At 41.5% G+C, this 288358-nt stretch overlaps 2 protein-coding genes across 2 annotated transcripts; one reads left to right on the top strand and one right to left on the bottom strand.

Annotated features, from left to right (window-relative positions):
- Nucleotides 1–47615: 47615 nt before the first annotated feature.
- Nucleotides 47616–281508, bottom strand: LOC136862832 (sarcospan). The gene is made up of 4 exons (XM_067139100.2): nt 280484–281508; nt 110722–110888; nt 69208–69303; nt 47616–49776 (listed from the first exon to the last, which is right to left on the bottom strand). The coding sequence occupies exons 1-4, from the start codon at nt 280845–280847 to the stop codon at nt 49372–49374; spliced, it is 1032 nt and encodes a 343-aa protein (XP_066995201.1). The 5' UTR covers nt 280848–281508; the 3' UTR covers nt 47616–49371.
- On the top strand, nt 145697–148521 carry LOC136862833 (uncharacterized). Its single transcript, XM_067139101.2, has 2 exons — nt 145697–145844; nt 147842–148521. The coding sequence occupies exons 1-2, from the start codon at nt 145697–145699 to the stop codon at nt 148519–148521; spliced, it is 828 nt and encodes a 275-aa protein (XP_066995202.2).
- Nucleotides 281509–288358: the final 6850 nt, after the last annotated feature.

Genomic DNA, 288358 nt, shown 5'->3' with positions numbered 1-288358 from the left:
ACCTCAGTGGTACCAACTTAACCTAACTAGGGCGAGACTTGAATCGGTAAACAAAGCCACGTGTTTTTTGACAGCCACGTGCTTTTTGACAGACAACAACGTAGCGCAAACCTCAGTGCAGCCATCTCGACGGGCCTAAACCTCAGTGCTACCAACTTAACCTCACTAGCGCGAGATTTGAATTTGTAAACAAATCCACGTGCTTTTTGACAGCCACGTGCTTTTTGACAGACAACAATGTATCGCTAACCTCAGTACTACTATCTTGACGGGCCTAAACCTCAGTGATACCAACTTAACATCACTAGCGCGAGATTTGAATAGGTAAACAAATCCACGTGCTTTTTGACAGCTGTCATCCGCTATCTATAACCACAGAGCACCGTGCTGCCCTCTTCATCGCAGTAGCTGAAAATTCTTCACCTGTCATCCGCAGTGCTGCCATCTTGGCGGGCCTAAACCTTAGTGCTACCAAGTTAACCTCACTAGCGCGAGATTTGAATCGGTAAACAAATCCACGTGCTTTTTTGACAGCTGTCATCCACCATCTTTAATCCATAGAGCACAGTGGTGCCCTCTTTAGCTACTTACCTCTGAAATGTGGTGGCGGATAATTTGAAAAATGCTTTTTGACAGCAGCCATCTTTGAGCACCGTGCTGCCCTCTTTAGCTAGATACCTTTGAAATGTGGTGGCAGGCAATTCCACGTGACAGCAGCTATCTTTAATCAAGAGAGCACCGTGCTGCCCTCTTTGTGGCGGTGGCAAATTCCACGTACTCTTGTTTGGAAACAAACTCACGTGCTTTTCTCTGACAGTTGTCATCCGCCATCTTGCATCACTAACCTCAGTGCTGCACTCTTTAGCTAGATACCTTTGAAATGTGGTGGCGGCAATTTGAAAAATTATATGTGCTCTTGTTTGGAAACAAAGATACGTGCTTTTTGACAGCTGTCATCCGCCATCTTTAATCAGTAGAGCACTGTGCTGCCCTCCTTCGTCAGCTGTCATCCGCCATCTTTAATCCACAGAGCACCGTGCTGCCCTCTTTATGACATGTAGTAGCGGGCAATTTGATAAGTTCTGTTAGCTGTCATCCGCCATCTTTAATCAAGAGAGCACCGTGCTGCCATCTTTAGCTAGATACCTTTGAAATGTGGTGGCGGCATATTGAAAAATTCCACGTGCTCTTGTTTAGTAAACAAACTCACGCGCTTTTTGTCAGCTGTCACCCGCCATCTTACATCGCAAATCTCAGTGTTACACTCTTTAGGTACATACCTTTGAAATATGGTGGCGGATAATTTAAAAAGAAAAATTCTACAGCAGCCATCTCTCGGCGCTAATTCCACAAGATGGTGGCTATACATGACTCCTTAAAGGTGCTTATGCAAGATGGCCGCTATACATAGGTTCTTATGAGACTCCCTTGGGATGCTTGCGCAAGATGGCGGTTATACAAGGCTCCTTATGAGACGCCCTAGGGATGCTTGCGCAAGATGGCGGTTGCTCTTATGAGGTGGCATAAGGGCCCTTGCACAAGATGACTAGAGATGCCCTAAGGATGCTTGCGCAAGATGGCGGACGCAAGATGGCGGCTATACAGGACTCCTTATGAGGCGCCTTATGGGTGCTTGCGCAAGATGGCTGCTGCTCTTATGAAGAAAGCTAGCATAGAGGCTAACGTGTCATGCTAGTTTGATTCATTAAATTTGGGGCTTAAATGCAAAATGTTAAATATCTCGAAAACGGTGCATCGTAGAGCAAAACGGACAAAAAAAATTCTGCCCAATACCTTGGTTCGCAGTACGAGGAACATGATAGCATAAGAAAAACATAGTCTAATGAAGAGATCAACGGTTCGGTTCCTACTTAGGCCCTTTGGCATTCGCTCTGTTTTAGCTTGTATTGAAGCAAGTCTTCATAACATGATCAGGTCTAGCTATGGTAGAGAGTATAACGTGCCGTGCAGGTTCGATTAATTAAATTTGGGGCTTAAATGCAAAATGTTAAATATCTCGAAAACGGTGCATCGTAGAGCAAAACGGATAACATTTTTCTACCTGATACCTAGGTTTGCAGTATCAGGAACATGATAGCATAAGAAAAACATAGTCTAATGATGAGATCGACGGTTCGATCCCTACTTAGGCCCTTTGGCATTGGCAGCTATCTAATTCTACAAGATGGCGGCTATACATAGCTTCTTATGAGGCAGCTTAAGAGCGCTTGCACAAGATGTCTGCTGCTCTTATGAGACGCCCTAGGGGTGCTTGCGCAAGGTAGCAGCGACAAGACGGTGACTATACACAGCTCCTTATGATACGGCCTAGAGGTGCTCACACAAGATGGTGGCTGCTCTGATGAAGAAAGCTAGCTTTGCATCGTGCAGGTATCTTTGCAGCACTAAACCTCATACCTTTGAAATGTGGTGGCGGGTAATTTGAAAAATTCTACGTGCTTTTTCTTAACAGCAGCTATCTTTAAACAATAGCGGCTATATATAAGCTGTTAAGGCCTCCTCTTATGTCAAGGCATAGCTCTATCGAACAAGTTTAAACCTGCATCGGGGTAGCTAGAGTAAGCACGTGCTGCAGTGATGACGTCATTATGCATGTTTAGACTTGCAAATCACTAAAGAAACGTAACAAGACTAGAATCGAACACTGCACTCTATGCCGTTAACTTTATCATGTGATCGGAAAATTGATGGAAGTGTTTAGAACACTAAATAAGTGATCAAGACTAAAATAGAACACTGTACTCGATACAACATGTGTTTAGAACATGTCACGGGATACCTTCGTTCTAACAAGATTAGATTACCGCACATTCCTTGTAGGGCTAATAGGCTAAAGGGCTAATGGGCTAATGGGCAAAAGGGCTAAAGGGCTAATGGGCTAAAGGGCTAGGGTGCCTCTCCTCTCTTTATCCGTTCTTGAGACCGGCTCTACAACTAGAGGCGGAGTTAACACCCTAAGGAAGGGAGAATGTTGGGAAATATTCTATACGAATATAGCTACTCGATCGACTATATACTACAGATGGATGACTTAGGTGAGGGTAAGCGCTTACTTAATAATACCTACACGACGTAATTCATGCTCTATTTCAAAAATATCTTCTTTGTACTGTGTGTAACCAGCATCATGATAGGCTCTTAGCAGTTGTAAACGTTTTACGAGTACGTTGGGGACTTTCGGTAGCTTATATCTACATAGGGTAACAGAGGCTTGTTGTGAACTTGGAGTCTATATGCAGACAGTTGATGTGTAGGGACTTGTTTTGATGTAATACGTGCTTCAGCAGTAGCGTTTCTAGGTACAAACTTAACTTGTTTCGATAACGATGAAGCGTTGAAATTTCCTTCTTCTTTACCTTGCATCTCTTCTTGAGATGTTTGCACTGCGACAGAACGTGTAGTAGGATTAGGAAATGAAGTAAAATCATCAAGCTGTAACGGCAATGAATTTTCTTCTTCTTCTACTTTCCATTTACTACTGTTTTGATCAACATCATTATCCTTATTATCATAATCATGATCTTGCCTCTCTTTATCTTGAAGTTTGTGCTTAGTAACAGAACTTGCAGCAGGCCGAGACAACAAGGGACAATTAAAAATCTCTCGCAGAGGTGTACGTTTTAAACATAAATCAGTGTTCGCTGGAATATGGTTGAGCTTTTTGTATTTTGTTCCCAATGAAGCTACATTACACGCGGCTTCATGACGTTGAGCGTTGTATGCGTTCTTGAACTCTCTTCTACAATGTTTGCATTGAAAAATTGTCCTACATGATATCTCATGACGTCTCCTGTGATAGCTTCGGGAAAATGCTTTTCCACACTCTTCGCAAAAATACCTAGAAATAGGTTTTTCCATGACGGACTTTTATCTTCTGCTAACAAATTCTTCTTTAAATCTACTTGACATTTGTTACTCTCTACTTCGATGATGCGAACAGCTTAGCGATTAACAGTAAACTAACAAAAAAGCGTATATCCAAGGTAGCAACAGTAAGGTTTAAGCCCATCAAGATGGCAAGAGTGAGGTTAGCGACGTTCTGTTGTTGGATTTTAAATTCCGCGCTATAACATGCATAAGGTGGCAGAATTGATGTTTACCGCCGTAAAGATGGCAGTAGTGAGGTTAGCGACGCTCTATTGTCCTTCAATGTGAGGTTAGGGTCCGTCAAGAACACAGCTGTCAAAAAAGCACTATCGGCAGCCCTGAAGATGATTTTCCGTGGTTTCCCATTTTCACACCAGGCAAACGCTGGGGCTGTACCTTAATTAAGGCCACGGTCGCTTCCTTCCCACTCCTAGCCCTTTCCTGTTCCATCGTCGCAATAAGACCTATCTGTGTAGGTGCGACGTAAAGCCCCTAGTAAAAAAAATCTTATAATGTTTTGCGTTATAAGTTTTTCTGTTCTGGACACTGATAGCCAACATGTTCCGTCTTGTTCTACAATCATTTCTAACGTGTGCTAATTGTAACTTGTCTTGATGAAGTACAGTAGCGATAAAAGTTTTATGTTTAATAGTCAACATGTTTCGTCTTGTCAGATAAAGACATACAGGATGTCAATTTCACATGCTCATACGCAACACCTTATTTATCTCACACGAGTAAGTAAGGCTATTAAGATGTTCTATAAACTTGGAACCTTATCTCAGATGCCGAAACACCTGATTCAATGTTTACCACCAGGATGTTTTTATCTACGTACGCTGCCCCTTACGTACATGACTTTTGGGACATCCTTCCTCTACACAATAAGATGTCAATCGATGTAGCTTTATGCAGAACCCGTCAGCGTCATTACAAGCATCGAGGGGGAAATGGTGATGATGATTGGGATGGACCAAATCCGAGGATTGAATACTGTACACAGTGTATAGATGAACTTTTTCCAGTACATGATGATGATGATCCAGAAAAGGAATAAACCGCATGAATAAACACAAGGTAAGAAGTGCATTATCTTTTTTGTAAAGCATAACATACTTGCCGCCGAGTGTTATTTTGTACTCGTTTAAGTACAGTACGTGACATAGAAGATCCGTACCAGCACATACATGCGAATCAAGTGTTGTGCAGTTGTGTGAGATTTATAAGACGTCAATGGCATGACTGAGCTATCCAAGCTGAGAGAAATGAAGGGAAATAGTTCACGATTAAATAAAAATGGGCGCAAGATTTCTGTGCTATTATTGTGACAGTCTACGATGAATTTCTGACAATAGACAGTGCGAGTTGCGTAGTTGCAAACATGCGTGAACATTGCTCCAAGGAAAAAAGTGCTACCATGGAATTGCCGTTAGGTATTTGTAATAGAAGTCTTATTACTGGACAGTAAGTGCCGGTAGGTAAAATGATGACTGTAACAGACCCGTTTAATTAGAGCTTCCGTAATAATAATGTTACGAGTACGGCTACTAATAATAATAACAATAATAATGTCTTTAAGTTCCACTAACTAAGTTTCGGGGTTTTCAGAGATGCTGAGGTACCAGAATTTTGTACCACAGTATATATTTTAATGCAAGTAAATATAAAGACACGAGCCAGGTGTACTTGAGCAACTTCAAATACCACCGAACTGAGCCACTATTGAACCTGCCAAGGTGGGATCAGCCGACCAGCGCTCTATCATCCGAGCTACTCAGCCCGGCATTAGGGCTTAGAGTAAGTTGGTAGTTCGGTTAGGGGCGCGCAGATGTGAGCTTCCTTTCTGGATATAGTGGGTTCGAACTCCACTGTCGGCAGCCCGGAGGTTGATTTTCCGTGGTTTCCCGTTTTCACTCGAGGGAAATGCTGCGCGTGTACCTTTATTAAGGCCTCGAACGCTCCCTTCCCACTTATATCCCTTTTCTGTCCCATCGTCGCCATAAGACCTATCTATGTCGGTGCGATGTAAAACAATTTGTAAGTACATGTATCAGTAATTTCGGAGACATGTCCGCAATTATATAACACTAATAATAATTCTGTCTCCTTGATAGGTCACTGATTTCTTTAGTGTTTTCTGACAGATTACGAGCTACGTAGTTTGAGTATGGCGATTCACTTTCATTTTCATAATAGATAGTAATAACAGACTAACACGGTTATAATTATAATAAGCATTATAAGAATAATGATGATGTTTACGTCCCAGTGGAGACAAGCGGTGTCGGAATTTTGCCCGCGGGTATTCCTTAACGCGCCTCTAAATCTAACGATTAGAAGCGGACGTATTTCAGCACATTCAAATACCACCGGACTGAGCCAGGATCGAGCCAGCTAAGTTCATGAAACCAGTGCTTGAACCACCTGAGCCATTCAGCCTGGCAACGTCTATTTTGATACGTTTAATAGGCACTGCAAAAGCAGCAGTAAGCTAGAATGATTTAATTTACCATTACATACGTTCTTTTCGTTTGGAAACATGAAACGAAGGTGCGTTTAATTTATTTATTTTTATAACATATCCCTTATTGATATGAAGCAAAACGTTCGATGTGCTCTGACAATTGAATTGCGATACTACTCATTTGGCAATCCTATCCCATGCATTCTTTCGTTGACATAAGAAATTTTCTTTACGTACAAGTCAACACGCTTTTGCCCAGCAGACTTACCTGACATCCAATAGATTTCGTGTGTGAGCTATGTTGCGCATTATAACAAAATGAAGAAATGAAGGCCGGTGTGTTTCTGCATACGGCGAGCAGTTCTCCCAAACATCCATGATAATTAAATCACACTGTGGGAGAATACTCAACGTAAGCAGATCGACAAAAGCAATAGACGTGTCACGTACCAGTTCGGTTGTCTGCTGTTCCTAGCGACAAGGATGCGCTTATACTGTTTCCCGGCCCCTACATGAAGCCGGACTAGTGGTATGAGATGCCTGCCTGGCCTTCACCTGAATAACAGCTGTCAGAGAGGCGAATGATCATCCGTACTAGTCGTACGCGTGTTACGTCGTAGTAGTAGTAGTGATAGCAGTATTTGAATAATGCCAGTGTATGAAAACCACAAATACCATTATATGCTGCTAGTGTATCGTGAGACAGAACAGAATACGGGTCGCGCTCCATGAATCTATCGGGAAAGGTTTCCCAACAGACGGGTGCCGAATCGAGCAACGATACTTGCTGTACTGCAGCGTATTCGCGATACAGGTTGTATTACATCACGCTATGAAAGGCGAGGGGCTGAACGGCCACGTGTAATCCTAGACGCGGAAGAAGTCATCCTGACAATAGTATACGATGATCTCGGGCGCCGCACGCGTAGTATAACACGTGCAGTTGGTGTACCAACTTGGACTATACGTAGGACACTGCATGAAGAGCGAATGCCACCTGACCACATTCAACGGGTGCAGTGTCTTTCACCAGCTGAATACCATTATTTTACAAGTTGATGTACGACGCCACAACACAGATAGGTCTTACGGCAACGACGGAACAGGAAAGTGCTAGGATCGGGAAAGAAGCAACCATGGCCTTAAGTAAGATACAGCCCCAGCATTTGCCTGTGTGAAAATGGGAAATCACGGAAGCCATCTGGATGGATGCCGTGGGAGTTCGGTTACTTGGACCAATCATTTTTTATTAGCGTTAAATTTCTTTATCTCCCACTAACTATTTTATCGTTTCCTGAGACACCGATGTGCTGAAATTTAATACCGCAGGATTTTTTTACGTGCTAGTATATCTACGACACGAGGCTGACGTATTTTGAGCACCTTCAAATACCACCGGACTGGGCCAGGTTCGAACCTGCGAAGGTGGAGACAAAAGGCCAGCACCTCAATCGTCTGAGTCACTCAGCCCGGCAGGAAGCACGAAATGTAGGTACGTTTAATTTATTTAGTTGTATAACATGTTCATTATTCGTTTGAAGCAAAACGTTCGATGTGCTTCGATTATTCAGTTCCGTTACTACTGATTTGGACATCCTATCCCATGCATGATTTCGTTGACGTAAAGAACTTTGTCTACATACACGTCAAGACGATTTTGGTTCTTTTTTCTACCTTTGCGCAATTAATAATGGTGATCGTACCGTACTTCACGTGCCGGCGCACTTATCCCAACCTTACGCTGCAATAATTATATCACACGCTCGTACAGATCCCGGACCAACACAGGTTTTCAGGTCATTTCCATACTCACTCGACCACGGGGCTGATGACCAAAGATATCCCAATCCCCTAAAGGACGTAAGAGCAAAAGAACCATTATTAACGCTGACAAATCGATACATTTCCAGGGTCCGATACAGATGACCAGGTTTGTCTGAAGCCGCTAAGACGAAACCAAAATACTAACAACCACAAAACCAGTCTGGCGAGATTGTTACGTAACATGGCATACCATAGTAGCAGCCTTCAGCTGTTATCGTAGTTCAGTTGCTCTTAAACATAAAACCAGATTGGCAAGTATGTTCTGTAACATCTCGTGGCATTGAATAGGTTGCGTTCAGCTGTTACAGTAGTGAATTTGCTCTTAAACATAAACAGAAACCAGTTTTGCACGTATTGCGCGGAACTTGCCTGTTATCGAAGTGAAGCTATTCATTCACATGAACAAGGCACATTCCCTAGCCTTGAGCCATTTTTCATGGCACGTTATTCATTACTCGTGTTCTGGTTCATACTCAAACCTGTATATATGTCTTATGCTTAATTCAGTCACTCTACAAAACTCAATATTTCTGAGTTTTGTCGTTAGATGGCAGGGCTACGCCATCTTTAATTTCCAGGCTTTGCTTCCTGTCGAAATTAGGTAATGATGGTTACTCCTTGCTTTTTCTAATAGGATCGCGAGGAGAAACAACAAGATGGACTCTTTTCTGACTTATCAGAAAGTTTTTAGCAAATTTAAACCGTGATTATCCCTGTCCTCTATCTGACCATTTTATTGTTCTTTTGAATTTCGCAGGTACGTGCATTTTTACTTTACCCTTTGGTGCGTGCTGTTCTGTCCTTGAGCGCACAGTTGTGTGTGTGTAGATGTGTCGGGCGTGTTATCTGACTGTCTGATGTGCGGTTCCATTGTTTCGTATTTATGCGCCTCTCTACATTTATCCTTCGATTTCATGAGTGTTTCTCATTCGTGTCAGAACCTGTAATGTTGGATCTGTACGAAGTGTGACCATGTACACCTAGTGTGTCTTATTTCTTTTTTCCTGCTATTTGCTTTACGTCGCACCGACACAGATATGTCTTACGGCGACGATGGGATAGGAAAGGCCTAGGAATTGGAAGGAAGCGGCCGTGGCCTTAAGTAAGGTACAGCCCCGGCATTTGCCCGGTGTGAAAATGGGAAACCACGGAAAACCATCTTCAGGGCTGCCGACAGTGGGGCTCGAACCCACATTCTCCAGATTACTGGATACTGGCCGCACTTAAGCGACTGCAGCTATCGAGCTCGGTGTGTCTTATTTCTTCTATCGCATGAACCTTATGTTCGATGCTTCTCGTTCCTACTGTATACTGGCGTCCTTTATACCGAGTCAGTCTGATTTGGTGACCCTGCTTAGAGGGAAAGCCGTTGTAAGTGAAAATACTCTTTGACGGACCGATGGCCCCGCGCCACATATTTATTACTATGTTCGGGTGGTTGGTTGTGCGTGCGTGAGGGTTATGCATATGGACTGGACGAAGCAGAAAGCCGCACCATATTATGTATATTTTGCCCTTATTAATTCATAATTAATTCATGTGATGTCTCTGTATGGCTCGTACCTAACCGGGCCTGTATTTCACTTATTTTTTACTTATTTTATTTTTGATTCCTATGACCGTCATTTTATTGCTCATTCCCTGTTTCCTTTTTCTTTTTCTTCTGCGATACTCGACTTATAGTGTGCGCAATGTGTCTTCAACGGGCCTTCATCCGTTTTGACGCATGTTATTTACTTCGTTCTGATGGGTCGTCTAATGAAAGGTATAACTAAGAGAAAAAATATAAGGAAATGAACATCGACCGTGTGGGCGTTTTGGGATATATGTACAAAAAAGGAGAAGGAATAGAGTATTGTGAAATATAATTTTTTTGGTTTGAGCTCTATTACCGTTCTTAATTCGGTGGGAAGCCTGGCTGAGAAAATGTTTAAATATTTACTTGTGAAACAGATTTATATGATAAAAATTTGACGTCCGCCCGTAATGAGTGAACGAACTTCTAACATTTCTTGGTGATAAAAGTGGATAATCTTGCGAAACAACATCCTCATTCTTCAAGATTGGTCCAGCGCTGTCGAATTTGGATGTTCATGGTCACTATGTATGTATTTCCTTTTAACATTCTCCTTTCTATGTCTTTCTTCGCACGATTGATTTATTAATTTCTTCTCAATTTACTCTTCAATAAACTTGACATTTGTGTGCTAATTTGCATTTGGTTCATAGTAGCGTTAGTCCTTTGGTATCATTATTACTATTAAGGGACTGATCTCAAGTTCGAGGCTTATATGATGTGGCCTTTCCCTTCAGGGATCGCCGGACCTCGTTTTATTTAGTGTACTCATTTCTTCGCTTTTCCCGTATTATTTCTCCCTTATCCCCTTTACCGGGATACTGGTGTGGGTATCGCTCAGTCTAAAAATATCGTATCCATTTGCTCTCGAAAATAACTTCAAAGGATTACTAAAAGTTTGATATATAGTGGTTTGTCACATAGTTTTCTATTGCTACAAGAAATATCTGCACGTATACCCCTAACATTCTGTATACATAGATAGGTGGATAGATAGATAAATAGATAGATAGATAGTCTGTTAGGTCAGGTCATCAGCCCAGAGGCTGGTTGGATCCTCAAATAGCACCACCAAAGGTTATGCGGTTATAAGGAAACCCCAAAAACCAATGGCAGCACCAAAATGAGGCCTACTAGGCGAGACGAGGAGTGAGGTAGTTTGCCATTGCTTTCCTCACTGGGTCAGAAAGTGCTATTGCAGCACGACTGACCCTATGAGCAACACCTTTCATAACACTCATGCACTAGTCATGCTCTGAATGTCATTACTCAGCACCACCCATACCCCAGCAGCTTCCATATTGTCACAGCCACGGATGAGACTGGGACTTCGGTGGAAGCTACACTTTACTCTGGCCTGTGCCAAGAGATGGATACAAAAGTACTGTATCCATCAAGAAATGGCAGCAGGCCTAGATAGATAGATAGATAGATAGATGTAAACATCCAAATTCCATTATCTCAAAAACAGCATCTCTCGAGTTGATGGATAAGGTATGTATTTTATATTTGAAATAAAATTATAATATGGAAAAAAAGAAAGGAGATTCAAATTTTATTTCACTGGAACTATTCCTGAAAAGCAAGCATCGTGCGTGTTCTGCAAATTAATAACATCACTCTTGTTCTCAATTCATATAGACAATTCTAGAATATTGTGCGAATTTCGAAACGTTGAAACGAACATATTTATTTTATTTACCCTTAATTCCCGAAATTGTAGCAGACACCAACCTGATTCATGTGTCTCATAGTACGACAATTTTTTCAGAATTGGTTTACTCACGTTCTCAATCAATCAATCAATCAATCAATCAATCAATCAATCAATCAATCAATCAATCAATCAATCAATCAATCAATCAATCAATCAATCAATCAATCAATCAATCAATCAATCGATCGATCCATCGATCGATCGATCAATCAATCAATCAATCAATCAATCAATCAATCAATCGATCGATCAATCAATCAATCAACCAACCAATCAATCAATCAATCAATCATGCAATCAATCATGCAATCAATCAATCAATCATGCAATCAATCACGCAATCAATCAATCAATCTATCTATCTCAATACTAATCTGCATTTAGAGCAGTCGCCCAGATGGCAGATTCCCTATCTATTGTTTTCCTAACCTTTCCTTAACGGATTTCAAAGAAATTGGAAATTTACTGAACATCTCCCTTGGTAAGTTTTTCCAGTCCCTAACTCCCCTTCCTATAAACGAATATTTTCCCCAATTTGTCCACTTGAAATCCAACTTTATCTTCATATTGTGATCTATTATACTTTTAAAGACGCCACTCAAACTTATTTTTTACTAATGTCATTCCACGCAAACTCTCCGCTGACAGCTCGGAACATACCACTTAGTTGAGCAGCTCGTCTTCTTTCTCCCAATTCTTCCAAGCCCAAAATTTGCAACATTTTTGTAACGCTACTCTTTTGTCGGAAATCACCCAGAAAATAACGAGCTGCTTTCCTTTGGATTTTTCTAGTTTTTGAATCAGGTAATTCTGCTGAGGGTCCCATACACTGGAACCATACTCTAGTTGGGGTCTTATCAGAGACATATAATGCCCTCCCCCTTACATCCTTACAATAACCCCTAAACACGACTCATAACCATCTGCAGAGATCTGTACATTTTATTTACAATCCCATTTATGTGATTACCCCAATGAAGATCTTTCCTTATGTTAATATCTAGGTATTTACAATGATCCTCAAAAGGAACTTTCACCCCATCAACGCAGTAATTAAAACTGAGAGGACTCTTCCTATTTGTGAAACTCACAATCTGACTTTCAACCCCGTTTGTAAACAAACCATTGCCTGTTGTCCATCTCACATTATCGAGGTCACGTTGCAGTTGCTCACAATCTTGTAACTTATTTATTACTCTATACAGAATAACATCATCTGCAAAATGCCTTACCTCTGATTCCACTTCTTTACTCACATCATTTATATATCTAAGAAAACATAAAGGTCCAATAATACTGCCCTGAGGAATTCCCCTCTTAATTATTTCAGGGTCAGATAAAGCTTCGCCTACTCTAATTCTCTGAGATCTATCTTCTAGAAATATAGCAACCCATTCAGACTCACTTTTGTCTAGTCCAATTGCACTCATTTTTTCCAGTAGTCTTCCATGACCCACCCTATCAAATACTTTAGACAAGTCAATTGCAATACAGTCCATTTGACCTCATGAATCCAAGATATCTGCTATATCTTGCTGCAATCCTACGAGTTGAGCTTCAGTGGAATAACCTTTCCTAAAATCAAACTGCCTTCTATCGAACCAGTTATTAATTTCACAAACTGTCTAATATAATCAGAAAGAATGCCTTCCCAAAGCTTACAAGCAACGCATGTCAAACTTACTGGCCTGTAATTTTCAGCTTTATGTCTATCACCCATTCCTTTATACACAGGGGCTACTATAGATACTCGCCATTCATTTGGTATAACTCCATCAAGCAAACAATAATCAAATAAGTACTTCAGATATCGTACAAGATCCCAACCCATTGTCTTTAGTGTTTCCCCAGAAATCTTATCAATTCCTGCCGCTTTTCTACTTTTCAAATTTGTATCTTATTGTAAATGTCATTGTTATCATATGTAAATTTTAACCCTTTTTTAGCATTAGTCTCCTCCTCTATCCAGACATTATCCTTGTAACCAACAATCTTTACATGCTGCTGACTGAATTCTTCTGCCTTTTGAAGATCCTCACATACACACTCACCTTGTTCATTAATTATTCCTGGAATGTCCTTCTTGGAACCTGTTTCTGCCTTAAAATACCTAAACATACGTTTCCATTTTTCACTAAAATTTGTATGACTGCCAATTATGCTTGCCATCATGTTATCCTTAGCTGCCTTCTTTGCTAGATTCAATTTTCTAGTAAGTTCCTTCAATTTCGGCTTACTTCCACAGCCATTTCTAACTCAATTCCTTTCTAATGTGCACCTCCTTCTTAGTCTCTTTATTTCTCTGTTATAATAAGGTTGGTCTTTGCAATTTCTTACCACCTTTGAGGGTACAAACCTGTTTTCACATTCCACAACAATTGCTTTAAACCCATCCCAGAGCCTGCTTAGATTTTTATGTACAGTTTCCTACCGATCATAGTTACGTTTTGAAAACTGCCTCATGTCTGCTTTATCAGCCATATGCTACTGCGTAATAGTCCTACTTTTAAGACCTTCCTTTCTAACAAATTTAATTTTAACTACGACGAAAACAGCTTCATGATCATTAATGCCATCTGTTACTTCGGTTTCTCTATAGAGCTCATTTGGTTTTACCAGCACCACATCCAGAATATTTTCCCTCTAGTTGGTTCCATCACTTTGTGAATCAGCTGTCCTTCCCATATTAACTTATTTGCCATTTGTTGGTCATGCTTCCTGTCGCTCGCATTTCCTTCCCAATCGACTTTAGGTAAATTCAGATCCCCCGCTACAATCACATTCCTTTCCATATCGTTTCCCACATAGCTGATTATCTTATCAAATAATTCTGAATCCGTGTCAGCGCTACCCTTTCCCGGTCTGTACATTCCAAAGACATCAAGTTGCCTATTATCTTTAGAAATGAGCCTTACACCTAGAATTTCATGTTTCTCATCTTTAACTTTTTCGTAGCTTACAAATTCTCCTTTCACCAGAGTGAATACTCCCTCTCCCACAATTCCTATCCTATCTCAACGATACACTCCAGTTCCGTGAGAAAATTTCTGCATCCATTACATCACTTCTCAGCCTTGATTCAACTCATATTACAATATCTGGTAAATAGGGTAGAAGGGATAAGAGAGGTTTGTATTGATGGGTATTGGGTGTTCCTAGGAACAAGGGATGGGTAGGTAGTGAGAATAGTGATAGATGTGTGTTATGTGGAGAGAAGTGGGAGGACCTGCATATTTTAATCAATGCCGAGCTTTGGCGGAGATAAAGATCAAACTACTATGTAAGAAGGAGCTGGACATGGTAGGGGAAAGCTGTAAGATGACATCTTGTTTATGTAGAGAGTGGAAGAAAGGAACGAATATAGCGAAATTCTTAAATGTGGCCAGAGCTAGATTTATACAGAAATTGAGGGAGTAACAGGGGTTGTGCAGATAATGTGGTTCTTGCCGAGGGAGAAAGGGGGTAGGCATTCTGCTCAGAGGAATGGATATCCGCCTTGAGCAGATGCGGGAAGGGTATCAGGGCAACCATGATACCAGAACAGGGGGCTGTAGTGTTAGGGGAAAGGGGGAGAACACCTTGCCCTGTGGAAAGGAGACCCGCCTGGGGCAAGTTGTTGGGAAGTAGATAGAGACGTAGTAGGATGGGAGGAGGTGATTGATTAATGACTTGAGGAATATGAGATTGGATGTGTTTATGAGAAGAGTTGGCAACAAGGGAAAGCCTGAGAAAATTAGGTAAGAGTTGAGAAAAGGGGAGGTTGAGTAGGCTTGAGGGTAGTGTAAATTTAAGAAGCTGATATATAGTTTAAGTGGATAGTTGAAATGAAAAAAAATTAAAAAATTGTGAGATGACTGAGTGAACCAATGGACCTGGAATGGAGTACCGTCTGTTTGTGTGTAAATGAGGAGTAAAAAATGGATTGTTTAAGTGTTGCTTAAGTGTATTTGTGTGAGGAGGGAGTTTAAAGAAGGTGTATGTAATAGAATTGAGATAGATTTAGTGGCACTGGAGTTAAGGAGAAAATGTTGGCAGTATGGAAATTATGAAAGTAGGTCATATGAAAAAAAGTTAAATGGTGTAGATGCCTTGATGAGGGGTGTAAAATTGATTGGATTCTTGACGTTTATGTACTAATTTTTATAGGTTGGAAGAAATGGGATAAGTCTAACAGTTTGATGTAAATGTGGTGCTGTAGATTGAGAAGACAGTGAACTAAAGGACTTGGAATGGAAACTGTTTGTTTGTGTGTAACTGAGATGAAAAAAGTTATTTGAAGTGCGATGATAATGGATGTAAAATGGTTGTTAGTTGATGTTTAAGTCTTGAGAAAATTATGTAAGAGTTGAGAAAAGGGGAGGTTGAGTAGGCTTGAGGGTAGTGTAAATTTATGAAGCTGGTATATAGATTTAAGTGGATAGTTGAAATGAAAAAATATGTGAGATGACTGAGTGAACTAATGGACCTGGAATGGAGTACTGTCTGTGTGTAAATGAGGAGTGAAAAAATGGATTGTTTAAGTGTTGTTTAAGTGTATTTGTGTGAGGAGGGAGTATAAAGAAGGTGTATGTAATAGAATTGAGATAGATTAAGTGGGACTGGAGTTAAGGAGAAAATGTTGGCAGTATGGAAATTATGAAAGTAAGTCATATGAAAAAAAGTTAAATGGTGTAGATGCCTTGATGAGGGGTGTAAAATTGATTGGATTCTTGATGTTTATGTACTAAGTTTAATAAGATGGAAGAAATGGGATAAGTCTAACAGTTTGATGTAAATGTGGAGAGGGGAGAAGGTGACATATCGAGGGAAGAGGGAGGGGTTGAGCCTTGACCCAACCCAAAGAAGTTAGGCTTGAGCATGTCTGCACGGGAAGAAAAAGGGGACGGAAGATAGAGAGCTGACAATGAACAGAGTAGGTGTGACGTACATAGCGGAAGTGTGTGGCAGGCCATGTGTTAGGTCTGGTTTCGGCCAGCTGGCTTGTCACACATGGTGGGGTAGGAATACATTGTCAGCAAGTGTAGGTGAGATATGAAATCAGTTCTCACGTGGCGAGGCTGGTTGCTGCGGTAAACGTGTTGGTGGGCATGTATTCCATACCAGGGCTGACGCAGCGACCAATCTACTGAAGTTTTCCTTTTTTAGGTGGTAGGTAGGAGTGGGGGAATAGGGTAGTTTGTAGTGCGGTGCTTCCTGCACGTATGCTGGCTATCCGCGTACGTATGGGAGGACACTGAGTAGATGTAGAAGTAGATAATTTAGTTAAGTAGTTTTAGGAGAGATGTAGTGCCTATTGTTTGTTTGTTCTGTGTTTCGCTCTGTCTCTGTCTTTATTACCTGTAAACCGATGGTGTACACTAGGGTGGGTAATAAAGATATGTATGTATGTATGTATGTATGTATGTATGTATTGAACCCGACGGGGGCATGATCCAAGGATATCTATCTCCGTAATTACGCACGCAATGCTATTAAAGGGAAAGAACGCTGAAAATGATTAATATTCATATCATTAATAGAGGTCATACCGAAACTAATTAATATTCATACCATTGAGATAGATAAATTGTGTATTTTAAAATTACTTTACGAGATTTCTTTGTCTGCGACTTATCGCGCAGTATTATCCTTTGTGTAGCGGGGTCCCCGCAGATGAAGCCAAGCCAACTTAGACCCGGGAGGGGTTATGAATGGGGATTCCCTGTGACATCACTCGAGAGAAGACATCCCTCCTCAAGACTCACAGAATGAGGGGAAACTAACTTTTTCGAAACGAAATTTAGGAGCCATCTTGGAATCGGACTGGCCAACTTAATTACCTACGATCTAGAAAATTAATAAAACTCGAATTAGGGGGTCGTCTCCCGATTTAAAAGGGATAAATGTCATTGGGACATTTATTTAGAGTGTTTAATGTCCTCTTCCGTGATAACTTTCAGAAGAAGAAAGAATACTGTGTGGTTTCTGCGTGGAAAATTACTGGGCCATCTGTTTATTCTCACGACACCTCCTCGAGAACGGGAGTTCACCACGCATGGTGGGGGAAGCAGAAGAGATTTTAATTAATTTAAAGAGATTCACCGAAGGATAATTGAGTGGTTATGTCTCAATCGCACCAACTAGATACTGGTCACCGATTACCCGTACTATTTTACCTCGAGTACGCCGGGAATAGGCGCTACGCAAATTAGTGGAAGGAGTATCGCTCCCTTGTAAAAACTACTGCAGGAAGGGACAAGCGTCAGTCGGGGTTAGCGGCTTATCGACGGCGAAGCCATGCTCGGTTAAGCCCTCGTTAGGTCTTTGTTCAAGTGAAGTTAACTCCTATTTTAAGTGAAATAATACAGTTCGCATATACAGTGTATAGTTTGATCTCTGTGATGGCTGGGTTACCTTTTTAGAAACCTGTGATGTGTAAAGTAATGTTATTATCATTACGGTAGTATAATAATCTGACATAGCAGCAGACTGAATAGGAAAACCGAGAGATAGACGAGATTCGGTATTGAACCGCGGAATACGTAATAGCTTACGGGATCGTGACCGGACGTTCACAGTGAACGCTGTTAACCGAAGTGTGAATTAAACAGTGACGTTGTGTATGTACAGGATTAGCCGCCAGTGGCTCCACCAGCATCGAACAATGGATCTTCAACTCCAAGATGGAATGAAAGATGAACTAATCACCGTGGTGCCCATGGAGGAGGAGTAAGCTCAGGATGGACCTCCCGAGTGGACGAAGGCGTCATCATGTGATAGAGATGAGTACAAAGTTCTAATATCTGGCATGCATAGAAGGGATGGGAATATTTATTGTAAACTGACGCTATAAGAGATTAAAGATGTAGTCTTGTTGAAATAGAGCGCCGGAATGGGCGCGTAGTAATTAATTCTTAGTTTAGGAAACCGACTACAGGTCTGAGTAATTGAGTGTAAATAATTAAGGGAATATAATACTTTAGCTTTGCAAAGGATAGAGATTCATTCAATTATTTCTTTCTTGGGAGATTCTGTTTGTTTATTTGCGTCAGAAGACCAGGAATAATTAGTTTATGGGAGTGCAGTGAGAGTAGTTATTAGAATATTCATTAATTTGATAAGTGTATGGTCAGAAGGAAGATCAAGTGCCTTTTACGTATTTTTCTTGCATATCATGTACCATGTATGTGTTTTTATGTCATGTGTGGTTGCACATAAGATCAGTGGTGGTTCTGTCCATCAGCTTGACGATGTCTAGAATAGCGAGGGTCGGTTCGATCCCAGGTGTTGTATCATATGTGTGTATTTTCATTTTTCGTCATTTCATTGGGAAATCTAGGTCTTTATTAGAATAGGGATTGCTCAGACGTGTTGTCGGACGCATGTTAGTTTTATGTGTTAGCGATAATATAGCCTCAGTGTTATGATAAAATTACCATTCGCTATATGTCACGATACATCGTTTCTCGATAACGTACTCGTTTCTATCACGTATAACGGACAGATGTCCACAAAACGAACTACAACAAGCATTTGTAAATTTTAATGTAATTCATTAGTGTTATTTAATGCGTCATTTCCCATCATCATTAAGGTTCAGTAAACCGGATTGTGAGTTAAATATTTTAATTCGATTGTGTTCTCATTTTAGTTATGTATGCCCCGCTTCTTTCCCCTTGTACGCCTTTAAGTTTACTTTAGTTCAGCGCCTATTTATTTCGTACTTCTCGACCCGTGTGCGACCCTGTAGATTCCATGCCGGTGCCAATTAGTAGGGGGCGGGTGCAGTATGTATGTATGTATGTATGTATGTATGTATGTATGTATGTATGTATGTATGTATGTATGTATGTATGTATGTATGTATGTATGTATGTATGTATGTATGTATGTATGTATGTATGTATGTATGTATGTATGTATGTATGTATATGGTAAATATATATCTATTACTTTATTTACAATACTTCTACAGTAATTTTTATGTCATCCTTACTTGACTTCGAGATCTCTGTACCCTTATCAACACTCCCTAGGCAAACCGTTTTCCCTGAATATACCTCCCTATAATCCTTCCAAATAAATTCCCTATCATATACGTACCAGTGCGGCTTAAGTGAAGGCCATCTGAGCTTAAATCCCTATCTCCTACCCACCCATTAGGATATAGAAATTTCACTCCCAGTTTCCCACATACCCACTCGATAGTCTCATTTAAATCTCCAATCACCCTCCAGTCAGTATCCCTCCTACACAGAAATCCACTGATAAAAATCTCCGCTTCCTTAAACTGCACCCGTGCTGCATTTACCAGATCCCACACACCGCCAAGTATGTTGGTACTTATATCAGCTTGCCTTATGTTGTTGGTACATACGTGAAACACTACCACCTTCTCCTTCCCCTCTTCCCTCTCTTCTACTTTCCTCAAGATCTGCCTCAACCTAATTCCTGGATAACACTCCACCCTGGTTCCCTTTCCTCCACACATTTTCCCCACATGTCCAACGATGGAATCCCCCTCAACCCTACCCACCTCATTTAATCCCCTCCCGGTCAGCCCTATATTTCCTGATAGCTGCAGAAGCTACTTTATCCTCCCTTTCCTCCTTCCCATGACCCCGTTCCACCTGTCTTTTCCTATCTACTCGACATTTCAATTTTCTACCTTTTCCCTTGCTCCTACTTCCACACATCTCAGCAACAGTTCCCTGTTCCTCATCTTCCCTCTGTTGCTCTACCTGGAGTGGCTTATACCGATTTTGCACGGACACCTGCCCCGAATTCTGTTCCTGAATAGAGCCCTTAGTCTGCAATCTCCTTCCCCTTAGATCATTAGACCACCTGTCTTCTACAACTCCCCTCTTGCTTTCCCTCTTGTACACCTACTGTAACCTATACATTGTTTGAGGGAGACCTATCTTCTTTCCTGTCTTCTGTGATAATCCTAATTATCTCCCTCAAACTCTCCAACTCCTCGCTCATAACCCTCAATGCCTCGTCACACCCACAGTCCCTACACTTGCACTCCTTAGCCACTCTTTACGGAAAAACAATCAAAATAAGAGGAAAAATAAAATAACTTATGCGCAAAAACATGAACGGAGGGATATATTGTCTGGGATAGTACTCAAAGGTCACACGACAATAAGGTAATTAAAATACGACTACACTACAATACTACTTAGTCGAACTCTATTTTTATCCTACAACACCCGTTAATTACTGAATACCGAAAGGAATACAGAACAATTACACAAATCTAAACTGCAATTAAGCCTCTCCTAATTACAACAACAGAATTTTAGTAAGAGAATTTCTACAGATACCTCTACTATACCGGTACTACACAAATAGTTTGCAATAATAAAATAAGCACGCTAAATTCTAATAATATATTACTCGTATACTACTGTACAGTACACTACAATAAGTTTAAACTACGTTTAGGCGTATCCTAATTACAATACCGGTACCGTAGCATAAACAGGAATGAAAATCGCAAAGTTTGACATTTGCAAGAACTACTGTACTCATTTACCACTCCCTTAAATCAGTAAATTTCAGTAATATCTACGTTCTTTGTATGAATATAGTTATTCGCAATTTCATCACGAAGAACACGTTGTATGCACAAAACTATGTTGACTTATAATGCTTGGGTATTTAGCGGTTTCCTTTTACATTTATAAAATAGAATAAAATGGAAGAAATATATATTTGCTTAAATCCAAAGGCAGATGCAAATCTTAACTGAATTGCTAGCCTGTCAAAATTGTTAGCCTGTAGATAAATTTCCAAAACGTGACCATGCAATTCATCTAACTCATTTTGATTTTCAATTATCTCTGGATGAGCAGCTTCCTCTTGCTACTCGGTAGGTTTAAATTTGTACGAAATAAATAGAGATTCGTTTACGTCTGTCTAATATTAACGAGTGCGTTCGGACGCTCTAACATAATGGGCTTGCATTCTTCCCGCATCTTGTTCAGTCTGCAGACAAATGTCTTATCTTCCACGCTTGCTCGAAAGAAAGCTAAATTAATACACGTACTCACGAATCAGTCTTTAGTGCTATATTTCTCAGCGTTTGCAAGACAATTCCAACAATTACTTACGACGACTTACCGAAATTGAAGAATTTAGTAGAGGACAGTAGGCTATAATCATTGTCCTTGCACAATCCCAGCTACATGTGTTAAACAATGAACAGTTTCATTTCGAACTCTTCCTGAACTTTAGGTCGCAATGTATTCTCGTGATGACTAACTTTACTTGAATCTTGTGACAGAAAAACGTATTTCGGTTTTGTACTTTTTATCAACAGTGATATAAGCTATAAATGGTAAAAGGTGTTCATTCATAGATATTTCTTTTAACACACATCTCAATACAACATCTGGTACCTCCTTCTGGCTTTCATGGGCTCTAATAGCGTCAGTGATATACAGTACATTCCAGGCTTAACTTCACAGGGTCACTAACATAACAGAACCAAGTTCGAAGCCCAGGTTATAGCTTAAGAGTGCAACCTTAACGTAACATCAGACTTCATCACGAAACCTACCTTAACCTCACCGGCTGAAAGTTCGACACCCGGACTACCCGCACAGGAGTACATGATTAACATTACAGACTTGGATTTGACCTCAGGCTTAACCTCAAACACCCAAGTTTTACGCTTAGGGTAACCACATAAGAGTACAAGCTTAACCTTACAAGCTTGTATTCGACCCCGGGCCTGACATAACGGCTGTACTAGGCAAGATGGCTGTTATACTTGCACTTATTAGACTAACTCTGGAGAGCTATCTGAGAGGCTCGCAACGTGTAACTAGAAGCTATTGGTGTTATCGGACCAATCCTGGGGGGTGACGCAATGCTAATATGCTAGATGGCTGCTATCCGGAGAGCTACCTGAATGGCTAACAACTTGTAACTTATGACCCACTAGTCTTATTGGTATGCTAATGTAAGGGCTACTGGGCAACATGGCTACATTACATTCCTCTTAAGGGAATAAAGAGGAGAGCCACCTGAGGGGCTCACAACTTGTAACTAAGGACCTATTGGCGTTATTGGTCCGGACTAATTCAAGGGAGCTTATGCGAGGGCTATTAGTCTAGATGGCTGCTATATGTTGCTCTTATGGGGCTAAATCTATAGTTCTGCCTTAGTGGCTCACAACTTTGAGTTCTGCCGCCTCCTCTTCATGACCGGCCTAAGAGTCTACATCCTCTCGATTGATGTGCTGACTAAGAGTGCACGCTTAACTTGAAATGACGTTAAAGCCCAACGCTGGCGACAAGTAAAACAACTTGTTACTTAGAACTTATTGGTCGTATGCAGTTCGAGTTCGGCCCCTGACTGAAGTAATTTAGTGGTTAGCGTTTTTGGAGCTTGGGTTCAAGGTTTCGGTTCCTGTATGCTAAGGCTGGGAGGAGCTCTGGTTCGATCATCAACTTGAGTTCAAGTGTTCGATTCTGGTATGGTTCATCTTATTTTGTTACTGGGAGGAAGGTTTTATTCGAACCTCAGTGAGACTAATCCTGGAGAGCTGGCGCAGAGGCTAATGATAATTAATTTCTCTTATTGGGCTAACTTTGGGGAGCATCTTCAGGGTTTCCTTTAACTGTGGGTACATGTCCGCTGCGAGTGCACCGTACTTCATACCGCGGAGTCGGCTGCGCTAGCGTCTGAACTGAACTTTATGCGTGACCCTGTTTTCAATGATTGGAATTCTCAATTGCTGGTTTTAATTTTTCGAGCTTGTAAGTTTGATCTCTAAGTGTGCTGCGAACTGTTGGTCACATATATTTAAACCAACTCCCTCCCTCAGATCATTTTGGTGGCCCCCAGCAATGGCATCCCGCTGCTTAGATGCACATTTGACCACTTATCGGTTCTCCTTGGCCTAAGTTTTCGGTTTTCTACACTGGTCTGATCTCCTGCTGCACTATACCGTTTCCCTTAATCGTCAGGCCCTGCCAATTACAGATTTAGCCACATTAACGTCTGCAGGCTCGGCGTGAATCGTTCTACCATCCTGCAATAGTGTGACAGCACAATCATTTTCAGGCAAAGTTGGCTTCCTCAGTTCGGACAACTGAACGAAATGAAGAATTTCTCACCTTTAGATATGCTCTAGATATTGTCCGACTCGTTGGCTGAATTGTCAGCGTACTGGCCTTCGGTTCAGAGGGCCGCTGGTTCGATTCCCGGCCGGGCCGGGGATTTTAATCGTTTCTGATTAATTCTTCTGGCTCTGGGACTGGGTGTTTGTGCCCGTCCCAACACTCTCCTCTTCATCTTCATACAACATACCTCACTACCAACCACCATAGAAACACGCAATAGTGATTACATCCCTCCATATAGGGTTGGCGTCAGGAAGGACATCCGGCCGTAAAACAGGGTCAAGTCCACATGTGCGACGCAGTTCGCGCCCGCGACCCCATAGGTGTGGGGAAAAAGCGCTAGAAATAAAGAAGAAGATAGGCACTAGGTGTCAGGTAAAACTACGTGACTCATTGATCGTCCGCTTTAGAATTTGATATAATAGTGCACTTCACTATTTCGCAGAGGGAATAACTATAATGGGTGATTTCATAGACCCCGTACCTTTATATAGCATGTTCAATCAAGAATTACCAGCAATTATATCTTAATACGATGAGCGCCACACCGGACACCTGTGAGTATTTTCGCATTTTCTACTAGGACACGGCGTCACGGTGTCCGCTTGCAGAGGGTAAAAGAAGTTTCGGCCCACAGTGAAATATTCAAAAAATTAGGGCCCATTATGATAAACGAAAACTGCTTACACGTTACAGACCCTCTTTTTTGAACAGTTCAGTTTTAGACAACAGTAGGGATGCTCGCAGTATATATTATGCCCACTTATATCTGCACAAGTATTATCGTCTTTGCTTTGGAGTGATTCATCTCCCGTGTTTGATACCTTTGGGCAAACTATGACCTTGAAACTTGTCACTCCTGATAGTGTACGACGTGTTACACCGTTCCACTGTTGCGTCAGAACCGAGGAGGACGCAGATCCGTCCTGCAATGCAATTCGGATGAGGTGTCGATCTTCTCGCGGGGTGGTCTGGGTGGTGCAACCAGACCCATCTCGTCGTGTTCTACGGCCTTCTGTGAACCATTCTGTACACACCCGTTGCACTGCTGACACACATATTAATGAAGTCTTCTCATTTACAGGTAAAAATTTCGATTACAATGCTTCATTATTATGTTTTCTTTTGAGCTTCTTTTATCATATATCAGCGAATGTCTTACACCGCAATATTTCGTATCATGTCTATTTTGTAGACCAAACAAGTGACCACATCGCGACTACAGTCACAAACCATCAAGAATTCGTCCTGAATTAATAGTGTCATTATTATATCAGTCTTCATAACTTACCGTAACTCTCTAATGTGATTTTGACTTGTAATTCATAACAATATTCTTCAGTTAATTTAATATAAGCGGATATTTTGTGTGTGTTTTCGTGATGTTTGTATATGTGTAATATCGTTTGGTAGATATTTCTAGTCCTGCCCCATGGTCTGGTACCTTGACGTGGTGGGGAGGCTTGCTTGCCTCAGTGATCCCAAGAGCGATGCCGGCGGGAGCTTCGGCTCCTGGCAAGGCCACCCTTGCCGGTAAGGTCGAGGGTGAGGGGCCAGACTAAATGATAGACCTTGAGCTGTAGGTCCTGAAGGAAGAAAATCTTTGTCTCAGGGAGTAGGGAATGAGAACACCATCAGTCCTGAAGTCGCAGAATGGCAGGGGCAGAGGCCAAGAGAGGGCAGCCCCCTCACTGCCCTATAGGCACCGTGGGCCCATATCTCACATGCCCGAAGTAACTTCCATGAGATATGTACCGGACTGCCGAACATGATGGCAACGTGGCGAGGAAAAAGGATTATGAGATGAGATGATTCTAGTGTAGATAATTTGCGTTTCCAATATTTTGCGGATTTTTTCATCATGTATTGCCGAGATATGTAGTGATCGTTGTTGTTTGTTGATTGTATTTTTCAATTATTGAGGTTGCATGAGTCTGACACCAGTGTTATATTATTTGTAATGATGTGGGAAATATTTAAATTTCCATTTTATTTTATTCTTTGACAGGAAATTGTACCGGTAATGTGCTAAAGGAAATGAATACCAAATTATTCTGTCGATTTATCTCGTCAACAACAAAAAAAAAATTATTAATGGATAATCAAAAGTTCAAGAACGTTTAAATAAGTAATTGGAAGACTTTTAAAATTTGTGCAAAATTAAAAGTAAATTCACCTGTTAAATTTATTTCATTTTGAAATTTTAAATTCATTCTGGGAGAAGAACAATCATTTCAGAAATAACAGTAACCATTTCATAATTTTTGGTGTAAAGCTTACGACTGTCATTCATTAGCAGTGGTAGGGAATAAATTATAACATCCCATTTATTTTGCTAGATTTTTGGGTGTAAATTTATTCGAGTTATTAAATGTAATTATCAAAATTCATTATCGTAACCAGTCAGGATGGCCGGTTTTAAAATGCATTTGTTTTCCATTTCGACCTAAAACAACGGATCAAGACTTACTGTATTACGTAGACTTCCCGATGCCCTTAATATTTAACCATGATGTTGGACCGGACACCCCTGAGGTATCTCCTCTCTCCGAATGTTGCCGGCAAAAGGGTAGAATATGTAGTCGTTGTATGGATTCATATCAACTGACAAGGGGAGGAAACAGAAAATGAATGCATGAAGAACGGAAGGACCATACATATATACAGACTGTTAGAGAAATACTTGGCAAATGGTGGCGGCTGGCTTTTCACACCAAAACAAGGGGAATATATCCAATAAATATACATCCGAGGAACTATAGCAAAAATGTTTTACAATGAAACATTATCTGTTTGGCATTGGCAGATCATAAGAAGTGCTTAGCACACTCCAACTCAAGGACAATGTTCAAAATATAATCTTTCTCCGCCTACTCATGCATGAAACGTCATATCATGGATTGACGAACTCGTTCAAAAATTCCCATATGGTGTCCAATGGTTTTGCAGGCTTTCGTGATAAGTTGGTTCCGCTTGTCGGCATTTAGAAGTTCCGTTGCATAAACCAAAGATTTTAAAGTACGTGGTCTCACAGATAGAAATAGAAAGGAATTGATGTCAGGTGAACGGATAGGCCATGGGACTAGTCCTCCTCTACCCATCCAATGGTCATCGTAGTGATCAGCTGGTGATGAACACTGTGGCTAAAATATGGTAGAGTATCATCATGTGCACACCACTTGATTTGTCGTACTGCTAGGGGCACGTCTTACAGAAGCTCTGCAAAGTTGTCCTCAATGAAGTCAGGGTAGACATTGCATGTAATGGAACTATTGGATTGCCACCGACAATTCCAGCCCACATATGGACCAGTAATTGATGCTGGTGTCCAGCATGAATTGTGCTATGGGGAATCGCGTCAATCCACAAATGTAGGTTATGACAATTTGTAATGGCATCTCATCCAAATACTGCCACACCGGTAAACAAGACTTAAGACACAAAAAACGGATCGGCTGTTTCCTCCACAAACCATCGGCAGAAGTTCTCCCATAGACGCTAATTAGGTAGCGAAATGCCTTGCAATTTTTAAGATGATACGTACAGAGGAGCTGCAGGAGAAGTGCCCTCCATGCGGTGTTACGTGGTGTACCATATGCTTGGGTCATATTTTTATTCTGATACCATGATCTTCTTCGACACTCTGGAGAATGTTTTCTACCTGGGCAGTGGAACGGGTGACACTCGGTCTTCCTTGACCCACAGTTTTGTGGTGCTAACGATCCTGTCTCAGATTTTCGGTTATAAACGGCAGCAAAGGTTAGACGAATTGGCTTGTCTGCAGTCTGGAAACCCCATTTAATACAGCCGTGTGGCCTCGCGTCCATCACCAACCGCGTGACCATAAGTAAAAAATTATGTACGTTCTCACGAAATTAATATCTTGTTATGGTTGAACGACTGTAGCTGTGGAAGCTGAACAACGCCCTCGAGTGTAAAACTCACCTCCAAGGACAACTGTACCTACACAACGAAAACTTGATGCAACTGAAAATGTGAACAAGGCCCCATAGCAACACAGTGCAACCCAGATACAATTTGTGCATCGCCAGAACGACTTGCATCGACAACAGTAGTCACATCTAATGCAGTCATAATGACAAAGGGAACATCTGTGGGCGAGAACGGAGGTGAGAGTTCATTTTGAATAATAATAATAATAATCATAATAATAATAATAATAATAATAATAATAATAATAATAATAATAATAATAATAATAGTGATAATATTACGGCCTCTCCCAGAGTTTGAATTCCCGCTTTATGGACTGTCAGCAGAGTAATCTCATGGAGATTTCTGGAACTGGACTATGACCACATAATTTACTGGTGCTTCACAAGGTGTCACTACTGATGTTTTATTTCTAAGTTGAGAATTGTGTGTACATTAGCTGGTCCAGCCTGGGCGCTGGTCTTCTTATTTGCCACTATTATATTGATCAACCAATCAGATTTCTACATTATGATATCACTATCAACCAATTAGACAGCTTAATTATGTCATTTTCTATCTCCACACCCACTCTGCCCTTATATATAATTGTTTGTTTGAACCTTACTTGTCAATTCGGATCGGGACTTTGAGAGTGCTCTATTAAGCGAGGTCTGTTCCTGGGGGCCGGCGGACAAGGCTGGGGCTGCCTACAGCGAAGGGATGGCAGTGTAAGGTAAGGTAGAATTATCGCATACCAACGTGAACTTTATCTACGTGTGGCAAAGGGAAGATTCCAGCGTTCCCCTTAGCCTGTAACTGTTAGGTCGCTCCGTGTTTTCCTTAAATTTCAACGTATGCTTTTCGTATTTTGCTACGCTGTAGAATTGGGGCTTTCTAGACAGTATGCGGACACGTGTGAAAGCCTCATGGGCACTATGTAATGTAAGGACGCACGAGTGTGTACTCTCGTTTCCCTCATTCACTTTTTTCTGGTGAGTTAGTTTCGTTCACTCAAATTTCTCCTTAATCTTAGGTTTCGAACTTAAACTTGTCCTATCTTGGTCACATAGTAGTGTGGTTTATACTCTGTCCTCGATCCTTATATCGCTCTAGGTTTCATGACAAGTCATGTCCTCGGAGTGCTTGAGTGGGTTGGTCCTCCCTTTCATTTTGTTCTCGGCCATTCCATTAATTGTTTATTTTTTACTTCTCTGTGCTTTTGTGTTTGGCTTCCCTATCTGAATAAGGGTAGCGAATGTAAAAAATACTAATGAGCTATTAACTATGGTAATTGATGTTCTAATCAACTCTGAAGTAAGGTACCTTATGAAACTGTAGTCCAGGGTTGATACCCTTCCGTAGTGTTTGAACTTAACCTAAGGGTCTGTACTCCCTCTAGACGTGTAAATGTTCCCAAACTGAGGGTTTGATTCCTCTCTTCTGACTTTAATTTTGGAAGATCTAGCTTCTTGGTAATAAGATAAATAGATCAATACTCTTTCGAAGTTGTAATTTCGTGCAAAATATCTTATGTGTAGGTTGAGCTGTTGGTCTGATGAAGACTTGAAATCTTATCTAATATAAGTGGGAGCTTCTCTCCCCAGATGAAAATTTAAGCTCCGGAGCTTGTATTTTGTTTTTCCTAAAGTTTAAATCTCATTAAGACATCGATGCTGAATTTATTGACGTTGTTATGAAAATAAAAGATTTCCAGCAAATGTACTTTTCAAAATGTAATGTTTTGTGTATGCTTTGCCATTCCTTTCCATCTCCTACCACAAGTATCCCCGTAACATGTGGTAGTAAAGCGTGGACCTGGGCAAAGTCCCTTTAGACTATTTTTCGTAAGATTTCTGATCCAAACTCTGAAAATTTTGATTTTCCACTTTTATAAATGTTTTCGAGTTTTTCTTTCCATCATGTCAAACGCTCGGAACTTTGTAGCTCCTGGATACCTCCGTAAATTGGAGCTCATTTACGAACTTTTAATTAGGAAAATGCAAGCTGGTGGCACAGTCAGTACCGATGTGACATACCTCAAAAAAATCTTGGAACTACCCGTTTGCATTCCGAGTTACGTGGTAAAAGGAGTTCGAGAGTCCTTTTCCATAATCGAGCCTAATATTGCAGAGCTGAGTTCAGTGACTAGCTTTTTGAAGTTTGTGAGTCATCAGCTAACCAAATTAAGCGTGTACAGGCACGGTTGTTTCATTTCTGTAACAGAATTGGGGATCTATTTTTTCTCAAATTAATGCCAATGATAAGAGAATTGCTGAATCATTGTGTCAAAGAGCCTCTAGCTTACCAGATAAATCAATGGTTAACTGGGTCTGACAATGGAAGGAATGATAGTGTGACCCGGTTGTGGCAAATGTTGAGGAGGACGATCACAAGTCCTCTGAGAATTTTCTGTCATCCGAAAAACATGCAACTGGTCCAACTGAACAGCATATAGCTGACCCTTCTGTGCCCCACCAACCAGCTCCATTTTGTATCAATTATGCATCAACCGAACCTCCCAAACCATTAATTTCAATACCGGTATTTTCGCAAAGGTTTCAGTAATCTGCCCCATGCGCTTGTTGTTCTGTTAAAAGATATCTTCAGAGTTTCTGTTAATTCTACACACGGTGTAATTCGTTTTTCGCGATTCCTTGTTGAGATTCACAATTATGTCCTGGTTTCTGTCCTATCTCACTCAAATTTTGCCAATTATTTATCCTTACACAGTCGGTGTCCTCTCTGGCAAAATAGTTAAGGCTCCATAGATTCATTTCATGCGCATTTACTTGCCCACTTTATTCAGTCCAGAGCTCTAAAATTATTAGTCCAAAAATATAATTTTAAGAGTCCAACGATTGATCGAAAACCTTGCAGACTTCCTTCAGGACATTAAATTTTATGCCCGGATATTCGCACTTCACTACTCCGAAGGGCAGATCATTCAGACCATTTTCGAAGGGATTTCACCTTCCTATCACTCCTATCCTGCTTTCGCTTCCTGACTCCGGAATTTCACTGAGCCTGAGGCGATGTCAGTTGCTACGCCGACACTCTTCGAATAGTGCGCAATCATCCAACTTCTTCTTCGATATGTCGGCCTCCCTTGCGCAGAACTGCCATCCCTCGTAAGTGTTATGCTAGTGGCTCAGCGGACCAATTGTGGAAAGAGTACACTTTGCTTAGTTCGGAGCTTTCAAAAGGGAGCATTTTCTGCATCAGCAGTATGTTCTGATTGCAGATCTCGTCAACATTTGGATAAGAATTGTAATATTTCTAAACCGGCTTCTTCCTCCTATACTAACTCTAATAGCAGTATCATATGACAAGGGCACCAGACTGAGTCGTATTTTCTTCTTCTTCTTCTTCTTCTTCTTCCGACACAGGCAGGAATAATTGCAATAAAAGTTTGGTGACAATCTGCAATTTAATATTGAGGGTAAGTGTCATTGTGAAAATAAACAGTCCTCTTGTAATGAATTTCTTGGTGCAAAGGAGTGCTTAAAAATCATCTGATACCGGATTTGTTCCATTTCTCAAAGTTGAGGTTAATAACGCCATTATCGTCTTATTATATTCAGGGAGGGACGTATCTCTTATTCCAAGATGAAAACCACCTGAAAATTATTTCAGTATGTTCCTTCCTCATTAAATTGTGTTTCGGTCAACTCTTCATATCTGTAAATTTTGGGCTTTATATCAGTAAATTTAAAATTGCAAATTTCACTCGGAAATTCAGGTTTTATGTGGCCAACAATCTCCTGTTCCCATTTATACTTCGTACAAATTTCATGCCCCATTCTCGTCTTATGCTGGATCATCAAAATCGATCTTGCTGGTTCAAATTTTCCAGTGATGTGACACTTACACATTAAATTATAGTTCTGCGTCATTTTCTGTTGTTTCACACCGTCAGTGTGAAATAAAGTTAGATCTTATTAATCTACTTGTGTACCAGGCTAAGAGTATTTAGGAAATTTGTCAGTTTTCTCTGATGTCTTCTCAGAGAAGCTAGTGGTCACTGACGTGATCGAGTACAAAATCGATGTCACGGATTCGGTCCCCGTGAGATTTCCTCCTTATCCGTTGGCATCTCTCAAGATGAACGCTCTCAGGGAAATCATCACAAAATGGTTCGTGATGGTATCATCCGCCCATCTACGCCTGGTTATTCTTCCCCTATTTTTCTATACTGCATGAAGCACATAGTGATTTTCGTCCGGTTGTGGATGATAGGGCATTGAATAACAGTGACATCATGCAATCGATATACTCCCTAATTTGCATTTTTGCTCCTCCTGATTTCGTAAGACTAGGTGAAAATGGTGTATAGCTTTTAGTGCCGGGAGTGTCCGAGGATATGTTCAGCTCGCCAGGTGCAGGTCTTTTGATATGATACCCGTAGGCGACCTGCACGTCATGATGAGGATGAAATAACGATGATGACTACATATATACCCAGCCTCCCGCCAGCGAAATTAACCAATGATGGTTAAAATTCCCGCCCCTGCCGAGAATCGAACCCGAGACTCCTGTGACCAAAGGCCAGAACACTAACCATTTAGCCATGGATCCGAACATAAGAGTAGGTACCGATACTTCACAATATTAGATCGAAATTAAGCCTACTATCAAATTCCGTTAACCGAGGAGCATAAAGCCCTCACAGCCTTCGCTACGGATATGAATCTCCGCGAATTCAACCGGTTGCCCTTCTCATTTTCCACTAGAGCTGCCGTACTCACTAGCTTTCTAGATGACATTCTGACAGACGTCATGTTCAAGTATGTCTACCACTATTTAAACGACGTCGTTGTATATTCAGAAAAATTCGAAGAACAGCTTGTTCATCTGAAAGAAGTCGTACTGCGCCTCAGCAAGTCCGGCCTGACCGTTAAGTTGTCTACGGATTCTTTTGCAAAACTCAGCACGTACGTCTTAGAACATAGTTTCTCCTAGCGGATTTTCTGTTGAACACTCCAGGTCACAGGCAATTCATGACTTCAAGCCGCCTAAGGACGTTAACAGTGTAGCCAGATTCATCGGAATGATCAATTTCTTTCGGAAGTTCATACTGTGCCCTAAAAGGAATTAGGGATAGAAGTGAGCATGGGAATCTCGGGTCGATATGGGTCAGTATTGTACCGGTTACGACCTGTACATGCCGTGTTTTTTGGCTATTAGTTGTACTTCATCGTCGCGCGGAACGTTCGGGGCGAGCTTGATTTGTTTACGTTCGGAGGAGCGAGCGGGCGAGCCAGAGACGGCTGTGTGTGTGACGTGGCTGCGGGGACAATATGGACGACCCGCCTGACGCCACGTGTAGCCTGCATGGCCTGGTATGTTCTGGATATGAACGTCACACCCCCACGAACATTCGATTGAAAAAAATTTTAAAACTTCTGTAATAATCATAATAATCGCAGCGACTTGAGCGATACGCCATTTGGAAGAGGATAACATAAACGTCTCAAATTGTGAACCTCAAGTAAATCCATCGAGGGATTCGTGAGATAATCAGCCTCAAAGAGATCACGTTATCTGATGACGTAGGAGCCCCAAACTGAATATAAGCTGATCAGACAGTCATAGCGGGTTGTCCAGCCTGACTCTCCACGCTGCAGTGTTCGTCGAAGTGCTGACAGAGGCTATCTTCGAATATTCAAAGTCTTCATGTGGGACTTAAACTCTGCCAGGCGTGTTGAACTTATAATTTGTGCGCGTGTTAAAATACAAAAAGTAACAAAGTCTTTATGATGGACGTTGAGTCTATTAGTCGAAGCTGAACATAGAATGTTTGCGCGTGTCGAAGATCAAATTATTCAAAGCTTTGTAGTAGACTTGGATTATATCCGTCAAGTTGAAATTATCATCTGTGCGCGTGTCTGAACTCTGATTAAGACAAGTCGTGTATTGGACTTAAGTGACAACAGTCCAGTCGAACTTATATTCTGTGCGCATGTAGAAACTTCTCAATATAACTTACTTTCGTTCTTGTGGAACTGAGTTTATTGCCACGTTGTCTATGTGAAACTTAGCCTCTGAACAAACATCATTAATTTCAATGTGGCACTACTGCGATATACTAGGAACTGTGGTGATATTTCTTTTTAAATATCAGTCAGCAGAACTTAATCTCTGAACAAACATATCATTAATTTCAATGTGACACTACTACATTATACTATTAACTGTGACATTTTGTAAAATCTCAGTCAGCATAATTCCATTTATAAACTAGGGTATTTATGAAAGTGTTCGAACTTTCACATGAATGTTAACGCAAGTGATTACCATAATCGTGTGCTACGACACCAAACTCTGAACTCAAACTGTGTTCTTTATCCAATTCAAACAAAATTGTGTATTATTTATTCTGAACAGTGTGTTAATTATTTGTGTGTGACTGACAGCAGTGTCTTTGATAAACTCTCGAACAGTCACCTATTTTATTTAATGTGAAGTGCGCCTAACAACAAACTGTGCTTTTCATTTCAACCTTATTTCTTCGTCAAAGTATTTAGTATTATTTCACGACTGACAGCAGTGTGTTTGATAAACTCTAGAGCAGTATACATTTCTTTCAATGACAAGTGCTACTTTATTTAGTGGAAAATCACCACGAACTGTCCCAAGTGCGTGAACAATTTTCAGTTTCATTATTTCCATTCATTAACTATGCTTTATTTTTTCCAATCTCGATGCTACCCAAATGTTCATCTTTAGTGAACTTCTAAATTCTGTCTACAAGATTAAGAGTGAATTCGACTGCATATCACAACCACATTAAAAGAAACAGTGCTGTTAAACTAAAGTGTCGGGGGACTGTGTAATTCTGGACACTCGTATAAGTTATGTGACTAGTGATTACCCTGCAACATCGTCGGAGATAGTCGCAGAACGTCGTAGAACGTCGGAGATCGTCCAGAACGTCGATAGTTCGAGACTCAAACCCATATCAAACCAACCTGGGTTTTCCGGCCTTATCTCAATGTAATATTGGCAACTTCCAGAACGTGTTCCAGCCCCGTTCAGCCTGGTGAACTGGGAGCACGGGTCATCAAAAAGCGATGTTGAAGACAGCGACTATCAACAGTAAAGTGATGTGCACTTTGAAATGCATTTTCTGAATAAAAAACTATTATTCAATCTATTTAAAAATGTTCTTGTAGATAGGACCCTGCCTCCTGTACCAAGCCCTAGCTAGAAATCATCCGGTATTGCCCTGAGACCTACTTCGTGCTAACTTTAATATTAATTCATAAAGTCGGGCTATTTACTGGTACAGTATGGAACAATGAGTGCTGTGGGATGGCTAGATTCACAAAGAGAAGGATATAGTTAAATGAGAATAAAACAACATCCAAGAATATGTGTATATATTACTAAAGACAAAATTTGGAAAAGTAATATTACATCACAAATCCAGCGTGATACTAAATATAAAAGATATCAGCCTGTCATAATTGTACTGACAAAATTCAGGTAAACTTCCATCTAAAATAAAATAAAATGAAGAGATTTGAAATAGAATGGTATCTCTTTCACATTGTGCTGTTCCCTATTTTTGTTTGTAAGTTACACTACTAATAAAGCAAAATTGTGCTATGACATAATCAGTTAGTAAGAATTTACCTTGACCTTATATTTCAACTGAAGAACAGAACATAAACTTTGTAATCAGCTGTGGCTTTACTTCCTCTCCTATTATAATTCAACTATTAAATTCTTCACTTTACTAACACCCATAGTCACCACACTACCAACCACCACAGAAACACGCAATAGTGATTACATCCCTCCATATAGTGTTGGCGTCAGGAAGGGCATCCGTCCATAAAACAGGGCCAAATCCACACGTGCGACGCAATTCGCACCCGGAGCCCCACAGGTGTTGGAAATGTGGTAGGAAAAGAAGAAGATTAACATACATAGTTATTTGAATGTTCTTTATTGTTTGATTTAAATACCTTCAAACCGTATATTTTAGTACTCCATAGCCATCTAATGAAAAGTAGCTCAAAGATACTTAAATTACACATATCACACTCAGCCAGGTAATCCATAAATATTTAAATGTTAATTAACCAGTCCAAAATAAACTTGCATTAATTTACATGTGCTGTTACCGAAGTACGCCCATTGAGAACTGTTAATAAATGTAAGAGTGGTGTTTTAAAATTTATTTTATTTTGCTTGGTCATCACCCCTTTTTCCTTAAATGCCTCTAAAAACGGAAAGCCAGGAACGAACGGTCCACCTCGATATCTCTCGCTCACTGGCTGGGCTTAGCTCGGCAATAATCGGGGGCAATACAATATTTAGTACACCCTGTGTTTAGAAATTGTATCTTTTATTTAGTTTATTAAGTTACATTTTGTTTACAGTTCTACTCCCTTTTTTGCTATAGGATTCCATGGTAACAATGTGTACAACGATCCAGCATGTGTTGCAGATAAACTATTGTTCAACATTGCAACTCATAAGGTCTGCCACCAGCCGTGTTCAAGAGAGAGAGAGAGAGAGAGAGAGAGAGAGAGAGAGAGAGAGATGGTTGCCTAGACTTCCGAAATTCACATTGACTTTTTCCATCGAATACGCGTAGGGATTCACTGAAATTGCACCTAGTTCGAAGTGCTTACTTGTTACTAGTATTTTTATTGAACTGTGTTATTAATAACGGAAAAATGTAATTGCCTACAAGGAATATCTTTCCAATAATTATCATTTTTGTTATAACAACAGAATTCAAGTAAAAAGATCTAAAATGTACATTTCCTGTGAGATGAGCTATTTACTTACAGGGAATTGATTCTTCTTCTTCGGAAAGTCTAAATTATATTATTTCCCGCTCTAGCATACTGGAGTGACGCTATGCCTTTGAGGAATCACTACCAAACACGCGCTAACTCCTTGTGATGAGTTAGCGTGGGTTTCCACGCTACTTAGAAATCAGTTATTTTTTACATTGGGCACAAGTTAGCGGATCTTATCACATCGAAAGAATAAATTTAACCAATATCATCTCACATTTCACACTAGCAGAACATCGCTTGTAGGCACATTTAATGAATTATTTTATTACCATTCCACCATTGTATTTTTCCGATTTTTCTGCCGGGGTGGTGGCATCTCGATGACTCGTGAGCAGAGGTAGGGAGTAAACTGTAGTTTCTCGCAAAATGCTGGGGTCCCTGTATGTCGTGAGTGGGTCACGCTACCGCGCATCATCCTCACTGTCTGGTCCTCTATCCTAGCTTGAATCCCTGCCGCTAATGCATTGTATGCATGAGGCGTTCATACATAATCGTATCCTCCTGGATCGATACGGTTCAGTACTTTAAGGCAGCTTCAGGTTCAAATAAAGACATTCCAAGGATCATTAATGAACAAGACGGGTTTATATGTGGATTGTCCATGTTCACACCTGGGAAATGCTGGAGTTGTACCATAATTAAGGTCACAGTCGCTTCCTTCCCACTCATAGCCCATTCCTATGCCATCGTCGTCGTAAGACCCGTTTCTGTGTGACGAAAAATGTTGTAAAAAGAAATTAAAAATTGTACATGTGAAGACTTACAGAAAGCAGAAGAATTCAGTCAGGAGTATATATATGTAGTTAGGGGCAAAAGATCTACAACATGGGTCGACGCCCCGAACAAATATCATTTAATATATATACTGTGTACATAGGTAGTTGGGTATGAAAATAATATTCAGGTAGTACTGTTCGGTCTTTGAATGTTAAAAGCTTAGCGTGAAATCGTGAAAAATCGTACATATACCCCGTTATGGCAATCCACATCACATACGAGTGTTAAGCTATTAGCCCTAGTTAAGAATTGCTGGTAGATCTAAAACACTGAACGTAAGTTGAATATTGAAGCTTGAAATTTTCTTCACCAAACGAAAACAACAAATAATTCATGCTGTAAAGGGTTAAGGCAGCTTCAGGTTCAAATAAAGACATTCCAAGGATCATTAATGAACAAGACGGGTTTATATGTGAATTTTCCATGTTCACACCTGGGAAATGCTGGAGTTGTACCATAATTAAGGTCACAGTCGCTTCCTTCCCACTCATAGCCCATTCCTATGCCATCGTCGTCGTAAGACCCGTTTCTGTGCGACGAAAAAAGTTGTAAAAAGAAATTAAAAATTGTACATGTGAAGACTTACAGAAGGCAGAAGAATTCAGGCAGGAGTATATATATATGTAGTTAGGGGCAAAAGATCTACAACATGGGTCGACGCCCCGAACAAATATCATTTAATATATATACTGTGTACATAGGTAGTTGGGTATGAAAATAATATTCAGGTAGAGAAGGCGACCAATACTTGCGAATGGCTGAAATTTACCTACGATAATAAAAACATTCACAGAAAGACACAAATTTTAAAGCTAGAAAAGCAGCTGGATTTGAGAAGATTTCTGGAGATACACTTAAAGCAATGGGTTGATATATAGTTAGTGATGGGCAACGCTCTCGCTCGAGACGCTCGAGACTCTCGAGACTGACGTCGCAGATCTCGAGACTCTCGCGAGAATCCCGAGACCAATCCTCCTGTAGCGCAAGCTGTGCGACGTACCAGTAAGTACGACTGTAAACTTGACAGCATATCATTGGCAGTTATTGCGTGAAATAACGTTCTCTTATGAAAACGTGTGAGCCAATACATTTTGTCAAACGCCTGGAAAAGTACTGCATGTTCAACTATGAACCCCTTAATACCATTAACTAAAGTGGAAACAGAATGTCAGTATCTTAAACTGTTCACGACTTATTTGGGGTGGACATCTTAGGTGAATAACAATGCATACTTTGTGAATAACTGTAGATAGGATGTACACCTACTTGGATACTACTGAAAGTCAACTCAAGACCTTAGCGGTTCCTTTGATGTTAGTCAGACGTCTGGTAGGTGAAAAGGCTTCCGCAGCACCAAATAGTTCCCTAGGTTTGTTACTTGTTCCTGAAGTCAGGAGCTTCCTTCAGTTTGGTTAGATATTCTGGTGAACTGACTTGACGAATTAAAAATTTTTGCCCTGTATAAATATGGAAAATATATCACAGATTGTATGTCATTCGGGCTCGTTACCAACTCTTACATTTCATACATAGATAGCTATGAATAGTTACTGTTCTAAGTGGTGTATGTAGCAAAATAATAATTATTTAACATGAGATTGATATCTTATTGCACTGTGCACTTAGTAAGCTTTGTTCGAGTTCATTTCATTGCTGATAAGTTCGCATACTATTTGCGACGTTGAAGATGGATCCAAGAAAACAGTTGGCAATACTGGCTGCAATGCAACAGTATGATCAGTATTCATAATGGCTGCCAGCTGTCAGCAAGACGTGTGTGATGCAGTGACGCTTGAGTCCCCTGTGAAATACTTTAAGGCAAATAAAAGTGGAGAAAAATTAAGTAGGAAATCTAAACAAATTGTTTTAAATGTATACAGTAGCCTACGAGATGAGTATCCGCTGTGGACTGTGGAAGACATGGTAAAAAAGACCGCGCAGCTGACTGGTGTTTCTGTGTACAGTGTTTACGCCGCTCGCGCGGAATTTAAACTGCACGGAAAATCCAAGTCTCCAGCGAAAGGTCGACCGGCGTCCAAAGGGAAGAAAGTTCGTGTGTCACGATATTCTGATTTTGTTTTAAGTGGCGTTCGGAGAAAGGTGCACAGTTTTTTTCTTAAGAACGAAATTCCGACTGTCAAGAAAGTGAAAACTGCAGTAAATAGGGATGCCGAGTTACCTAATTTCAGTGAGAGTACAATTCGGAGGTTGATGGCGGATTTAGGATTTGTCTTTAAGAGGCGGAATAGAGCTTCAGCTTTACTGGAACGAGCGGATTTAATTCAGTGGCGTCACAAGTACCTAAGGTCAATCAAGGATTATCGTAAACAGAAGCGCACGGTTTATTACCTTGACGAAACTTGGTGTAACGCTGGACATACACCATCTAAGGTATGGCAGGACAGTACTATTAAAAGCAAACGCCAGGCTTTCATTAGTGGTGTAAGTACCGGGTTGAAAGCCCCAAGTGGAAAAGGGGGTCGTGTGATTATAGTACATTGTGGGAACGAGAACGGTTTCGTTGATGGTGCGGGACTTGTATTTAGAGCCAGAAAGTCCAGTGGCGATTATCACCAGGAAATGGACGGTCCCAGGTTCGAAGCTTGGTTTAAGGAACTACTGCCGAAACTTCAGCCGAATAGTGTGATTGTGATGGACAATGCCAGTTATCACTCTGTCAAGCGTGAAAGGATCCCTACATCGTCTTCCAAGAAAATTGACATGCAGAAGTTCCTAAGGGAGAAGGGAGTGTACTTCGAGGATAGCTGGATAAAAGCAGAACTCATGGGTTTAATTCAAACTGTGAAACATAAGTATGAAGGTTACCGTATTGACAGCATTGCTGAACTGGCTGGACATACTGTGCTTCGTTTACCTCCATATCACTGTGAACTGAACCCGATAGAGCTAATATGGAGCCAGGTCAAGGGTTACGTTGCTCTGAACAACACCACTTTTAAACTTGATGATGTCGAAAGGTTACTACAGGAAGGAATCGCCGAAGTTACACCCGAAAAGTGGGCGAACTGCGTCCGTCACATTATGGGAGAAGAGACGAAATTGTGGAACCTGGACTTCCTAATGGATGCAGAGGAAGATAGGTTTGTGATCAGCGTTGATAGTGACAATGAATCGTCGAGCGGTAGTCTCAGCGGAATAGAAGAAATGGATGGAGATTAGCTACGTCACTCGTAAGTTATACTGTTTTCAATACAAATCATATATTGTCTTAAGGGAATTCTTATGTTTTCTTGTGGTGCTATATCGTATGCTCTCCTGTGGCTGTTTATATATGTCGTGAGTGTTTCTGATGACACGTTTCCCTAAAGTCGCTGAATTTTTGTTTTAAGAAAGTGTCTCGATATGTAAACAAGCAATCAAGGTGAAGGAAAAAAAATGTCACTCAAATAAGCTGCATGCCACATGTGTTTGGCTGCTCGTCAGTAGGCTCAGTTCGAACTATGCACTCGCCGTAAATAAAACAGAAAGGGCCTTAACACGGTATGGGAATAGGATAATAATAATAATAATAATAATAATAATAATAATAATTTTTACTTTACTTTATATTCGTAACCGTCCTCTACCTGCAGAAATGTTGTCATGAGGGGATCGTGAGTTCGTTTTTACCTTCCGAATGACGAGACTACAATATTTACAACATTCCTGGAAACATTGTATTTTGCAAGCCCACTCACAGGTGGGTTTTTCAGCTTGTTGAACTGTGAGAAACTGCCACTGACAGTCGTTTCACGAGAGTGGAATCGTATACTTACAGTATGTTGTAAGTCCCCATGTGCCTCACACAAATTGCATTATGAAATAAAAATAAAACTTGCTTCTCTTGCCTCGGTATTCGTCAGTAATCTGTAGGTTTTACATGGTCAAGAAAGGAATAAATTGGTATGGTACGTTATCAAAATACAGCTTTGTGAAAGGAAGTGATTTCTTTTGATGCTTTTCTATTTGAGAATGAAGTACTTGTGAGATAGACGCACGAAGTTAATAATAAGCTGATATGGCGGAGACGGAGACGGGAAGGGAAGGGGGAAGGGACGTGCTCACGTGCGGAAGGATACTTTTCCTAAGCTCTTAACCTGAATTTCAGTATAGAGGCGTGCATTATTCGAACCTGAGACGGGGAAGATGTGCTTTACTACATATGCAACCCCCATTACACAGGAGTGGAACGTGTAACAGGGGTGATGGGCAACGCTCTCGAGACCGATTCTCGTGTGCTGCGAGCTGTGCGACGTCCTAGTAACTACGAGTGTAAGCTTGATAGTTATCATCAGCCATTCTCACATGGAAACGTGTGTGACGATAAATTTTGTCAAAATCCTATGAAAGCACTGCATGTTGGACTATGAGCTCCTTACCATTAACGAAAGTGAGTACAGAATGCCAGTATCTTAAACTGTTCACAAGTTATGTCAGGTGGACATCTTAGCTGAATAACCCCTATAATTTGTTAATAATTGTTATTAATATGTAATCCTACCTGGATGCCTCACAATCGTTGTCGGCAGGGTAGTTTCTTGTGATTCAGACCGGGCCGGAGGTGTTCTGTGACGATTCCTCTTCATTGTTTTTTTTTTTGCTAGGGGCTTTACGTCGCACCGACACAGATAGGTCTTATGGCGACGATGGGATAGGAAACGCCTAGGAGTTGGAAGGAAGCGGCCGTGGCCTTAATTAAGGTACAGCCCCAGCATTTGCCTGGTGTGAAAATGGGAAACCACGGAAAACCATCTTCAGGGCTGCCGATAGTGGGATTCAACCTACTATCTTCCGGATGCAAGCTCACAGCCGCGCGCCTCTACGCGCACGGCCAACTCGCCCGGTCTTCATTGATATTATGAGTTTGTAAGTGCCGGATCATCCCAGAAGTATTTCTGCCGATGTATTTTACTTCTTTTGAATAAGCAATACAGTGGGCTGTGCTATGTGACATCTCTTAAAAATAACCGACATCCACGACTTACGTTGCGTTTCGGACATCGTCTTCAAGTTGTCGCGTACAGTTCGACACAGTTCACATTGCACCGTCATATATCGCAGTACCTACCTAATTATGACGCGAATATTCTATAGCAATTTAGATTGCACATTCCACTTGTGCGTAATGGTGGTTGCATATGCAGCAAGGCGCGTCTTGCCTCGTCTTGAGTTCGAATAATGCACGCCTCTAGTATCCAGTTACGTGTACCTATGCCCGAATGCGTATCCTTTATAATTATGTCATACTTCGTCAAAATAGACCTCGGTATAAACGAACGCCCTAGTCGCTTGTTGACACGTATTTACGAAAATGAGAAGGCCCGTGGGCTATTCGCATATTCGGAACAAACAACATTCAGCTCTGACTACCTGCAGGCCTACGACACGCTGATCGCCGCACATTGTGGGGACAACGCTCTCGAGATTTCTCGAAATTCCTCGCGAGAAATAATGCCTGCGCTAGTCGCGAGAAATCCCGAGAAATCTCGAGACCTCGTCTCAGACTGCCCATCACTATATATAGTACCATATCTGATATACTTGTTTAATTACTGTTTGATTAAATGAGTGATACTTTTTTTTGCTAGGGGCTTTACGTCGCACGGACACAGATAGGTCTTATGGCGACGATGGGATAGGAAAGGCCTAGGAGTTGGAAGGAAGCGACCGTGGCCTTAATTAAGGTACAGCCCCAGCATTTGCCTGGTGCGAAAATGGGAAACCACGGAAAACCATCTTCAGGGCTGCCGATAGTGGGATTCGAACCTACTATCTCCCGGATGCAAGCTCACAGCCGCGCGCCTCTACGCGCACGGCCAACTCGCCCGGTAAATGAGTGATACTAAAGGAATGGCGAGCTGCAATAATAACCCCAGTGCACAAATAAAGGTGAATAAACATAAAGCGGATAATTACAGGCCAGTCAGCTTGGCATGTGATATTGTTAACTTCTGGGAAAACATTCTCTCTGATTATGTTCGACACGTTTTCGAAATTAGTAACTAGTTTGATAGAAGGCAGTTCGTGTTTAGGAATGGCTGCTCCATTGAGGCTCATATTCTTTTTTTTTTGCTAGTGGCTTTACGTCGCACAGACACAGATAGGTCTTATGGGGACGATGGGATAGGTGATGATGATGATGATGATGCTTGTTGTTTAAAGGGGCCTAACATTAAGGTCATCGGCCCCTAATGGTACGAAATGGACGACGTGAGATGATAATTAAAACATTAAAATGTATCCACTGACTAGAGTTTAAAATAAATGGTGACGAAAAATGATAATGGGATTAAAACAATCAGTGGGTCTAATTCGCAATACCTTATTTTCTAATAAAAGTAGAGAAAATAGATGTGATAATGGAATAAGGCATTGCCTGGAAGTACAGATATATATAATACATGCTAGAAGTTAACACATTACAACACGCAAAAACGAACTAAAATAGATTCGGAGGGATAAAAGCGCAGTTAACACAAATATACTAAGACAAAGGACATTATTACACGCGATAAAAAAGACCACTATCACTCATAAAACGGATGACGCGGTCTGCTGACTGCTCGTCATCGCGCAAGATGAGGGAGATGGTACTCGGGAGTTTTAGGCTACGGCGCAGACCGACCAGGTCCACGCACTCCGTAAGGATGTGTACCACGGTAAAATGATCGCCGTAAGCACACACCGGAGTAGGTTCTCCTTTCAATAGATGGGAGTGCGTCAGGATACCATGGCCGATCCGAAGACGACATAATACCACTGCTTCCTTCCGCGAGGCCCGAAGGGAAGTCCTCTATATCTTCGTTGTACCTTATATCGCTGGAAATTAGAAGTGGGGGAGGGGGGGGAGGTAAAAAATATACAGACAACAGAAAGTAGCCGGATTGAGGGATATAGCGGGCGGGGGGGTATACACATCAAAACTGAACAAAATAGCTACAAAATGGTAAGTTTTTGATGCTCTTTCTGCGAATTTCGACAGAGAGGTAAAGGTTGATAGTGTACTAACTTACGTGCGGCAATAATAGTATTTTTGAGATTTTGATCCAATACTGTACAATACAACTTTCACCGAAGAAACAATATTACACACGTATTGCAATTAAATAGAAGTACGGCGTGATTACAAAATTTTAAAAATCACTTAGTATTTGACTACACATTAAAGAGTCTGCCAGACTGACGAGTGCACGCGGCAAGCAGGTGAATCATACCACGACCTTGGCAAAAAATATACCCCAGTTACCCTTTTTCATAGCATTTGCAAAGTCTCCACTACTTGCTGTGGCGCTATACAAATCGGTTAACCGCGACGAACGACATTTTGTGCGTATTTTCGATAGTAATTTTTTTAAATAATTAAAAATTTGCACATTTTTTTAATATTTCCTGTAATTCCTAGTTTCAGCCGGCTAAAATGGAATAAAAATGTAATGTTTTCTCCACAAAGTGGGTGGGCGACTGCCCCCCCTCGCCCCCCTTAGTCGCTGCTACTGCTTGCTGGAACCTTGTAAGGCAACGGGGACAGTGTTACTGCCTCCTTGGCAGCTTTATCGGCTAACTCGTTTCCATCTACACCCATGTGGTTTGGGAGCCACATAAACGTGATTCTGATGCCGGCATTCGAACACCCGGCCAGCAGGTCCTGGATCCGCTGCACCAGAGGGTGCCGAGGGAAACAGGTATCAATAGACTGTAGCGAGCTCAAGAAGTCAGTACACAGCGCTCATAGGACAGTGCGTACCACAGAGCTTCACAGATAGCATAGAGCTCCGCTGTGTACACACTACAGGTTTCCGGGAGAGCAAAAAGAAACCTATCTGTGTCGACAACGAACGCACAGCCCACTTTCGTGTCTGTTCTCGAGCCATCCGTGTAAACGACGACTGAACCTGGATACCGGCCAACAACGGACAGGAAAATTCTCCGATAAATCGAAGGGTCCGTGTTTTCCTTCGGGCCAGTGTGCAGATCCAGGATTATTTCAGGTCGTCCTACTACCCAAGGAGGTACCCCACTTGGTTGCCTGACAAGGCAAGGAACCGAAGGTACGTGAAACAATCTGTGACTGCTATCCAAGCAGATGGGATAGGAAAGGCCTAGGAGTTGGAAGGAAGCGGCCGTGGCCTTAATTAAGGTACAGCCTGGTGTGAAAATGGGAAACCACGAAAGACTATCTTCAGGCCTGCCGACAGTGGGATTCGAACCCACCATCTCCCGGATGCAAGTTCACAGCTGCACGCCCCTAACCGCACGGCCAACTCGCCCGGTGGCTAAACTTGTAGGATTCCAGCAAGATATAACAGATGTTTTTGATTCAAGAAATCAAATGGACTGTACTGCTATTGATCTATCCAAGGCTTTTGATAGCGTAGATCTTGGGAGACTACTGACGAAAGTGAAGGCTATTGTACTAGACAAATGTGTGATTGAATGGGCGGCTAAATTTCTAGAAAATAGAACTCAGATAATTAAGGTATTTGAAGCGTTACCTGATTCAGTAATGATCAGGTGGGGGGGGGGGGGGCGTCAGTGGGAAGTATTTTTAGATATTTATATTTTCTTACATGGGATCAATGATGTGAGAAAGGTACTGGAATCACAGGTAAGGCTATTTTCGGATGATGTTATACTGTATATAGAAGTAAGTAAGTTACAGGACTGTGAGCGACTACAAAACGCCCTCGACAATGTTGTGAGATGAACAGCAGTGAATGGTATCTTGGTAAACGGGGTAGAAAGTCTGGTTTTAAGTTTTAACAAGTTTTAGTTTTAATTACTGGTTTGATGGAGTAATAGTACCACATGGGGATCACTGCAAGTACCTATGCGTTAATACTAGGAATGATCTTCATTGGCGTAATCACATTAACGAGATTGTAAATAAAGGATACAGATCTCTTCACACTGTTTTGAGGGATATAAAAGAGAAGTTATGCAAGTTCCTTTTTTTGCAAGTTGTTTTACGTCGCACCGACACAGTTAGGTCTTATGGCGACGATGGGACAGAAAAGGGCTAGAAGTGGGAAGGAAGCGGCTGTGGCCTTATTTAAGGTACAGCCCCAGCGTTTGCCTGGTGTGAAAATGGGAAACCACGGAAAACCACCTTCAGGGCTGCCGACAGTGGGGCTCGAACCCACTATCTCCCGAATACCGGATACTGACCGCACTTGAGCGACTGCAGCTATCGAGCTCGGTATGTAAGTCCCTGGCAAGACTTCAGTTGCAATATGATTGCAGAGTATGGGACCCAATGCAGGGTTACTTGATACGAGAACTGGAATAGATCCAAAGGAATGCAGCACGATTTATTCTTGGTGATTTCCGACAAAAGAGTAGTGTTACGAAAATACTGCAAACTTTGTGCTGGGAAGACTTGGAAATAAGAAGGCGAGCTGCTTGACTAAACAGTATGTTCCAAACTGTCCCTGAAGAGATGGCGTGGAATGATATTAGTAAACGAGGAAGATTGTATTGACATGTTAACAGTAGGAAAGGTCATAATTTGAAGATAAAGTTGGAATTCAAGAGGAAAATTTGGGCAAATATTAATTTATAGGATGAGGAATCAAGGATTGGAATAATTTATCAAGGGAAATGTTCCATTAAATTCAAAGTTCTTTGGAAACATTTAAGAAAATGCTAGGTAAACAACTCATAGGGAATCTGACACCCGGGCGACAGTCCTAAATGCGGATTATTGATGACTGATTGACACTGCAGACAGAACTGGGAAAGGAAAATATCATGTTATTTGTTTCAACATGGATGACGTTATGTGCACATTTGTTAACTTGTGTGGATTACAGTCCAAGGTAGTCGTGGAATTGTTATCTTAAATAAGTACTAGAATACAGTAGACGGTAGTGAATCGTGCGAATGGAGACTAGTTGTGGAATGCAGCCAAAGTTTTGAACGAATGCCTCTTATGTTATCGTATAATCAGTTGTAGCCATGTATACAAGATGACTTTACTCTCGTCTGATGACAGGCGAGACCGTTGGATACTTTTAAGAGGGTGCAACCCTCCGTGATAGACATATTCCGTTTTTGCTTCTCTGTACCAACGTGAGCATCAATGTTTCGGAAGGATAATTCAGAGTTCCAATGTGTCACAATCCTCCCATGATCAGATTCGATAACCTGATTTTATGGCTACTACAATACATTCTTCGACGTGCCATACTAAAGCCATCAGTCCACACGTCAATTAAGCAAACACACTTCTATTACGTGAAAGCAGCTCTGTCTTTCCCCTTGTATACTGCTTCCCGAGGACGTAATTTGTACAGGTAATGCGCAGTCTCATGGCATAATCCTCCACCCCCAATCCGAACGATCTATTCATTCCACATTCGTCAGTTCGATTGAATACAATCTTCTGGGTGTTGCATTGTTGATGGTTAGAAACTTACATGTCAAGACTCACATTGGAGAAATAAGCATTAAGCTGTAAGAGTTTGAAAATGGAAGGTTTGTAAGGAAAAATACAACACTGAAATAATTTTAACTTATTTATTAAAATTGCAAACAATCAAAATAAATACAAGTCAATGTACAAATATACCCGTAGGTCCTACCGCCATTAAGAATGTAAATTACGTCGTAAGAATTTTCATGCAATGAAACAAATTTTGGAAGAACATGATGCATTCACAACTGAACACGTTCCCAACTGCAAAGCACCATACTTTCCACGGTTTGGAGACGTTTCTAATACTTGTTTCAAATCACAAAGTGAAGTATCAACGTTTTAGTATTCAAGTAAAACTTTAATTCAGCCATCACCAGCTGAAGGGCACAACCTTTTCGTTGAGTACGTAGATGAAGTGCGGTACGTTGTGGAAATCGTATTTTTACTACAAATTAAAAAGAAAATATTAGCGTTTAATTTTACTACTAATAACAAAGCAAACAAAACAAAAAAATCCTTTCCATTGCCAAACTTCGATAAGGCACAGAGTACTAAATAAGTACCGATGAAAGAAAATATTATCATGCATTAGCTGTGGCAGTTACATTTTTTATCAAATACGAGTAACGGATATTTTTGTGTATAAACCAAAAATAATTTAACACGGGTGTTCGTATAAAATCTTCTTATTCACATGAGAATACTTTAGAAATTGCGTCCATTTCCGAGTTATATCTATGGTAGGAAACATCTCGCTAATGGCCCTTCAGAAAACAAGTACTGTATTTCAGCACGCTTACTAACCGCGAAAATAAATATTTTTTCAGTATACCATACGAACTTGGGATATTATAACTACCACACCTTAAATGTAAGTGAAAAACTAAAAACTTCCACGTGATTTTAGGGATTTAGTTTCGTGGTTATGTCTTATACCCTTAGAATGTAATTAAATTGTTTCAGAGACGTGACATCTGTGAGTTATCAAATGTGTTTCTCCTTTCTTTCTGTTTTAAAGAGAATTCTGAACCTAAAGTATTTTGGAAAAATGTTTAACTCGTTCTTCTACACATTTCAGCTAATGGAATTTTGTAAGTGTAAAATAAAAATTTACTTGTTTTCGCTTTCAGGGTTTTGACAGACACATCAATCATCTGAAAGCGGAAGAAGCTACTTATATTCCAAGAATACAACATAAACGTAAAAGATCACTGCACTTTTATGGTCTACCATACATGGTTCGGACTAGAACACGACCTGTTTTTCTAGGGAATAGTAAATACGTTGTCTTTTCCCACAGATTTGATTGTATATATTATAATATATAAACAGGTAGAACTCCCTAGTATTTGTTTTGAAAAAGAAAGTGTTCACATATGTTAGGGATGTTTCGGTGCAAACGTCACTAAAAATGTATATTGGTATCTATAATTTCGCATTACAAAACATCATGAAAATATCTGCGAAATAATTCATGTACGGAAAATACTCCTCGTTTCTATATAAATTAACGTTTTCTGGCTTCCTTTTATTAATTTCATGAGCTTATCATCTAGTACCGACATATAAATGTTTCAATAATACAGTTTATTTTCTATTCATATGACGTCGCGGTAGTGGATTTTAGTGGTGCAAATCGTGATAAACTGACAACAGTGAGTATTCTACCAGTGAACTGGTTATGAGATCAAGACATTGACCTCAGTCTCCCCAGTACTGGATCTTAACAAGTCAACAGTATCAACCTCCGTCGCCCCACAGCCCTTTGATGTCTACATCATTTTATTAACTACAGAGTGTTAGATATCAGGTACACTATACGCAAACTTCTCTGAAACCTTAGCTAGTTTCTTGGAGGTTTAGTCTCCATTCTATTTGGTATGACGACGGGATTGTTCTCGTTGGTTTTCACCTCAGAATACATGTACGTGTAACGACTGTTCCAATGAAGGAAGACGTACCACGTAGCCAGAACACCAGCGATCCCATTGGCAGCACACGATCCTATGAGAATCACTGTAAGAATGTTTTCTACTTCAGGACAGTTTAGATCGGCATAATGATACATTCGCTGTGTCGTTCCATTAGCCGCAGTTTCTTCTCCCCCACTTCGACAAATACACGTTGCATTCAAGACGTGCGCTGGTTCACAGGACATCCGTGCCAGGAAGACCAGATGGAGCAAGGCGAAGACGCATGCACAAAAGCACGCGAATGCTGCCAGAACAGCGAAGGTAACACTGATAACCTGAAACAAATAGACAAAATAAGATGAACGACTGAGCTACTTAATTTCAAAACAAATTGGAGCTAATTAATAGTACGCGACATTCTGTCATCAACAAAAATTCAAATTTTATCTATATTAAAACGAGCTTCAGTCCTTTGAGAAAGAGTGTCTTGCGTTACAAAAATAATTCTAAAGAAAAAGAAAGGAAACAGTATATATTGTAAATTAATCTACTTAACGAAACGAACTGTAAAATTCCCAATATTAACAAGCGGTGTACAAGTTATCTAACTTATGCAACTGATTCAACAACTATAAATGTACTTCATATCGGGCATTAACCATACTTCTGTTGGATGTTGTAACAGTTACATTTAACAAAAGGTGTCGCGAAAACCAGCCTCACTTTTAGTCCAATTGCTTTACGGTTGGTCAAAAGGGAGTATTTAAGTTTCGGCGCAATAAACTGTGGGATTTTTTTCTGATTCATAGACGAACATTCAGTATTGAAATATATTCTAGCGCTCGTGTCATTTTATTTGGATTAGAATCATTTCACAAAAAGGAAGAATTTCCATTTGTTAATCCTCTTCCTATGAACCTGATAGGTAAGCAACATGTTAGTCCACAATAGTTTCTCTTCTGACAAAAATAAAGCAAAGAGAAAGCACGGAAAGTGCTTTTCACTCATCAGTTAATTTATGACAAATGTCATTCCCATCAGTCACTTCTATTTCGTTGTAAGAACCGAAAACCAGGACTCTAACACCGGTCTGTATTTCAGACTGCTTATCTTTCCAGTAAGATCTCATCATAATTTTTCCTCAGATTTCTAAATAGTTGATTACGTTTAAAAATTATGATTCAATGTTATTTGTTGTACGTCCCACTAACTACTTTTTACGGTTTTCGGAGACGCCGAGATGCCGGAATTTAGTCCCGCGGGAGTACGTTTACGTGTCGGTAAATTTACCGACATCAGGCTGACGTATTTGAGCACCTTCAAATACCACCGGACTGAGCCAGGATCGAACCTGTCACGTTGGGGTCAAAAGGCCAGCGCCTCAACCGTCTGAGCCACTTAGTCCAGCAAAATTATGATTCAGGATGGTAATCTGCCAACGTAAAGCGGACAGAATGTTAGGATACGATTAGATGTAGTTCATTTTAAACAATAATATAACCTAGGAAAGCAAACGAAAAACTCGAGATAATTCCAATTTTACATGATTACGGTACTGTTGTGTTAATAATGATGATGCTTGTTGTTTAAAGGGGCCTAAAATCTTGGCCATCGGCCCCTAATGGTACAAAATGAGACAAAATGTAATGAAAATTTAAAAGTTCAATATCATCCACTGACCAGAATAAAAAACGTGATGATGAAGACTGAATGGATGGATATGAATTGAAAACAATCAGTGAATCCGAACCGCAATGCCCCACTTTCCCAGAAACTGTCATAAACAATTGCATTAATGACCAAGGGACTGCCTCTGAAGCACAATCCTCAATCGAGAATGCTTGTTGTCTAAAGGGGTCAAAAATCTAGGTCAACGGCCCCTCATAATGGTACTTACCAATAGTAAAGTACAACCATGGTATTTGCCATGTTGCGGTACTAATCAACAGTAGCGTAGACTCACTGTGTTCCACACATTATGGAACTACTCACAAGTATTGTACGTCGCACAGGTAACGCAGACCTATGGTGATTCTCACATAATGGCGCCACTCATAGGCAACGCAAACCCTTGGTTTCCTCACCTAGGTGTAGTAATCACGGGAGCCGATATTCCCGTGGTGTTCCTCACATAGTGGGTACTAATTACAGGCAACGCATACCCACGGCGACGCTCATATAGTGGTACTAATCACAGGCAACACCCAGACCCGTGATGTTTCTCACAACGTGTACTGTAAAACCCATACTATTGCTGCTAATTACAAACCTGTTGTGTACCTAACATAGTGGTACCATTCGTGAGTAAAGGCGACCCATGGTGTTCCCCGCGCGATGGTACTAATCGCAAGTAGTTTCATGGTTCTAATAAATCATCCCTTGGTCGCCCCTTTTAGTCGCCTCTTACGACAGGCAGGGGATACCGTCGGTGTATTCTTCGTCTGCGTCCCCCACCCACAGGGGGTAGAGAGAGCAAAAAAAGAAAAAGAAGGGCCACGCGAATGGCGTGAAAATTAATGACTCCCTAGGCCTCGAATGCTCTAATACCATCGGGGAGGAAAAGAATAAGACTTGACCAAGGAAGATCAGGCAGGAGCCTGGCACAAGTAAGTGGAAGCAATGCCAGGACTTAGCTAAGGGTCCCGCGGTTGCCAATCCACGCTCCCAAGTTGAAAACCCTCTGGGGCCCCTTCCATTTGTCTCTTACGTCAGGGAGGGGATACCGTAGGTGTATTCTTCGTCTACGTCCACCACCCACAGGGGAGTCGTTGTGTTAAAGTTGGCATTATTATTATTATTATTATTATTATTATTATTATTATTATTATTATTATTATTATTAACACCATCATTTATCAGCAGGTAGTTACAACGTAGTTATTGGTATCTCCTGGAACGAGCAGCTCCGCAAAAAGCAGAACATTGCATCGCACTTGCTCACATTCCTGCCATGAATGGAATCTGCATAATATTTCAGGTATAGTTTCACTTTCAAAAAACTGCGCACATTAACCACCTTTTGTTATTTTATTCACCCGATGCCTAGAGACCAAAATGGCCATTGTAGACAGACTGTTTAAAACATATTATATGCAATGTAATAGTGGACTACACCATTTGAATCCCAAGTTATCGGCACAAATAGTGCCTCTTTAGGTCATTAAACGGCGCAGTAAATATTAGTAGAACATCATGGCCAGGATGGAAAGGTCAGTTTGGTGTAGTGTTCTTGACATGGAATTGGTGTGCATTTTATGGCTGTGGTTTAAAGGATCTGCATCGACAATGTTATCCCACGAAAAATCATTGAAGAATTTGAGACATTGTTCCATGTCCTACATATGCCATAAAGCATCATTCCCAGGTCTGGTAGACGTTCCAATAATGTGAGATCCTCATCCAATACGCGTTCAAGGAGAACGTCAGGAGATGATCGTCATTTAGTCCTAACGGCTAGATGACGAAGTCAGGGAACTGCAGACATCATTCCTCGCAGAAAACTGAGAGCAGCCAATAGGGGAAGAATTTTCAGGCTTACTGTACCCAACGTGACGCTTGCAAGAAGTAGGACTGTATGTACAAAAGTCTGCAAGATACACCACACTTACCGCTACACAAAAATCGGTTTGATTATTTCGGTACGGAAAACATTGAGCTTGGAGCAGGAAATAATTAAGCTGTATACGTTTTACGGACCAGTTCAGATTCAGTCTTCCCAGAGATAAGGCGACAACGGGTAAGTGTACACAGTTCATTAAATATCGTCCACTTCAGGGGCGGCTTCATGTTAGGATCACGAACAAATTAGATCGTTGTTTTGTACATTGCAAGGCGTTCAGGGAAATGTCATCTTCCATCAGTATGGCTACTGGGAAACAGAGGATGTCTCTCGTTCGGACTGTCGTGCAGGTTTCTCTTTCGAACACGCTTGAAACACGCTTCGTCGCGTCGTTTCGAGTTGTCAGCGAAGCATCCAGCAATTTTATATGACTTCGGTGCAAGTCTGGATCTCCACACTTAGTATTGCTGAACAATCTTATTTTCAGCACGGGATCCAATTCTACAGTATGCGTTGTTGATAAGGATCTGAACTTTGGATCAACCAATTCCAGAAAATACGAGGGGCACAGGAAAGGATAGATCTATTTTTGTCGTTGTTGATACCGTTCGAACAAATCACGAAGCGGTCCAATTATTAATTATTTTACACTCAGCATGGCCCATTTTTCTTCCCATCTGGGCACAATAACTGCTGCTGGTGGATCGGGACATATTTGTAGTCATCTTAACCTCAGATGGATTTTTGAATCTGTACTTATCGAGAGACCCTCCATCCTTAATTAAACACTGCTGTTCTTTGTGCAACCGAAATACTCAGCACATGACATGTTGAAATTTGATTTAACCTGAATTTCTGCTTTCAGCTCATTGCCACTTAGCCTGTTCCTGGTGTATGTACACATATGATCCATTATACTAGAAGCTCTCTCGTAATAGGCATTGGAGGATACTGACACTGACAAAACAAATGACACTAATTTTAGTAGTTCCCTACATCCAGGAGCTTTTTAAACAATTGCTCGCTTTTGCACACACATCTTCCCTTAAAGCCCTTACTGAAAGTTAATACAATTTATCTTCAGCAATATAAAGTTGGAAATCACCACCCATCAAAATATAATCCTCTTCATACAATTTATCTTCAGCAATATAAAGTTGGAAATCACCACCCAAAATGTCAATATTAGCTTCAATTAAGGAGAGATTTCAAACATAAATCTGCCATTTTCTTAACGACGGAATATTGAAAATTCATACGATTTTAAAAGGTAATATAATGCTTTATCAAAGAAGAGATAATAACTTGATCCAAATTTATTTCTGTTCCCTCATACAAGTTCCTTAATATTTCCTTAGCCTCACTGCCCTTGAAATTTTCTGCTCGTTTATTTTCACGTTCTAATTTCAGTTTATGCATGGCAGGATCTAACCCAGTAGCTGTGAATAAATTTCGCTCCAACTGCTGAAAGCTTGTGTGAAATACTTTGAGTATATTGTGAAGAAACCTTAATAGAACCGAATCTTCTTCATTCTCACAAAAATGCGTCCACCAGTTTTTGTACGCTCTTCTTTTACTTGAGATAACAAACAGGACGTCAAAGATGTCCACTTTAATACGAGTCGCTCAGTAGCAGCCAACAAATAAGTACATGCCTCAAAAATGTGCATTACTCTGTTTCAACAAAATTATAGAAATACTCAATTCTTAAATCTTTTTTTTTTTTTTTTTTTTGCAGAAGATGATAATTCATTGTAGACCTTAATGACTAGCCTTTCAATGTCAAGTAACATGAACACTTTCACAGCAGAGTTCACATAGTTATTTAACATATGACACTTACAATTCGCTTTTATTACACGTTCATTTTTTGTCGAGCGTTTTTGGTAAACCGAAACTTTTTCATAATTAACTGCTGTGTTTATCACCTCCATATGCTAATAACCCAGACCACTTTTATTCAAAAGTGTTTGCATATTTTGGAACTTAGCTTCACTAGCCCTCATCTGCTGAAGTGAGACCTCAATGATATTGTTCCTGAGTGACTCCCAGAAATAAATTTAAAATTATTCACTGTTATTAATAAGTTCTCATGAGTAAAGTATTATCGATGGGTTTAGCATGCATTGTAGGAAACGGTTTGGTGTAAGATTCGACGTAACGTACTCTGACTTGTAATAAACATGACAAATTTAAATGACCGAAAATAATTTAAACCTTCACATATGTTCTCGTCAAAAAAACTATATGAATAAATACCAAATTACTATATCATAAGGTATAATAAATAAAAATTCACAGAATTTATAAATTTTATCATACTTTATTAAAAACTGACACGTACTTCATTGTACTGACGTGGATTCTGTGAGACCCCTACACTAATTCGAAAATTATTATTTCGGTTCCACATTATTGTTCAATAACGACCAACTGCGTGAATGCTTAAGAAGGTGAAAGAAAGAAGGAAAAAGATGTAAAGTCAAAGGTCTGAACAGAAGCGAATGACTCATCATCTAATACTGCACAGTTAAAGATAAAAAATCATTTTCCACCTCTGAAGCATCTGAATTAATGCTGAAAGAACACTCCTTGTTTGCTGGATCTTGAATTAGATATTCCTGAGCATGAGGACCTAGAGCATTCTCAACTATCCTGCGAATATTTGTCCTTCCATAATTTATTTCGCCAATTTTAGAATCAGTTCCTATTTTTAGTAAGAGTTTATTACTACAATATTGGGCTTTATAACAAATACAATGTGCAACAACACGAAACCGATACAACTTCTGCTACTGGCACAAGCTTTTCTTCTGTTGACTCTTTTATAACAAACATTTTCGAAAAAGAGCAAGACATCGTTACTCTGTTCAAACCATCTTTTTTTTTTTTGTAGCACAATTACTCTGCAATGCACATTTTCCTCTGTATTACTTGAACATACAGCCTGCTCTCCACAATGAAGTTGTCCTCCTTAAACATCCGCTTTCTCCACTCTATTTTTTATTAACCATTCTTCCTTAAAAAGGCAGTATCTTTTAACTTTTTTCTACTTAGTCTCATGAGGTTCTCCTGCAGAGCGATCTGAACACAGATCTGATGTCAGTCTCAAAAGTACTTTTTCATACAATTGCACAACGACAGATTACAACTGATTATTTTAACAAGTTGCCACCGAAAGACTTGGAACGGTGGGGTGCTACGCGCTATGTATTTGTCAACAGAATCAGTGTTTCCATGCATTTTTTTGGTCGAAGCGAAGGAAAAATATCATCACAATTATGATAAAAGCAACTTCAATTATATTTATACTTACAATGTTTAAATGTAACTTAAAAGCTTTTCAGTTTGTCGAACACACCAGTTCAATCAATCAATCAATCAATCAATCAATCAATCAATCAATCAATCAATCAATCAATACTGATCTGCATTTAGGGCAGTCGCCCAGGTGGCAGATTCCCTATCTGTTGCTTTCCTAGCCTTTTCCGAAATGATTTCAAAGAAATTGGAAATTTATTGAACATCTCCCTTGGTAAGTTATTCCAATCCCTAACTCCCCTTCCTATAAATGAATATTTGCCCCAGTTTGTCCTCTTGAATTCCAACTTTATCTTCATATTGTGATCTTTCATACTTTTATAAACGCCATTCAAACTTATTCGTCTACTAATGTCATTCCACGCCATCTCTCCGCTGACAGCTCGGAACATACCACTTAGTCCAGCAGCTCTTCTTCTTTCTCTCAATTCTTCCCAACCCAAACATTGCAACATTTTTGTAACGCTACTCTTTTGTCGGAAATCACCCAGAACAAATCGAGCTGCTTTTCTTTGAATTTTTTCCAGTTCTTGAATCAGGTAATCCTGGTGAGGGTCCCATACACTGGAACCATACTCTAGTTGGGGTCTTACCAGAGACTTATATGCACTCTCTTTTACATCCTTACTACAACCCCTAAACACCCTCATAACCATGTGCAGAGATCTGTACCCTTTATTTACAATCCCATTTATGTGATTACCCCAATGAAGATCTTTCCTTATATTAACACCTACATACTTACAATGATCCCCAAAAGGAACTTTCACCCCATCAACGCAGTAATTAAAACTGAGAGGACTTTTCCTATTTGTGAAACTCACAACCTGACTTTTAACCCCGTTTATCAACATACCATTGCCTGCTGTTCATCTCACAACATTTTCGAGGTCACGTTGCAGTTGCTCACAATCTTGTAACTTATTTATCACTCTATAGAGAATAACATCATCCGCAAAAAGCCTTACCTCCGATTCCACTCCTTTACTCATATCATTTATATATATAAGAAAACATTAAGGTCCGATAATACTGCCTTGAGGAATTCCCCTCTTAATTATTACAGGGTCAGATAAAGCTTCACCTACTCCAATTCTCTGAGATCTATTTTCTAGAAATATAGCAACCCATTCAGTCACTCTTTTGTCTAGTCCAATTGCACTCATTTTTGCCAGTAGTCTCCCATGATCCACCCTATCAAATGCTTTAGACAGGTCAATCGCGATACAGTCCATTTGACCTCCAGAATCCAAGATATCTGCTATATCTAAATATGAATATTACACTCCAACATATCTGCAAAAACACACTATTATACAAGGAATACACAATATTAAACAAAGAATGGCATGTTTCATTCTAAAAAAAAGGTATCATCAGATTCTATCAGTCACAGTACTCGGAAATATATTTATTTCTGTCCAAACACCTGGGAATTTGAAATGTGATACTTATTTCATTGAAGTCCTGCTTTGTCTCCACTGCAGCATACAATGTGAGGCGTTTGGAAAAAACCGTTGCTCTTTCAGTGGCTCGAATCCAACCGGCTGCCAGTCCGCTGAACACCCGTTATGTAAGATGATGTTTTTAGTGGCAAATGCTAATCTAAAAGATCGTCTCGAATGGCAAAGATAGTGCGTAAATTTAGAGAATTTATTACGGGTAAGAATATCCTAACCAATGCTCCAAACATTTAAATCGGTGATTACCACCTGTGGGATTCATTAAGCACTAATGTAAAAAGTGTAAATTATCTGAATTCACGCACCGTCTTCGCCATTCGAGAGGTAGATTATCATTTATCACTAAAAACAACATCATCGTACATGAATTCTCTAATTTTAAAAATTAATAATAAAATTACAGGTATATAGGCAGACCAAAAATTCTCATAAAACACTTGCTTTTCTAATAATTGCCATACGAGAAATAATAATAATTATAGCAACAACAATGGCAATACTAAGGGAACACTTTGGGGTTAAGTATCAGAAGGGGAAGTGCAGCGTGACATTGACCTGACATGGGTGGGGGTGGGCGTGACGTAATGGAGGGTCAAGGTCAATCCCGCCCATACGGGGACAATTGTGAACCCTAGTTGCTGACCAGGCTCACCATTAATGGCCCAACTACCAAATAACCCAAGATTTGGTGGAGTACCATGGATTTCCGGTTCCTTGATTGGTCAGCATTGAGGTCTTCGGTTCACAGAGACCCGGATTCGATTCCCGGCCGGGTCGAAAATGTTAGCCTCGTATGATTCGGGGACAGGATGTTTATGTTTGTCCCAATACACTCCTTTTTATTCGCATTCAAATAACTACACTAACAACTACTAAAGAAACACGTAACAATGAATACATCGCTGAACACAGTGGTAGGGTTGGGAAGGACATCCGCCTGTAAAATCATACGAAGTCCAAATGTTCACACAGTTTGCACCTACGACCGCACTAGAGGGGGGGTAAAGCGGCGGAAGAAGACGATGAAGAAGAATAACAAGAAGATGCTAAAGAAGAAGAAAAATAAGTTGGAGTACCATGGATCGTTTCGGATACCGTGTGGTCTGATGTCATTGGATACACTTTCCCTTGAAATGTGCTTTTAAATTTCTGATTTATTTATAGTTCTTAATGGAGCCAACATTTTATTGGCACTCGAAGTCCCAGTGTTATTTTTTCTTTTGTTGTTGGTTTTACACCGCACTGACTGAGACAGCGTTAGAACTGGGAAGGAAGCGACTGTGGTCTTAATTAAGGTACAACCCCAGCATTTTCCTGGTGTGAAAATTGGACACCGCGGAACACCATCTTCGGGGCAAACGACAATGGAGTTCGACCCACAACCCAGCCTTTGTTGATTATACCGGGTGAATCAATTGCGCCTCTTTTTACTTAACATATGCAACCGACTACCTATTAAATTTCCCTCGCTCGCATTTTGCGCGACACCATAAAACAAGTTTGAGCACATTTAGCGTGATGTAGGCTTCCCCGTACAATGCCGTATAAGAAGCAGTAAGTGAGGCCCATCTTAAAAACACCGTACCCTTTTATGTAGAGTTGAGTCTACTGCTGTAATCATATTTACGAAATATTACTGTACAGCGTAGACTACTGTATATTCACCTCTGTGTGTGCCGTTGGAGAACTGCGTATCTGATCAGCCCAAGCAGCCATTTTTTGACAGAAAATCGCGGAGTGTATTGCAGAAGACGTGACAGGTTGCGACCAATTTCGAACGTGTGGATTATCTACCATACAGAGCAGGCTCGTCTCAACGCAATTGACATTTTTTTTTTAATTATGGTATAAACTACGGAACGTAAATGATATACAGCAGACGTAATGCCTTATGTCATGTAATTACTGCTGTTGAAGCGTTCACTAAAGCCTTAAAACAGGGTCATAATGCAGCAACACATAAGCACTTTTTCGAAGTGAGAACTTTCGTGCTGCCAGTGAATGCAGAGGAATAATGCGTAAACCTGCGGACTTTAAATTGCAGTGTGGACATGGTATATACCTTGCTTCTCAGAGCAGTGAGGTTCGAATTCTCCTATACTCACGACTTTTAATTTTCATTTTGTACTCGAGTAGGTGATGTTTATGAAGATTTGCGTTACCCAACTATCAAAGGTCCTTACGACGAAGTTATATGAAATAAAGTAGACATAATAAATATCACAACCTACACACCGATTACGGACAAACGCACTGTTTATACCACTGTCAACATTATGCTGGACGCATTCAATCAAGTAATAGGTAATTATCCATTATATTTTTTTTATGCGCACTCTTAATAACTGTTCTGGCAGTCTCAATGGCGAGTTTACACGAGAACCTTTAGAGCTAAATCCAGTGTCAGGGACTAGGGGAAACTCGGGATAAAACCAACACACCTCCAAATTTTTTTCGGCTGGGTGGCTCTCAACTCTATCTGCAACTCAGTCGGCCCAAGAATAATTAATAGACAGACGCCTAGTTGCCTGTCGCCTCCCCAGTACAACATGTATTCCTGCCTCATCACAGGTGTGGACACCGCCCTCACGGAGAACTTCATCCTAAGCGAACTTCTCAAGTCCGGCTCCCGAATCCACGATGTTCTCAGGCTCAGGGATCGATCAACTTCTCGGCCTTCAACGCAGGTCCTGGCATATCTACGAGATGGAGACGAAACAGCAGTCCTCGAAGCCTGCGGCGCGAAGATCAACAACAGACTTCATGAAGTGGTGCCAACTGCAGAATACATTTTGCAGCAAATGTTCAATAATCCTACCACCCTTCCCACCGTTAATGAATATCAACCTAGAACAACCCAGCAGCCTCCACCGCCCCCACCTCCATTTCGTCCACATCAACTACTACTACTACTACTACTACTACTACTACTACTACTACCACCACCACCACCATCACTACTTCGCCCTACACACCTCCCCATACTTCCATAATTACTACCACGACCACTCACCCCTCTCCCATAATGTCAATAACCATCACCTCCATAAACTCCATACCACCTAGTCCTCGGCAACCCCATGCCAACCAAACAGATGCAACCACCAAAGCACAGCCAGCCTCACAAGAAAATAAAACCGCCGCAACACCAGCACCTCAGCAGCTACCAGTTCCGAGCTGTGTCATTCGAAGCATTGACCCAGCCATCACAACAAGAGACATCCTAGAACTCCAAACAACAGGCGTCCCAGCCCGCCGAGCATATTGCATTTACAACAGCAACGGCCCAACATTCATGGTACGAATACAACTTCCCTCCGAAGAAGAAGTACAAGACCTGATAACCACCGGCGTCCGAATTCACAGCCAGCACCACCGAGTACAGCACTCTCGCTCCCCACCCCATACTTTGCGCTCCTCTCCCAACAACTCTCACCGTCGCCCCCCGGTCATCCCCACCACCCACCCCACCGCCGCAAGCCGTTCACCTACCCATTCCCCAAACTAGCTTCTTCCTACCGCCCCTTCCGACATTAGACCTTCTCCGCCTCCTAGCCACATCCATTGCCAATATTACAACAACCCTCCACTTCCATACTAGAGCTCTGCATTTGGAAGAAAACAACCTCTCGAGCATTGCCCACTTCGTGCCTCTGCTCGACGGCTGGGAAAAGCCCACGCTGTGATAAGGCTGTGGCCGTCTAATACACCATGTGGCCGGTCGCCCTTCACCTCTCGGTGATCAGTAGAACTGTCGAGCACTGCCGGGCGCTCGAGCGTAATCATAATCCCGGTCGGTGACAGTAAAACCGCCGCGCGCTCTACAGTGCGGAATGCGTTAGACATCGTGTGTAAAACCAGTTGGTGACTGGGCTTTGAGCAGTGCAGACAGCGTTATGGATCAACCAAGTATAAGTCGTAAACGCTGCATTCAAGAAACGAAGAGAAGTATTCTGGAGAGAATTAGGAGCGGCTCGTCAGTCCTGAAGAAGAAAGATATGTCGGAAGAGGTGGCGAAGAGTGAAGCTTGGAAATCCTTTGCACTTGTAGTGGATCCTGTCACGCAGGCTTTTTCTGGATTCGTGCAGTGTGCCACATGTGATACTGTACTTTCTTACCAGCCAAGCAAAACAGGTATGATTTGGCGCTGCAAAAGTAACTAAGGATCAGAATTCCACCGAACACGTGCAGTACCAAGCAGCATAAAGAAAGTTGGTGTTGATAAGTTGGTCGATATAAGTGGAATAGATTTGCTACCGTTAAATACTTGTAGTAAGATTGGCTTCAAGAATTATTCGCAGGAGCTCATCAATATTGGCGCCACTTATGGCAAAGTCAATATAGAAGATGTTCTTCCGCACCCTACCACTGTATCACGGCATATTAAAGAAACGGCCGAAAAGATACGGGCGACAATGGTGCCCAAGCTAGTATGTGCCATAAAGAACAAAATGTGCGCTTTAGACGCTGAACTGTGGTCTGATAACTACAAGAAGAGAATTTTTTTGACTCTGACATCGCATTATGTTAACGATGAGTGGCAGCTAGAAACGCTTGTTTTGCTAACAACTGAGTTTGCGGACATATCTAAGACAGGAGAGAACATTCGGCACGAAATCGAAGAGCGGTTGCTTGAGTTAGCAATTAACAAGAATGATCTTACAAAATGTTACTTTGTCACCGACCAAGGAGCTAATATGAAGAAGGCACTTGAATCTTACGACCGTTTGCCTTGCTTTGATCACTGCCTGATGACTGCGCTTCGTCACACATGTTAAGAGACGTTTTTAGAAGATGAAGCTCCTGAAATCCTGTCGTGTCTGCTATCAGCAAGAGCTATAGTAGGCTATTTGAAGAGATCGGGTCACTCGGGGCGTCTGCAGCACTCTATGAAGCAAGAAGCTGTAACGCGGTGGAACAGTATACTGTTAATGCTCAATTCCATCATAAGTTTAATTGACAATATTCGAGATCTATTAGAATCCCGCGGGCAATCGAAACTCTTAGACACTTTCCATGAAGAGTGCATACGAGAAGTTATCGCTTTTCTAACCCCCTTTAAAGAAGCGAGTTTGGATTTGGAAAGTGTAACAAGGCTGGAACGTGTGCTGCCTTGGTACATGCGTCTGTTACATCATTGTGAACCAGAAGAGAGTGACAACGAAGTAAGAAATATTTTTATAAGTTACGATCGTTTATAAACCTGCTGAATTATCGGAATTTAATTATGTATATATTGTTTATCATTTTCAGTGCATGACGAAAATAAAAACGAGACCAGCATATTTCAACAGACAGAAGTGCAAATTGGAGGCTATCCGTTACAAAGCCACGGTTCTATGGCCATCACGACGTCATTTGAAAAAGTCACAGCAGAAGAAAAGCAGGTCGCGTATGCTGAAGTTCGACGATTGTGCTCGTAAATGTGCCTGTAAATGGTAAGGTCGAATCACTGAAAAAAAATAGTAAGCTAATGTTTCTGTATAGGCTGTATTTTCTTGACACGGCATAAGCCCAAAAGCCTATACACTATCATGTCTTTAAGTACGGCCCGGGAAATCATTAATGACAACAAAACGAATGTTTGTTTGTCTAATCTTCCACCTTTCGTTAGATCAGCAATTATGCCGTCTAAAATGTACAATATTTGGGAAGGGTTTCGCAACCTAAATATTCCACAATGCGTTTTGATGTAATTTTTGCTATATATATAGGAATTCACTGGAAATATAGCTTTTAATAACCAGTATCCTAACTTTGATACATATTTAAAGGTGACATGAATGCATTACGGATGTTTTGTTCATTTTTAGAGCCCATTCAAGCAAACAGTGACCAAGTTCTTCCCATGAAAAAGTCCAAGGTGGACTGGAGTTCGGATGAGGACGACGAAGATGGACACACAAATACTACTAATGATCTCAACAGGTACCTTTCGTTCTCCAAATCCGACTGTAGCTGTGCCGAATGCCACATTTTGAAGTGGTGGAAAACGCATGCGGAGTTATTTCCAAGGCTGTCGGTAGTAGTCAGAAGAGTTCTCTGCATTCCTGCCACTAGTGCTGCCAGCGAAAGAAATTTTAGCCAGGCCGGTCACCTGCTGTCCAGCAAAAGATCGTGCTTGGAATCAAACAAGGTGGATGATCTCTTATTAATCCATCACAATTTCGTAAGTATTCTGAACATACCACGTAATCACAAGAAAGGAAACATTCCTCAAACGCTATGAATGTATGATTCTACTTTCATTTACTTCACAGGAAGAAGTGCAAACCGCCATCTGTAGTTGTAGCTCCAGGAACACAAATGAATCCTGTGCATCAGGCAGCACCAATGACGAAAAACGAATTGTATAGTTATGATTCACATGTAATTTTATTTACAGTGCCACTTTCACTTTGTTTGTAAATTAACGCTTGTAAAAATAAAATTGATGAGTATTTGTTTAAAAACTATCCTGCATTTCTTCTTGATCCTGCATTTGATATTAGTACAGTGTATAAGTATGTGGCCGAGTCTGGAGATAGGCTACACATAGCCCACTATTACTGTGTCCACGTTTATCTAGCGAACGGAACAAAATACTATACTGCTAATAATAAGAGTTGGCGTCTGACAGGTAAGGTTGGAGGGAGGAGCACTGCACGTGCCATTTCACGATGTTGCCACATTCCAGCATTCCTTTCTACATACTCTTACCCCTCGCTTCCGGCTCACTTGTTTCCTCCTTCATTCTGACCGCTGTGATCTGTTGTAGACTACCTGGCCAGGCGGTGTCGTCCCATTTGCGATCACTCTTATACAAACAATCAGGTTCTTATCAGTGACAGTGACAGGTTTGGCAACTCCCAGCAAGACGAGCTGCCCTGAAGTGTTATCTCCATGGCAACCGCAGTCGCCCCATCCTCGTTTCCATGGCAACCACACAGCCACTCCCTTTATTCCACCTCGGCAGGCAGTAAACGGACCTCCCTCTAAGAAATGTCAGACACCAACTCTTATTATTAGCAGTATATATGAAGACATTACAGTTCATAACGTTATAATTATTAGATACATTATCACCTCAAAGACGAAAATCCAATAGTCTGCAACATATTAACACACTTCAAATGTAACATATACATTTGTAATATTTAGGTTATAGAACTGATAGTAAAAACCGAAAGACATTTGTAAAAGAAATAGGTGAGGATTAATGTAAAGTAGTGGCCAATGATCTCGAGTCCGGCGAAGCACAGCTCACTGGCTGGCTAGCACTGAGCCCGCCGGTTACTGGCGACCGACCGAGCGTTTGACGCGCTCGGCCAGTCGCTGATGATCGGTAGCCTGCAACCGGCTGCACAGGACGCTCGGCCGCATTCTCCCGAGAGCCAGAGAGGCGAGCGGTACTCGCCGGTAAAAATCCGAGATAATGCAGACCTCTATTCCTTACATCCCAAACCCTACCCTAGTACTCCTTACTAAACCTTCACGTCCAACCTGCAAACTGTACCATCACTATATGTATTTGTAAACTCTATGTATGTAACTCAATATATGTAACTCAATGTAAAATTCTCAATAAAAAGCACGAGATCAAAACTGCACCCCTTAGCCAAGAGGCCAAACCCCACCACATCCCCATACAATACAGCACCGCTTTCTCCCCTCTTCCGACTCCTGCAAATCCTCCAAACCCGCCAAATCTTCTGGCCAGAGAGAAGGCGTTACCTTCTAGGTGGCCCGCCCCTTCGGGGAGGGGAATGAAAACTTTCCCCTTGGTCCTTGGTCAGGGATTATACCGGGTGAGTTAGCCACGCCTGACGTTTTATGCTGCTAGGCATCCCACCGAACGTCACAGGTGTCGATTTGGTCTATTCTCCTTTGCTGTAAACCAAGCAACAGTCGCCTTTAATCACTCACTGCACCACTGCTTTTGCAAAAACATGTACCGTATCCGACAGGGATTTGCACAATGCGTCGAACTGTCATACGGTTATGTAAAAAGTACGTGCCAATTATGAGCTTTCAGTAGGGTACGAAATGAACGCTAAAAGCGATGGCATACTGATAGAAAGCGTGTGTGCAGTTGTGAAGCGGAAGTAGTAGTCATCTAGTGGGCTTTCTGGAAAACTACTCGCTGGAGTCGCCGTGTTGTCATAGGTTAACTGCGGTGCTGTTAATACAGCTGCGTTTGGTAGGTGGGTTCGAATCCCACTTGAGCCTGATAATTTTATTCGCATTTTGTACTTCGAGAATCATCTACAGAGACAATGTATCCGAATGCCCTCACGTCGTGGGTTATTTATTTAACTAATGAATGAATTAATTAATTTATTTATTTATTTATTTATTTTGGCACTGTTCTAGGCCTTTAGGGTTGCTTATTTGGATGTTTTATAAGCAGGGCTGGACGAGGATAGAATGGTTGGGTTTTTTTGCTAGGGGCTTTGCGTCGCACCGACACAGATAGGTCTTATGGCGACGATGGGATAGGAAAGGCCTAGGAGTTGGAAGGAAGCGGCCGTGGCCTTAATTAAGGTACAGCCCCAGCATTTGCCTGGTGTGAAAATGGGAAACCACGGAAAACCATCTTCAGGGCTGCCGATGGTGGGATTCGAACCTACTATCTCCCGGATGCAAGCTCACAGCCGCGCGCCTCTACGCGCCGGCCAACTCGCCCAGTGGTTGGGGGGTTTGAATCCGCTTGACTGAGCTAGAGCCTGTTAGCGCAGTAAGTGTTCAAATCGATGGCCTTCTGCAGTAACGCACGTTTCAACACGCCGCTGCCATTCGGGCTCTTTGTAGCATTGTGGGTGTTACGGATTCACAGGCTTCTATAATAAGGTTTCGAAGGCTTTCAGGATTTTCCGTCTGCTGACCGTACACTACATCCTTCAATTAGCCACATAGGAAGAAGTCCAGTGGCGTCAAATTGGGCGATCTAGCAGGCCAGGTGACAGGGCCTCCTCTTCCTATCCATCGACCGGGAAGTGTAACAATCAGGTAGTTGCAACGAACATCTGCTGACATGTGAGGGGGGGCTCCCTCGTGTTGATACCACATGGTTACACGCTCGCCCAGGGGCACATCCTCTAGCAGCAATGGTAGTTATTCTTGAAGAAATTGTAGGTACCGGGCTCCTGTCAAATGATCCTCAAAGAAATATGGTCCAATTAGGTGATCACCAGACATTTACTCCCCATCGTGCCTGAAATGCTGCCTGCCTTACTCAGTGGGGATTTTCAACACTCCAGTAGTGCATATTATGACGAATCACAGAGCCATTATTATGAAATCGTGCCTCGTCCGAAAATAAAATGTGAGATACAAACACTGGATCATTTGCCACTTGCGTCAGTATCCAGGCACGGAAATACACACGAGTTTCGAAATCTCATCCGTGGAGTTCTTGATGTAGTTACAGGTGAGACGGACGAAAAAAACTGGAATGCAATATCCTTACAACAGACGACTGGCTGTTGTTGGCCTGTTGTGCTCCTGTCCGGGTACTCGAGTGAGGATTCTCCCGGGAAGTGTTCAAAACAATCTCAGCAGTTTTACCGGACGTAACAGGACCTGTTCGGGAAAGTGACGAAGTTATACGCAAACGTCGCTCCACCCTCGTAAACGTATTTGCGTTTGGTTGCTGCCTGTGTGGAAATATTTCCTGGTACAGGCGCTGTGCTTCCTGTGCATTCTGTTTTGCTTCGCCGTAGATGAGGAGCAAGTCAACATACACATCTGCTGAATACATAGCGAAGAAATGACCAGGACTGCTAGGCTACACCAATCGAAAGCTTATAATTGGCACGTACATTTAACATAACCGTATGACAGTTTGATGTATTGTGTAAATACCTGTCGCATACATGTTTTTGCAAAAAAAAGTCGTACAGTGATGACGCAGTAAGTGCTTTAAAGGCGACTGTAGCTTGGTATACGGCAAAAGAAAATCGACCATCACCCCACTGACGTTCATTGGGATCATCAAAAGCAGAAATGTCAGGCGCGGCTGACTCACCCGTTATTACCAGGTTGCTCTGCTCGTTCCTTTGAGTTTTGGCTCTGGGCTCTAGAACTAAAGAGAAAAGAGAACAGAAATGTCCCCTGAGACTTATTTTTTAATTGATAAAGAGGATTCCAGAGAGCAAGAGCTCTGTCAAGAGGAACAATACATAAATAATCACAACAATGACGCATTAAGGCCTAAGGACTGGGAAGGAAGCGGCCATGGCGTTAATTAAGGTATAGCCCCAGCATTTGCCTTGTGTGAAAATGGGAAACCACGGAAAACCATCTTCAGGATTGCCGAGCGTGAGGTTTGAACCCACTATCTCTCGGATGCAAGCTCACCGCTGCGTGCCCTTAAACGCACGGCCAACTCGCCCGGTAATTGTTGATTAAAATGCTATGAAGTGTCATTTAGGAGTTAGACAATTTGAATATACTGTACATCCCTCGTGCAACTGAGTACATCTGGTATTTAGAAGAACAAATCAACTAATCTCATTTCATATCTTATTCTTATACTTCTACCGTCTTTCCCACACTTGTGAGGTCGCGGGTGCGAAGTGTGTACCACATGTGGATTTGGCCCTGTTTTACGGCCGGATGTCCTTCCTGACGCAAACCCTATGTGGAGGGATGTAATCACTATTGCGTGTTTCTCTGGTAGTTGGTAGTGTGGTGTGTTGTCTGAACATGAAGAGGATAGTGTTGGGACAAACAAACACCCAGTCCCCGAGCCAGAATAATTAATCAGGCGCAATTAAATCCCATGCCCGGCCGGAAATCGAACCTAGGACCATCTGAACCTAAGGCCTCAACGCAGACCATTCAACCAAGGTGTCGGACATATGTGGAATAACATATATCAGATCATGAAATACCGACATTACCCGAAATTTGCTGTTTAAAAATAGTTGAACGCGATGGGTTTGATGTTCCAACAATATTTTATTCCGTATTAAGTGATGCAAGAGAGTTCTAACAATATTACAATGTTATTCACTATACGTCCCGCTAGTAATATTATAATTTTATTTGATTTACGTTGCGCTAACTACTTTTAAATTTGCGGAGACGCCGAGGTGCCGCAATTCTATCCCACTACAGTTGTTTTACGTGCCAGTAAATCTACTGTATATTTCAGCACATTCAAATGCCATTGGACTGAGCCTGAATCGATCAGCCAACTTGTGTTCAGAAGGCCAGCACTTAAACTTTCCGAGCCATTCAACCCGGCCAAGATAGTTGTAATTCGCCCTGATAACGGTCGATTCTTTAATAATTCAGTACATTTAACAATGCAGGTCTCTCGCAATTACGCACTCTTAAATACCAAGCAACTGCGCCAGAGTTCGATCCTGCAATCTATTCTATACAGCAGACTTATAGCAACGTTACTTTGACCCTAAGAAAATACCAAAGGTACTTACCTTCACTGAAAACATACATATCCCGAGAGGCTGGCCAGGATAATCTTTTCTACAGCAACAGAGCAGCACCAGGCCGAAAATTCCGGACAGGAGTAACTGGAATAAAACACACAAACGTTATTAAAATTTGCTGATGCTCTATTTAAGGGGCTTGAGATATTGTGGTCAACTGCCCAGCATACTAACTACGTGTAAAGTCTTTGTGATAACCGTGTGCTTATGATGTCTATGTAAACTAGGGTCCAAAAGTTAAGCATAAGTTACGAATAAGCAGGGTAACAGGAAATAGACCGCAAATCGCACGACATATGCACCTACGTACCTTACGTGTACGCTCTGTATAGGAAAGGAGTGTTCCCTGCTTTGACTAACGGCGTAACCTCAAGGTAAACACAGCCAGTGCCTGCGCCTCATATTCCCCCAGTCATGTTTGCCCTGTTATAGTGTGCGGAGTGTAGCCTCGTGGTAAAGGTGACAACATAATGGCATAACGACGCCATTTGGACCCCGTTTTGCAGGATAGAATACTCGGCCGCCTGGAAGCAGGCCAGACACAGACTGAAGTCGCCGTATCCTTGAATGTGCCATAAAGTGTCGTTTCCAGGCTTTGGATACGATTTCGAAACACAGGATATGTTAGTCGTAGGCCAGTATCAGGCCGACCAAGGGTAACCACCCCACAGCAGGACCGATATCTGGCCTTAACCGCCCGACGAAATCGGAGTGCACCTGCAAGAAAATTGTCGGCGGAGCTTGCAGCCGTCTCAGGGGTTGCCGTTTCCCGGCAAACTGTGTACCAGAAGCTCAGACAGCAGGGCTGTTTGCCCGACGTCCAGCGGTGTGGGTCCCGCTCACTCCAGCACAGAGACGGGCCCCTTTACTGTGGAGCCATCAACATCGAAACTGGACCATGAATGAATGGAGGCATGTGCTTTTCACAGATGAATCCCGCTTCACTTTGCTGAACGATTCCCACCGCACATTAATCTGGAGAGAACCTGGTAGCCGTAACCACAGGAACATCGTGGAACGGGGCCAGTATGGTGGTGGTGGCGTCATTGTATGGGGCGGCACCATGTTGAATGGCCGTACAGACCTGCCCATCTTCATGGGTGGTCCGAGGAGCACTGTTAACGCTCGGAGGTACAGTGATGAGGTACTGAAACCACATGTTCGACTCTTCAGAGGTGCGATTGGTCCATAATTGCTCTTAATGGACGATAATGCCCGACCGCACCGCGCTGCTCAGGTGGATGGATTTCTGGCTGGGGAAGACATTCATCACATGGACTGGCCAGCGATGTCTGCGGATCTCCATCCTATAGAACATGCCTGGGATGCACTGGGGAGGCGAATTGTATCCCGCCAGACTCCACCAAGGACCCTGCAAGACCTTCGCATTGCTCTTTCGGAGGAATGGGGTCGAGTGCCACAAGAGCACTTGGACCATCTGATGGAGAGCATGCCGCGTTGCTGCGAAGCATGTGTGGCCGTTAGGGGTAACCATACACTCTATTAACAGCTTATTTTGTTGTAGAAGACATTGCCAAGTTTTGTTAGTTGTCAAAGGTGTAGCTATCAGAACCTTTCTGACACTGTTTTTGGACAAGTTGTGTGACTTATGGTGTGTGAGTCAGCTACCGTTTGTTCAACAATCCGTCTGACATTCCTATCAGGCGGTATGGCCTCGTTTAGTGATTATGCTTAACGTTTGGACACTAGTGCAATTTGGTGTTCCACGGTTTAGGTGGAAACTTGCCATATCTTATACCCAAAAGCAGAGTCCTGCAGAGCAGCCCAGCCCATGAGCTGCTTCGGCAGTAGACTGCAATGGGCTTTGAAAGGCTCAAACATACGACGCCCGTGACGTCATCGCACGGGCCGGTCTGGGCAGCGTTATGTCATTCGCACACGGTGATCCAAGGACAGCGCTGTGTTAGTTCTATGGGCTGACTGCTTCAATGTGTACAGTGTACTGCGGTATCAGCGGAGTGCGTTGCATTACGGTCGAGTGGAGACGATCAAATTTGCTGTGGTTTTCGGTTAGACTTCTCCGTCTATCCTGTTATCGGAAAGGAATATGGACTGTAGTTCCAAAAGAAAAGAAACCGTGGCAGAAAAACGTGAAGTAAAAAAGAAGAAGCAAACGAACTAAAAACCGCACAATACAAGAATTCTGAACCGGATCCTAAACTTAAAATTCGTATTTGGTTGGTATTCAAGCCTGCAGTTGACGGGATGGGAAAGACGTTAACTTTGTGTGCTGTACGATCTGCGGTGAACTTTATGTACACACTAGCAGTTACCCGCGGTTTCTCGCGTTGACTTCGTAATTTGATAAAAGTAATAGTTCCACGGTACTGTTCACTCTTTGTTAACCACGTTTGTGGTATTGCCTTTTGGGGCTAAGATGACCATGCGACATAGACCTGTAGACGTGAGAACGTCTTCTTCCAAGTAAAAAGAAAAGTTTCTTTATTTTTAAAGGAGATTCCAAATATACTTGTACACATCTGTAACATCTTCAGGTTTTGATATACAGTATAAGTATCCGCATAAAAAGAACTCAACCCCTTTATCAGCCCTAACTAATATCAACTAATATTTCAGTCCTTTCATACGCCCTTAAGTGGATTTTCCGAAACCAAAATAATACGTATTTCTTTCTTCTTAAAGAAGACTAAATACCAATTCTTGCGTCTGTAACAATTTCAGTTTTTGAGATATCAGTACCCTAATAAAAATAATTCAACCCCATTTTCAGTCCCTTTTACCCCCCCCCCCACGTTAAGTGCTTTTTCCAAAAACAAAATAAGACCAGTTTTTTATTTTTAAAATATTGAAAAATATCGATTTTCACTACTGTAACATGTTAAGTGTTTGGGATATACTGTAGGTACGCTCATCTTAAAAATTCACGCCAACCCACATTTCCTTTTTACCCACCCCCAAACAAAATAATACATGTCTCTTTATTTTTAAAGAGGTTATAAATACCACTTCACGTCTGTAACATGTTAAGATTTTATGTATATGCTCAGGGATTATGTGTACAAATTTTGGTTGGCAGCTATGCCCAAACGTACACGCATAATCTAGCTGCTGTGGAATCCTGGAGCTGACGTTGCCATGGTTACGGGAGTTCATTTCTTTATGCGATTCCGAGAGCAGGGGTAGTCTGGTGCCAATATCTCCATAACGGTTGATTTTAGGGTCTTAAAATATGGCTTTCGGCCCGTAGGGCTTGCCGAGTTTTGTTCTTTGCACCAAGGGGCTTAAAATGAGCTTTGTTTCGACCTTGCACGACAAATTCAATATTTCGTCTATATTAGCCTATTATTTTGATATCTTTCCCGTCACCCCCCCCCCCCACCTCGAATTGTTTTGAAAATAAAATACAGCCCATGTCCCTCATGGATAATGTATACTTACATTAGTAAAAGGATTTTTAGAATCGGTCCAGTAGTTTCTGAGATTACGCTCCAGATATGCACAAACTAACAAAATTCGCACTCACTCTCTATTATATTAGCATAGATTAAAGAAGTCGGATTGATGTTGTCTTTTTATGATTAGATAAAAAACTGACGTTCATGATGCTCCTATTCCAACAGATGAGCTGGAAAGATATTTAAAGCAAAATTGTGGAATGGAAGAAGATAGATATAGCGTCCTATTGGAGAAAAATAGACAAAACTATCCAAAATTTCACCAGATCGTTAAGAAAGTATTATGTATGCAAGCATCAAGTTCAGCTTCAGAGAGAAATTTCAATTCAGCGGGCTTCATTCTCAACGCACGACGGTCGTTTCTACATCCAGACAATGTTGATGCTGTTCTCTTCATTCAAAGTAATTCCATTCCACCACCATTAGCAATGACCAATAAACTACGCACACTAAGTAAAAGCTATGTTCAGGTTTGTTTATGTTGTTGTCATTTCAGTTTGTATTTTATTTTGAGGTAAACGCGAATGAAGTCCTATGAATATGCTTTGTGTTATTTAGATTCATTTTCAGTTAAGTTGGTGTCAATTGCAGATGAATATTTGTTTATAATAAAGTTTCTGTTTGTTTTCAATTATTATTATTATTATTATTATTATTATTATTATTATTATTACAGTGAAGGAGAAATTTCTACCGTTTAATTCCAAAATGCGATTAGCCTACTTTGAAATATGTCATCAGCGTACGGGGATTCGTAAAGTGAGTGATCCGAATAGTAGTGTGACGTGAACATTTCGTTGCGCACGGCGAACATGTTATTGTGGCGAAGTACTCAAGGTTATTCTATTGAGCCCACCCAGTGCGATGGACTGCGGTGGGCTGTATGAGACCAGTGCTGTGGGCCAGTAAGGGGCCGCGTCAGAAGAGAACGGCACTGCACGGGCTGGGCTGCCGGAGCCCGTGGGTTTGAAGTGCTGCGCGGTGGGCCTTGCTGCAGGACTCTGCCCAAAAGCACCACAGATCAAAATGTGTTATGCGAGTGTGGTAGGCTACTTTATGCTAGTACACTCCCGATGACGCCTCACGTCAGGTCGTTGTCTAACAAGTAAGCGCTCATCCTGCATGTGTAAATAAAAGCGATGCAATGCTGCCTGGAAGTTTTGTGATTACCCACTAACGCATACAAAGAAGCAGACCTTACAGGTTTACAATTCTCTCCAGCATATGTTAGTATCCAACGTCCAGAATGTTATCTACGTCTAGTACGTCCTTCTCCTAACCATTTTCTGCATTCTCTCTAAAAGGAATAAATATTATACCCCATCAACCGTTCTGTTTCCTGCCTTATCAACGTACAAGCCATGAAGGCTCTTGGAGAGGTGGAAGGTAAAGGCTTCCACTATCCGTAACCTCGGCACTTAATGGAGTAGTGGTTAGTTCTACGGCCAGCTGCCCTTGCCCCCAGGAATTAACTTGGTACTAACTTTTAGTGTAAGCTGTGTGAACCTCAGGGCCATGGGCACCTCCGGAAGTGGAAATCTCGTTTCTTAAATTTGACGACTTCCTGACGGGGATTCGAACCCGCGTCCTTCCGGGCGAACCGAGCATGCCTTTACCGCCTCGGTCAGGCAGCCCGTTCTGTTAGGGACGGTGCAAAGTGATATGTTTGTGAAAATCCCATGGTTCCGATTTTATATTAAATTAATTGTACAGAAATAATGAATTATGTCTTCCAAATACATCAAACTGAAACATTAAATGTCGAGTCTCTACTTAGGTCTCAAAAGTTCGAATTTCGAAGTCATTAGAAAAGAATTAATTTGGGATTTACACTAGAGATTTGTCCTCCTTTAAATTATTCACGTTACGGTGTTGTGTTTGTCCTGAGAGCGCCTTGCCCGGTTAGATGGTTAGAAGGCATTGGATTTAGGGAAGCTGAGATGTCATAGATGACTGAAGTTGTTGTACTTATATTTTGGGAAATGATCATTCCGAGACTTAACCACAACGTAGGCTCATTGGATCCTCGGTTTTGGGATCGTATTCATTGGAGATTGATCTGATCTTCACAAGTAACGAGTTACGACATGACAATAGCACAGGTTGATCGGATCCTTATTTTATGTTTAGGTTATGTACAGGATATTCGGATTTTAGAAGTAACCGTTTGTGATAGATAAGTCTTCGCACATTATATTTTCGGTGACATGCGAACACAGTGACAGTTGGTATTTCACGTAGATATTTTTTTTTTTAATTTAGAACGGACTGATTGCCCACATTGATGATTGTTCTCTCTTGTTTGTAAATAAGGGTAGTGTTGAACATAGATGAGAGTGAATAGGATTGCCATTGCATGATGTTGTATGTTAGTGGTCGAGTTATGTCAACGGGATATGGTTAGTGGAGCGTATTTTCATCATGGTCAGTACGATTAACTACTGTCGCTAGGATGCTTATCCTTATTTCGTATTGAGTAATCTACCTGACACAAGATGGTCGTAACTATATGAAACTACACGTAACAGCTGAGTAGTTCACCACTAGTCCATGGGTATTTTTTGAATTTGTTGTTCGTTGTGTAAATACTAATGTTAGTGTTGAAGTTAACGTTGGTTATTGATGTATTTCTGAATTTGTATTGCAAATTTAGGAAGTGCGGTTTGACTCTTTCGGTGGGGAGATTTTAAGGGAATCCTATATACATGTTATGAAGATGGATTATTTAGTTGTTCTTTCTTTAACACACTGGAACGCTACCCTGATAAGATTTACTAATCATGTACAATTTTCCTACAGGATTTCCATCGAAAACATGTGTAATTGTTTCAAACGACGTCGCCAAATAAGCAACTGCGCAAAATACGTAAGGAGTTGACTGACTAATGTTAACCATTTCGACGAAAAACATTTTGCTGTGTGAATGTTATTTTATTTAGTCGTCCATATGTGACTTTAAAAGTTTTTGTTGACGGTTAAACTCATTCAATTAAATCCCGAGTAAGTATTCAAATAAGTAACTTAGTATTAGTGTGATATGCGTTGTTGAGCATTTTGATTATTTAACATTTTTATGATGTCAATTTGTGGCACAAGTGGTGCAATAATAATTTAATAACCTTCAATCATTTATCCTTAATTTGTGAATGTCATATTTTGTCATAAGCACAACTAACTTCTATAAACGTCCGTACAGAGTAATGATCGGTCCACAATAGAACTGGAGGTTATTCCGATTTAATTAGGGTCCAGATGATGGATTATGCGGTGCCCTGCGTTGGTATTACGTTAGTGGTCAGCCTTCATTTTAACGAAAGTTTGGAACTTGGTTTTCGAGAATTAAACTTTCACGAATCAGGAGGACTAAACCTCGGTTACTTATGGAAGCCGAATTTGGGAACGTTCAGGTTATGATTTAACTGACACAATTTGATGAGGATAGTTTCCGCTGCGTGCAGCCCCTCAGGCAATCAGTGCGGAGATAACAGAGAAGCCGTGTAACCACCAAATTTATTGTTAAAAGTAATTTAATTTGTAGTCGATATATTTTTGTAATGGTTTATGTTTGTGGGTTACTGTAGTCACGTCCTAGTTCGTGAACCATGGGCAACGGCTGAGTGGCCTAGTAAGTGGTCCTGAGAGTCGGGATACCAGTTGCTATAGAATGGGAGTGGGCATCTCGGACATATTCTGAGTCGTGGCCCTCCTTGTGCTCAGGCGGCTAGGACTATACAATTCACCGGTGGTCCATAACCCGTTAGAGAAGAGATCCTCACTTGGACTATGTGCAAGTAGGGCAGCATCCTGCTTCATGAATTAACCGAGCTCAGAACACTTTAAGCAAGCCTCGGACCTATGGGAGTAATGGAGTCCCACTCCCATTTGACAGGCGAGGGACTCCTTGGAAACAACTTGGCGAACGAAATGGAATTCGATGGGGAGCTATCAATATTAATGGGGCTTATGGAAGAAATAAGGTAGAACTGGCTGAATCAGCAAAGAGGATGCATCTGGATGTGCTAGGAGTAAGTGATATTCGGGTAAGGGGAGATAATGAGGAAGAGATAGGAGATTATAAAGTGTACTTGACGGGTGTTAGAAAGGGAAGGGCAGAGTCTGGGGTAGGGCTCTTTATCAGCAATACCATTGCACGCAACATAGTTTCTGTTAGGCACGTAAATGAGCGAATGATGTGGGTAGATTTGTCAGTTGGAGGAATCAGGACAAGAATTGTGTCCGTGTATTCACCATGTGAGGGTGCTGATGAGGATGAAGTTGACAAGTTTTATGAAGCATTGAGTGACATCGTGGTCAGGGTGAACAGCAAGGATAGAATATTGCTAATGGGCGATTTCAATGCGAGACTTGGGAATAGAACTGAAGGATACGAAAGGGTGATTGGTAAATGTGGGGAAGATATGGAAGCTAATGGGAATGGGAAGCGTTTGCTGGACTTCTGTGCTAGTATGGGTTTAGCTGTTACGAATACATTCTTCAAGCTATTCACCGCTACACATGGGAGGCTAGGGGCACCAGATCCATAATAGACTATATCTTAACGGACTTTGAATTCAGGAAATCTGTTAGGAATGTACGAGTTTTTCGCGGATTTTTCGATGATACAGACCACTATCTGATCTGTAGTGAACTAAGTATCTCTAGGCCTAGGGTAGAGAAAGTGAAATCTGTCTGCAAACTAATAAGAGTAGAAAATCTCCAGGACGAGGAAATTAGACAGAAGTACATGAATATGATTAGTGAGAAGTTTCGAACAGTAGACAGTAAGCAGGTTCAGGATATAGAAAGTGAATGGGTGGCATACAGGGATGCTGTAGTAGAAACAGCAAGGGAATGCCTAGGAACAACTGTGTGTAAAGATGGGAAAAGGCGAACATCTTGGTGGAATGATGAAGTGAGAGCAGCCTGTAAACGTAAAAAGAAGGCTTATCAGAAATGGCTCCAAACAAGGGCCGAGGCAGACAGGGTGTTGTACGTAGATGAAAGAAACAGAGCAAAACAAATAGTTGTTGAATCCAAAAAGAAGTCATGGGAAGATTTTGGTAACAACCTGGAAAGGCTAGGTCAAGCAGCAGGGAAACCTTTCTGGACTGTAATAAAGAATCTTAGGAAGGGAGGGAAAAAGGAAATGAACAGTGTTTTGAGTAATTCAGGTAAACTCATAATAGATCCCAGGGAATCACTGGAGAGGTGGAGGGAATATTTTGAACATCTTCTCAATGTAAAAGGAAATCATCCTGGTGGTGTTGCAAACATCCAAGCTCATGGGGAGGAGGAAAATGATGTTGGTGAAATTATGCTTGAGGAAGTGGAAAGGATAGTAAATAAACTCCATTGTCATAAGGCAGCAGGAATAGATGAAATTAGACCTGAAATGGTTAAGTATAGTGGGTAGGCAGGGGGGAATATTTTGAACATCTTCTCAATGTAAAAGGAAATCATCCTGGTGGTGTTGCAAACATCCAAGCTCATGGGGAGGAGGAAAATGATGTTGGTGAAATTATGCTTGAGGAAGTGGAAAGGATAGTAAATAAACTCCATTGTCATAAGGCAGCAGGAATAGATGAAATTAGACCTGAAATGGTTAAGTATAGTGGGTAGGCAGGGATGAAATGGCTTCATAGAGTAGTAAAATTAGCGTGGAGTGTTGGTAAGGTACCTTCAGATTGGACAAAAGCAGTAATTGCACCTATCTATAAGCAAGGGAACAGGAAGGGTTGCAACAACTATCGAGGTATCTCATTGATTAGTGTACCAGGCAAAGTATTCACTGGCATCTTGGAAGGGAGGGTGCGATCAGTCGTTGAGAGGAAGTTGGATGAAAACCAGTGTGGTTTCAGACCACAGAGAGGCTGTCAGGATCAGATTTTCAGTATGCGCCAGGTAATTGAAAAATGCTACGAGAGGAATAGACAGTTGTGTTTATGTTTCGTAGATCTAGAGAAAGCATATGACAGGGTACCGAGGGAAAAGATGTTTGCCATACTGGGGGACTATGGAATTAAAGGTAGATTATTAAAATCAATCAAAGGCATTTATGTTGACAATTGGGCTTCAGTGAGAATTGATGGTAGAATGAGTTCTTGGTTCAGGGTACTTACAGGAGTTAGACAAGGCTGTAATCTTTCACCTTTGCTGTTCGTAGTTTACATGGATGATCTGCTGAAAGGTATAAAATGGCAGGGAGGGATTCAGTTAGGTGGAAGTGTAGTAAGCAGTTTGGCCTATGCTGACGACTTGGTCGTAATGGCAGACTGTGCCGAAAGCCTGCACTCTAATATCTTGGAACTTGAAAATAGGTGCAATGAGTATGGTATGAAAATTAGCCTCTCGAAGACTAAATTGATGTCAGTAGGTAAGAAATTCAACAGAATTGAATGTCAGATTGGTGATACAAAGCTAGAGCAGGTCGATAATTTCAAGTTCTTAGGTTGTGTGTTCTCCCAGGATGGTAATATAGTAAGTGAGATTGAATCAAGGTGTAGTAAAGCTAATGCAGTGAGCTCGCAGTTGCGATCAGCAGTATTCTGTAAGAAGGAAGTCAGCTCCCAGACGAAACTATCTTTACATCGGTCTGTTTTCAGACCAACTTTGCTTTACGGGAGCGAAAGCTGGGTGGACTCAGGATATCTTATTCATAAGTTAGAAGTAACAGACATGAAAGTAGCAAGAATGATTGTTGGTACAAACAGGTGGGAACAATGGCAGGAGGGTACTCGGAATGAGGAGATAAAGGCTAATTTAGGAATGAACCCGATGGATGAAGCTGTACGCATAAACCGGCTTCGGTGGTGGGGTCATGTGAGGCGAATGGAGGAGGATAGGTTACCTAGGAGAATAATGGACTCTGTTATGGAGGGTAAGAGAAGTAGAGGGAGACCAAGACGATGATGGTTAGACTCGGTTTCTAACGATTTAAAGATAAAAGGTATAGAATTAAATGAAGCCACAACACTAGTTGCAAATCGAGGATTGTGGCGACGTTTAGTAAATTCTCAGAGGCTTGCAGACTGAACGCTGAAAGGCATAACAGTCTATAATGATAATGTATGTATGTATGTATGTATGTATGTATGTATGTATGTATGTATGTATGTATGTATGTATGTATGTATGTATGTATGTATGTATATTTTTGTATTCAATTTCCTTATCGCCGTTCATAACATTTTGTTTCTATTATCAGTACATCTGAATTAGTATAATTCCAGCACTTAATTTCAAGTAGTTAGTTCTTCCTTGATACCCACCGTTCATTTCGGCAAGTGACGAGAAACCTCGTTCTAAGACCACAAGATTCTACAAATACATGCTTCCGATTTAGCCGAGGTGAAGGACTGCTGCCGATCACCAAAGGATTCAGCATGTATGTATGTATGTATGTATGTATGTATTGTACCGGTTACGACCTCTACATGCCGTATTTTTTGACTATTAATTGTACATCATCACGCAAGACGTTCAGAGCGAACTTTGTTTGTTTACGTTCGGAGTAGTGAGCAGGCGAGCCAGCGACAGCTGTGTGTGTGACGTAGCTATAGGGACAATATAGATTACCCGGCTGACGCCACGTGTAGCCTGCATGGCCTGGTATGTTCTGGATATGAACGTCACGCCTTCGCGAACATTCGATTGAAAAAATTCAAAACGTCTCTAATAGTAATCGCGGCGTCTTGAACGATGCGTCATTTTGAAGAGGATAACATAAACGTCTCAAATTGCGAATCTCAAGGAAAACCGTCGAGGGATTCGCGAGATAATCAGCCTCAAAGAGATCACGTTATATGATGATGTCGGAGCCCCAAACTGAATATAAGCTGAGCTCACTAGACCCGACCACAGTCATAGCTGGGTGCCAACCCTGACTCTCCACGCTGCAGTGTTCGTCGAAGTGCTGACAGAGTCTATCTTCGGATGATTCAAAGTCTTCGTGTGGAACTTAAAATCTGACAGTCGAGTTGAAGGTATAAATTATGCGCGTGTGAACTCTATTGTATAACAAAGTCTTTATAATGGACATTGAGTATATCAATCAAACTTATAATCTGTGTGCGTCTTGGAACTCTGATTATGACTAGTCGTGTATTGGACTTAGGTGACGACAGTCAAGTTGAACTTATATTCTGTGCGCTTGTAGAAACTTCTCGATATTAATTTCGTTCTTGCAGAACTGAGTTTATTACCACGTTGCCTGTGTGAAACTCAGCCTCTGAACAAACACGTCATTAATTACAAAGTGACTCTACTACGTTATACTAGAAACTGTGACATTTTGTTAAATCTGTCAGCATAATTTCATTGATAAACAAGGGCGTTTATGAAAAGTTTGACCTTTCACATGAATGTTAATGCAAGTGATTAACCATAATCGTGTGATACGACACCAAGGTTTCACTCCGAACTCAAACTGCGTTCTTTATCCAGTTCAAACAAATTGTGTATTATTTCATTTGAACAGTGTGTAAATCATTTGTGTGTGACTGACAGCAGTATCTTTGATAAACTCTCGAACAGTCACCTGTTTTTGTGTCCAGTGCGCCTAACAACGAACTGTGCTTTTTATTTCAACCTTAGTTCTTCATCAGTGTTTAGTATTATTGCATGACTGACAGCAGTGTCTTCGATAAACTCTAGAGCAGTCATACATTTCTTTCAATGTCAAGTGCTCCTTTATTTAGTGGAAGATCACCACGAACTATGCCAAGTGCGTGAACAATTTTCAGTTTCATTATTTCTATTCATGAACTGTGCTTTATTTTCTTCCAATCTCGATGCTACCCGCATGTTCATCTTTAGTGAACTTATAAATTCTATCTACAAGACTGAGAGCGAATTCGACTGCATATCACAACCACATTAAATGAAACATTTCTGTTAAACCAAAGTGTCGGGGGACTTTTGTAAATTTGGACACTCGTGTAAGTTTTGTGACGAGTGATTACCCCGCAACATCGTCGGAGACTGTCGGAGAACTTCGGAGACCATCCAGAACGTCGAACGTTCGAGACTCAAACCTATATCAAGCCGACCTGGGTGTTCCGGCCTTAAATCAACGTAATATTGGCAACTCCCAGAACGTGTTCCAGTACCGTTCAGCCTGGTGAACTGGGAGCACGGGTCATCAAAAGGCGATGTTGAAGACAGCAACTATCAACAGTAAGGTGATGTGCACTTTAAAATACATTTTCTGAATAAAAACTCTTATTCAGTCTAACTTAACAATTTTCCTCCAGATAGGACCCTGCCTCCTGTACCAAGCCCTAGCTAGAAATCACCCAGTATTGCCCTGAGATATACTTCGAGCTAACATTGAAATTAATCCATAAAGTCGGGCTATTTTTACTGGTACAGTATGTATGTATGTATGTATGTATGTATATATGTATGTATGTATGTATATATTTATGTATTGAACGCATGACCTTTGAGCCATAAGGAGCCAGAGTCCTAAATTCATTACATGAGACTCCATATAAATTACAAGTCATGAGGAGCCCTAGCTGCACCTTTTTTTCTCTGAGCAGAGACGGCACGTGGAGAACAGGTGGTGATTATCATTCTCGCGCTAGAGATATTACGTCACCCACACGTGTAGAATGTGCAAAGACACGAAGATACTATTTTTGGTAAAAGTACATTTTAAGAAAAACTGGCGATGAAACTGCCGTAGTAAACGTCAGGAGATCGTAAGTGAAAAAATTTGGTTGTTAATGGTAAAGACTTTAGACCGCTAAATAGCTCCAGAAGGAAAATTATCGAAAGACACGCCTGTTCGTTTAAACTCTGTTATATCGACCAAGATATAGTGCCTAGTTTATGACTTAATTTAACGATTCAGTTGGTTAATAGAAACCCTAAATGTTTATTATCAAAACCGCTACTAAGCTAAGCAACTATATGTTATGTCGTAACCAGCCATAATTACATTTCTGTGGGGCGGAAAAAGTGTCTGTATATTTTGGCGGTAAATGCAGATGGCATGGGAGCGGGATTAAATTTTATGAGAGAACGCCACGCTATTTGCAATCTCGCGTTGTTTTCTGTGAACATAAGACGACCGCACCCCATTCAGACTAACATTATAAAAATCGGTTGTGAAGTTGTGAAGACTAAGTCCCCAGAAGAGAAGGCAGCTTTGGCTAAAGGTGGCTATCTAACGTTATCTCTAAGTGCAGAGAGATTGTCAGTCAAATTAACGGTATTCCCACAGGGAACCGTCATGTAAATTCACATCAGTGCAACAGACGGTCATTATAAAGCCGAAGTTCTGCAGTTAAATTAGACATATCATTGTTTGACTTTATTGCGTGTGCGGATCGATGATTTGACGAACGTTTTCGGTTCGCGGAGAAGAGAACGTGTGAAGGGCATTTTTTGTTATGTAATTATTTTCAGGTGAATGATACCAAAGATAAAGACGGGAAGAATATGTTTTGTAAAGCCACTATGTGTCGAGATGGCTGAATAAAGAATGGGAGAGGCTGGTGAGCCTGTTAAGATGTGAAACCACGCACAACTTCAGGTATGTAGACTACCTTCACATAAAGTGCATTGTATTTATTTCATGATGTCACAATTTTATTTGTGTATCTGTGACGCATTTGGTCACCCTTTTATTTCGTAAAAATATCGGAGGAATGCGACAAAAGGTCATTTTTTATGTTTCTTGGATAATAGGAAACTCGCGATACTAGCGTGTGAAATGTTGTATGGTAATAGATTTGATGGCTGTAAAACGAATATAACGTCTAGAGCAAAGTATCATTTCCGCAAGTTTATTTTCCATATTTGTTGTTTGCCAAAGTCAAGACATTAATTTATCATAAAATTCTGTTAAGTGTAAAGACGAAATTCCTGCACGTGCAATCCGTGGTTCACCACTTAGAGCGAGTGCGCGATAATGATGGAATGTCAGTTGTTGCGGAAGGCACACCGTCATGTGTTCGATCCTGAAAATTTTGTCAAGCGAATGTACGGGGTGAGACCGGTGTGTGATTTGTGAAAGGGGAGTGCTGTAGAATTGACCAGAGGAAAATAACGGTAAAATTTTTTGTATGTCAAGTTGTGAGTTTCGGTTTCGGAAATATTGTGTTGTCAAACTCAGATATGCTAGGGGTGATGGATAGTTTGTTACAGAGTGTTTTATGTAACTATATAGTGGGTCACTCAAGAGAGATATTCCATACTGAGTTACATTAGGGCCGTCTGCCAGTATAGCATCATGTTTCTTGCGGTCATCATCCACAAAGACTTTAACGTAAATCACAAGTTTAGATGTCGGTCCATGACATAGTCGCAGGTCACATCGATTCAATTAAGGGTTTATGCCGTACGACCACTGTGTGGCACATATCGATTGGACAGCCTTAATTATCTCAGGTGTCCAGAGCTCGTGTTATGGGGCTGGATTATCACCAATCATTATGGTGGTACATGCAGTCTCACATGGAAACCGATCTTAGGGATCTCCAGAATTTATTTCATTCGTAAATGAAGACGGTGGTTTCTAGTAAGGATGCCCTCAGGCAATTGAATTAAGGTCTCCAAAGCTAGCGTCTCTCATCATCCTTATTATTATTATATTATTATGGTTTTTAAACGGACAAGACTGAGTTAGTTGATTTGAGGTGGTGTAATGTCACAAGTTTCTTCAACTTTATCGCATATGGTCAATAAAGATCCATTTATTTTGACTCGACTCCTCTCACTGTAGACATTAGTTTAAATTACTGAAACCTAAGCAAGTGACGAAAAACCCGTCAACGACCCAAGAGAAAGATCGTATGCCGATTTGCTGTTAGATAAGGAAGGTAGGTGTTCTACGAAGGACCTTAAAGGATTCAGTATGTATGTATGTATGTATGTATGTATGTATGTATGTATGTATGTACACTGACTGACAGAGCAAATGCAACACCAAGAAGGAGTGGTTCGAAAGGGATGAAAGTTGGGGAAAAAACAGAGACGGCACGGACAAATAATTGATGTTTATTTCAAACCGATATGCAGGTTACACAATGCGCACGGCATCGACTCAGTAGGATGTAGGACCACCGCGAGCGGCGATGCACGCAGAAACACGTCGAGGTACAGAGTCAATAAGAGTGCGGATGGTGTCCTGAGGGATGGTTCTCCATTCTCTGTCAACCATTTGCCACAGTTGGTCGTCCGTACGAGGCTGGGGCAGAGTTTGCAAACGGCGTCCAATGAGATCCCACACGTGTTCGATTGGTGAGAGATCCGGAGAGTACGCTGGCCACGGAAGCATCTGTACACCTCGTAGAGCCTGTTGGGAGATGCGAGCAGTGTGTGGGCGGGCATTATCCTGCTGAAACAGAGCATTGGGTAGCCCCTGAAGGTACGGGAGTGCCACCGGCCGCAGCACATGCTGCACGTAGCGGTGGGCATTTAACGTGCCTTGAATACGCACTAGAGGTGACGTGGAATCATACGCAATAGCGCCCCAAACCATGATGCCGCGTTGTCTAGCGGTAGGGCGCTCCACAGTTACTGCCGAATTTGACCTTTCTCCACGCCGACGCCACACTCGTCTGCGGTGACTATCACTGACAGAACAGAAGCGTGACTCATCGGAGAACACGACGTTCCGCCATTCCCTCATCCAAGTCGCTCTAGCCCGGCACCATGCCAGGCGTGCACGTCTATGCTGTGGAGTCAATGGTAGTCTTCTGAGCGGTCGCCGGGAGTGCAGGCCTCCTTCAACCAATCGACGGGAAATTGTTCTGGTCGATATTGGAACAGCCAGGGTGTCTTGCACATGCTGAAGAATGGCGGTTGACGTGGCGTGCGGGGCTGCCACCGCTTGGCGGCGGATGCGCCGATCCTCGCGTGCTGACGTCACTCGGGCTGCGTCTGGACCCCTTGCACGTGCCACATGCCCCTGCGCCAACCATCTTCGCCACAGGCGCTGCACCGTGGACACATCCCTATGGGTATCGGCTGCGATTTGACGAAGCGACCAACCTGCCCTTCTCAGCCCGATCACCATACCCCTCGTAAAGTCGTCTGTCTGCTGGAAATACCTCCGTTGACGGCGGCCTGGCATTCTTAGCTATACACGTGTCCTGTGGCACACGACAACACGTTCTACAATGACTGTCGGCTGAAAAATCACGGTACGAAGTGGGCCATTCGCCAACGCCGTGTCCCATTTATCGTTCGCTACGTGCGCAGCACAGCGGCACATTTCACATCATGAGCATACCTCAGTGACGTCAGTCTACCCTGCAATTGGCATAAAGTTCTAACCACTCCTTCTTGGTGTTGCATTTGCTCTGTCAGTCAGTGTATGTATGTATGTATGTATGTATGTATGTATGTATGTATGGTTAATAATTTTGGCCCAGAATTAGACAATATGTCACAGAATAGTAAGATTATGGGGTAGGCTTGCGCTCCTGGTATTTTGTGTTGTAAATGCTGTATATGCAGTGTTGGTGAATGTTATGAATAAAATTGTGAAACCTTAAGTGATGTATTTTTAATTGTGATAATAACCTTTGTTATTCATGGTGTTATTTCGTAATAATCGTTAAATATCCATCGTGTTGTGTAGGAAGGAGTATTGTGGACGTTATTTTGGGTATACTGAACCAGTTATCTCAATTTCGCATGTGCAGAATATCACCATTTTGAGTTCGGAATTGACGAAATGACGAAACCCTTTCTCCATGTTTTCTTCCGTGATCGTCTGGAGACCGTTCAATATTTGGTCAAAGGCCACTGGTTCACTGTTTGCTGAAGAGAAGGGAGAGAACCCGAGTCTGTGATGTTTCGTGTTGTTAAAAGAACATTTTTTCGGCAAAATTGAAGGAAATACAAGAGTCAACATTAGAACTACATAATGTTAGTATTCAACGTGATTTTCTTGGACCATGAAAGTAATTAAGAATAAGACCTGTGCAAACTTCAATCCAGCATACGTCACGACAGGTGTTGGCAAGGATAACTGCACGGCATTTTTTAACATGGCTACTCCATATTAGGATGAGAATATAGATCTACCCACCCTAACGGTATTTCGTCCAATATCTACGAAGGGAATATCATGCCTTCAATACATTGCAACGGCCTGAATTTTTGGAACCAGACCCACTATTTCTAGGTGGAAAAATCCTGCAGGTTCGCAAAAACGACATCATCAATTCGGAATTGCGAAGGAAGTTTGCCACCAAAGCATTTGTTTACTTAAGCCACAGTGTACAGGGGTGATCACTCTTTATGTTCAAGTCGGGGGGAAGGGGGGGTGCTAGATTTGCGACCCTCTGTCTCGTGCCAGGAGTTTTGAATTTTGAAACTTTTCTACAGGTAAGCTAAAGTGTGGAGTTACTAGAGATGAGTGGATAACTATAATAATATAACAGTAACTTTTGAACTAGTAAATTCCATAATGCAAAATAACTGAGAGTCAAGTTTATTTAGGCAGTCAGTGTTTGAATCTGTATAGCTCGTCAGCGTAAAATGCGTTCCAGTATTGTGAAGGTGATATTTAGAATCGGAGAACTATGGCTGACAAGGTCACATGTCCAGGCAGACAGATATTTATAATGGTAAATAACATTTCGCTTAGTCGAGGGGAGAAGGGTGTATGAGATGGAACGACTGGATTGACGACCGCACAGAGACACGGGAGCGGCCTCCTCCTCACGCTGGCTAAGAGCGCGACCCTAACCTCGCATCCGCCATCTTGGAGGGGCTTAACCTAACTTTTTATGCGTAAGAGAGCTAGCCTAACCTCACGGAAGGGCCTAACCTCAGTTTTACAGCCTGCCCTTCCTGACGCCTAAGAGCGTGATTCTAACCTCACATGCACTATCTTGGAGGGGCTTAACCCTTTGGCACTCAGCCTATATACAGGAGTCCGCTCGAAGACACTCAGACTAATTTATGTCATTTTCCAAACCGACTTACAAAAAATCAACACGTAAAGAGTTTAACACACATTAAAATAAAATAAATCACCCTAATACAGGAAACTATGAGCATTTCAGAAATGAACATACCTAGAACGTATTGTTATTGGTAAAGCCAGAAACAATTATTAAATTTTGAAAATAAATTTAAAAAAATAATTTTTGATTTTCAATGGCTGAAAAATCAGACATTATTGCGTATTCCTTCTTTACTATTAGACGTGAAAGAAAGAACATTTATTTCTGATTAATTTGATATCAATATGATGTTTGTGCTGCAAATCATTTATGAAGCATGGCACATAGTTATTCACTGTACATGTAACGGTCATCGATGTCAGGTCCTCGCGGTCCGATGCACGGTGAGCAGCTGTGACTGTGTCATTTCCCACATAATGCGAATCACTTCCGGCAAAAAAGGTCATTATTACTGTCTAAATCATCTGAAAATTCAAGGATATCTGCCTCATTCGGCCTTGAATATGGCCTAGCCATTACGATAAAAAGATGACGCAAGCACGTGCAACAACGGAGTTATGAAATGGAGTAAAATTATAGTTTGCGAAGTACAGCGAACACACGATATACCAAAGAAACTAAATATACTGTTAACTAAACTCATATCAAGATCAAATTGTTGTATTCATAAGCCAACCAAAACAGATCCACGCAATTAACAACTTCAAATAACCACAACATAAACATTCACGGTCAACAGATGTTATTTGTCGAAAATAAAAATATTTTTTAGGGTTGGAGGATATATCTGTAGAGTAAAACGCAAATTCAACGTTTTAAGGTACCGTCACGATCAACTGTTACGATTTAACAGCCACGGAAATGACGAAAATGCCTAAATAGGACAGAGCCGATGTATCGGCGCCGTGAGTGTTTTCGCCATAACCTCTCGCGCCGATAGATCGGCGCGCTGAGTGCGAAAGGGTTAACCTAACAAAGAGAGCTAGCATAACCTCACGGAGGGGCGTAACCTCAGTTTTACGGTCGGCTGCCCTTCCTGACGCCTAAGAGAGTGAGCTTAACCTTATATCTGCTATCTTGGAGGGGCTTAACCTAACCATTGACGCACTAGACAGCAAGCCTAACCTCATGGAAGGACCTAACCTCAGTTTTACGGCTGGATGCCCTTCCCGACGCCAATTGCACAAGATGGCGGCTATACATGGCTGCGTATGAGACACCGCCTATCCTCACATCCGCTATCTTAGAGAGGCTTAACCTAACACAAGACAGCAAGCCTAACCTCATGGAAGGGCCTAACCTCAGTTTTACGGCCTGATGCATTTCCCGACGTCAACTGCACAAGATGGCGGCTATACATGACTCCTTATGAGACGCCTTAAGGGTGCTTACGCAAGATGGTGGCTGCAAGATGGCTGCTATACATAGGCTATTATGAGACTCCCTTGGGATGCTTGCGCAAGATGGCGACTGCTCTTATGAAACGGCTTAAGGGTGCTTGCACAAGATGGCTTGAGACACCCTAAGGATGCTGGCGCAAGATTGCGGCTATACACAGCTCCTTATGAGACACCTTAAGGGTGCTTGTGCAAGACGGCTGCTGCTCTTATCAAGAAAGCTAGCTTAGAGGCTAACGTGCCGTGCTGGTTCGATTCATTGAATTTGGGGCTTAAATGCAAAACGTTAAATATCTCGAAAACGGTGCGTCGTAGAGCAAAACGGACAAACTTTTCTGCCCATTACCGAGGTTCGCAGTATAAGGAACATGATAGTATAAGAAAAAAGTAGTCTAATGATGAGATCAACGGTTCGGTTCCTACTTAAGCCCTTTGGCATTTAGTCCGTTTTTAGCTTGTATTGAAGCAAGTTTTCGTAACTTGATTAGGTCTTGCTATGGTAGAGAGTATAACATGCTGTGCTGGTTCGATTCATTGAATTTGGGGCTTAAATGCAAAATGTTAAATATCTCGAAAACGGTGCGTCGTAGAGAAAAATGGACATAATTTTTCTGCCAAATACTTCGCAGTATCAGGAACATGACAGCATAAGAAAAAAGTTGTCTAATGATGAGATCAACGGTTCGGTTCCTACTTAGGCCCTGTGGCATTGACAGCTATCTAATTCTACAAGATGGCGGCTATACATAGCTTCTTATGAGACTGCTTAAGAATGCTTGCACAAGATGAGTGCTATACATAGGCTCTTATAAGACGCCCTAGGGATGCTTGCGCAAGATGGCAGCGACAAGATGGCGGCTATACACAGCTCCTTATGAGACGGCCTAGGGGTGCTCGCACAAGATGGCGGCGGCTCTTATGAAGAAAGCTAGCTTAGAGGCTACTGCGCGAGATGGCGGCTGCTGTTATGCATGCGATAGAGGGCGATTTGAAATTCCACGTGCTTGCGGCCATCTTTAATCAACAGAGCACCGTACTGCCATCTTTAGCTACTACTTTTGAAATGTGGTGGCGGCAATTTGAAAAACTTTCTACGTGGTTTTGATAGCTGTCGACCACCATCTTTAAACAACAACGCATCGTGCTGCTATCTTTACGACACTAAACCTCAACCTTATACACGTGGTGGTGAGTAATTTAAATTCAATTTTTTTGACAACTCCCATCTTTAATCAACAGAGCATAGTGCTGCTATATTTACAGCACTAAACCTCATACCTTTGAAATGTGGTGGCGTGTAATTTAAAAATTTCTACATGCTTTTTTGACAGCTGTCATCTTTAAACAATTGCGGTTATACATAGGCTGTGAAGGCCTCATCCTTCTCCTCCTCCTCCTCCTCCTCCTCCTATGTCAACGCATAGCTTTATCGAAGAAGTTTAAACCTGCATCGCGAAGGCAAGAGTGTGCAGCGATAACATCATTGTGCATGTTTAGACTCGCAAATCACAAAAGAAACATAACAAGACTAGAATTAAACACTGTACTCGATGTCGTTAACCTCAACATGTGATCAGAACATTATTTGATGTGTTCAGAGCAAAAGTACAATTTCAATGATTTGCCTAGTGTATAGATAGTATAGTGTATAAATCAAGAACTATGGAAACACACTGTGCACATATCGCGTAGCTAACTCGCTCAGTAAACGATATTGCAAAAGTACAACTTCAATGATTTGCCTAGTCTAAAAATCAAAAACACACTGTGCACATACTGCGTAGCCAACTCGCTCGGTAAACGATATAGCAAAAGTACAACTTCAAATGATTTACCTTGTATCATTTGTCTTGTGCGAAAATCGAAAACTACAGAAAAATTATACTGCGTAGGCAACTCGCTCGGTAAACGATAATCTGATTTAGTTACAATGGAAAAAACATAGATTCAATCCCTGTTCTATTATCGCAAACACGGAAAGTAAAATTAAACAGAGCGATTGGTGCTATAAGAAATACATTGGTTACATTTAAGTCCCTAGCAGTCGAACAAGTTATCGCATAAACATGTAACATGAAATATCAGTCAATCTGTTGGCATGGGTTACAAGCATGTAACTTATGCGGAAAGTAAAAATTAAACAGAACGCCTAGTGCTATAAGAAATACGCTGCTTACATTTAGCAAGTTATCGCATAAACATGTGACATGAAATATCGGTTCGGAAACATATTATTTCAATCTGTTGGCATGGGTTACAAGCATGTAGCTTGTGTAGGAGAGGACCACTATGCAAGATGATTGCAACATGCTGAACCTAAAAAATAATCGTGATAGGGAATGGAACCCAGGGGTTACGTCTTATTATAAGGGCAAAAGGATGAAAGAGAGCTAGCCTAACCTCACGGAGGGGCTTAACCTCAATTTTACGGCCGGCTGCCCTTCCTGACGCCTAAGAGAGTGAGCTTAACCTTATATCTGCTATCTTAGAGGGACTTAACCTAACTATTGACGCACAAGACAGCAAGCCTAACCTCATGGACGGACCTAACCTCAGTTTTACGGCTGGATGCCCTTCCCGACGCCAATTGCACACGATGGTGGCTATACATGGCTGCGTATGAGACACCGCCTAACCTCACATCCGCTATCTTAGAGAGGCTTAACCTAACACAAGACAGCAAGCCTAACCTCATGGAAGGGCCTAACCTCAGTTTTACGGCTGGATGCCCTTCCCGACGCCAATTGCACATGATGGCGGCTATACATGGCTGCGTATGAGACACCGCCTAACATCACATCCGCTATCTTAGAGAGGCTTAACCTAACACAAGACAGCAAGCCTAATCTCATGGAAGGGCCTAACCTCAGTTTTACTGCCGGATGCCCTTCTCGACGCCAGTTGCACAAGATGGCGGCTATTCATGACTCCTTATGAGATGAACTAATAGGACAAGGTAAACCCTACCTAGCATACGTTGTGACGTGTATTTTTCTTTACCAACTAACAAAATATATATTTTGTGTGTGTGTTTCTTCACCGCATTAATTGTATAAAATGTCACTTCTTTATAGCTTATCAGATGACCATTATTATAATGAAATTACAATATTTATTGCCGACTCGTTGGCTGAATGGCCAGCGTATTGGCCTTCGATTCAGAAGGTCCCGGATTCGATTACCGGCCGGGTCGAGCATTTTAACCTTCATTGGTTAATTACAATAACCCGGGGGCTGGGCGTTTTTGCTGTTCCCAACATCCCTGCATCTCACTCACCACACTATCCTCCACCACAATAACTCGCAGTTACCTACACATGGCAGATGCCGCCCACCCTTATCGGAGGGTCTGCCTTACAAGGGCTGCACTCGGGTAGAAATAGCCACACGAAATTATTATTACCGTATTTATTCTAAACCAGAACATTACATCTTTACTCAAACTGTTTATTGTTGCTTTTATTTCTCTTGTACTCGGTAGATATCAAATGCTGCAATTATGTTGGATGGAAATAACATAGGTAGGCGGTTGGGAGTGGGGGGGAGGGTTTGTCGTCCAAAGAGTCCAGACACCCCAGGAGTTATAACTAATGTGCTTTTATTAATCCGTTAATATATAATGTATATTATTATTACCTGCCGGAATAAGCACAAATCCACCACTCTTACTGGGATTCAATGACACTCATTTCCTTTTTAGGTATTCTATACCACTTAAACTATGGAAGTTTGGACATGTATCAAAATAAAATTCTGGATGAAGAACTACCTTAATGCCCCCCACCTCCCCAAGCTGAAATTCTGGCTACGCTACTGGTAGGTGTGCTAGGCTTCGGTCCTTCAGATCGCCACTGCTGTCAAACATGCTTTACTCATCGTATGAACTTCCTCACTTCACACTTCTGACTTAATTATATAGACAGCGTGCTGGTATTTCACTCCCGTTTACTTCTACCTCCTTGTAGGAAGACCCTGCAGGGCTGATGTTATAGGAGTAATAGTTTTCTTTTTATAGGTAGGCTAGATCTGCTAAAATGAAATGCAATCTTTCACGTTTAGTGTTCTCGTTTGTTGGTTGGAATCGAATCCATGATAATAAGTCGGACACCACCATTGATCTGCCGAGGGAGCTAATAAACCAGTGAACGATGGCTACCACTCCCGTAAAATTCAACATTATTATTTAATAATAATAATACATGGCGTGTCTATAGTCTTTGTACCGGGAGGTACACCTCCACTCCGCTAATTTAAAATGTGCGCCAGTTGAAACTCCTCTGCTGGAGGAAGTCTGAACTTTATCTACGCTATTAATTCTTTACCTTCTCAGAAGATGTCACCACGTGGAAAATTTTGAGTTTTTGAACTGTGTCATTTTTGATGTGTTTTTGTTTCGCTTGAAGTAAGAAGTGTGAACTTTCTCTTCTAGAGGACACTACTGAAGATCAACAATAGTGCACCCTAGTGCGGAGTCAAAGAACTATTTTGTTGGAGAAATTTTTATTTCAAATGTTTGTTTCTTGCTAAATTTCTTTCTGTTATTGTTTAAGTTGGCTGTATACCCCTCTTTTCCCCCTTGTTTTAGATTTATCCAATCCCGAATTTCTTTTAGTAATTTCCGACCAATCCGATGTATCTTCCCCCATCTTGGATATGTTTCTGTACCCTAGCCAATAAAGTAATTGTGGGCGGGTGTTTTCATTCCCCTAACGCCTAGAACCTTCCGCGAGAGGATATAAACTGCTGATTTTAGGGTCTCCGGGCCACTTCTGTTCCATCTTTCAGTGTATAAAGTACATAGCAGGAGGCGGGAAGCGCCTCTTTCCTCGGCAGCGGTCATCAATAAGGTAATGGCCGATTAATAAATTCTTTCTTTGCTAGCTCAGCAGTTTAACTCTCGGGGCGGGTGCGAAGCGTTCCACCATGTAACCTTTTCCTAAAATGTAACAATCTTTCTTCTATTCTCTTTTAAGCTACCTTCTGGGATAGAGAGTGCTAACCCTCTCGAGCTCCCACTCTTATTGTTTTGAGGTGAACTTATTTTCTCAACCTATTCTTCGTTAATGTAAAACAAATTGCTCTTTTCTAAAGTCACCTCGGTAGTATGGGATTAGCCCTTGCATTAGTGGCCTAGAGCCAGATTAGGTTTTTTTAAAAACAAGTGTATTAGGAGTGCAGATTGCCTCCTCTCAAATTGTTATTTTAGAGGTCATGTAATTGCCCCTTTTCATTTAATAGACCTCAGTAGGTTGGGTATTGTACCCCTGTGTCTATGTCCAGTGAGGACAACTGGAAGGTGGAGTTTGGTGTGGCCTGGGAGAGGCTTAAATTTTGAGAGCGAGTGGCTCTTTTGAAAATTAAGTGTTGTATGCCTCGTGGAGGCTTTTCTGTGTAATTTGGAGCAAGGGCTCCTAGGTATGAATGGGGTTTTCTGCCCCTCTGTTAAAACTCGTGTTTGGGGTAAAACTGAGCTGATTGCCCAAGCTGTGTAAAATCAGGGCGCGAAGCCCAATTCCTGTAAATATTGTAACTACCCTTTTTGACTTGCTACTTTGTACCTGCCATGCTTGTTATTTCTTGTTTTTGAAAAGAAAATATAACCTTGTTAAATTTTAAATTAATTTTGCTTTCGTAGCTGGAGACCTATTCACACCCGCACCTTCTTTCACCTCTACCTACCACGGAAAAACTCCGTAACAAGTGGTAGCAGAGCGTGGTTGAATGGGTCTCAATTTAGCCCCTTTTGACGGCTAAACATTGTTTGTTCCGAACTCTAACTATCTTCCCAGTGCTGGAATTTTTTGAGTTTTTCAAAATTGTTCTGTCACCATGCCCGGCCCTCGCGATGTTCTCCATCTTAACTATTTGCGCAAGGAGGAGTTGATCTATGAATTGACTATTAGAAATGTACAATCTGGAGGCACGGTTGCAGTAGACACAAACAAGCTTAGAGAGTCCCTAGATTTGCCCATTTCCATCCCCAATTTGGGAGAGAAAGAAATTGACGACTCTCTTTCCACGATCACGGAGAATATTACTGGGCTAGCTTCTGTAGTTAGTTTTTTTTGATGAAAATGATCCTTCTCCTAATCAAATTAAGCGTGTGCAAGCTAGGCTATATCATTTTTCGAATAGGGTTAACGATCTGTTGTCTCTAAAGTTGAATGACGTTCAGAAGAAGGAAGCTAGTACGCTGCTTGAAAATATGTCTCAATTATCTAGCAAGGTCACTCAATTGTTAACAGGGGAGGTTCCTCCCAAAAGCGATCTACCGACCACAGTGAATGCAGGTAGTGAGGAAGCGCCTCCCAAGGGAGAAGTTAATAGGATAACCGTTGCTGCTCAAACTATCCCTGCCCCATTGGACAACGAATCTGAACGTCGTGCATCATTGAGTAACATCCGTTCTGAATTAACTTCCTTGCCATTGAAACCTTTACCTACTATGTCACCCGGGTTTAGCAGCTTGCCTCATCCATTGGCAATGTTGCTCAGAGGCATCTCTAGGTTTTCCGTTAATACCACCAGTGATGTAATTTCATTTTTAAGATTTCTAGTTGAATTTCAGGATCATGCCCTTGTGTTTTCTCTTTCTCCATGTCAAATTTTGCAAATTATCTATCCGTATGCTATTGGTATTCTCTCAGATAAAATCGTAAGAGCCATTGCCGAGCAATCATCTATTGAGGATTTCCATGCCCATTTGCTAGCTAACTTCATCCCGGCTAGGGCCAGGTCCTCCCTTATTCAGAAGTACTATTACCGTGTACAACGCTTGGATGAAAACTTGGCTGATTTCATACAGGACATTAAGTTTTATACTAGGGTGTTTGCTCTTCATTTCCCTGAGGATCAGATTGTACAAGCTATTGTGGAAGGGATTTCACCACCCTACAGGTCATATTTGTGTTTCGCGGCGTGCCCGCAAACTTTCTCTGAACTTGAAGCATTGGCCGTCTCAGCGGAAGGAGTTAGATACGCCGATTCTTTGCGTGTCGCGAAAGAACCCCCGCCTTCCTTTAGTAATACTCGGCCTCCACCTCGCCGACCAGTCAATCCCCGTAAATGTTATGCTTGCGGGTCGCCTGACCATCTGCGCAACAAGTGTCCACTGATCAAGTCAAGTGGGACAAGGAATGGAGCCGGGTCATCACAAGGCTGTTTTAAATGTGGGGCTTTCTCACATATCGCCAAGAATTGTCCCAATTCGAATAGCACCCCCTCCTGCTCAACTTCTGGTGCAAATTCCACCTATGCCAATAATAAAAAGTGACTAGTGGCTTCGGCTGAGTCGACTAATCCATCTTCCCGAGACTCAGCCCCTGGTAAACAGGTTGTAAATTCAGGGAACGAGCAATTTTCAAATTCATCTTTTGAAGGTCCCAAAGAGTGTCTTAGGATTGCGGCGGATACCCCCGCACCGGTCCCCTTTCTCAAAATTGAGTTAAATAACGAGCCTATAACAGCTCTCTTAGATTCAGGTAGTATTTGTTCTATTATTTCGGCTGATTGGTATTCAAAATTGAAATCTGTTTGTAAACTTCCTAACTATTGTTTGTCGGCGATCCAATACGTTTCGGCTAATTCCTCTCCATTAGAAATTCTCGGTTCCTTATATGTCAAAATTCGTATTTTTAAATTCACATGGAAAGTTAAATTGTTTGTGGCCAAGCACTTGTCTTGCCCCATTATATTGGGAGCGGACTTTATTTCTCACACTGGTCTTGTGCTCGATCTTCAGAGTAGGTCTTGCACTTTCAAATTTGCCTCTAATTGTAATATCCCTCTATTAAAGTGTAATTCTGCATCATGTTCTTCTATTTCGCATACCCAGGATGAGATGTTGTTAGACCTTAGGCATCTACCTGAGGAGCAGACTGATAGTATTCGCAAATTGTGTCAGTCGTTTCCCGAGGTGTTCTCTGATACTCTTGGTGTTACTGACCTTATTGAATACAAAATTGAGGTCACGGATTCGATTCCTGTCCGTTTTCCACCTTATAGGCTATCTCCACCTAAAATGAAGGCTCTAAAAGAAATCATCGATCAGATGTTGAAGGACGGTATTATTAGGCCCTCTAAGTCAGCGTATTCTTCGCCTATTTTTTTAGTCCCGAAACCCCAAGGGGGCTTCAGGCCTGTCATTGATTACAGGGCTCTCAATCGGAAGGTGGTGTTACAATCTGTGCCCCTTCCCGACCTTCATTCTTGTTTTTCATGGTTTCGTAAGGCCAAGTTCTTTACTATCTTGGACTTGAATCAGGCCTATAATCAAATTCCCCTTGCCGAAGAGTCTAAACATCTTAAAGCGTTTGCCACGGACTGGAATTTATACGAATACAACCGCGTGCCTTTCGGGCTCCCCACGGGAGCAGCTGTACTCACTAGGCTACTAAATAGGGTCTTCTCCGACATCAAATTTGAGTACTTATATCACTACTTGGACGATGTCGTCGTATTTTCAAAGACTTTTGAAGAACATCTAGATCATCTGCGAGAAGTTCTCGATCGCCTTCATAAGGCTGGGTTAACTGTTAAGTTGTCCAAGGTTGCCTTTGCTAAGCCCTCTATGTCTTTCCTAGGGCATATTGTGTCACCGGATGGTGTAGCAGTCGATCATTCTAGAACACAGGCCATCCGTGATTTTAAACCTCCCAAAGACATTAAAGGTATCGCCAGGTTCATTGGTATGGTGAATTTCTTCAGGAAGTTTATTCCTAACTTCGCTAATAGAGCGGCGCCCTTAAACCTTCTTCGTAGGAAAGGCATCAAATTCGAGTGGGGACCTTCTCAACAAGCCGCTTTTGAAGACCTTAAATTAGCTCTTTGTAATGCCCCTGTACTTGCTATGCCTGATTTCTCGAAGAAATTCATTGTCCAAACCGACGCATCGTCGTCAGCGGTAGCTGCAGTCCTTCTTCAAGAGACTGAACTAGGGAGGCGCCCCATCGCCTATGCGTCTAGGACATTGTCGGCTCAAGAAGCCAAGTATTCCATCTATGAGCTCGAAGGTTTGGCAGTCTTATTCGCCTTAGAGAAGTTCCGTCTCTATCTGGAACATGTCAAATTCGACCTGGAGACAGATAATCAAGCCTTAGGCTGGGTCTTAGGTAGGCCGCGTCGTACTGGTCGTATAGCCCGCTGGGCCATCCGTATTTCTGCCTTCCAGTTTGATGTTAGACATATCAGAGGTACCGAAAATGTTGTTGCTGATGGACTCAGCCGTATGTTTTCTAACGACGTTGAGACCCACGAACCGGTCGACAATTCATCACCTTCCGAGTCCATACTATCTAAGGTTAATGCCATCCTAACAGATGCTCCCATGCTCTTTAGGGATATCGAGAAATACCAACGTGAAGATCCGACGCTGGCTCCGATAATGGAAACCCTTTCTTATGGGGAACATGTTGTCCCGTATGTTCTGAGGAATGGTGTTCTATGTTGCCCTTCGAGGCATGATAAGATGATGAAAGTTGTCGTTCCAGCTGTTCTTGTACCTATGATCTTCAAGTATTATCATGAGACCCCATTAGGAGGGCATCTTGGAATCTTTAAAACTCGTGAAAAGATTCGTGAAATGTTCATCTGGAAAGGTATGGACGGTGAAATCCGTGAACTAGTAAAGGCTTGTAAATCCTGTTTGCTTAGTAAACCGACCATGTCCACCAAGGTAGGCTTCTTGTCTTCTCAGCAAGCGTCGCGCCCCATGGAACGCCTGTATATTGATTATGTAGGACCATTCCCCCAGTCAAAGGGTAATGCCAACAAGTTCATCCTTGTGTGTGTAGATGGTTTTACCAGATTTTCTTGGTTATTTCCGACTAAGCTGGCTACCGCTCAGTCTACCATTACTTGCTTAAATTCTATTTTTGCTTCTTTTGGTCCGTGCCAATATATTGTATCTGATAATGCGAAGGCTTTTACATCTAACTTATTTCGTAAATTCTGTTTTGACTTATCCATCTCTCATGTAACTACTTCTGCTTATTACCCTCAACCATCTCTGGCTGAACGGGTTAATCGTAATCTCAGGTCCGCACTTATTGCCTATCATCATGAAGATCATTCCAGGTGGGACACGTCCCTGCATTGGTTAGCTTTTGCTTTGAATTCGGCGGTTCATGAATCTCATAAGTTCACTCCAGCTTCCTTGATGTTCAAGTTTGTTCCCAACACGCCGCTCTCTAACCTTTGGTCTCTGAGTGACATTCTACCCGAGACAATAGATCCGGATAATATTAAAGATCTTTGGAAGAAGGCTAAAGCCAATCTTAAGGTATCTCATGAAAAGGTTAGAGAAAAGTATGATCGTGGACGGAGACCCACCACTTTGAAGGTAGGTGACCAGGTGATGGTCAAGAATTTTGTTCCCGCGGGCAAGCTTGCCCCCAGATTTCATGGGCCATGCATCATTCTCGATTTTCTTACGCCGGTTACATTGTTAGTAAGCAATCCAGCCACCGAGAGGATATTTAGGGTTCACCTGTCCCAGGTGAAACCGGTGTAAATTTTGTGTCAACTTGCTTCATATAATTTGATAGGAATATGAAGGTTATATTTTTTTTTTGAGTTCCACTCTTAAGGCATTCTGCTCCTTCTATTTTATTTTATATGTAAGCATTTCTGTAAAACCTCCCCCGATTTGTTAAACTGCCATCCTGTCCTTGCCACGGCCATTACCACGCTCCCGTCTCCTGCTCCACTACACACAGTGGCTGGCTTAGATGAAATGCCACGGATATCTGCACGCCGCTGGCCCCTCAATCTCTCTACATGCCTGTGCCCTCAAAAGAAACATGATGGTCCAACACAATTCTGCCGCCTAGCTTAAATGTTTCAGTGCCCCCGCAGCCGCGCGGCGCTGTGCCGCGGCTGGGTTCGAGGACGGGCCCCCTCGGCCCCAGCGAGGACGACATGTGCACGGCGAGCCGGAGCTCTCCTCCCGGCCTAGGCTGATGTGCGGCGCACGTCCTGCTACTTGCCCGCAGCCTGTATTCCTTCACCGCGGGCGCGGCGTGTTTCAACACCACTGCTCCCCTCATAGTGCGGGCGAGCGGTATCTCAGGGTACTTGAGGGGTCCGAGCGGCCTCCTTTGGACGCAAGCTGCAACGGCCGGTCTGGCCATCCAACTTCATCAACCTCAACTACATGGACAGTTACGATAAGCAATGACTACACTCGGGAATTCAACAGCAATATTTGGTGGACATTGCAAAATTTTTCATCACTTTTAAGTATTAAAAGTCTATCTTCGGGATTCTACTTCTACAAACTTAAAAACTTTACTTCATCTGCAACAACAAAATTTTGAAACTAAATCAAACCAAATTAAGAAAATCTTATAATTTTTTTTGGCAATTAATCTCCATATCTACATCAAAACTTGGACCTTGTTTTCAAACAATTTCATGTGTCACCCCGGGAGGAACTTTTGGGGGGGGAGGTCTGTACCGGGAGGTACACCTCCACTCCGCTAATTTAAAATGTGCGCCAGTTGAAACTCCTCTGCTGGAGGAAGTCTGAACTTTATCTACGCTATTAATTCTTTACCTTCTCAGAAGATGTCACCACGTGGAAAATTTTGAGTTTTTGAACTGTGTCATTTTTGATGTGTTTTTGTTTCGCTTGAAGTAAGAAGTGTGAACTTTCTCTTCTAGAGGACACTACTGAAGATCAACAATAGTGCACCCTAGTGCGGAGTCAAAGGACTATTTTGTTGGAGAAATTTTTATTTCAAATGTTTGTTTCTTGCTAAATTTCTTTCTGTTATTGTTTAAGTTGGCTGTATACCCCTCTTTTCCCCCTTGTTTTAGATTTATCCAATCCCGAATTTCTTTTAGTAATTTCCGACCAATCCGATGTATCTTCCCCCATCTTGGATATGTTTCTGTACCCTAGCCAATAAAGTAATTGTGGGCGGGTGTTTTCATTCCCCTAACGCCTAGAACCTTCCGCGAGAGGATATAAACTGCTGATTTTAGGGTCTCCGGGCCACTTCTGTTCCATCTTTCAGTGTATAAAGTACATAGCAGGAGGCGGGAAGCGCCTCTTTCCTCGGCAGCGGTCATCAATAAGGTAATGGCCGATTAATAAATTCTTTCTTTGCTAGCTCAGCAGTTTAACTCTCGGGGCGGGTGCGAAGCGTTCCACCATGTAACCTTTTCCTAAAATGTAACAATCTTTCTTCTATTCTCTTTTAAGCTACCTTCTGGGATAGAGAGTGCTAACCCTCTCGAGCTCCCACTCTTATTGTTTTGAGGTGAACTTATTTTCTCAACCTATTCTTCGTTAATGTAAAACAAATTGCTCTTTTCTAAAGTCACCTCGGTAGTATGGGATTAGCCCTTGCATTAGTGGCCTAGAGCCAGATTAGGTTTTTTTAAAAACAAGTGTATTAGGAGTGCAGATTGCCTCCTCTCAAATTGTTATTTTAGAGGTCATGTAATTGCCCCTTTTCATTTAATAGACCTCAGTAGGTTGGGTATTGTACCCCTGTGTCTATGTCCAGTGAGGACAACTTGAAGGTGGAGTTTGGTGTGGCCTGGGAGAGGCTTAAATTTTGAGAGCGAGTGGCTCTTTTGAAAATTAAGTGTTGTATACCTCGTGGAGGCTTTTCTGTGTAATTTGGAGCAAGGGCTCCTAGGTATGAATGGAGTTTTCTGCCCCTCTGTTAAAACTCGTGTTTGGGGTAAAACTGAGCTGATTGCCCAAGCTGTGTAAAATCAGGGCGCGAAGCCCAATTCCTGTAAATATTGTAACTACCCTTTTTGACTTGCTACTTTGTACCTGCCATGCTTGTTATTTCTTGTTTTTGAAAAGAAAATATAACCTTGTTAAATTTTAAATTAATTTTGCTTTCGTAGCTGGAGACCTATTCACACCCGCACCTTCTTTCACCTCTACCTACCACGGAAAAACTCCGTAACAGTCTTGGTGGTAAACTAATGAGGATGAAATGAATGGTGAAGACATCATAAACACCCAGTCACCAAGCCAGGAGAATTAAGAGTACGAGGGTATTGATTCTGAGAACTGAATCGGGGCCAGCGGAGCAAATGCAAACATTCTATCCATTTCGCCACAAAGCCGGACTTTAATTTGCTGAACATTAGGCTACCATCACTACTGATCAGGTATTGATTATTGACAGTAGAAGAGGCCAGGACAGTAGCTTGTGAAACAGCCTTGACAACACAACAGGCTACTCCGTTGGCTCAAAACGCTTAAGGCTAACCCGGCCTTCGAATAGTCTAGTGGTAGCCCACATCTTGATCCCAGCATACGCCACTGAAAGGGACATAATTTTTGTTTGGTCTTTGGAAAGGCCACTTAACGGAGATGAAAAAGGGAGAAGGTGGAGTTGAATTATCTTTATGAGGATACTTTTATCTCAAAAACTGAAGAAGTTACGGACGTGAAAATTGGTATTTGGAATCTCCATTAAAAATAAAGAAGCAATTATTTTTTGATTCTCGGAAAATCCACGTAGTTGGTAGGGGGAGGAGGACTAAAAAGCGGTTGAATTATTTTTATGGGGATATTTATATCTCCAAACCTGAAGATGTTACAGACGTGAAAATCGGTATTTTGAATCTCCTTTAAAAATAAAGAAACAATTTTTCTTCCGACTTGACATGTATATTTCTACGTCGCATGTTCCAGAGTTAGCTCTACCAGTACCCTGGTCATCGTAGCCCCGAAAGGCAATAACACAAACGTGATTTTAAAAGAGATACTGGGGTAAATGAATGTCAATTTTCGGTGCGTTTTAATATCTTAGTGCAGTACCGAGGAACGATTACTTTTATCAAATACAAAATCAACGCGAGCGAAGCCGTGGGTTAACAGTTAGTGTTCCTATATTGTATATCTTACATTTAACGACGCAGCATGTTCGTATGTGTGTTTGTATTGTTTGTATTGGTAAGCGATTATATATATGTCTTTGTAGAGTCTATTGTAAATGGAGTCTTCCTCTGTTGCAGAGTAGATTAATAAATATTAACGTTACTATTCTAGCATATCTCGCAGGCTAGTGAGAAAAGCTGCCGTGGTTCAAATTCGTGTCACTCAACTTGGCCTTGTCACGGTATATGGCAGCGCGCATTGTCTCTATGAACAACGTTATTTATAACGAGGTCAACTTAACTCTTTCATTCAGCTGCAAGGTTTCCGGCTTGAACACAATGCAGATTTAAGTCACGGCTGGTAAGCGGGTGTAAGGGTTGGTCAGTCAAGCCAAGACAATGGTGATGATGATTATTATTATGATTATTATTCCTGTTGTATCAAGGGCTAACATCTAGGGCATCGGCTCCTGAAGCCAAGGCAGGTACAAATAAGAACAGCGAATCATGGGAGCGATGCTCTTGTTCACTATTCATTGAAATGTACAGCAAACAATTACAAAATTTTTGCTTACCAAGTAAAACGATGTACAGTGACAACAAATTAATAATAATAATAATAATAATAATAATAATAATAATAATAATAATAATAATAATAACAATAATTGTTCAGGGGTTATCTGTGAAACGCAGAGAGGTGAAAGAAGGTGCGGGCTGAATGGGTCTATCTACGAAAGTCAAAGATTCTTTTAAAACTTTGAAATAAAGGTTATATTTCTTTTCAGAAAATCAAATTACAGTATTAATAAAATTCTTCACTTAGTGAAAGAACACGGAATCATGTACAATGACAATTTTGACACCAGAATAGAAAACCTGTGCATAGATAATTTACAAGTTCTTTGAGCTTCAAGCTCCAAATTTACAAATTTACAACGTCGCTAATGTAGTGTTTAGTTATATAAGGAGAGATATCTCCTATTAAATAATTTTCCAGAGCACTTTGCTCCAACCGTTACAATTTAACGGCCTTCCAAAGGCACCACTCATTACACAAATCTCAGAAAAGAGCTTACATGCTCTCCCAATTTTACCAATGAGGCTGGCTCCCAATTTCTTACAGCCTACTCAAGGGAACTTTACACAAAACCTTACAATTTCTGGCCTCTCTAGGCACAACCTACAATTTACAATACCTTTACACAGGGGTATGTAGTACCCATACTACTGGGCCTTCGTGAAAAAGAAAACAGGTTAAATTAATGGCCCAAACTAAAAAATGTGTGGAGGCGTATACTTGCGCTCCTGGAAAACAAAGTTTTAAAACCCTACTAGGGCTTGTGGCCCGATGATGCAGAGGCTAATCCCACACTACTGAGGTGACCAGAAGAAATGTTAATTAATGCTTTACAGGAAGAGGAACAGTTACAAAATCGTAGTCACCTCAAGATAAATTCAAGGGGAACTCGGGAGGGTAACGCACTCTCTATCCCCGAATTTACACTTATGAAATTTTATATTAGCAAGAGGTAGTTTACATTTTTAGGAAACGGATGGTTACACAGTTAGAAATTAAAACCTTCTCCTCGGGTAAGTTTGCGGAGATAGCTATAGAGATATGACTGGTGGCCATTACCTGGGCTGATGTTCTGTCTGCCGAAGACTGACGCACTCCGCCTCCTGTCTTAACACACACACTCGGAAATTCGACGATCAATAAGACAAGGTAACATGGAAATGAGCTTATATACCCGAGAGGAGGGATGGAGAAGGCTCTGGACTAAATCCGGACACACCCTCTCGTTTTTATTGGCTAAATAAGAAGCTACAAGAAGCCTATGATTGGCTGAAAAATAATTACAGAAAATTTGTTATTGGTCAGACTCGGAAGCTGGCGGGATGAGAAGGAAGTGTAGTAAACCTTGAAGTACCAAAATAAATGAAAGTAAATTTAGTAGAGGAAACCTATAAACACAAAACTTCTTTAAATCGCTCACTCTTCCACCTTGCAACAGAGTGCATGACCTCAGCTTTATGTAGAGACATCTATGGAGAAAAGTTCAAATTTCTTGATATATACCAAAACAAAACAAATAAATCCAATCAGTTTAGGAAACTTTAAAATAACATATCACTCAGTTATTAAGTAGTGACATCTTCTGATCAATGTCCCAACTTCACGCATTAGCAGTTTCACGTTTTGTTCGATAGATAGCGTTCCTTAAGGCGCTTTTTTAAATGTGCGGGGTTGAGGTGTACCTCCCGGTAGCCTACAATAATAATAATAGTAATCATCATCATCATCATTATCATCAACAATATAAAAAAGATATTTTTTTCTGTCGACTGCTCAGAATTATAAAAGAATGGTATTTCTGTTGGTCGATTCCATAGTAAGAAGAAAATACCATACATACATACATACATAATCATTATAGAGCGTTATGCCTTTCAGCGTTCGGTCTGCAAACCTCTGTGAATTTACTAAACATCGCTATAATCCTCTATTTGCAACTAGTGCTGTGGCCTCATTTAGTTCTATACCTCTTATCTTTAAATCGTTTGAAACTGAGTCTAACCATCGTCGTCTTGGTCTCCCTCTACTTCTCTTACCCTCCATAGCAGAGTCCATTATTATCCTAGGTAACCTATCTTTCTCCACTCGCCTCACATGACCCCACCACCGAAGCCGGTTTATGCGTACAGCTTCATCCATCGAGTTTACTCCTAACTTAGCCTTTATCTCCTCATTCCGAGTACCCTTCTGCCATTGTTCCCACCTGTTTTTTACCAGCAATCATTCTCGCTACTTTCATGTCTGTTACTTCTAACTTATGAATAAGATATCCTGAGTCCACCCACCTTTCGCTCCCGTAAAGCAAAGTTGGTCTGAAAACAGGCCGATGTAAAGATAGTTTCGTCCGGGAGCTTACAGAATGCTGTTGATCGCAACTGCGAGCTCATTGCATTAGCTTACAATTTTTATTTTTTATTTTTTTTATTTTTATTTTCCGTCATGTATGTACGCGCATCACGAGAAAATGGCTGAACAGAATGTAATGAAAATCGGTGTGTAAAGTCGGGGAATAAGACACTGTACTTTAAGCTATAAATAATTTTATTCACGCTGGGTGAAATGGTAGGTATTTTTTACAATTTGTTTCACAACGCACCGACACACAGGTTTTATGGCGACGATGGGATAAGAAAGGTGTAGGAGTTAGTAAAAAGCGGCCATAGCCTTAACTAAGGTACAGCCCTCGCATCTGCCTGGTGTCAAAATGGGAAACCACGGAAAACCATCTTCAGGGCAGTTCGAACCCAATATCTCCCGAATGCAAGCTCACAGCTGCGCGACAATAACCGCACGGTCAACTCGCTCAGTGAAATGGTAGTTTAAGGGAAGGCCTAAAATTTAATTTAATTTAAATATTCATATTATTAGTGGTCTTATCCATAAATACCACACAACAATAGTTGTAGAGAATACAATTTTTGATCCTTTATGTCTTGTACAGTTTTACCGTACCGACTATGATACCAGAGATATTCATCAATTTAGACTTTTGTTGCTTAGTCCGTATCAACGTCGAACATCGCTAACATGGACAAATTGTTCAATCGTGTTAACTGACGATGATCGTAGTTTTTGTCGTAACACAAGGTGAAAGCCGTGCGGCCATCGGTCCATATCGACAAGGAAAATGGTAATGATTAATATAAAAATAAAGAAGAATTCGTGAAGGAACGATCGCTTCAAGAATGAGACAAGAGGGAGTCATGAAAGGAGGAAGGACGACTCTCGTTAGATTGGATACCAAAATATCACAGAATTGAAGGTCTACTATATCGAAAACCCATAAAATTGATCAACATTAGCATTACGTTGATTATTGTTTTCTGCGATGTGCTGTGTATCTTCTGCTGCCATTCATCCCCGATAGATGGGATTACTGCTACGTCCCCAGTAGAAAATGGCAGATGAGTGTTACCGCTGTCTATGGCCGGGTAATTACAGCTCTGGAACTTCGTACTCTTAGAATGCCAGCATAGTGTAGTTCGTGAAAATTGAGAAACTGTGCCGTTCTTAATTTGATCGAGCATTTAATATAACATTACTTTTAATGCGACATTCCATTCGGTTAATACTGTAATTTGACAAAGATACTGACGTCATTATAATGAACTACACCGAGTTTTTAATATTTGTCTGTATCTCTCACAGCCTCGTGGGAAAGTGGATGGGTGGATTTTAATGAAACTTGGTGTTTCAGTTTAGAATAAGGTCGAGCACGATCGCAACCATCAGTTATCAGAAAATTCACCAGGAGGCGGTCCTGCAGAAAGCGCCGAAAGCATAAAACTCTATATAACTCTTTCACGTTTGGTTTTACATTAAAATATCTCATGGCGAATTTTGGTCCTATACCTTTTCCCAAAAACAGTGAAAAATAAGGGGAATGTCAGTGGCAGTCGTGTGAAAGTTTAAGTCCAAGTGCCGGCAACTAGCTCTACAGACTGTGAAGAGCGTTGCAATGGATATCGTTCCGGAAACGTTTTAGAAGGTTTTATACATCTGACAGTATTTTTAGCCTATATTAACCCGATACATGGCTTTTTATGCCGGACGGAAGAGATCAAATCAAGATCAGCAATAATGAAGGTAAACAATCAACGGAAACAGAACAAGGAAGCAAGTACGTCACGACAAGACACTGACATGGAAAGGCTTGCCCACTGAGTCATAATGTGAGGGGTGAACAAAAATGTCGTCATATACATGCTGAGCGATTGTCCCGTCAGCGGCGGGTACTACAGCTAGTAATATAATACACTATAACCTTTCGCTCAGTCACAGCCTTTCTGATTCTTAACATTCCCCCAAGTTGCTACAACAAATTTTAGCGATATGTTTTGAGAACATACTGTTCTTCTCGGAACCGTTTTACACGATATCGATACGGAGGCCAATTATTCCATATGTATTCCAATAATAAAACATCAATATCGATCATCACTCAAAATAATTCTGTAACGATTGTGAAAAACCGGGTAAGTGACAATGTACTTCCTAACCATTATTTTCCTTAAGACTGGTCACGCCTCTCAGCCACGTTAACGAATGCAGTCTATCAGAACAATTGTCGTTGTGTTCATTTTCATATGCGTGTGTGTACAGGAATATGAACCGTACATACCTTGTAGCATAGGCCTGCTGCAGAAATGTATGCATGATTCCCTCCTACAGTACATCGTATAATGCATGTTAGTTACCGCTTCAAGCAATGCAGCCACTGTTGCGGTTCGGAATGTGGTGGACGAAGATCAACGCGTCACCATTGATGAGATAATGAATCGACTGCCTCTTGGTATGGAAATTGAACGCTCCGCTCTTGTGACAATTCTGTCAGATGACTCGCAGTATTGAAAAGTCTGTGCAAGATGGCTCCCACGTTTGAGTACTGATGCTTACATGCAAGAACGGATCGAGGCGGCCCCAGCTTTTTTTCTTCATATGTTTCAAAGAGGGGGAGACCAAATGTTCTCCCGCATTGTCACTGGAGATGAAAGCTGGGTGCATCATTCAACTCCAGGAACAAAATGACAAAGCATGGTATGGAAGAAACTTGGCGGACGTGCACCAAAAAAATCCAAGACCTCAGTCTCTGCGGATTACCCGTAAGTTATGGCTACTGTCTTTTGGGACTTTAATGACGTTCTATTGGTTGAGTACCTGTCCCGACACACTACAGTCACAGCTGAGAGGTACTGCACGGTTATTACGAATCTCAGAGCTGCAATCAATCGAAAACGTCCTGGTCTTCTGTCTCGGAAAGTGTTGCGCTTTCATGACAACGCACGCCGCCCCCATTCAGCTCAAAAGATCCAGGATTTGCTGCAGAACATCAAACGGGACCCTTTTCCCCATCCACCTTATTCTCCGGATCTTGCCCCGAGTGATTTCCATCTCTTTCCACAACTCAAGTTGCAACTTGGAGGCAGCGGTTTGCGACTGATGAAGAGGTGGAAGCGGATGTGAACCGCTGGCTACGGAGACAGGACCCAACCTGATATGACGAAGGTATCAAAAAACTGCTGCTAAGATAACAAAAGTGTTTAGACAGAAATGGTTTCTATGTGGAGAAGTAGTATATGAGTTGGAGAATGAAAATAAAATATTTCACAAGTGTAAATAACCCGCTTGTACTCTTTTTTAAATAGGGAAACTTATTTATCGGATGGCCCTCGTATATGGATTAATAGCCGATTATACTGAAGCACCAGCCTACTGCTAGAAACAACCGTAAACCAAGAACATATGCAACAAACCAATTCTAACCTCCGTTTGTATCAGCTGACTAATGAACGAATATTATGAGTGAAGACATTTCATTATAGCTGGGCGCACGAGAGTTGGAGTCTGACATTTGAGCGGCTAAAGCAATAACTACGAGGTATGCTGCGTTGTCATAGTTACCTCCATCTGCGGCATATCACCCTTTTATGCAGGCTGAATATTTAATCAAATATGTAGGCCTAATGCAATTCAATAAACTTTGACCTGTTCCCAAGCTCCTGCTAACAATTCTAGCATTTAAGACAGAGCACGTCATTGCCGATAAATATGAGACTTCATAATCAATAAACTGACAACAACCTCAACAAATGCACATGTTAAATAGAGAATAGAACTTAACAACTAGTCACTGATTAACTTACAAAAAATAAACTAACAAAGAAAATAATATTCAGGAAACAAACACGTAAATAATTACTAAACCAGCAACAACTAACACAATACCACTCCGATATCACAAAAGCGACTGAGAGCAAGCCAACTCACGTGGCGATAGCTACCATTAATGTGGCATCTCAGTTATCGTTGCCATAGCAACAGACCATTTTCGAGCAGCGTTAGTCAAGTTCTTCTCGCCGGTGGCGCTCAACGTCAGACTCCAACTCTCGTGGCAATACCACCAATAGAAGAAGGCCTATAGCAATACAAATACGATCCTCGTGTGACGTCATGCTGCTACGTCTGGCAGAGTGTTTTGAATGTAATTTTTGTTGGATGTGTGAAAAAGTGTAGTTTTTGACTAGTGCGTGTGAATTTATGTACTATACTTGGCGGTAGGCCTACCTATCATAGTAAAAGGCATAATGCCTCATAAGTGCAGTGTGTCGAATTGTAAGGGCAATTATTTAAACGGACCAAAAGTGAGAGTGTTCTCTTTCCCTCCTACTGAAGAACTGAGGTGAAAATGGATAAGAGCTATTCATAGGGAGGATTTTATTCCTACGAAACACTGTAGGGTATGTATAGTTTTGGTTTACTAAAGCCTTTTGACACGGAAATCGCATTAAGACATTACGAACAGCATAGTTTACGAACATGTGCGTTCACTTTTCAGTGTCATTGTCTTTTAGGTATGCGAACTTTATTTTAAAGATGATGAGATTGAAAGATCCACGAGCATGTTCGATGAAAAGAATGGGAGGTGATTCACTGCTCCTTTATCAAACCCCCGATTGGTGAAAGGTTAGTTCATCACCCCTAGATAAAGCACAATGATGTTTTAGGCATATTCTTTGTTTCTTAATAGAACGCCAGTTTCAGTACAACTGTATAACAACTAATTTTAAACATTTTAGATGCAGTTCCATCAAAGTTTCCAAACTGCCCTCAACATGCCCTCAATATCTCTCTGTAACCACTACTGCCTCTCGTGAAGATCCAGAAAACAGGCGGCGTAAAAATTCACCCCACTAAATCATCATAACGCCACTCTAAATTCTCAATCAAAACTGATTATTTGACTGGGCGCTAAAGTAAGATATAATCTTCCTAACTAAAACTGGGACGGTACAGCAAGGTGTACTCACTGGCGCGCCGCTCCAGTAAGGAATGTCCCGAAGCCGGAGGTTTGGTGCCCACAGCAGTAACCAAACAGCTAAAGTCGAAACAGCTAATCCCATCAACGTCTGCAGAGCTGCCAAAGCTGTTCCGAGCTTGTGATGCCGCAGTACAGGTGGTTGATACTTTCGAGGAACTGAAACAAGGCACACACAACATGTAAGGCCAGAAAAACACCAATATTCCCATGATAATACATATTCAATGAAAAATTTGACAGAGAGAACACCAGCAAAGCTATAAAATATATAAAATTGAGTGATGAACAGATTCAATAGTAGTCGGTGAAGCCAAATAGGGGACAGTTTTCTTTGTACCAAACCATGAAGCTAAATAAATGTTGAGTCAGTCTGCTTGGTGCTGCTATGAAATACGAACTCCTCCGTCTGAAGAATTTCGAGTCGCGTTAAATACGGCAGTGAACTGTTAATTCCAACGGTTTTCGTTATTTGTTTAACGGTGCATGGCCACAGACAGGTTTTATGGCGATGATGGAGTACGACAGAAGTAGGATTGAGAAGTTACGGCCTCAGCATTTGCCTGCTGTTATAAAAGGAAACCAAAGTAAACCATATTCGGGGCTGCCGACATTGGGGTTTGAACCCACAATCTCCCAAATGCAAGCTCACAGTTACCTGACCCGAATTGCGTAGCTAATCGCTCGGTTAATCAGCACTAATTGCAACCAAGACCAATTCAGATTACAAGATCTTGGGATTAACCGCAATCTTTCCCAAATTCACTTTAACGTGTAAAGGGCGTGCGAGCTATACACGAGCGCTGTTTTCGGAGACGCTGAGGTGCCGGAAAGGAAACAATGCAAAAATTCACCCTGTTTTGCTCTCAGAAATTATGTACAGTATATAGCATGCTGTGTTGTGTACTACGGACGATGTACGTAGCTAACCTGTAATCTAATGACAATGACAATAATAGTTGCTTTCAGAAGACGTTAAATACTGTAAAATGCGTTAGCTGGAAAATGAAACTCGATTCCAGAACTGTCTGCAAAGATTGCTTACCACACGATGAAATGAAACTGTACAAGAAATATAGCCTGTAACTGAAGTTAGAATACTTACAGGTCTTTAAGACTGTAAGGTACATAATGGATTTCCGCCTACTGCACATCATGTAGAGAGTGGCATGAACCGTGACTCGAGAATGCACCTCGCATTCCCTTCCGGTCAGAAACAAAGAGTGGTACTCCCTGAATCTGCCTCATCGTGGTCATCTGTGTTATCAGGTGTATCTCATGGCAGTATCCTCAGTTCCCGATAGTTAGGCTTGTTAAAACTAATAGGTCGTAAGTTACAAGTTGTGAGGCCCTGAGGCAGCTATGTACTTAGGTCTAAACGAATAGAGTATATGATCCATCTTGCATAGTAGCTTTTGCCTCAGTTCCCGATAGTTAGGCTGGCAAAACTAATAGGTCATAAGTTACAAGTTGTGAGCACCTGAGGCAGCCCTCTACTTAGGTCCATACGAATACAGTGTAGCAGCCATCTTCCATAGCAGCCCTTGCCTCAGTTCTCGAATGTCAGGCTGATAAATCTAATCTATACTAATATATAAAAAGGTAAAGTTAGTTTGTATGTAATGGATAATCTCAGGAACTACTGGACCGATTCTAAAAATTATTTTACTAACGTAAATATCCCTTATCCCTGAGGGACATTGGCTGTATTTTATTTTCAAAATAATTCGAGGGGAGGGCATGGGGATATATCAAAATACTAGGCTAATATACGCGAAATATCGAATTTGTCGTACAAGGACGAGACAAAGCTCAATTTAAGCCTCTTGACGCAAAGAACAAAACTCGGTAGCCATACGGGCCCGAAACCCATGTTTTAATGCCCTAATACCAACCGTTATGGAGATATTGGGATCGCACTAACCCTGCTCTAGATATCGGATAAAGAAATGAACTGCCGTAACAATGGCAACGTCAGCTCCAGTATTTTTACACCAACGAGATTATCTACAATATATCACAAAAACCTAACATGTTACAGACATAAAAATTGTTATTTGGAATCTCCTTTAAAAATAAATAAACACACTTTTTTGGAAAATTCACATAAGGGGTGAAGTAATAAGAAACGCGGGTGAATTTTAAAATGAGTATCTTCTTCTTCTACCGCTTTTCTCACACCTGTGGGGTAGCGGGTGCGAACTGTGTCGTACATGTGGATTTGACCATGTTTTACGGCTCGATGCCCTTTCTGACGCTAAGCCCATGTGTAGGGATGCAATTACTATTGCGTGTTCCTATTGTGGTTAGTAATGTGGTGTGTTGAGTGTATATGAAGAGGATAGTGTTGGGACAAACACAAACAACCTGTCCCCGAGACAGGTGAATTAATCACACGCGATTAAAATCCCCGACCCAGCACGGAATCGAACCCTGAATCCTGTGAACCGAAAGACTCAACGCTGACCACTTATCCAAGGAGTGGGGCAGTTTTAAAATGATTATATATACAGTATATCTCATAAACTTAACATATTACAGACGTGAAAATTGGTATATGTAATCCCGTTTAAAAATAAACACGTACTTTTTGTTTTCGGAAAATCTACTTAAGCTGGAGGTCGAAAATAAGTAAAGAAGTAGTTGAATTCTCTTGATGAGGATACGTATATCTCAAAAACTAAGAAGTTAAAGACGTGAAATTTGGTATTTGGAATCTCCTTTAGAAATACAGAAACCCCCTTTTTTTTCTACTTAAAAGACGACTGCTTCTCACATGTAGAGTTCCATGTCGCATGTTCCAGATTTAGCTCTGCCAGTAGCCTGGTCATCCTAGCCCCAAAAGGTAATGCCACAAACGTGCTTTACAAAGAGGTTCTGGGGTAAATGAAATGCAATTTTTCGGTGAATTTTTATACTTTAGGGATTTTCAGAAAATGTCTTAGTGCAGTATTGAGGAACAATTAATTTTTATCAACTTAACAAATCCTCGCGAGTGAAGATGTGGGTAACAGCAAGTAGGTCATAAGTTACAAGTTGTGAGCCCCTGAGACAGCTCTCTAGTTAGGTTTGTACGAATAGAGTATAGCAGTCATATTGCATAGTAGCCTTTGCCTCAAATCTCGAATGTCAGGCTGATGAAACTAATAGGTTACAAGTTGTGGGTCCCTGAGGTAGCTCTGTAGAGCTAGGCCTATGAGAACAATGTATCATAATTAGCTTCTGATCCATCTCCTTAAAGTATGTATCATATAACCAATGTATAGAGGCCATCTTGCCTCGTGGGCCCTAGCACTAGGAAGTTGCACGCGACCGCCATCTTGCGCAGTAGTCCCTAGGTCATCTCCTTAAGTCCTATGTATACCGCCTATCCTGCCCTGAGCCAGCTTTCTCCATAAGGGCCTATATATATTCTCCCGTCACCGAGAGAACCGAACCTGATGTAAACAAAGAAAAATGTGTATCCGTATGTATCCATCCGCGGTCTAAACGCTGATTGGAGAATCACTGGGCTACTCCCGGACACATGGCAGGAACCACGTGGGCAGTCTTGAAACTGTCGTTACTTCGCTTGATAGCGGCGATTACATCAGGATTAGCTCTACATAGACTGTTGCCGGATACAAGTGACGTCAACATGTACAGTAGTTGACAGGCAATTGTGATGCGGACTACGGCACAAATTATACTCACTGTCCGCGAAAAATAAACAACAATGAATGATAAATGGCATCTCGATATTTAACATATCAGAAAAGAAAGGTAGATTTGAATTTATGGCCGAAAAGTAAATACGTAATAAATCAATCATAAAAGCGCATATAAGTAAAAATTCACGCATTTAATATTCTAATCAAGTAAAATTCTAGCGAGGAACTTAGAACTTAGAAGAGGCAATGTTAAAACAATAAAATGTACAGTACTGGTACTTTACCTAATCAAAATATGATAAAGGACGAACGCCTTCCAAGTAAGCGCTTCTTCGATTTCCCAGGTGTTCTTACCAATCCTTGGTGCAGTCGTTCGCTGCGCGCGGTATTAATGCTCCACTCCGAAACAAAATTGAACTTGGATGTCAGCTTCGCAAATCCTTTAAAGCTAAAGTTGGGTATTTGTTACAAAATTTATGAAACAAATTCAATGCAATTGCCTTCTCGCCACTTTTCAAAGGTTTCCCTTTGCGATGTTTAACGAACTCAACTCGGTGATCCAAATTGCACAAGAACAAGAGTAATGTCTCGCTCACTCACTCACGCACTGTACTGCTTGCTTCCCAAGCTCATAGCTTAACAAAATGGCCGGTCAAGCATGAGCGAATGCGTCCCTTGTGCTCTTCAATTTGAAATGCTTGTTTATATTAAATAACATTGAATACAAATAGTTTTTTTTTTTGTGTATTTCTCTGACTTAAATTATTTGAGGAATTATATTTCGGACATTTTGCATCTAGGATCGCATTAGGCATAATGTGGCTAACGTACTAGTTTCATTTCTCCGCGTAGGTGTCCCGCGGCAGCACTAACCAATAAACGTTAACCCAAGCACGTGTTTATGTTTACAACACGACTGGGTCTCTGGGTGAAATCTGTATAGCCGCCATCTTGCGCATTTGCCCCTGGTGTGGTTCCCAGGAGTTAGTCTCATAAGAGTCTGTGTATAGCGGCCATCTTGCCCATTAGACCCTCGGCCACCTCTGTCTTAATATCACTACTGCCAATCCCTAGCTCCCCTTCCCTTAAGCGAATATTTGCCCCAATTTATCCTCTTGAGTTCCAACTTTATCTTTATATTGTGATCTTTCCTGCTTTTAAAGACACCGCTCAAACTTATTTGTCTACTAATGTCATTCCACGCCATCTCTCCGCTGACAGCTCGGAACATACCACTTAGTCCAGCAGCTCGTCTTCTTTCTCCCAAGTCATCCCAGCCCAAACTTTACAACATTGTTTGCAACGCTACTCTTTTGTCGGAAATCACTCAGAACAAATCGAGCTACTTTTCTTTGGATTTTTTCTAGTTCTTGAATCAAGTAATCCTGGTGAGGGTCCCATACACTGGAACCATACTCTAGTTGGGGTCTCACCAGAGACAAATATGCTCTCTCCTTTACATCCTTACTACAACCCCTAAACACCCTCATAACCATGTGCAGAGATCTGTACCCTTTATTTACAATCCCATTTATGTGATTACCCCAATGAAGATCCTTCCTTATATTAACACCTAGATACTTACAATGATCCCCAAAAGGAACTTTCACCCTATCAACGCAGTAATTAAAACTGAGAGGACTTTTCCTATTTGTGAAACTCACAACCTGATTTTTAACCCCGTTTATCACCATACCATTTCCTGCTGTGCATCTCACAACATTACCGAGGTCATTTTGCAGTTGCTCACAATCTTGTAACTTCTATATTACTCTATACAGAATAACATCATCTGCAAGAACCCTTATCCCCGATTCCACTTCTTTACTCATATCATTTATATGTATAAGAAAACAAAGTTCCAATAATACTGCCTCGAGGAATTCTCCTCATAATTATTACAGAATCAGATAAAGCTTCGCCTACTCTAATTCTCTGAGATCTAATTTTCTAGAAATATAGCAACCCATTCAGTCACTCTTTTGTCTAGTCCAATTGCACTCCTTTTGTTTTAGTAGTCTCCCATAATTCACCCTATAGAATGCTTTAGACAGGTAAATCGCAATACAGTCCATTTGACCTCCTGAATCCAAGATACTTGCTATATCTTGCTGGAATCCTAAAAGCTGAGTTTCAGTGGAATAACCTTTCCTAAACACGAACTGCCTTCTATCGAACCAGTTATTAATTTCGCAAACATGTCTAATATAATCAGAAAGAATGCTTTCCCAAAGCTTACATGCAATGCATGTCAAACTTGCCTGTAATTTTCAGCTTTATGTCTATCGCCATTTCCTTTATACGCACGGTCTACTATAGCAACTCGCTATTCATTTGATATAGCTCCTTCATGCAAACAATAATCCAATAAGTACTTCAGATATGTTACTATATCCCAACCCATTGTCTTTAGTATATCCCCAGAAATCTTATCAATTGCAGCCGCTATTATTCGCAATTGTCATGCTTTTTCATTTTGTGGCGCTCTAAAAGGGAGGGATAGAGGAGAAGTACTTCTCTCTTGTGAATTCCTCTTTCACAGACAATGATCTCTCGTGGGCTAATTGCGTTGGAATATTGTATGTACGGAGCCCCTGCATTTACTGGGACTAGAAAGGATTCAGAACAAGAGTGTGTGCTGTTAATTCATTTGCAACATTGACATTCGTATGACTTTCGCTTTCAAATGTTAACAATATACTAACTGAACTAATCAGAATGAATACAGATGTGGATTGACAAGGAACTAATTAGTGAAGTTTCTGAAGTAAATTGAGTCAGTTCCTTCATCCCCAGATTACTGAACAGGCAACCAATAAGACATTCGAATTACCAGGGTTGTCATATTTTTTTTAGCATCAGAGCAATCTTTAAGTAATTATAACACAGGATCATATTCCACAAATGTATTGAAATTTCGTTTGGTTTAAGAAAACTTTAGTTTTAGTCTCAGTAAATTTTCTGAATTTACTCTGTTCGTGGACAATCACATACAAACGTGCACTTTTTCAGTTGCATTGAATATACTGGTCATCATTTCATTATTACCATTTATTACTTTTTCATTTTTAACTAGCGTCATTTGCTGTCACATGCCACTTATTATTATTATTATTATTATTATTATTATTATTATTATTATTATTATTATTATTATTATTATTATTATTATTATTAACCGAGAATTTTGTGAGCCGGTTTTTTGTTCAATTGATAGGGAAATGAGAAAAGGGGGCGTAAGAAATTTTATGTTCCAGAAGACGGGTTTACGGAGGACTGTTATAGACAATTCAACACTAGCCATGCTCCGAATGTCATTAGTTGGCACCACCAATACACTAGCAGCTCCCATATTGTCACAGCTACGGACGAGACTGGGTCTACGGTGGAAGCTACACTTTGATCTGGTCTTTGTCAAGATACGGATGCATAAGTACTGCATCCAACACGAAATGACAATAGGCGGTAATTTGGCTATATACAATTTGAATTTCGGGAAATTTATCATTAAATTGCTTGTCAGGGGATATGTGTTAATACGTATGAATAATAAATGAAGACTCCCGTTCAATAGTGCATTTGAACATCATAGTAAACTTGGCGAAGTGTCTAAGCTGAGGACAGAACTGCAGCTACGAAACACATCGTGCGCGTGTGAACTACAGTATATCGCACTCGGAGAGTTACTGTGGACCACGGCCGACTTGATGCGTCGCTCTAGCTAGCTCCTTACCGGCCTTGACAATCGGGTCCACGCACTGTAATCGGAGTAGTTACACAACGCGACACGTGGCGCTGGCGGCCGACCTATTTGCGGTAGAAATGCATACTTCTTTATGGAAAATATATTGACTTTGGTTGCCGATTTATCGTAATTTAGAGCTATGGAGAATATTACATGGGTTAATACTGTTAAAATGATTAATCTTAAAGGTTATTTTCGTTGATATTTGCCAAAATGATGTCGTGAAATGAAACTGGGGGGAGATGACTTAGTCCAGCTGACGTTCTGATATTGACTCTGCCGATGTATCTTAATTTAGGGAATAAAATAGTATGTTACATTGACTAATATTGTTAAAATGATTAATCCTAAAGGCTACTTTCATTGATATGTGCCAAAACAACGTCGTGAAATGAAACTGCGGAGGAAGGAGTAGTCCAACTGACGTTAATTGTGAGGAATAATAGTAATCGTTTTTATTATCATGGCATTTAGATACATAGCAGAACTTACCACAATGCTTTTGTCTTCTGATGTTAATATTGAGATTAAGAGTCATTGTTCAATTAGAGTTTTAAAATTCTTCAAGCGCTGCTCTCAGGAAGGGGGCTGGACAAAACATAAGAGTCTTACTTTTTCCATATTCGTCGTATGCAGAACATAAATATTTTGACTCAAACATGTTTAAATGTTAATTTCAATATATATAGTTTCAGATTACATTTCATTCATACCTTTCACTAGAATATTAAATACCGGGCAAGCTGGCCATGCTAAATTCAGAAAATAAATTTTACTTGAAATGTAGTAGGGTGGAACAAGTTGGCCACGCGGCGTGGAGCTGTGAGCTGTGAGCTTGCATCCGGGAGATAGTGGGTTCGAACCCCACTGTCGGCAGCTCTGGAGATGGTTTCCCGTGGTTTCCCATTTTCACATCAGGCTGTACCTCAATTAAGGCCACGGCCGATTCCTTCCCACTTCTAGCCCTTTCCTATTCCACCGGCGTCATAAGACCTATCTGTATCGGTGCGACGTAAAACAAATAGCGAAAGAAGAAGAAGAATTTTAAATAAAAATTCAGTGAGAGAAAAGTATTTTGAGTAAATAAAATGTAAACTGTTCTCTGCTCGATGGTGATGATGCTTGTTGTCTAAAGGGGCCTAACATCTAGGTCATCGGCCCCATTGCTCAGGTAACAACACTTCATAAGCTGGCCTTACCGTCATAGCAGTAGTGATTCTTACTTGACAATGTTTAAATGTTAAAGTTCAGATTATCTTGAACAAAAATGTGTTGTGTTGCTGTCAAATACGACACCGCCTAAAGGATTATTCTATGAAAGAAAATTCATGGGTAAAAATACCTGATTAGCGTGATTAGCGGCCACTCACGGAGGCCCGGATTCGATTCCTGGCCCTGCCACGAAATTTTAAAACTGGTACGAAGGCTGGAACGGGGTCCACTCAGCCTTGGGAGGTCAACTGTGTAGAGGGTGGTATCGATTCCCACCTCAGACATCCTCGAAGTGGTTTTCCATAGTTTCCCACTTCTCCACCAAGCAAATGCCGGGATGCTAACTAACTTAAGGCCATGGCTGCTTCCTTCCCTCTTCCTTGGATATGCCTTCCAATCTCCCCATCCCCGACACAAGCATAGAAGTTGCGGCCGCCTGGGCGAGGTACTGGTCATCCTTGCCAGTTGTATCCCCCGACCTGCAGTCTCACGCTCTAGGATACTACCCTTGAGGTGGTAGAGGTGGGATCCCTCACTGAGTCCGAGAGAAAAGCCAACGTTGGAGGGGTAAACAGAGTAAGAAAAGAGAAAGAAAGAACGAAGGTAAATACTAAGACGAGAGTGTTACCTGCTTTTAGCCACTTCGTAATTTTGTCCTGGTCTACAGAGAATTCGTGAAATGATAGTGTCCCTTTGCTTCTTTTTTCCTGTTCGGAATACAAAAACGGCACACAGCAGTATATATTTGAATATTTCCTAATACAGTTAAAGAAAAGCAAATCAACACACCATAAAAAACGAATTAGCACATAAATAAAAATCCTTGTTCAGGACGAAGTTACAGCGAGAAATCACTTTGTTCTTGTTTCCATAAAATTTCTGCTCGAAGTACGAAAAGATGCACAAGAATGTCTCAAATTCCAAGATTTGTAAACACAATTTAAAAAATATAATCACCACACTACACCATAAAAAATAAACTCACTAGCGCATAACTATCAGATTTTATTATCAAGCCAACAAGCACCTCATTGCGAACACATTGCCAACATTTACTGGAAATGCAGCAATTTGCGGTATACAGCTTCCTGTCAGTGGGTAGTAGGCCAGCGCTCCAGCGGCATTATGGTGAAACTTTCCAATTAGAGCTTTATGCTGGGCTTCACAAGCGATTGTCAAGGCCGGTATAAGGAGCGCAGCGAGGTATCCAGTCGGCCGTGCTGTGGACGGACGAAGTGCGACTGAAGCTCGTAAGAGCGCAGCCTAAGAGCTTGTATTTATGACATCAGAATTTGGAGTACAGTACACCAGAAGTGCACGACTATGGTTAAGACAACCGTTTATCTCATGCCAAGCTGTACAGTGGCCTACATATGAATGGGATATAACTGTACGGTAAATACTGAACGTCCGGTGAAGGGTAAAATGGTAATCAAAGAATAATTCAGTAACTGATTTCAGAGGCGAATCAGGGAGCAGTCATTTGAAAGGGGTGGGGGACTACGACCGTCAATCTTAGTGAGTAGGAAAACTTGGCAGGAGTAGTTCAGAACAATGGCGTATGCTGGGATCAAGACGTGGGCCACCAGTAGACTTATGTTACCCCTTTTCGATGGTTGGTTTAATGAAAGTCAAGCCTTCAGCGTTTTGAGCTGCAGGCAATAGCCAACAGAGAAGCCTGATGTGTTGTGAAAACTGCTTCACAAGCTACTGCCCTGGCCTCTGCTACTGCCCTGGCCTCTGCTACTGCCAATGCTCAACTCCTGATCAGTGGAGATGGTGGCCTAAGGTTTACCAAATTGAAGTCCGGCTTTGTGGCTAAATCGATAGAATGCTTGCGTTTGGTCCGATTGCCCTGGATCAATTTTCAGAATAAACCCCCTCATACTGTTAAATCCCCTGGCTTGGGGACTGGGTGTTTATGACGTCTTCACCCTTCATTTTATCCTCATTTGGACACCACCACGCCTATACAGATGCCATGCACTATTATTATTATTATTATTATTATTATTATTATTATTATTATTATTATTATTATTATTATTATTATTATTATTATTATATTATGTACGTATGGACCCAATGGATCAGGCAAAGCTCTAACGATTCTGTTTTCTGAGTCGCCAAACAGCTCTCATCCTTTCTCCGTGGATCCTTTTTCGTTCTTCTGTCCACTTTGCTCCAGTCTTCTTTTTCACTTCGTTCTCTGGTTGCACTTTCCATCCATTAAATTTTTTCCTATAGAGGTCTCTGTCCGCGGTGTCATTTGAGTTTATCTGGGCTTTTTCCAGATCCTTTTTCACTTCCAGTACCCATGGAATATTTTTTAGATGTTCTTAGTAGGTGATAATCTTGTGTCAGTCTACTTGCCGGCAGTCTGCGGACGTGCCCATAAAATTTCAGACGGCTTTTGCGGATGTCTGCTGCAATGTTGGTAAGCTCTTCTGTCACTTTGCGTGACCTCAGTCTATATCAATCTTCTGATTTTCGGGGGCCGAGAATTTTCCTCAGGATTCTTCTTTCTTCTTTTAAAATGTTTTATTATTAAATACAAATGCTGAAATTTACAGCGGTCGTACCCATCGTTCACAGGTTTATTAGCTTCCTCGGGAGATCAGTGTTGGTGTCCGACCCATGATCACGGGTTCGATTCCAACCAACAAAAAAGAACCTGAAAGACTGCATTCCATTTTAGCAAATCTACCTATAAAAATAAAACTATATTGCTCCTAAAACAGCAGCCCTGCAGTGTCTTCCTAAACGGAAGTGAAATACCAGGACTCTGTTACTAACATGATTAAGTCAGAAGTATGAGGTGAGGAAGTATATACGATGAGTAACGCAAGGTTGATAGTTAGCAGTGACGATCTGACGGACCGAAGCCTAGCACACCAATACCCCCCGGTCCCCGCTCCCACCCGATGTACAGCAGCAAGTCGCGTGGGTGAGTAGAGGGCAGAGGGACGAGAGTCTGGGCTGCGATATCATTCTCCGATGCCTAGCTCTCAGAAATACTTGTACTACGGGGTGCTATTAAGTGCAGCTGAGGTGGATAAGGGTTTGGGCCCACTGGACCCCACTAACTTCATGGAGATGGTAAAATACCAGCGGGTGGGGGATAGATATTCTGGGTAACTCTGGAGGAGGTCGCCGACGTTAGAAAACGGTAATTTTGTGCTTTTGCTGTCTTAGTAAGGGAGAAAAAACTTGCTCATGTGTGAGAGGTAATGGCTGAAACACTTCAGCATATGAATTATTCGTAACAGCTTCCTTAGTTTCCTTGAATGGCATGTTATGTTTGGCCGAAAACTCGTTTATCTCTAATCGTTTTTTATACTCGGGGCACTCCTTACTAAGGGCATTTTGTTGACCTTGACAATGTTAGCACTGAGGGTGAGACAGTGAGCAGGTGTTTGGAGCGTGTGACACACCACAGTTATTGCATCTACCTTGAGAGCGACAGTGTTTACTAATGTGTCCGAAGCGCAAGCAATTGTAGCAAATACGTACTGGAGCCTCATATGGAGAAACCTCACAACGTGCCCCATATATTGACACACTGTCTGGCAGAGTGTGAGAGTCAATGTAAAGCACACAAGTCCGTATTGGAACAGCAATTGAAATATTGTCCTTCAGTGTGCGCCTATACATACGACGGACTCGTCTGATTTTAACAGAAGAATCTATCACTTGTAATAGTTCGTCTTCCTCTATTTCTGTATGCACATCTCGAATGACGCCGTGTCGAGTTATTACGTGAGACGGAATGTAACCTTCTAAATGCTGTGAGGAAAAGAAAGTAGAACTAACGAACCAGTCTGCTGCTTGTGCTGAATGAAATTCGATTTTAAGACAGTTTTTCCCGATGGAAGAATATCTTTGATATTTGGACGTTGAGATGGACACACCCGATGAATCATGTTACCAAACGCCATCGGATATAGTTTACCTCTGTTACCTTCTTTCCCTTCCACATAGATGTAGTAAGGCCCTGCAGACTCAATGTGGTACCGGTTAGCTTTATTATCATATGCACTGTGCCGAGGCGGTGCTCCGCTATTTTGAGGAGGAAGCACGGCTAGTACCGCATTCAAGTCAGAAACACTATCACCTTGACTAGAAGCTGAGCTAGACCCTGAATCACTGGGAGGATATATCTGTTGTAAAATATTACCTGTAGCATTTTCTGGTGTAACTGCTTGTTTCTTATCGATGTTACCTGAAGGTTCTTCTAATGCTCGCTTGTTTGCCGCCACAACAGATGGAAAACTCGCCTCCATATTACAGGTGGTGGATTTAGAACCTCCAGAGCACTCCCGACGCTATGAGATACCTGCTGTATACTGTTCGGTATGAGCACATTAGACGGTGATACTGGGGGAGAACCGCCCTCCCCATATAGGCCCTCTTCCATAGCACTAACTGCTAATTAAAATTCAAGGTATGTCATTAGGCTACACACTAGTAGACGTAGTCACTGAAAGGCACGAATAAATGTGCACACTACCGGGCGAGTTGGCCGTGCGCGTTGAGGCGCGCGGCTGTGAGCTTGCATCCGGGAGATAGTAGGTTCGAATCCCACTATCGGCAGCCCTGAAGGTGGTTTTCCGTGGTTTCCCATTTTCACACCAGGCAAATGCCGGGGCTGTACCTTAATTAAGGCCACGGCCGCTTCCTTCCAACTTCTAGACCTTTCCTATCCCATCGTCGCCATAAGACCTATCTGTGTCGGAGCGACGTAAAGCCCCTAGCAAAAAAAATGTGCACACTACTACTAAGTCCGTACTGCCGTACGATTAGTGAGCGTGAGTCACACGGAGCGAACACACGAGCAACTGCACGCCACGAAGGTTACGAACACACTGGTGAGAGAGAAGATAAGAACAGTCCATATGGCCTGTCTAGATTTGAAATGGACATTTGACTGGATCCCTCATGAACTGATCTGGTTGATGATGATGATGTTTGTTGTTTAAAGGGGCCTAACAGCCAGGTCATCGGCCCCTAATGGTACGAGGTGTAACGAAATGAAAATTAAAACTTCGAAATGTATCCACTGGCTAGAATGTAAAACGAATGGTGATGAGAAAATGACTGTTAAACAAAAACAATCAAGTGGATCCAATTCACAATGTCTTAATATCTGGGATGATACTTATTATCTAAAGCAGTCCAAAGCCAAGGTCCCCGGCCCCTCACAATGGTACTAATCAGTAGTAAAACAGAACCATGGTGTTCCTCCTACAGTGGTACTAATCACAGGCAACGTAGACTCATGGTGTTTCTCGCATGGTGGTACGAATCACAGGTAATGTAAGCCCATGGTATGTCACACACAATGGCACCACTCGCAGGTAGCACAAACCCATGGCGTTTCGCACATAATGACACCACCCACAAGCAACGCAGATCCATGGTGCTCCTCACCTAGGTGTTCTAATCACGGGCGCCGCTGTTCCCGTGGTGTTTCTCACATAGTCATACTAACCGCATACAACGTAGACAAATGGTGTTGCACATAAAGTGGTACTACTCATAGGTAACGCAGACCATACCGAACACAGTGGAATAGACCAATGGAATACACATTACAACCTCTTTCACAAGCAACACTCAAACCCATAATGTTCCTCACAGAATGGCACTGTTCCTTTATAATGTACACCCTCACAAGGTGGTACTAGTCGCAAGTAAAGTGGACCTATGGTGTTCCGTACGTAATGGTCCTAATCACAAGTAATCTCATGGTTCTAATGTTATCATTCCCTGGTCGCCCCTTTTAGTCATCTTTTACGACAGGCAGGGGGTAGAGATAGAGGGAAGAAGGAAAAAGAAGAGATCCGACACTTCGAATGCTCTAATACCGTCGGGGTGGGGAAAGAACAAGAGTTGACCAAGGGAAGACGGACAGGATAGATGAAAGTGAGGAGCCTGGCACAAGCAAGTGGAAGAAATGCCAGGACTCAGCTAAGGACCCCCATGGTCGCCAACCAACGCTCCCAAGTTGAGAACCCCTGGGGTCCCTTGTAGTCGCCTCTTACGACAGGTGGGGGATACCGTAGGTGTATTCTAAATCTGCGCCCCCCCCAACCACCCACCCACCGACCCACCCACAGGGGGTGAAATCATCTGGGTACTCGCTCCGTACCCACAGAGCGCCAGAGTAGTATGCCCGATTGGTTCATCTCCTCTACCAGAACTCTACAACTCTGCCCACTGTGCAGCTGGCGTCACAGTACAATTTGACATTCGAGTGGAAGTTCATCAAGGATAAGCCCTGTCACCACTCCTTTTCATCCCGTGCATGGATGCAGTACCCGCGTAGACCTGCAAACACTCCATCCATGGACCCTTCTCTATGCAGATGATGTTATACTGGTTAACGACTCACGAAACAGGCTTAATGAATTGGTTATCCAGTGGGAAACAAGGCTGGAAACATTTGGATTGCAGCTTAACCTCGCAAAAGCAGAACACCTGGAGAGCAGCACCTAGACAAATGGGACAATATTGGTCGAGGACTCTCCACTACCGAAGATATCTGCGTTCCGTTTACCTTGGCTCCCACGTGGCAGCTGACGGTGGCACATTTGTAGACGCTCGAGCATGAGCTAAAGACGCCTGGCTAAAGCTGCGACATGTAACGGGCGTCGTCGTTTGTGACTGCAAGTTACTGCTCTGTCTCAAATCGTAGATCCACCGCACAGTCCTTTGCCCAGTGATGTTGTATGGGGTGGAATGTTTACCGGCGACAAAGAAACACGAACAGATCCTGCGCCTAAGGGAGATGCGAGTGCTCAAATGGACGCTGAAAGTTACACAGTGACTAGACCGCATTACGAACTAAGAGATCAGGAACACGTTTAGAACTGCCCCGATTCCGGACAATATGAGAGGAGGAAAACTGAGGTGGCATGGTCACGTGGCCAGAGCTGACGCAGAATCTATCGCGAAGCAAACACGCTCAGCCCAAATGGGACAGAAAAGCGGTGGAAAGACTGTCTAAGGGAGGACATGAGAGCTGCAAGAGCTCATTCTGCGGATGCTGAAGACGGGGGGAAATGGAGAGCGCAGTGGAAGAAGACAACTCACACATAAAATGGGAAGAATACCAGGAAGAAGAAGGTGAAGAAAAAGAAGAACCCGCGATCCGAGAATCCAGTGGCGGACATTCTACGCTCATGTACATTTTTTTTGCTAGTTGCTTTACGTCGCACCGACACAGATAGGTCTTATGGCGACGCGCTCATGTACTGAAGTACCGGTTTGGGTGAGGAAGTCTCAACTAACATCGAGAAGAGGAACGTGCCGGTTGGGAGAGCTCTTCGTGCACGTTCGAGTGGATGAGTTACGAATAAATGGAGCATCACTAGAATAAAAGGGGCATGGGGAAACCGGGGAATCCGAAGAACCCGGTGAAAGCCTATACGACCCCCACTATCCAGCTCAAATTTTACATGCGGTCACCAAGTTTGAACCCAGAACCAGCGTTAAGGACCAATGTCTAACCATTTTAGGCAGGAAGGATCCACCCGAGTGTAATGAAAATAAAAGGTGGCATCTAAAAATTCGAATTACACCTCAGAACTAGATTAATTAACACCTTACTTAGGTGATATATAGTAGGTCTATTTTGATCTTCTACAGTACTATTAGGCGGAATTGCGATTGTTAGTGAGACTTAAAACTGAAGCCTATATAATAATAATAATAATAATAATAATAATAATAATAATAATAATAATAATAATAATAATAATAATACCGAGCTCGATAGCTGCAGTCGCTTAAGTGCGGCCAGTGTCCAGTATTCGGGAGACAGTAGGTTCTAACCCCACTGTCGGCAGCCCTGAAGATGGTTTTCCGTGGTTTCCCATTTTCACACCAGGCAAATGCTGGGGCTGTACCTTAATTAAGGCCACGGCCGCTTCCTTCCCACTCCTAGCCCTTTCCTGTTCCATCGTCGCCATAAGACCTATCTGTGTCAGTGCGACGTAAAACAACCTGCATAATAATAATAATAATAATAATAATAATAATAATAATAATAATAATAATAATAATAATAATAATATGCATAATAATAATATTAATAATAATAATATGCATAATAATAATAATAATAATAATAATAATAATAATAATAATAATAATAATAATAATAATAATATGCATAATAATAATAATAATAATAATAATAATGTATTCGATGGTTAATAAGAATTTCCTTTCAATATAAAAATCTACAAAAATGGTTTGGATTCTTTCAAAAAGTTAAAACAATTTTTGACATCATCCTTAACACTTTTGCATTTACAGAAAATAGACATATTTGGATTTTAATCTACAGTAAATCTACTATATATTGAGCCGTATTAGCCATTTAGCGCCTCGAGCGTGAGAAACAAAATCATAATGGAAACAAATTATAAAAGCAGGCGAGCTTGCAGTTTTATGTGATTCTAAATCTTGTAAACATACGCCACGGGACCGATAGTTTTATGTGGAATCCGAACCAAAGAGGCGCAATTATCCGTTTCGAAAATTTCACATGCTCCCGTTTTCCGGAGAAGGTGGGTTCGAGGTCGTCGTCGGCACCCCTAAAAATAGCCTTCCCTGGTTTCCCACCATGTACCTTAATTAAGGCCACGGGGTCGATGACCTCCGATGTTAGACCTCTTAAAACAACAAGCATCATCATCATCATCATCATCATCATTATTATCAATTAAGGCCACGGTCACAACCTTCCCAGTACTGGCGCTCTCCTTTCCCATCGTCGACGAAAACTGCAGTTGTTACTACGACGTTAAACTTGTAGCAAAAGTAATCTCGCATGAACTGCAATCCATGGCCACTTTGGAAAGAAGTCGGCATGCTAGGAATAAGCTGTCCCTCGCTAGAAACAAGAAATACCGTAGGGCCATCGCAAAAGAAGGACGAGCGGGGAGATGGTAAGAGCTAATGGGTGTCGTTGGCAGTCCCTCTTACACAGCCTATTGGGATATGAAAGGGGCGGCGTTTTGAAAATCTGTTTAGGGATTAAGAGGCGACAAAATAGATCATTTCTAAAACTTAAGTCTATTCGTGATCGTAAAATTAAACTGACACTGCTTTAAGTACTAAATGACTGCCTTCTGGTGTAGCGGTTAGCGTTAGTGGCTTGAGGCTCTATCAATCACAGCGCGTGGTTCACTTCAAACCAATTTAGCAGCCCCGGCACAAAAACACGCCATCGTCGGCCATGTGCTTGTAACCACCTCAAGTAGATAGATAGGCTCTTGGAAAAACACGATTTCTTCAAGTAACCTTTTAATTTATATATGCTTATGCAAAACCAAAAGCAAACAGAAAAATGCCAATAAAGAGTAGGAAACAACGTTGGCTTAGAAAATAAAGCCATATACGAGATTTGCACTTTACACGTAACCATTTAATGAACTACAATATGTCAATGGCAATAACAGCTAATAGCATCAGAAACTAAAAATACAGACACGTACACTTCAGTATACGCATTTTCTCCCAGACAGCGGAACCAGAATCATTTACCACAGCTAATTATGATGCTAGGTCGTTACGTCTCTTATCCTGGGGTAGTATTTCTCCCGTCATTCATGGTGCTTTCTCACTAGGGGCAGTGCTTTGGACATTTGATTTCTCTTTCTCTCTCTTCCCTTCTTCTCAAGGTCAAGTTAACAGAAAAGGGTAAACCTTGCCATTTGTGCTGAACCGGCGAAGGGCCTACCTTTTGTACTGTAATTTCATTTTGTATATTAATTATATTTCACAGTGATTGCTTGTATATTATCATACCACCCTACGCGCTGATGAACTCTTACGTAAATAAATATCTACAGAATGTTTCCAGTCATTCGACCGGGTCAGGAATGGAATGAATGAAGTCCATATCTAGCTGCGAAGATAGGAATTGTTCCGGCTGCCGAAGCCTGTCGCACTGCCCTGGGGCAATGATTAATGAATGACAGATGAAATGATACTAGGGATGCGGCCCTTAGAACAGCAAATATGACATTCTATGTTACTCGCATTTCTGTTTGGAGGTCCTCGATTTGTTTCTACATCTCCACACGCAGCTACGGTCAGGAGAATGAGGTGAAATGTTTACGAGGGTGGTCGCTTGAAGCGCACTGCCAGTACCAGCGGTCACGTACACATTTTCACTGGCGCACCATGTTAAGCACGATATTTTACAATTTTTCACAATTAGCAAGTTCTCTTGGAGGATTGAACCACTAGGACACTCACTGAACACCCCACCGTTAAAGATCACTTGGTTACTTCCATACGTGACGCGTTTAACCACTATAAACAATAAGAAAATGCGGAGCACTTGGAACATTACATGTCGACTTGCCGCCATCTTGTCACAGAAATATGCCGATCGGTGGAAAACGGTAGATAAAAATGTAAATAGACTCTGGGATAGGTTTAAAGGAATTGTTGAGGAATGTGAAAAGAGGTTTGTACCTTCAAAGGTGAAAAGGAATAGTAAACACCCACTTTATTATAACAGAGAAATTAAGAGACTAAGAAGGAGGTGGAGATTGGAAAGAAATAGGGTTATAAATGGCTGTGGACGTAAGGAGAAATTAAGGAACTTAGTATGAAATTGAATCTAGCAAACAAATCAGCTAAGGATAACATGATGGCAAGCATAACTGGCAGTCATACAAATTTTAGTGAAAATTTGAAGGGTGCCTGTAGTTACTTTAAGGCAGAATCAGTTTCCAAGAAGGACATTCCAGGAGTAGTTCATGAACAAGGGGATTTATGCGAGGATCTTAAAGAGGCAGAAGTAATCAGTCAGCAGTATGTAAAGATTGTTGGTTACAAGGATAGTGTCCAGATAGAGGAGGAGAATAATACTAGAGAGGTATTACAATTTACCTATGATAACAATGACATTTACAATTAGATACAAAAGTCGAAAACTAGAAAAGCAGCTGGAATTGATAAGTTTTCTGGGGATATAATAAAGACAATGGGTTGTAATATAGTACCACATCTGAAGTACTTATTTGATTATTTTTTGCATGAAGGAGCTATACCGAATGAATGGAGAGTTGCTATAGTAGCCCCTGTGTACAAAGGAAAGGGTGACAGACATGAAGCTGAAAATTACAGGTCAGTCAGATTGCATGTAAGCTTTGGGAAAACATTTTTTCTGATAATATTAGATATGTTTGCAAAATTAATAACTGGTTCGATAGAAGGCATTTCGGGTTTAGGAAAGTTTATTCCACTGAAACTCAGTTTGTAGGATTCCAACCAGATATAGCAGATGTCTTGCATTCAGGAAGTCAAATGGACTGTATCGCGACTGACCTGTCTAAAGCATTTGATAGGGTGGATCACAGGAGACTACTGGCAAAAATGAGTGCAACTGGACTAGACAAAAGAGTGACAATGTGTTGCTATACTGTTAGAAAATAGATCTCAGAGAATTAGAATAGGCGAAGCTTTATCTGACCTTGTAATCATTAAGAGGGGAATTCCTCAAGGCAGTATGATTGGACCTTTATGTTTTCTTATATATATACTAGCAGTTACCCGCGGCTTCGCTCGCGTGGATTTAGTAATTTGGTAAAACTAATCGTTCCTCGACATTACCTGAAAATCCCTAAGATACAAACACTCACCGGAAAATTTGAGTTTCATTTACCCCAGAAACTCTCTGTAAACCACGTTTGTGGTATTGCCTTTTGGAGCTAAGATGACCATGCGACATAGATCTGTACATGTGAGAAACGGTCTTCTCTCAAGTCGAAAAATGTTTCTTTATTTTTTAAGGAAATTCAAATACTTCCACGTCTATACCATCTTCAGATTTTGAGATATAAGTATCCCCATAAAAATAAATCAACCCCTTTATCAGTGCTTTCCCCACCCCCACCTGACTGAATTTTCGAAAACAAAATAATTTACTGGACCCTTTTAGGTCCTCCGTCGTATACCTACTTTTCTTACCTATCAGCAAATCGGCATGAGACCTTTCTCTGGGGTCGTCTATGAGACACACACACCAAAACGGGCAATTAATCTCCAGCGCAGCATCTCCAAGTCTTTTCGCTCGGCCCGGTGGCTCACATCTCTAATTCGCTAACTCGCTGACCTCAACAAAGCATATAGGCTGACGCCTAGTTGGCAGTCGGCCTCCCCAACGACATGTATACCTGCCTCATTCCAGGTGTGGGCTCCGCCCTCTCTGAAAACGACATTCTCACCGAATTTCGCACCACCGGCGTCCCAATCCATAAGGTTTTCAGGCTCCTGGATTGCTCCACTTCCTTACCATCAACGCAGATTGTGGTATACGCACGCAGCGAAGACGAAACGTTAAGCCTCCAAGCCGTCGGCGCGACCCTCAACCACAGATTCTACGAAGTAGCGCCTACTCCTACATCCTAGATAAGCTCCTCGATAACCAATCTACTATTCCCACCGTCGACGAAATTCAACCCTGAATAACCCAGGAGCCGCCATCGCCCCCACCTATATTTTCTCCACAACTACTACCACCACGGCCATCACCACTTCCGCCATCTTCCATCCCATATTCCCGCCATTACTACCATGACTAGCCACCCTTCGCCTATGAGGTCATCATCCGTCACAACTTCCTCGAATTCCGTACAACTTAGTCCCCAGAAACTCCCTGCCAACCCCATGGATTCGACCATCGCAGCACCGCCATCGCCACTACCATCCTCACAAGGGGACACTGTCACAGCCGCCGCCATACCATCGTCACCCCAGCAGCCTCCACCATCATGCCATGCCTTGTCTAGCCGAGTTCTACGTGGCATCGAACCTTCCATCTCTGAAAGAGACATCATATGGGAACTCCAAGCAGCAGGCGTCCCCACCCGTCGCGCGTCTCGAATCCCCAACGGCAACGGCCCTACATACATGGTGCGGCTACAACTTCCCACCGCAGAAGATGTCCAACACCTCATTAGCACCGGCGCCCGCATCTACAGACAGCACTACAGAATGGAGCCTTCTCGCTCTCCACCCCCAACCGTTCGCTCCCCCATCCCCAACAATTTCCACCGTCACCCCCGGCCAGCCCCTCCTCCTGTTCCACCCCCTCCCCAAACTAGTTTCTTCCTCACACCCCTCCCAATACTAGGCCTACTTTGCCTTCTCGCCATCTCCCTCTCTAATATCACCGCTACCCTTCATTTCCTTACATTGCAACCCCATCCTGGAAGTCTCTTCTAACCTACACACCTCGCATACATCACCTCTTTAATCCTATCTCGTAGCTCAGAGGTCCCATCAATTTTATCCACATCCCTCCCTAGCAACCGCTCAGCACAGAAGGAACAAATTGACAAGCAGCAACCATAATATTGTAAGTCAAGAAATCGTGTAAAAATCTATTGTACAAATTGAAAATTCAATAAAGCAATTAGCGAAGAGGTCGAAACCCCCTCCCAGCTCCTTCACCAAATCAAACCTCCATCTCCCCTCTCCCAACTCCAGCAAACCACCAAAACCAACGAATCTCCTAGCCAGAGAGAAGGCGTTACCTTTTAGTTGGGCCGCCCCTCCCCTTCGGGGAGGGGAATGAAAACCTTCCCTAGGTCCTAGGTCGTTTATAGGTCCTTCGTCACTTGCTTAGGTAAGAGGCGGGTTTCAGTAATTTAAACTATTGTCTAAAACGAGAGGACTCCAATTAAAATAAATGGATGTTTAAATTATCATTGGCGATGAAGTCGAAGAAACTTGTGACATTTTACCACCTCTAAACAACGAACTCAGCCTTGTCCGTTAAAATAATAATAATAATAATAATAATAATAATAATAATAATAATAACGATGATGAGAGACGCTGGCTTTGGAGGCCTTAATTCAATTGCCTGATGAGCACCTTGCTGGAAACCACCGTCTTAATTTTAAAATGAAATAAAGAAAGTCTGGAGATCCCTAAAATCGCTTTCCATGTGAGACTGCATGTACCACCAAAATTATCTGAGATGACCCAGCCCCCGTAACAAGAACTCTGGACTCTTGGTATAATTAAGGCAGTCCAATCGGTATGTGCCACACAGTGGTTGTACGGCATGGACCCTTAATTGAATTGATGTGACCTGCGACTATGTCATGGACCGACATCTAATTTGTGATTTACGTTAAAGTCATTGTGGGTGTTGACCGCAAGGAAAATGATGCCACAATGGCAGACGGCCCTAATCTAAGTTACTGAGGTTGATGACTCCATGACCATCCAAACTTCTAAGCTGAAGGCTGAACACAATTAAGTTACAATAGTTGATAACTAAGGTTTCCACATTAATAAAACCCCAGCACATCTGATGCTCAACAAATCAAAATCAAATCAACAACAACAAACGCTCACAACACTTGTGGCAGTAAAGTCCCTTGCCAGTGGACATATCCCCTTAATCGTTACGTTAATAAGTCGAAACTTCTCAGCAAATAAAACTAACATGTCCAGAATACATTTTCAAGTTACTCACTTGGATTTAAGCTAATTCTCAAAATACGATTCCACTAAATTTAATAAATTAATAAATGAAGTAATCTCATAATCCTAATTAACAACAATTTTTATCTATCCCGGACGAATGGTTTCTTTAAACTCCCTAACTATTCAATTACATTTTGTTATCATTCGGACCTGTTTACCAGAAACATTCCTTTGACGAAAAATATTGATCTGATATAATTTTATGCTCAAGGTTTTCTTCATCGCAGCTGGAAAACGGAATACATTGTCATAATTACCAGTACCATTTATTTATTTCACGACGTCACTCAACAAGTTTACATTATAACACTAATAATCCTTAAGAAACTAGCTTGGATAATCCCAATTTTACATCCTATAATCTGCATAAATTTACACACAACGCAAAATAAAACAACCCATGTAAAAATCGCTCATGACGCCTATGGTTATCCCTTGGACTAATTCCGGCACCACCTTCGATATTATTTCAGGTCGATGAGACGCAAGTGTCGTAATGCACCTCACCCAACTCTGGGGTGGATGGACTACTGCACCCCATGTGCTCCACAAGCATGGCCTCATGGATTGACTGCTATCGTGACATTCAAATTAAATAATCGCAAACTTTGGACAACTCTCAACAACACCAAACAACGTCGCTACCGATTCTCAAATTTTGACATCCCTGAAAAAGGATATTTCCAGCATAAAGTACCATCGTGTCATTCGGTCGTTTCGAAAATGAATCTCAACTCTTTACTAAATTTCACTATTTTAGAAGAAAGTTGTTTAACTTCAAACCTTTACTACAAATTACAAAATCTCAGTTACAGTTTCTTTCTAACAATAAACTGGTTCGACCGTCCAACAGCCGGTTTGATAACGGGAACACGGCCCTTCCTCGCTATCACATGCATTATCTTGACCTGTATCAAATGAAAACCTCGCCTCGCTGACAATTCGCATGAAATATAATTCTTGACCCAGATAGATTATGCGAAGCGATTTCATTTAAAACGTCACTTGAAATATTCTTATCCATCTCGGTCCTACAGTTTCACGTGGAATCCTAAATATGGAACGACCCTATTCCCAAATCATTAAATTGCACAAAATAAATCCTCGGGTTTCCTACAATGAAAATCCCGGCATAAATTCTCTTCAACATTACAGGATTTCAACAACCTGATCCGCATTCCTTCCCATCTATCCAAGACTTATACCACTTGCTATCACAAATTCTCTACACGATAATAATATGGAATATCTCCCTTGGGTGACCCACTATGTTGTTACATAAAACACTCTGTGACAAACTAACCATCTCTCCTCGCATATCTGAATTTGACAACACAATATTTCCGAAACTGAAACTCACAACTTGACTTACAAAAAAATTACCGTTATGTTTCTCTCATGAATTCTACACCTCATACATTCCCTTGACAAATTTTACAGCGTCGAACACATCACTGTGTGCCATCCGCAACAGCTGACATTCCCTCATTACCGCGCACTTGCTATAAATAATAAACCACGGATTACACTTACAGGAATTTCATCTTTACATTGAACAGAATTTTATTATAAATTATTGTTTTAACCTTGGCAAACAACAAATATAGAAAATAAGCACACAAAAATGATACTTTTCTCTAGACAATATATTCGGTTTTACAACCATCGAATCTACTACTGTACAACATTTCGTACGCTAGTTTTGCGACTTTCCCGATTATCGAAGAAACATAAAAAATGACCTTTTGTCATATTCCTCTGACATCTTCACGAAATAAAAGGGTGACCAAAATGCGTCACAGATACGCAAATAAAATGATGACATCATGAAATAAATAAATGCACTTTATAACACAGGTAATTTACATACCTGGAAGTCATACGTCGTCTCACATCTTAACAGGCCCGCAAGCCTCTCTCATTCTTTACTTAGCCATCTCGACAGATAGTGGCTTTACGAAACATACTTTTCCCGTCTTTATCTTTGGTATCATTCACCTGAAAATAATGACATAACAAAAAATGCCCTTCACAAGTTCTCTTCTTCGCGAAACCGAACACGTTCATCAAAACACGGATCCACATACGCACTAAAGTCAATCAAGGATATTTCTAACTTAACGGCACGACTTCGGCATTATAATGACCGTCTGTTACCTGGATGCGAATTTGCATGACGGTTCCACATGGGAATACCGTTAATTTGACTGACAATCTCTCTCCACTTGGAGATGACGTTAGATAGCCACCTTAGGCCAAACTGCCTTCCCTTCTGGGGACTTAGTCTGCACAACCGATTTTTAATGTTAATCTGAATAACGTGCGGTCGCTTCAAATTCACTGAAAACAATGTGGGATTGCAAAATGGCACATCGTTATTTTATAACATTTACTACAACTCCCATGCCATCTGCATTTACCGCCAAAAATTTACAGACACTTTTTCCACCCCATAGAAATGTAATTAATTATGGCTGATCACGACATCACACATAATTGCTTAATTTAGTAGCGGTTTTGATAATAAGCATTTAAGGGTTTCTCTTAACCAATTGAGTTGTTAAATTAACTCATAAGATAGCCACTATATTTTGGTCGATGTAACAGAGTTTAAACGAACAGGCGCGTCTTTCGACAATTTTCCTTCTGGAGCTATTTAGCGGTCTAAAGCCTTTACCATTAACAAGCAAATTATTTCACTTTACGATTTCCTGACGTTTACTACGGGAGTTTCGTCGCCAATTCTTCTTAAAATGTACTTTTACTACAAAAAATAGTTCCGCCAAATTTCTCCGTATCCGTGCACATTCTACAGGTGTGGGTGACGTAATATTTGTAGCGTGAGAATGAGAATCACCACCTGTTCGCCACGTGCCGTCTCTGATCAGAGATAAAAAATGCAGCTAGAGCTCATGACTTGTAATTTTATATGGGACCTCATGTAATGAATTTGGGACTCTGACTCCTTATGACTCAAAGGTCATAGGTTCAATATGTTTCTGTATTTTTAAAGGAGGTTCCAAATACCAATTTTAACGTCTGTAACATCTTCAGTTTTTGAGACAAGTATCCTCGTAAAAATAATTCAACTCATTTCTTCACTTCTTTTGAACCCCGTTAAGTACCTTTCCCGAAAACAAAAAATACCTGTCTCCTTATTTTTAAAAGAGATTCCAAATACCTTGTTTCACTTCGGTACCATCTTTAGTTTTTGAGATATAAGTATTGAACCATACTGTTCATGGACTAATAGTATAGATTTTAGTATTGGATATTGGGATTACATAAGACCACCCACGAAGTCATTGTCTTATAGTATATTTCATAAAAGAGTCCAGAAGAAGCGTTCTTGTGTGAAGAGAGCTAGCTCGTCATTATGAGAAATCTCCAGAACCTCATTAAAGGGAGTTATGTCCCAAGCCAAGCCTCTTAATGAAGATTGGGGACGCTTCCCGGATCCCGGCAAAACTTACATTAGGAGGGAAGAAAGAATTAAATAAATATCTTTGGTTACGGAAGAGTTGCATTGGATTTGATACAAGAATTGCAACCTGCATAATTTCTGCTTAATTTTGATATGCATTAGGGCTGCAATCATAAATGCATTCGTTAAATAGAGTACTTGACGTGCGTTGTGCGGGAAAACTTCGAGTCGCGGGCGCGCGTATCCTGCACACGATCAAGTGGCGTGGTTACGCTAACCTGATTATAAAAACGAGGCCGCCTGGCGTATCAGTCTCATTCTTTGACCGTAAGGCTGCTTGGACGAAGTCGTCATGCTACAAGTCGGCACTGCGAACAACACTTTGTCTTCGAGCTGCACATACTACTAGTACTACTGTATCTGCGAGGAAGTAAGTAATCAACTTGAATATTCAGCTGAATTCTTGATTTTACCTGTGTTGATACGCTATGGTGAGATGAGGTACTGCCTGTCAGAGACTGATGAACTAGTAGCTTCATATTTCTGTGAGGTCAAGTTGTAACTGACGTAATGCTAGAATAAATATAGGCTCAGGGTAATTCAAGAACTACATGTTGTCCGAGTGAAAGGATGGAATAACAGTATTACTAAGAGTGGTAAAGAAACTATAGTGTACCAGGTTTAAAATCCTGAACAAGACTTGGTCAACGTAACGTGTGAGACATGATAGCAGTGGAAACAGGCATCGAGTTTGGACAGTCGGTAATAAATGAATTTGTTTTCAGTTACCCCAGCATCAAGTCAGAACGAGCTTTGACATCATCACTGCGAGGAAGCCACAACCGGAGCTGAAGCCAACACGACAACGGGAATCGATCCAGGAACGTTGGGAGTACCTGATCAGCGCGACGTCGAAGGGGACATCTTCCAACCATCTAGGGAGCTGTACGAAGGAGTTACGCAAGAAAGAATGTCTCCAAGTGGTCAACAGTATCTGATGCAAGCGTCGCAGTCTGTCATGATGTGGTAAATTCAGTGGTCCACAGGGAGGGCCGCTCCGTCATGTCATCAATCACTTAAGGTCAGAGCTTTCCAATTCTGTTTCAAGCATGTCATTTAAATTTAGATAGGAATAGGGGGGCCGTCAGTCAACAGGTTAGTTATGGTAGGAACATTCTTGGTAATAAAGAGCTAGGCCTCAAGCTCGAACCCCGTACATTAGGGTAGATGATAGTTTGTAGATTCCTTGTTGGTGTGTTTATATTTCCTTTGATAGTATTATGTTAGCTTACGTGTTATCTCCATGGGTCAGGTCGAACTCCCTTGGTCATAGTAGGTTAGTCTAACAGGCAGGCATTTTTTATTGTGTCGCGTTCAGGCATTTGTTTCTGCAGACGTAGACTGTATAGTTGTGACCAGGATATAACCCGTAATTCACCTAGCTTCACTGACAGGGCGAGCGAGTCCGAATATTTGAGAGATATGAGCATTATGCATGTAGCTGACTGTATGTATTGATATAAGAAAGCCCAGCACAGTTGAGAGTATATTGGATGTATTGGAGATGCCTTATTATGGCCATGTGACTATCGCTTAGTGATTTGTGTTTTTGCATTATCAAGGTTGAGCCCATGGGAGGCGGAAGTAAGATTTGTTAAATTGCTGGTGATATTGAGATGAGGGCGGATAGCCCAGGTGTATTTAAAAGAGTGCTTTTAGCAGCCAGATTACGTGAGGTGTTTTGAAAGGCGAGATTTCTTAGCCTATAGCCAGCTGAGCTCGTAAATTATGTGGACTGTCGCTTGTGAAGTGGTCGGAGGGTGAGGGTTGTTGTGCCTGACGTCACAGTCTTGAGACTTGGTTATATTGCCGTCTGCAGCTTGTCGAGTGTGTTAAGGGGAGGAGACGACCTTGATGTTTTGAAAGCAGGGAGAGATTTTTTTAATATTCTATTTGTTCTACGTAAATTTTAACACTGGCCCGTTTGATATTGACACCCTTGGATATGTTGGTTGTGTTCTTTTTATATTGTTTGTATATAAATATTATACGCCTCACTCTTCATGGGACTAGGGTTCGTGACCGAGTCAGGACACTGTACATTATGTGTTTATATTTGTTTGCACCGGGGTTCGATGGTACGAGGCATAGTAAATTTTATGGGAATTACTGTTAGACGTGTATTTCAGCAGATATCCGTTTTTCTAGATTTCGTTACTTACACAATTGTAACATGCTTGTTACAGCACCGCTGTTCCGTGAAAGCAGTGAACTGGTTGTCCTCGGCTCAACGTTATCTTTACCCAAGCATTTTGAAAGCTCTTACATTTGTAAATAATTCAATTTTATGTAATAAATCCCTGATTGTTAAACTTTGAATGCAGCGATGTTTTCTGTTAGATATTTTATTTTAATTTAGCTGATTCTTACCTGATTAGTCACATATCCTAGTGTTTTATCTTATTGTTGCCCATTGATCCCCATGTTATCCCTGAGAAGAGCGCTATTATCCGGCTGAGCGAGGATATGTGTTCAGGTAAGACTATGTGCACCAGCTCACGTTTGTGAGAGTTCTTTCACTACTGTACTCGGGGTTCGAGACCGGCTTTCGCCTGGCCGGAACTTTAGAGTCCTGTAGGGCACAGTATCCTCATAAAAAGAATTCAACTCCCCTTTTCTTTATACCGAGCTATATATCTGTAGTCGCTTAAGTGTGGCCAGTATCCAATATTCGGGAGATAGCGGGTTCGAACACCACTGTCGGCAGCCTCGAAGATGGTTTTCAGTGGTTTCCCATTTTCACACCAAGAAAGGCTGTACCTTAATTAAGGCCACGGTCGCTTCCTACCCACTCCTAGCCCATTCCTGTCCTATCGTCGCCATAAGACCTATCTCTGTCGGGGCGACGTAAAGCAACTTGCAAAAAAGAAAAATCCCTTTTCAACCCCACCCTCCCTTAAGTTGATCCCCAAAAAATAATTATCTATGTTTTTAACACCTTTAGTTTTTTAGATATAAGTATCCTCATCAAATAATTCAATTCATTTTTCAATTCTATTACTCCCCCTTAATTGGATTTCTTTAGTTTTAGAGGACACTCCAAATATCTCCCTTGAGGGGATTTTTCGAAAATAAAAAATACGTATTTATTTCTAAAGGAGATTATAAATATCAGTTTCGTCTGTAACATATTAAGTTTACGAGATGTTTTGTAAATATACCCTAAAAATGCACCCCCTTTTGTCAGGTCCCCTTAAGTAGATTTTCCGAAAATAAATTATGTATCTTTCTATACATTCTATACATATATTGACGGATATTCTAAATACCAGTTTTCACGTCTGTAACAATTTACGATTCTGAGATATACTGTAGACACAGTCTTTTTAAAAATTAACCCCTTTTGTCACTCCTGTTCATCCCCCATTAAGTGGATTATCAGAAACAAGAAAATACATGTTTCTTTATTTTTAAAGGAAATTCCAAATACCAATTTTCATGTCTGTAACATCTTCCGTTTTTTAGATATAAGTACCCTGAGAAAAGGTATTCGACCCCTTTTGCACCTTTTTTTCACCCCCGTTAAGGGATTTTTCGAAAATAAAAATACGAGTTTCCTTATTTTTAAAGGAGATTATAAATACCAATTTTTATGTCTGTAAACTTTTAAGTTTTTGAGATATAGATATGCTCATTTACACAATTACCCCCATTTTCACCCCCTTAGCGACGGAATATCCAAAAACCCTCCCTTAGAGAATACCTACACTCTAATATAAATGTATCCCCAAAATTTCATTTCTTTATGTCCAGTAGTTTTGTCTCGGCGATGATGAGTCAGTCAGTCAGTCAGGACATGTTATGATATACCACAGGGAGATAAACGTGATATGAATAAAGAAATGGAATCAGAGTTAAGGCCTTTTGCGGTTGATGTTATTCTGTATAGAGTAATAAATAAGTTACAGGATTGTGAGCAACTGCAAAATGACCTCGATAATGTTGTGAGATGGACAGCAGGAAATGGTATGGTGATAAACGGAGTTAAAAGTCAGGTTGTGAGTTGCACAAATGGGAAAAGTCCTCTCAGTTTCAATTACTGCGTTGATGGGGTGAAAGTTCCTTATGGGGATCATTGTAAGTACCTAGGTGTTAACATAAGGAAAGATCTTCATTCGGTTAATCACAAAGATGTGATTGTAAATAAATGGTACAGATCTCTGCACATGGTTATGAGGGTATTTGGGGGATGTAGTAAGGATGTAAAGGAGACGGCATACAAGTCTCTGGTTAAGATCCCAAATAGAGTACGGTTCCAGTATATGGGACCCTAATCAGGATTACTTGATTCAAAAACTGGAAATTATCCAAAGAAAAGCAGCTCGATTTGTTCTGGGTGATTTCCGACAAAAGAGTAGCGTTACAAAAATATTGTAAAGTTTGGGCTGGGAAGACTTGGGGGAAAGAAGACGAGCTGCTCGACTAAGTGGTATGTTCCGAGCTGTCGGTGGAGAGATGGCGTGGAATGACATTAGTAGATGAATAAGTTTGAGTGGTGTCTTTAAAAGTAGGAAAGATCACAATATGAAGATAAAGATAGAATTCAAGAGGACAAATTGGGGCAAATATTCGTTTACAGGAAGGAGAGTTAGGGATTGGAATAACTCACGAAGGGAGATGTTCAATAAATTTCCAGTTTCTTTGAAATCATTCAAGAAAAGGCTAGGGAAACAACAGATAAGGAATCTGCCACCTGGGCGACTGCCATAATTGCAAATCATTAGTGACTGATTGATTGAATAAATGAATAAATAAAAACTCTTCTCTCCCGGTCAGGGATAAGTACTAACTGTGCAGAGAGCATTCACTACTGATTAATTGATTGATTGATTGATTGATTGATTGATTGATTGATTGATTGATTGATTGATTGATTGATTGATTGATTGATTGATTGATTGATTGATTGATTGATTGATTGATTGATTGATTGATTGATTGAACTGAATGGATAATCTCAGCCTAAAGCTACAGAACCCCAGCAGCTGAGGAGAGAACATCCTATTATGAATGAATGAATGAACTGATTTCATGTACGCATTAATGAATAAAAGCTCTTCTCTCCCAGTCACGGATAACCACCAACATGGGAAAGAGAATTCATTACCGAAAGAATGCTCTCAACCTACAGCTACGGAACTCCAACAGCTGAGGAAGGAACATTCCATCTATTGCAACCATAAAAAAATTCCCATGCAATTTAACAATTGATTACATTAAGAAACAATAATAACAATGACAATACAAATAATACTTGTTTGTTTGTCCAACCCTTGTCCCGTTTCGCTACGGAGTCGGATATGAGGTGAGATGAATCTGTCGTGGCGGGTTTTTATGATTGGACGCCCTTCCTGACGTCAACCTCATCAGAGGAGTTAATGAGATGAAATGAATAACGTGATATATGGTAGTAGGAAGGGAGAGGGAGAAACCCGGTGCCCGCACATGACCTACTCCCGTCGAATAGCACCAAGGCGTCTGCTCAAGGCTTAATGTCTCCATCCGACGGACGAATCACCATCAACAGCGTCTTATGCCCTCACTCCATATGAGCACTGCGAAAAGGTTGGAATTTAATAGAGGCTTTTGGCACACAATCTAGTGATTAGAAATTGTATACCGCCACCTCCACTACCCTGACGGCCAACGTTCTGATGGTGAAAAGTTTTTCGAGCAACGGGACTCGAACCGGCTAACCATGGTGCCAGACCGTCCAGACTTCAACACCTTCAATATCATGGCCACCACTCGGGCTCTACAACAATAATAATACTAATAAGAAATATTCTAATTACCATCGTTAAATCGTTATTTCCTGTAATAAGAAATTTATGGCCGAAATTTAGCCATCCATCCTTAGTCTGCCCTGCATGGATTTCCAGAACTTGCAATTATTATATGTTTTCAATATTTGTCTGTCCGACTCGTTGGCTGAATGGTCAGCGTACTGGCCTTCGGTTCAGAGGGTCCCGGGTTCGATTCCCGGCCAGGTCGGGGATTTTAACCTTAATTGGTTAATTCCAATGGCCCGGGGGCTGGGTGTTTGTGCTGTCCCCAACATCCCTGCAACTCACACACCACACATAACACTATCCTCCACCACAATAACACGCAGTTACCTCCAAATGGCAGATGCCGCCCACCCTCATCGGAGGGTCTGCCTTACAAGGGCTGCACTCGGCTAGAAATAGCCCCACGAAATTATAATTGTTAATATTTGTCTTACGTCGCATTCTTTATCTTAAAGTGTGATAGGTTCGTCGTGAGATGAGTCATCCCTTTCTAGAACTTAGAGGCTAGCTACCTGGCGAGTTGGCCGTGCGGTTAGGAGCGCGCAGCTGTGAGCTTGCATCCATAAGATAGTGGGTTCGAACCCCACTGTCAGCAGCCCTGAAGATGGTTTTCCATGGTTTCCCATTTTCACACCAGGCAAATGCTGGGGACTGTACCTTAATTAAGGCCATGGCCGCTTCCTTCCTATTCCTAGGCCTTTCCTATCCCATCGTCGCCATAAGACCTATCTGTGTTGGCAAAAAATAGGCTAGCTACGAGTCTAGATATGATAGACGAGGGCATCGTCTCTGGTTTCTCACCAAGGCAGTCGTGGTTCGAATCCCGGTCAAAGCAAGTGGGATTTTTAAATGAAAAGCAGCGAGCCTGTCGGATTCCTCGTAAAACTGAAAGTTACGTGGCTATGGTTACGTCATGCAAAACTACAAGCTGGCTTCCTTGCTTTTGCCGGCTACGAGCCTGTTCCTGGTCACAACACTCCAATATGCAGCGCAAGTCATAGGTCGAAGACCTTTCTCTTTTTAACTGTGATGACCTTTTTTGGCTAGCCTGAAATGGATGTCGGCTTACTTCAACTTCCTGTAGCATGCTGCTCATTGTTGTTTTTGTTCCCCCTCTGACAAGCTCTCCACGTGTCACGACACAGCTCGTTGACATATCCTACCGGTGAGTTTGAACGGGGAGCCTCATAAAATGTCATAGAGGGTCATAAACAGGGGCTGAGTCTCATGTTTCAAAATACAAAGTTCGAACAAGTGCTGCAGCATATTGACTATGAAGTTCATTTCTCTACGTGACTCACGCCCCATCCTGTTTCGTTTCGTTCGCATAGTCTTTGCTTAACAGGAAATTCGATGAACTGAATATACAGCAGCTCTTGTTAAGTCAGTCTGCGGGTGGTGAGTTTGTCTGCCATATGCATGGAATGTAGTGATTGTAATATTTCAGAGCACAATCTTCCCGCCTGAGCGCCACAGAGTTCGAAAAGAACTGGGCTACCTAATTAACGTAGTTCGTATATGTATCACGCACTTTCGGCAGCTGTTAATTGTTTCCTCATCCAAATTCCTTAATGTTCTTATCCCAGGCTTAAATGAATTAGTCTACATTTACATTATATACGGTACACACCTATATGGGCAAAAATGAACGAACCCAAGACGGCTGCTCTTATTTGTTGAGAACATGATACGAGCTACTTAACTAACGGTGCAAAGATAATATGTGACAATAAGAATGGGAGAAAAACGTACTCAGTGTCAGGATCTATAACAAAGATATCCGAACTGTCAGTCTATTAGGTCATCAGCCCGAAGGCTGGTGGGATCCTCAAATAGCACCAGTAAGTTGTGCGGTTGTAGAGAACCTGCAAAAACTATTGGCAGTACCAAAATGAAGCATACTAGGCAGGATGAGGAGTGAGGTAATTTGCCATTGCTTTCTTCGAAATGTACTGTAATAATAATAATAATAATAATAATAATAATAATAATAATAATAATAATAATAATACAGTGCTGAAAAACTTGCAGTACTCTGAATAGTGATGCCCAGTTCAAGGTAAGTGCAATAGTTGCATACTGGAAGAATGCAGTTAAAATGAAGAACATTCCATGGACACTGACAGACAGATGACGTGGTATCACTCACTTGGTTGCGCCGTGTCCAGCCACGCACAAGGAAATACTGTATTTTGTGCGTCTGGAAGGTTGAATGATGTTTACGTGTGTAGCAGTCGAGCTATAGCTATGTCTGCTAGTGGCTTTACGTCGCGCCGACACACATAGGTCTTATGGCGACGATGGGATAGGAAAGGTCCAAGGTAGATAGAGTAAGGCCATCTACACACGGAGCTACTGATTAGTAATTGATTGGTAACTGAAGTTTCCGGGCGATTACTTGAGTGTCACTTCCTGTGTATTTCAATGGAAAGCCACACACGGCGCTACCAGTTAGTAACCTGTTAGTAACCAGTTTGTAATCAGTTCCAGGTGACTCGCGGAGCCAGTCACCAGCGAGTTTAGTTTCTCTGTTCCCAGTGATCAAGTGCCTTTTTACGATGGCGAGCGAACAAGTTTTCAACATAAAGTTAGTGGGAGAAATTGAAAAATACCCCGTATTGTACAATTATACGCTGAAGGATTACTCAAGAAAGGACATTACGGAGAAAGCATGGAATGAAGTTGCAGAACAAGTTGGAATGGCAGGTAAGTAGGTTTATTATTTAATCAATAAGTAATGCCAGTAAAGTGACTCCAATGGTTTTATATCAATATTTAATGTCGAAAATAAAGTGACATACACGTAAAAGGATATATACTTTCGAAATCACTCTTCGGAAAGGAGATTGCACTGATAGTCCATATAATAAAAATATTGAGTAATTTCAACTGTTGATTAATAAATAAGAATAGTAATCAATTACTGATAAATGAACTAATAATGATACAGGAACCGAGCTCGATAGCCGCAGTCGCTTAACTGCGGCCAGTATCCAGTATTCGGGAGATAGTGGGTTCGAACCCCATTGTCGGCAGCCCTGAAGATGGTTTTCCGTGGTTTCCCATTTTCACACCAGGCAAATGCTGGGGCTGTACCTTAAGTAAGGCCACGGCCGCTTCCTTCCCACTCCTAGCCCTTTCCTGTCCCATCGTCGCCATAAGACCTGTATGTGCCGGTGCGACGTAAAGCAACTAGCAAAAAAAAAAAAAAAATGATACAGGATAGAAAAGACACAGCACAGGATACAGTCACTAAGTAGTTCGTAATTTTTTAACTATTAATACCAAGGTGAACTCAGCAAAAGTTTGATGCAATACTCCGCATAAGTCTTCCTTAAAATTTATTGAAAATCTGCTTTAGATGTAATATCTTCATCCTTAATTAGGAAAAATGTGCACAACTTATAGATCTTACTAATTCTAGTCCTCCTATTTTGAAGATTATGTTCTGGCATATTCGTGATAAAGTAAACTGGAAAATACGGCACTAATGGTGAACAACGTGAAACATTTAATATAGTACCGAAGTTTAAATACCTTGGGGAGTGGATGGCTCCTACAGGTCTATTAGAAATGCGTTCCAGGAAAGGGTAAGATGGAAATAGCATATATCTATCAGAGGTCAAACGATCGACTAATACCACACAAATAGGCTAAAGTGAAAGTTCAAAAAATACATTTTTTTCCATTGCCAAGGTAAAGATGCATTTGGAGTTAAAAAAATAGTTAGCTAAATAATTTCTTAGTGCGTTAGCTGTTGACTTTATCGTTTATGGATAAATTTTGTGCTGGTATTAGAGGATTTTGATTACTGGATGTGTCACTGTCTTCTGAATTCCTTGGTATGTACTCAAGCCCTTCACGTTTACGGACGTAGTTGTGGAGAACACAAACAGCTTTAATTATGACGTTTACCTTCTCCGGATCTCGGCAGCGTATAGGGCCATTTAAAACTGCAAACTTCTCAGCCGCTATTCCAACAGCACACTCAATAGTTTTCCTTCCTCGGCTTAATCTGTAATTGAAGATTCTTTTCACATTATCTAACACCTTTTGTGGATAGGGCGTCATCAGGAAACGTGATAATGGGAATGCTTCATCTGCTGCAAAGTACTGTAGTAGGGAAAAGGACAGCCTTTCTCGTCGTATCTTAATGGTGAGGGGGGAGGGATATCAAGACCATGCGTGATCCAGTGTCTCCTTGCGGAAACACGAAATATGCCTCTATCACTGTTTCTCCCAGCAAATCCGGTTTCTATAGTCATGAATAAACCACCGGCATCGCATGAAGCCAATAATACAATCGAGTTGTATGATTTGTAATTAAAATTAGTGGAACCTGTATTGGGAAATTTCTCTATTCTAACGTGCTTTCCGTCGAATGCCCCTATGCAGTTCGGAAGATTCCACAATGACACAAATCAATGAGCAATAGTTTTCCATTGATGATGATTCGGCACACTTAAGTATTCTTCATTCAAATTGTTCCAAATGATTGTTGTAGTCTCCGCTAAAATGCACCCAACTGTACTCTCTCCTCTGCAGAAGTAGAGTGAAAGAGACGCAAACGTTCCTCCAGTTGCTAAATACCTGAAAATAAATAAAAGAAAGCTATGGAATCCTAATACTACTCACCTTTAATTATGTTACATAAATTATATGCATTTCTTCATTAAAGTACACCTAGGATACTTTTGTTTCAGTGCCTGAATGTAAGGAAAGATGGAAGAATGTGCGGGCTGTCTACGTACGTCACATGAAACCTGGTCCGAGTGGTTCTGGGTCCAAAAATAAGAAGCCATACTATTTGGCAGAAGCGATGCAGTTCACTCTTCCATTTATCAAGGCATTGTGTAGGTCTTCGGGGAACTTGCCTGAAGTACCCCAAAGGGAAAGATGTTTAGATATTGATGATAGTGACAACGAGAGCAGTGTCGTTGTACAAAACTCTGTATCTCCAGGGTCATTTGAGCCTTCACAACCACCACCACCGCCGCTTCCTCCAACTCCACCACCTGTGAAACCACAGCAACCTGGAAGATCGAGTGAACGACACACCGAGCCAGCATCAAAGAATCTAAAGAAGCGTGCCGTACGAAACGATGCAGTTGATAACACACTCATTGAATATTTTCAAGCCAAAAAAGCGAAACTTTCTACGACTACACAGGGGGATACAAGTAACAATCCAAGGAGTGAAGCTCTGAAAATGTTTTTACTAAGTATGCTGCCAGATCTCGAGTCAATGACTGATATTCAAGTGAGACAGTTTAAAATAAAATGTCTAGAAACTATTGACGAGATCCTGTTGCCACCTCCCCACCTCTCTAGTAACCCAGCATCCACAACTTCACTTCCATCTTTCTCCCCTTCTTCTTACTGACCCTTCGTCCACACATCAACCACTCAGTCTAACCTCACACAGTTTCCAATGTGAACTAAGTGCGACCGAACCAACACAGGATTCAAGAGGATATTATGAAGCAGTTGGCAATACACTTACCGATACCTACGAACCTTCATACTGAGCAAAAGTGAAATGCTACAAGAAATATCATGCAACATGCATTACGTTAAAATTGTTTTCTTTTGGAATTATTTTCTAAGCTTTTAATTTTTTTGTAAAAATAAAGTCCACTTTTCTTACCTGAGAGTTATTAGCACTCTTTCCTCAGCACTCACACATTCCCTCATATTTGTATTTCGCTGTCGAATGGCAGGCGCAATAAGCTGCACCAAGTCCATATAACTGTGTTTGGTCATACGATAAAAAGAAATAAATTTAGCATCCGTTTGTTCGAGCTCCTTTACTGCTATGAATAATCTGCAGTGAATGTTCTTTTCAAGATATGGGTGAACCGAATACCTTCTTCTATTTTTCCTCCTGAAATAATGAACGTCAGGAATCGATTCCGCAACTTTTGAGCAGAGTAGGCGACCGCCTAACCAACTTCGCTATGCAGAAGGCCAGTTTGAATTTCAACACAGTGAAGTGGTGACTATGGGACCTACAATTTAGTGGCCTAAGACATCCAGGGCACCAGGTCGGTATCCTCTGTGAATGTGTAAAACATCTCTGCAATGCTACCACAAGCTACCAATTGACAGTGAAAAAGCTGTCATGGCCGCGGGACATAGCGCACCCTTCCGTCTTTCATTGTGGAGCGAACGGCCTTGAGCGAGTTTCGATCCCGCGACCTCCAAGAGAGGATGGTCTTGAAAAATTGTGATTAAATTTAAGGAGAGTGTAATTCAACATCAAGAAATTGTGAATCAAGTGTTGATGTAGTGATCAAGTGTGTAGCAGTGTTGCTTAATCCCAAATAGAGCATTACAGAATGCAAAAAAATATCAGTATAAAGCAAAGCCCTAGTAGAAGCAGCATTATGTATGTCACGTTGTGAAATACATTCCCAGTCGGGCACGCACCACTAAAGGAAGTTACAAGTTGCATGAAATATATCGGCAATTCGAGGATACAAATTTTCTGCATATTCACTTTTCTTGTCATTGTTGTTGTTGTCGGGTCATAAGTCCATAGACTGGTCTGATGCAGCCCTCTGTGCCACCCCATACAGTGCTAACCATTTCATTTCTACGTAATTACCACATCTACATCTACTTTAATCTGTTTTTCATATTAATAACTTGGTCTACGCCTGCCGTTCATAACGCCTACACCGCCCTCAAAAACTAAATGAACAAGTCCTAGGTGTTCTCCTCTCACCAATTCGATTCCGTATCTCCTCATTCGTGATTCGATCAACCCATCTCACCTTGAGAATTCTTCTATAACACCACATGTCTAAAGCTTCTATTCTCTTTCTGGGTTAGTTATTGCCAATGATTCACTTCCATACAGTGCCACACTTCAGAGGAAAGTCACTTTGTTACTTGTGTGAATGTTACATAAGCACAAAGCAGAAGAAAAAAAACTTATATCGACTTGTGAGTTTGTACAATCGCGATCACAAGAATTCCGGGTGGAAAAGGAAGCAAGTAACGTTTGGGAGAAGATTTTGGCCAACCCTGAGGATGAAGGAGAAGTAACTAACACAACGTCACATGTGTTCGTCTTCCAGGAGGTGTGCCTTGACACGATGCGCACTCATTGTCAGAGGCCACACCCAACGCCATTTTTTCGGGAACTGATTAAGATGTTTCTATGGTTAAACATTCTGGCTATACTAGCTTTTCCTAATCAAGGAAAACAGTTCATTAACTGTAATTTAATTGCGATGAAGTGTGAAAGATGTAATCTCACTCCAATATATGGTATTTAATTGTTTGATCAGCGCTGACAATAACTTCATAGGAACGGTTTTCCAAACGTCATTGCGTCTCTGATAATCATAATATTATTTAATGCCAGGTTATTCTAATTTGGTTTTTGAGGATAACAATTATTATTATTATTATTATTATTATTATTAGTAGTAGTAGTAGTAGTAGTAGTAGTAGTAGTAGTTAATAGGGCCTAAATTGACAGTGGTTGAGCGGGATGCCATTTGATAATGAACTCGTAGTCGAGACCGCTAACATTTCAGCCAGACCTCGCACACAAGAATTACAAAGAAAATGGAGAATTTGACCCACAATGAGTTGACATACATATTACGTCTGTTGCCTTGAAGGAGGCGTGTGGTTCCTCCCTTCATTGTCGAGCCAGTGGGACGTATGGGCAGGCGGGGAAGCAAGTACCTTCTCATCCGCGTGTGTTTCGTTCATGCTAGATATCCTCGTACTTCCGTTTTCTCCACCTCTCCTCACTCTTCAGAAGTGTGCACGTGTTAACGCGTCTGATGGATGTGACCAATGAGAGAGTGTGTGTGTAAGCAGGTACTGGGTGGTTTTGAGGGCTGTACTGATTTCTTGCCTGAAATGAATATTTCCGGCCACGAGATACTAAAGATTTCGAGTGTACAAGGAGTATTTTGAATAGGGCATTTTAGTTTTATGGATTAAGACGAGCCAAGTGATCGAGTCACGATCATATTGAACATGTGACAAAACCTAATGGAAGATCAAGCTGGTTAATGTTGCAAACGTTAGAGATTTGTGTGAGTTCAAGAGCGCTCGTGGCTGTTCATGATTTATATGGTATCGGTCGCTCTACGATGGACTCTGCGTTTCGTGGATCAAGAAAGACCATGACACATGTCATCCCCCAAATTTCAAGAAAAACCAGGGGAGAGTCATAATGATCGTTACTTTTGCGCCGAGAATATTGGCCATTAGAAAAATACCAAACACGAAAATCTTACCATGCCGTGATACGGTGTTTCAATGCCAAACATTGAAGTGTTGATAAATCCGTATTCACGTGGAATGGTACTGAAATACGCATATGAGCTACAAGCTTCTAGCGATAGTGACAATGTAACTATTGCGATAGGGAATCAAAGGGCAACATTATTCATAACACACTGAACTTAGTGACCTCATTAGGGATTCAGACCTTTTTATTTTTGGAAATGTTTTGACGTCGCACCTACTCAGTTAGGTCTTTTGGCAACTATGGCGTAGGGAAGGAAACGACAGTTGCAGCCCCAGCACTTGTCTAGTGTGAAAATAGAAAACCATTGAAAAGCATCTTCAGGCCTGCTAACAGTGGGGTTCGAACCCACCACGTCCTGAATGCAAGCTCACAGCCACGTGACTTGAACAGCGTAGCCAACTTGCTCGGCGGATTCGTATTAATCACAAATAAAAACAAAATTACTAGCATCGGGCCTACAAGAGCAGAACATATTTCTTTGAATCGGCCGCAATAGCAGAGTGGCATAGCTGCCGGGCTCGAATCCTGGCCAATGCATATGGGATTTCTGAAAAAAAAATGTCACGTTCCTACTGTTCGGATTCGACGTACACCTGGATGCCCCTTGACTATGGTCACAATACCAACAGTCACGTAAAACTACAAGCTTGGTTGATTTTGTGAAATCGTAGGAGAACCGCTTGACTGTTTCGACACCAGAAAACTTTCCTTGCACATAATTTTCCACACAATCATCAAGGACAGCGTACTCTCATCAACAGTTCTTGTAAAGGCTTGAAGGTCATATTATTTCATAATGGAAAGAAGCATCCCGAAATTACAAGCGCCTATTTCATTCATACGTAGGAGAAATACTACGGCGTTAAGGATTTGTTGAAAGTAACCAAAGTACAGTAATTAGCTAACCTATGGAATATGATTGGCGACTTGAAGGTAACAGATTTATTCTACATCAAAGTGAAGCGACATCAAAGTATTCTTGTTTCCCATAAAATGAGGACAGCCGACTACAGGAGAAATCTCTCTCTAAAAAGTGTTTTGTCTGTACATCGCTCAGAATTTAAAGAAGGTATTTCTGCAACGGTCGTGTCCATAGTAAGAAACGAATGCAATCTTTAATTTTCCGTCATATGTCTGTCAGACACGCATTATGAGAAGACTGCTGAACAGAATGTAATGAAAATCGTATGTGAAATCAGGCAGTAAGACACTACAATCTAGGCTATAAATAATTGTATTCGCGCTGGGTAAAATGGTAGTTTAGGGGAAGGCCTAAAATGTAATTCTCAAATATTTGTGTTATTTGTAGACCTATCGATAAACGCTACATAACAAATGTTATACTAAATACAATTTTCGGTCGTTAATGTCAACAGTTTTACCGCACCGCCTATGTCCTATGACAACAGAGATATTAATGAATTTATGCTTTCATTGTTTATTCCACATCACCGAGCGTCCGGCTCCATGGCTAAATGGTTAGCGTGCTGGCCTCCGGTTACAGGGGTCCATGGTTCGATTCCCGACAGGGTCGGGAATTTTAAACATCATTGGTTAACTTCGATGGCACGGGGTCTGGGTGTATGTGTCGTCTTCATCATCATTTCATTCTCATCACGACGCGCAGGTCGCCTACGGGGGTCAAATCAAAAGACCTGCACCTGGCGAGCCGAACATGTCCTCGGACACTTCCGGCACTAAAAACCATACGACATTTCATTTATCACCGAGCAACGAGAAAATTATCGAACAGAAAGGTCATAGAATAAAGTATTATAGTCTAGGCCAGGGATGGCGAACCTATGCCACGCGTGTCACTAGGTGACACGCGAACACTATTTTGGTGGCACACCACATGTACATATTACCGTATTTTATGTACGTCTTGTACTATAGACTATACATATCTCGTGTATCGTAACGTCATAGTGTTTCAGGTTTAAGCAATAAATACTGAAAACCTAAATTATACTTCCATTCGCACGTGTATTATGGCAACACTGCAACACTGATAAGTCCGGAAGCCAAGTGAAATAAACTTCAGACGCGGCGGACGAGCCATTCTCTGATCTACATCGGTCGACTAGTGAAGTTTGGCATATGTGTGGTTGCCAGCATCACGTAATTATTCTTCGTGAGTAACAGTTTATTGTTTTCAATTTTGTAAGACAAATGGTTGCCAAGAGAATATCCCAATTTCGAGAGTTGGAGGAACTATCGCACTTTATTTCAAAACCTCATATCACACAAATGAGTGATGTTAGGCCTAATGTCAATTTTTGGAGTGGTTAGATATTGAAAATTTCGAAATGGAGTTGACTGAATTCGAGAAAGCATTGCATGGGTAAACAAATTCGTACACCTTGGTAAAGCAATGGTGAAAATCGAGTGTGCTGTTGATGGTGAATATTCTCTCAGAAACGGGAAAACATAATATTTGAACAGTGGAACAGCCTGCCACAAATGTTTTCGGCTATGAAGACATTTGCTAGTTATCTTGTTTGGGTCAGCATACGCCTGCAAGCAGCTGTTTTCTACAACGAACGTTGTGAAGTAAACAGTTGGAAACCGTTTTACTTCAGATCTAAGTGCTTCTCGTATCTTATTGAAGACAAGAAGTGAACATAACATAAATGACATGGCTACTAAGTATTTTTGCGCTACTGGCAAAGTTCGACCACCAAACATGCAATAAAATGTATTATTTTACAATGTATACATGTGTAATAACATATTATGAAACACAATTTTGAATTAGGGATGGAAGTTGGTGGTGATGGTGGTTGTGCGGGGGGGGGGGTGCGGAGAGGTGGCCATTATAAACGAAAATAACAAGTGGCACAGTAGACAGTTAAGAATAATAAACCCGACATCAAATGGCACACTAGTTGGAAAAGGTTCGCCATCCCTGGTCTAGGCTATATATATTTTTATTAGGGTTGGGTCTTCGATACCTTCGATACATCGATACTCACGATACTTGCATGGTATCGACATCGAAAGATAGGTACTTCAGAAAATTCGCTCGATACTTTTTCCGTACTTCGGTGGTAATTCTGCAATGTTTATTTTATTTTAAAATTACAAAGTATTATTGCCGCAAGTGGAACATTTTTAGGTGGTAAACAGTACAGACGAAGACAGAGATACGGTCAGGAAGAAGCTTCCTTCAGTTCCTGCTTATTCAGTGCAAGCCCAAACATCTAATTACCTCAATGCAAGTCAAGCAAGAACCTGACTAATTACATGGTGAGTTGAATTTTCTAGGAAGTGCTTCTTTGTGATTTTCTAACAATAGAGAAATTACCTTCGTTGTGTTGTGGGAAAAATGAAATTCCTCCTAAAAGAAATATTTGATGGATCAACTTACAGTTAGAACTTCCTGGTGAAAGTACGTCACTTGATTATATTATCGAATCCTAAAGCGATCTATTTTCGTATGTTCTTAATTGTCACGCTGTCAGTTGAGGAGGAGCATCATCTGCAGGAGCTCTGCTGCAGCTGCTACGAATTTCCTCGTTGGTCCTCATTTCCTTAATTTCTGGATTTCCCCACTTGCTTGTCTGGAGGTAACTAGAAATGTCAAGGCAGGTAAACAGACAACTTCTTCGGGAAAACCAAATGTACGGTAAGGCCTAATGAGGTTGAGCCCCTGCTGTAAGCATTAGTCCCCGCCAGCCCGACCACTCAACAAATTTCTTCTTCACTTGCTTGTGGTTGCTACCTCTACGTGAAAAAAGATTGAGGGTATCGTTTCGTGGTACCGTACCATCTGTATTCTATTTCGTTCAATATAAGTGTGGAACTATTTTCAAATAGATCACCATTGTGATGATCGCCCTATTCGTCGCATTTGTAAAAAGAGTTTTTCGCGTGGCAGAAAATCTCACAACACTAGTAACTTAAGAAATCATGTCACATCAGTGCACAAAATTGGTTTTTCAGAACATCTTAATACAAATTCTGCGGAAGTGGAAAATTAACTTCTGAAAAAGTAATAGTAGATGAGCCTGTGATTCTTCTTTCACGGTCATCGACGACACCGGCATCATCACCACCATCATTCTCTCAACAGTCTAAACATACACTTCAATCATTTATGGACAGGAAATCTGCATTTAGACCAGGCGATAGTCGGTCGAAGACAAATACTAGAAGTAGAAGTGACGGTATCGAATATCGAAGTATCGGGTATCGTGGAAAATATCATGCATCGGTATCGAGAAAAACTGGTATCGACCCATCCCTAATTTTCATACACGCTCGGTGAAGTGGTAGTTTAGGGGAAGACCTAAAATTTAATTCTCAAATAGAGGGTGTCTCATAAACTCAGACCGAACGCACGGTGTTTGTACTCTGCGCTACGGCAGCTGCTTCAGCCCAACTTACGTCACGCGCGTCCGCCCTCCTTTAAGCGTGTATACGACCTAATATGAAATCTTACCTTATAAAAGGTGCCGGAAGTGTCGTTCTTCCTGGGTTATACAAGCATTGTATCTGTTAACCACATTCTGGTTGACACGAGTGAGTACTGCCACTGTAAGGTTTCCGATTTCATTCGTAATGTTTTCTTTCAGTTCCTTCAATGTGTGAGGTTTGGGCTCGACACACTTTTTTTTTCAGTAAAAAGTAAAAATCACACACTGTTAGTTCTGGAGAATGGCGGGGAAATAGACCAGCACTGATCACTTTGTCTGCAAACACCTCCGATATTCTAACAAGGGAATCTTCTGCTGTATGAGCAGAAGCAGAATCTTGTTGAAACCACCCACACGATTTTTCTTCTTCCGTTAACTCATGGATGAACGGCCTCAAAATGTCATCTTGGTACCTCTCTGCATTTACTGTCGTCTCAAAAAAATGGGCCCAATTATTCGTACTGCACTGACAGCACACCAAGCACCAATCTTCCTGTCATTATGAGGATCTTCATAAACATCATTAGGATTTTCTGCACACCAATAACGAACGTTATGACTGTTCACGAGGCCATTAAGATGAAACCAGAACTTTTACATACGAATGATAACTGTCTCACCATGTTAACAGCTGAAATTCAGACTGGCAACTCATGCTTGCCAAGTCGAACACGTGCAGGCTGCTAGCAAGGTCAAGAACTATGCATGCCCCTCTCATACTGCAGCTGCCGTAGCGCAGCGTACAAACACCGTGGGTTCGGTCTGGGTTTATATGAGAGATCCTGTATCTATGTTATTAGTGTCCATATCGATAAATACTGCATAACAAAATTTTAGATAATACAGCTTCCGATTATGTATATGTTATACTGTTTTACCGTACCGCCTGTGATAACAGAGATTAATAATTTAGACTTTTATTGCTTAATCTATGTTATCGTCGAGCGTCGCTAACAAATATTGTTCAATTGTGTTAACTGGCGATGGTAGAGGTTTTTGTCGTGATTGTCTTAAGGTGAAAACCACGTGGTCGTCAGCCCATATGGGCAACGAAAATTGTAAAAATGACTATCAAAGTGAGAAAAAATCGTGACGGAACATCATGAAAAGAGGAAGATGTCCCGTTACAATGGATACCCTAATATCACAATGTCGGAAGAAAACTATGAAAGCTTACAATATCGTGGGGAGTTATATAACTTCATGTGTAGCATGCCATTCCTCTGGCTCATACAAGTTCTGATTACTACTGATACGTGACACACTGGTTCGTCATAGTACTCCGGCTATTCTATCCCTGCTGTGAGGCCTGATAGGAATGGGCAATTGCGCGTCAGAGCACTGTTCACTGTTCACCGCTGAAATGGGAGAAACTGGGCTGTTTTTCATTTGATCGAGCATTTCATATAACAACATTGATTTTAATCGCGACATTCCAGTCGGTTAATATTGCATTCTGACAAGAATACTGACGTGATTGTAATGACCTATGTCGAATTCAGGGTATATTTATATGTGCCTGTAATAGCATCACGAGGAAATGGATGTGTATAAGTTGTTGAAAAAAATTACTAGCAGGAGGAGGTGCTTCAAAAAGTACCTAGAAGTATAAAACTCGATGCATTTCTCGTACGGTTGATTTTAAACGAAAATAGCGCATGGCGATTTTTTGTTCTATACCTTTTTCCGATACTGCCAAAAAAGAGGAAATATCAGTAACGGCCGTGTGGAAGTGGAAGTCCAAGTGCAGGGAACTAACTCTAGAGACTGTAAAGAGAGATGCTAAAGAGATCGTTCCAACCAAGTTTTTTAATATTAACCCGATACCTCGCTTTATTTTATACGGGAAACATGAAATGAAATGGCATATGGCTTTCAGTGCCGGGAGTGTCCGAGGACAGGCTCGGCTCTCCAGATGCAGGTCATTTGATTTCACACCCGTGTGCGACCTGCGCGTCTTGATGAGGATGAAATGATGATTAAGACGGCACATACAACCAGCCCCCGTGCCAGGGAAATTAACCAATTGTGGTTAAAATTCCCGACCTTGCCGGGAATCGAACCCAGGACACCTGTGACCAAAGGCCAGCACGCTAACCATTTAGCTATGGAGTCTGAATTTATACGAGAAATGGCAGATCAAATCAAGATCAGCAACAATGCAGAAGAATATGAAAGTGCAACAGAGAGCAAGGAAGCGAGTGCGTCACAACAAGCCCGCTAATGTGTCTCAAAATCTGGCGGAACAATATGAGGGGCAGACAAACACGTATTTATGCACATGTTAAATGATTGCTCCGACAACTACAGGTAGCCTACTACACCTAGTCTCGCTATAAGAAAAAGGTTACAGTGGACTCCGAGTACACCTTTTTACCAGTTAACTACGTTTTATTTCTTCCACTGCACATCAGACTGCGACTAGTAAAGTAGTTTGTTACAGCTTCGGACCCTAATTCGGCAGCTTTGCAGTTAATTCGCTCTATACTGAACAAATTGTCACAAGTGGAGCTAACAAACATCACTTCCAGTTAACAATAGATACGTAAAATTTGGCAGTTAAAAGAACTGGGTCAAAAAAACTGCGCAGGAATCGAGAAACAAGGATGCCAGGCTATTTAATTGCTGGTTCAAAGGACATTAGGTCAAAAATATAATTTAAAAAGTACCGCACGCTACTAAAATTAATAGTGATTAATCGCCGCTGAGCTGCATTTAGGGCAGTCATCCAGGTGGCAGATTTCCTATTTGTTGTTTACCTAGTCTTTTCTTAAATAATTTTAAAGAATTCGGTAACTTATCTCAATGGGTAAATTATTCAAATCCCTAACGCCTCTTAATTTAAACGAATACAAAGGGCACTAGGAAAGTTTTGCAGTACGCTAAAACGGCTGGCTGGACACCCCTGTTATGGTGAGGGATGAAAAGAGGGGTGAAAACCTGTCTAGAAGACAGCAAGGCGCGACTTTCACACCAGTTGTTACCAAGCAGTGGGATTGAAAGCAATTTAAGATGTCAGTGTGTTCTAAAGGTGAATATCGCGCAATTATCCGCTACAATTTTGCTCGTGGATTAACTATTGACCAGTGCCTGGAGGAAATGACTCCTGTGCTGGGGAAAGACTGTCCACATCGGACAACAATTTTCCGCTGGTACAAAAAAAGTTTCAGAGGGGAAATTTTGGGGTTGAAGACGATCCTCCTTCTGGGCGACCGTCTGAATCAGTGACTGAGGAAAACATTGAAGCTGTGAGGAAAATGTTGCAGCAAGAGTGGCGGTTGACATATCGGCAGGTAGAAGAGGCCATCCACATCCCTGCACCAGCTATTCATTCAATTCTACACGACCACCTCCATGTTAGAAAGGCTTGTTTCCTTTGGGTGGCCCATTCATTTTCAGAGGAACAAAGGGCACATCGAGTGAAATGGTGCCGAAAAATGCTAAAACAGTTTGAAAATGGGACTTCGGGTATCGTCAATAACATCGCTACAGGTGGCAAAACTTGGCTTTATTATTACGATGTCCCAACAAAATCCCAGAACAAGGTGTGGCTGTTTGAAGGTGAGGGTACTCCTGTGATTGTGCGAAAGTCAAGGTCAGTGAAGAAAAGGATGATTGCACTATTCTTCACTAAACGGGACATCCTGACTCGGGTTGTGCTAGAAACACAAAGGACAGTTACTGCGAAGTGGTACAGTCAAGACTTGTCTGCCGCAGGTCATCCAGGCCCTCAAGCAGCTCCGTCCAAGTTCACGGGTCAACACTTGGCTCTTACATCACGGCAATGCTCCAGCACATCGTGCTAATGTAACGATGGATTTTCTTGCCAGATCAGGGTTGACTGTGCTTTGATCACCCTCCATACAGTCCTGATCTTGCCCCATGCGACTTCGCACTCTTCCCAGAAGAGATGATGAAGCTGAAAGGGCAGCGTGTTGCATCCGACGAGGAGCTTCTGGCAGCATGGGATCGAGAGTGTGAAAATGTAACCGAAGAAAAGTGGCAGAGTTGATTCAGTGACTGGTTACGACGTATGGAGAAGTGTGTTGAGTGTGGTGGAAATTATTTTGAAAAAGTCTAAAGCGTTCACTAACAGTGTAAAACTTTCCTAGTGTCCGCTGTATTTGTCCCAGTATATCCTCTTGAATTCCACTTAGACTTAGTAGACTTACCGTCTGTACTAATGTAATTCCATGCCATCTCTCCACCGTCTGCTCGGAACATACCGCTTAGTCGAGCAACTCGTCTGTTTTCTCCCAATTCTTCTCAGCTCAAACTTGGCAACATTTTCGTAACAGTACTTTCTTGTCGGAAATAACTCAGAACAAATCGAGCTTTCTTTCTTTGGATTTTTTCTAGTTCTTGAATCAAGTAGAATAGAATAGAATTTATTTATTTACCACCTACAGGATGTCCCAATTACAGTAATCCTGGTGAGGGTCCCATATACTGGAACCATATACTTCTTGGGTTCTTACCAGAGACTTATATTCCCTGCCCTTTACATCTTTACTACAGCCCCTAAATAACCATATGGAGAGAGAAGTAACCTTTATTTACAGTCCGGTTTATGTGATTACCACAATGAATAGCTTTCCTTATATTAACAGCTAGGTGCTTACAGCGATCTCCTTAAGGAACTTTGACACCCATCAACGCAGTTCATAAAACTGAGAGGCCTTTCCTCTTTGTGAAACTCACAACCTGACTTTTCACTGCGTTTATAACCATACCACTGCCTGCTGTCCATCTCATAACACTGTCGAGGTCTGTTAGTAGTGGCTCACAATCTTGCAACTTATTTATTACTCTATACAGCGTGATTCAGCCGCCCCTTCCAATGCAGTTTTATGCAACTTACAACATTTATTCCGTCCTGAAAACATCTGCCGTAGGACGCCGTAATATTAAACTCGTATTAAACACTGGAAGACATGCGTGTGCCTTCTAGATCATATTAACCTGACACGCCAGCGAAACACTAAATTGATATTGTGACCGCAATGAACCTAATACAGTACTTGCTATAAGCTGCGCAGTGTGCCGTACGGAACCGTAGTGTAGCTGGTAAAAGCGCAGCGGAGCGCGCTTGCATGCCAGGTGGGAGGTTCGAGTCCGGCGAGAACATTACAATTTTTTGAAATATCTGTATAATACGTACCGCACGCAATGTAAATTCAATACCCGCTTTCATGCAAATTGTGTGGGAATGAATGTGATAGTGGCCCTAAGAAGGGCCGATTAGTTAGCAGGCCGGACACACACACCGGAAATAATAGGAACACAATTGCCCTGACAATGTTTTATCGCAGCAAATTCTCGATGAGATGACCGTTTTGGTTTATGCACATCCAGGCCGGTGTTCAATAGATCGTCTTGCGCGCTGAAGCATTCCAGGTGTAACTGCTCGGCAGGCGTCCGTGATGAGCTGCCGGAGCTGGTCGGGGATTTTCGGCGCTTTAGTGCAAACGAGGAGTCTAACGGCGTTAAATCCGGTGATCTGGCGAGCCAAGAAACAAGGCCTCCTCGCCCTATCCATTTCCCTGGCAGTTCCTCGTTCAGAACGATACGAACGGGTGAAGTCGAATGTGGTGGAACTCCATCCTGTTGCAACCACATCGTCAAGCGATCGTGCAAGGGCACGTCCTCCAGCAGCAGTGGAAGTTCCTGACGCAGAAAGTGGAGGTAGCGTGGACCCGTGCAATGGCCCTCAAAGAAATAAGGTCCAATCAGGCGATCCCCCTAGATTCCACACTAAACGTTCACTCACCATCGTACTTGATAGGCCACCTGTCGCACCCAGTGAGGATTGCCCGGACTCCAATAGTGCATTTTGTGGCGATTGACGTTCCCATTGTTGTGGAAGCGCGATTCTTCCGAGAACAAGATATATGATACGAATGCTGCATCATTGTCCAGCCTGCCTAATAGCCACCGACAGAACTCCATTCGAGCTTCGAAATCCCGGCAATGGAGCTCTTGGTATAGCTCAAGATGGTATGGGTGAAATTTATGTTCATGCAGTATTCGCCAGACGGACGGCTGGCTGGTGTTCACCTGTCATGCAATCGCCCTTGTACTGATGTGTAGATTATTAAGAGCTGCCTCCAGAACGGCCTCCTTTGTTTCACCCGATGTAACGGGGCTATCGCGGACTGGTGGCTGATTAGAAATTACGACTGTTGTCCTTGGGCATCTTTCAATACGGCAGAATGTCGTAGCAGCCGGGTGTCGCGCACGCGTTTTGTCTTGCTTCCCCATAAATGAGGAGCATGTCAACGCATTCCTCTGTGGAAAGCATGCCGAAGGACAGCGTAGTATGCGCACGGAACAAGATGAATAAAAGCGCCATTCTACTGTTTGAACATGGCAAACATGAGCCTGTGTTTACGTATTCAAACATCATACCGATGCATAAATATTTGAACGATGCAGGATTCGAACCACCGCTGGCACATTCCGTCGACTGCTAGGAAAACGCCTAACCACATCCGCTACGCTACACTGCTAGAAACAGGCTAGTAGGACGAGAGTGTGCATACGCCATCAGGTTCGGTATTTCTAAGACATTAATTACTGCAGTTTTATGCACTGATTCCCCTCTTCGTCACACCCGGTCACGAGGCAAGACACAATAACATAGTTACATGGTAAAAGGACGTTGCTACATGATTTCAAGGCGTCAGGTTTTGCGAACGGATTATATACTGTAACATTTCGCTAGTGTTCAGATCGTGTGCAAAATGTGTTCATTGAGCATTAGTACCATACAGTACGCCTGCAGGGGAGTAGCACCCCTATAACCATGTGCACGTTAGTTGGGCTGCAGCAAACTATATTGGAAGGGGCTGCAGAATTACACTGTATAGCCTAACGTCATCCGCTAAAAGCTTTTTCTCAAGCTTCTTTCCTTTGAAAAACGCTACTCATATGATTTACATACCAAAGAAAACATGAAGGCCCAGTAATAAATTACTGCCTTGAGGAATTCCCCTCTTAATGAATAAATGATCAAATAAGCATGATGTGTAGACATTCTTGCTTTTCTAACACATCAATGAGAGTGCCTTTCCTGTATTTCTGCCTCAGTTTCTTCGAACTAAAACTGTTATATGCCAACGTCAAACATCCTGACGATTAAGGCAATGTACCGAGGAGGATTTGTTCTCCTAGCGATTAGGGAGATGTATGAGGCATTTTCACGTTCACCTCTGTGCTACTTGGGAGTTCATCACCTGATCTGAGACTTGACTATGATAATAACAGACTGATAATAATAATAATAATAATAATAATAATAATAATAATAATAATAATAATAATAATAATAATAATAAAAGTAATAAAATGCATCATCATATTTTTGTGTTGTTTAATATTCCAGCAATGGCTACGGCTGTTCAGAGGAGAGACGCCGGGGTGTAGTAATTTTGTTCTTCAGGAGTTCCTCAACGTGGCAGAGGACAAGGATATGGAGTTCTTGCATTTTAGCATCATCAGATGCCAATTATCTCAGCAAGGAACAAACCCACTATCTTGGAAACAGGACAACGACTAACCACCTGCGCCAATGAGGTTAACACACTTGGTAAGAATTAGGTAGGGGCCGGTGACCTGGATTTTTGATCCCTTTGCACAACAAGCATCATCTCAAAAAATAAGGCTTTGTGAACTGGATCCACTGATTGTTTTGGATTCATGGTCATTTTATCATCATTCGTTTTAGATTCTAGTCAGTGGATACATTTACAAGTATTTAATTAGCGTTTCATTTCATTGCACCTCGTACCATTAGGGACCGATGACCTAGCTGTTAGGCCCCTTTAAACATCATCAACGAGAATTAGGTTAAGTGCATTGTTACAGTATTATTTTCATTATTATATGCTTCTTCCTTTTTATTTGATCTTTTCCCACAACTCAGTGGGCTTGCGGGTGCGATCTGGGCTGCAAATGAGGATCTGTTCCAGTTTTACGGTCGGATGCCCTTCCATACACCAACCCTATATGGAGGAATGTATTTACCTGTTACGCGTTTCTGTGGTGGCTGGTGAGTAGCGTGCTGTATATGAGTGAAAATGCGTGTATTGACGAACACAATCATTTAGTTCCCAAACAACGGGAATTAACCAGACGTGGTTAAAATCCCGACTCGGCCAGGAATCGAACCCGCGACGCTCTGAAGCGAAGTCCACTATGTTAAGCTAGGGATCCGGATTATTATTATTATTATTATTATTATTATTATTATTATTATTATTATTATTATTATTATTATTATTATTTCGGCCAGCTATGGACCACGTCTCTGTAACTGTTTTCTTCTTCTGGCTTTTAATATTTGCGTAGTACTGCCGCGTTCTTTCTCAATGATTTAACTTCCTTTCTTCAATCCACGTTTTGCCTGTTTTAACCCTAGGCTTTTCTTGGAAACTCCAGTGCATTTTAAATCTCATCTTGAATAGGTCAAACTCCTGAATATTGTCACGTGCTATCCAGAGGCGTACGCAGAAATGATTTTCGGGGGGTGATATAAATATTACAATTTTTAAGACTTCTATAAAATAATATTGGGTGCATATTGTGAAGTTAGAAACATTAAATTAAAACTTTCAAAATAACACAATTATTTAATTAACACACATTTGTATTCATGCTGATTATAACAATAGCAGACGTCCCCTGGGGTTTTTGGCCAGCCATGGATTATATTTTCTACGATCACTTGTTTTTCTTTGTGTGTATACAAAAGAGCTAACACATTCGATCTTTCCTGTGCAGTCATATTCATGTTCATATTCTGCAATTAACCTTTCAAATTTTTCAGGGATGAAAAAGTGTTTTCTGGTGTGGCAGAGGTTACTGGTAAGACAGCAAACAGTTTCAGTACTCTATGTAGGCCTATTGTTGGAAAACTATCACTGCTGCAAAATGTTAAGTGCAGAAATGAAGTCCAAAGGTTCAGAATGATTGCTTTTAGCAGAAAAACGTTTGTTTATATATATCAAGGGAAGCATCAACACATTGTTGGCAAATACGTAGTTCAAATTAAAAGCAAAACAATGAGCTACCTAAAATCTTCATTTACATGGTTGCCACAATTAATCACAAGCTGTAAACTTCAAAATTTCCGTCGGGGGTGGGGGATTTGGCTCAAGAATTTTACTAATAATACATTCATGCTCGTAAAAAATAGAACACCTTGAAAGACTAGAGATAGGAAGTTCATATTCACAGGACATGTTCATTAGTATGTTTTTCAGAAACGGTTAGCATTTCAGCCACCTAGGTTCAGCATGTGTCATGTTGCCTAGTAGGCACCGGGTCCTCCATGGGCACAGATAACTTATTCCATGCGTGATGGCATCGACGCGTATAAGGCGCGAATGGCGTCATGGGGTATAGCCATCCATGCTCCATTCATCTGGTTTTACAGTTCATCTTTGGTGGTTGGCATTGTGTCACAGTGCCGCACCCGTCGGTTCACCGTATCCCACACATTTTCGATTGGCGATAAGTCCGGTGATCGGGCGGACCAGGGAAACAGTCTGACATCCTGTGACAACAACAAGGCACATGTTCGTGCAGCAACATGTGGTCGCGCATTGTCCTCCTGAAATATGACGTCTGGGGTGTCGTGCAGGAAGGATATGGCTACGGGTCGCAGGATGTCATTCACGTAGGTCAAACTGATCACAGTGCCCTGGACACGCACCAACTGTGATTTGTGGTTGTACCCAATAGCACCCCACACCATAAGACCTTGAATTGGCGTTGTAAGTCTTGTGCGGATGCAATCAATGTGATACCTCTCCCCCTGTCTGTGGCGGACCAAAATGCGGCCATCATTTTCAAACAAACAGAACCTGGATTCGTCCGAAAAAACTATCTGCTGCCATTCCTGTCCCCAGTGAGGTCGTTGTATACACCAATGCAGTCTAGCAAGTTTACGCACATTATTCAAAGGTAGGCGGAGAAGTGGACGACGTGCTGGTAACCCAGACCATAATAAGCGGCGACGGACTGTCACTCCTGATAGTGTGCGATGTGTTACACTGTTCCGTTGTTGCGCTAGAGCCGAGGAGGACGCAGATCTGTCCTGCAATGCCATTCGGATGAGGTGTCGATCTTCTCGGGGGGCGGGGGTGCGACCAGACCCATCTCGTCGTGATCTACGGCCTTCTGTGAACCATTCTGTACACACTGTTGCACTACCGACACACTTCGTCCCACACGAGGAGCAATTTCCCGGATGGATGCATCACGTTCTCTCATGTCAATAATGCGCCCTCTTTCAAACTCACTCATTTGGCGGTACGGTTCTCGCACACGTCTGCTCAAGTCACACTGCTCCATTACCTTCGGTTTATAGCGACAACGAGAGCCACAGGCACATTTTACCAGTCGGTGGTGGTGCGCCGAGATATCGTTGTGGACCTTGAACCTGAGGGCCGACATGGTTCAAATGCTAATCATTTCTGCAGAACATACTAGTGCACATGTCCTTGAATATGAACTTCCTATCTCTAGACTCTCAAGGTGTTCTGGTTTTTTTAATATGAGTGTAATAATGTTATAGGGTTTACGTTCCAGTAACTACTTTTACGGTTTACGGAGACGCCGACGTGCCGGAATTTAGTCCTGCAGGAGTTCTTTTACGTGCCAGTAAATCTACCGATACGAGGCTGACGTATTTGAGCACCTTCAAATATCACCGGACTGAGCCAGGATCGAACCTGACAAGTTGAGGTCAGAAGGCCAGCGCCTCAACCGTCTGAGCCACTCATTCCAGCTTTACAAGTAGGGAAGATAGTGATATGACACTTCTTATATAAGAGACTGTTGCTCAATAACGTGACAGCTTAGTGCCATCGTCTCTTACTTTTCACCACGGTGGGCGTGTTTTGAATCCCGGCTAATACATGTGGGACCTTTAAAATCAGAAAATCACGTCCCCGTGGTTTGGATTCTACGTAAAACTGAAGGTCCCGTGAAACTGATCACGATATCAGAAGCCACTTAAGACTGTAAACTTGTTTGCTTTAGTATTCTTCCTCAGCAAATAGTATGTAAATAAAAAGATCACGTTGTGTGATGCAATACATTAAACGAGTATGTCTTGTCGTTTTTCTTCGTTTCGCGAAGAAACGTTTAACCATGTAAATGAGCCAGTACGAGCAACCTTGGTCTACTTTAAGAAAATACTCTTAAATGCCTTGCTCGTTATGTGATTTAATTCATTATAGCCAGGAGAAATTGACTGCTCATGGACAGCACACATGTTAATTATTGCAGCATGTTCATAGTAGTATTTTCAAAATAGAATTACTAATGGTGATTGGAAGAAACGTTGGCAGGGTAGGCTGTAAATTATCTCAAATTATCTCCAGTGCGTTAATTTATACGGAGTAGAGGATTAAAATCTAGTAGAAATAGAGTCTAGGGATAAAATATATCTCAGCACATGTATGTCTGGAACATACATACATACTGTACCGGTTACGACCTGTAATTGACTATTAATTGTACTTCATCATCACGCAAGACGTTCAGAGCGAACTTGGTTTGTTTACGTTCGGAGGAGCGAATAGGCGAGCTTGCGACAGCTGTGTGTGTGACGTAGCTGCAGGGACAAACTAGACTACCCGCCTGACGCCACGTGTAGCCTGCCTGACCTGGTAAGTTCCGGATATTAAACGTCACACCTTCATGAACATTCCATTTAAAAAAATCAAAACTTCTCTAATAGTAATCGCAGCGACTTGAGCGATGTGTCATTTTAAATAGGATAACATAAACGTCTCAAATTGCGAATCTCAAGGAAATCCGTCGAGGGATTCGCGAGATAATCAGCGTCAAGAGATCGCGTTATCTGATGACGTAGGAGCCCCAAACTGAATATAAGGAGAGCTCACTTTACCCAGATCAGACAGTCATAGCTGGGTGTTCAGCCTGACTTTCCACGCTGCAGTGTTCGTCGAAGTGCTGACAGAGTCTACCTTCGAATATTCAAAGTCTTCATGTGGGACTTAAACTCTGACAGTCGTGTTGAACTTATCAATTGTGCGCGTGTGAACTTTAATGTATAACAAAGTCTTTATAATGGACATTGAGTCTATCAATCAAGTTGAACTTACAATCTGTGCGCGTATTGGAACTCTGATGACTAGTCGTGTATTGGACTTAAGTGACAACAGTCAAGTCGGACTTATATTTTGTGCGCATGTAGATACTTCTCGATGCAACTTACTTTTGTTCTTGCAGAACTGAGCTTATTACCACGTTGCCTGTGTGAAACTTAGCATCTGAACAAACATAATTAAATTCAATGTGACACCACTACGTTCTAACTGTGACATTTTGTTAAATCTCAGTCAGCATAATTTCATTGGGATTTAGAGTGTTTATGAAAGTGTTCGAACTTTCACAAGAGTGTTAATGAAAGTGAGTTCCATGATAAAAGTATAATCGTGTGCTACGACACAAGTGATTCACTCTGAATTCAAACTGCGTTCTTTATCCAATTCAAACAAAATTGTGTATTATTCCTTCTGAACAGTGTGTAAATTATTTGTGTGTGACTGACAGCAGTGTCTTTGATAAACTCTCGAACAGTCACCTATTTTATCTAATGCCAAGTGCGCCTAACAACGAACTACTTTTCATTTCAACCTGATTTCTTCGTCAAAGTGTTTAGTATTATTTCATGACTGACAGCAGTGTTTTTGATAAACTCTAGAGCAGTCATACATTCCTTTCAACGTCAAGTGTTACTTTACTTAGTGGAAAATCGCCACGAACTGTGCCAAGTGCGTGAACAGTTTTCAGTTTCATTATTTCTATTCATGAACTGTGCTTTATTTTCTTCCGATCTCGATGTTACTCACATCTACATCTTTAGTGAAGTAATAAATTCAATCTACAAGATTAAGAGTGAATTCGTCGCCATATCGCAACCGGCACAAAACGCTGCAAAACCTTCGTTTTAGCTTATTTTCTGTGCATCGCTCATTTGTTTTTGTACTAATAAAAATAATGACGACTTTTGCTTCAATGACCCACAGGCTGCAGGCGACGATGAAGATTCAGGAGAAGGAATAGTTACACGAGATGGCACTTGCAATGGCTTTCCAAACTGATATTTGAATACAATGAACATTATCAAACCTACATGCTCCGGTAAAATGTTGGCAGTTTAACACGGAAACGTTTGCTGTTGGGTGCTTTCTTTCAATGTGTATCTTCAAACTAGAAACCGTTCCCCTATAGCCAAGTTTTCGCCTACATAAATCGCATCGGGCAGATTTAGTTACATCGTCTGTGACAGTAAAACACGATCACAGAGGCCTCACTATCCGTCTTTTACTCATCGCGCATAACACAGCGTGAAACGTGATTTATTTATTTATTTATTTATTTATTTATTTATTTATTTATTTATTTATTTATTTATTTATTTATTTATTTATTTATTTATTTATTTATTTATTTTTACAATCTGCTTTATGTCGCACCGACACAGGTAGGCCTCATGGCGACGATGGGATAGGAAAGAGCTAGGAGTGGGAAGGAAGGGACCGAAGGCTTAATTAGGGTACAGTCCCAGTATTTGCCTGGTGAGGAAATGGAAAACAAAGAAAAAACAGCTTCAGGGCTGCCGACAGTGGGATTCGAACCCACTATCTCCCGAATGTAAGGTAATAGCTACGTGACTAAAATCGCGCGACTACTTGCTCGGTAGCATAAAATACGAGTATAAAGTGGAGAGACAACGCGGAACTCTTCAGAGAAACTACGAAACTGTATTTATTACAACTTTTAAGCCTAATGCAGCCGGCCCCGTGGTGTAGGGGTAGCGTGCCTGCCTCTTACCCGGAGGCCCCGGGTTCGATTCCTGGCCAGGTCAGGGATTTTTATCTGGACCTGAGGGCTGGTTCGAGGTCCACTCAGCCTACGTGATTAGAATTGAGAAGCTATCTGACGGTGAGATAGCGGCTCCGGTCTAGAAAGCCAAGAATAACGGCCGAGAGGATTTGTCGTGCTGACCACACAACACCTCGTAATCTGCAGGCCTTCGGGCTGAGCAGCAGTCGCTTGGTAGGCCAAGGCCCTTCAAGGGCTGTAGTGCCGTGGGGTTTGGTTTGGTTTTGTTTAAGCCTAATGCAAATCACTATAAACAACTAAAGAATATCTGTCATTCTGTAACCGGCTGAGAAGTGACAGGGTTGGAGTGTTTACTGCCTCTACGCTGTTACAAAATTAGCTAGCGCCTCCTCAGAGTGCACAGTTAAAACGAGGTACTGTGCTTGAGTTCATATACAAGGCGAGAGCGTGTATACTTTGCTAGCCTTAAAAGCCTCTTTAATAATGTTATTGTTTTTACGTCCCACTAACTACTTTTGACGGTTTTCGGAGACGACGAGGCGACGAAATTCTGTCCCGCAGGAGTTCTTTCACGTGCCAGTAAATCTACCGACCAGAGGCTGACATATTCGTATTCTAACACCTTGAAATACCACCGGACAGAGCCAGGATCGAACCTGCCAAGTTGGAGTCAGAAGACGAGCGCCTCAACTGTCTGAGTCACTCAGCCTGGCTAAAGCCTTTCTTAAGGTATGTTAACTTCGCTCAAATACGTCAACTTCATGTCGTTAGAAATACCAGCATGTAAAAGGACCGCTGTGGGGCAACATTTCCGCACTTCGGCTTCTCCAGAACCACAAACGTAGTTAGTGGGACGTAAAGCCAGTATTTATTATTATTATTATTATTATTATTATTATTATTATTATTATTATTATTATTATTATTATTATTATTATTCCGGACCCCACAGCAAGATGCAAGACCACTACGTGGCGGTAAATTAGATCTGCTGCCATTGTCATTGCTGACCAGCACCATTATCGCGCGTTGGCAAGTGCGCGAGATTTATGACGATACGAATGATATACTTCCGTGCATTATTGACCTTATTGTAGAGGTGAACTATTGCACGGTCAATGTCATTCCTATCGTTTATTTCAAATGTGCTTAAATTTTTATTTATATGCCAGGAGAATCTACTGTAATCTAACTATAAGTTCTCCTACCGAGCTCGATAGCTGCAGTCGCTTAAGTGCGGCCAGTATCCAGTATTCGGGAGATAGTAGGTTCGAACCCCACTGTCGGCAGCCCTGAAAATGGTTTTCCGTGGTTTCCCATTTTCACACCAGGCAAATGCTGGGGCTGTACCTTAATTAAGGCCACGGCCGCTTCCTTCCCACTCCTAGCCCTTCCCTGTCCCATCGTCACCATAAGACCTATCTGTGTCGGTGCGACGTAAAGCAACTAGCAAAAAAAAAAAAAATTCTCCAAAGGAGAAGATGGCTCTTGAAAACGAATCCAGCAAAAATGAACAGTTTATGATCGGAATAGGTCCATTATGAACAGTAAAATCAATTGGTCTCAACTCCTTTTTCACCACACCGCCGTTAAGTTGATTTGACGCCCCCACCCCCACCCCCACCCCCACCCCCACTAGAATAAAGAAGGCATGTTTCTTTAAGGGAGATTTCAAATCCCAATGTTCACGCCAGTTACATTCAGTTTTGAGATATGAGTATTCCCATAAAAATAATTCACTTTTTTCACTTCCTTTCACCTTCCCCCCCCCCCTCCCTAAGTGAATTTTCCGGCAAAAAACGTGTTTCTTTTTAATAATAAAGAATCTTGTAAATACCAATTATCACGACTCTAAAATCTTCAGGTTTTTGAGATATGTGTCCTCATAAAAGGAATTCAACTCCTTTTCACCCCCTTCCCCCAAGATGATCTCCCCCCAAGAACGCGTTTTTCTTTGTTTTTAAAGGAGATCCAAATACCAATTTTCACGTCTGTAACAACTTTAGCTTTTATTATATGTAAGTATCCACATCCAATTAATTTATTTAATTTTTCAATTCTTTCACCTCCGCCCCAACTTCAATGGATTTTCCGAGAATACCTGTTTCTTTACTTTTGAAGCAGATTTTAAATACCAATTTTCAGGTCTGCAAAATCTTTCGTTTTTGAGATAATAGTATCTACATACAAATATTTCAACTAATTTTTCAATTTCCTGCCCCCCCCCCCTTCTTTAAGTGGATTTCCGAAAAATAAAAACTACGTATTTCTTTACTTTTAAAGGAGATTTCAAATACCAAATTTCACGTCTCTTCAGTTTTTGAGATATCAGTATCCTAATTAAAAGAATTCAACTGCATTTTCAGTCAATTTTACACCCCTCCCCCCACCCAAGTGGTTTTTCCTAAAACAAAAAATATACGTTTCTTTATTTTAATAGAGATAAGAATACCACTTTCACTTCTGTAACATGTTAGGATTTGAGATATACTGTAGAAATTCTCATTTTAAAATTTCACCCCCTTTTTAGTTCCTTTTAAGTAGTTTCCAAAAACAAATCACCTATGTTTCTTTACTTTTAAAGGAGATTCCAAATACCAGTTTTTACGTCTGTAACATTTTACGTTTCTGAGATATACTGTAGTTATAATCTTTCTAAAAATTCACCCCAATTTGTCACTCCTGTTTACGCCCCATTAATTGGATTTTCCAAAAACAAAGAAATATGTGTTTCTTTATTTTAAATGAGATCAGTTTCTGAGATATAAGTATCCTCATTCTAGGCATTCAACCCCTTTTTCACCCTTTTTAACCCCTCCTCTTGGGATTTTCCGAAAACAAAAATACACGTTTCTTTATTTTTAAAGGAGATTCTAAATACCAATTTTTTACATTTGTAAATTTTTAAAGTTTAGAGATATAGATACACTCATTATAAAAAATCACCTTTTTTTTCTCCCCCCATTAATTGGATTTTCCAAATAAAACACGTGTTTCTTTATTTTTAAAGGAGATCCCAAATACAAATTTTTAGGTCTGTAAGATCTTCAGTTTCTGAGATATTAAGTAGCATCATTAAAGGCATTCAACCCATTTTTCACGCTTCTTCACCTCTCCTATTGGGATTTTCCGAAAACAAAAAATACATATTTCTTTATTTTCAGAGGAGATTCTAAATACCATTGTTTACATGTGTAAACTTTTAAAGTTTTGAGATATAGATACACTCATGTCAAAATTTCACCCCCCTTTTCACCCTCTTAGCGACGGTATATCCAAAAATCCTCCCTTAGTGAGCACCTACATTGTAATATAAATGTATCCTCAAACTTTCATTCCTTTATGTCCAGTAGTTTTGGCTCGGCGATGATGAATCAGTCAGTCAGTCAGTCAGTCAGTCAGTCAGTCAGTCAGTCAGTCAGTCAGTCAGTCAGTCAGTCAGGACAAGTTATTTTATATATATAGGTTTTTATTAGTATTATTATTATTATTAATATTATTATTATTATTATACAATTTGCTTTTGGTCGCACCGACACAGATACAGATAGGTCTTATGGCAAAGATGGGATAGGAAAGGGCTAGGAGTGGGAAGGAAGCGACGCGGCCTTGATTAAGGTACAGCCTAGTGTGAAAATGGGAAACACGGAAAACCATCTTCAGGGCCGCCGACAGTGGAGTTCGAGCTCACTATCTCCCGAATGCAAGCTGACAGCGCAGCCACTCGCTCGGTAATAAACAATGAAAATACATTGGGCGAATGATTAATTTGTCCCTAAATGATACAATAATCAACTTTATTCGTATTACGTCCCGCTAACTACTTTTACGGTTTTTGAGGACGCCGAAGTGCCGCAATGTTGTCCCCTAGGCGTTCTTTTACATGTTCAATGATGCAAGAAAAAACATTTTATTAATCTGAAACGTAAATAGGCCTATTACACTACTAAATAACAAAACTATGGACACCACACGAGAACAGAATATCAGATAACTCACATTTACAGGGCCAATGACCGTATAATCTAATCTGTAACTAAAGGGAATGAATGGCTTTATTTAGCAACATGAACATGTGTTGCGCCCAGTTTCCGGTATGTCGCAACTATGAAACACCGAACGCTTCCTAGCGGAAATGAAGCAGATGGATAACAACTGAGAGCGCTGTACAGTGCAGACAGTTGCGTCCGCACTCAATTCAAGAATATGCTGACCACCACCACCACCAAGAACAGAGAACACTTCTGAGAAACTTACAAGAGGGTCAGATCACATAGATTTCAATGATACTTGGTCCAATAACCAATAATACTATCCTAAATCTGATGGTATAATTTTCCCGTAAAACCAACGGTGGTGTTATGATTAATAGTTGAAAATACAGCTGGGCGGCTCGGAGCAGTCAGCCGATGACGACGTACTATAACCCTGTATAGATCAGTGATGAGATGGCCAATGGCCTGGAGGGCCTGCAATGCAGACGGGCCCAGGCTTTTAAGGGGCAATAATAATAATAATAATAATAATAATAATAATAATAATAATAATAATAATAATAATAATAATAATAATAATAATAATAATAATAATAATAATAATAATAATAACTAGCCTGATGTCATTGCACGGAAATGGTCAGGGCAGTTTTGTAGAATCAGTCTAAATAATTTGTTTAACAATTTGTACATAGACGAATTGCCATCTAGCAGCAGTTCTTATAGCACAGTTGTAAACCATGCTGTGGTGTTCAAAACATCACAGCATGTACAAAATTATCAAACTGTGTAATTAATTGGAAAGATGTATATATTTAATTGGTGGTAGGTCATTCTAAATTATTTTTACATATAGGGTGTTCAGTCATCCATTTCCATTATCATTTCATTTCTTTGTATCATGGCATAACGTATTCTGAACGAACTAATTCTTGAGTAAGGTATTACAACATCACCCGTATTTATAGCTTGCAGTAAATGTCCAGTAGCCGCGGTCAGGTGACCGGACACGACATGCTAATATTGGCCCCTTGCCAGGAAAAAGACGTCATCAAGCTTGCAATATTGCTTACCCCACTCCATATATTGAAGGGAGAGTTACAACTTGTTAACGCCTCCTTTTCGATGTTCGCTACATGACGCTATGATTGCCCGCGAAAGTTCAACCTAAGTGATTGTACGTTATGAAACAAGATGATAGATATACAGCGATGGACAGGAGAAGGGATAGAACATAAGATCCTACCGGACCATGTGATATAGAACATGGAGGGAGATTTTGGAGCCTATATATATCAACGACAAGAGCTGGAGAGCGTCTATCTATCTATCTTTACATCGGGGGAAGTCTATGCTGGTCAAATCCATCTGTCGATTCTATAATTACATCGGAGAACGTCTTGACATCGGAGAAGGTCTTAACTGCTGAAGGCCTTAACTTAGTTCACTTCGCATGAGTTGAGCACTACTCAAAATTACTCTCATTGAGACGTGGTTATCTCAATGACGAGATATAAAGTCAACGAGAGACCGGTTTTGACTTGTCTAGAACAGGAGATATCTTTGTCATGTATTTAGTTACGCTACAGTTCTGTAATATGGAAGAATACAAGTGTATTCTCTCCATGAACGTAACCCAAGGTGGTTTTTGATATTTAAATTAGAGCTCATTACATTATGTAAGGAGTATAATAGGAAGTGTTAAAGTCAGGGAAGTCATTGTCCAATTAGTGGGTTTCTCACGAATCAGAAATAGGACTGGTACCTACAACGAGAGATGACAACGTCTGTACGAGAGGTCCATCAAACATCAGCTGCTACATCGAACGTGTCCAGATAACACAATCTACAAATGGTGAGCTAATGGCATAAATTACTGCAAGTCTCCGCGTAACAGTTCATTTTCTTAAATTTTATTTCATTCAGTTTTCCTTTTGTTTCTGAAAGTTCAGCTTTCGTAAATACGCCGCCACGTTCATCACCCTAATAAATAGTTATTTTAATTGGAATTTGCATAAATTCTTATTAATGATCTCTAAATTCCAAATTAGTGTGTGCTTAATGGTTAGTGTTCTGTCACCGCACCTCTAGGAGTATTTAGAGTCTCATTACGTATTATTATTATTATTATTATTATTATTATTATTATTATTATTATTATTAATTACCAACTATTGTCTTCAAGCCATAAGTTTGAAGGCTGGCGCCCATGGGATATTGTTTATGTAGGAGTAAATGAGCGAATATTTATTTATATTAAAATTAAGGTGACCCGCCACGTCACATACTGTCGCACATCTGTGGGTAAGAGTGGGTACGTCACAATGCTTGCCCTTGCCGTCTCTCGTAACACCGCGACACTCTCGCAAAAGACCTGCACCAAATTATTTTAAAATAATTACAGCCATGAAAATTGACCCCAAAATATCATATTTTAGTTAGAAAATGATATTTTCTTGGTGGGTAGTGCATCTAAGATCGTATTATTTATAAATGTTGCTGAACATTTCACTTTCTCACTCATTTATTCGACAACAAAGTATAACGCTAATAAGAAGCAGGGGTAGTAACAGTCAGTTCAGTTTCGAATGCGCTCTCTTTCCGCGAGGGCTTATCAGTTGTGCTGTTTCATATTTTTCAAAATGTATTTGAACAAGTTTTTATTTCCTTTTATTCGTATAATTTTCTGTTTGTAATTGAATAAATCATTATACCTCAGGTAAGTACTTTGGTACTTACTGAAGCTTAGCCGTTAAACCACGGAGGTAGTAAAATAAAACATAATAAACTTATTTATTAAAAATCTTATAATAGGGAATAATTCCTTTGCTTGTATGATTCGACAAGATACTGCATATTATCTACCTGCTGTAATTAAAATTAGATTAGTTATTCGTAGGTTTTACACTTTATTTGAGGGGGCCTGAATTTTTATATTGATAGGCCGGCCCGTATCACATTCATTACGTCCCTTGTTTCAAGGTCCTGACGATAACCTGGCCATCACTGGTATACACTGTAGGAATATACTGATGACTATTTTAAAGCCTCATAAAACACCTTATAAAGAAAATAAGAGTTTGAAAACACACACAGAATTTCACGCTCTGCAAACCTGTTCTACTGACGCGTACAGTGTGACAATATATCAATCATCTACAATCAGTCACTACTGATCTGCATTTAAGGCAGTCACCCAGGTGGCAGATTCCCTATTTGTTGTTTTCCTAGCCTTTTCTTAAATGATTGCAAAGAAATTGGAAATTTATTGAACATCTCCCTTGGTAAGTTATTCCAATCCCTAACTCCCCTTCCTATAAACGAATATTTACCCCAATTTGTCCTCTTGAATTCTAACTTTATCTTCATATTTTGACCTTTCCTACTTTTAAAGACACCACTCAAACGTATTCGTCTACTGATGTCATTCCACGCCATCTCTCCAATGACAGCTCGGAACATACCACTTACAAGGGGACATTCCCTACTCGTCACCACCGATTTCGCTCAAATTTATACAACATGCAGGGCTTGGCTAGAAATGAAAGCACCCAGAGTGAGAACTCCAGATGGCCAAGCGTATAGAAAATAAAAATGTTGTCGCGGCTCTCGCACCGTATAAGCCACGTACGTTAGTGCGCACGCCGAGCAGTTGTTGGCGTAGCGGTCAGAGCTTGGAGTAGTAATTCGATGGTCGTGGGTTCCACTCCCCGTGTGGAGAATATTTTTCTCAATTTTTGTATTATTCATTTATTTTAATTTGTTTTACTTATTTATATGCAAAAGGCACATAGGACGTCATTTTTTAAATGAGCGCACAATTGTAGAAAATTTGGAGTTGCGAACTTTCCCGACGTGTTCAAACAGAAATTCTTCTTTTTTCTCCTTTATTGGCTATCTCCCCTCCTTGGGGAATGTGCCATAAATGTGAATAGTCACTTCGCTGTAAGATTCGTTTTCACCTGACAAGTGAAGGTTGCTCCTGGCGGCTGTACACAAAAAATAGATTCTTGGCGCAGGTAGACAATGACAATGAAATCCCAATTTTTTACCTTTTCTATGCTTTTTGCGTATAAATAATTAAAATTAATTATTCACCTCTTTGCGTAATTGGAAAATGAATAACATAAAAGTTGACAGAGGAAACAGTCCCCACACGGGGATTCGAACCCAAGGCCATCGAATTACCAGTCCGAGCTCTTACCGCTACGCCAACAACTGCTCGGCGTGCGCGCTAACGTAAGTGGCTTATACAGTGCAAGAGCAGCGTCAACATTTTTATTTTTATTTTCTATACGCTTGGCCATCTGGAGATCCCACTTCGGGTACTTTCATTTCTAGCCAAGCCCTGCATGTTCTATAAATTTGAGCGAAATAGGTGACGAGTAGGGAATGCCCCCTCGTTAGTCGAACAGCTCGTCTCCTTTCTCCCAAGTCTTCCCAGTCTTCCCAGCAATATCTGGGTTCTAATACCTCTGTCTTTATATTTGTTTAGATTAACGGGCTGTATCAAAGACTTCACACTGAACCATACTTTTAATTCACAACTTTCATGAACAAGAACTTGAACTCGCAACAATTAAAATGACTCACTGGCACAAGTCTTTTAGACACAATTGAAGGGCTTATTTCCAAAGTGACGCAACTCCACTCTTTTCGGATTTCAAGATGAACGTGGGAATGTATTCCCACAGTACCACATTCCCACAGTAGTTCATCTTGTGGAAACGTGTTTATTTCCAAAGTGGAGTATATCTTGGTTAAAATGGCATCTAATAGTTGTATTTATTTCCGAAGCGACGCAACTCACCACTGATTTTATTTCCAAAGTGCCGTAACTCCACACGACCAATAGCCCGGCGCGAACATATCACGTGCCTGCTTACCGATTGTGGCGGGACTCTGCTCTTTCACTCGTGGTTTCGTAATTTCGGCAGTATTCCGTAATAGTGGCGAATATTAGTGCAAATGGCGACGTTGGATGAGGAAATTCAGAGGCAGGCAAATCATTACGCGTGGAGAAGGAAACGAATACCAGCAGAATGACAGAAAAATGAAAAATTGAAGGGCTTATTTCCAAATGACGTATCATATTTCAAAGTTTTAGCACCTACAATATAACCTAGCCTTCGCCGGTCCGCATAATTTGCATTTCCAGGCCCCCTTTAGTTCCAAAGTGACGTAAGTTCAAGACCCTTCCCACCATTTTGATGGTAAGTTATTCTTTGCACTAGGATTTTAGGTACCATGGCAAGCATATCATTTTTGTTTAAATTGTTGTAGCTGCATAGGAAAAATAAAGTCTCTTATCAGAAATCCATTTATTAAAAAAATGCGTTTCCTGAAAATTTTCATTTCTTTGAGATGCGTCACTTTGGAAATAAGCCCTTCAATTACGAAACTTGGCGGCAGGCAGAGTTGTAGTCGAGGCATTGTTAGGGGGACCAAAGATAAGATTTACAGACAGCATTAAGAAAAATACATTAATATAACAACTGCTTTATGCTCAACATAGGCCCCCCGAAAGGGCATCTAGGCCCTTTTCGTTTAGTCTTGAATTGGAAGAGGATGAAATTTGCTTATTGCTCTCTTGAATTCAACCTTGTAACTTTTCACTGTTACCAACCAGGTCAGTTCCTTTGCATCAGGATGGACATACTTGACGACTATCTGCTTTTCTTGTTTTAGAAGGAACAATCTCCAGGTTGCATTTAGTTCGTTGTTGCAGGAACCTTAGACCATCTCGTCCAGAAATGCTGAGCATGTTGCTCTACTTATTGCCATCTAGACAGGTATTTCGTCGGTGAGTAAGCGTAGTCACGGCCTGAAAGGAGCGGTAGTGGTTTTCCTACTAGAAAGTGAGTAGGGGTAATATATGTATCAAAGGGATCGTCGCTCAGTTTAGTGGGGGACGTAAACTTAGGCAAGCTTCTATTTAAGTAGTGACAGCTGACAATTCTTCGAAGCAATGAGTACCCATCAGAGGGGGGTTTCTGGCCTGGTTGCAGGTTTGCGCAACCATCACTTTTTATTTTCTTAATTAATTAGAGACTTCAAGTTATTCCTTCTAAGCCGTGATTCGTTCGTTTAAACCTCTCTGAATCAACATCCATTCATCTTGTTTTCTCTTCAGTCCTATCCCAGTCATGAAAGCCGACAATAGGCTTAATCTAGAAAACAGGTTCAAGCTGTATAAAATCTTCTGGCACGCAATGGTTCGAACGGAATCCAGAAATCCACGACGATCTACACACAGAATTAATTTACACCAGAATCCAGAAGATATCCCGGGAAAATCCTATTCTGGTGTAAATGCCAATCCAATGAGCCATCTCCTCATTGGAAAACTACGTTACAGGAGTACTCAGGTGCAAAATGCCTAGATCCTACTCGACTAAACATTCAACCTCCAGGAACCAGGTCACATTCTGGCAAGATCAAAATCGTTCAAAAAGTTACACCACTTCAGCACCCATCTATGCAGCGTAGTTAAACTCTGTAAAGATTTTGCACTCAAGGCCCAACGGACCGAAGGGCTAGAATTGCTGCGCCCGAACCTATGGAGACGTGTGGTCTGCCTGTCCAGCGGAGTGTGGGTGGTGTGTTAATAATGAAATGAAATGGCGAATGGCTTTTAATGCTGGGCGTGTCCGAGGACATATTCGGCTCGCCAGGTGCATGTCTTTTGAGTTGACCCCCGTAGGCGACCTGCGCTTCGTGATGAGGATGAAATGATGATGAAGACGACACATACACCCAGCCCCCGTACCAGCGAAATTAACCCATGATGTTTAAAATTCCCGACCCTGCCGGAAATCGAACCCGGGACCCCTGTGACCAAGGGCCAGCACGCTAACCACTTACCCTGGAGCCGGACTGTGTTAATAATATCATTGTTTTTTACGTCCAACAAAACACTTTCTTTTTACGGTTTTCGCAGACGCCGAGATGCCGGAATTTTGTTCCACAGGATTCTTTTACGTGCCAGTAAATCTACCGTTACGAGGCGGACGTATTTAAGCGTCTCCAAATACCATCGGACTGAGCGAGGATCGAGCCTTCCATGTTGGGGTCAGAAGGCCAGCGCCTCAAACGTCTAAGCCACCCAGCCTTGCAAATAAAATACATACATACATACATACATACATACATACATACATACATACATACATACATACCATAACCTTCCAATGTATGTCAGGATGAGATTGGTGAACACATTGGAAGTTTATGTTGAGAAATAATGTCAATGAAATCTTATGTTCGGTTATCACACCTCCAGGTGAATTTGAGTTCGGTTGACTTGTCTAATTATGTGAACGGCATCGCTGAATTGAAGATAGCGGCGGATTGATAACAAGCTCTAAACCCCGTGGTGCCTTGGAAATATTGGTAGACAATTAATCATCGTGGAACATAGGGCAGGATTAAATGAATAATACACATTCCTCAAGTAAAGTTTCTGAAATGCGTATGAACGGCAGAATATCAATGACAGAATGTTACTGAGGGCCATGAAATGTGCGAATAATAAGTTTATATGAGAGGGCCATACCTTATACATCTAGTCTCGCACAATTCGACGATCGAGATGAAGAATGAAACTGTCGATTACTAACCTAAATACGAGGCAGCAATTATTAAATAAGTTCCTTTGCCAGTACAGCTAATTTATACGAGATCGTTACGCATTATGTGTCAAATGTTTCCAATTGTCAAGAACATATGGGAGCTGGAAGCATAGAAGAATTCTAAAAAGCAAACCGTCTGCGATTATTATGTTGTGGTAGAATTTGTTTTGTCTCTGAGGAAGTTGACTCTCAATCTGTGTGTCTTAGAAGGATCGAAAGCGAAAATTCGTGAGGAGAAAGATTGTGTTGAAGAGATATATTAATGTGATATTGGCATATTATAAACACATATTATATTGTAAAACAAGATATCTTGTTACCGAAAAACGTAAAGGCAAGTGTGTTAATTGAACTGTAAAATTGTATCAAGGTGTACGACTCTGTCCTAATAGACATTTCTGAGTTTCAGGTAACATAGAACCAACATTTATGGAATATAGACACGAGATGACAACACGTATTAACATGAATAACTAAAATAGAGGGACCTCGAAGGATCTGGCCAGGAATGTGATGGACACTAATGGATAATATTTATAGTTGAGAGCTGAACACGGAAGGTGACACCGTCGTGGAGCAACAACCCAGGATGAGTACTTAAATATCGTCTATATATTCCGCCATGTAGTTGCTTATTTTAGATGTAGAGTAGTATTCATTTAAATGTCAATTCGTGACATGTATAATTTTCAACTTGAAAGGATCTTCACAAAATAAACGGTAACGTAAAAATATTGGGTCATGTCGTAAAGGGAATATGATCTCCTACGGTAAGTAAATCATTTCTTTGCTAGTTGGATATTTTGTAGATCAGTTGAGTTGATGCCTAGTGCTGATGTAGTTATTTCAGGCCAAACTTCACAGTGGAATCCGGAGGCGCAGAATCAACGTAGTTAGAGAAGGTTGTTGTAGATGCTGCAATGTCTATTGATGCCCTTTATTTAGGTGCAGTCTTCGATGAATGTTCGAGAGGATCGAGTCTGTCTTTTAAATGCATGATTTTGATGGATGACATATTATGCTACGATCCTGTGCCTTTCAAACATCTCTCTTGCATTTTATGATGATTTATGAATTTAGAATAACGGTGTTTTCAAGTTGCTAGGTAAATAGTTTACCGATAGATAATGCGGTGATTTAAAAGAGAAATGACGGAATATTATGAGATATTTGAGTAGGAACAGCATTCTGAAGTGGACGATTCAATAATTCCCAGTTATTTATTTCGAAATGCGTGATGGATAATAGATCTTTCACTGTAAGCCTTCAGCAGTGGGACACTTTGTCTCTTTGTTTTCAATTTTCTCTTGATTGACGATGTTATAATTTCTTTGTAACAAGAGAAAGAAGTTAGGAGTTTATTTTGATTTTTAACGTAACATTCACTTTTTTTTCCTTTCTATATCCGTTTGTGTTGCTATTAATTTGCTCATTGTGTAACTGGCATTCGAAGTTATTTTGAAGTCATTAAACGGAAAATCCTTCCATAAATGAAACATTTTACAGAGTTCTCATTTGATGTAGCGTAGGAATACTAGGATAGTTATTTAATTTAGGATAAAATGAAATGATGGTCAATGTATCTTGATGAATATGCCAATATCCTAGATCTCTTGACATTCTGTTGCGGAATATTCACGTAATTTTTGGGCAGGAAATGATGATTACTTTCTACGTTTAAACCACACTGATAACAGTCCACTATATAAACCTGTGACCCGACTCGTCGGACTTGCACGTCCCTAGAGTGGAGGCTTCATGGATCTCCGACTGCTTTGCTTTGCCGCGGCGTAACCCAACACTAAGATACAGAATTGAGATGTGCAAAATGGTCATAGGGATTGCTGTCAGGGCTCATATAGGGTATATAATTTATTTGTCACCCAACTGTGGGGCTAGAGTTGAATTATTTTATCACCCAACGGCTAGAGTCGAATTATTTATCGCCTGGCAGTGGACTTGAGCTGTATACATCATCGTTTAATGCCTATCAGTGGAATCCAAGATGAAGAGAACAGAGTAGAGATTATTTCACTAAAAAAACTCGAGACGACATTGGTAATCAGAGAGAACATTGAATTTATAACGTCGTTGGTGAAGGATGTTTGAAATATTTATTTAATCGTATATTTTATGAATAATATGGGAAGGATTTGTCCGTTAATCAGTACTACGATTTTACTTAATTTTATTTTATGACATTATGGAAGGATATTCCGTAAAACGTCAGCTCTTGTTAATCGGGATAGTGAGTCATTTAACTTGGATAGCACGATATGTTATTCCGTGTCACTTATTGTTGGATGTCCGTCATATTTCGGGTCAGATCCGGAGAGACCCATACGTTCAATTTATTGAATTTAATTCGTGACGTTGTTAGGCAAGTATAGGTGTTGTGGGAACACTGGCTAAGGACTGTATAGAGAGATTGAGAGTTATATATTCTTAATAAGGAACGACATAGGAAATTAGGATGGCGTCTCTTGCACAAGTAAAAGTATTATTATTGGAGGAGCTAACTGGGAAAATGAATAAAATGCAAGAATCGCAAGAAAGTACAGAAAAGAGAATTCAAGAAGTACGAGAATCGCAAGAAACTACAGAAAAGAGAATTCAGGAAGCACAAGAAAGTACAGAAAAGAGAATACTGGAAGTACGCGAGTCACAAGAAAATACTGAGAAAAGGATTCAGGAAGTACGTGAGTCGCAAGAAAATACGGAGAAGAAAATCCAGGAATCACAGGATACTACTAGGGCAGAAATCCACGAATCACACGAGAAAATGCAAGGAACTTTTGACAGAATCACTGATATGGTACAAGAAAACATGAAGGTAATGCAAGAAGAAATTGTATCGTTAGGATCGAAAGTCGCTGAAGTACAAGGAGAAGTATTAAATTTAAAAGAAGAAGTGAATGCGGCAATGAATGAGAATAAGAGAAATTTTCAAGAAAAATTTGAAGAATTGAAGGATGATTGTAAGTCGAGCATCCAAGAGTTGCGAGTTCAAGTTGACCATGACCTTAAAGAGCTCAAAGAAGAAGTAGATGTGATGCAGGAGAAGATGAGAGAGTCTGATAATAGTTGGGACGGAAAATTCAAGAAAGTAACGGATGAAGTCAATATCACCAATGAGAATATACGGAAGGAGATAGCCCAAGCAAGAGAACAAATCAATGACAGATTCAATTTGATAACGGAAGAATCCGACGAGAATAAAGCTTCGATGAATCAGCAAATAAAAGGATTAAAAGACGATTTGAATGCTATTCAAAAGGACGTACAGAACTTGAGGATTGAAAGTGAAACAAACAGAAATTTGGTATCATCTTTGACCGACCGACAGACGATAATTGAGGATGGAAGGAAGACTGAAGTAAACAGTCAATTTGAGATACCGCAGCTTAGCGTTGATATTAACGACAATGGGACAGTTCATACAGGAAGTGGAACCCAGATTGTTAACATTATACGTAATTATGAGGATAGGCCTAAGAAATTTAACGGGAACATAGGATCCAGTATGACTCCTCGTGGTTTTCTCAGAGAGATAGAAGAGTACTTTAGGGAAGCGAAGGTATCCACGGAGCGTCAGTTAAAGACAGTGGAGAAACATCTAGAAGGTGCACCACTCATTTGGTTTAAAGCTTTCCGCTACGTTTTTGAAGACTATGCAGGCTTCAAACAAGCTTTCTTAGACAAATTCTGGGGAGTCGACGTTCAACAAGGAATCAGACTCGAACTATACTCAAAGAAATATTCTCTATCGGGACCGAGTAGATTTGCAGAGTACTTCACGATGCAATTTCATCGGTTGAAAGAGCTTGATTCTCCACCTACAGAGACAGAAATGGTACGGGCAATAGTCAAACAATTTCCCGCGGATATACAGAGATTATTGACGGCGGCGAACATTCAATCGGCCGTGCAAGCGGAGTCAATACTTCGACAAATTGACAGCACGACAACGCATACTAATAGCCGCATAGTAAGACACGTCGATCCGACGGTAAATGTTGTAACACCAGCAGGAGATGAAGGTATAGAAAGGAACGAGAGATACAACAGTCATGGTCAAGGAGATAGACCTGTGGCGAATGAAGGCTACAGAAGAATGGAACATAGGGATGAGAAGAGTGATAAGACGCGCCAGAAGTGGACACCGTTTCGAAACGAAGAACGAAGATATCCTAGGTACTACAGAAATACAAGGTGGAATCGGAACAGAGACAAATGGCCGTATCGCAGAAACAGGTATCGAGAAAATTCGAGACAGTCAGATATTCGACAGGACGAGGAGATAAACAAAGAAAGGGAAAGGTACCTTAGTGAATTAAGAAAACAGCAGGAAGGCAAACAATGGGAACGAGCAATATTAAATCAAGATATGAACGCTGATTGCGTGGGCGCGACTAGTCTGTTGTATCAGCAGGAGCAAAGAAAAGAAAGCGCTGATAAAACGTTAAATCCCGCAGCCACACCATTTGACAAGAATAATCAAGGCAATGACGGGGTGAAAAAAAAACTTCATTTTGGAATCAGCAATAGATGATAGAATTAGTAAATCAAATCCAAATCATAAGCAACACGAATGGGTTATAGCTGGAATCGAATCGTGGGAATTTGAACCCGAGGAATTGCTGCACGAAGACGGTCAACCTGAAGGAACGAAATCAAAGAGAGGACTACCCGTTATTTATGTCACAATACTGGGTATTCGAGTGTTGTCATTATTGGACACTGGAGCGAGTATTAGTATCATCTCCAAGCTATTATTCTCAGAGTTACAAGACAAAACACACTTACCTGTAATTCCGATAGCCAAAATGAAAATCAAGGGCATAATCCCAGACAAGGTTATGAAATGCAAGATACAAACTTATTTGCCAATAGAGATTGGAGGAAATTTAATGGAACACCCATTTGTAGTCATGGATAAAATCCAATACAACTTAATTATTGGATCCGACTTCATCAGGGAAAACAACATAATGATTGATTTAAATAGAGAAGAAATAAGGATCAGATGTGACGGTGAAGGAGGACAGGATATTACAGCTAGAATAGAGAACAAGGAAACGAGTGAGCTACAGAAAACCATGAACATTTCAATAAATGAAGCTACATATGTTGCCGAGAAGATAATGGAAAGATATGACACAGAAGATGCTATATGTGGACACACAGTCGACAGTGGAATAGGAGGAAGTCCTGAGCAGCAAGGGATAATTGAGAATCTGCTGAAAAGGTATAGCAATGCTTTTAAGAACCAGCCTGGAGCAATAAAGAACTTTGAGTACAAGTTACTGGTGAAGGATTGGAGGCCGTTTAAGATCAAACCGTACCCGATACCAGATAAATTCATGCCCGAGGCTAGGAAGGTAATACAGGAGATGATTGATAATGGCATAATATCTAAAGCACATTCACCATTCGTTAGCCCTCTGGTAGTGGTAAGAAAAAGTAACGGGTCGATTCGTGTGTGTATTGATGCGAGACAGGTCAACGCCAAGTTAATTCCTGAGTATGACAAAGCTCCAGTAATAAAGGAGATAATAAGAAGATTTCGGAACAAGAGATTTTTCACGATACTAGATTTGACTTCCTCATACTTCCACATAGTCTTGGAGAGTAAATCCAGACTATTTACTGGTTTCATGTTTGATAATCAAACGTATACCTTTGAAAGACTCCCATTTGGCATTTCCAACTCTGCGGCCGCGCTTATACGAGCTCTAGATAGGAACTTGAAGCCGGAAGTAAAAGAATTTATAACCGTTTATGTTGATGACATCGTACTGGCGACAGCAACTTTCGAGGAGCATGTAGTCAAGTTGGAACAGTTGCTAAGTAATTTGGATGAGGCCGGATTCAAAATCAATCGGTCCAAGTCGAAATTCTGCCAATCCGAAATCTTGTTTGTTGGACATGTAATTGACGGAACTGGTATAAGACCAAACCCAGTTAAGATCCAGGCCATATGTAACTTTCCGAAGCCCAGAAGGATTAAGCATATCCGACAGTTCTTGGGAATGACGAGATTTTTCGCTAGCCACTGTCCAAGATATACAGAGATATTAGCTCCCCTGCAAGATTTACTGAAGACCAATAATCGCTGGCGGTAGAATGAGAGTCATGATCGAGCTTTTGCTAACGCGAAGGAATTACTAGCTAACAGTATAAAACTTGGATATCCGGACTTTGATCGTGAGTTTATTATTCAATCCGACGCTTCAGCAGTTGGAGTTGGAGCTGTTCTGTATCAGGAGAATAATGGGGAGAATAATATAAACTATTTGGCCTTCGTTAGTAGAAAATTGAGGAACCATGATCTTAAGTACACGACTACTGAACTTGAGATGTTGGCCATTGTTTACGCATTACAACAGTGGAGGAAAATAGTGTATGGGTATCCAGTAGTCATTAGGACGGACCACAAGGCACTAACGTTTGTGTTAAAAACCACATTATCCAGCGAGAGAGTATCACGATGGGCACTTTATGCGCAGCAGTTTAATTTAAGAATTGAGTTTTGCCCGGGTAAAAATAATGTGTTGGCAGACAGTCTAAGCCGAAATCCAACAGAAGAGCCTCTGGAAGTCAATATGATCGAAGTAACTCAAGAGGATGAGGAATGTTTGGAGAGCTTAAAACGATTGCCGGAGTTGCAACTTGAGGATTCATCTCTGAAAGAGATTATTGAGTATTGTCAGAGGAGATCAGCTAATGATGGGCCCGAAGATCAAATAAATGATTATGTGCTGGCGAATAACATCTTGTATAAATACATAGATAAAGATAGGAAGAAATTAAGAGTGGTGGTACCACGCAAATTAAGATGTAAGCTCATATGGTACATCCATAGGATGATTGGTCATGGTGGACTAGATAAATTAGCGGCTACAATAGGAGAGACGTTCACATGGATTGGGTTCCGGAGAACCATAGGTAGAATAATAAAAACCTGTCAGAGGGTGAAATACAACTCCGTATTATTGTATCAACCACCGATAGCTGTAATACCAGACCGTCCTAGGGAAGTATACGCCATGGACTTGTATGGGAGTTTACCCGTAGGTAAACGTGGAAACCGTTTTGTATTGGTAGTCCTCGATGTGATGTCAAAATTCGTATCACTTCAGCCCATTAGGAAGGCCAACTCTAAGTCCATTATTAGGAGTTTAGAAAGAATAACGATACCAATGGGTAAACCGAAATGCATAATAACGGACCATGGAACGCAGTTTACCTCAAACGAATTTGCGGAAGCTTTAAGGAAAATGAACATTCAACACCGGTTTAGTTCCATAAGACACCCTGAATCCAATGCGGCTGAGAGGGTCATGAAAGAAATTGCGAAATATTGTAGAATTTTCTGCCATGAACGTCATTGGACATGGACTTCATGTTTACCGACAATAGCCGATTGTATAAATTTTACATGGCACGAGTCTATCGGCAATATTCCAAGCATTCTTCACATGAACGAACAACCAAGACGCCCCTGGAACGAGATCATTGCTAGACCAGTCGAAGAAAGTCCTAGCATCGAAGAGAACATAAAGCAAGCTCAGGCGTGTATGAAAAGGCAGGCCGAAAAACGTCTCAAGAAGTTAAGGCATAAGAAATTTCGAGAACCTTTGGAGGTTGGAACCTATGTTCTCGTAAGAAAACCAGCCGTATCCTGTCCTACGGAAAAATTCTATTCCAAATTTGCACATTTGTACATCGGGCCATTCAAGGTTATTGAAGCGTTGGGCAATAACGCATATAAAATACAGAGTTTGGATTCCAACAACATTTCTATTTTCAATGCTCCGAGTCTTAAGCAGTACAGTTTCCCTATCGTTAATGAGGAGGAAGTGAATATCATTGTGGAAGACGAAGGAATCAGAGATGCTTGGGATGTTTATTCGCTGACCGACGGATCAGATGACGAATGATAAAGTTCAAACAAGACTGGAAGGCAGGATATTGTATAACAGTATATCAAGACCAGAGTTATTTTCGATCACTTCAGACGTGATAAAAGACGATTTCATTGAAGAAGAGAATTATGATTAGATCTTGCATAAACATGAAATTTCTCCTTTCATACGAAATTTCATTTTTGAGTAGAGGGGGAATATAACCTTCCAATGTATGTCAGGATGAGATTGGTGAACACATTGGAAGTTTATGTTGAGAAATAATGTCAATGAAATCTTATGTTCGGTTATCACACCTCCAGGTGAATTTGAGTTCGGTTGACTTGTCTAATTATGTGAACGGCATCGCTGAATTGAAGATAGCGGCGGATTGATAACAAGCTCTAAACCCCGTGGTGCCTTGGAAATATTGGTAGACAATTAATCATCGTGGAACATAGGGCAGGATTAAATGAATAATACACATTCCTCAAGTAAAGTTTCTGAAATGCGTATGAACGGCAGAATATCAATGACAGAATGTTACTGAGGGCCATGAAATGTGCGAATAATAAGTTTATATGAGAGGGCCATACCTTATACATCTAGTCTCGCACAATTCGACGATCGAGATGAAGAATGAAACTGTCGATTACTAACCTAAATACGAGGCAGCAATTATTAAATAAGTTCCTTTGCCAGTACAGCTAATTTATACGAGATCGTTACGCATTATGTGTCAAATGTTTCCAATTGTCAAGAACATATGGGAGCTGGAAGCATAGAAGAATTCTAAAAAGCAAACCGTCTGCGATTATTATGTTGTGGTAGAATTTGTTTTGTCTCTGAGGAAGTTGACTCTCAATCTGTGTGTCTTAGAAGGATCGAAAGCGAAAATTCGTGAGGAGAAAGATTGTGTTGAAGAGATATATTAATGTGATATTGGCATATTATAAACACATATTATATTGTAAAACAAGATATCTTGTTATCGAAAAACGTAAAGGCAAGTGTGTTAATTGAACTGTAAAATTGTATCAAGGTGTACGACTCTGTCCTAATAGACATTTCTGAGTTTCAGGTAACATAGAACCAACATTTATGGAATATAGACACGAGATGACAACACGTATTAACATGAATAACTAAAATAGAGGGACCTCGAAGGATCTGGCCAGGAATGTGATGGACACTAATGGATAATATTTATAGTTGAGAGCTGAACACGGAAGGTGACACCGTCGTGGAGCAACAACCCAGGATGAGTACTTAAATATCGTCTATATATTCCGCCATGTAGTTGCTTATTTTAGATGTAGAGTAGTATTCATTTAAATGTCAATTCGTGACATGTATAATTTTCAACTTGAAGACGACCGTTATTTGTTAATCATTGCGTTGTATTAATTATAATCGTTGCGTCTAGTGCGGTGATTCAAACTATGTTGTGATAATATGCGATGGGTCGCGTAAGTTTTCTTTTAATGTCTTCTAGCAAGGTTTTACGGAATGATTTTCGACATCGACGATATTGGTACCGTAATGGTGTTATTGTGATGAACGTTAACTTAACTCGTGGCTCAAAATACCTCGGAGGAGCACGGTATTTGCGACGTGCGATTCTATGGTCTTCAAATATTATGTACTTGTGCAGAAATACGGTGTTTGATAATGGAAGTGTGATATTATTGTGGTGATATGGTGTTAATGCGGCAACGTATTTAGTAGTCTTTGACGTAATTGCCTGAATAGATTATTCCTAGGTATTGTGAATTCGCTGTGCATGACGATTTGTGCGACGTGATAAGGTGTTTGATACGGTAGGATCTTTGAAAATATGTATGTGGATAGTGAGATGTGGATGGTTATAGACGTGTCATTAGGATTACGTATTTTATGATGATGTAATGTGAAGGTCCTGATGATGGCATTGGCGTTAGGAATTGTGTTGGTCATGCGTGAATTTTGATGTTGTTGTGATGAATGATTTATTTAGGCACGAGGCCGTATTTAAGAATAGTGTTGTAGAATTTTGCACTCACGAACACCAATAGATGGTCGTCACATTCATCCTATTAAAATACAAGATTGACCAGAGCGCACGGTATTAAGGGGATGTTTAGGATCTTCACAAAATAAACGGTAACGTAAAAATATTGGGTCATGTCGTAAAGGGAATATGATCTCCTACGGTAAGTAAATCATTTCTTTGCTAGTTGGATATTTTGTAGATCAGTTGAGTTGATGCCTAGTGCTGATGTAGTTATTTCAGGCCAAACTTCACAGTGGAATCCGGAGGCGCAGAATCAACGTAGTTAGAGAAGGTTGTTGTAGATGCTGCAATGTCTATTGATGCCCTTTATTTAGGTGCAGTCTTCGATGAATGTTCGAGAGGATCGAGTCTGTCTTTTAAATGCATGATTTTGATGGATGACATATTATGCTACGATCCTGTGTCTTTCAAACATCTCTCTTGCATTTTATGATGATTTATGAATTTAGAATAACGGTGTTTTCAAGTTGCTAGGTAAATAGTTTACCGATAGATAATGCGGTGATTTAAAAGAGAAATGACGGAATATTATGAGATATTTGAGAAGGAACAGCATTCTGAAGTGGACGATTCAATAATTCCCAGTTATTTATTTCGAAATGCGTGATGGATAATAGATCTTTCACTGTAAGCCTTCAGCAGTGGGACACTTTGTCTCTTTGTTTTCAATTTTCTCTTGATTGACGATGTTATAATTTCTTTGTAACAAGAGCAAGAAGTTAGGAGTTTATTTTGATTTTTAACGTAACATTCACTTTTTTTCCCTTTCTATATCCGTTTGTGTTGCTATTAATTTGCTCATTGTATAACTGGCATTCGAAGTTATTTTGAAGTCATTAAACGGAAAATCCTTCCATAAATGAAACATTTTACAGAGTTCTCATTTGATGTAGCGTAGGAATACTAGGATAGTTATTTAATTTAGGATAAAATGAAATGATGGTCAATGTATCTTGATGAATATGCCAATATCCTAGATCTCTTGACATTCTGTTGCGGAATATTCACGTAATTTTTGGGCAGGAAATGATGATTACTTTCTACGTTTAAACCACACTGATAACAGTCCACTATATAAACCTGTGACCCGACTCGTCGGACTTGCACGTCCCTAGAGTGGAGGCTTCATGGATCTCCGACTGCTTTGCTTTGCCGCGGCGTAACCCAACACTGAGATACAGAATTGAGATGTGCAAAATGGTCATAGGGATTGCTGTCAGGGCTCAATACATACATACATACATACATACATACATACATACATACATACATACATACATACATACATACATACATACATACATACATACTGTACATACATACATACATACACACACATACATACATACATACATACATACTGTGACCATATCGTCACATTGAATATTTATTCGGAAATATATATATGTGTGTGTGGGAAGTATGCATGCTTGGCTTGGAGCTTCTTTGTTAGTGTGGGAGCTCAGCTGCATCATGTTGCGTAACATCTTCGCAAGCCTGGCGCCTAACGCACGCAGATTATGGCTGATAAAACCCCCGAACTGAGCGCGCGTGAAGAGGGAAGATAAAAACAATATAGTTTCTGCTGACTCCGCCCCTATAACAAATGCCGACTCATAGTAGAGCCAACGTGAGGAGGTGATTTTAGAAGTACTTTCGGGATAATAACGCTTAAATTAATCATGAAGCATATGTCGAAGTAACAGCAAGAATAATGGATCATTGACAAAATTATAAATCAAAATAAAATATATTGTTTATGAAATTACGTCTCAAAGAAATTACGTAGGATGCTCTGGCGTCCTAACGCTAGCTGTAAACCAGACACCCAACAGGGGTTCCCCGTCAGGCTCTTGATTTATACGGCCGAATTACGATTAAACCACTGATCGTTTTGCGTTACGCATTACATCTAGTATTTGTGATTGGCGAGCCAAACAATCTGCCGCATCGCTGATTTCCATAAACTTAGGGGATCTGGAGATCTCAAAATTATGGTGGGGGCAGTTCCTCAGTCCAACCCCCAGTCCATGTGAGACCATATATGCTCGCACTTTTGAGGGTGGCTAGTGAGTCAACAGGCAGTCTTTGTGGTGACCAGACTGTCGTTTTGTGGTCGAAATTTCCTGTTCTTTGTATAGAAAATGTGCAAATAAACGGGAGTGCAATACGTATAATTTCCCATACGAACTGTCAGTAGAGAACTTAATTGAGCGATAGTGCTGTATGAATTACAGATCGATCGCGACGCGGCACGTAATTACGTGAATTACGTCGTATATTCGCATCGCGAAACTGTGACGCTATGATGTGCCGAATAACGGACGGAGAAAACTATTCTTCAATTAATCTCCCGTAGTAGAGAGAGAGTCCGTGGAGTGTGATAGTAATTTTGAAACTTTGTGAAGGCGGACATGTAAAAAGGTAGCACGAAAGTCCGTGTCATATAATATAAACAGAATTCCTGTACTAAGTTATCGTGCTGAATGACGGCGTAATTGTAGAAGCACAGAGAAACGTACGAGACATGGTTTTGAAATAAATATAGGAACCCAATATCACGCTAATTCACAGTAATAAACTATTGCACGGACGACACCGTAAGTTACTGTACTAGCTTTGTCTGACTGAGGTAGTCCAGCTGCGTCCAGCATCAAATTAATAAATATGCAACTTTCATTCTGTAAGAGATCGCAATCATACCAATAAAAGGGGAAATTTGACCGTGATGTGTGCAGAAGAAGCCTTTGTGAAAATCAGGGTGAATAGTATCTTTCCAGTGTTCACGACTCCAAGACTATGGATTACTCAAGAGTCATCGAGGGACGTCTGGAACCCGTGACCTACCACCTCAGCGACATGGAGTAGATGCTTCAGGCCAGTCCCTTGAGGGCTCGGGACTATGGAGGACAAATCAAAAGCTGTTGAGTACCAAGTTGTGACTTTGTAATGCTAATATTCCCTTTGTAAATAAGTAGAAATGTAAGGATCGGGTTAGGATAATTCCTAGTATGGAATTGTTAGATTAGTTCGCTTAGAGTGGTCAGTAGGATCCCTTTTAATTTAACTACTTCAGGTTATTCGGGAAGGAAACGAATTAGGATAATTGCATGCATTTTTGGCCCATTTAATTTAATTGCATGTACATGTTTGGGGTATTTGTATTTACGAGTGCTGTCAAAGGAAAAGGGTATTGAATTTTGCTGAGGTAATGAAGTAGCCTTCCTCTGAGTGACTATTCAAGATGAGTCAGGTTAATATGACGGTAGGGTTTTTGCCAACTGCCTTTGGACAGTACTTAATGTGGGATAGTCAGAGCACTCTTTTCCTAATATAAAGTAGTAGATTTTGTTGCATGGTAGGTTAAGACGTGGCTGTATCTAGATGTGTGTGAAGAATTCATTGTGCCCAAGTTCGAATACCCTCCAAACACTAGCTAGGCCCCTGTGTATTTTGTTTGTTTGTTGCTGTTGTTTGGTATTTTAATTTTATTTAAGTTCATTTATTTGGTTGGATATTAAATGCCGATTTACTGAACGTAGTATCAATTTATATCAGGCACACATTTCTCATCTCTTTGGCCTGAGATAATAGGAAATTTTAGTTTGTGAGCTTGTGAAATTGTGGTTAACTCTGCAGTGAAAGGAACGATGATTGAACTCCAGCCTTCTGTAAAGTTGAGGAAAGATGAAGTGATATAGCGGCATGATTTTGAGAGATATTTATAGGATAATGAACGCCCGATCTGATTTTAGCATGTTTATAAGTGCCCCAGTAGTATTGCGTGAATATAATGAGCCGCTAACCATGCATTGAGAGTGCGTTAATGTGTGGAGATGTTTGTTTCAAGAAAGTTATTGTCCCGTCGCGAGGGCTGTCCCGAGAGATTTACGGCTGGCGACCCGAGGGTTGTAGCTTCTTGTGAGAAAGACAGCCGGTTAACAAAGGAATGAATGTTTTTCAGACACTGTGTTCTTCTGTCAGTAGAAGACGTATTTTTACTTGATTACCACATTCGCAACAAGCTATGTCGAAATTAATGTGGGAACATTTAATTGTTACCCCCTAATGATTCGGTAGACAGGGCTTTTGTTTTTCAGGAGACCTGATATGGCAGGAACCGAGGTCACTACTTCGAAACTTGGGGCACGATGAGAATTTTTGGTCACACAGCAGCGGATTATAATAAAGCAGAAATGCAGCCATTACTTGTATTCTATATGTTTTTCTTTTTCAGGTGGTAGAAGTGTGTGAACGTGGTGTTTAGATAATTATTGATTTCTTGAAGCTAGTTTTCGTGACAATCCATTGATAGTTTAAGTGAAAGGCTGAGACCCTTATGACGTGTACAGTTGGTTCATCAAATGAAGTGGTTCGTAGTCACCAGAATTATGTTCATTTTTATTATTTGTGGGAATATGTTGTAATTCCGTAGAATTTCCTTATTGTTTTTCTAATTTTATATATTTTTAATATATAATTTATCGTGCTATGTTTAATTTAGGCGGCCACTCTAAGACTAATCTCAGAGTAAACCAGTGTTTTTAAATATGTAAATTGGGAGTCAATCCCGGGGAATATTTCGCATTCGCAAGGTCGTAGCTTATCACTGTAAATAGTCGAGTGTTTTTATTATGATATTGTTTGTCGTATTCAACAGCTGAAATAAAATATAGGGCCGATGAACAACGAAACCAATTATACAATGTGAAACTTTAGGAAGGTAATTCAACCTTCTCCGATTTGTTTGGATGGAAATGAAGTAACACTCAAGTGCTTAATTTATAAATGTGTGATTTGGTCTATCATTAAATTCAATGCCGTAATTTCAGTAGTCCACATAGAGACACTTGTGAAGATGTGGATCGAAAAGTTTACTTGAGTGACAGCACGGACCTGATTTTCCGTTTCTTTATTGAGTGTCAAATGTATTTATTTAAAATTTAATCATCAAGGTTGTAGAGTGTAAAGTATGTTTCAACGAGAGCTAATTAAATCTTTAGGAAAAATGTATTTGTGCCTATCTTTGCCGATATTAACATCCTGATCTCTTCCGTTCATTTTATGCCTATAAGTTAGATATAAGTTGGTTCTAAACCCTCTTCAACATTTATACCCATGATATTCCATCGCCTCCATTTGTCAACGTCGCAATGTATGCAGATGATACTGCTGTCTTCACATCCCACTATGGCATTTTAACAGCCACTCGCCGACTGCAAGCCTTTCTGCAAACCATATCAACGTGGTTAGATGACTGGAGAATTTCACTGAACGCACCAAAATGTGAAACCATGATATTTACTCTTCGACGTCCACCTCTCCCACCACCAATCTTCCTAAATGGAACAGCCATCCAATGGACGCCTAACGACAAGGCCGTGAAGTACCTGGGAGTATTCCTTGACCGTCGCTTATCATGGAAATACCATATAAATCAGAAATTAAATCTAAATTACGCACGACTAAGAAGACTATATCCTCTCCTAAACAGGAAATCTTCCCTCAAATTTGAATGTGGATTACTTCTCTACAAATCACTGCTCCGTCCTTTTTTCACCTACGCCTGTCCAGTCTGGGGAGGGGCGGGTCGAACCACTACCAGACGTCTGCAATCATTCCAAAACAAAGTTCTCCGTATCATCACCAACGCTCCTTGGTACGTTCGAAACAAACAGTTACATCGTGAACTTCAGTTAGACACTCTGGAACACGTGATTTCAACGCAAGCCAAGACGTTCTTCAAGAAACTCCAAAATGTGCCTGGTGCTGTGTTCTTCGCCCTTGGAAAACAATCCACACTTCCACTCCGAATTATAAGTAGACTTCCTCAAGATCTTTTACTTTCGCCAAGAGATGAATCTGAAGATGATCAGTGAGTGTTCGTGTATATATTTAAAAAAAAGTGTACGATTTTCCCCTCGAGTGCTATTGTTGCTCAGTGCTTCTTTTATTCAACTGCCAATTTACTTCTCAATGAAATATTTATTATAACAAGCATTACAAAGAAAATAAGAGTTAACTTGACAAGAAAAACTGGAACACCCCTTTGTGTTAGTGAACAATTGCTTTTTCTGTTTTATTCTCTGTGTGTGTATCTTTTCCAGCACTTTATTACAAACTTTCCTCACTTATTCTAGTTACAGAAGGGCCTACAGGAGGTCGACTTCAAATCTCGTCCTTCGTAAGTGATTATTTTTGCCTGTATTATGATGTACTTAGATTTTTTGTTGTTGTTTGTGTTTGGTTATTTTTATTTTATCTCTTGTCAACAGTAATCTGATATAGCATGTATTTATGCTGAACGATTAAATACTACATTTAAAAAGTTGGTTCTAGTTCGTATCCGCGGACGCACCGTGCCCTTGAGAGGCTTGTGCTCATATCTTGGAACGGAAGGGTAGCGGTAGACCTCGCTATGCTGTAATGGGCATTTGTCGTCTCATGTGTTCGGATTAGTCATTAAAATCCAAATGAGGCGGCATTTGTCACTAGGCAGAAAAGGTCCCTTGACTTGTTTTCTGTAGCGCGTGGTCCCATGTGTTAAGACCCAGTCGGGGTAAATTTGTATTGTCACATGGTCTCATGAGCTATGGGAGATGATGGGAAAGGTCCCAATACATACATACATACATACATACATACATACATACATACATACATACATACATACATACATACATACACCGAGCACGTTGCCTGTGCGATTTGGGTCACTCAGCTGTGAGCTTGCATCGGCAGCCCTGAAGATGGTTTTCCGTGGTTTCCCATTTTCACACCATACAAATTAAGGCCACGGTCACTTCCCTTCCACTCGTAGTTATTTCCTACCCCATCGTCGCCATAAGACCTATCTGTATCGGTGCGAGGTGAAGCAAATTGTAAAGAAGAAGAAAGACATCTACAGAGAGTTGGCCGTGCGTTTAGGTTCACGTAGGTGGGAGTTTGCATTCACGTGGTGATGGGTTAAAATCCCACCTCTGAAGATAGCTTTCTCCGTGCATAATCATTTTCACAGCAGGGAAATGCTGGGACGGTACCTTAATTAAGGCCACGGCCGTTACCTTCCCAATTCTAGCGCTTTCCCGTCCTTTGTTCAATCTGGTCATCTATTCATAGTCCTGCTACATGGGTAAATGGTTAGCGTGCTGGCCTTTGGTCACAGGGATCCTGGGTTCGATTCCCGGCAGGATCGAGAATTTGACCATAACTTGTTAATTTCGCTGGCACGGGGGCTGGGTGTATGTGTCGTCTTTATCATCATTTCATCCTCATCAGAACGCGCAGGTCGCCTACGGGTGTCAAGTCCAAAAGAACTGCATCTGCCCAGCCGAGCTTGACTTCAGACACTCCCGGCACTAAAAGCCATACGCCATTTCATTTCATTTCATCTATTCATAGAGACCTTTTCTACTTCCACGTCTCATACGTTGAAATCTCTTGATTTAGAGTCTAGCATCTTCTTGGGCTTCCTGTTTCCCTTACCCACTATGAACGAGACCATTACTTTCTTAATCAACATATCGTCGTCTATTCCTATTACAAGACTCCTTCACCTCTGTCAAATCAAAAACAGTTTCACACAACGTGTCCATTCCCTTCGAATGCTGTATATCCCAATATTTGTTCAAACTCGTGTGTTCGTACTAGTAATCATTCAATACTTTTATATCCCACCTTAATCATATAATCCGAAAGCTGCCCATCTTACGCTACTGTACAGTAGTCAGATATATATATTTTTTGCTAGTGGTTAAACGTCGCACTAACACATCGAAGGTTTTCGGCGACGTAAGTACGGGGAAGGACTAGGATTCGGAAGGAAGCGGTCGTGGCCTTAATAAAGGAACAGAGTGTACAGCCTCAGCATTTGCCTGATGTGAAAATGGGGAACTACGGACAACTACCTTCACGGTTACCGACGGTGAGATGCGGAACCACCATCTCCCGAATGCAATCATTTGTTTTACAGCGCGGCTCCGTTTATGGACGAGTTATGGAAAAACGTTGAATTTTTACTGTGGCAGCCTCCGCATGGGGGAAGTTTTATTAATAAAAAATTAATAAAAATTTTAAAAATCAAGTTTTAAAATATGAGCGATTCAGTTTGCGGAGAAACACGATAATCGCGCAGCAGACCAAGAATTTAATGTGATGAACTTTAATATACGCTGCTGGCAGACAAGAGTATGTTGCTCTTGAAAACACCAATAAATCAAGATAAGCGTTCCGGGCAGGAAATTGGAAAGTGTCCCGAGGTCTAAAGTGAACGGTTTCAATACGCGAAATATTTACGTACTGAGCAAGTGGCTTTGCGGTTTGGGTCACGTAGCTATCAGCTTGCATTCGGGAAATTGCAGGTTCGAACCCCACCCTCGGCAGCCCCGAAAATGGTGTTACGTGATTTCCCATCCTCACACCAGGTAAATGCCGAGAGTTGTACTTTAATTAAGGCCACGGTCGCTTCTTTCCCACGCCTAGCTTTTTCTTGTCCTATTATCGCCGTAAGACCTATCTGTGTGGGTGCGAAGTAAAGCAAATTGTAACAAAAAAATAAAATGCAATACAGTCGAACCTCGATATCTCGAACCTTCATTACTCCAATTTCCATTACCTCGAAATAATTTCAATTTCCCTACCGTCTGTTATAGTCTTCACGTGTATTAATTTCTCTATAACTGGAAATTCGGTTACACGAATTTCTCCATTTCTCGAAACAAATGTTTCCTACATAGACGCTGGAAATATTCTGTAACTCGAATTTTGTACAACATTAACATTGCAATACGACATTTAAGGTTTGCGTGTTATTGTTCCTTAACATATATCTTATCTTCCCACCCCTGGTGCGGCGTTGACCCCAGGCAGATGGATCTGTACGAACCCCACCTGGATCGTCACTAGACCAGGCGTTAAGTGCACCGACTATTCTTCGACCCTACATACGGAGTCAGTCGAATGTAAATGTTTTCTCAGCAATAATAGTGTTGTTGAAATCTACAGTATGTGGAAGGAAAAAAAAAACTTCGGGTGAAACACATGTTCCTCTACTTTTTTTTGCTAGGGGCTTTACGTCGCACCGACACAGATAGGTCTTATAGCGACGATGGGATAGGAAAGGCCTAGGAGTTGGAAGGAAGCGGCCGTGGCCTTAATTAAGGTACAGTCCCAGCATTTACCTGGTGTGAAAATGGGAAACCACGGAAAACCATGTTCAGGGCTGCCGATAGTAGGATTCGAACCTACTATCTCCCGGATGCAAGCTCACAGCCGCGCGCCTCTGCGCGCACGGCCAACTCGCCCGGTGTGTTCCTCTACTGTACGTAATCTGTCTTCAACGACTTGCTATATTAAGTGTTGGAGTTAGAATGACAATATACGAGTTTGTTTTTATATGGTTAAATCGGGCGAGTTGGCCGTGCGCGTAGAGGCGCGCGGCTGTGAGCTTGCATCCGGGAGATAGTAGGTTCGAATCCCACCATCGGCAGCCCTGAAGATGGTTTTCCGTGGTTTCCCATTTTCACACCAGGCAAATGCTGGGGCTGTACCTTAATTAATGCCACGGCCGCTTCCTTCCAACTCCTAGGCCTTTCCTATCCCATCGTCGCCATAAGACCTATCTGTGTCGGTGCGACGTAAAAGCCCCTAGCAAAAAAATATATGGTTAAATAACACTTATAACAGTATCAAGCCAAAGTTACGTGTGATTCGATAACGTTCAATACTCAAAGGCGGAAGTTCTCTGTATCTCGAAATTTCGATACCTCTGAGATATCGCACGAAATGCTGCATTTTAAAGCGCGCGAAATAGTGACAATAGAGCGTACTAGCCGAACGGAACTGATGGTATGCCGTGGCTGGATAGTCCGATTAATTAAGAAGAAGCGGAAACTGAAACGGAGGGTGCGCATTCAGCTACGAATGGAACCATACAAACTTCAATTGTTCCGTTAATATGCCATAACATGTTACGGAACATAATAAAATGCACTATATTATCGGAAATCGTGAGGCTTTATTGATTTTTAAAAGTATTTTCACTTTAATCAAATCGATTGACTAAATTCCCGCACATACCTTCCAGTCCGATTTTTAATTTCGAACTTTCGGGGGATGGGGGAGTGAGTAGAGCCTACATGTGAGTAGCCCTAAATACGATATTCTGTACAAACAAACTGCCTATCGATTTGAAATATCCTCCAAACTTGGACGAGCTCCACATTTACAATAGGTCTTGTATCCGTACAATTCATACCCTTAAACGTACTGTTTCGCTTCACTGTCTTCCGTGTATGATATTGTTTCAAAGAATGATGGTTTGTCCTCCTCGCTAGATATTCCTGGAGAATAATTTGTATAGCCCTGAGAGTTGTATTTTTAGTCCCGGTTTACCAACACGCTCCCTGCTGATGCCACCCCAAGACTTTAGAAAGGTATTCATACCAGAAGTCCCTTTCTTCGCAGATCATTCACTTTATACGTAGAAGGAACTAACAGTCCCCTTCCCCCCCTCTCTTTGTTCGTCCTCTTTCCCGGTCAGCTTGTGAGGTACATTCTTCAACCGAAAAGATTTTTCAAATCCATCCCCTTTATAACTACAACCTTGACTACTTAACGAAGACAGCATATCCTCGCTTCATGAATGATGAAGTAAAATACACTAAAGGACAAAAACATTTGCCGACCAAGAAGTAACCCTTGTATTGAAACAATTTTATTAATGTAATGATGGATAAATGAAAGGAGTGATTAAAATCAGGACAATGTTCGGAACATCTGCGGCTCGTCGGACCGCCTCGTGTCTGGATATAAGTGTTAATACAGTAAAATCGGGCATAGAATCTAACAGACGCCATATGTTATTCAGCGGCAGATATGCCTACAATTGTTGCGAATTATGCTTTGAACTAAGACGAATTCGACAAGGAGGAAGCTAAAGTCCCGTCTGGTCCCACAAAGCGACAAGCGACAAATCACAAATCAGAAGACCGGACAGACCAAGAAAGTGTTAAAACAAGATAGTACTGATGGGCAGTCTGAGACGCGGTCTCGAGATTTCTCGAGACTAGCGCAATGCGTTTCTCGCGAGAATTTTCAAGAGATCTCGAGAGCGTTGTAGGTACCCGCATTGTGAGGCGAGCATCGTGCCGTAGGCCTACAGGTAGATGTTGTTTGTGCCGAGTACGCGAATAGCTAACCACGGGTCTTCCCCATTCCGTGAATACGTGTCAACAAGCGGCTAGGGCATTCATTTCTTTTATTTATACCGAGGTATATTTTGACGCAGTATAACATAATTACAAAGGATACGCACTCCGGCTCCATGGCTAAACGGTTAGCGTGCTGGCCTTTGGTCACAGGGGTCCCGGATTCAATTCCCGGCAGGGTCGGGAATTTTAACCATCATTGGTTAATTTCGCTGGCACGGGGGCTGGGTGTGTGTGTCGTCTTCATCATCATTTCATCCTCATCACAACGCGCAGGTCGCCTACGGGAGTCAAATCAGAAGACCTTCACTTGGCGAGGCGAACTTGTCCTCGGACACTTCCGGCACTAAAAGCCATACGCCATTTCATTTCATTGGCATTGTATGCAGCAGTAAGTACACGAATGAGTAGGCTATGTGCAGAAACTGACTCTACTGTAGGTGCGCATCGTTACCACCGATAATTTATCACACCCCACATTCAATATCTATTTGACCAGTGCTTGTGTTTACCTACATTATGGTGACGAAGGAAAAATTACTTACAATTTTATATACTACTCGCATAATAATTAGACACTTCGGTACATGACGGTGCAATGTGTAATCAGTAGCGGCGATTGGGGGGGCGAGGGGGGCAGTCGCCCCCATACTTTGTGGAGAAAAACATTACGTTTGTATTCCATTTTAGCTGTCTGAAATAAGGAATTATGGGAAATATTCAAACAAGCCATTTGTACAAGCCCTGTTGTCTTATCAGGTAATTATTTCTTTATTTTCTTGATTAAAACATTATTAGCGGAAATACGCATAAAATGTCGTACATCGCGGCTAACCGATTTGTATACGGTAGCGCCACAGCAAGTAGTGGACACTTTGCATGTGCTTTGAGAAGAACAGCAGGAGTGTATATATATATCCAAAGTCATGGACTCTGAGGTATGATTTAACCGTCTGCGACGCACATTCGTTAGTCTGGCAGTCTCTACAGTATCTGTTAGTTTCTTAGTGTGTAGTGAAATGAAAAAACACAGCCTGTTTCCAGTCATTCAACCGGGTCAGGAATGAATGAATGAATGAAGCCCCCATCTAGCGGCGAAGATAGGAATTAAGCCGTCCGCCGAAGCCTGTCGCACTCCCCTGGGGCAATGATTAATGACTGACAGTTGAAATGAAATGATATTGGACAGTCTTGCTGGAATGAAGGATTACAGAGAAAACCGGATTACCCGGAGAAAAACCTGTCCCGTCTCCCCTCTGTCAGCATAAATCTCACAAGGAGTGACCGGGATTTGAACCACGGAACCCAGCGGTGAGAGGCGCCTGAGCCACGAAGGCTTCTGTGTGTAGTTAAATACTAAATGATTTTTAATTGTATAATGTCCGACTCGTTGGCTGAATGGTCAGCGTACTGGCCTTCGGTTCAGAGGGTCCCGGGTTCGATTCCCGGCCGGGTCGGGGATTTTAACCTTAATTGGTTAATTCCAATGGCCCGGGGGCTGGGTGTTTGTGCTGTCCCCAACATTCCTGCAACTCACACACCACACTTAACACTATCCTCCACCACAATAACACGCAGTTACCTACACATGGCAGATGCCGTCCACCCTCATCGAAGGGTCTGCCTTACAAGGGCTGCACTCGGCTAGAAATAGCCACACGAAATTAAATTAAAAATTGTATAATCACGCCGTACTTCTATTTAATTGTAATACATGTGGGTTATTCCTTTGGTGAAAATTGTATTGTATAGTATTGAATCAAAATCTCAACAAACTATTATTACCGCACATAAGTTGGTAGGCTTTCAACCTTTATCTCTGTGTCGAAATTCACTCAGTCGGGCAGTCGCTCGACCATTTTGTGGGTATTCCCTCAGTTTTTATGTATATATCCCCCCCACTATATCCCACAAACCCGGGTATTTTGTTGTCTGTACATTTTTGTTACTTTCATTGACCTGTCTCAGTCTCATCCTTGGCTTTGACAATATGAAAGTGACTGAGGTATGAGTGATGCTAGTAATACCATTCCTTATGCAGCCAGTCCCTGTTATGAATGGTGTGAAAATATCGCTCATAGGGTTGGTTGGTGCATGCATTTCAGTGGGCTTGGCAGACTGATATGTAATAGCAACGGCTGGCTCGGTGAGAAAAGCAACGGGAAACTACCTCACTCCTCATTTCCCTAGTACGCCTCTTCAGTGACGCCTAGGCTATTTATGACAGCTGTTGGCGGAGCTGCAGAGGATCAAACCAGCCTTCGGGCTGACTACCCAACAACAACAACAACAACATTTTTGCCCCCCTACTTCTAATTCCCAATCAAAGCTACTGTGTGTAATTGTGCCCAATTGTACAATACAACTCTGAAGACTATGTCCGAAACGAAGTGTAAGCCGTGGACATGGGATTATTTTGAAGAGATGCCACATAGCACAGCACGCTGTGTTGTTTGATCAAAAGAAGTGAAATACGTCAGCAGAAATATAGTACGCGCACTTTTTCTTGAGCCCTAGTTCCCATTCGTTACTATGGAGATCCGGGCTCAAGATAAAGTGCGCGTATTACTTCTGGGATGATCGGACACGTAAAAACACACAATATCACTGAAGCGGAATCGTCACAGAGATCACCTCCGGCCCGGTCTGCATCACAAGAAACTACCCTGCCGACGACAATTGCGAGGTATCTAGATAGGAGAATCGGTCTTGAAATTGTCACGAGGGTCTCGAGATCTGTGACGTCCATCTCCAGAGTCTCGAGCGAGAGCATTGCCCATCACATCACTAGTAAATAGTCCTGGGAAACTCGAACTGTGTGCGGGCGAGTGCTATGCTGAAAAATGGTTCCTGGGAACTTATTCATGAAAGGTAGGGCATGAGATCGCAGGATTTCTTCAACGTACCACAGTGTAGTGATCATTCGGGGTCGTACATGGGTAATTTCGCGTATCCAGTGCTACTTACTCGACCTGACTGTGAAGTCGGAACGGCCCCTGACACTTACAGTACGATTACACGGCCCATTTCACACTTCATCAGTTGTTCTTAGCAAATAGGTTACACAAATAGGCAACATACAACTATAGGCCATGCAACCATATTAATATTTAATTCACTTAAGCCAACGCACATTTTATTTTTTCGTAATTAGAGAGTAGATATGTGCAGTGACTACTAAGAACATACCATAATTATACAAATACCATATTATGTATTATATTATGGTTCAGGCGACAACGCGCCGGCCTCTCACCGCTGGGTTCCGTGGTTCAAATCCCGGTCACTCCATGTGAGATTTGTGCTGGACAAAGCTGAGGCGGGACAGATTTTTCTCCGGGAACTCCGGTTTTCCCTGTCATATTTCATTCCAGTAACACTCTCCAATAACATTTCATGTCATCTGTCATTCATTAATCATTGCCCCAGATGAGTGCGACAGGCTTCGGCAGCCGGCACAATTCCTATCCTCGCCGCTAGATGGGGTCTCCATTCATTCCATTCCTGACCCGGTCGAATGACTGGAAACAGGCTGTGGATTTATTTTTACCATATTATGTACATCAATGTAACTTTTGTTCAAATGTTCTGGTCCATCACTTTTGAAAATATCATCCAGGTCTGCTCGTCTACTCGGAAAAATCCATTGCTTGCTTCTATTAAAATTAGTAACATCAATGAGTACATAACGTTTCACTGTCATAAAATCAAGTAACATTTCTATAATAACTGAAAATGTATAGTAAACATATGGAAATCTAACCTAACTGTCTAACTCATACTACATTTCTTTATTTTTCGGAATCTGTAGAAAGACATCGACGTACTCTGCTATCTGTAATTATTGCATCCATACATAGCACAAATATTGCATCCTACAGCCATTTTTCGTAATATAATTTAATATCAGTAACATTTGAAATCGCATTAGTTCACTACTGCTGATACCCGGTTTATAGTGTCCACTTTGAGCCACCAGAGTGAGTTGCAGTCGTTGTCGCAAGTTTTCACTCCTACTTTCCGCTATTATACAACCTGTGACAATAAAGTTCGGTGAATTGTCCTGTACTATCAACATAGATGAAAATGCACGACAGTGACCTTATTGTCCTTCGAAATAGTCCCCTCCCATAACTATGCACTGCTGAGATCAGCTATACATGTCCTGGAAACTTTGCAAGAAGGCTTCCTTTGGGATGGTGTTCAAATGCCTCGTCACGTTTCCTTGAATATCAGGAATATCGTCAAATCTCTTTCCTTTCAAAGCGAGTTTGATGCGTAACGTTTCGGCTCTGGCCTCTTTTCCGACAAGGGGATCCCGGAGAACGCCATTCCTTGCTTTGCCGTTTCGTTTCAGGGTTGTACCTGAGACACCAGGTTTCATCCTCAGTGACAATATAGTTCAAGAAATTTGGTGTCGCAGTTTCGACAAAATCCTGTGAAGCCTCTAAACGCGTCTGCTTCTGATCGTCAGCCAAGTGATGTGGCACAACACGAGAACACGTTTCCTCTTCCCTAACGTCTGGGTAACGATTTGTCGCACGGATTCATGGTTAATCTGCAGTTCATCCGCTATCATGCGCACAGTTAATCGCCGATCGTTCGTGATTAATGTCCTCACCTCAATGTTTTCGTTACTGACGGCGGTCGCCGGTCTTCCGCTACGGGGATTGTCAGAAACACTTTCCCGGCCTCCTCGAAAACGGACGAACCACTCGTACACACACTTCAAGGACAGTGCTTGATCTTCATAAATACGTACCAGCATCGCATGCGTTTCTTTCGGTGTCTTGCCAAGCTTAAAATTGTAAATTGATATTTTGGTCGTTCATGTTCCTGTTCGCAGTTCAGAACCAACGCACTAAACACGCACTGTGTCAAACAAGTCTTACACGGCACACACAAGATGCTCTACTGAATAACATTGGGATCAGGTGGTCAAAACCTGCTGCTACGCAGGTGCAGCGTTGTATGTCGCCAGTGTTGCCGGATCGACGGTTCTGATTTCATTCACCGAACTTTATTGTCACAGGTTGTATATGTGTAACCTATTCCTTCTTACTGACGTCTCGTCCATTTTCATGACACGGCTTTCACTCATGGACAATCAACAGAGAATAATAAGGAGATGGCGACGTGTACTGTAACGCGTTCGCTCGCTGAAGTTGTGATGTTTGGGACATCACTGAATGTTTTTAATTATTGAACTATATATTTAATTGATAATATGTATATATTTAATCACTGATAGGTCATTTTAAATTAATATGTATATATATAGGGCTTATATCATACATTTCAATCATCATTTCATTTCTTTGTATCGCGGCTATAACGTATTCTGAACGAACAAATTATTGGGTAAAGTATTTCAACATCACGCATATTTATAACTTGCAGTAAATTTTCCTATAGCCGTTGTGAGGTGACCAGAGTCAGCAGGCTAATTTCAGCCCAGTTCCAGGAAAAGTACGTCATCGAGGTTACGAGAGATATTACCCTCTCCACCTCATGAAAAGACAGTTGATACATTATTAACACCCACTTTTCAAACTCAGCTTCGAGACGCTTTATTTCAGCGGGAAAGTTCAGCCTATGTGAATGAACGTAACGAAGCAACGTGATGGATGCACAGCTATACATCGGAGAAGGGATGAGACCTCGAATCTTACTGGACCATGTGATATGGCTGATGGAGGGAGACTTGTGAACCGATATATACCACCGACAAGGGCTGGAGAGGACACTAACATTCACATCCAGACTCTCATTCAGACTCATATTCGGAGATTCGGACATTCTGATTCTGATTCTCACTCTTGGAAGATACTCTTACTACGATTCTACGTCTACACATCGGAGAAGATTTTAACTTAGTTCACTTCGCATCTGAGTATATTCTACTCAAAAGTTACTCTCGTTGGGACTTGTTATCTCAATGACGAGAGGTAGTCAACGGGAGACCGGTTCTGACTGGTATAGGGCAGGAGAGCTTTTATTATGAGTTTAGCTACGCTACTGTTCCGTAATTCGGAAGAATACAAGTGTATTCTCTCCATGAACATAACCCATGGTGGTTTTGCATTTAAAATTAGGACTCATTACGACTTTATGTAAGGAGTACAATAGGAAGTGTTAAAGACAGGAAATGTGGATGTAGGACTGGAATCCAACAACAGATGAGGCAGCCTATACGAGAGATCCACCCATCTTCAGCTTCAAGACAACAGAGTCTACATTTGGTGAGCTTATGGCATAAGTTACTGCAAGTCTTCACGCAACAGTTCATTTTCTTAGAGTTAATTTCATTCACTTTTTCTTTTGCTTCCGTAAGTTCAGATTTCGTTAATACGCCGTTACGTCACGTTTTTCATCTTAATAAATAGCTGTTTTAATTGGTATTTTATGAAATAATTATTAATGATCCTTAAATTCCAAGTTAGTGTACTTAATGATTTGTGTTCCGTTCACCCCACCCCTGGGAGTTTTTTGAGTCTCATTACGTATTTTTATTTATTATTATTATTATTGTTATTAATTATCTACTTTTGTTTTCAAGCCATAAGCTTGAAGACTGGCGCCCTTGGGATACTGTTTCTGGAGAAACAATGACATATCATTTATTTATTTTAATATTAAGGTGACCCGCCACGTTATAAATTTGTCATACATCTGTGGGCAAAGTGGGTACGTCACATATTGTCGCCACAACTGAGGGGCTCGTAAATCATTAAGTACTGGTATAGAAGGATAAAATCAGTAGTTTGGGGGTAACTGTTGTGTATCCACAGTATATTTTTCTAGTGTGTTTGATTTTGGGGGTAACATGGCCGAGCAAGAGGAGAAAGACATGACGCTGCGTAGTGGACACGTGCTGAAGGGTAGTACTTTAGGTAATTCTAAGGAAGAGTTAGATAAATGTGTAGAGGAAGAAACTGATATTAGGAGCGAAGATAGCGAAGGGAATAAGAGTAGGAATGACGAAGTTACGTTAGATTCAGACGATAGTACGATGGGGGGCGAGACGGAGGTTAGTCCTAACAGTGAGAGTAATAATAATCAGTTACTTGAAATGATGCAGTTAATGTTAAGTAAGATAGAGGATAGTAAATCTGAAATAAAAAATGAAATGGAACAAAATAAATCCGAAATAAAAAAGGAATTGGAACAAATTAAAACAGATGTAGAACAAACTAAATCAGAAATTAAAAATGAAGTAGAACAAACTAAACGAGAATTAAGTAAGGCATTGAATGAACACAAGGTCGAAGCTAATAAAAGGATGGACGAACATAGCAAACAGTTACAAGAATTATTTAAGCAAAATGAAAGATTTAACAAGCAGATAGAGGAACAGAAAGAGACAACTAAGCAAAACAAACAAGAGGTAGAAAAGAAATTTGTAGAGCAGAGGAGTGAGTTGTTGGGATTAATGGAAAAAGAAAGCAACAACACTAGAAAGGAGTTAGAGACACAGGTGACAAGTATTAATAATAAAGTTGAGATCCAAAAGGAAGAAATAAAAGAATTTAAAGATCAGGTACAAAACAAGATCGATACCGTTAAGTGTATAATAGAAGACAACACTAGGGAACAAAGAGAAAAGTTTGCGATAGTAGAAGGCAATACAGTGGAAATTAAGACATTGAAAGAAAAACAGAACACTGTTGTGAATGAAATTGAAAGAAGAGATAAAGATGTAGATAACCGCATAGCGATGGCAGAAGCACGCATACGACGAGAAGTAAGAGAAAGGCAAGGTAACACTGAGAGACAAAGTCATGGAGGGATTTACAGTAAGGAAATCGAATTACCGAAGTTCAATGGGAAACAAACTAACCCATTAGAATTTCTTAAAATAGTAGAAAAACGGTTTGGGAAACGGATTGAGGAAGGGTTTATGGACTGGGAAGAGGCGATCGACATTATTGATCATGCTTTTGTGGGAGAGACGCGTTCCTGGTTTTCAGTCTATAAAAGTAACATGAAAAGTCTGGAGGAATTTAAGACGAAGTTCACAGACAAATACTGGAACGAAAACGTTCAAAGCCGTGAAAGAGAAAGGGTAGTATTTGGGAAATTCAAACATAATGAATGTGTCTCTATGACTGAGTATTTTTTGTCACATGTTATGATTTGCCAGAATTTAGACGGAATCACGGCTGATTCAGATGTAGTCAGACTACTGTTACGACATTTTCCAGACAGGGTACGCGAAGCAGCGTGTATGCAAAGTGTTAAAACTATTCAGGGAATGGAGCAGTCATTAGGGAGTTTTGATGCGCTAGGAAACATTGGGCATAGAACAGGAAACGCACATAATTTTGTTCCTCATAGTGAACCAAGGGACAATAGGAGACAGCCAAACTACGAGAATCGTAATCAGTTTCAGCCAAGGCATAACGGTAGGGGTGGCGCACCTGAAAATAGATCGGGAAATGCCCAACAAGTCAGAGGACAAGTTACTAACGAGCCAAGTGTAGGTACACGATCGCAACCTTTAAACTAAATGCAGGCTGTAATGATGGGTCAGAATTCCAGCCTTACCAGGAAGTAGTTAGGAATTGTGTTATGAAACTATTGCCATATGACCTAGATGTTAAGGAAGACCTTATGTGTGAACCAGATAATAATTATTTAGATTCGGGTGATGAAGTGATTAATCCTGTGGTTCAATTAGAAGTTTGGGGGGCGTATGTTCACGCGTTAATTGATACTGGAAGTCAGAAATCATGTATTAGTTCAGAATGGTATGACTCTTTAGTTAAACAGGGTATTATGATGGAAGAGATGCCTGTTAAGTCTACATTCATTATTACAGCTGTTGTTAAAAAGTCGAAACAAATATGCAAGCAGGTTGCGGTGCCGATTTGTATAGAGGGTTTTATTTCAGTACAGGTATGTTTGGTTATTCCTCACTTTGTATTTGATCTCATCTTGGGATGTGACTGGCTGACTTTAAAATCGGCTCAGCTAGATTACGATGATGCAACGGTAAATCTGAAGTGGGATAATAAGTATGTCAAACTCGAACTGAAAAATGAAATTCAGAGGAAAACGAATGTTTGTTCTATGTGGAGTGTTATTGAGGTTTCTGGATATGAGGAGAAACCCAGTGAGGGGTTTAATTTATGCCAGTTGTGGTTGAAAGAGGATCAGAAGGATGCCTTATTTGAAGCTGCGAGTAACAGTAAATTAGAGGAAGTCCAGAGGGACGAATTGTTGGCAGTGTTATGTGAACACGCTGAGATTTTTTCTAAGAAACCCGGTAAAACACATGTTTATGAACATTCTTTTTCAGTGTTGGATGACAGTCCTTTCAGCGGGCCACGGTATGCTATCCCACACAAATATGCCAAGGCAGTTGACGATCAGATACAAGCTATGTTAGCTGATGGGATAATTGAAGTGTCTAATAGCCAGTATGTAAATTCTTTAATCGTTGTGCCTAAGAGTGATGGGAGCGTTAGAATTTGCATTGATGGGAGGGATATGAATAGACGTATTTTTACCGACCAGTTAAAATCACAGACTATTGAAGAGTTAATTCAGGGCTTTTGAGGGTAAAAAATGGTTTTCATCTGTTGATTTAAGAAGTAGTTTTTGGCAGATTCCTTTGAGAATAGAGGACATGCCTCTGACAGCATTTAGTCATAAGTACAGCTTGTATCAGTTTCAGCGCGTTCCCTACGGGACGAAGACTAGTTCTGCAGCCCTAATTAGAGCATTAAATATTGCATTAGGTGATGATACAGGTGATTTCGCCACGGTTTATATTGATGATCTGGTGATTGCGTCTAGGACCTTTGAAGAGCATTTGTGTCACTTAGAGAAGGTGTTTACTAAGTTAGAGCGTGCTGGTTTTACTTTGAAGTTAGATAAGTGTGTTTTTGGTAGACAGGAGGTCACATTTTTGGGACACCGTGTATCTGCGATAGGGGTTACGCCTGAGAGTACAAGGATTGAGAAAATATTGAATACCAGTACACCTAGAAATATCAAGGAATTAAGGTCGTATATTGAAGTATGCAATTTCTTTAGACGCTTTGTACTAAGATTTGCAAACTTACTTGAGCCGTTTAGAGACTTGTTAAAAGCCGGCAGTACGTGGAAATGGACAGAAGGTCACCACAAAGCTTTTAGTGATTTAAAGGAAGGTTTCAGGCAAGCAGTTGTTCTTAAGTACCCCGTGGCAAATAAGAAGTATGTGTTACTCACTGACGCATCTCACTATGGTCTGGCTGGAGTATTATGTCAAGAGGATGACAACGGAGACTTAGGAATTGTGTCATTAGCGTCTAGAGGTTTAAGTGGACCGGTGAAACGGTATTCCATTACGGAGCTTGAATTCTTAGCTATTGTGTATTCCTTAAGTAAATTTAGGATGTATGTTTTAGGTGTTAAATTTGAGATTAGGACTGATCACCATGCTCTTTCATTTATACCTACATGTAAGCTATCATCCAATAGGGTTAGTAGGTGGATACTGGCCTTACAGGAGTACGATTTTTCTGTTGTACATATAAAAGGAAAAGACAATGTCCTTGCTGATCTGTTGTCCAAAGATCAGAAATTGTGTGATGAAGGAAGTTTCCTGAAAACACAGGAAGGCATTTTAATTTGTGCATGCCTTAGTAAGGACAATAAGCCTGCTCTAAACAGATTACGCAACCTGTTGGTGGAACAGTCTGTGGACGAAGAATGTAGGGAACCTTTGTCTGTACTTCAGGGAGGTGAGCAGGTTACTGTGACTCGCGGTAGACATGTTTTTAAATTGTTAAACGGATTTCTAGCTAGAAAATGTAGCGAACATAAATGGGCTATATGTGTACCCAAATCGCTACGTGTGGAGTTAATTTGGTTCATTCACAGGGAATTAGGGCATTATGGTGCTAATAAGGTTCTGTTTGAAATCCAACAGAAGTTTATCTGGGACAAGATGGGAAGAGAAATCAGAAAGGTTCTTGCCACTTGTGATCTATGTCAGAGAAGTAAGATACCGAACCGTTATTTAGAGGGACCTCGTCAGGCAGTAATTGCAGAAAAATCTGGTGACTTGGTGTGTATCGACCTTTTCGGTCCTATTGTAAAAGGATAATACGGCTTTCAATATATTTTCGTTTTGATAGAGGCTTTTTCTAAATTGGTCAGATTATACCCTATGAGGAAAGCAATAGGAAAATCCTGTAGTCGTATAATCCAAGAGAAGTATGTCCCAGAATTAGGTACTCCTCAAAGAATATTGTCAGACAGTGGACCACAGTTTACATCGAAGAAGTGGAAAGCCGTAATTAGAGAATTAGGTATTACTCATGACCATTCATCTATCAGAAATCCTCAGGGGAACATGTGTGAACGGGTGATGAAGGAGCTAGCGCGCATGTTTAGGTCACTAGTTCACGAGAGGCATTCCGCTTGGGTAGCGAATTTATCCCTTATAGAGACATGGATCAATGCCGTTCAGCACGAAAGTACTAGATTGACACCTTTGCAAGTTCATTTCGGTACTAAGCCACAAAATGAATTGATGAGAGTATTGGGTATTACTGAGGTGCCGCAGCGTAATGCTGAATTTTATGTTAGATTGGCCAGAGAAAACCTAGTAAAAGCTGGCAACCTTCGAAAGAAGCAGCAAAAACGTAAGGTATTGGATGAATTTGAGATAGGTGACCTTGTTCTTTTGAGAGTTCCCATGTTATCTAACAGTGAAGATAAAGTCACAAAAAAGTTTTTCCTTTTATATCAAGGACCTTATCGTATACATAAGAAACTAGGACCTTGTGCTTATAAATTATCTGACGGTGATTGCATTTTAATGGGTACGTACAACATTAGAAGTTTACGTAAATATATTACGAGTCCTGTGGATTTTCCACAGTGCTGGAATATAGGTCAGTGAGCCAGGCCACGCTTATCTCTTATATAATATACACCTGTCGCAGCGTGGAGTGACTGCTCTCTGGTAGGTGGAGTTTCCCAAGTTTTGTTTTCCTTGCTACACGATGTGTGTGTATACGATTGACACGAGTTCATTACCAAGGTTACGTCTGTTCTCTTTACGTAACGCCATGTATGGGTAATCTAGTATTTGATTTTATATAACGAGGATCATTAATATTGCAGTTTAAAATTTGTAAATTCCCCGTAGACAATAAGAAGTCATCATAAAGACTTGCAATAATTTTACCCTAGGCTAAAACCACGTGAATGTGTTAGCGTGTGTGAAGTGATAGTCATACAGCAAGAACGTATAAACACTTGAAAGAGTAATACGATGCATTTTGTTTGTGTAAATTTTGTACAGATCTAAATTGAATTGTCAAGTATTGCATACACTGGATTGATAAAATCAGCAAGAGGTGACGAACATTTGAGAAAGTGAGACATCAGAAACTCGCTAAGTTGTAATATTGTGTTTTAATGGAAATTTTGAAGTGTTATATATTATCTGTTATTAAGTTGTAGGTGGAATCATCAAGTTGTAATTTTGTAAAATAGTGTTGTGTTGTATACAATAATGAATGAATGTACAGTTGTTTTGGAAACAAGTGTAACGTAAGTGGCAATGTGTGGGTGTGAGCCCTCAACGAAGTACTACTTGTTTCAGGCTCAGAGGGGCGAATGTGATGTTTGGGACATCACTGAATGTTTTTAATTATTGAACTATATATTTAATTGATAATATGTATATATTTAATCACTGATAGGTCATTTTAAATTAATATGTATATATATATAGGGCTTTTATCATCCATATCAATCATCATTTCATTTCTTTGTATCGCGGCTATAACGTATTCTGAACGAACGAATTATTGGGTAAAGTATTTCAACATCACGCATATTTATAACTTGCAGTAAATTTTCCAATAGCCGTTGTGAGGTGACCAGAGTCAGCAGGCTAATTTCAGCCCAGTTCCAGGAAAAGTACGTCATCGAGGTTACGAGAGATATTACCCTCTCCACCTCATGAAAAGACAGTTGATACATTATTAACACCCACTTTTCAAACTCAGCTTCGAGACGCTTTATTTCAGCGGGAAAGTTCAGCCTATGTGAATGAACGTAACGAAGCAACGTGATGGATGCACAGCTATACATCGGAGAAGGGATGAGACCTCGAATCTTACTGGACAATGTGATATGGCTGATGGAGGGAGACTTGTGAACCGATATATACCACCGACAAGGGCTGGAGAGGACACTAACATTCACATCCAGACTCTCATTCAGACTCATATTCGGAGATTCGGACATTCTGATTCTGATTCTCACTCTTGGAAGATACTCCTACTACGATTCTACGTCTACACATCGGAGAAGATTTTAACTTAGTTCACTTCGCATCTGAGTATATTCTACTCAAAAGTTACTCTCATTGGGACTTGTTATCTCAATGACGAGAGGTAGTCAACGGGAGACCGGTTCTGACTGGTATAGGGCAGGAGAGCTTTTATTATGAGTTTAGCTACGCTACTGTTCCGTAATTCGGAAGAATACAAGTGTATTCTCTCCATGAACATAACCCATGGTGGTTTTGCATTTAAAATTAGGACTCATTACGACTTTATGTAAGGAGTACAATAGGAAGTGTTAAAGACAGGAAATGTGGATGTAGGACTGGAATCCAACAACAGATGAGGCAGCCTGTACGAGAGATCCACCCATCTTCAGCTTCAAGACAACAGAGTCTACATTTGGTGAGCTTATGGCATAAGTTACTGCAAGTCTTCGCGCAACAGTTCATTTTCTTAGAGTTAATTTCATTCACTTTTTCTTTTGCTTCCGTAAGTTCAGATTTCGTTAATACGCCGTTACGTCACGTTTTTCATCTTAATAAATAGCTGTTTTAATTGGTATTTTATGAAATAATTATTAATGATCCTTAAATTCCAAGTTTGTGTACTTAATGATTTGTGTTCCGTTCACCCCACCCCTGGGAGTTTTTTGAGTCTCATTACGTATTTTTATTTATTATTATTATTATTATTGTTATTAATTATCTACTTTTGTTTTCAAGCCATAAGCTTGAAGACTGGCGCCCTTGGGATACTGTTTCTGGAGAAACAATGACATATCATTTATTTATTTTAATATTAAAGTGACCCGCCACGTTATAAATTTGTCATACATCTGTGGGCAAAGTGGGTACGTCACAAAGTAGAGGTTTGCGCGTGTCACCATATTCGCAAGATCACCACTGAGCGTTAATTCCCATGAAAATCAGTCATTTCAAAGTAATTTTTCTCTTTTTATTTCAACATTACCTCTCTGACGCAATATAAAAATTTCTTAGTTGATACGCACTCGACAGTCCCGGATAATTTTTAAATCGTAGTAGTTTAAAGATTTGGAAATATGCGATCAAACAGCCTAATATTATACAAAGTTGTATGTAGCTCAAACATTGCAGATTTCGAAGGTACCGGTATAGCTAAAATAGTATAAAATTTTCACAAAGACATAGCCTATATTAGTCTAGATAAATCATTGCCATTGTAAATGGTTCATGAGTATTTATATAAATATATACACAATACCACATACCACCAAAAATACGCACAGTAAGTATAAATAAGATAATACAAGTACGGTGATGAAAATTTCCTAAAAGATTTTTATATATGGGGTACATAATTTTTTTTTGCTAGTTGCTTTGCGTCGCACCGACACAGATAGGTCTTATGGTGACGATGGGATAAGAAAGGCCTAGGAGCGAGAAGGAAGCGGCCATGGCCTTAATTACAGTACAGCCCCAGCATTTGCCTGGTGTGAAAATGGGAAACCACGGAAAACCATCATCAGGGCTGCCAACAGTGGGGTTCGAACCCACTATCTCCCGGATGCAAGCTCACAGCTGCGTGCTCCTAACCGCACGGCCAACTCGCCCGGTTACATAATTATTATAAAACTGTTAAACCAAGAGGGATATTCAAGTAAATCATATAAAAGTCTGCATGCCACTAACTCCGAATCACTACCATTAGCGACTTCAGTGGTGTCAATCTACAGTTCACTGGAGAGCGGAGTGGAGATCTGTTGTGTTTTCAGATGAGAGCCGTTTCTGTCTTGGTACCAATGATGGCTGGATGTTAGTAGGAAGGAGGCCAGGTGGGCGCTTGGAACCAAGTTGTCTGTGGCGTCGACACACTGGACCTACAGCAACGCAGGAATTACGGTCTTGAGAGCGATTTTCTTTTAGAGTAAGAGCACTCCCCTTGTTATACCAAGAAATTTGAGAGCGAATTTGTACGTCGGACTGGTGATTGAACCGGTTGTGCTGCAATTCATTCGCAGTATTCAGGGCGGTGTTTTCCAATAGGATAACGCTCGTCCTCATACCGCTACTGTCGCCCAACGTGCTCTACGGAGTGTCGACCGGTTGCCTTTCTCTGGGCGATCGCCAGACCTTTTGGCCATTGAGCATGTATGGGGCATTATGGGACGACAAATCCAGAGTCATTCAATACCAGAATTAACCATTGCTGATTTGACTGGTCAAGTGCAACAGGCATGGAACATCGTCCCACAAAATGACATACGGCAACTGTACGACATAATGCATGTATGTTCGCATGCTTGCATTCAAAATTGGGGCGACTACCGCGGTTATTAATGTACTACTATGTCACGTCTTTTCGCGCATACTTTAATCTGTGACATGGAAACTTTAATCAAATAAATATATAACCTAGACATTTGCTTATCCTAAATTGCATTCCTCTAAACTAATGTCTTCTTGGTGTTGGATTTTTTTCCGCCAGAGTATGTTTATCCTCCCCAGTTATATTGGTGAGGTTTACCTCCTGTTTAGCTGAAACTAACCGAACACCATTTGATTTTGCAGAAGGTGAGTCAGAAATGTGCAGGCCCCGTGATGTAGGGGTAACGTACCTGCCTCTTACCCGGACGCCCCGGGTTCCATTCCCGTCCAGATCAGGGAATTTTACCTGGATCTGAAGGCTGGTTCGATGTATAATCAGCCTGCGTGATTGCAATTGAGGAGCCATCTGACGGTCAGATGGCAGCCCCGATCTAGAAAGCCAAGAATAACGGCCCAGAGGACTCTTCGGGCCGACCACACGACACCTCGTAATCTCCAGGCCTTCAGGCTGAGCAGTGGTCGCTTTTTTAGGTCAAGACCCTTCGGGGCTGTTGCGCCATGTTTTTTTAAAGTCAGAAACGTGGAGTATAGAAGAGGTGGACTTGCCTTGATTTTTTAGCGGAATGTACTAGAATGTTATTGATGAGAATGCAGTTTTGTGTTATTCGTTAGAGGGTGATGTTTGACCAGTTGACGTCATTGGCTTTTAAAATTATTTGAGATCGGGGAACTTCACCACAATTTGACGCGAAGGGCCTTAAGTGATGTTGAAATTCTTTTTTTTTTAGAACTGAAGGTATTTACGTTTACAATATTAGTGCACTTAATTTAGTAAAGTTAATAAAATATTTAAGCTTCTGTTTTGTGTGTTCATAAGCTTGAAAACTAAAATACTAGATTATCTAAAGCGTTAAAAATATTTGGCTTTAGGAAAGTTATTAATAAATAATTAAACTGGGCGTGATTTTCACTGGGCACGATTTGTGTAGCCCGCCTCTATGGTGTGGTTAGTGTGATTAGCTGCCATCCCCGGAGGCCCGGGTTCGGTTCACGGCTTTGCCACGAAATTCGAAAAGCGGTACGAGGGCTGGTACAGGGTTCATTCAGCCTCAGGAGGTCAACTGAGTAGTGGGACTTTGATTCCCACCTCAGCCATCCTCGAAGTGGTTTTCTATGGTTTCCCACTTCTCCTTCAGTCAAATGCCGGGATGGTACCTAACTTAAGATCACGGCCGCTTCCTTCCCTCTTCCTTGTCTATCCCTTCCAATCTTCCCATCCCTATAAAAAGCCCCTGTTCAGTATAGCAGGCGAGGCCACCTGGGCGAGGTACTGGTCCTCCTTCCCGGTTGTAACCCACGACCCAAAATCTCGCGCTGCAGGACACAGCCCTTGAGGCGATAAGGGTGGGATCCCTCGTTGAGTCCGAGGGAAAAACCAACCCTGGACGGCAAATTGATTAAGAAAGAAAGAAAGACGTTTTACGTATATCCGATCGGACCCGGTCCTGCTTGATCCGGATAAGCGAGATTTTACTGAATCGTGCATGCCACCTTAATTGCACTCTTCTGAGGAATGTTCATGTACATCACACGAAGAGTGAGAGTGACTTTCAGTGATATTGGAATGTTCTTTACAGGCTGTACAACGTTTTACGTCACTCAACATATCAGCTGCTCTAATAAACCTTAAGGCAAAGGAAGTTAGGCTCAAAAATGACTGCCTAAATATAGAGAAAAATCACACTATCTGGTCTTTTTGCGAGGAAAATATATTCCTCAGCACAGAAAGATTAGTAAAAAGAAAATAATTAGGAGATTAGAAGTTATTCTACAGAAGACAGTTTACAGAACTAAATGAAGGAATACAGTGACATAAGAGCCAGACTTCACCTACCTTCGGCTACTATTCTACAAGCAAGTCTAAAATGTCAATGAAATATCGTCTTCGGAAACTATTCTTATTCCACCACTTTCGTGGAAATGAATACCACATAATCTACTGGCGTTCGAAATATGGGAGTTCCGGAAACTGCGCTATCTCGCCCTCATTTCCCAAAATCCTCCACTTTTCTTCTCGCTGACAACGCTTACTTCGTAATATGGTGACTACTGGGGAAAGAATATTAGACATGTTCTCGAAATGACAGAATATTATTTGATTGTGTGACATAGTTTGTCTGCCCAATGAAGGCATTTTAACGAACAGAGTGGTTTTTGGTTAAAAAAAAAATAAAAAAATACGTCTCAAGCCAAGCAGCCATGCATAAACAAAATAGATCATTGTAGAGAACACGAGAAATGGAGTCCATTGACTCCAAATGACCTCTATTTTAACAATTTATGATTTAGGCTTAAATTAAAACAGGACAATATGCAAAATCATTTAGCCTGTTTAGAACTCATAACAAAGAATTTACTTGCACGTAAAAAACTCCTGCGGGACTAAATTCCGGCACCTCGATTTCTCCGAAAGCCTTAAAAGTAGTTAGTGGGACGAAAAACCAATAACACTTTTACTATTACAATAAGAAAGATTGGCATAACGTTAATTATATTTCTATACTGTAAACGTCCATCAAAATGACATTCCCGTTACCACAACAAAATTTTTCATTGAGAAAGATTAGGTCTACTGAAGTCAAATTACGCACGATCCAATGAAAATAGACGAATGAGTCCTGTACGGAACTTCAACCCAATTTACGAGTACTTAGACGCAATCCAAAGTTTAAAAAAGAATACCAGGGTGTGAACACTATCAACAGTCATGCAAAACTACAAGGGCGTGAGCAAGTTACGCTATTCAAAATCTTAAGGTAACGTACAGTGAATGAAGGTAGCAGGGATGACCGTTAGAGGGTAACCATAATCAAATAACTGAGCAGCCAAAATCAGGAACGTAAAACTAATAAATGAACATTGTTTGATCTCTTAGTTAACGACAGCCGACGGGTAGGGTTCGAACCCACTCGTCCTCCGCATGCAGAGCTTGGCTCCATAGCCCTAGCGAGTTAACAAGCGCGGCCACTTACCGACTCTAGGATAAGACTCTGACTTCCTTCTTACTTTTATGATATGTTTCTTCTATTTTCGTCAGGTAGCTGCAAGCAAACAACCAGCCCCGTAATGTCCTGGCTTCGATTCCCAGCCAGTCCAGGTATTTTAATTACAGACTGAGGTCAGGAACCGGGTTCACTCAACCTAGTGAGATCAACTGAGGAGCTGTCTGACACGAGAGGTAGCGGGCCCAGTCGCAAAAACCAAACAATACGACTGAGGATGTCGTCACGCTGACCCCAAGGCCTGCAGGTCATCTGATTGGGTGAAAGTCGTCCTGGTAAGCCAAGGCCCATAATTGGCTGTTAATGCGCGGATATATAAAACATATCCGCATCCGCGAATGGTTATCCACATCCGAAAATGGTTATCCGCGGATATTATAAATATTTACCTACAGTATATTACACCCAAGATACTGAAACGGATAGATGTGTTAACATAATACAATAGGCCTAACACCTGGCACCAGAACCCCTACAGTCTCAAGTTTATATGGGATTTTCTCTTGCGATAACTACCGACGTATTGACCTTTGTTCGTTTCTTCCACTAATTTCGGGCAAAAGCCAGTTAGGCTTAGGTCAGATTTAAGACTTAATGGTCTCAAGGCTCTATATATCACCATTCTCCCACACCAATGTCAAGGGTCGCCTAACTACAAGCAAAAGTAAGAGTATGCCTGAGTGAAAATCAATAAACATCATTATTTAGAAATTATCAGCAAAATTATCCGCATTGGCATACAGTTTGTATCCGCCAAGAAACTAACTTCGCGGATATTCTCTAACCATAGGTGAGATGTTCGCTGTTACAAATATGTTTTCTAGCTGTTTAATATCCTACTAACACACGCAGGTTTTCGCGACACACGTATAGGAAACCTAACAATTCTCCTCCAAGGCTCAAACCTACCATCTCCCGAAAGTAAGCTCGGTGAGCAGTTTTTTACCGAAATATTTAAGACCAGTTGACCTTCATAATTCCAAGTGTCCTTTTTTTAGATGGAAATTCCGTTCTGTCTCATCAACCTTGGCTGCAAGTATGAAATACTACGAGTAAAGCCACTAAGCCACCTTCTTTAACAATATCAACGAAAAATGAAACTCGTGTTGAAGGCAGGCCCTTCCGTGTGCATTTCACGTTTCACGCTCCCACGACGTCAGCTACAGACAGTAAGACGAGTGCAACTGATGAAATGGCGTATGACTTTTAGTGCCGGGAGTGTCCGAGGACAAGTTCGGCTCGCCAGGTACAGGTCTTTTGATTTGACGTCCGTAGGCGACCTGCGCGTCGTGATGAGTATGAAATGATTATGAAAACGACACACACACCCAGCCCCAGGGCCAGCGAAATTAACCAATTAAGGTTAAAATTCCCGATCCTGCCGGGAATCGAACCCGGGACCTCTGTGACCAAAGGCCAGCACGCTAACCATTTAGCCATGGAGCCGGACAGGGCAACTGATAAGCAATTGCTGCTGTTCTAGAAATTATCGGACCGTATCCAATAACTTCCCAGCATCCAGTCGGGTCATCTTTCATTCCAGCAACACTCTCCATTATCATTTCATAGCATTTATCAGTCATTAATATCACCTTGGGAGTGGCGACCCCATTGTAATAACTGCCTATATCTCGTTCATTCATTACATCCCTGACCCGGTCAATGACTGGAAAACAGGCTGTAGGTTTTCATTAGGTATAACAAAATACTTTTTTTTTTTGCTAGTTGCTTTACGTCGCGCCGACACAGATAGGTCTTATGGCGACGAGGGGATAGGATAGGGCTAGAAGTGGGAAGGAAGCGGCCGTGGCCTTGATTAAGGTACAGCCCCAGCATTTGCCTGGTGTGAAAATGGGTAACAAAATACTTATACGCACTTAGACTACAACGGTAAATGAGGAAACCGTTATCATCACAGGTAAAATACGCCCAATACCAGCACACAGGTTACACTACCGGTAAAGACTGGGAGAACAAATATAGTCGCAAGGAAATATGTTATCGGTGATTGAACTTATACATTAGAATATACAGTATGTGGCTCTGGTATTCGTACAGGCTTCAATTTCTTATCAAGTCTTGTATATTCACATTAACGATTGAAAAACTGAAATAAAACGTACTTTACGGGTAAAAACATGGTTTGTCAATGATAATTCGTTAGTCAAAACCATACTTATTTACATACAGCCAGGAAGATTTGGTATGTATGTGGCGGCATCGACAAACGGGTGTACCAGTTGTATTCGTATACATGGACAGGATGATGCGCACCGTTTGTTTGCGATGCACGGAAAAGTCTCCGTGATGACATACGACTGGTCAAGTGCATTAGTCTTCTTCCTAGTGTATCTGTGGTGGGCATGGATAGGAGTGCAGAGTTAAGTACGTAGCTTAAGAACACTATACTTAAACTGGCACTTTAAGGATTTTCATGACGAAAGACTGGGCAGCAGGTCAACAGAACACATTCTACGGCGCAATGTGTGGTTGATAAATGTAAATACAAAGGCACTATTAAGGACACGCCAGCCAAGGAAACCCAGGAGAAAGTGTTTAACTGAAATGGAAGAACGGTTTGTTGTTCGGCTGATAAAGTCAGATTCCAAATTAAATGCACCAGTATTGAGGCAACCCACGGAGGAACGAACTGGAAAGATCAGCAACTCCACCATCCGTCGGATCCTGTATCGACATGGGTACTATGGAAGAATTCCTCGGAAAAGGCCATACGTAAGTAGAAAAAAACAGACGGCTTACACCGGCATTCGCTAAGGAGCATATAAATAAGGAGAACGAATTCAGGAATGATGTTATTTGGTCTGATAAGACAAAAATAAACCTTTCCGGGTCAGATGGCATCCACAGAATATGGAGAAAAATTGCTACGGACAGTGATGTGGCAAATACACTCCCAACTGTAAAATACGGCGGTGGGTCTGTAATGCTTTTGGGCTGTATGTCAGCCAGAGGTGTGGGTAACATACATTTCATTGGCGGAATAATGAACAAGGAGGCCTATAACGCAATCCTGAGATCAAACGTGAAGCAGAGTGCCAAATAAATGGGAATGCCACCTGTTTACACTGTATGTTGCAGCATGATAATGACCAAAAACACACTGCTCACATTAATACGTCATGGTTGTTCTGGAACATTCTTAAGCGGCTTAGAACACCTCCCCAGTCTCCGGATTTAAATCCCATCGAACATCTTTGGGCTACGTTGAAGAGGAATATCCGCAGGCAACGTGTGCGAACGTAGGAGGAACTTAAAAGAGTGATTCTTCAGAAATGGCAGAAAATCAGCCAGGACATGTGCAAGAAATTAGTGTATTTTATGCGGTGACGATGTCAGGCAATTATAAAGGCTATGTGACATTCCACTAGATACTAACATGCTCCAGGAACCCTTTATTCTTGGTTTACTTCAAGTGTTCAATTTGCTTGTACTAATAGGAAACATACAAGATTATGGGCGCACTTCTCTTTATTAGAAGCTGTATGTTTTGTAAACATGGTTATAAACAGATATACAGTAGTACATATATGTTTTCTGAAGGTTTTGTTGAATATATGTTCAATGAATAAAATCCTTTTCAGTTTTTTATTTTCTGGCAGTGCGTTGAGGTACTAAATCAAACAGCGCGTACGAATAGTATAGGTACAGTACATACTGTACATTACGAAGAGATCGATTCCAGAATACAAGATCATAAGGTCACATTAGTGAGCCTAGCCGTAATGAGCCGAGGGGAAAATAAAACATTAAAGAAAACAAGAAAAATCCTGAATGTTAAATAAGGAAAATAAAAGTTTAGTTATACAGTAAGTTGAAGAGACTAGTACCTCCTTTTTCATTTGCGGGTACCTTTACGGCCACATCGGGACGGTACGGCTGAATGTCGTATACGAGCGCACTTGAACTGAGCGAAATATTTTACCGGCGCACACGACCTGAGCGAATGAATTCTATATATTTGCCTTTGCTAAACCCGAACACTGCGTTGTCTAACCTCCCCTCCCACTTCCTTCACCTGTCAGTGCTGTTGGGTCACACTTGTCATTTGGTGTTATAGCCTACCCCGAAAGAAGAACGATGTCTCTGAATTCAATCAAATTTGTTATATTAAAAATAATATGACATTTTTACAATTAGTGCTATTTGTGAAGTGTATTTTTCATTTATGGCGGAAGCAAGTGGTAATGAAATGGCGTGAGTGTCCGAGGACAAGTTCAGCTCGCCAAATGCAGGTCTTTTGATTTGACTCCCGTAGGCGATCTGCGCGTCGTGATGAGGAAGAAATGATGATGAAGACGTCACATACACCCAGCCCTCGTGCCAGCGAAATTAACCAATTATGGTTAAAATTCCCGACCCTGCCGGGAATCGAACCCGGGAACCCTATGACCAAAGGCCAGCACGCTAACCATTTAGCCATGGAGCCGGACGAAGCAAGTGGTGTTGTCCAGACTATGTTCAGTGAGAGAGGTAAACAAATTCTCGTTTACAAAAATTTTTCTTATAGTGTTATGAAAAGTACAGGAGAACGGTGTTGGAGGTGTATTAAAAATAATGCAACGTTAGGCTTTTTACTATATGAGATATGAAAACCAATTTTTCGAGCTGAAGGCGTCCATAGCTAGAGCCCTGCACGTATGCGGATATCGGCGAAGTTAGTGTCTTGGCGGATCCAAACTGTATGGCAGTGCGGATAATTTCCCTGACAATTTCTAAATAATGATATTTACTGACTTTCACTCAGGTACACTCTAGAAACCTCGACAAGTCAAATTTTCATGCAGTTATTTTTGCTTGTAGTGAGGTGACCATTGACAATGGTATGGGAGAATAGTGATATATAAAGAGCTTGGAGTCCATAAAGCCGTAAATCTGATGTAAGCCTAACTGGCTCCTGCCCGAATTAGTGGAAGGAAGAAAGGAACAAATGTTCCTAAAGAGAACCGTTCAATATGCCGATAGTTGTTAGAAGAGGAACTCCCTCATAAACCTGTCACCGTAGGGGTGCTGGTGCCAGGTATCAGGCCTATTATATTATCAGATCTATACGTTTCAATATCTTGAATGTAAAGTAGTCAGAGTTGCAATATCCACGGATAACCATATGCGGATGTAGATGCGGATGCGGATAATATTTTGCATATTATCCGCGCAGGGTTCTATCCATAGCCATGAAGAGATAAGTGACGGGGTTATTTGTCGGAAATCAACCTCGAACGCTATAAAATGAAAAGCTGAAGGGGATCTAGATGAGAGGCCATCAAATCTAATTCACACGAAACTGAACAACCACCTCAAGTTGTTAAATCGCTTTAAAAAAAGGGCGTTTTGTATATTAGAAGTAATATAACTAATGCAAGATTACAAAGTTTTCCTAAATTTCCGAAATCAGCACAAGAGGTCCATGAGGCACTTAAAACAATGTGTGACTACCCTTCCCTCCTGATAGAAATATAAAATTGAATTAGAATTATAATGAAAAATATTAACATATTCTTCATGAATAAAATACTCATTCGTCGGACTATGTACTCACACTTAGTTCCTACCTGATTACTTACACATACAATATTTGATGGGCGCCAGCTACAACTCAATGCAGCAATAATAGAATGAGAGTCTTGAATATCTCTAGGGTGTTATAGGTAATAAGCTTACTTGGACAGCATAACATATAGGTTCTAGGAAAAGGAAAAATTTATCCCTCGCTGGTTCACGTAACAGTACCTTCAACACTTTGAGTGTTATTACGATATATTCCTTTAAGTTGGTATCAGCTGTAGGCATCTCAAGCCTAATTTGGTAATGTATTCTTTTTGTTTCACTGACGAGATATAGCATGGCTTGTAATTAGATTCACACTCCGAACATTTAATCCATATGGTGACAGGCGACTAAGTATGCATGTAACTGCTGCTTCTCCATCCAGATGACTGACTACTATCATCTCAGTAGTACTCCGTATAGCAAGGCTCGGTATCCCACTGACTTCATGGCAAGTCTCTCCGTTCAAGTCCTTCAGCCAACTACTTCCAACTAACTGACCGACTGAGGCCTCTCCAATCCATATGATGGAGATCAATATGACTGACTCTAGAAGACGCTGGTCCTAGTATATATAGCCATTAGCTGACACACCTACCTAATCTCCAAAAATAACTATGATGTTACTCCCACCCAACTACAAATGTTGCAGGTTGTTGTGAAAAAGCCTAAGGCGCCTGTAGGTATGTCCTAAAAATGAGCTTATCGCTAAATGCACACAATGACAGAGCGATGACTCGGCAGTTACGCTAGCAGTATTGCAACATGTTGCAATGTCAAAAGTTATTTCACACAATTTATCTATATCTACCAATAATGGCGTATGGCCTCCGGAGAGGCCTGGTGCAGGTCTTTTTCTAGTAGACGGCCTATTAGGTGACCTGCATGTCTGTGAAGATGATGGCCCTACCTAGGATGATTTCTAAAGTTGAATACGCCACACACACCCAGCCCCCGAGCCATTGGAATTAACCAATTAAGGTAAAAACCCCAGACCCGGCCAAAAATCGAACCCTGCACCCTCTGAACCGAAGGCCAGTACACTGACCATTCAGCCAACGACTCGGACATCTATATATGATATTATGCAGCAACTCTTACTTTACATATCTTTAATGTTAATCTACACACACATATTTACATAACAAATTAACTACCATCAAGCAAGCGATAATCATTACTGAATTAAACTGAACAATAGTAATAATACAGACACAATAATAATAATAATAATAATAATAATAATAATAATAATAATAATAATAATAATAATAATAATAATACAGATATAATCCTGTAACAGGATTTGAACCGTTACAAATGGCAGTGACAACAACAAAAGGTGAAGATTTCTTGATCAAGAATGTAGAAAAAAATATAGTGATATCTTCCTGCAATTCAAATATGAAATTCTCGTGCAAGCAGAATGTCGTTTTAGTGTATGGAATTTTTGAGTGCGTACGCAAACATTTCCTACATTTATTTACCATCCATGGATATTGCAGACGAGCGTATATTCCATTGGTCTTTTGCTTCATGTGAGATAAGAAGAAAACCTTATTTTTACATGCTTCAGCTGGTTAAAGAAGAATGTCGCAAGAGGGAAGTGGGTTTCGAAACAAGAGCAGTTGTAGATTTTGAGCGAGCGATCCATGAGGGTGTACGTGCAGCCTTTCTGCGAGTGAAACTCATTGGCTGCCGATTCCATCTTGCCCAGGCCTGGTAAATGCAATTTTTTAATAAATATATATATTTATAAAACACAGGAGAATCCGCTCCTTGCTTGTTTTACTTACTAGCTAGCCATATCATAACACTAATACGTTTGCCTTTTTGTAGGTTGCGGAATATACAAGAGTTAGGCCTGTCAACAAATTATAAAGAAGAAAAATCAGAAGGAAAGTGGCTCCATTACTGTTTCGGACTAACCCATCTTCACATGGAAAACTTTGGCGAAGCTTATTCCGACCTCGTAAGTGTTCAACCGTCTGACAACGCCTAACGAAATTCGCAGAGTACCTTACGGAGTATTACATGGCTGAGGAGGAGGAAGTCACATTTCCCCCTTCCATCTGGGCAGAAAAATCAGTATGTACCCACAGAACTACCAACCCTTGTGAAAGTCTTCACGCACACTTCAATACACAAGTGATTCCTCACATCCCAAATTTGTTTTTGTTTTTGAAGAGCCTCAAAAAAGTCAAATGGACACCTACTCAATAATAAACAGCGTTTCAAATGAAGCTTCTTAAGGGTGCACAAGACAACCGAAAATAAGCAAGACTTTATTGTAAAAAAAGAATCCGTCAACTTGAAAATAGTGAGATTGACAGATTGACTTTTATTAAAGGCGTCTCATACAAAATAGTTTTCAATTTGTAGGCTGGTAAACTTGAAAACTGTGAGATTGCTAGATTTGCTTTTACAAAATGCGTCTCATACAAACTACTTTTCAATTTGTAAGCTTGTAACAAACCATCCAATAATAATACTGTATTTTTCAAGGAGTTCGCTGAGTTCGAGTGTTTGCTGGCAAAGCAGTTTCTGGTCAGTCGCTCAATTCGAGTGTTTGGATTTAGGTGAGGTAGGTGGAATTCGCTGTTCGTGTAAGCCGTTGTATAAATGTATTCTGGACTGCAGTAATAAGACAACACCACTTACTGTGGATTAGTCCTGATTATCTTCTATTACATCACTGCGTAAATTGCAATGAGGAGAAGGTATTTACTTTCATGATGAAGAGTGTTTTTCGATACTTAACTTGCGGGAACTGAACAGCTAGGATTGTACTGGCTACCTTATACAAATGGAGCAATGCGTGCGTGTTCTACCAAAATTACAAGATTTTTCCTTCGACTTCAGCCGAGGAAGTTCACAGAAATGCGTAAGGCTGGCCCGAAAGTCAACTAAATCGATGGAAGAGCGAGGTCTTATTTTCTCTTTCTAAAGCTTTCAGCATGCCCTAAACTTCGTCAGCATCAGAGTATGTATCGTCATTGCCGGTTAGGTAAATGTCGCTAGCACTGGCAGAATGTGATGATTCCACTTCCACAACATGTGACCATGTCTTGATCAAATGCTGCTTAGCCCATTCAGCTTCCTCCTGAGAAAGTACCATGTTATATCTAACGATGCGAGACATTCCCAGGTGATGGTTTTTGTTCATTCTTCAATGATTCATAAGACTGAAGTCTGTTGTACACCATCAATTTTTTTGTCAAATTCAAGACTTCATAAGAATGTTCAATACTTCAAAAATTTACTTGCCAAATCGCTTGTAATACTTGAGAAGTCATAAAACAATATGTTCGAATGTGTCAAAGAATTGCCAACTCTTTGACAGAATTGACCAATAGAATTAGAGTATTAACGGTGCGCGCTAGGCCGGTAGGCCGCTAGGCATGGTGGGATTGCTGAGAATCAAAAAACGAAAATGGCTTCGTCTTAATGGGCGCGGGATGTTGTGTGTGTATTAAGTGCAGAGTATGAGGCACATCCCTGCCCATATTCGGCGAGCTCTGTGGAGTAGGCTACCACAATAAAACGAAGAAAACGGCAGCGCTCAAGGAGATTGCAAGATAAATATCTCAAGGAAGTGGACAGCTTTTTATGTTTATTACCGTACGGTAACCTATGAGTAAACACAATCAGCAATGTTCGATTTATGACGATCTTCGGATATTATTATTATTATTATTATTATTATTATTATTATTATTATTATTATACAGTACATACATACATTATCATTACAGAGCGTTATGCCTTTCTGCGTTCAGTCTGCAAGCCTCTGTCATTTTCACTAAACGTCGCCACAATTCTCTATTTGCAGCTAGTGTTGTGGCCTCATTTAGTTCTAAACCTCTTATCTTTAAATCGTTAGAAACAGAGCCTAACCATCGTCGTCTTGGTCTCCCCCTATTCCTCTTAACCTTCACAACACAGTCCATTATTCTCCTAGGTAACCTATCCTCTTCCATTCCTCTCACATGACCCCACCACCGAAGCCGGTTTATGCGAACAGCTTCATGCATCAAGTTCATTCCTAATTTAGCCTTTATCTCCTCATTCCGAGTACCCTCCTGTCATTGTTCCCACCTGTTTGTACCAGCAATCATGTTCGCTACTTTCAGGTCTGTTACTTCTAACTTAAGAATTAGGTATCCTGAGTCCACCCAGCTTTCGCTCCAGTAAAGCAAAGTTGTTCTGAAAACAGACCGATATAAAGAACGCTTCGTCCGGGAGCTTACTTCCTTCTTACAGAACACTGTTGATCGCAACCGGGCGAGTTGGCCGCGTAGAGGCGCACGGCTGTGAGCTTGCATCCGGGAGATCGTGGGTTCGAGCCCCACTGTCGGCAGCCCTGAAGATGGTTTTCCGTGGTTTCCCATTTTCACACCAGGCAAATGCTGGGGCTGTACCTTAATTAAGGCCACGGCCGTTTCCTCCTTCCAACTCCTAGGCTTTCCTATCCCATCGTTGCCATAAGACCTATTTGTGTCGGTGCGACGTAAAGCAACTAGCAAAAAAAAAAGATCGCAACTGCGAGCTCACTGCATTAGCTTTACTACACCTTGATTCAATCTCACTTACTATATTAGCACCCTGGGAGAACACACAACCTAAACACTTAAAATTATCTACGTGTTCCAGCTTTGTATCACCAATCCGACATTCAATTCAGTTGAACTTCTTACCTACTGAAATCAATTTAGTCTTCGAAAAACTAATTTTCATAGCATACTCATTGCATCCATTTTCAAGTTCCAAGATATTACACTGCAGGTTTTCGGCACAAGTTGCCATTAAGACCAAGTCGTCAGCATAGGCCAGACTGCTTACTACATTTCCACCCTGCCCTGAATCCCTCCCTGCCACTTTATACCTTTCAGCAGATGATCCATGTAAACTACGAACAGCAAAGATGAAAGATTACAGCCTTGTCTAACCCCTGTAAGTACCCTGAACCAAGAACTCATTTTACCATCAATTCTCACTGAAGCCCAATTGTCAACATAAATGCCTTTGATTGATTTTAATAATCTACCTTTAATTCCATAGTCCCCCAGTATGGCGAACATCTTTTCCCTTGGTACCCTGTCATATACTTTCTCTAGATCTACGAAACGTAAACACAACGGTCTATTCCTCTCGTAGCATTTTTCAGTTACCTGGCGCATACTGAAAAGCTGAACCTGGCAGCCCCTCTGTGGTCTGAAACCACACTGGTTTTCATCCAACTTCCTCTCAACCACTGATCGCACCCTCCCTTCCAAAATGCCAGTGAATACTTTGCCTGGTGTAATAATCAGATACCTCGATAGTTGTTGCAATCCTTCGTGTTCCCTTGCTTATAGATAGGTGCAATTACTGCTTTTGTTCAATCTGAAGGTACCTTACCAACACTCCACGCTAATGTTACTACTCTATGAAGCCATTTCATCCCTGCCTTCCCACTATACTTCACCATTTCAGATCTAATTTCATCTATTCCTGCTGATTTATGACAATGGAGTTTATTTACCATCCTTTCCACTTCCTCAAGCGTAATTTCACCATCATCATTTTCCTCCTCCCCATGAGCTTGGTTATTCACGACGCCACCAGGAAACTTCCTTTTCGTCGAGAAGATGTTCAAAATATTCCCTCCACCTCTCCAGTGATTCCCTGGGATCTATTATGAGTTCACCTGAATTACCCAAAACACTGTTCATTTCCTTCTGCCCCCCCCCTCCTCCCTAAGGTTCTTTATTACTTATTACTGTCCAGAAAGGTTTCCCTGCTGCTTGACCTCCCCTTTCCAGGTTATTACAAAAATCTTCCCACGACTTCTTTTTGGATTCAACAACTATCTGTTTCACTCTGTTTCTTTCATCTACGTACAATTCGCTGTCTGCGTCGGCCCTTATTTGGAGGCATTTCTGATAGGCCTTCCTTTTACGTTTACAAGCTGCTCTCACTTCATCATTCCACCAAGATGTTCGCTTTTCCCCATCTTTACACACAGACTTTCCTAGGCACTCCCTTGCTATTTCTACTACAACATACCTGTATGCCACCCATTCTCTTTCCATATCCTGAACCTGCTTACTGTCCACTGTTCGGAAACTTCTCACTAATCATATCCATGCACTTCTGCCTAATTTCCTTGTCCTGCAGATTTTCTATCCTTATTCGTTTGCAAACAGATTTCACTTTCTCTATCCTAGGCCTAGAGATACTTAGTTCACCACAGATCAGATAGTGGTCTGAATTCGAAGTCTGTTAGGATATAGTCCATTATGGATCTGGTACCTCTACCCTCCCATGTCTAGCGGTGAATAGCCTTATGCTTGAAGAACGTATTCATAACTGCTAAACCCATACCAGCACAGAAGTCCAGTAAACGCTTCCCATTCTCATTAGCTTCCATATTTCGCCCACATTTACCAATCACCTTTTCGTATCCTTCAGTTCTATTTCCAACTCTCGCATTGAAATCACCCATTAGCATTATCCTATCCTTGCTGTTAACCCCGACGAAGATGTCACTCAATGCTTCATAAAACTTGTCAACTTCATCATCATCATCTGCACCCTTACATGGTGAATATACAGACAATTCTCGTCCTAATTCCTCCATCTGCCAAATCTTCCCACATCGTTCGCTCATTTACGTGCCTAACAGAATCTTTGTTGCGTGCAATAGTATTCCTGATAAACAGTCCTACCCCATACTCTGCCTTTCCCTAACACCCGTCAAGTACACTTTGTAATCTATTTCTTCCTCGTTATCTCCCCTTACTTAGTCCTAGCATGTCCAGATGCATCCTCTTTGCTGACTCAGCCAGTTCTACTTTCTTTCTTCCATAAGTCCCATTAGTATTGATAGCTCCCCATCGAATTCCGTTTCGTTCGCTAAGTTGTTTCCAAGGAGTCCCTCGGCTGTCAAATGGGAGTGGGACTCCGTTACTCCCATAGGTCCGAGGCTTGCTTAAAATGTTCTGGCGTGAAAATGGGAAACCACGGTAAACCATCTTCACTGTCGGCAGCCCTGAATATGGTTTTCCGTGGTTTCCCATTTTCACGCCAGGCAAATGCCGGGGCTGTACCTTAATCAAGGCCACGGCCGCTTCTTTCCACTTCCTAGGCCTTTCCTATCCCACCGTCGCCATAAGACATATCTGTGTCGGTGCGACGTAAAGCAAATAGCAAAAAAAAAAAAAAAAAAATTGTTCTGAACTCGGTAAATTCATGAAGCAGGATGCTACCCTACTTGCACATAGTCCAAGTGAAGATCTCTCCTCTAACGGGTTAGGGACCACAGATGGATTGTATAGCCCTAGCCGCCTGAGCACAAAGAAGACCATGACTCAGAATATGTCCGAGATGCCCACTCCCATTCCGTAGAAACTGGTACTCCGACTCTCAGGACCACTTACTAGGCCATTCAGATGATTATTATTATTATTATTATTATTATTATTATTATTATTATTATTATTATTATTATTATTATTATTATTATTGTGGAGTTGCTAATTGTTTTCATGTAATACGATATAAATTTCCGTTTCACTGCTATAATATTTTATTAATGTGAGTAAATGCAATATAACGTAACATATGCAAAGGATGTTATGCCAGTAAATACTGTACATTGCAAACATGATGTTGAAGACAACCACGTTAATATTTTCTCCATACAAATTATGTTCTAGTGCGTTTTTAATGTTTAACGGTTTTTAAGTTGTGAATACTTTTGGTATCTTGTAGGCTAGGACTATGCGGTAATGTCATTTGGTTGAAATTCAACTTGTAGGCTGGTAAACTTGAAAACTGTGAGATTCAAGTTACTTTGTGATAATATCACTATACTTTTTAGCCCTATTTAGTATTATGCATTAGAATTAGAATTTTTCAGAAAGAAAATTCAGGATTTAAAATATTATTAGGATTTCTTTCAATACATCTAAGTTTTTCTACACCAAATAAAACCCCATGGCAGTACAGCCCTTGCAGGGCCTTGGCCTACCAAGCGACCGCTGCTCAGCCCGAAGGCCTACAGATTACGAGGTGTCGCGGCCGTTATTCTTGGCTTTCGAGACCGGGGCCGCTATCTCACCATCTGATAGCTCCTCAATTCTAATCACGTAGGCTGAGTGGACCTCGAACCAGCCCTCAGATCCAGGTAAAAATCCCCGATCTGGCCGGGAATCGAACCCGGGGCCTGCGAGTAAGAGGCAGGCACGCTACCCGTACACCACGGGGCCGGCTACACTGAAATGCGTAACTCTAAATTATCATTGTGCTTTGTTTGTATGAATTATCCTTTATTAAGCCTGTAGAGTTGTCTGTTGATAATGATGACAATAATAATAATAGACGAATAATAAGAGCAAGAACAATATTGTTTAGTACAATGATAGGAACGATGGCTATTTGTAATAATTACCCACATGGTGCAAATAGGCATATTTAGTTAAATTTACAATGGACACAGTATGATCACTTTAGTTGATGATAAACTGTTAAATACTGTTTATACTGTATATGTGCATTTTTATTTGGTTACCAGTACTGCTTGGGTATTTAGGAATAGCACATTATTGGGATTGCATACTCCGTATTCAGCTAAAACGTAACACAGATGCGACCTGGTACGACGGCAGACTGTGTCAAGAAGAAAATTAATGCGAAAGCAGTTTATGACTGAGACTGCCAAATACCCCCCTCAAAAAATCTTTGAAGGGTGGGGCACCGCAGGATGATTATATATGGGCCTTCCTTGTGATCTTACAAACTGCAGGCATTCCATCACAGCAGCAGTACAATATTTTACCTATAAGTACTGTACAATTATTTTTTGGTGATTCTGCTAATTTCAAGTTGTGATACGTATTATTTGTCATGGCATGCTTCGAACAGTATTGAGCTACTCTACAAATACGTTCCTGATAGCCATAGTAGGCCTATAGCAGTTACTCATCTAGTGAGTTATTGGCATAGGGAACTTTGTGAAAAATCTAATTCATTCTCATTTGGTAGATAGGCATTATCTCTTTCTGTTCACCAAATGGTGTCAAGCTTCAACTTTTCCGAGTGACAGTCAAAATTATATGGATTAGTAAGTAATCAAATGCATTTTCAAAATTTCGTCGTGCCCTACCGGGCTGATAATTTTTGCTAGTGGCTTTACGTCTCTCCGATACAGGTAGGTCTTATGGCGACGATGGGAACAGGAAAGGCCTAAGAGTCGGAAGGAAGCGGCCGTGGCTTTAATTTAACGGTACAGCCCCAGCATTTGCCTAGTGTGAAAATGGGAAACCATCTTCAGGGCTGCCGACGGTGGGATTCGAACCCAGTATCACTCGAATGCATGCTCACAGCTACGCGACCCTAACCGCACGGTAACTCGCCTGGTACAGCAAAACAATGCTGTGCGTGTTCCTGTAATTTTAATATATTGAGACAGCACTCCTTAGTTGTCGAAATGTGATGTCTCTTCCATCCGAGGTACCTATACACTTTGGAAAATTCCATCTGTACTTCGTTTGTGCTGCAATCTTCCTCCCACATATCACTAGTTTGTTGCATCTGAAATAAGATGCATTAGTGTTGTAATTATACATTTGGTTATATATAAATTATTGCAATTGTTCTCCATTGCAGAATGAAGAGCCCCTATGGTTAAATGAGACTGGTGAAGCTGTCTCTCTGGTAGATACAGGAATCTCGATCAACGATGACATTTTAGAAATGCTACCATCTTGTAGCACAGCACCACAAAGCCAGTCCCAGCCCAAGAAGAAAAGAAAGGAAACCCTTCCAGAAAAGGAGTTCCTTTCCAGGGCAAACGTCATTTTGGAAAGTGTGAGAAACCATCGGCTCCAGTGGACGACGAAGAGTACGATTTATTTGGGAAGCTTTGGGAAGACAATCAAGCGGGTTGAAGAAGAATTCAAGAAGAAATCGTGGAATGCTGGATGTACAGAGAATTTTAGCACAGTAGAGGAGGAGAGGGGTTTCTATGTACAAAAAATAGTAAAGTTATTCTTTTTATTCTTAACCACAGCCTTTTATTTATATATTATTGTCATAATAACCAGTTGTTCAATTGTTGTTTTACGTCGCACCGACACAGATAGGTCTTATGGCGAACCAGTTGTTCATTGAAAGGAACATTTTATCATACAGGGCATTCTATACTGTACCCGAACTTACTTCTGACTTGACGTTTCGCGTTCCACAGAGTGATCTTGTTGCACATACGGACATTCATTTATCCATATAACATGAGAAATAGAGTTCCGACTGCGCTGGTGTCTGACTGTTACCACGTGTTCTCAACTGCTCGTATTGTGCTCCGTATATTTGGCGGTTTTAATGCTTCTCATTAAATTTGTAGTTGTCCGACTCGTTTGCTGAATGGTCAGCGTACTGGCGTTCGGTTCAGAGGGTCCCGGGTTCGATTCCCGGCCGGGTCGGGGATTTCAACCTTCATTGGTTAATTCCAATGGCCCGGGGGCTGGGTATTTGTACTGTCCCCAACATCCCTGCAACTCACACACCACATATAACACTAAACTCCACCACAATAACAAGCAGTTACCTACACATGGCAGATGCCACCGACCCTCATTGGAGGGTCTGCCTTACAAGGGCTACACTCGGCTAGAAATAGCCACACGAAATTATTATTATTTGTAGTTCTTTCTGTGTGTTATTTATTCCTATTTAATTATCTTGTAATCTGTTGTGTGCATTCCGTGTCATTTAGTATAGTGTAGTATATAATGCTGCTTTAGAAGATTAATAGCGTAGGATAATGGTAGGTTAACTCCGTGAGTGTTCGTTTCCACAGCGAGTGCCATGTCGGCGCCCAGCACGAGAATGTCTGGTGCTAAGAGAACGAAGTTTGTAGGGCAAAGAATCCTCTGAGGAATAATTTAATTTGTTAAATTGACTTGATTTATAGATCCATTATCAGGAGTGTGTTACCGATCGCATTTAGTGTGTAATTTATGTTGCCGTCAATTTATTTCTAGAATGTTGAAACATGTCCGTGTTATGTTGAAGCTGTGAGTAATGTACTGAGTAGTACGCGTTATCAGCTGTTCGTACTAGATAACGAGTTGGCAACACCGTCCTGCCAATTTCCATCCAAATAATGTCCCAAGTACAAAAAAAACATTGATGGTAAGCATTAATAGCGCAGATAAAGTAGTCTGATTAGGCCAACTTCATGTTACAAATATTTATACAAATAGACATGAATACTTGCCCTCAAATATTTGTCTCTGAGACAGTCAGCGGAGCCGTATTAGATAGAAGTCCCCAATATTATCTGCTCCTCTTGAGTTGTTTGGTAGCTACACGAGCTGGTATAAGCGTGTTTAGTCAACATTTTCACTTCCAAGGTCATTTAATTGTTCTTGTCCCAGCAACTTCACAAGATTGATCCTCAGAGAATTCTTCGTCCAAACTTCGTTCCCTTAGCACCAGGCTTCCTCGTGCTGGCGCCGACATAGAAATACAGTTAAAAGGAGTCGTTAACTCATACGTAATATGATGGTCGGATTGTCACTGAGAAACTAAACATTGATAAGCAAGAATAAACGATCTATTCAATGTCACCATATCTCAGGTGATAGAAATAAATTTTCATTAGTGCCAGATATAATTTCGTGTGGCTATTTCTAGCCGAGTGCAGCCCTTGTAAGGCAGACCCTCCGATGAGGGTGGGCGTAGGTGTATGTGTATGTTCAGTCTTCAGCCCTAAGGCTGGTTGGATCCTCAACAGCTCTGCCATCAGCTGTCATAGATGGCCTAGGCATCACTGAAGAGGCGTACTAGGGAAATGAGGAGTGAGGTAGTTTCCCGTTGCTTTCCTCACTGAGCCAGAAGTTGCTATTACATATCAGTCTGCCAAGCCCACTGAAATGCATGCACCAACCGACCCTATGACAAACGTTTTCACACCATTCATAGCAGGGACTGGCTGCACAAGGAATGACATTACTAGCATCGCTCATACCTCAGTCACTTGCATATTGTCAAAGCCAAGGATAAGACAGAGACAGATCAATGAAAGTAACAAAATTGCTCTAGCCCATACCAGAAGACAAGGTAACTGCGTGTAATTGTGGTGGAGGATAGTGTTATGTGTGGTGTGTGAGTTGCAGGGATGTTGGGGACGGCACATACACCCAGCCCCGGAGCCATTGGAATTAACCAATGAAGGTTAAAATCCCCGACCCGGCCGGGAATCGAACCCGGGACCCTCTGAACCGAAGGCCAGTACGCTGACCATTCAGCCAACGAGTCGGACATTAGTGCCAGAGAAACATGGCTTGAGTTCTATCAAACGCTGAAGCATTTCCACCGTTGGATGACATCTAGTAGCACAGAAAAGTATGGGTTTCCGTTGTTTCATTGCTTATCGCACACCTCTTACTGTCCGAGAACGCAATTATTTTTAATGTACGTTCCGCGCCTCCGCTATCGTTTGACGGACCCTTCAGTACGTCATTTACAGAAAACCAGTGTAGGAGCTGTACATCTCACAGATCTAATTATGTGTCTTGGACGTTTTGATGGTGAAATTCCCTTTGATGTTCCTTCCTTATTTTCAACCTTACTATGTTCACTCTAATATAACAGCTCCGAATTTTTACTTTCATCCTAAGTAACATGTAAGGCATCATTCTCGTCAACATTTTCACTTTCACGGCCATTTAATTGTTTTTGTCCCAGCAATTTCACAAGTTTGATTACGTTTGATCTGTTGTGATGGGGCCGATGACCTTCGATGTTAGGCCCATTAAAACAACAAGCATCAGCATCAGCAAGCAGAGATCCGTTGTTCGTTGTTACTGAATAAAAGTTACCTGCTGCATCTAAATACCACACATCTCACAAACATTCTTCAGCGTTTCGGCATTATGACTACCGAAGAGTTCTCTAACAGCAAGCATACGTAAGATGATAGTCGGATTGTCACTGAGAAACTGAACGTTGATACCCAAGAAAAAACGATCCATACAACTCGCAACGTCCACTTTCACTGATACAATTTTCCCGTTTACCTCTCGACGGATGATTTCGGCGCCTCCCCAAAGCCCTACTAACGATATGTTCACGAATTTCATGAGAACTAATGCCGCTCCCTAGCATGAGCGTCCAGGGGAATCACACTGATGATATTACGGAAGGCTGGGCGATCTAGCAAAGCAAATGATCTGCCGTAAACAGTGACCAGATTTAGGCAATGAATTGTCAAGACCTGTTCTTTACTATTATTTGCGCTGAGTTCGTTGTGAATTTCCGATGATCTTACAAGGCTTTTCTTTTCCATCTCAAGTGCCGTGAACTTATCTGGATGCGCAATGCTCAGATGTGCCTGAAAATTGCACCCATTGCTGCCCTAAAATAAATTAGTCCGTATAAGGATCGCATTAATATTGTTTTGTATGTATGTATACCCCTTAGTCCCGTTTGTGATACGGGATCGGGAATGAGCTGGAATCAAATTACACTGAGTGGCCAAAAGTCATGGGAAGACACTGATTGTGATGTTAATAACGAGTTGCACCTCAAAACGGCAGCAATACGGCGAGGCATCGACTCTACAAGGTCTTGGAATCGTTCTGGAAAGATCTAGACCCACGCATTTTGCACTGTTACCCACATTTGGTCTTGTGTAGTTGGTGCAGGGTTCGTGGAGTGGGCATCGCCATCGACAGCATCCCATATATGCTCGATTGGATTAAGGTCGGGGGACCTGGAGGGCCAATCCATGGTCCTAACTTCACTGGAAACATGGCATGTCCATCACGGTACTTTAGGGCCAGACAGGGATGCAGATAGTCTGAAAGAACGTCCATATAACGTGCACTTGTCAGCGCTCAATGCAGCCGGACAATGCTGCATAATTGTGACAATGAGAACGCCGCCCAGACCAGAACTCAGCCACCTCCCGCCTGGACACAAGACACAACCTAGTTGATACGCAGGATCCATAGCCTCAAGGGGCATACGCCACACTCTCACGCGCCCATCAGCTCGATACAACTGGAACCGGGATTCATCGGACCATACCACACGCCGCCATTGTTCGATGGTCCATTGGGGATGTTCGCGGGCCCATGCTCTGTGTCGATGTGTCAGCAAAGGGACATGAGTTGGTTGTCGGCTGGTGAAGCCTATGCGGTGCATCCACACTGTTGACCTCGGAAACCCAAATTCGCGTGTAATCTCCGCAATGCTATGACCCATACGCCGTGCGCCGATGTTCATCACACGTGCATAGCCGGTTAACTCGCGACGTTTTGCCATCTTCACGACACTGGTGTCTGGGACAGACTGCTCAGCTACCCCGCAGCTAGCCGCAACGCTCAGGGGTCATACAGGCACATTTTCTAATAGGACACCCCTTCCCGTGACTTTTGGCTACTCAGTGTATATGGTATCTTTTTACGGCTGGATACCATTTCTGACGCTAAACTCAGTGAGGAGCTAATGCAGACGAAACTAATGATTGTGAATGGAACTGGGTAACGAGGTGGAAGGAATCGGCCGGGCCTTAATGAAGGTACAGCACTTGCTTGGAAGTGAAAATAGGAAACCACAGAAAACCATTATCAGGACAGTCGATGGTGGGATTCGAACCGACTCGTCTCCCGAATGAGGGGCTTGGCTCCGGCTCCATAGCTGTACAGAGTTAACACCCGCGGCCACTCCGCTCAGTACGCATTCATATTTTTCTTAGCAATTATCCACCACAGGTAAAACAGAGCATAGATTCACACAGAGCATAGTACAGTAAACTTGCGATGTGCAGGAATTCAAATTGTTGTTTTGTTTTGTTTTTAAGCTAGTGAAATGACTAGCTAGGAACACGCTACAACCTAATTTCCTTCTCTTTGTGTGGAGTGTTCTCTGCGTCCAATACTCCTTTATGCGTTCGCTGGCCTGCCTCCGTTGCTCTTCTGTCCAGGCTCTTCCGACCTTTTTAGTTCTTAATTCGGCTTGAAACTCTTCCAAATATTTCGCTGTGTTCTTAAATTTACTTTTGTCTAGCATTTGGGCTTCCGGGACGTTTAACCTTTCCATATCTTTTCGCATTTCTTTAATCCATGCTTTAGTGGTCTTCTTCTTCCAGAAGTAATCAAATATCTGTATGGTAAGTCTGCTTCCGCTCATTCTGCACAAATATGTCCTAGAAATGCCAGCCTCCTCTTCTTCATGGTCTCCGTAAATTTCTTTGTTGCTCCGAGGCTTCCACTGGCATTAACGAAGAATGTTGACCCGGAGGTACCGCGTTTGATTTCTGATCCTGACCAAGATTTTCGAATGACAAGTTGGCTGGAATGAGATCAACCCAGTATTGTAAAGAAAGTAGACAAATTGCTTGATTTGAGAAGTAGAGTCTCTTGCCTAGAACCGATAATAAAGACGAGCGTTTAGTTGTTACGTCATACGCAAATCGCGCGGTATGCACACCGCTCTTAGCCTAACTGTAAAATGATATTGTTTTCTTTTAATGCAAATCATAGACCAGTGTTAGTGATAGCATCAAAGTCAGAGGAGATACAAACAAAATCGACAACTTCAATGGGCTATAATTTCAACTTTTGCCATCTGATCATATCGTGCTGGTTCACGAACTTTAGCTCGTCCACAAGAGCAGCGAAAGCTTACCACTGCCATTATCCTGTAGTAAAGGAATAAATAATTCTACTGCTCTTTTTGATATCGGTTGCCTGGCCGTTGCGGCAAAGGCGTGCTCGGTACACCCAGAAGGACGTGGGTTCGATTCCCCGTCAGGAAGTTGAAGAAAATAAGAAACTAGATTTCAACTTCCGGCGTTGCATATGATCCTGAAGTTCACACTAGTCTACACCAAACATGAGTATCAGGTTAATTCCTGGAAGCAAAGGTGGCCAGGCCTACAGCTACCCCACCAGGAGCCGATATTACGGATAGTGGAAGCCTTTACCTTCCACACCTCCAAGGGCCTTCAATGCCTGTACGGAAATGACTTTGCTTTTTACAGCCCTCACTGAGATCAAGATTCTGCACCGAGCGGCCATCACAAAACATGCATAGAATAGATTACTTCCAAGAACCTCAACTCAAGCCATCTGGAATCGTTTGATGGAAGCTAAATTAACGGAGCTGGTGTTTCTGGCCTAACTTACACTAACACAGTAGGTGTTTGTTTGCTGAGGAGACATCATATCTCTGGTAACTCGCGATTTAAGAAATACACTTAAGTCAATTAATACACTAAATGATTACATTTACATCACATGGTTGAAGAGCCTCCGTGGCTCGGGCGGCAGCGCGATGGCCTCTCATCGCTGGGTTCCGTGGTTCAAATCCCTGTCTCTCCATGTGAGATTTGTGCTCGACAAAGTGGAGGCGGGACAGGTTTTCCTCCGGGTACTCCGATTTTTCCCTGTCATATTTCATTCCAGCAACACTCTCCAACATCATTTAATTTCATCTGTAATTCATTAATCATTGCCCCAGAGGAGTGCGACAGGCTTCGGCAGCCGGCACAATTCCTACCCTCCCCGCTAGATGGGGGCTTCATTCATTCCATTCCTGACCCAGTCGAATGACTAGAAACAGGCTGTGGAATTTCATTTTCATCACATAACTGAAACATAACAGCGCGCGGCAGTGGCTGTTGGCCGAGAGTTATTGAAGTAAGTGATGGACTCAAGTTGGTTTAACCTTCCAATATAGATGCTGACGCAGTCAATAAATGAAAAAAGGGAAACATATGAAGAGATGGATGAGGAAAAAAGTAATTGTGTCAAAAAATACATTATCAACACCAACAATAAGGAAGTCGCTAACACACACGGTATCTCTATATCTATATCTCTATATTTCTATAAAATATTACGATAAGAGTAGATTCTCTCACATCTCTCTTGGATGCTTGACGTAGATCTTGTTAGTGGAACGTATCCACCAACGAAACATGGCATGAATCTCTAGTCTAGACGGAGCCAATAGTTGACATTCTATTCGCGTCTGGTGGTTATAGCGAGCGTATTTACGTCAGGTACTCCCAAAGAACAAGACTAATATCTCTGCATATCATTCCTGAGACAAGAGCCTGATATCATAATGAAATAAGGTAACACCCATCCACATAGCGTTCGTCTACTCCCGTGAACATCGCTATTCTCATACTTCTCTCAATGACACTGGATAACCCAACAGAAACTCCCTACTAACTGTGACTTTCTCACCTCCAAGATCTCCGTCATGTAAGAGTATAGATATCATGTATAGGCCTATTTATATCAGACTGAGCAAGTTGGCCTTGCGGTTACGGTCGCGCAGTTGTGAGCTGGCATTCAGGAGATGGTGGTTTGGAATCCCACCGTTGGCAGTCCTGAAGATGGCTTTCCGTGGTTTCTCATTTTTCATCACAAGGCAAATGATGAGACTGTAACCTAGTTAAGGTCATGGCCGCTACCTTCCCATCCTTGCGCCGCCGAAAATATTCGATATGTTAGTGCGACGTTAAACCACTAGCAAAAAATAAATAAAAATATATCAGCCCCGTAGTGTAGGACTAGCATGTTTTCATCTTACCCACACCCCTCGGGTTCGATTCCCGGCTCATTCGCGATCTTAATAATAATAATAATAACAATAATGGATTTACGTCCCACTAACTCCTCTTTTACGGTTTTCGGAGAGCCGAGGTGCCGGAAGTTTGTCCCGCAGGAGTTCTTTTAAGTGACAGTAAATCTACCGACACGAGGCTGACGTATTTTAGCACCTTCAAATACTACCGGACTGAACCAGGATCGAAACTGCCAAGTTGGGGTCAGAAGGCCAGCGCCTCAACCGTCTGAGCCACACAGTCCGGCCATTTGCGATTTTAATCCGAAGTTCACTTCGCATTGCGAGCTCAAGTAAGAAGCGGTTGATGTGAGAGGCAGCGGATACGGTCAAGAATGCTAAACAATATGGCCAAAGAAGTCGTCTCACTAACCACACGCCACTCCAATATCTGCAAGACCATCTGGCTGGGCACTGGTCGTCATGGCAGCCCAAGACGCTCAATCGGCTGTACTTATTATTTCTTTAACAGTACACTTGCATTGGTGAGTCTGATAAATAATGCCCATTACACTGCGTACAGTTGCTGAAAGAATTACTTCCAACCCAATTCTTAATAGCGTTAGTTTTCTCCGAATTCTCGTGTAAATTAGAACAAGACAGTCCATTCTAACAATACATTTTAAACTGAGGCCAACTGAAAAACATAGCAGAATGTCAAATAATAAAATTTTAAAAACAAGCTTGTTGTCAAATACCCATTGCGGGCATAGGAATACATTGTATTTTTAACCATGCCTATGAATGGCATATAGATGGCATAGAGAACTATAATGTTAGTCTCTGAAAAATGGGACATAAAATACAGGAATAACCTTATCCAGCTTCAAGCATAGCAACTACCCGTTCGGCTGCTACTGCACGGCAGAAAAATGAATGTGCTGTGCAAAACTTCGAACTGACTCAATTACCATACGTTACAGTCTAAGAAGCGAAGGCGGTACATAAAGAAGATTGTTTTTAAAAACGTGCCACATAAACCCCACTGAGATCGTCAGCCTGCTAAGACGACTGCTGTTCAGCCAAATGGCCTGTAGATAGTAGAATGACAAAGGTTCAGACTAGTAACCTACTCAGCCAAATTGCTTGGCTTTCATGACCGGATCTGATGCCTTTCATATGAGCAGCTCCTCAGTCTTACGAGAGTGAATGAAGCTCGCCTGTTTTAGACCAAAGTCAATAATTGGGCAAACCCAGAATCCAGACTGGGGCCTCTGGTATGAAACAGACACTCTACCCCTACATCAAAGGAGCATGGTACGATTTTAAAATACAGACGTGTAAATGCCATTAGGCTGAATGTTCTTGTTGCAGTGAAAATTCCAATTATTATTTGTGAATTTTTGAGAGGTTTAAGTTTATTACAATTATATAAAGGCAAGTACTAAGATGGGGGTATATATTCCCTTCATGATTCTAACTAATAACAGCCATTAAAATAGAGAGTAGGTATACTCCGCTATTGTGAGCGGTAGTCGTGCGGAATAGCGCCGTTGTCAAAATCGACTTGTCGAGCAGCATGTGAGGATTGCCAGTGAAAACTGTCTGAATCAATTATTTAACAATGATTCAACTCCCTTCGCGTCCGGGATTTTAACCTTCATTGGTTATTTCGTCTGGCTCGCGGGCTGGGTGGTTGTGCCATCGTCAACAATAAATTTCATACTACGTAGGGTCCCATTCTCACAGAAGGGCAGGTCGCCCATGGGAGTCAACTCGAAAGACTTGCACCAAACTTCTACAGAAGCCACACGCCATTATTATTATTATTATTATTATTATTATTATTATTATTCCCCTGCGAACCATGTGACCTTGCCGCGGTGAGGAGGCTTGCGTGTCCCAATGAAGCAGATAGCCGAGCCGCAGGTGCAACCATATCGGATGGGTATCTGATGAGAGACCAGACTAAGGAATGGTTCATCGAAAGGGGGGGTAGCAGCCTTTTGGAAGTTGCAAGGGCGGCACAGTCTGGATGATTGACTGATATGGCCTTGTAATAATACTCAACATAACTTAGCTGTGTTGATACTGCTACACGGCTGAAAGCAACGGGAAACTACAGCCGTAACTAACTCCCGAGGACATGCAGCTCTCTCCGTATGAATGATGTACTGATGATAGCTTCCTCCCGGGTAAAATATTCTGGAGGTAAACTAGTCCGCGATTCGGATTTCCGGGTGGGGACTACACGAGAGGGGGCGATCATCAGGAAGATGGATACTGGCATTCTGCGAGTCGGAGCGTGGAATGTTAGAAGTTTGAATCGTTGTGGTAGATTAGAGAATCTGAAAAGGAAGATGTATAGACTAAAGTTAGATGTAGTTGGTATAAGTGAAGTACGTTGGCAGGAAGAACAGGATTTCTGGTCAGGCGACTACCGAATTATCAACACAAAATCAAACAGAGGTAATGCAGGAGTTGGTTTAATAATGAATAAGAAAATAGGGCAGCAGGTAAGCTACTATGACCAACATAGTGAAAGAATTAATGTCGTCAAGATAGACACCAAACCAATGCCACCACAATAGTGCAGGTCTACATGTCTACTAGCTCAGCGGATGATGAGGAAATCGAAAGAACGAGGGGATAGAAGATTTAATACAATGTGTAAAAGGTGACGAGAATCTAATTGTGATGGGAGACTGGAATGCAGTGGTAGGCCAAGGAATAGAAGGTAATACAGTAGGAGAATTCGGATTGAGACAAAGGACGAAAGAGGAAGTCGGTTGGTTGAATTCTGCACTGATCATAATTTAGTCTTTGCCAATACTTGGTTCAAACACCACAAATGACGGCTTTATACATGGTCGAGACCTGGAGACACTGGAAGGTATCAAATAGACTTCATTATGATTAGGCAGAGATTCAGAAACCAGGTGTTGGATTGCAAAACTTTCCCAAGAGCAGACGTGAACTCTGACCACAACTTATTGGACATGAAATGCCATCTGAAGCTGAAGAAATTGAAGAAAGGAAAGAATGCAAAACGATGGGATCTAGACAAGTTGAAAGCAAAGAGTGTGAGAGATTGTTTCAAGGAACATGTTGCAAAAGGACTAAATGGAAAGGCTGAAGGAAACACAATAGAGGAAGAGTGGATAGTCATGAAAAATGAAGTCAGCAGGGCTGCTGAAGAAATGTTAGGTAGGAAGAAAGGATCAACTAAGAAACAGTGGATAACTCAGGAGATACCTGATTGATGAACGACGAAAATACAAGAATGCTAGAAATGAAGAGGGTAGAAAAGAATACAGGCGATTAAAGAATCAAGTGGACAGAAAGTGCAAGGTAGCTAAGGAAGACTGGCTGAAGGAGAAGTGCAAAGATGTCGATGGTTGTATGGTCCTAGGAAAGGTAGATCCTGCATACAGGAAAATCAAGGAAACCTTTGGAGAAATGAAATCTAGGTGTATGAATATTAATAATGTTATTTGCTTTACGTCCCACTGACTACTTTTTAAGGTCTTCGGAGACGCCAAGGTGCCGGAATTTAGTCCCGCAGGAGTTCTTTTACGTGCCAGTAAATCTACCGACACGGGGCTGTCGTATTTGAGCACCTTCAAATACCACCGGACTGAGCCAGGATCGAACCTGCCAAGTTGGGGTTAGAAGGCCAGCGCCTTAACCGTCTGAGCCACTCAGCCCGGCTGTATGAATATTAAGAGCTCAGATGGAGGGCCACTTTTAGGGAAAGAAGATAAAGCAGAAAGATGGCAGGAACATATCCAACAGTTGTATCTATGTGAAGATGTAGATAATTTGGTTCTGGAACATGAAGAGGCTGTTAATGCTGATGAAATGGGAGACCCAATTTTGAGGTCAGAGTTTGACAGAGCTGTGAGTGACCTAAATAGGAACAAGGCACCTGGAATTGATGAAATTCCCTCTGAATTACTGACTGCCTTAGGAGAAACCAGCATGGCAAGGTTATTCCATTTAGTGTGTAAACTGTGTGAGACAGGAGATTTTCGGCAGAATGTTGTTATACCTATTCCCAAGAAAGCTGGTGCTGACAGGTGTGAAAACTATCCCACCATGAGTTTAGTATCTCATGCCTGCAAAATTTTAACACGTATTGTTTACAGGAGAATGGAAAAACAAGTTGAAGCTGAGTTGGGAGAAGATCAATTTGGTTTCAGAAGAAATGTAGGAACACGTGAAGCAATCCTGACTTCACGTCTGATCTTAGAGGATCGAATCATGAAGGACAAGCCCACGTACATGGCATTCGTAGATCTAGAAATGTCATTCGATAATGTTGATTGGACCAAGCTATTTAAGATTCTGAAGGTGACTGGGATCAGATACCGAGAACGAAGGATTATTACAATCTGTATTAAAATCAGTCTGCAGTGACAAGAATCGAGGGCCTTTAAAAAGAAGCAGCAATCCAGAAAGGAGTGAGGCAAGGCTGCAGTTTGTCCCCCCTCCTTTTCAATGCCTACATAGAACAGGCAGTAAAGGAAATCAAAGAGGAATTTTGAAAGGGAATCACAATCCAAGGAGAGGAAATCAAAACCTTGAGATTTGCCGATGATATTGTTATTTTATCTGAGACGGAAGAAGGTCTCGAGAAGCTGCTGAATGGTATGGACGAAGCCTTAGGTAAGGAGTACAAGGTGAAAATAAATAAGTCCAAAACAAAGGTAATGGAGTGCAGTCGAACGAAGGCAGGTGATGCAGGAAATATTAAATTAGGAAATGAAGTCTTAAAGGAAGTAGATGAATATTGTTACTTGGGTAGTAAAATAACTAACGACGGCAGAAATAAGGAGGACATAAAATGCGGATTAGCACAAGCAAGGAAGAGCTTTCTTAAGAAAAGAAATTTGCTCACTTCAAACATTGATATGGGAATTAGAAAGATGTTTTTGAAGACTTTCGTGTGGAGCGTGGCATTGTATGGAAGTGAAACATGGACGATAACTAGCTCAGAAAAAAAGAGAATAGAAGCTTTTGAAATGTGGTGTTACAGAAGAATGATGAAGGGGAGATGGATAGATCGAATCACAAATGAAGCGATATTGAATCGAACTGGTGAGAGGAAATCGATTTGGCTAAATTTGACGAGAACAACAGATATAATGATAGGACACATCTTAATACACATAGGACTTGTTCAGTTGGTTTTTGAAGGAAGTTTAGGTGGTAAAACGGTAGGGGTAGACCAAGGTAGACCCCAATGAAGGTCTTTTCTTATAGGTGTTAATATAAGAAAAGACCTTCATTGGGATAATCACATAAATATGATTGTTAATAAAGGGTACAGATCTCTGCACATGGTTATGAGGGTATTTAGGGGTTGTAGTAAGGATGTAAAGGAGAGGGCATATAAATCTCTGGTAAGACCCCAGCTAGAGTATGGTTCCAGTGTATGGGACCCTCACCAGGATTACTTGATTCAAGAACTAAAAAAATCCAAAGAAAAGCAGCTCGATTTGTTCTGGGTGATTTCCGACAAAAGAGTAGCGTTACAAAAATGTTGCAAATTTTGGGCTGGGAAGATTTGGGAGAAAGGAGACGAGCTGCTGGATTAAATGGTATGTTCCGAGCTGTCAGAGGAGAGATGGCGTGGGAGGACATCAGTAGACGAATAAGTTTGAGTGGTGTCTTTAATAGTAGAAATGATCACAATATGAAGATAAAGTCGGAATTCAAGGGGACAAATTGGGGCAAATATTCGTTTATAGGAAGGGGAGTTAGGGATTGGAATAACTTACCAAGGGAAATGTTCAATAATTTTCCAATTTCTTTGCGCTCGTTTACGAAAAGGCTAGGAGAACAATAGATAGGGAATCTGCCACCTGGGCGACTGCCCTGAATGCAGATCAGTAGTGATTGATTGATTGATTGATTGATTGATTGATTGATTGATTGATTGATTGATTGATTGACTGGAAGGTATGAATATGACAATCAGATTAGAGCAGATGTAGGATGCAGTAGTTACGTAGAAATGAAAAATTTAGCACAGGATAGGGTTTCATGGAGGGCTGCATCAAACCAGTCTATGGACTGATGACTCAAACACACAGTAGTGTTATTATTATTATTATTATTATTATTATTTAATGTATTTATTTATTTATTTATTATTTATTTATTTATTTATTTAATATAATAATGAAAACACGTGTCCTCATCCTGAAATGCAGCTCTTTTCAAGTTCGGTCCCAATGGAGGTGAACTGCATGTATGGGGAATCGAACCCGGGCCTCCGAGTATGACATCTTACAGTACTAACAGTTACTCTACCGAAGGTGGACAATGATGATAATAATAATAATAATAATAATAATAATAATAATAATAATAATAATAATAATAATTGTACCGGAGGTACACCTGCTCCGTATATTTAAAGTGAGCACCTTTTAGAAGGCGATCTGCAATGTGATCCTTGAACTGTGTGTTAGAAGAAGTTTCGAACTTCTTCAGTTGTCTCTACTGTCGACTGTCCTCAGGTGGGAGGATGGACAATTAATTTTCAAAAAAAAAATTGTATTTATAAGTTTTCTAAACTGAAATGTTTGTATATTATTTTTTGTGTTCTAAGGTTACTTGCACTGCTATCTCTTCCTTCTTCATGCAATTATTAGCCAATCAGAAATTTTGGATATTAAGTCAATTAGCCAACCAAAATTGAGGGTGTTTGCAGGCCTTCGGCCTAGAGAGTTATGGAACCTTTCTCTCGGCTATAAAAGCTGGAAGCTTTTGGGCCATATTGTCTTTTCCATCGCTCCAGCCAAGAGGTTTAGAATGCGTACGCAGTGGAGGCAGGAGCATTCCTTGCCCGCTGTCGGAAGGCCTACCAGCTCAAGGTAATGGCAGACATCTTTTAAATATGTGATAGTTTCTGATAGTTGACTTGAGGGGAAGGTTTCAAAAGTCTGTCTTAATGTAAATTTCTAAACTTAAACATCATCTTTTAAATGTAAATTCTCAAGCAAGTCTTAGGACTTTATTCAAATCCCTGTTGGGCAAAATGTAAGTTAGGAATAGAGAGTGTTCACCCTCTTTAATTCCTATTCAACTTGGTATTTGGTGTGACTATGATTTTGTAACACTTTAAACTTTATCTCTTCTTTCGGAACTTAATATTTTCTCCGACTAGTCACCCTCTGTAGTATAGACTTAGCCTCTGTGACTTAGGGCCATAAGCCCACATAGGATCTTTAGTTTTTCAAGGTATATTTCAAAAGGAGTGCAAGTTTATTGATATCTTAAACCTTTTCTGTTAAACTGAGGCCATTTAATATGGGCACTTATTGCCCTTGTTTGATTTCTAACTATTCATAGTCAAGTGTGAATCAGACAGTCGAACGGGTAAGACAGAAAAACTGTTTTGTAATGATATAATGTAAAATTTGGATTAGAAAATTGTGCCTTGGAGAGGCTAGATTGTAACAAGTTTTGGAGCGCAGTCTCCTAGGGTATTAATTGAATGGTTCAGAGGTGCTCTTTTGAATAGTGTAAGTTTCGAGCTACAAGCTCATTCTGCAGTTTGTTGTGTTCCTGAACTTTGATCATTCCTGTCATTTGAGCTCACGAGCTCCTGAATTGTTGTTCTTGTTTATCGAAGTTTAAAGTCAGAGAAAATTAAGAAAGGAAATAAATAAAAATTCAAATTTTAGTGTTTTTAAATTATGCTTTGATCTTTTCTCTGTCCGCCCATTCACCCCAGCACCTTCTTACACTTCTGCGTTCCACGGTATCCCCGTAACAACAACAACAACAATAATAATAATAATAATAATAATAATATTATTATTAATAATAATAATAATAATAATAATAATAATAATAATAATAATAATAATAATAAATATCTTAACGCGGAAGTATACCCTGCTTGAGCTCGTGTTTAACCATTGCGAATATGCAATTAGTTTCATGGTGAGGACTGTATCAAACATTGGACTACAGTGGAAAGGATGAGGGCAGTGGGCACTCGTTTCCCACGTTCCTTCCAGCTGCAATCTTACGTAGTAGAACAGTACACTGCGATGTCTCGAAGGATATTTATTATTCTTCGCCTTGCCATTAGGCTACACAGTAACACAGTGAACAACACAGCGCTTTGGAACTGCTATTACATGAGCACCACTAACTGACGGGAAGGACAACGTATTTCCAGATGTAAGAAATATTCATTGCTTTACCAGCAACATAAAATATTATTTTCTAAATAAAGCAGTTGAACAGCTGTTTTCAAAGTCATATTAGGAATCTCACGAAATTGAACTATTGCCATCATAATGATTTGATATTGTGTTTATAAAATTCTGAAGTATACAAAATATTTAAAGCACCCAGGACTCAGCGTTTTAAGACCCATATATTTTAACACGCCAAATTATTACCGTTTTATATTTCCTCTATTATATTTTAAATCCATTAACCTTTCATATTTGAGATAATCTAATAAACTAGTTATTAAGCTTATGTTTTGAAAACGTAAGACAATTTAAATCTTCTATTTTTAAAGGGACTGCACATTACAATTCCAAGAGAGTATGCTCGCTCTACCTTCTCTCTCCCTCACGCTTCCGGTTTCTTGTTTCGTTTCCTGTATCTAAGTATTCCTGTCAGCCGGTGCATGTTGTCTGTCGAGCGTCGTATCTCTTATTCTGGCGCAAGGCAATTCATCACCCAGCCAGAAGTCAGTGATCTTCGGTAACATGACTGCAGCTAAAGAGAGCGTGGAATTGTACTGTTATTATTATAAAATATTGGCTTCATTTTTCATATTCATTCTGCACATCTCGAGAATGGAGACGTACACTTCACACTAGTAAACGGTTAACACCTAAATTCCACCCCAACTGATCACTTCAAAGTTTGTAATAATATTTTCTAACCAAATGCCATCTATTTTACTAAGTCTGTCAGTCTGCAGACGACTGAAAAAAGTTCCTCATACAAGCGTGAGCCTAATCAAGCTTGCGGTTTTACGTGACTGTCGATATCGTGATCATAGCCAAGGGACCTCCAGTTTTACGAGGAATACTAAACACAGAGGCGTGACTTTTCATTTCAAAAGTCCCAAGTGCACTGGCCGATATTCGAACCAGGGATCCCTTGGTGGAATGCCGGCGACTATGCCACTCGGCTATTACAAAAATTAACCTCATATTCAGTCCGACTCGTTGGCTGAATGGTCAGCGTACTGGCTGTCGGTTCAGAAGGTCCCGGGTTCGATTCCCGGCCGGGTCGGGGATTTTAGCCTTCAATGGTTAATTTCAATGGCCCGGGACCGAGTGTTTGTACTGTCCCCAACATCCCTGCGACTCACACACCGCACATAACACTATCATCCACCACAATAACACGCAGTTACCGACACATGGCAGATCCCGCCCACCCTCATCGGAGGGTCTGCCTTACACGGGCTGCACTCGGCGAAATTAAAAAATCACCTCATAGTCATATGTTGTGTAGGTTGAGTGAACCTCGTGGCCATGTATACATTTACGAGTAGAGAATGGCTGCTCGTATATGACCGGCGAATTGGGTTAGTAATGAAATGCCTAACAGCCCTGCCTCCTCCAGTTTCAGTCTCCTGTCCCCTCTTGCGTGCTTCTAGCAATGTGACTGACCAAGTTAATTACCTTCCTCCAAAAGAAGAGTTGAGGATTATACTAACCCCTTCCTCCAAAACACAAGTGAGGGGTAAAACTCGCCCTTCCTTGTACAAGGTTGAGTCTCCAATCAGTTGCTAGACCACACTCCTTTTTACTACAATCGTAGCAAATTTCATTATGGATGAGCTATTTCTGACCCACTCTTCCATTTTACACCGAATGTAACATCGATCATTGATTCATATTTATTCCTTCGATGTATTTCAAGCCAATAATAGCTAGTGGCTTTTACGTCGCACCGACACAGATAGGTCTTATGGCGACGATGGGAGAGGAAAGGCCTACGAGTTGGAAGGAAGGGGCCGTGGCCTCAATTAAGGTACAGCCTCAGCATTTGCCTGGTGTGCAAAAGGGAAACTACGGAAAGCCATCTTCAGAAGCCAATAATAGAACCAGTAATGGCTGGGTGGAGTCAGGTTTTGGTTCGGTAAATGCGGAAATTTTACAGAAGGAAAAACACTTCGTGATCGACGAGTTTGGGCCAGATTTTCTGCGTGCAAGTGAACCTTTCCATAAGTAAAAATTACGTTCCCAAATTTTTCGATTTCCAAACGAGGAATGGAACGTACGTCCTTCCAGATGAACCAAGTACACCTTTGCTTCCTCAGATACGCAGTCCCTGGTTAGTACAAGTCATTTTAAATAAGTGTGAAAACGAACTAAGACAACAATCACACAACCGATGTACTAGATAAAATGTCTAAAGCTAAGGCTCATGATTATGGACCACGATTTTTCTAAATTGATGTTTATCACTGGAGATCATGAAGCTAATGTTCTTTCTTAAATCTGCGGTCTAGTCTATTTATTTTAAAAGAATAAACGGGGCTCAACTGCGCCCATTCTATGAGTGCGAATGCCGAGACCTAATACATTAATGAGGAAAATAGATCAGTACGGCCGACAAAGCACATTCAAAATGTCATCTGTCACGGAACGTGGCATTTAGAGAACGGTGACAGACATAATGCCAGCACAACTAACAGAAAGTTCCAATAGTATACATATTATATAAACGTATTAGAAATTTTATATCAAATTATTAAGTTCCCAGATGGAAACCGTAATTTAATTTCATCGATTGCAAATGTTTAAAACGATCAAGCTCGTTAGGCTTTTCCAATCGAAGAAATTAAGTTATGGTTTCCTTTTGGGAACTTAATTTTTTATATAAAGGCCAAAGGCAGGCATTTATACAAGTAGAGGTACATATCTCCCCTAGAGCACCGTCACTGCATTGTTCTACATAGGAGGCTTGCAGTGGTGTCTCAGCAGCGCACTAGCGCCAGCGTCTTGGAAAAGTTTGGCAGTCCAACTGTTGAGCCCAATGCCACACTCGGGCGAAACACTGCTCATTTGACGACTGAAAACACCTAAAGAGCTTGACCGGGCGAGTTATCCGTGCAGTTAGGGTCGCGCAGCTGTTAGCTTGCATCAGGGAGATAGTGGGTTCGAACCCCACTGTTGGCAGTCCTGAAGATGGTTTTCCGTGGTTTCCCATTTTCACACCAAGCAAATGCTGGGACTGTACCTTAATTAAGGCCACGGCCGCTTCCGTCCCACTCCTAGGCTTTTCCTATCCCATCGTCGCCATAAGACCTATCTGTGTCGATGTGACGTAAAGCAAATAGCAAACAAAATAAAGAGTTTGAATATATTATAAACTTATTGTTACGAATAAAACAGTTTCTGTAATATTACTCTAATTTATTTCAGGATGACCCAATAAATGCACACACACGCACAACTCTATTCAAACATGAACGGCCAAACTTACTAATTGCTGTCTATTTACAAGCCTCTCTTCTTTACACAGCAGGCGGTTCGGCCCGTTGGTATTGCCTGGGGACGGCTATAATCCTTACTTTCACTTGCACTAACAAGTCACCCCATACAGCAGCTACATGCAGACCGTACGGTTTGAACACAGTGCTACAGGCTACACAACACACGATGACTGTTCCTTGGTTCGATTTCCGATACAGACCAGTAAAATTCACACAGTTAAACACAGTGAACAAATAAACAGCAACAGCTCAACAGTGTTAAGCAGCAAGACATTACTCCTCACAATACAGTACTCTCAGGTAGTACACAGTCTTCCGTTCCGTACTCCGTCTTCAGTCCAGCAACTCCCTGGACACACCGAGACAACAACTCGCTCGCAGCGGCCTTGTGTTTATAACTCGATGATGGGCTACTAGAATATTGAGGGTTCGGCTGGAGATGGAACATTCCCGTTGTACCTTCCAGAAATCGCGGAGAGAAAATAGACAAAGGGAACAATGCAGGAAGGGCCGCGGCATGTCCTCGGGCGGACTGGGAGGTTCCCCGAGCTGGCTTAGTCATCCATTTCAGGAACTACCGAAGAGGGTGCGGCAAGGCTGACGATCGGTTGAGCACGTAACATTATAATTACACGATTTGTATCACAGAGGGTGCGGTGCACAGAACTATCAGCAGCCCTCAGATATACCGTAATTAGTGTCCTTTTTTGACCACCAATCATTCTCAAAGGAACCAACACGTGGCCTTGGGACTGCTGTCCAGCCAGATGACCTGTAGAACCGGCGGTATCACGTGGTCAGTGTTATGACATAATCAGCTGTATTGTTTGCCTTTCTTGACCGAATCTGCTACCTCTCGTGCCAGACAGCTTCTCTGCTGGTGTCACGAGGCAGAATGAATCCCACTCCAGCTCTCGATCCAGAATTAAAATCCTTGCACTGGCCGAAAATTGAACCCGGAGCCTCCAGGCAAGAGGAAGGCGTGGTACCTTTACACCAAGGGGCTGGCTATCAAATATTGTCGCTACTTTCACACTTGTTACATCCACCATAAAAATAAGACGTCCTGAGCTCGTGTAGCCTTCACCCCCGTACACGAAAAGAGTCTGAAAACAGTGAAGTAAGGAAAGTTTCATCAGGTAACTTACTTTCTTCTTAATCGCAAGTGCGTTAATAATAATAATAATAATAATAATAATAATAATAATAATAGTAATAATAATAATAATAATAATAATAATAATAATAATAATAATAATAATAATCACCGAGCGAGTGGCTGCGGGGCTTGGGACACGTAGCTGTCAGCTTGCATTCTGGAGATGGTGAGTTAGAACTCCACTATCGGCATCCCTGAAGAGGGTTTTCCGTGATTTCCCATTTTCACACCAGGCAAATGCCGGGGCTGTACCTTAATTAAGGCCACGGCCTGCGAGCAGCGTACCGCATCCTGCACTATATAATTACAACAGCACTTCATTCCACTGAGAGCTTCGCTGCTATCGAAGTCAGTCGGAACCCTTGACAATGCCGAACGCAGTCTTCGGTGAAATGTCGGGACATTCACTTGCTCCTGGACCACGGCCTACAAGCCCGGAAAACGCTGACATGGTTTCAGATTTCAGTCTGCAAGCTCCTGTGAATTAACCAAGAACCACCACAATCCTCTATTTGCAACCACTCTGTGACTCTTTTAGTTCTACACCTCTTACCACTAAATAATTAAAAACCGACTCTAAAAATCGTCGTCATGGACTCTCTCTCTCTGCTTTTCACCCTCCATGGCCGAGTCCACTGTTCTCCTAGGTAACCTATCCTATTCAATTCACTTCGTATGACCCCACCATCGAATACGCACAGCCTTATCCATCGAGTTCATTCCTACATGCATATATCATTATAGACAGTTATGCCTTTCAGCATTCAGTCTGCAAGCCTCTGTGAATTTACTAGACGTCGCCACAATTCTCTATTTGCAACTAGTGCTGTGCTCTCATTTAGTTCTACACCTCTTATCTTTAAATCGTTAGAAACTGAATATAACCATCGTCGTCTTGCTCTCCCTCTACTTCTCTTACCCCCCATAATAGAGTCCATTATTCTCCTAGGTAACATATCCTCCTCCATTCGCCTCATATGACCTCACCACCGAATCCGGTTTATGCGTACAGCTTCATACATCGCGTTCAATTATAACTTACCCTTTATCTCCTCATTCCGAGTACCCTCCTGTCATTGTTCCCACCTGTTTTTACCAGCAATAATTCTCGCTACTTTCAAGTTTGTTACTTCTAACTTATTAATAAGATAACTTGAGTCCACCCAGCTTTCGTTCCCGTAAAGCAAAGTTGGTCCGTAAACAGACCGGGAGCTGACTTCCTTCTTACAAAACATTGTTGACCGCAACTGCGAGCTCACTGCATTAGCTTTACTGCACCTTGATTCAATCTCACTTACTATATTACCATCCTGGGAGAACACACAACCTAAATACTTGAAATTATCTAGCTGTTCCAGCTTTGTATCACCAATCTGACATTCAATTCTGTTGGATTTCTTACCTACTGACATCGATTTAGTTGTGGAAAGGCTAATTTTCATAGCATACTCATTGCACCTATTTTCAAGTACCATGATATTAGACTGCAGGCTTTCGGTACAATCTGCCATTAAGACCAAGTCGTCATCATAGTCCAGACTGCTTACTACATATCCACCTAACTAAATCTCTCCCTGCCAATTTATATATTGACCGGGCGAGTTGGCCGTGCGCGTAGAGGCGCGCGGCTGTGAGCTTGCATCCGGGAGATAGTAGGTTCGAATCCCACTATCGGCAGCCCTGAAGATGGTTTTCCGTGGTTTCCCATTTTCACACCAGGCAAATGCTGGGGCTGTACCTTAATTAAGGCCACGGCCGCTTCCTTCCAACTCCTAGACCTTTCCTATCCCATCGTCGCCATAAGACCTATCTGTGTCGGTGCGACGTAAAGCCCCTAGCAAAAAAAAAAATTATATATTTCAGCAGATGATCCATGTAAACTACGAACAACCAAGGTGGAAGATTACAGCCTTGTCTAACCCCTATAAGTACCGTGAACCAAGAACTCATTCTACCATCAAATTCTCACTGCAGCCAAATTGTCAACATAAATACCTTTGATTGATTTTAATAATCTACCCTTAATCCCATAGTCCCCCAGTGTGGCGAATATCTTTTCCCTCGATACCCTGTAATATACATGGCAGTCTTCTGACTCTTCTTGCTGGCTTCCTACACAACCGTTGGCAGCGAGTGGTAATATCAGGCACTTCATCCTCATAGTTACCAGTCATCTCCGGTGTCCCCCAAGGCAGTGATCTTGGCCTCTTGCTGTTTTCCTGGTTTATGGACGATCTGCCGTCCGAACTCAACGAAACAGCAAATAGCCTACTTTTTGCTGACGACTGCAAGCTATTTAGGGAGATCAGGAATCCCGCAGATGCAGCCTGCTATAGACCTCACTTAACGCCCTCTCGAACAGGTACCGTACTTGGAAACTTATCCCTAATCCACAAAAATGCAACCACATGACCAGAACACTGCGTAAATCTCCTCTACCGACATCATATTACCTACTCGACAAACCCATCACTGTAGTTACGCAACAGCGTGACTTAGGTGTAATATTCGATACAAAATTAAAATTGAAAACTCACATAGAAACATATACAACCAAGGCTATGAAATTACTAAGCATTCTCTACCGCTTCACAGAAATTTCTGATCCCACTGCTCCTCGTCACTTCTTCCTCACGACCACTCAACCTCTCTTGAACTATTGCTCTCCGATTTGGACAACAGCCCCCCCCCCCCCCCCTCCTCCAATATTAACCAGTTAGACAGAGCAGAATCCTTCTTTGCTGCAACTGTTAGGAACAGAAACACCAAGCTCAGAAATCTGTCTACGCAGCAGGTATTAAGGGCAATAAATGTGTCACCGCTGCACATCGGGCGACAGGACCTGACCTGAGTTTCTTCCACGGGATCTTCAATGGGCATTACCGCTCTGAACATCTCGTCTCACTCTTCTCTCTCCGTGTTCCTTCCCGCTCTACCAGAATCAACAGCCTCCCTTTCCAATATTAACCAGTTAGACAGAGCAGTACCCTTCTTTGCTGCAACTGTGAGGAACAGAAACACCAAGCTCAGAAATCTGTCTACGCAGCAGGTATTAAAGGCAATAAATGTGTCACCGCTGCACATCGGGCGACAGGACCTGACCTGAGTTTCCTCCACGGGATCTTAAATGGCCGTTACCGCTCTGAACATCTCGTCTCACTCTTCTCTCACCGTGTTCCTTCCCGCATCAAGTAAATGTATATTCTGGAGGGGTGTAAACAATCTCCTAAGGATAAAGTTGATTGTGAACAGGTTATACGACCATTTTGACCCATGACGACTTGGCTATGAACATGGAGATTCTCATGGTTTTCGATTCGGACAGTTGTTATTAGTACGCTGTGTACCTGATCTTATTTTTTTAATGTTTGTTATATTTTATCATGAAAGTTTACATTTGTTAATTAGTCTCTTGACAATGCAAGTGAAATTTGCTCAGTGTAGCTGTATCTTGTGCTTCGTGAATAAATAAATAAATAAATAAATAAATAAATAAATAAATAAATAAATAAATAAATAAATACATAAATATTCTCTCTCTAGACCCACGAAACATAAACATTCCTCTCGTAGCATTTTTCAATTACCTTGCGCATTCTGAAAATCTGATCCTGACAGCTCCTCTGTGGTTTGTGGTTTTCATCCAACTTCCTCTCAACCACTGATCGCGCCCTCCCTTCCAAGATGCCAGTGAAGATTATGCATAGTAGCCCTATACTAATCAATGAGATACCTCGATAGTTGTTGCAATCCATCCTGTTCCCTTGTTTACGTAGATAGGTGCAATCACTGCTTTTGTCCAATCTGAAGGTACTTTACCAACACTCCATGCTAAACTTATTAATCTATGAAGCCTTCTCACTATATTCCACCATTTCAGGTCTAATTTTATCTATTCCTGCTGCTTTATGACAGTGGAGTTTATTTACCACCTTTTCCACTTCCTCAAGCGGAATTTCACCAACATTATTTTCCTCCTCACCATGAGTTCAGTTGTTCGCGACACCACCAAGATGATTTCCTTTTACGTTGAGAAGATTTTCAAAATATTCCCTACACCTGTACAGTGATTCCCTGGAATCTATTATGAGTTCACCTGAATTACGCTAAACACTGTTCATTTCCTTTCTCCCTCTCTTCCTAAGATTATTTATTATTGTCCAGAAAGGTTTCCCTGCTGCCTGACCTAGCCTTTCCACGTTATTACCAAGTAATTCAGAGACTTATTTTGTGGACTCAACAACTCTTTTTCGCTCTGAATCTTTCATCTACGTACAATTCCTTGTCTGCATCAGCCCTTATGTGGAGCCATTTCTGATAAGCCTTCCTCTTACGTTTACAAACCGCTCTCACTTCATCATTCCACCAAGATGTTCGCTTTTTCCCATCTTTACACACAGTTGTTCCTAGGCATTCCCTTGTTGTTTCTACCACAGCATTGTTGTATGCCACCCATTCTGTTTCTATATCCTGAACCTGCTTACTGTCCACTGTTCGGAACTTCTCACTAATCATATTCATGTACTTTTGTCTAATTTCCTCGTCCTGCAGATTTTCTACCCTTATTCGTTTGCAGACAAATTTCATTTTCTCTATCCTAGGCCTAGAGATAAACAGATCAGACAGTGATTTGTATCATCGAAAAATCCCCGAAACACCCGTACATTCCTAACAAACTTCCGGAATTCGAAGTCTGTTAAGATATAGTCTATTATGGATCTGGTACCTCTACCCTCCCGTGTGTAGCGGTGAATGCTTGAGGAATGTATTCGTAACTGCTAAACCCATACTGGCACAGAAGTCCAGCAAACGCTTCCCATTCCCATTAGCTTCCATACCTTCCCCACATTTACCAATCACACTTTCGTATCCTTCAGTTCTATTTCCAACACTCGCATTGAAATTATCCATTAACACTATCCTATCCTTGCTGTTGACCCTGACTACAATGTCACTCAATGCTTTATAAAACTTATCAACTTCATCCTCACCTGCACCCTCACATGGTGAATACACGGAGACTATTCTCGTCCTAATTCCTCCAACTGCCAAATCTATCCACATCATTCGCTCATTTACGTGCCTAACAGAAACTATGTTGCGTGCAATAGTATTCCTGATGAACAGTCTTTCCCCATACTCTGCCCTTCTCTTTTTAATACCCGTCAAGTACACTTTATAATCTCCTATCTCTTCCTCGTTATCTCCCTTACCCGAATATAACTTACTCCTAGCACATCCAGATGCATCCTCTTTGCTTACTCAGCCAGTTCTACTTTCTTTCTTCGACAAGACCCATTAATACTGACAGCTCCCCATCGAATTCCTGTATGTTCGCCAAGTTGTTTCCAAGGAGTCCCTCGCCTGTCAAATGGGAGTGGGAGTTCGTTACTCCCATAGGTCCGATTTTTGCTTAAAATGTTCTGAGCTCGGTAAATTCGTGAAACAGGATGCTATCCTACTTACACACGGTCCAAGTGAGTATCTCTCATCTAACGGGTTCCTAACCTAGCCTTCATCTCCTCCAGTTACCATTGCAGTTAAGAGACAGAGGAAACCGGATTTTCGTTTAGAAAATATTGCACTTGAGCGTGATAGTAAATAAACTGACACTGGTCCGTCGTATCTAAACATTCGTAAATACCATCGACTGCACTGTAATTCGATCCCTCAACCTTGAGATGATGAGCGCTCAACCAACTACGATACGCAGCAGCCGCACATTTTATACCACATTCCGCTAGTTGTATGGCTGTTGATATTGCAAGACCAGACGTACATAATCTTCCAAACTTAGGAATGTGATCTCCAAACACATTAGAGCACTTACCAACACATACAACCAGCCATTTCGTTCCGCTTACCCACGTTCCAGCAGCCTGATACACATAACAGCGGCTGGATGTGTGTAGAGGTCTTCAGATATTCCAACTTGATGCTCTTGATTACCCGCGTACAGGAATAAACGTGTATTATGGATAATAAGCTATCTGTTTCTCAAGTATGGGTATCTGTACGAGTTAGGGTATTCATATGTAAATGTTTCACAGTTTGCAAATGCAGTCACGGTTTGAAAAGAACGTGTTTTCGTTTTAACGTTTATAGCGTGCACGTCTCCCAGTTATTATGTTTCCCTCTCTTCCTATATTTTTGTATAAACGTTACAATTAAGCAAGTTTACTTTTGTTTTCCTAGTGGTTTTTTTTTTTGCTAGTTGTTTTACATCGCACCGGCACAGATAGGTCTTACGGCGACTATGGGACAGGAAAGGGCTAGGAATGGGAAGGAAGCGGCCGTGGCCTTAATTAAGGTACAGCCCCAGCATTTGCCTGGTGTGAAAATGGGAAACCACGGAAAACCATTTTCAGGGCTGTCGACAGTGGGGTTCGAACCTACTATCTCCCGAATACTGGATACTGGCCGCACTTAAGCGACTGCAGCTATCGAGCTCGGTCCTCCTCCTAGTGGTTTAACGTCGCACTAACACAATATAGGTTTTCGGCGACGCAAGGATGGGAAAGGGCGATTGGGAAAGTAGCGGCCGTGGCTTTAATACAACGTTTCTAACTGTAGTTGACACAAAATAATAATCCACTTTTTAAAAACGGTTGCTATGCTCGGTCACATAACGCTTTAAATTAGATAAATAAGCACTCCAAATTGGGATATTAGCGATGTAGTAGCAAACTATTAAAACGGTTCAGCTATCTATAGGTTCGTGAGGAAAGCAACGGGAAACTATCTCACTCCTCATTTCCCTAGTACACCTCTTCAGTGATGCCTAGGCCATCTATGACAGCTGATGGCAGAGCTGTTGAGGATCCCACCAGCGGCATCGCTGACGGACTGAACATACATACGTCTATACGTTCACTATAAAGTACAGTACGTCAAATGGATGTCATCATTATGTGCCCGTGCATAGCTTCTTTAGAGTTCCCTTAATGCATAATTCAATTATGAAATATACCAAATAGGGCCGATGGCCTTAGATGTTAGGCCCCTTTAAACAACAAGCTGCCGGGCTGAGTGGCTCAGACGGCTGAGGCGCTGGCCTTCTAACCCCAACATGGCAGGTTCGATCCTGGCTCAGTCCGGTGGTATTTGAAGGTGCTCAAATATGTCAGCCTCGTGTCGGTAGATTTACGGGCACGTAAAATAACTCCTGCGGGACAAAATTCCGGCACCTCGGCGTCTCCGAAAACCGAAAAAGTAGTTAGTGGGACGTAAAGCAAGTAGCATTATTATTAAACAACAAGCTGCATCAATATACTAAATAATGTTTAATCCTGCAAGGGAACCTACAGCCACGCTTTAAGTTTACCTTCATAACCATCGACAAGCGTTGTACTGTGGCTTTAATTAAGGTTCAGCCTAGAGTGAAAGTAGAAAACCACGGGAACCATCTGCCGACAGAGGGGATTGAACCCACTCTCCCCCAAATACAAGCTTACAGCTACGCGACACCAACCGCGTAGCCAACTCGCTCAGTATGTGAATATCTGTTATGAAGCTATATGATTATACAGACAACATCACTTGGTGTTGTTTGCAGCTAACGACTTCAACTTTCAACGTGAAGTATTCGCAAATAAATTTAAGTTCCTAGAAAAGATGAAATTTTGGGAGATCATGACCCTCCTCTAAATACAACTTTGAAATGAAATGCAGGCAGGAGCAAACTTGCACGCTTACAAATAAAACAGGAGGGACGGTAGAAAAATACGTAAAACACTGAATCTCTTTCTAGATAACAGCCCACGAAACGCGCCACTAGCGCCCTGTTCATAAAATCTGCTGCAGTCTACGCTGACGTCGGTACGAATTAACTGTCAGCTACGATCTCACCCCCCCCCCCACACACACACACACACACTAACCACGACCAGGTACTCTACATGGACCATTCTTATCCAGAAGTATTACGTGTTGCACTACGACATTCCGTCTGCGCAGAACGACTGTACTTTGTACGGTAAAGTTATTGAATATATTTACAGTGTTTCCTGTTACACTATATTCTCCATTTTGCGAATGTTATCACATGTTAATACGTAACACCTCATTTATTGGGATTAATTCACATTTTAATATTTCTTCCTCTGCTTTCAACATGAAGGCTACGAAAATGCAGAGGGTTAGACTGAAAACACTCTGTATGTTGATAGCACAATTATTTTTAACTGTGATATCGAGGACTTTAGAATGTTCCTTTTAACAATAAGACATTATCAAACATACAAGCAAGCTTATAGTTTTACGTGGCTGTTAATGTCCTGATCATAGCTACGGGACTTCTAATTTTACGTCGAATTTGAACCACAGGGACGTGAATGTTTATTTCGAAATTCCTACATCCATTGGCCTGGATTCAAATCGTAGCCTTTGGAGAGAAACCAGTGATAATACCACTTGGTTATCAAGTCCCCCCCAGCAAGCAAACAAGTAGCCTACTTTATGGCTGAGAAATTTCACAATGTCTGTCTGTCTGTCTGTCTGTCTGTCTGTCTGTCTGTCTGTCTGGCCTTGCAATTAACACTGTTTGGTATACGCTGAAAAAATGCAAAATAGATTCAATCATTATTCTGAACACAAAAGTCCAAATGATGTGCTCAAATTGTGCCCTCTACAAACACTCATTTTCGTACGATTGAGAAAATTTATACAATTCGATGCGATATGAAATTTAAATGCAATTTGACATCTTGACGACTTCACAACTACCAACATAATAAAGTATATCAATAATGGAATTTCTCGTGATGTAAGCAAATCTAGAAGAATAAATTACGGTAAATTCTTCTTTCTTTCTTTCTTTCTTTCTCAATCTGTTTACCCTCCAGGGTTGGTTTTTCCCTCGGACTCAGCGAGGGATCCCACCTCTACCGCCTCAAGGGCAGTGTCCTGGAGCGTGAGACATTGGGTCAGTGGATGTAACTGGGGAGTATGACCAATACCTCGCCCAGGCGGCCTCACCTGCTGTGTTGAACAGGGGCTTTTGGTGGGGGATGGGAAGTTTGGAAGGGATGGACAAGGAAGGGAAGGAAGCGGCCGTGGCCTTAAGTTAGGTACCATTCCGGCATTTGCCTGGAGAGAAGTGGGAAACCACGGAAAACCACTTCCAGGATGGCTGAGGTGGGAATCGAACCAACCTCTACTCAGTTGACCTCCCGAGGCTGAGTGGACCCCGTTCCAGCCCTCGTACCACTTTTCAAATTCCGTGGCAGAGCCTGGAATCGAACCCGGACCTCCGGAGGTGGCAGCTAATCACATTAACCACTACACCACAGAGGCAGAGACGGTAAATTCAATGTTGCAAATTTGGAACAGTGGAAATATGAGTGAAAAAATATTTTCTTCCGTTACACAAAGAAAAAGCAAGACCCTTTCCTTTTTATCCACGAGATTCAAAATTATGTTCACCAAGAAACTACCACGGGTTTTGAGGTTGAAAAATTAATTCCCAGGATCTCGCAGAAGTGACTGCAGATAAACAGCACAGTACTGTCCGAGCTATCTATAACCTGTCTGGTAGACTTCTGTACTGCGATATCTCTCTTAATGATTTGAATAACGAGGCAACATGGACAACGGTAACTCTATTTCAGAGTTTATATGACATACAGGTAAGGGTCTCGCAATTTTCTCTTTGAAAAATAGAATTATCGACGGCGCATCAGATGAAGGAAGAAGAAAATGAGATGAAACTGAAAGACGATCTTCCGAACATCAGCGAAGTGAAAAGTCATGTCAATAAAACTATTTCATTAATGAGGAGGTAATAACAGCCTCGTGTGGCTATTGCTAACCTGGTGCAAACTTGTAAGGCAGTCCCTCCAACGAGGGTGGGCGGCATCTGCCATGTATGTGAAACTGCGTGTTGTTGTGGTGGAAGATAATGTTACGTATTGTATATGTGTCACAGGGATCTTGGGGACAGCACGAACACCAGTCTCCGAGCCAAGAGAATAAACCATTTCAGATTAAAATCCTCGACTCGGCTAGGAGTCGAACCCGGGGCCGTCTGAACTAAAGGTCACCACGCCGACCATTCAGCCAAGAAGTCTGGCAATGAGGAGGTAAAGTTAATTAAATATTTCATAGTAGAACATCGTGAATACAAAGCAATACGCTGGCATTAAAGGCTTTGCAGTAACCCGCAAGGCAAGTAAGCACATTGTTTCTTTGTCTTCTTCCCACTGGTTTTACGTCATACCGACACAGATAAGTATTGTGGCGACGATGGGATGGGACAGGGCTAGGTGTAAAAATGGGAAAACGGAAGAGCGTCTACAGGGCTGTCGACAGCTTATAACTACACAATATACACCATGTAGCCAACTCGTTCTGTTGTGTGCATTGTCTTTGATATCTCGAGTTACTCTTATTCAGAAAATGTGTAACCGGACGAGTTAACTTCGCGGTTTGGCCCCCACATGCCTGTGAGCTTACATTCGGGAGCCCACCATCGGCAGTCTCAAAAATATTATCTGTGTTTTTTTTTTTTTTTTTGCTTTACGTCGCACCGACACAGATATGTCTTACGGTGACGATGGGATAGGAAAGGCCCAGGAATTGGAAGGAAGCGGCCGTGGCCTTAATTAAGGTACAACCCCGGCATTTGCCTGGTGTGAAAATGGGAAACCACGGAAAACCATCTTCAGGGCTGCCGACAGTGGGGCTCGAACCCACTATCTCCCGATTACTGGATACTGGCCGCACTTTCTGTGGTTTAACATTTTAAATGCATTAGTCATGACCGCTGCCTTCTCAGTCTTAACCTTGTCCTATACAGCGCCGCCGAAAACTTTTCTGAATTAATGGAACGTTAAGATGGCAAAAAAAGATACGGTAGTGTAGCTATAGTGTTTCATGTTTCGCAGGAGTAAAATGTGTACACGGTTTTAATTTAAAGTTTTGAATTTACGAATAACGTGCATTAAATTATACCCTCCCCTCTATAACATTCCGCCCTGTCATTCGTAATTTTACCGATCATACCTCAAAAAAAAAAAAAAAAATTTAAAAAATCAGGGATTGTCACGTTTCCGGAGTATCTGATGGACCTCATGGCATGGCCAAGGAGTCTCGTGTTTTTCTTTTCGTTGTAAGTTGTTTGTGCATGTAACTGGGTATTGTGCACATGTATCTTGGCTAATTGCCTGTAATGTTCAATACATACTGAAATACTAGTAACAAAATATTTTAAAATTCCATTCTACTACTTTTGTGGTATTCGAAGACGCCGATGTACCGCAGAAGTTATTTTAGGTTCCAGTAAATCTATCAACATGAGACTGGCATATACCAAATACCACCCGACTGGGCCGGGATCGAACCCGCCAACTTAAGCTCAGAAGGCTAGAGCTCTACCGTCTGAGCTAATCAGCCCGGCGATCATCTCCCTATGAAGGTCTGTTACGATGAAACACGTCCTCAGATAACTATGCTATATCGATCTTCTACTGTGATTTTGAAATCATGATATTTTCAAATTCTTTCCCACCACATGGATACGGTATTTTCGGAGTAAGCATATTTGGTTAGTAACTCACCAGCATCAGCGATATCGGGCGAAGCTCATTTCTAAGAAACATTCTTGGGCATAAGCATTTCACAATTGATGACTCAGACAACAGTTCCAATCGTTTGAGGGCATATCTGGAGGCGTCCCTTTACTCATTTTGAGTACAGAATAGCCATTCTAGCATCAAAAGTTGAAAACTAGAAAAGCAGCTGGAATTGACGAGATTTCTGGGGATATACCAAAGACAATGGGTTGGGATATGGTACCATATCTGAAGTACTTAAATGATTTCTGTTCGCATGGAGGAGCTGTACCAAATGATGGGTGGAGGGTTGCTGTAGTAGCCAAAATGTATAAAGGTAACGCTGATAAACATCAAGCCGAAAATTACAGGCCAGTCACATTGACGTGTGTTACACGTAAGCTTTGGGAAAGCATTATTTCTGATTATATTAGACATGTTTGCGAAATTAATAATTGGTTCGATAGAAGGCAGTTCAGGTTTACGAAAGTTTATTCCACTGCAGCTCAACTTGTAGGATTCCAGCAAAATATAACAGGCATCTGCCGGCCCCGTTGTAGCATGCCTGCCTCTTACCCGGAGGCCCCGGGTTCGATTCCTGGCCAGGTTAGGGATTTTTACCTGGACCTGAGGCTAATGTGATTAGAATTGAGGAGCTATCCGACGGTGAGATAGCAGCCTCGGTCTAGAAAGCCAAGAATAACGGCCGAGAGGATTCGTCGTGCTGACCACACGACACCTCACAATCTGCAGGCCTTCGGGCTGAGCAGCGGTTGGTTGGTAGGCCAAGACCAATTCAAGGGCTGTAGTGCCATGGGGTTTGGTTTGGTTTGGTTTGGTTTGGTTTGGTTTGGTTTTTAACAGCTATCTTGGATTTAGGAGGTCAAATTGACTGTATCGCGACTGATCTATCTAAGGCATTTGATAGGGTAAATCATGGGAGACTACTGGCAAAAATGAGTTCAATTGGACTGGACAAAAGAGCGACTGAATAGGTGGCTATATTTCTAGAAAACAAAACTCAGAGAATTAGAGAAATGTCTAATCCTGTAATCATTAAGAGGGGAATTCTCAAAGCAGTATTATTGGACATTTATGTTGTCTTATATATATAAATGATATGAGTAAGCAAGTGGAATCAGAGGCAAGGCTTTTTGCGGATGATGTTATTCTGTATAGAGTAATAAATAAGTTACAAGATTGTGACCAACTGCAAAAATTCCTCGACAATGTTGTGAGATGGACAGCAGGCAATTATATGATAAACGGGGTTAAAAGTCTGGTTGTGAGTTTCACTAACAGGAAAAGTCCTCTTAGTTTCAATTATTGCGCTGATGGCGTGAAAGTTCCTTATGGGGATCACTGTAAGTACCCAGGTGTTAATACAGTACAAGGAAGGATCTTCACTGGGGTAATCGTAATCACATAAATGGGATTGTAAATAAAGGGTACAGATCTCTGTACATGTATGGTTATGAGGTTATTTAGGGGATATAGTAAGGATGTAAAGGAGAGGGCATATAAGTCTCTAGTAAGACCCCAACCAGGGTGTGGTTCCAGTGTATGGGACCCTCACCAGGATTACTTCATTCGAGAACTGGAAAAAATCCAAAGAAAAGCAGCACGATTTTTCTGGGTGATTTCCGACTAAAGAGCAAACGTTGCACACTTCGCGCTGGGACGCAGTATTATACGAGTTGTTTTATCGAGAACAAGCTGGCGAATAGTTTTGCATTCGAGAGATGGTGGGTTCGAATCACACTGTCAGCAGCCCACAAGATTGTTTTCCGTTTTCACACCTGGCAAATGCTTGAGTTGTACCTCAATTAAGGCCATTATCGCTTCCTTCCCAGTCCTACCCCTATTCCAACACATCGCCGCCGTTAAGACTTGTCTGCTCGGTGGGACGTAAAACCACAAAACACAACAAATGAAAATATCACGTGCTGACTCAATGAAAAGCACAAGTTATTATATCCATATGAATCTCCGGGTGTCCCTTCACCTTTTTTTTTTTTACGTCGCACCGACACAGATATGTCTTATGGAGACGATGGGACAAGGAAGGGCTAGGAGTGGGAAGGAAGCGGCCGTGGCCTTAATTAAGGTACAGCCCCAGGATTTGCCTGGTGTGAAAATGGGAAACCACGGAAAACCATTTTCAGGGCTGCCGACCTTGGGATTCGAACCTACTATCTCCGGAATACTGTATACTGGCCGCACTTAAGAGACTGCAGCTATCGAGCTCGGTTTCACCATTTCTAGACAGTTCCCTTCAGAACTAAGTGAATAAGAATAAGTCTTATGATTGGGCCTATCACACAAATTGTGCCACCAGTTCTCTTTCCTCAAGATGTCGATTCGGTAATCCTACACTTACCATCCCATCTAACCATCTCATTATTTGTATGTAACACCACACTTCTCCTTTCGTTGATAGTTCTCATCCATGTAGAAATTCCACACAAAGTCACGTACCGGATGAATGTATGATTTTGACCATCCTCTTATTCTTAACTGCGTCACAGTTAACTCATAAATTAGGACTAACCTGTTAGAATAATGAACCAGCTTGAATTTCAAACTCTGTGTAAACTAGCACTCAGGTCAGGTCGATGTAATATTTGATTGATGTAACTTTAAAGCTTTTCAGTCTGTTAAAAAAACATTCATTACCGCACATATAACACTACAACATATCTATAAAATAATACAAGTTAATAAATAAAGAATGAAATATTTATTCTACAAGAAAATCCTCAGATTCTATCAAGTCACTGTAAATCATAACCATAATAATAACAATATTGATTACTTTGCGTATACTTATCAATGAATTGTGAAGTGGTGATGTTTTTTTTTTTTTGCTAGGGGCTTTACGTCGCGCCGACACAGATAGGTCTTATGGCGACGATGGGATAGGAAAGGCCTAGGAGTTGGAAGGAAGCGGCCGTGGCCTTAATTAAGGTACAGCCCCAGCATTTGCCTGGTGTGAAAATGGGAAACCACGGAAAACCATTTTCAGGGCTGCCGATAGTGGGATTCGAACCTACTATCTCCCGGATGCAAGCTCACAGCCGCGCGCCTCTACGCGCACGGCCAACTCGCCCGGTGAAGTGGTGATGTTATGAACAAGTGGAACAAATTATGATTTCAGTAGTCCTCCACTGTCACCTTCGGAACTCTGAGAAAATTTTCTGAAGAGAGGAAGTCGCCATGTGGTTTTCTAGAAATGTGTTCAAATTCAAATTTCAAATTTTTTAATTAATTTTTTTTGCCGGTTGCTTTACGTCGTACCGGCACAGATACGTCTTATGGCGACGATGGGACAGGAAAGGGCTAGGAGTGGGAAGGAAGCGGCCGTGGCCTTAATTTGCCTGGTGTGAAAATGGGAAACCACGGAAAACCATTTTCAGGGCAGCCGACAGTGGGGTTCGAACCTACTATCTCCCGAATACTGGATACTGGCCGCACTTAAGCGACTGCAGCTATCAAGCTCGGTCTTCATTAAAAAAATATTTTAGCCGTGTTCCAGCGTTTTTACCAATGGGCCTTATTTTGTTCAAAACTTTACGTTTAAAATCTATCCTCAAACTTTTGTAGTCTTATTCCTGCTGTATTTCCGACTTGTCTCCGTGAGGCATTGGCATTGGGAACTGAAGGTTTCCAGTTCGAATCCAACCTTGGTCAGAACTTTATTTTTCTGATATACCCCTTATTTTCTATTATTTTCTCAATAATTTACATGCTGTGGTCTCTTTCGTTTTACAGCTATTTGCAATATTTTAAATCATTATTCGTCATTGTCTCTTGAACATCTCGTAAGTTTTATTCGTTAGCGTCGTCGGCGAAAGTACCGAAAATATAGAAGAAAATAAGGGATGTAATAGTAAAGGAAAAAGCTGACCGAGGTCGGACTCGAACTCGAAACCTTCAACTCCCAACTTCTATGCACTAGCGATACGCCACGGAGCCAAGCCTGAAATACATGCGGGAGTAAGGCTACAGACGTTTGAGGGTAGATTTTGAACGTTAAATTTTGAACAGTCCGCCTCTGTGATGTAGTGGTTAGTGTGATTAGCTGTCACCCCTTGAGGCCCGGGTTCAATCCCGGCTCTGCCACGAAATTTGAAAAGTGGTACGAGGGCTGGAACGGGGTCCACTCAGCCTCGGGAGGTCAACTGAGTAAAGGTGGGTTCGATTCCCACCTTAGCCATCCTGTAAGTGATTTCCGTGGTATCCCACTTCTCCTCCAGGCAAACGCCAGGATGGTACCTAACTTAAGGCCACGGACACTTCCTTCCCTCTTCCTTGTCTATTCCTTCCAATCACCGCCCCCCCCCCCCCACAAGGCCCCTGTCCAGTATAGCAGGTGAGGCAGCCTGGGTGAGGTACTGGTCCTCCTCCGCAGTTTTATCCCCCGACAAGATGTCTCACGCTCCAGGACACTGCCCTTGAGGCGGTATAGGTGGGATCCCTCGCTGAATCCGAGGGAAAACCAATCCTGGACGGTAAGCGGATTAAGAAAGAAATAATAATAATATATATTTTCATTATAGATTGTTATTCCTTTCAGCGTTCAGTCTGCAAGCTTCTGTGAATTTACTAACGCCTCCACAATTCTCTATTTGTAATAAACTCTGAGACCTCAATTAGTTCCATACCTCTTATCTTCAAATCATTAGAAACTGAGTCCAACTATTGTCGACTTGGTCTTCCTTTAGTTCTCTTACCCTCCATGACCGCGTCCATTATTTTCCTATCCTCCTCCATTCGCCCCACACGACCCAACACCGAAGCCTGTTTATGCACACAGCTTCATCAATCGAGTTAATTTCTAACTTAGTCTATATCTTCTCACTGCGAGTACCCTCCTGCCATTGTTCCCACCTGTATGTACCAGCGATCATTCTCGCTACTTTCATGTCTGTTACTTCTAACTTACGAATAAGATACCTTGAGTCCACCCTGATTGACTCCCGTATACCCAAGTTGCTCTGAAAACAGACCAGTGTAAAGATTGTTTCGTTCCTGAGCTGACTTCTTTCTTACAGAATGCTGTTGATCGCAACTGCCAACTCACTGCATTACCTTTGCTGCACCTTGATTCAATCTCTTTTACTATACTACCATTCTGGGAAATTACATACTTTTCAGTTCTGGTAGGTTTCTTCCCTACTGACATCACTTTAGTTTCTGGAAGGCTAATTTTCATAGCATACTCATTGCATCTATTTTCAAATTCTAAGATAATAGACTGCTGGCGCCGAGCGAGAGGCTGCACGGTTTGGGTGACGTAGCTGTCGGCTTGCAGTCGGGAGATAGCGGGTTTGAACCCCAGTGTCGGCAGACCTGAAGATGGTTTTTCCGTGGTTTCCTTTTTCACCACACCAAGCAAATGCTGGGGCTGTACCTTAATTAAGATCAAGGTCGCTTCCTCCCCACTCTTAGCCCTTTCCTATCGCACTGTCGGCATAAGACCTATTTGTGTCGGTGCGACGTAAAGCAAGACATAAAACTGCAGGCTTTCAGCACTGTCTGCCATTAAGACCAAGTCGTCGACATAGACCAAACTGCTTAATACATTTCCATCCGTCTAAATCGCGCCCTGCGACATTGTACCTTTCAGTAGACGATCCATACAAACCACGAACGACAAATGCTACAAATGTCTTGAATCAAGAACTCATTCGACAATCAGTTCTCACAGCAGCCCAATTGTCAACATAAATGCCTTTGATTGCTTTTAAATCCCATAACCCCAGTACGGCTCACATCTCTTCCCTCAGGATTGTATCATATGTCTTCTCTAGGTCTACAAAACACAAACACAGCATAACCGACCTATCTATGGTTAATAATAATAATAATAATAATAATAATAATAATAATAATAATAATAATAATAATCATAATCATAATCATAATAATAAACGACATTTAGTTCTCCTCTCAAGCTGTGCACATCAACGGGAAATCGGATATTCTGTTCTTGGGCCTTACCTCAAAACAAAGAAATAAATAGGAACATGTAACTAGGCTTCTAAACATGAAGACTGACACTTTTGTGTACTCTATAGGCCTAGGCCCTACAGTATAACGTCATCCACAAACAGCCTTAAGTTATCTGCTTTCCTCATATAACTTACAGAATATACATAAGAAAACAAAGTTACAATAAACCTGCCTTACGGGATCCCCCTCTTAACCGTTACAGGATCAGATAATCTTTCTACTACTCTAATTCTCTGAGTTCTTTTTCCTAGAAATTTAACCACTCATTCAACAACTTTTTCTAATTCAATAGCCCCATGATCAGCAGTTTCCTATGATATACACTAATAAAAGCCTTGAATAGTTCAATGATGGTTACTGATCTCATAAGAGTATTTAAGGGTTGTAGCAGGATGTACGCCAGCCCCGCGGTCAAGGGGTAGCGAGCCTGCCTCTTTCCCGGAGGCCCCGGGTTCAATTCCCGGCCAGGTCAGAGACTTTTTACCTGCACCTGAGGGTAGGTTGGAAGTCCACTCAGCCTACGTGATTCTGACGAAGAGATTAGAAAACCAAGAATTATCTGCAGGCCTTTGGGCTGAGCAGCGGTCACTTCGTAGACCAGGTTCCATCAGGAACATATCGCCGCAGATTTTGTTCTTCTTTAGAAAGGAGAGGGCGTGTAAGTCTCTTAAGTTCCCCAATTAGAGCATGGTTCCAGTGTATGGGACCCACATAAAAATTACTTTATATTATAGCTGGAAAACTCCAAAGGAAAGCAGCACCATTTACCCTGGGCGATTTCCGACAAAAGATTGGTGTTAAATTGCTGCAAAGTTTCGGCTGGGAAGGCCTGGGAGTAAGCAGATGACCTGCTCAACTAAACAGCATGTTCCAAGCTCTCAGTGGAGAGATGTCATAGAATGAAATTAGTACACGAATAAGCTTGAATGGAGTTTTTAAAAGTAGGTAATAATAGTGTTATTTATAATGTTATTTGCTTTACGTCCGACTAGCTACTTTTACGGTTTTCGGAGACGCCGAGGTGCCGGAATTTAGTCCTGCAGGAGTTCTTTTTACGTGCCAGTAAATCTACCGACACGAGGCTGACGTATTTCAGAACCTTCAAATACTACAGGACTGAGCTAGAATCGAACCTTCCAAGTTGTAGTCAGAAGGCCAACGCCTCAACCGTCTGAGCCACTCATCCCGGCTTTACAAGTAGGGAAGATGATATGAAGATTAAATTTTGAACTCAAGTGAGCAAATGGGGGAAAATATTCGTCCTATTTGCACATCACTGGTGATTGATATTGATTAATCTTAATCTTAGTGAGTTAGTACAATATGAAAATGATGCAATATGTTGACAAATAAGTAAATTACAGTACTTGTCAATCACTGGATGCATGAAATTTTGTAGCTTATTGTGTTTTAGTATTAGTAACAGCACAGTAGATTAATAACGAAAGTTTTTGTTGTTTAAAAAGTGTTTGGCTTCCGGTCTTGTTCGACTATGCAATCAGCCTCAAATTTTACATTTTGATACTTGTAAACGGAACTCCTTCTTTGTGATATTAACCATTATATGCAACGTTGGATTGGCATGATGTAATTTATCTATTAACAACGAACCCAAACACTCAGTCCCTGATTCTGAGGCTTTAATTAAACGCAGCTAAAATCCCCGATCTAGCCGAAGTCAAACTCAGGGCCTTCTGAATCGTAGGCCATTATGCTGATCATTGAGTCAAAAAGCCGCACGAACGAAGGAAGGTGAGCGCATTAAAGTGTTATCCGGCGTTGTAAGTAACCATGAATTCGATGAATATATATATAGGGCCTATATTTCTTGGCTTCTACTGTAGGACATGTTCGTATTGGCTCTCTAGCACCCAATGCTTCACCGAAAACTTCCCGTAGCATTTTCAAGGGTTGTATGCGATTGCAAGATCGGGATAATCGAATTACAGCGCAGCTGATTGTCATTTTAAAGTGCTTACATTCGAGAATTCCATGACCGTAGACTTAGGGGTACAACAAGAAATCCTTTTTCAATGCACAATTTCGGTACTCCAGCATTTTCTAAAATCGATAGCAATTCTCGGAACGGTAATAATATAGCATTATTATCTTCGAAACGTTTTTTCAAAATAAGCAGGTAATTTCGAGAAACCGTGCAGATGTTGTATAACATTAATTCCTATAAATGGCGGTATAGTTATATTAAGCAAGCTGGGTGTTACTCTGGAATCATCTGTTATGTTTTTAAATAGCGATATGCTGTATTTCTAGAACTGTTTTGGTGTGTTATTCTCCTACCGTGATGTTTGGTCCTTATTTGTCAAATACTGAACTGTGAATAGGTTCAGTTATAAACGTTTGGTCAACTATGGGGATGCCAAGCCAAGGCGGCAAAGGCTCGTTCGGTTCACCGTCAAAAGTTGAAGAAAACAGAAACGAGACTCCTACTTCTGTCGTAGCAGATAGCCTTGGGGTTTTTTCAACCTATATCAAATATGATCTCACTACTCTGTCGCACAAAATGCCTAGGTTGCGGATATTGGAAGCCTTTACCCTCCATTCCTCCAGCGGGCTTCATATTCTAAACGGGGAGATTTTTCTTTGTAGGATGAAAATGAAAACTACAACCTGTTTTCCAGTCATTCATCGGGTGAGGGATGTAATGCATGAATCAGATATAGGCTGTTAGTACGATGGGGTCGCCACCCCCAAAGTGATTTATTAATGACTGATAGATGCTATGAAATGAGAATGAAGAGTGTTGTTGGAATGAAAGATGACAGGGAAAACCGGAGTACCCGGAGAAAAACCTGTCCCGCCTCCGCTTTGTCCAGCACAAATCTCACATGGAGTGACCGGGATTTGAACCACGGTGAAATGTCGTATGGCTTTTATTGCCGGGATATCCCAGGACGGGTTCGGCTCGCCAGGTGCAGGTATTTCCATTTGACTCCCGTAGGCGACCTGCGCGTCGTGATGAGGATGAAATGATGATGAAGACAACACATACGCCCAGCCCCCGGGCCATTGGAATTAACCACTTCAGGTTAAAATCCCCGACCCGGCCGTGAATCGAACCCGGGACCCTCTGAACCGAAGACCAGTACGTTGACCGTTCAGCCAACGAGTCGGACTGAACCACGGTATCCAGCGGTGATAGGCCGACGCGCTGCCGTCTGAGCCACGGAGGCTCTCTTTGTAGGTTATAGTTCAAAATTATTGTGTGTTAAATATAGAAGTGTCCGCCTCTGTAGTATAGTGGTTAGTGTGACTAGCTGCCATCCCTGGAGGACTGGGGTCGATTCCGGCTCTGTCACGAAATTTGAAAAGTGGTACGAGGGATGGAACGGGGTCCACTCAGTATCGGGAAGTCAACTGAGTAGAGGGGTAGTTCGAATCCCCTCTCAGCCATCCTTGAAGTGGTTTTCCGTGGTTTTCTACTTCTCCACGCAAATGCTGGAATGATACCTAACTTAAGGCCAGGGCCACTTCCTTCCCTCTTCCTTGTCTATTCCTTCCAATCTGCCCATCCCTCACAAGGCCCCTGTTCAGCATAGCAGGTGAGGCCGCCTAGTGGAGGTACTGGTCCTCCATCCCTGTTGTATCCTCCCGACCCAAAGTCTCACGCTCCAGGACACTGCCCTTGAGATGGTAGAGGTGGGATCCTTCGCTGCGTCCGAGGGAGAAACCAATCCTGAACGGTAAACGGATTAAGAAAGAAAGAAAGAAAGAAAGGAAGAAAGAAAGAAAGAAAGAAAGAAAGAAAGAAAGAAAGAAAGAAAGAAAATATAGAAGGCATTTGCGGTATTAATGTTAGTACGCATGAAATCTGAATTATATCTTCGTTCCTAACATTTTCCCATTTACTTGCAGTGGACGTGGATTAAGCCCACTTTTACGGCCAAGTGTTCAGGAAGCCAATCCTATGTTGAGGGATACATTCACATGTGTGTGTGACTGTGATGGTTTGTGCTGGCCCCAGGGTGTAGTGGTAGCATGCCTGTGGCAGCCTCTTACCCGGAGACCCCGGGTTCGATTCCCGGCCAGGTCAGGGATTATTACCTGGATCTGAGGGCTGGTTCGAGGTCCACTCAACTGAAGCTATCTGACGGTGAAATACCGGCTCCGGTCTAGAAAACCAAGAATAACGGAATTGGTGATTCGTCGAGCTGACCACACGACACCTCGTAATCGGCAGGCCTTCGGGTGAGCAGCAGTCGCTTGGTAGGCCATGGGCCATGGCCCTTCGGGGCTGTTGCGCCATGGGTTTCTTGTGATGGTTTGTACTGCGGTGTTTTGTTTGTAAAGGGCGAGTTGTGTATTTAGATAGGGCCTTCAGAAGGGAAGGTTGCAACGCTGACCACTCAGCCAAGGAACATCTCTTGATAGCAGTATGTAATATACTCACAAAAGACATTAATTAATATCGGAGTATGGCCTCCGAAGAGGCGTGATGATTATATCTTTCTAATTGACGCCGTATAGGCGACCGCTGCGTCAGTGAGGATGGGCCCTATATATGATGAATCCTCGAGCCATCGGAATTAACCTATGAAGGTTAAAGTCCCCGACCCGGTCGGGAATCGAACCCGAGACCCCCTGGACCAAAGGCCAGCACGCGAATCATTTACTCGTGAGGCCGGATATGAAAGACAGGGGGAGACCAAGGCGACGATGGATGATTCGGTTGTTAATGATTTAATAATAAGCGGTGTAGAACTATACGAGATCATACCTTCAAGTAGAGAATTATGGAGGCATTTAATTAATTCGCAGAGACTTTCAGAGTTAACACTGGAAGGCAAAACAGTACGAAGGTGAATGAATGAATGAATGAATGAATGAATGAATGAATACTGATCTGCATTTAGGGCAGTCGCCCAGGTGGCAGATTCCCTATCTGTTGCTTTCCTAGCCTTTTCCTAAGTGATTTCAAAGAAATTTGAAATTTATTGAACGCCTCCCTTGGTAAGTTATTCCAATCCCTAACTCCCCTTCCTATAAATGAATATTTGCCCCAGTTTGTCCTCTTGAATTCCAACTTTATCTTCATATTGTGATCTTTCCTACTTTTATAAACGCCAGTCAACTTATTCGTCTACTAATGTCATTCCACGCCATCTCTCCGCTGACAGGTGTATGTAATAATAATAATAATAATAATAATAATAATAATAATAATAATAATAATAATAATAATAATAATAATAATAATAGCCCTTTACCAAATATTGCAAAAAAAATCAAAAGCCTTATACAGTGTAATATGTTGGAGAGACATATTGAAAATTTCAGTGTTAGCACGTATGAGGAGGCACCTCAAGTATTAGTTATTTATACTCATTCCTCCCAACATTGCGTGCTCAGTCTGACGTCTATCATCAAACAAATTAACCCGAGTGAAGCCGGGTACTGCTATCAATAAACAAATACCGGTAAAATGCATTTACATTATAACAAGAATCGGGATGGTTGGCTATGTTTCGTATAGTATAGTATACAGTACCGGTAATCAAAAATATCACGATGAAAATGAGAACATGTCAGTGACTACTGGACAACAATTACGCAAGATTTCAACCAAATAAACACAGTTTTCCTCCAGGACACACTTCCCCATGTACAGCCAAATGCGGGATTTTATTTCCACGATCAAAGATCAATGGACCTTGCCCGGAGACTGTTCTCAATTAACTGGAAGTATGCCACGATATTTAACTGCAGAATGGTGAACAGTAAATGGGTACTGGCTTCAATTCTACATCGATCAGTTTTAGTCAGTGAATAATAATATGGCATGCTAGATATTTTTGCTGAAATGTTGTCAAAATATTTATTCCTCCTAGCTTATCTAGTAAATATCTACCAAAGCAGGAGTTCTACTATTAGAACAATTTTATTATGGATTACGGGGAAATTCCCGGCTTCAAACTAAATAATGTTAGAGTCCTACCTTTCCCTGTTCGACTGAGAACGATCATCCGGCTGTGTCGGAGCGAGTTCCTTGTGGGCGCGTGCCGGCCGCCAATATTGGCGCCTATGATGTTCTGTGGCACAGTCGTGCTGAGGCAGTTGGCTTGGGAGGGTGTCCTATCCATGGGTGGCACGGGTGAGACTATTGAAGGCAGATTTCCGACAGACGAACTGTTCAGACTGCCGCTACCAGTAGCCGTCATCCCACCTCTCATGTTGTCGTACAGGCTGACAGGCCGACTGCGGTGTATAATGTCGTCCGCTATCCTCACAGTCGGTTTGAAACTAGAGTCACCCGCACGAGGCAGTGTATGACTACTACTGCTACCTTGATTGGTTAACATTGCTGCTGAGTACGAGAAACGATTGCGAAATGAACTGACACTTTCACACTTCACCGAGAGATAATAAGTAGCCTCCGTAATTAGTTTAAATGCCTCATGTCAGAAGTACTAGTAGTAACAACTTCTGCACGTTTGGTTATAATGTAGTCACACGAGCACCATTAAACTACTACACACGCACACAAGAACCAGTCAACTTACATTTCTTCTTCGTTACTAGTGGACACTCATCCGGCACATTAACCACATGCAAAACATGGTTGAACTGAACATGAGAATCAGCATGCTACTACTGCCCACCTATCGGGTCACGTGACTTGCCATGGAGTGGGGAGTAACCTTCCCTAATTGTTTGCCTGTTGTCAAAACAGGCCTTTGTTGCAGTGACGTCACGAACCTGTCTCAGCGTAGGCGGATGATGTAAGCAGCTCAATGCCACTCCCGTGCACACGGCCGTCTCCTACCGTGGTCAGTTGCAAAACACATTCCTATGTAGCACCAGCCCGCCAGTAATGCGTCCAGCCTTCGCACTTTCTCTTGCCAACCTACGTAACTTCAAGTTTCACTGTCATGAGCTCGCTTCAATGTGTGCTCTGGTGAGTCTCGATTCACTCCAGGGACCGTCACCTGGTTTCTATCCGCTCCCTTCCCAATTCCAACTAAGACTGGCTGCCTTCCCCTAGCAGCAGCTGGTGCAGCGAGCAGCCGCGTGCGTGCCGTGGGTAGAGAGGCCCAGCTCAACTTAGACAGACGACTGCTACTCTTCCCATTTACTCGAAAAAAAAAAAAATCACACATATTCTAGTGGTTTTCATCCTGTATTTCTCTTTCTAGTTTACTGCACGAGCAGGCCTAGAGAGGCAGTCTCCCATCAGAAATGTAGGTCTATCTGATGTGCAGTACTGCTCTTGAAATTTTCTTCTTCTTCTTCTCCTTCTTCCTGACCTTTTCCCAATTACCTGGGATCGACACTTTGTTCAGGTTTAGCCCATTTTTTCTGTGGGATCCCTTTCCTGACCCCAACTCAATGTGTGGTTCTGTGGTGATTGACAGTGTGATACTTCTTTTTCTTCTTTTCTTCCTTTTCTACCGAACTGTGTCGCACATGTGGATTTGACCCTGTTTTACGGCCGGATGCCCTTCCTGACGCCAACCCTACGTGGAGGGATGTAATCACTATTGCGTGTTTCTGTGGTGGTCGGTAGTGTAGTGTTTGAAGACGAAAGTGTTGGGACAAACACAAACATCCAGCCCCCGGGCCAGACAAATTAATCAGAGGCGATTAAAATCCCCGACCCGGCCGGGAATCGAACCCGGGACCCTCTGAACCGAAGGCCTCAACGCTGACCATTCAGCCAATGAGGCTGACAATGTGATACGTTGTATGTTAAAGAAGATGTGTATTAGAACGAACTCAAACACCCAGCTCCTGAACTAGAGGAATTGACTAAACAACGTTAAAAACCTCGACCCGGCCGGTAATCAAACCCGGGGCCCTCTGAACCTGTAGTATCAGTGTGCAGACACTTCAGCCAAATGAGCCGCACTCCGGACGTATTAATGAATACTTCAAATTTTGTAACAGGAATAAGGAACAATGTTGGATTAGGTTTTTCTAGGAAAGACGAAATTGTGCTGCATAATCCACGGCAAGGCCATACGGGGTGATTAAATCCCCTCCTCCCCCCACCGCCACAAAAAAGATAAAATACCTTGACAAATTTAAACAGCACGTACGGATTTTCGAAAATTCAACCCATTTATTGAAAAATATTATGAAATCAAGCATTTTCAAAATAGAAGGGTCACATGAAACCTATAAAAACTGCTCTATTTATTTAACACATTAACTGAATAAAAATAAATTAAGATTTTAAGTATTGCGAGGAAATATGGACCGTTTATGGTTAATAAATTACGCATCATCCATTATTCAAATATCTACACTCCCGACCAAGTTATTCATGTCCAAAAATTTATACTTGGGACTTTTATTAGCATCTTAGGAATATTGATAAAGGAGAACATATTGTCTTAATATTGTAAGTGTTTAAATACTGTACATAGCCTATATAGGGTTATTCAGCTAAAATGTCCACCTTACCGAGCTCGCTAGCCGCAGTCGCTTAAGTGCGGCCAGTATCCGGTATTCGGGGGATAGTGGGTTCGAAGCCCACTGTCGGCAACCCTGAAGATGGTTCTCCGTGGTTTCCTTCTTTCACACCAAGTAAATGCTGGGGCTGTACCTTAATTAAGGCCACGGCCGCTTCCTTCCCACGCCTAGCCCTTTCCTGTCCCATCGTCACCATAAGACTTACAGTATCTGTGTCGGTGCGACGTAAAGCAACTTGCAAAAAGATGTCCACCTCAAATAACTCATGAACCGTTCAAGATATCAACACTATATCTTCATTTCCATAATGTTACCAAGGAGATCATCATTAAATTTGCAATACTTTTCCAGGGTGTCAATATATGTTGAGATAACGGAAATATTTTTTTAAAAGTAGAACTACGCTGTTTTCTGTACCTAGACTCTTAAAAAAATATTGTTCATTCAGGGCCGTTATTTTTTTGAAAATCGAACAAGTACGTCTTGAGAAAATGTAATGTATTCAAACGTGCTGTCTTTGCCAGCCGGAGATTGCCCTACTCGATTCGCTCTATTTGATACGTGAGCTAGCTGTTGACATGCAGAGTTCCTCCACCTTCTTCTGACAGATAGATATTCGCTCTACTGTGTCCATGAATAGGCACACTCTGATAAAATATATGACTTAAACGCCGTAGGTGAGAGGTAAAGGAAAAGCAGATAGGCGATGGGTTTCCTTTCCTATCCGACTGCTCTTGGTCAACCCTTGTTCTTTCCTGATCCCGACGATATTGGGTTTGCAAGGCCTAAGGCACGGGTGTCAAAGCTTGCCCCGCTGTAGGCGCAGTGTCCGTGCTTGAAATGACTGTGCACGAGGGCGCAAGTCGCTTTCCCTCATTCCGCTTGTACTTCCCTCGTTGCTGACTCAGGGTTGTACACGCGTAGCAGTGTCAGGCTCCAGTTACATGTTCTGGTCTACAAGTAATTATAGAAATATTCAGCTGCACAGGCTGTGGCATAAGGATTCACACAGTAATTTGTTAGTGTGCGCTTGTATTTGTGTACTTTTGTACCAACACGGTTGTTGAAGAGAAGCCTCTTTTATCATAGCCTATTTTCTTTTGTTTAATTTTATGAAAGCATGACGTTTAGGTACAGAAGTGATGAAAAATGAAATGGCGTATGGCCTTTAGTGTCGGTAGTATCCGAGTACATGTTCGGCTCGCCGGGTGCTGATCTTTTGAATTGATGCCCGTAGGCGACCTGCGCGTCATGATGAGGATGGGATGATGAAGACGACACATACACCTAGCCCCCTTGCCAGCGGAATAACCAATGATAGTTCAAATTCCCGAACCTGCCGGGAATCGAACCCGGGGCCCTGTGACCAAAGCCATGGAGCCGGACACAGAAGTGATGTAGTAGTGGCATAGTATTCGGTATTATTCTGCTTCATAGTTGTTGTCTGGCTCCATGGCTAAATGGTTAGCGTGCTGGCCTTTAGTCACAGGGGTCCCGGGTTCGATTCCCGGCAGGGTCAGGAATGTTAACCATCATTGGTTAATTCCGTTAGCACTGGGGCTGGGTGTATATGTGTCGTCTTAATCATTTCATTTTCATCACGAAGCGCAGGTCGCCTACGGGTGTCAAATCAAAATACCTGCATCTGGGGAGCTGAACTTGTCCTCGGAGACTCCCGGCACTAAAAGCCATACGCCATTTCATAATTGTTATAGGAGAGTTAAGCATGTTAAGCCACTAAAACGTAAACGCCTGCCGAGCAAGTTGCCATGCGGTTTGGTTCACGCAGCTATAAGCTTGCATTCGGGAGATAATGCGTTCGAATCACACTGTCGACAGCCCTGAAGATGATTTTTCGTCTTTTCGGAATTTCATACCAGGAAAATGCTGGTGCTGCATCTTAATTAAGGCCACGGTCACTTCCTTCTTACCCCTAGTTCTTTTCCTATCTCATCGTCGCCATAAGACCCATCTGTGACGGTGCGACGCAAAGTAAATTGAAAATAAAATTCCAATGTACTTCATTGCTTATGGCAACCTTTAAAGTGTTCTGTCTGTCTGTCTGTCTGTCTGTCTGTCTGTCTTTCTTTCTTTCTTTCTTTCTTTCTTTCTTTCTTTCTTTCTTTCTTAATCTGTTTACTCTCCAGAGTTGGTTTTTCCCACGGACTCTGCCGCCTCAAGGGCAGTGTCCTGGAGCGTGAGACGGGGAATACAACTGGGAAGCAGAGCCAACACCTCACCCAGGCGGCCTCACCTGCTATGCTGAACAGGGGCTTTGTGGGAGGATGGGAAGATTGGAAGGGGTAGACAAGGAAGAGGGAAGGAAGTGACCGTTGCCTTAAGTTAGGTACCATCCCGGCATTTGCCTGGAGGAGAAGTGGGAAATTACGGAAAACCACTTTGACCTCCTGAGGCGGAATGGACCCCGTTCCCTCCCTCGTACCACTTTTAAATTTCGTGACCTCCGGGGGTGGCAGTTAATCACTCTAACCACTACACCACAGAGGGGGGACAACCTTTAAAGTAATTATTTTGCTGGTAAACGGTGATTGCATTGTTCGATACATTTTATACAAAGGCCATGTTGAATTCGTTTAATTATATGAAATAAAGTATACATGTATTGTACGGTGTACTGTAGTTATGAACATGAAATGTACACTCCTCCGGGCTTGCACTATCTGACAACGACCTGGGCTAGCGCTCATATCAGCTGTTCCTCGTGCACGCAGAATTGTCAGTCAGCTCGTGACCTTGACATGCCTGGCCTAAGGAGTCCAATTTTCTCCGCATTCGTGGCCGTTCTCTTTCGTTTGTTCATTCTTCGAGAGATCGAACCACTTCCTTTTCCCCTTCTGATTAATGCTAAGATTGCCCAGTTGTAATATTAGTACTTCTTCAAATAATACTCACTTCCACTACCACCATTATAATAATGTTATTTGCTTTGCGTCCCACTAACTACTTCTAAGGTTTTCGGAGACGCCAAGGTGCCGACATTTAGTCCCGCAGGAGTTCTTTCACATGCCAGTAAATCTACCGACACGAGGCTGACGTATTTTAGCACCTTCAAATACAACCTGCAAAGTCGGGGTTAGAAAGCCAGCGCCTCAGCCCGGCCACTACCACCATTACTTTCAAACATTCATTGTAATGTTTACTATTTCTCCTCATACTTGGCATTTCTTTCTGTTTATTAATGCTTCTCCTTTCTCTGCCACTTTGCCCACAACTTTGTGGGGACGTGTTGCGATCCCTGTCACGCAGGGGAATTTTACCCATTTTTACGGGCAGATGTCCTTCCTGATGTCAATCATGTATGATTTCCCTTTTGCCTAGTGTTCACACTAACTCAGGTGGACCGGGCGAGTTGGTCGTGCGGTTAGAGGCGCGCGGCTGTGAGCTTGCATCCGGGAGATAGTGGGTTCGAATCCCACTGTCGGCAGTACTGAATATGGTTTTCCGTGGTTCCCCATTTTCACACCAGGCAAATGCTGGGGCTGTACCTTCATTAAGGCCACGGCCGATTCCTTCCAACTCCTAGGCCTTTCCTATACCATCGTCGCCACAAGACCTATCTGTGTCGGTGCGACGTAAAGCCACTAGCAAAAACAAATTGGTGGGTTTTGGTGACGATGGGATAGGAAAGCGCTAGGACTGGGAAGGCAGTGGCCATGAAAATGGTGTGAAAATGACAAAGTACGGAAAACCATCTTCAGGGCTGCTGAAGGTGGCGTTCGAACTTTGAACCTACCATCTCCCGAACGCAAATTAACCGCCACAAGGCCCACACCACGCAGCTAGTTCGTTCCATCCTGGGTGGTTTAATGTCACGTCAGGAAAATAATGTTGTTCCATAGAACCCGTCGCAAATTTATTTTCCTTTACGTGTTACCTACGATTATATGAAAGGTGTTAAATTATAATTTTATCGCAATGTACTTATGGGCTCTATAGCGAATGCCTAGCTGTCAGAAGAAGGTGCAGGAATTCTGTACGTCTACAGCTACAGTAGCTCATGTTTTGCACGTAGCGTGAATCGAACACGGGAGCCCCAGCTGGCAAATGAAGCACGTTTGAATTTCCTGGAGAAGTACGTGTAGAATTATCAAAAGAATCACGCTGCTGAATTTGTAATGTTTGAATGTTCAAGGCTATGTATTGAACCCATGACCTTTGTGCCCTAAGAATTTTAAGTATGAAAAGTTACTACATTTCTGAAAATTTCTCGATATCACGGGAGTGACACGTGGCAAGGGGGTAGCTACTTTCCGTCCCACGCTCTGGGATACGTGACGTCATCCGCACGTGTCGGACGTGGAAGGATACCGAAGAAAGTTTGAGACTGCTAAGCCATTTTGGTGGGTTATTTCAGAATAGCGCGTGTGTATGGCGTCCCCACGCGAAGTCGACAGAAAAGTAGTGCCTATCAAATGAGGTCATTTAACCAGCTAAATTAATAAATATAAATTTTAAATGTTCAGGATCACTACTGCTAGTGAGGTAACAAATACATGGTTGCATCCAAAACTCTTTTAAATACGATTCATTTAAGTTAGAATGATTACGCAAATTTCTTGGCGGCAAAGGAAAAATGCCTGGAGAGAGGGGGTAATAGCTATAAATATAGGAGGGGCGCCATGATGAAACCCCTGCATTGTGTTATTGAATCTTGAGCGAGAGAGTTAGACTGTTCTGGAAATCACGCGATAAAGTAGACTAAGTCCGACGAACAGATTTTGACCGATGTGGCTGGGGTCTTGAATCCAAAATGGATTTGTTTGAGCAAAGGTAGTCTTATAAAAAGGAGGTCAAGATATTGCAGAAGTAGTATAAAGCCGTAAAATATTTGTGTTGTAAAAGTCATTCGTGTGCGGGCAGTAACTACCATCAGTCGAGTGCGATCAACGGAGACACGCGTGAAGGGTATTTCTTTTTTTTATGTGTTTCATTTCCAGGAAAATAAAATGATGTACAGCCAGAAATGTAAAATGGCTAGATAAAGTGACGGAAGGTCACAGGTGAGCCTAAGGATTGTAGCCGGCGTCGATTTAAGGTAGGTGCCTTACCATCTTACCACCTACTATATCTTGTTTTGTGATGTCAAACTCATGTGCATTTGAAATGGGTTTTTATGACGCCGTTGGTCACCCCTATGTTTTTGGCGAATGTCAAATATGACGAAAGGTCATTTGTTTTAATTTCTGCTTGGATAAATTTAAAATATTGTGAGCGCCGTGTGACATGTAAAGGTTATTAATGAGGGCTTCGAAGTGATATCACGTCCAGAGTAGATCGTCAGTTTCCGTGAATTTATTTCCTATACCTTTGTGATGTTAATTGAGATAATTTTATCTGACGTAAAATTTTTCTGTTTGAATTTTGACGTAAATAATGT

This window comes from Anabrus simplex, chromosome 2 (genome assembly GCF_040414725.1).
Source record: "Anabrus simplex isolate iqAnaSimp1 chromosome 2, ASM4041472v1, whole genome shotgun sequence".
Classification (NCBI taxonomy): Eukaryota; Metazoa; Arthropoda; class Insecta; order Orthoptera; family Tettigoniidae; genus Anabrus; species Anabrus simplex.
Note: the sequence above shows the minus strand (reverse complement) of the source record. Positions and strands in the feature narration are given on the sequence as shown.

Bases quoted from the DNA above. Each gene is read 5' to 3' on its own strand.
- LOC136862832 (XM_067139100.2), bottom strand. From the start codon at position 280,847: ATGTTAACCAATCAAGGTAGCAGTAGTAGTCATACACTGCCTCGTGCG. The intron at 110,889-280,483 runs GTAGGACTCTAA...GCCTTGTTTCAG, and splicing joins TCTCAGTCGAACAGGGAAAG to TTCCTCGAAAGTATCAACCA. The intron at 49,777-69,207 runs GTAAGTACCTTT...TATTTGTTTCAG, and splicing joins TATGTATGTTTTCAGTGAAG to GTTATCAGTGTTACCTTCGC.
- LOC136862833 (XM_067139101.2), top strand. From the start codon at position 145,697: ATGGCGAGCGAACAAGTTTTCAACATAAAGTTAGTGGGAGAAATTGAA. The intron at 145,845-147,841 runs GTAAGTAGGTTT...CTTTTGTTTCAG, and splicing joins AGAACAAGTTGGAATGGCAG to TGCCTGAATGTAAGGAAAGA.